Raw genomic sequence first — 233,172 nt, forward strand, 5'->3', positions numbered from 1 at the left:
TGTGTTGGGGCGGGGGTATAGTGGTCAAGGCAAATGTACCTGACTCACTAGTATTAATACTGCTTCCATTTCAGTCAACTCCCTCGGGCCTTTTTGTGGGACCAGAGATTAGCTCGGTGCTATCTGAGTCCCATAGCTTCAATTCATGTGTGGGGTGGCTGCTATGATTACAGCCAAATATGCCATTGTCTGCATTCCCTCTGAACCCGCAGCCAAGGGGAGGAAATGTTCCTCATATCAGTGGGTAATTATCTAAAGAGTCTGACTCAGCAGAAGAGAGATTTTAATTCAGTTTCATCCAGCCTCAGAGCTCCAGATGAGATAGATTTTGTGTTTTAGGTTGGGTTATTCTTGTTGGCATGTTCTTCACAACTGCGCTGACTGATAGCCTACCTGGATCTAGCTACAAAGTGTGCTTAAGTAATCTCCCCCGCCGAGAGATTGGGTGGAATACTCTCTGTGTAGATTGTAGCTGGAAGAGAGGAGCGGGGCTTATTCAGGCAGCCTTAGATTTACTTTTCCAAGCTTTGCCTGGCTTATCTTGTCCTCTGAGTTAGTTTAGCAAGTGCAGAGTCAGCGTTAGACCCCTGCTTTGCCCGCTGCTATGGTCTCTTTAATATGTCAGGGGCCGGGGTGTACGCAGCCAGGAGAAGATACCGTTGCATTGGTTCATTCTCTGCTTAATAATACACCAGAGGCCACAGCAGCATGCTGATGATAAGGCTTGCGTGCAGAATACAAATGGTTCTTTACATTTCAGTCTGTCAGTAAAGGGGGTCATCAAGGGAACACGTCACATTCACTTGATGGAAACAGACACGATCAAAGTGATCGAAACCATTTCAGCGGAGGAGAGAGGAGGAGGAGGATGGGGCTGATCCTCATCTCCAGTCTGAGAGACTCTCCTCCATCCACATCTTTTACTGTAGCTGCTGCAGGGATCCAAGAGCCTCACTGCAATAAACAAACGTGTGCAGTGTATCCTAGAACAGTCCCGTGGTTAAATTCCCGACAGGCCTCTGTTCCTTTTTTTTTTTTTTTTTTTTTTTCCACAAAGGCTTGTGTTGGAAGTGGGGAAGTGTGTGCACGGTATATAGAGCCCAGGTTCCAGCTTCATTCTCCTCCCGGCAGACACCATCTGCTCACCAGGGAAGTTTTCCAAACAGTTCCATATTAAAGACAGGGGGAATGAGAAACATGGCTACATTACAAACACAGCACGCTCCGTTTTTTTTCTTCTATAAAATGAAAAACAGGCAATTTAAGCCGATAAAAGGAAAGCTATCCAAATGAAAACGTGACTAAATAGGAATCCAATTCCACCATGTTTTTAGCCAGTGCTACGTTTCAGCGTGTACACACATTCTCTTTTAGTGCATTTAGAGTCATCTACGAATTTCCTCTGGTGGTAATTTTTCAGAGATTGCTGCATTTATCGCCCTCTGAGGATTAATTGATGTTATGTAGAATGTTTGTAGACAGATATAGGATATATGATGGCTATTAATCAGAAGGAGTTCATTGCAGCTTTTATGCATTGTCAGGTTTATAATGCACCATGGACTCTCATTGTGAAGATAGAGCGTGAAGACTTTTCTTGAGGTGATAGTAGTTACAACTGTAAAGCAACAGGTAGAAATCAGACCTTCAAAGAGGCTTTTAATGTTGGTAATACATCTTTTGGTGTAATTTGCAACCAAATTCTAGCCTCCATTGACTGGTATGACTCTCACACAGAACATGGATATTGTCCCTATTGTTGCTCTGACATATCATTAATTGTGAAATAGTGCGGGGGGGGGGGGGGGCCAACAACCTCCAACTGGATTCCAAACAAACAATGGAGAGAAACAACAACAGGAAGATCCAGAAGAGTGATGTTGTGCATTTCCTTAGTCATCATACACACAGATTCTTCCTAGGGCAGCGTTGTGTGAAATGGAGTGTGAAATGAGTGCACTTAACATCCTCGCAGTGGATTATACACATTATCTTACACCAGGGTTCGAGAGCATCTTGCTTCTCCTCTGTGAATCTGTCATCGAGTTACATTTACCTTCACTCAAGTCCATCTAATGTTCCCCACATGCTCTGGTCCATTTGTTCAATCAATCCTCGCTTGCAGTTGCAGACCTGTATGAGGTAATACCATGGTACTACTCATTATACCACTTGTAAAGTTTACTGAAACTTTGCTTTGGAGCATCCACCGTGTAGTTTATATTATTAGTGTCTGATGATGTTTCCATCAAGCAAAAGTACCTGAGCTCTCTATGAAATTGTCTAAATAACCATCTGACTCTTATTTTGTCATTTAGTGCAAATACTGCTCATTTGTGATAATATAGCATGCCTGTCATATTGAGAGAAGGGAAACTTTGCCTTGTTGGGCTTTGATGCAGAGGATGAACACATTCAAAATTACCTCAAAGCACTTCACCACTGGTGGAAGCAGCTATTGTGCACATAGTGATTAAAATTTTTTTGTTGTTGTTCTTTTTATCTAATTTGTATAAACGGTGAGCAAAGTGAAAATGTGAGGCTGATGTTATTATTAATATGTCATTTTTAATACAGAGAGTTTTGATGATCACCTTTCTGTTATCTGCGACCGTTTTTCACCACGGGCCTTTCACTTTTGATTAGTAGGAGGGCCTGATTTTATAGCAGTGAAGAATAACCTGGATGTGATTTTTGAGCCCTCTCAGCACCACATTTGTGAGAGAAACTCTCACAAGTCCTGCTAATATGAACTGACTGAGTTCCAGCATTTATGTTGATACTCCTTAAGAAAGATTTTGGCCTTCGCCTGTAGACCGGGCATGTAGTCAATGGGCTTCCATGTTGGTCTGCTTTATTTATGGATGAATCAAAGTTCTGTGTCAAACAGTTCAATGTATTAGTATTTAGTTTGCCCTGTTTGGGGGATTTGTCTATGACTGCTGCACAATAATGCAATAAGTCATACTTAATGATGACTTTTGTAGTCTAAAGATAAATAAATAAAGTCTTAAAACAAGAAAATGAAGAGGAAGGAACACGTTAAACAGTTGAGACCTGTTAAATTACTAAAAACACCCTTGGAGTTTCTTTGTCCACCAGTATAAAACGTTAATTCTCAACACCCCCATATTCAACGACACTACAGAGAGCACCAGGCCTATATTAAGAACAAAAAAGGTATCCCTCTCTCTTTTCGCTTTTATTTTCATTAGCATAAATGGCCTCAATGGATCACAAAGCAGTGGGAAAAATACAACATTTTGAGTTGCGCTAAAACCATAGATCCTGCCGCATGTTCACAAACTAGCTGGAAACATAGTCGCAGTTATTTGAACACAGACTCATAAGTGCTAGAAAATACTATAACATAGTCAAATGCAATAGTTCAGGAAAGTTATTGTTTTGTTTTCTTAATCAGCTCTTTAGCATGAGTGCAGGGGGGCCATTACGGACAAAATTTCATTCTGTTCGAACAGCAACACTTTTGGTTATTTAAGAAAAAAGTTTGTCTGTACTCTGTGTTCTTCTTTCCTGGTTCAGAGTGGACAAGGTTCAGTTGGGAAGAGGTGATGCCTCACACTCCGATGAAATAATCAACATCAATCCCCGGTTTCGAGTTTTTTTTTTTTTTTTTTAGACAAGCATTTTAAGAGATCCAGAGGAATAATATCCCATGATTTTGATTTTTTTCCGTGATGTTTTAGCTCCTGTTTCTGGGTCTCAACTGCCTCTTTAGCCCAAATATAACACTACAGCTGGAAAACACAGTGGCTGATAATACATAGTGATAGGCAGTTTGGAGAGCTTAGAAGAGGACAATAGAGAAAAATGTCACATTGGTACTGGGGTTTATATTCAATCCACTCAGCAGGTAGCTCAATACCTTCTGAGCTGCTCTTTTAGTTTAACTGAAGTCCAGCCAAATTCAACAGTATAGCAAAGTTTCTTCTGGAGATATTTTCCATCTGTGAATCTGAATGAAAAAAGGAGTCCACGGTTATCACAATGCGTTGCTCTTTACATTTTTCTTTTTTTTTTTTTCCTCACTTCCACTTTTCTCAGTTGGCATTGTGAAGACAGGCAAAAAGAGGCAAGTCATCAGTATAAATACAAAGAAAATCTCCAGTTCCCCATCAGCTTCCTGAACCTTAATAGTGTGTCTCAGCTAGTTTAGCTGTCTTCAGTGTTGTCAGCCACCGGCAAAGCTTGAACAGGCAACTATGAAATCCCTCCTCTGAGCAGACAGAAGAGCAGAGTCGAGTACTTTTTTAAAGAGCTCTTCTGTTGCAGTTGGTAAAGACCATCAACTGAGTGCTGGATCCAAAATGTTTCTTGCCAAAGAGGTAAGAAGCCTACTCTCACTCCTGTAAACCACATCTCGGTGATATCACGCTGCACTGACACACCCCGGAGTACATTTTCACATCGCGAGGTGAGAAACAAAATTGTGTGAGATATCCCGCTGCACATGACAGGAAACGTCCTTATTTGTGCTTTTAGTGGCTAAGGAGCATTATATGCACTCATTCAGGACTCCTCGTGATAGCAGAGTAATTTCACACTGCTAACTTTTGTCTTTGTGTAAGTTGAAATCTACTGAGCCACAGCTCTCTCTGGCATGAGATCAAATATGGCCATGTTAATCATATATTATCTAACAAGGTAACATTTTTGATCTGCCTGTGTTGACAAACACCTGCTCAAGAATTCACACACTGTAGTTTGGGGCTCCTTGTTGTACAAGGGGACCTTGTTATCCATGAAGCACATGCACCAATGTAATGGAGACAGACTGAGTCTGTAGTCTAATCTGCTTTTAGCTCTGTTTTGCACTCCACCAATTCCTGGGGGAAATTGCTAGTTCTTTAGTTTAATTTTGGCTGCTGTTTGGATGAAAGAAAGGTATTAAAAAGGCCCATATAGCTGGAAAGAGCTGAAGAGTCGGATGTTGTTTGTCTTTGGGTCTGTCGCTGTGAGCATCCTATATCGCATTACCGATGTGATCCATTTTTAATATAAAAATATTGCAAGGCACTTTGAAGGACAGAAAAACAAAACAACGCACCACTTCCGTCAGATGTGGACTGTTGTCTTCCTTGTAAAACTCTTCACCCACGTTCTCTAGTACACTTAAGTAAAAGACAACAAACTGGCTGGTCTCCTGTTGAGATGAACCACCTCCGGCTACAAAGGCGGTGACCCGCTCTAATACGGCCGATGTCAACTACACCACATGCACCAGTGCTTAACTCAAATCCAAATATCTGGAATTAGAAGATAACAAATTGGTTTGCAAACAAACAAATGAGGGACAAAAGCTGCTGATTATCCCGCCTAAATTAAACAAATAAACCCTTGTGTGATGCTCCCATGTGACTTATCGCTGAATGGCTAGATAATATGAAAGGGCTGCGGATCATGACCTTTTTAGTTTAGATGATCTCAACCCAGTTAAACAGCTACAGGCAAAACTGTCTCCCAGAAATATTTTATACACCTCTAATTTCTTTTGTTAGTCATGCTTTTTCATTACACACCATGGCTGCTGCTCGGTCTGAGCATTTTCTGCAGAAGCACTCGACTGGACATTGAGCTCAGTGTCGTCTGCGTTTAGGTTTTAGGCCACAGAGTTCGGTTTGGTTTGGTCTGGTTCGGGTTCGGGAAGGTATGGTGGTTAGAGTGCAGTAGCAAAAATTACACCCACATGCCTCGTGTTTTGTTTTTTCTAAATCTTAAAGAAGTGCTGAGTCCAAAAGGATTGGTGTAAACGCAACAATAGCCGGTAACTGACAAAGTTTTGAATTATTGAGTTTTAGTCATCATTGCTCAGGTTTTTATTAGTTCTCGTTTCGTTTTCATCATTCATTGATGACCATTTTGATGAAAACATCTTCCTGACAAAAGCAATGCTGATTATGTACAGCATGAACCTTTAACAACTTTCTCACGATGACAAGAAAAAAAAAAAAGAAGAAAAATCAGCAATAGAAAGAGAAACAACGGTCGTTCAACAGACACAACCTCTGTATGAGACAAAGTGACAGCAGACTAACATCCATCATCATCATCATCATCAGGAAAACACCAGATGTGGGACTTTTCTTTTGGAACAGTGGCATCCATCCACATTGATATTTGAAGAAGCATTGAAGCTGTAATAGCATTGTTACTTTCATTTGTCCCCCAGAAGTGCCTGAGAAAGTCACTGCTGCCACCAGATTAGCACTTTGCTGCAAACTCATCTGGCTTAAATGCTCCTTTTTTTTTTACCCAGAAATGCTGCTTTTGTGCTTTGTGCTGCAGTCATGGATACAGGATCCCTGCTCGGGAAAATAACGCCCCTGGAGATCAGTATTGAGGAGGCCTGGTGCACACACAGATGCCAGTATGCCTATTGCGCAATGAAAAATCTATTTTCTAGTATTACGGACTGAGCCCTGAATTTCATAATCCACCTTTGGAACTTCACTTGAAACTATCCATTCAACATACTTAAGGTGGCACGCTTGTTGAGTGGATCTCAGGTCAGGTGGTAGGAGTAATTTATAATGAACCCTTGCAGATGCACTACTTTTAAGTGCCCTGCTGCTCCGTTGCTCCGTTCAGTTTTACTGGCAAGTTCGAGGCGGATTCCTACAAATATTCCCTCACACAAGCCATGACTTATCAACACAGGTGCTGACAACGGGGCTGCGTAGACATCAGCTCAATCATCTGCATTACAATGCCTGGCCTGTAACCTGGGGACCACTTTGGTTCCTGCAGGCACACTCTGCCGCCTGACAGAAAGGTGTTTGATTCAAAAAATGGCTCTCTCAGAAATAGATTGCTGGGCTCACTATGATCAGATTAGTCTGCTGCAGGTTCTGGAGAACTGGCAGAACATGAAAAGAACTTCATAAGTGCTATATGGCTGATATGCCCTGGAATAAGGATCTAAGGGCACCTAAAAACAAATTGGAATCCTCTGATGTCCAGTTGTGATTCATATAACTTTGCTGCGGCCGATTTGACTGTCTCTCCCTCCGTTTTAACGGAAAGCACACCGTTTTACACCTGCCAGTAGCAACAAGCATGTTAACACTGGCAGTCACTGGCCCATATGGGACCGACATGCATCCACATAGGTGAACTGGTGTAACTCAAATTATGCGGTAATCTTTCTCAATTCCAGCTCCAACTGTGCAATTTAGAATTCAATTTTTAGTTGCAAATGGATGAATATTTATGTGTACGTACCTGTTTAGACACGCATCCTTTCTCATTTTTGTAAAATGCAACTGAGGAAAGACGGGAGGAGGGGGGTGGAGAGAGGGGGATTTTTTGTTAAATTGAGGTATGTGAGTTATCCCTGCAGTGTTTGTCATATCGCAGCAAATGAAAAAGTCGCTTGAGTAGACTTATCAGCACTAACAAATCTGACTATTTACTGACTCTCCGTGCTCTTGATATAATCCTCTACACGTGGGTATTATCACCAGCGGCATCCTAGAATAAAATCAAAAACCTATATCTCCTCTGACCAACTGCTGTGCACGCTTCCATAAAAGGCAGGGTATGATTTAAGTTCTGTGAATATCTGTCTCAACCACATCCACCTACACTTGCAGAGCACAAAAGCATATGTACATAGTGTTCAGATGCACCAGCGTGTGTGGAAAAAGAAAAAAAAAAAAAAAAAAAACCTGTTCAGGGAGATAAACACATGCTACACATATGACGTATTACATACATTGACAAACATGCACGTTACAAATGCTTACACAGCTAAGGGGGTGGATGCAAAGAGAACAAGTCCATGAGCTATATAAGAGCTCTTCTGAGATCCCTCCAGCCCACCGTGGGTGTTTTGTCTTTCCCGCGAGGGATGCTCGTTGTTTTGCGGAGGCAGGTTCAGCTCTAGGATTAATGAAAAGCTCCATCTTCGTCATGAAAAGAGCATTTTCACAATCTATTTAACATCATGCATACCAAAGGCTCACATTAGGCACTGTTGACTTATGCTCGCCCACAGCAGTGTTTTCTGATGCATTCATCGCCACTGCTGTGATCTTCTGTGGGTAGGCTACCCCCCCTCCAGCCGTGCCCATTGAGTCTCTTGCGTTTCTCATGTTCACTGTCAGAGAACTCATTCTTCACTGCCGAGATGAAATATGGCACACAACTGGAGGTCTGAGGGAGTTATTGAAGGAATGAGAGTAATAAAGCTTCCTAGGACTTTAGTGTTCTTTTTGGATAACGTCTGTCTGGTGTTGGATGACTGTCCACAGAAACAGAGGATTCTGCAGCACAGAGCATGATATTAGCCAATTTAGTCAAACCTTCACAGGTCAAACACAGCACTTTGTGAGCCTGCTCTGAGTGGTACCAGGTCCCATGATTGTGATTCAGGATGCTTCTATCCCAGTGGCCGGGCTGACCCAACGGAGACTAAAGTGGTATAATAGGCTGCAGTGCAAAAGCTCGCAGGAGTGCATTCCATGAGTGCTCGATGTTATTTCAGTGGATGTTTGTGGTGAATTATTCAGCGCAAATGGTTGTAATTACACGATAACTACGGTGGACGATTGGGTTGTGGCATGTCTAGATCATGGCAGGAATCCTAAAACTATGGGGATAAACTCAAAAGTGTTCCAGAAACTGCTGGGCGCTGCTGCATGCCTCTTCCCTGCCTGTTCTCCCTTTAGCTCTGTCAGCGATTTCCCTCCTGTGAGTGGCTGGCGTCAGGCAGGCCCTCTCAGAGCTTTTAAAAGGCTGTTAAAGGTCCTTGTGAGACACGGCCCCTATCCATTCGCAGCCACCCACGCCCTCAACTCAGCCCGACGACAAAGCCCCCTAAGCAATCACAGCTTCTCAGGATGTCAGGTAGCATTACAGTAACCCCCCCCCCGCCAACCCCTTACGCCTGCGATCAGGGCTCAGCCATGCAGGCGAACTGGGACAAAGCAAAGGCAGTTGCTCATAGCAGCCGAGGGAGACAGCGGTAATCTCCGTGATAACCTTTGAGGATCGTGAGGTGATGGCGTGGGCAATGAAAGACAGTGAGAGTAATGCTCTGATTTAGCTGTTGGTGTAAACACAGAATGACTACAACAGCAGAACAGAACAAGACGGGGTTAAGAATGAAATGAAACAGAAACATCATCCAATCCACTTTTCTTTTTTTAAGGGGAAGGCAACGGGAGGGCCCATTATGTGGCCCCACTCTCCTGTCTTTCCAGATTGGTTCGTCCGTCAAAGTAAAATGGAAGGACTGCAAATTCCGCTTGACAGCAGAAGCTCCCCTTAGGGAGACTAAGTGTCGTCAACCTGTCGTAGTCACACACTGTTGCTGACAAGGTGATGATGAACAACTTTCATTAAAAGGGAGAAACTGGGCTGTTCCTCTGGGAGAGTGTGCTCCGGTCTTAATGTCAAAGGGAAAGGACCAGGACCGAAGGACAGGAAGCCTTGGGGCCAAAATCCTGTATGATTCTACATGCCAAGAGGTGTTGCATGTCACCGCAGTGCACTCAAAGGCTCATCTGGAAGGACTTACAACTCCATGCACAGGAAGGGGTGCACTCTTGCTTGAATTGCATCACTCCCGTGGAAATTGTCACAAGCTGTCAACATCACAGATGCTGCAGTGACATTTGATGAATAATATGTGCATTCGTGTTGGTTAAAGTTTGCACTAACAGGTAACTATTTTGACAGTTTAAAATTCACTTTCCAGAAATCATGGCTGTAGCAATAATTCAACTGCACACAGCGCCATAGTCACTCTGTGATTGCTCTAAAGAGACAAGAGAGGCAAAAGCTCAGATAAAAAAAACTAAATAAACATAGCTGAGTTTAATTTTTTTAGCACTTGCTCTTTGGTCCCTCATCCCTCCTCCCCTTTCCCTTTTGCAAAGTCCCCCAATTCCCCACCAGTGGCCTGGTGACCTGCTTGTCAAAAAAAAAAAAGAAAAAGAAAAAAGGATGAACTTTGAATCACTCCTCTCTTTGCACCTGTCATTTGGGTTGCACATGAGAGCATGCATGCTTGATTAAATATAACTTCAGCATAGGGGAATCGGGGAAACAATGTTTTTTCTCTCAGACTGACCTCGCTGATTATGCAACCAGTAGTTTGTTCTCCTCAGACGAGCCATGCCAGGTTGGGAGAACTCGAGGGAGAGCAGCGGCATCGACAGCTCTAACAGCGGACCAATATCGCTGTTTGTAGCTTCCTCACAGTTAGAACACCTCAATCTTGTCCCGTGCTGCCTTTGTAAATCTACATTCGCTCACTACTGTCTTGTGAGGCACACCAGCACAAGGCTGGCCAGTAAAATGTTTCTTCCCCTTCTGTTGATGATCACGGTTAAATTTTGAAAAATGTAATGAAAATTATTCATAGTTCCCTGAATGTGGTTGGTTAGCCCGAATGGCTTCCAGTCCGACAATGAATATGATAAAAAGAAAAATGGGTTTGTAATTAAATTCTTAACCTGCTGTAGCTTTCAAAATGCAACGCAGAGCCCTCGTTAGATTTTAAATAAATACTGCATACTGTTGCTGAAATATTGGCAGTTTTTGCCATCACACTGTCGCACTGCTGAGAATTTTCAACAGATGTTCAGGATCTGTTAGGGAGTTAAGGAGCCATACTGTGTGGTATAAAAGCAAATCCCCTGCTGAAATTTTTCACAACTGCTCATCACGGGCAAAAATGATCAACCACCTGCTATAAATGTTCCATTCATGTGTCCAAAAGGTAATAATAATAATTATGATAGCAGTAATAATACTAATGTCAATATTTCCACCGGAGACAATAATGCCATAAACACATTCACAGCCAGCTGTGGGATTAAAAAGATTGAAATATATATTTCCATTGATTATTCAAAAGAACAAAAAAAGGGCCGGACCCATTACGGTCCACTCGGAGAATGTAAATTATGATGTTAGGAGCAATAAAATAGATCAGATCTCTCAGTTAACACTGAGGTCTGAAGTGCTCTGGCTGCCAGCGCATGGCTTCAAATGAGACACAGCTCCCACACCGGCAATCTATCCACAAATCATTACTGGCCTAATGACCAACATCAAACCCTGACATTACGACACATTTCTACAATCTCCATGACAACAAGGATTGCAGGAAAAGAGTGATCCGTCTCTGTCACTTCCTTTTCTTTCTGCTCACTGCAGGTTTCATTCCCCCAAAACTTCGCATCATCAAATTTTGCCGCTCAGACTATAAAATCTGTTCAGTGTTCAGCTTGTGTCATCGCCAGCTCATGCAAGCGCAACACATTGCTGCTTTTTAGCTCGAGAGAAATGTATCTACACACACTGTTGTGCTGACCGCACAATGTTCAATTACATTGGTTTTTCTTCTTGCCTTGCTACCCTGCTGGGTATTTTACAAGCAGGGTGTAAAGAGAAGGCAAGCGGAAGGAAACAACTGTTGTGCTGCTGTATTGTATCATTTTGTTATTTTCTTAAAAAAAAAAAAAACAACAGGATGGAAGTCATTTTAAACAACTTTGTTAACTTACGCATGCTGTTTATTGACAATCTTGATGTTGACAGTATAAGTCAAGTGGACGGATGCAGATGTGGAAATTAGCTCCCATTGAAAACAAATTCAAAAATACACCTTCTGTCTCTTATTCAAGCTATTCTGGTCTTTCTAAGATATAAACATTTGTCTAAATCAAAGTAAAACAACTCGGTTGAGCTCAAATTTCACTTGGACTGTGAGACTTATATCAAATATAGTCACATAAAGAGCTGAACATTATTTTTTGTACCTGATTTTTTTGGATTCATTTTGCAGCTGATTTAGATTTATATTGTATATATTTACATTTTCTATGTCATTTTTTCTCATCTTTTTGTTTATATCCTATTTTTTACAATACAGTAAAATATTGCATTGCAAACAACCAGCTTGTTTTTATCTTTGTTCATATATTTATATATATAAAAATATATATAATTTCTACTATGCTTATTGTGTTGCACCAAAACTCCACGGCAAATTCCTTATAGGTTGAAAAGCTACTCGGCAGCAAACCACACAATTATTCTGTTTGTGAGTGTTCACCACTTTGGTCTATACTCTCAACAACCACTGGACAAGTAACCGTGATGACCAATGTATGTGAGTCCTGATGACTTCGGTGATCCTCTCACAAGCACCACGAGCTTGAAAGACTGGCGTGAGATTAGGCCCAGCCACTTTTTTCCCCCCATCGAAATTACCATTGCCCTCATCTGAGTGAAACTGACCACGTGTTTCCTGATGGTGAAAAGTGTCAACGTTATTCTAAGTACTTTGAATGTATTGCAGAGTAAGCGCGGCCAAATCAAATATTATATTGAAGAAGCGGAGTGTGGGGGACTGGGCGGCTGTGACATCACAAAGTCACAGAAATCACAGACTTATTTTATGAGACTTTAAGATAAAGTGTATGGACCTTGTGTACGGCATTGTGAATTACTTCTGTAGCACCTACATCGTCTTACATAAAGAGATTCATGTCTCACTTTCTACAGGATGTTTAAGAAATGATTCCGAGGGAGGGCTCGTTGTTTTTGTTTTTTTTTTAAGACACCACTGGTTTCATAAATTGATGTTTATGGTTGTGTGTGTCTCTGGATACTGAGATTCTGCGTGAGTGTGACTGTGTTTTCCCCTCATTCATACTGTAAATAACTTTCAGTCGCTCTAACTTTGTGCTGAAAGGCCTTTTCAAGTTGTTACTGCACATATTACACCTGTTCATGAGTTTGCACATATTTCAGCAGCCACAATGTGTTGCATAAGAGGCACATTTAATATTCCCGAGCATTATTGTTCCGCATGGGGATGCAGAGTTGAAGTGCCTGTGGTGTTAAAGGCATGCACTCATCACAGCAAATTGGATGGCAGTTTAATAAGTGGTGCTAACTTTTTAAAATTAAATTGATTTCTAGACACAGTCATTTTCTTGTTTAGTTATAACCTCAGATACTGACAAAATAGTGCCTTCCAAATGGCTTTCCGAATACTGTATGTCTTTGTTAGACATAATGGGCTTTGAATGCAGCAAGAAAAGTAATCACAAATGAGTTTCTAAGGTTGTGTCAGTTAATTAGCATCCGATTAAGCGTGGTCAGTGGAGATGTCCTCTCCACTGAGGGATGAGACTGTGAGCGCCATCAAAAGAATGTCCAATAAGCCATAACTGTTTTAAGTAAAGGGAGTAATTATTAGAAATTTTTCACACAGGGAGTCTAGAGGCTGAACAATATAAAACAAATGAGCTAAGTTCCAAAATACTGTAGCAAACAATAAAAAATAAACACCTAAATAGAGAATGATGGCAGTCCTTTTTGGTTGTGCACAATAAAAGCACAAAGCACGTCCTAATCAGCAATACTGCCATGTTATACTTCCTTTTAAAAAATGTACAGGAAATGACTTTCAATATTTGCTAGTGGTTAGAAAAAAAAATAATAATAAAAAAAAAAAAAAATCCCATTAGCAGCCAAGCTTCACACTGTAAAATCGTCAGTGAAATCCTTCCCTCCTGCCCCTGAAGACTTGTTACAGTGTTCAGGGCAACTTGCAAAAGCATGGCAGAGTAAACTGATGTCTGAATTGTGACATGAATGCCGACAGAGAGGCGGCACTATTTTCTAGAGAAGACATCTTACTCGTCTAACAATGCTCCTTTCTTTTTCATCCAGATAATCTTGAGATTGTATTGTTGTGCTGTCTACCAAAGTCTGACATAGAAATTGCACACTTGTAAAGACCTGCGATAGGCGATGCAGTTAAGAAAAATGTGACATCTTCCCAATTGCAGGCTGATGTATTGGGTTGCTCTGATGATTCTGATCTTTCACTGCCCCGCTCACGATGGGATGCGATGGGTCAGGTAGCTCGGCCTCCCATAGAATAACCTCCGTAAACGGTCACAGCCTTTCTTAAATGTGAAATGTTGTTTCTTAAAACCTTCATGCACTATGCAATTTTGGACTGCTAGTGAACAAAACTGAGCGTTATATGAAAAGTCGAAATTTCCGGTCGGCAATGAAAAATGTGGGACCGGTATCAAGTCTCACAGGCAACAGAGCGCGACTGCTGTTCAGATCTACCAACGATCAGCGTGCAGGGTCAATTTTATACTGAATACATTTGCTGGCGGTGACCTTCTGAGAGTACAAATAGATACAGCGGTAAAGCCAACAGGGCGCTTAAGTCAATTTTTAGAAACGCTGATATTGTACAGTCTGAATTTCAGCTGAGATTTTATTAGACCCAAGTCAAACATTGCGTAATGTGACATGCAAACAATGTGTATGGTCACTGTTATCACACAAGGTAGACACAGGGGCCTCAGGCAAAGAGTTTTTAAATCCCCATTCAACCAAAGCCGTCTCCTCATCCAACCACCGGACACCTGTGAGATAAATCACAAAATGGGGTGACGTCAGGTCTCTGTGGGTGTCTGCTCTCACACTATAACCATCCTCGCTTGCTTCTGCATGACATTTTAACTGATCTTAAATTGAGCTCATGTCTGGGTGGGCTCCTGTCACACTTCATCGGAAAATTCTGAGTCCTTATTGACGAGCCCTGCCAAAGATTCCCGTTGTGGTTTGACTGTAACGAGAACTGTGACAATATTTCCATTTAGCACTTTGCCACGCATGCGGTGAGACAAACTGATGAGAACAGAAGGCACTCCAGCCTTCGCGCTGACCACGGCCACCTGCAGCTTTGGAAGAAGTCCTTGTGCTGCCAACATCTGCTGCAGGTCTCAAAGGAGCTGCGAGCAATAGACCAGAAGCTTGGACATCTGAGTGCGTTTGTCTTTGATCTACAAAAGAGTCTGAGTCTGCACATATATTCCCAGTGAAAAAAAAGTTCACTCTCGAGGTGCCTGAGAGGTAACTTTACAGGTTAAGGACCAGGTGTTCACACTCATGAGCTGGCAGCGTAATCTAATCAATTATGCATAAAAAAAAAAGATTCCCCACATGCATAATAAAATGAAGTCTCCTCACGGGACCGCCTATAGATCCGACACCTGCTGTGGCAGGGAAACACTAAAAATGTGAACATCGTCACTCTGTTCATGCAAATTCAGCCTCTTTCTCCACCGAATCCTTGTTGTTGTTTTCTGGATCTGCACCAAACTCTGCACACTCACAGACGCCAAAGCTGTAAATGTGTCAGTTTTTTAACATCAAGATCTATACTTTATTTACCGCGACTGAAGACAATACCATAGGAGAAGTGATAAAAAGAATCCTGCATCTGCTTTTTAGATGGGATCCAAACCAATAATTTTTTATTCCCAGGTCATCCGTCCACCAAGTTTGGTCTCAGGTTTCAATGCTCTTTGTGTAAGTCCACTGACAAATAAACAAACAAACACACTGAGCAACAAACAACCTCCTTACCAGATATAACTGCGGCGTTGCAAAGGAAACGAGAACCAGTCAATAGATGGTCGGGCAAAGTTGATGGTGCAGCTTTCCATAAATCGGATTTGGTGATAGATTTCAGAAAACAAAAAAGAATCTTTGGAGAAATTTTACAAACTAACATCGCTGGATCTCATGAAAATGTACATGAAATCCATCAAAACAGTTACCGCCGCATTGAAAAGCTAATAAAGTTGAAGGTGAACCTTTCATCAAGAATGATGAATTAATCGCAATAAACAATCGTTTTCATCACTGACAAATCTGCTTATTATTTCCTCAAAGAGTCGATTAGTCAGTTTAGAAAATGAAAAGGCTGTCAGAAAGGTTAAATGATGCCCCATGTAAATGTTTTCAAATTTCTTTAAAATAAAACATAAAACTCCAACACAAAGCAGCGCTGCCCTTAATTTAGTAGCAGTTCTTGCCAAAAAAAATTAATTTCCTTTCTCAAACCAAACCGATCCCCTCAGAAGGCAGGTTTATTTAATATACTGTCAGAAATCAGAGGGCAGACAATTACAATTAATCCAGAGACAAACAACAAGTCAAACATTAAAACAATGTGACTGTAAAATCAGTGAGTATGGTTTTACCTGTTGGAAAACGCTCACCTTTGTCAAACAGCGCCTTCAGGAGGAAACTGCCCGTCAGTCGCCATCGACAGAAAAAGGAAACCAGGTGGGATCGTCACAACCTGCAGAACCAATCAGACGCGACTATTTCAAAAACACAACTGGACAGGATGGGAAAACAAAAAGTGGAGTTGTTTCAGAAGGAGCGCCTTCAGCAGATAAAGCGCACGGAGACGCGCAAGGTAGGCTGCGCAAAAAGAGCCGCAATGTGTGTGAAGATGAAGTCATGTGTTCAACCCACTGACATTTTTTTTAATTTTTTTTTTTTTACATTCTGTGTGACTTCCGCTTGCTTGAAATCTACAAAACCCGCACAAACAAACAAAGAAACAAATATTCAGTAAGTTATTCTTACCGCGGAACCTGCTTGAGAATCGTCACGTTTTTACGATTTCGTCGGTGTTAAATTGTTTTCTTGTCAATTTCCACCCAAACCTAGAATACAAAGCAAACTGGAACTGCCAGTGTTGAATTCGGCTTCATTTATTTTCCAAAACACAGACACGAGTGTAGTTTGAAACGTGATTTTAGATGAGCTGGCTACTTTGTGGTTTTATCTGACGCCGAATTTAGATGGTGTTGATGCTCTTGCAATCAGTGTTTAAACTTTCTTTTCCAAGGATTTTCTGCTTCTTCTTTCTTCTCTACTGTACTGACTTTAAAAAAATAAAAAAATAAAAAAATAAACATTTGGTGGTAGCTCCACTGAAAGAAGCAACAGAAGCAGAAGAGGACTAAACAGGTGGAGTGGAAACATTAAATTTAATTAGTAAATGGAGAAGCCTGTTTATAGAAAAACAGATGTATAAGTGAATGGAGAATCACGAGAGCGTGCAAACACTTTGAAAATGTCCCAGATGGTCCTAATGGGGCTCACGTCACCCTGCTGCTCTTTGACCTGACTCTGGGCATCCGAATTAAATTCAAGTCACTGTTCACAGTAACTTCTTTGTATCTTTGTAGCCGCCTACTTGAACTCAATCATACAGGCTAACGCTCGCTGCATTTCTCCAAGGATTGTAAAATGGCATTACCATTCCTGCACGCAATCAGAGCAGGGGCGTCCCCTTCTCATGAAGACTAATTTCCTCCGAGAACAGTCCCCCTCTTAATGCTTCTTTCACCCCGACATGCCTAACTTGCACATGCAGTCTCTGTGCTTTTGATCGTTTGTACTGGTCGGACAGATTTAGTACTTCCTCTTACATCACTATCTCCTACTACACTGAGGCTTTTGTATTGTCCCTCACTTATAAGCTGCTTTGGATGAAAGCATCTGCCAAATGACTAAATGTAAATGAAGAACAATGGCTTCTCATCTGTCTTCTTATTTGCTCGTTGGCTCTGCTAATAGCGGAGTAACCCGCCGTGGCACCATCTGCAAACTGCACTGTTGTTAATTCTGCGTAGGCTGCTTTGCTTAATTGTGGGGTTCCTTGTTTGGCTGGGTTTGTGTTACATTGCAGGTAGGTGTGCTGAAACTATCAGCGGTTGCTGTGTGTGTGTGTGTTTATGGACCGAAGAAGCATCCAGGTGACACTAGCTGCTCTCTGAGTGATCTCAGATTGTCCGTATTTAATATATCCCTGCTTTGCGGCTGAGCTGTGCTGTGTATGAGATTTTTAATTTGATAAAAGTGCATTCTCTATCATGTAAACGGAACATATAGATGGACGGTTTGAAAGTTTATTTTTTGATGTGCAAATGAGGCTTTGAATAAGATGTTTTGTATTTGAGAAGGACTTAGAAGTTCAACTGACCATCTGGAACCTGAAGATCTTTATTTTACCTATCGTATCTGACAAGAACAAGTTTAAAATACTCAGTAAACTCGTGAATCAATTATCGGGATATTTGCAGATACATTTTCGGAGAATTAGACTGATCAATTAAGTGGATAATTGTTCCGGCTCAGCACTTAAATACCCATTGATTGGTCAAATGTGACATTTAAGCTGCTGTTTTTCCAAAAGCTGTAATGGATGTGTGTTTATTTTGGACATTTTTATCCCAATTGACTAAATGTAACAAATTGGTGAACCAGCAAACCTGCACACATCCACCATTCAGCCGTATTCTGATACAGTAGACTACTATGTTTAAACTGTTTGTTGGTCCAGGGCCAAGTTGCAGCTTTTCACGGTTCACAGTTGAGTATTTTTGTCAGCCGGTGTAAAGTAAAATGGAGGCTTGGTACACTTGTCTGGATTTAGTGGACCCCTGTAGGATGGCCTCAGCAGGCAACTGTGTTAAAATTAATGGGCAGAGGCTCTGAAAGTTAGGCTATATTTTAACTTTGTTTTTTCCAACACATCAATTTTTTTTTTTTTTTTTTTGCTGTGTTACAGCAAATCCATTCAAGTGAAGGTCGGGTGTCTTGTCGCGTTAGAGGTGTGTGTGTGTGTGTGTGTGTGTTTTTTTTTTTTTTTTTTAGCACATCTCCCGTTGTCTTCCAAAGTATTAGGTGCAAGCGCTTGAATTTTCACAGAATGAGGCCAATCTGTATCTTCTCTTCGATACACTGGAATGAAAGTTGTCCCTTACTCTGAAGATTATGTCGTACTGTAGATTTACTCCTCAGAGTTTGTGGGCCTTATGCATTTTTGTATTAGCTGCAGGAAACAGGTGTGTGTGTGTGTATAAAAGTGCTGCAGGTGACGGAACTGGTCTGAAAAGATTTGTATCTCTCTTTTCCCCGGCAATTTGTATGAAAAGCCTTGAAAAAAGACTGAATAGGATTCAGATTGAAGAAACAGATTTGACGCCGGATTATGACTCAACCTCAAACTGCTGCTCTCAGTCAGGTACTTGATTATTTTTATTTATTTATTTTATATTTTTTTTGTGTGTGTGTTGCTGTAGGTTGTGCTGCTGCATTGTGTTGCTCCCCATTATCTTGAAAAATCTAACAAATCCAGACTTCCTGGCACTTGTTCCCGCTGATGTGCCCCAGTTTTCCATATGTTACAGCTTCAAGTGATTCTGCTGGAAATGGGGCTCTCAGGGGTGCCGGTCTGATAAAACATAAATTCCTTAATCCTGAAAGACGGGCAGGTCTAGCTCAACAGATACAGTAAATCAATCAGTCAATCTGTCTGAGAGGTAGCAGCTCTCTCTATCGACTGAACGCCCCCGCCCTTCCCCTCCTTCCACAGTACACGCCGACACTTTCTAGGACATGCTACACATTGATCGTTTGTGGTGATGTAGTCAGTTTTCATGTCACAGCTTTGGATAAATTTAACTCTTTTTAGTTTGTATCCTTAAAAAAAAAAAACAAAAGAAAGAAAGTAAAGAAAAAAAAAACATGTAAAAAGTGTATTTGATCCACAAGATAAAGTATGCTAGGCATCATTACCGAGCGCCGCTTAGAGTCAACAGGAGGTTTGGAGATGGTTCACTTCATGTCATCTTCTTTCTGGACCATTACCTAAGCTCACAGGGCGAGAGAGTGAGCGAGCGAGCGGGCAGCCTTCAGTGCCATCGGCTCTGAGAGACCAGGATGTTTGGGTATATTTGAACCTGTAGGGATTCAGGATTCAAGCCTGGCCTCTGAATTGTGTTCAATCCAGGCCCCGTGTGTGTGTGTGTGTGTGTGTGTGTGTGTGTGTGTGTGTGTGTGTGTGTGTGTGATGATAGTTAGGAATTGAAAGCTTTATAGGGAGAAAACCTGGCAGCAGCAGTGAATACAAAGCAGAATCGTTGCTTCTCCCCCCCCAAGGAGAGTCTAAACAAGAGTATAGGAGATTGAGTGCATCAAGGATAAGTCTCTGTAAAGACGAAGGGTGGCAACTGAGAAATGTGGGGGTGTTTGTTTCATCGTTTCAGCAAAGATAATAGTCATTGAATCAGTCGGCAGCGGACGGGAAGTCAACAGTTTTTAATATGCTCTTCTGGCTCTCTGATGGTTTTCCACTCGTAGCGTCTTCATCCTTTTTAACCAGCACAAGATTTCCCCCCTCCGCTCTTCCCGGGCAGGAGAATCAGAGCTTGTTCTCACATTTCAGTCCATTTGTCTCCTGCAAGATGGAGCTCAGTGATCGTAGCCCTCCATTAGCCTGCACAGAAAAACCATCCAGTGCAAGTAAACAAAAAATGTAGGGATGGCCCAATTGTCCTTACCCCTTCTGTTCTAAAACTTGTCTTCCAAATGACTTGCGGTATCTTCAAAACAGAACATTACGTCTGCTGCCGGAAGAGCACCGCTCTGGCCTTGTGTTAATAAGCCTTGTTTGCATGTCCCAAAATTTCTGTAGCGGCTCTCTGGTGTGGTTGTCATAGAGCTGATATTTCCAGAGATAAATTACAGCCGCGTCTCCTCAGGGTTCTCAGGGAAGGGAAATCAAACGGCCACAGTCAGCCGTTGCATAATATCATGTCTTGGCGAGATTTACAACATATCTTGGGTTCCTAAATAAATCACAACTGTCAACCACATTTTCATGCATTTGCAATTAATGCGGCTCCAAGTTAAAATATTCAAGCTCCTGACGCCCGTTTCTCCTTGTATCTCACAATGATGCATGCAAGGGATGACGAGGCAAAATGATTGGGATCATTTCAATCCATTTACTCTGTGTGAAGGTGCTTTTCCGATCAGGCTTGTTGGGCTGCAGTGTGCTCCCATCAATCTGCGTGAACACGGTCATTAAACAGTTTATGACATCGTTTTTAAGCGACTGCATAGTTCCTCTTCACACTCTGAAGCTAATAGTTGATTAGTTGAATCACCGATTGATCAAAAACTCTGAATATTCTCTAGTTCCAGCTTCGCCAATATGATGATTTCCAGCTTTTGTCAGTTTTTAACGTCATTGTTAACTGAAGATCTTTGGACACCAATCTTTAGAGTCATCTGGGGATTCTGGGAAAATGTGGTGAGCGCTTTGCCCGTTTTCTTATAATTAGAGTAACAATCTTGCTGAATTTAACACTTTAGTGCAGAATCTAGGAACGGTTAGGAATGGACTATATATATATATATATATATATTCTACAGCAGCGTGCTGTAGAAATTTATTGATTTGCTGACTATTGGAAGGGGTTACCTCCAGGATGATCATATGGATAAAAAAATTACAGCGAAAGCTGGTTGTGAGAAGTTGCAGCTGGCTCCTCACATACAACATACAAAAAAACAAACAAAAAAAAAAAGTTGTGTGGCATAAATGTATTGAGCAGAATCTGGTGGTTGGTGCAAACTATGTGGTCAGCTCGTACGATAATTGTTTTGAAAGCTTTAGCTGTTATTTTCTATAATTTGGTTGAAATTATTAGTGTGTGTACTTCAGCCAGCTCCGTCCTGAGAGGTGCTTTTCCTCTTTGCCAAATGTTCACTCTGTCAATAGTGGTCAGAGATTGCGTGTTTTCAAAAATGGAGGGAAATACCACTCGCCTGCTACCAGGCCCCTTGTATAAGAAAGAATAAAGCCCACATTGAGGCTGCATGGATCTGAGTGAGCTGAGGCGTGTTTCTATCGTGAAGTACAACACAGACTGGTATCAAGATTGCTCTTTGTCTCAAATGCATAGCGTGACAGCTGGTGCAAGAAGAAAAAGAAGAGATTGTCTTCATCAAGACATTTTTCTGTAGTGATGATGGAGACGTATGAAGGCCTGAAGATTCATTCTGTCAAATTATACACTTACTTCATTTGCAGCTGCTCTTTTGGGAAATTTTGCTTCTGCTAAATTTCTACTTCATCAAAATGAGCTGATCTTTGCAAGTAATAAGGTCTTTATGGTCCACGCATTAATATATCATCTAATTGGGTCAATTGGAAATAAGGCAACAGCTGTTTTGATCATTAATCGCTGATTTCAGTCATCAAGCAAAAACACTAAGTAGAATTTTAGGTTCTCCAATGTGAGAGTTTGCTGCTTTTCTTGGTTCGATATTGTAAACAAAACCAGCTTTTTTCCATTTATGATACAAAAGACCATTGATACAGCTGTACAGCAGATCAACAATCAACAATGTAAACATTTGCTAGCTTGGTTGAGTGAATTGCTCAAATTTTATTGCAGTTTTCAGATTTTCTTGCGGCGAAATGAAGGCATTATCGCCAGTCTCGCTAACGTGAACAAAATACAGCAGCCATCATATTGATTAATCGGTTATTCTTCCTCACTTTCGTCGCAGCCTCACTGGAGCTCTCCGCTCTTTGTGTGCAGCCTCGCCCTGCTCTCGCCATTCATTTTCCTCAGGGCAGCCTTCTCTTACCTTCCTATTGATCTGCTGTGCGCCAACATGCTGGACTGTCAATTAGAGAGCCCCTCCTGCCCATCTGTGAGAGGAGAGCTGCAGCATTTCAAAAAGTTTCCCTGGCCGGCTCTGCCATTTGGAAGACGAAGAGGGGCCAACGTTCTGCTGAAAATAAATAAACATGGATGGATCCTCATTTGTATTTATTATCTTCCTTTTTAAAGGACTGATCGGGCTGTGGAAGGCTTGAATGATAAAGAAAGCCATGAGGTGGAGGTTATTGATGGAGGGGCTGGTCTGCAGAAGTTTGAACAATTTATTCAGCTCAAACAACAGAGGTCACCTTGACTTTTGTTCTCCCTTTCTTCCTCCTGAGGTAATATGCTTTGAGGAGAGTTAAATGGATGCATGTCTCTCGCTGCAATCCTGTTTGTGGCCTACAGTACTTTTACATCACACTTCATCCTCCTGGATGCCATATTCCCCAATGGTGTTTATATTTATGTTCTGTTAAAACACAAACTGTCTCTAGACCGCCTTCAAATATCAACAGAGTGTTGCAACATTTCCTAAATATCAAATTTGTCTGCACACTTGAAAAGAAATCTCAGTGACAGATGCGTAGGCGAGGCGAGAACCGGGTACAATGTAAGACAACGCCCACGCTGCGTCGTCTTGCGCGCAGTCAAAGCCACTCTTGTTTGATAACACTTCTGTCAAGAACCCTCATGAAGTTGAGTCTTATATATATTACAGACGGTACTCACAGAAAGTCTCCTATTGTAATTGTAAACAGATACGTTTTGGTGTCATCAGAGTCGAGGGGTTCCTGTGGATGCAGTTGATGCCCGCAGTTTGCGTGTCCATGTACCAAATTGTTATTTACCCGAAGGTTATTGCATGGCCTTTCGAAATGAATGCATAGTCTAATCTGAAATGTGCTTGCTTTATGCACCTGAGGAAAGGCTGTTCTCCTGATAAAAATCTCCTGTAACTCCTGCAGCGGTCTTTGACATTCTGCAGATGGTAAGCATTTCTGGTGTCTCTCTCAAGTCTTTGGTGGATGTTTATTGAGGTGTGCGATCAGCGGCTGATTTGTAAATGCACACAGTTTGTTCTCCCATTTGGGGCCCTCTTTAAAATGCGCTGTGTTTGTTGCAATGAATTTAAAAGCAAATCAAAATAAGGTAGATTTTACTGTGTGCTTTAAAACGATTTAAAACACGCAGTATGTTACAGTAAATTGGGAACACTAATAATGTGGAACCTGATTTCTCTGAATGTTCTAATTATGCACTTCTTGATTCGGTTATTCTATCACTATACATCGTGATGAATAAAACCGTTGGAGGGTGGTCCGCCCCGAAACCTGCTGCTTGATTATTGTGAAATTCACAGGTTTTGGCAGAGTGGAATGTTTTATTCAAAGGATACAGACAGCACACCCTGAATTTACTTAGATCTTTCAGATTACAGAATGAATTATCTACATGGTGGCCAAAGAGGGAACGCAGTGAGATATTCATCTGGAAGGCGGCTAAATAAGATGATTAACATGATAATGCTTGATGTAATCTCCCGAAGTGTAAGATCTTTTTCTTTCGATTGCACGAAGAGATGCTCCTTCAGAATGGCTGGCTGGTTGTTTTTTTTTTTTTTAATCAGTCTGAAGGACACCTGGGCTGTCTCCCCACCAGGTCTCCTTTGATGCAAACATGAAGTTTGATGAAATCTGCCTTGAAATCCACAGTCCTTTACAACAGTTACATATTCAAACTCTCCGGTTTGAAGCTGTGAGTTCTTTTGCCTATCTTTGCCACGATATGTTGGCAGCAGCAGCAGCAGCTCCCACTGCCTCTGCCTCACTGCTCAGGTAGTTTTTTTTTTTCTTTTTTCTTTTCTTCTAAAGATATGCTGTTGCTGTTTGTAGGTACAGGAGCTAAGGTGAGTTGGCCGGCTCTCCTGTTGTCATCTGCAGCGCAGTACTTAAAGCTGACCTGTTGTGAATCAACTCTGAAAAATTACTTCTCACTCAGTAGGAGATAGTTGGGTGTATTCAAAGGACCTTGTCACTTCCAATATGCTCTCAATGAATCTTGGCTGTTGCAGATTCTAGGCTTCAGCCCAGTCTGCTGGAAAACCAATGTCTACAGCTCTGTTCTCAGACTGGTTGCTTTTAGATTGTTCCTTCAGAGCCGATTACAGCTCCGGGATGAACAGGGCGTAGATATGTACATACAAGATGGCCTGCAGTGGCAGTATTTTGTGTGGCTGTCTGGCAAGTGCGTGTGTGTGTCTGTTTGTGTGTGAGCCATGGGTGGAGGGGAGGGGGGGGATGATAGTGTGTAGATGAACACACAGTAGAGTTAAGAATCTAAATATCCATCTTTAAGTCTGTGTTATGTGCCTATTGAGCTTGTTTACACAACTGAAATCTGTACGGAATCTGCATCCAAGAACTCTGTGAAATAATAAACTGAACTGTGTCAAAATAGAATTTAGCTTGGCACAACTTTTATGAAAGAGCTGTAAATAAGATTCTAGGCCTGCGGTTGTCAATGTATTGAAACTCTCTTCTTATATGCGCTCAGTAGCTGTGAAATATTTCTATCTACTTATAGTTGAAATTACAGGCAGCACTGATCTGAATGATATTCTAGATTTTTTTTTTGGAAAATGAAAATGTTTGAACTCTCCAGCTTCCTTAATGGCTACGTCCAATCTTAATGCAATGCTTTTCTTAAGGTGGATTTTTATTTTTAATTTTTAATTTTTTTGGGGGCCTTCTCTTGGATATAAAAGTTGCTCCCAATCTTTAATAACATAATTACCATTTCAGACGAGGTTCACAGGCCCTGCCCCTCCTGGTTTGTTGTTCTTTTTTACCATAGAAGGCACAGACTTGGATGCAACTGAGACTCTGAGACCTGCATATGAATTCCATTATAATAAATATAATTGATTTTGCCTGTAGTAAGGAGAAATACGAAGGTAATTTTGGAGTGGTCCGTTTTGCCCACATAAGTATTACCTTTATCCTTCAGCCAATTCAATCCTGCCTTTAGACCGTCAACGTCTCCAATGATGTGACAGGCCTTGAAGAATGTAGCAGCAGTGATATATTGAAAATAATAATTTGATCGGAACGTACCAATGCAGTACAGCAAACTACTGTGACCTGCGGTGCTAACAGCACAGGGCTGCACTATAAAATAGTCAATTCAATTCAATTTGTGCGTTTCATGTAGAATCAATAGCAAAAATATCACGCATACCGTAAGAGCCAAAAAAAAGAAAAGTCAACATATTGTGATGGAGTGCCCTGGCAAGGCTGATAGGTGAGAGCGAAGAACGTGGGATGTGACTCTCAGCCCTGTCAACCTTGAGAGTCCTAAGCAACCTTTTGAATTCACAGCGATGGATGTTGGAAGATTGTTATAAGAGAGAGAGGAATGACTTTGGAAGCAGAACTGTCTCTTTATTACGCATAAGGCTGAAGTAAAAAGGTTAAGGAAGGGGGAAAAAAAAGAGCCATTGAAATGCTCATACCAATAAAAATCCATTTGCCTTTTTTCTGTTTTCTCTGTCCACTGTCTCACTTCTCTCTTTCATCTTGTAGGAATTCGCTCTGAAGCCGGTGGACCTAAGCGGGCCTGAGGGCTCTGACATATACCAAATCCCTGCCCAGGGGAACAGGGGAGATTAAAAACTTCTGATTGAGGTGGAGAGGAAAGAAACACAGAGAGAGGGAGGCAGAGACAGTGGGGGGAAAAAAAAGATTATCGTTCACCTTTGTTCTTCCTAATGCCCCAAGTGAAGGATCTCCATAGGCAAGTCTGTGAATAACGGCAAAGACAAGAGCAGCTGCCGACCACTGTGGTCCGATGATGGAGTGAGGCAGCGTAAGAGGAGGAGAGAACAAATTAACACCTGGCGAAAGAGCCAAGCTCATATTCGCCATTAATTGAATGCCTGGGAGAGAGGAGAGACATGAGCGAAAGCCTTTTCCGTGCCAACTCCTTCAAGAGGCATTGCAATTGACCCTCTGGCTGTCATAAAATAATACCTGGCTTCTGCCGCTCTCTGATTGCTGGGTTTGCTTTTACCGCATCGATGTGTGCCCAGGCTGCGGTCATGTTTCAACCACCGGTGTGTAGACCGGACCGGCTGATCGGCTGTCAACGAAACAGCCTGTCCCTGCCGCTGCTGTCGCTTCTTCTTCTGCTGCTTCTCTACAGCTCCCTCAAGGCCGCTCAGGCTGCCAAGCCCAAAGGACCGGGCCACACGCATTTGAACTCCATCCGCATAGATGGGGATATCTCCTTAGGTGGGCTCTTCCCGGTACACGCCAGGGGCCACGATGGCAAGCCGTGTGGGGAGCTGAAGAAGGAGAAGGGAATACATAGACTGGAGGCCATGCTCTTTGCCCTCGACCGCATCAATAATGACAACAATCTGCTGCCTAACATCACTCTGGGAGCGCGCATCCTGGACACCTGTTCCAGGGACACTCACGCCCTGGAGCAGTCGCTCACCTTCGTGCAGGCGCTCATTGAGAAAGACGGGTCGGACGTCAAATGTCTGGGCGGGGGAGCCCCCATCATCACAAAACCAGAGAGGGTGGTCGGCGTCATCGGCGCTTCCTCCAGCTCCGTCTCCATCATGGTGGCCAACATACTACGCCTGTTTAAGGTAAGACATCGGCACGGCCGCCTGGCTTGGTTTGATTTTAGCCTCTTTCTTATGAATAAAATGTACAGAAGCTTCGCTTGCTGAGATGATGATTACTGCATGACAACGAACTGTTATTGTGATTTCTCCTTATTGATGCTTCGATATGATTGCTTGAATCACTAATAACGCTGACTGATGATAACGACACGCGCGGCTGTACAACGCGAGAGAACAATGCGTGCAAGATATCTGCTGCCAAACTACGGCTGCTTTCATAACTTTAGCGAGGCAATCCCTTGGCAAATCTCATCTCTCCGACGACTCACCCTGGAGGGGTTGGTTGCTAAGCAGTGAGAGGTATTGCCTGTCACAATACAGATGTGATTAATAGGGCCCTACTTGATTTCATTTTTACCCCACAGCCTTTCCTCCAATCAGTTTACTGTTTACATCTGCTTACACTGTGGGAAAACCAAAATCTGTCCATGGACATTTGGACGTTTGATGAATTATCAAATTTTATTTTCTATGGAAGTAGCCAAGGCAAACCTAATAGTTCTTTCTACATTACTGAAGGTTCGATTGCTCTATTTAAGGCTCGACTCACTGCAAAATGATACACCTTTCTTTGACTTCAGACGGAATTACTTTTTATAAAGTGCTGTTGTGTGTGTCTGAGATTGTTTCACGGACAATTACACTTTTTAGCAAAGATGTTACTCAAATCACTTTCAGCGGGACTGGCAGAGTAGTGGCTTGTTTAAACTCCACCTTAATTAGAGCGAAGGATTCTTCCTCGGATAACGCGGAGACTTCAAAACCAACTGCAAAATGTATTTCGCATCTTGTTAAAAAGATGATTATAATCCTGACTCCAAAGTTTCCCTTCACCTTGATCTTGCATGAAAATTCGTTTTTAATTCAGGCAATATTCCCTCTTGTCACGCTGAAAAACCTCATCGGGTCAGATGGTGGCTGAGCAATAAAGAGGCCCCCGCAGCTTATTCCTCATAATTTCTTCAAGGGGCCAGGTGTTTACCGTCATTGGATTGAGTTTTAATGGTGTTGACTACTCTCTGGATTTTGACTGGGTGGTCATTGATGAGTGGAGCCCTGAGCTGACTAATTGCAGATTTAGACTTCATTTTGTCAAAAATGACCCCTCATTTCATTGTTTTTCACTGCTGCTTCCAAGCCTTGAGATGGTAATGTGGCCACAGCCATCTTGTTTTTTTGTTTTTTTTCTGAAACAGTATAGGTAGGAGAAAGTAGAGCTGTTGAGGAATGAGGGATGTATCTGACGACCTCAGTGATCTATCCCAAGGGCGAAACAATAGTATAGACTGAGTAAAATGGAAACCTCCCCTAGAAAGAAGAAGTGCTTTTCCCACACTTCTGTTATATTAGTAGCGTATGTAGTCGATTTATCTCCAAATGAATGTAGGCATTTACAAAGAGAAGTTTAATGTGAGAGAACTCGGAGATTTGTACAAAGAATTAAAAGTCTTGATTTTAACTGAATGCAAAAAAAAAGAAAAAGTACTAATTTTGCAACAAAAAAGTGCAAAAAGACTTAGTCAGTGTTTTTCATTGTGCTCCTCTGGGGAAAACAGTAAGATGGCAGATGTTCAAGTCAGGCAACAAAACACACAAACATACAAGAGAAGCCTGAGTTAAGCACAACAAACGATTAACTTTCATCTGTGCATTCTTTTGCATTTTTTTTTTTCTTAATATTATCATTGACATCGGCAACAGCGCTACTATTTAGGTATTTGTTTGCTTACTGTCTGATAAAGTGCTCTTTATGTCTGCCGGCTGGTCGTGCTCTTTCCGCTTTTTAACTAAAATTACTCCCTCCATTTCTGTCAGCCCTCCCTGTATCTTGGCTGTGACAGTTGGAGCCAATCGGAGGGATGCTTCAAAGACAGCCACCACGAGCACAATCAAGTGTGCAATTGGGAGGGGGGGGGGTGGTCAGACTCGCATGTTGCTTTTCCGTCACAAATGGAAAAAAGGAAAACAAATCGTAGGACACAGATCCGAACCGCTCACAGTTAGGGCTCATAAATCACATATTAATGTGTATTTCTGGGGAGGGGGGCGTGGTTAGGCCCGTGCTCTATCCTGATCATCAAGCTGGTTGCTATATCCAGAACAGTCAATGCTATGGTAGCCGTGTGGACATAATAATAATAATAATAAAAAAATAATACCAAGATGTATTGTGTACGCTGAAACTAGAGACTCAGATCATAATCTGATTGGGAAAACATTTACGGAGGTAATCCATAAAGTGAAAAGTAGGGCCATTTTCACATAGACTTCGGTTTAATGTGACTCCTTTTTGCAGCCTCTCTCAGTGTTGAGAGAGGAAGAGACGGTGGCTGGTAGAACTGAAACAACCATTCTATTTTATCAGCAGGAAAATAATCCTGAATTCTAAATATCCCCAGTTTCAACCTGTTGGTCTTACGTTTTGAATAAATCCAGCGAACAGGTTTGCACGGGACCAAGACATTTCTGGGCCCGGATAATGGGGATGCATTGACATTTTATAGACCAATAATAGAAAGTACAGAACATAGTTGAACCACTGAAATGCAAAACAGGTGGCGTGTTTTGAAAGGCAGAGCAGCGGCGCGTGTGCACATTTTTTGGTTGTTTCCACTCGCACTTGTAATGCTCACATTCCCAGTGCCAAATGCTGGACCACCGCTGAACCAGACCGGACTCTGGCACCGCTTCCTCCGCTGCCTTCTAGCGAGGTCGACATGCTCGGCACGATCCGCAGTGCAGTTGGAGATTATTACTGAGACCTGATTAGGTAGCAGTTTTTATTTCACAGTGGAAAATCTGGCTTTTTTCAGCCAGCACACACGCACACACATTGTGATCGATGGGAGTGAAGCCGAGAGAATGTGAGTCCTGAGGTGAAACGTGAGATTTCGCATGTAGGACGGCGGTGTGGGGCGGCTGGTCTGTAGGTGTGCTGCACCGTAGCACAAATGGGTGGACGCCATGAATACCTTAGCATTAGTCACCATTTTAGGTCAGATGTCGTGATAGCTAAATATTAGATGACAAAAAGCAGCAGACCTCAAGAGTAGACTGAAAAAGATACTGGCTCAAATTGATGAGTCGATTTGGGAAAACTCTTGCTTTGGCTACAGCCGTAGACTTAAGTGTGGTGTTACTTAGTTTTTATGCTTTAAAAAAAAAAAAAAAAGTCAATGCGGTACCTCACAGCAATCTCTACTTGAGTTCTTCTTCTTATAATTACCTTGATTGCAGAATCTTGGAATGTGTGCCGCTTTTCACTGTCATGCTAAACTTTGTGCACCGTTTGAATGTTATGTATGCGGGTCTTTGGCTCGTATATCTGTTGACTTATGGGTGTGCACTGCATATAGCGGTGTGTTTATTGAGCATGCAAAGCCGTGTGTATGATCTCTGTGTCTCACTCTGTCTTCCGCGTGTAAAATATGCGTATATGCACGCTCACCCGGGCAAGAGGATGTAGGCCGCAGTAATGAGCGTCTCGAGTAGCGAGTTCTTGATCCAACTCGCATGGAAGCTTCAAATCCTTTGTCATTAGCACAGCTCGCCGGCTCTCTTCATTAATGCACGTAAGTGGTGTCCTTGCATATTTAATTTGGATTTCTCTGATCTTCTTTCGCTTTATCCTCCATGTGTACAGTATATTAGCATTCCCCTCTTAAGCCCCCCCCACTTCCTTTTTTTTTTTTCTTACACTCAGGCAGCGAGAGGTTAAGAAAGCAGCCCCAGTCAGACGGCCAGGTTGAGTGAGATTTCGTCAGCTCATCTACAGTTTTTACCACTTGGCTTCTTAGTCGCACTATTGAAAATCAAACACTTTGCAAGGCAGTCGCCAATCTATCAGCATCCACTCTAATTGAATAACAGTCATTACAAGGATCAAAAAAGAGAGTAGGCTCCTGACATGATGTAAAGCAGTCTGGTCAGGTTTATAGATTAAACAGTAAACCTTTAATGGAGAGTGGTGTGTGGTCATTTAGACGGGGTCTTGAGTTATGGCTTCCCGGGGATCCACAGGTCAGCCAGCGCCAGCTGCCTCTCCTGGCCCCTGATGGAGCTGCTGATGGCCCCGGAAGCTTTTAACTTTACGGCCGTCTCGTAACAACGCCCTGCGCCTGCAAGACATTTTGCTGCTTGATGTAGCATGCAGACAGAGGACGGACAAGCAGGTCTGCTAGCACTGCGGCGAGACGTAAATGTTTGCTTTAAATGGAGGGCGATGCATGCACACGAGTACCATCTCAGCATACTGATGAAGACAGGCAGACTCTTAGACATTAAGACATGCGCATTACTGTATGCTTTTACAGCCACACACACACACACACACCATATGCACGACTGCTGCACTCAGACACATAACATACATATAAACACTTGGCAGAAGTGCGCACAAAAGCTATCAAGCACATTTGCACGCAAGCCACTTTAAACCCAGCAGCAGCAGCTGCCACCCTGGTGTAGTTAGCAGGTTTACAAAAAGTGTTTCCTCAGCACTCGGCTGCATACAGATGTGGTCCAGAGCAGCTTGATGAATATTTTACTCCAACCTTATGTAACAGTAACACAGGGACCAGGAGCTCCAGCTCAAGAACATTTTAGTGTAGTTCTCTGTGAAACGAGAGCTGCTGTGACAAGCAGTTGGGGAAAAGATAATTCGTGATCACAGACGAGCTATGTCAGTTGATTACATTATTCATTTGCAGAGCAGATGCACTCATAAAGTTGACACACATCAACTACAGCACAGTTTATGCGAGCAAGTCTATCGCTCTCGATTACGCGTGTTTATCTCAGCGGTGGGTCCTGACAGGGATTTCGTTTTCACCTCAGCTGTAGCAAAAAGTTTGGCTCCCTTTCAGTAAAGCAGTAATGTGACAAATCTTCATTGGCTTCATTCTGTTTTGCACGCGGGCAGCACAATGGAGAGGCAGCGACCCAGGAATAAGGAGCTCAGGGCGTCCTGGCCTTTAATTCTCAGTGGAAAGCATTTTGCTGCTTGTTCTGATGTTACGGCTTACAGCTGGCTGGACAAAACATCTCAAATTCAACGAAGGGGCCAGAATCAGTAGTACAGGGACCACCGAAGAGTAAAAAAAAACAAAAAACATGCATTTAGAGGAATAAAAGTAGAAGAAAGTGATTTTTATTTTTTTTTCTTCATGCAAGAGTACACATGCCCTCAGCTTCCCACGCATTCTGACATTTACCCGCCCATTGAAGTTCATGCTCCTTTGTCTACGTTTCACATCGGAGAGGTTGACCTACTGAGTTAACGAGTTGTTATTTAAATCATATAAACTGTGCCGTGATCACAAATTGTCCACCTGAGATTTATGAAGGTCTCACAAGTGCGCAAAAAAAACCAAAACAAAACAAACAAACAAACAGCAACAAAAAAACCAAACAAAACATCAGTAAATACTTGAACATTTGACCCACACTCGGCTCTTACCGCACATCTCATGCTTGGTATTGCTGAAATAAACGTAATTCAATTTAATAGGGCTGAATGCTCAAACTGTCAACAGAAAGTAAAGCAAATTGTATATAATGGGAGATAAGACTCAAGCGGCAGCAATTGCCATTTCAGCAACTATTGAGTTTATATTTTTCCCCCTTCCTATGAGATTTTTGCATAACATTGCTGGTTAAAGCTGGTAAATAATGAACTGTGGTGAATAATGCCTTTTAAGACGCATTAGAATGTGTGTATTCTGTGTGTCGGTTCAGCCACAGTAATCTTATACAAACAATCGAGACGTGTCACATTTTACACAGCGATTTGTTATTTCATTTCCCTCGAAAGCACACATTTTCACTGAGTGGATCTGAGAAGGAGAAAGAAATTTTGCATCTAGACAAAAATAAAGTGTTTCAAGAAAAAATAATAATAATAATAATACGCAGCCTGTTGCTTATGTTTGCTTATCCTGCTGCTCCTTCCCTGAGTCAAGGTGGCAGTGGGTGGGTGCGTCGCTTTTTCTAAAGCTGCCATTCGGCGTGACAGCTTGGTGAGGTAAAAGCTATCAGTGTCGATCTCGTTCAAAGTGCGCGCATACAGCAGCGAAACAGAGCTGCGAGGAGCCGAGCAGATTTTGTTAGCAGTTGACGGCCCCTTTTCATGATTCCTTGAATGAGCGAGCTGATCCACTCTGCAGCTGTTGTGTGGTCGAGGCTCCGCCGCAGCACCACTCTCCCAGAGGTGCTCACCATCTGCTTTTCTGCAGCCTCTTTTAGCAACTTAATGTTAATTTCCCCCCAGCGGACCCTCCACTGCTGCGAACGTTTTAGCTTCACAACACTGGTCAAATATTTTTCAAGTTCAACTGCTGCGACTGAACTACAACAGCTCAAATTTATCGTAATGAAAATCTTAGAGGTAAAGAGGGGGTGGTGAAGAAAGACACCCACCAACGGCACTGTTACTGTTGCTCTCCATGTTTTCCTGTATGTGTGAGGGGAATTTCAGGCTGACAATCCTTGAAATCTCGCATAAGTGTTCTGATTTCATACGACACTTGCTCATTTTCCTTTCAGAGTTTCATCACTTCTTGGCTGGAAATTAGCCCGTTTACAGTGTTTCATCACTGTGGTTGCCAACGCTTTCAAAGACTGCAGCGACCTGATAAACAGCACATGAAATAATATGCTTTCTTTTACTTTAGCCAATCCTACACTAAATCTCCCTTTTTAATTTTAACCCCATAATGGCCCTCGTATGGCGAGCAGGGGTTGGTGGGGGAGGGGACTTGGTTTATGTCCTGGAATTTCATGCTTCATCTCATCTTGTTCTGATGGTTTTATACGCCCATAAACCTTCCAGTGACACAGCAGAGTGACGGCCCCGTGTCACAATTGATTTAGCTGCTCATTTGGGGGAATGACAGCTAAATCAAGATAAACTAGTATCGGCCCATTGAGGCATCTCACTTCAACCAAGCCCACTCATTCAGTGAGCCAGCGACGATACGATTTTACCCACTGACTGCGTCACCCGGAAGCCCCCCCCCCCCCAACCAAACTCTCACTGTTTTGATGAATTTCATGCAACAAGCTGACGTGTTTGAACTGAAGTCAGAACTGCTGTGAAATCAATTAGTTATATTCTACGTAGTGGACTTCATGCAGTGTTACGCCACCGTAGCTGAATGTTACGGTGACAAGTTTCAGTGCACTGAAAAGACTTAACTGTATCATTATTGCGTCAGAAAGGGAAATGGCAGCATAAATGGAAAAATTCTATAGGGTGTCATTAATTTGTAGTGAAAGCCATTTTCGCCGCAGTCGTGTGAGTCACCCCGGGAGCTGAAGGTAATAGCACTGTTACTGACCCCCCACCCCCCATTTTTTTTTTTTAAATATATATTTAATGAACATGTTTCCTTTAGAAATGATTACTTTTGGTACACTCTTGTTTCATCTGACCATCAGAGAGGCTTCAGCGTACCAGCACCTACAGCCCAAGGCTCTGTCTCTCTCGCCATTTTTATTTTTTATTTTTTATTTTTTTTTTATATTTTGCCTGATAGGACCAAATCCCAAATCACACCGCCTCACTTGCAACCAAATTTTTTTTTTTTTTTTTTTTTCTTTTCACATGATGATGATAGCTTTGCTGGGCCATTTTCTGCGAGTCTTGAGAGTGGATTGAAGGCAGAAGGTTGTTTGGTACCACTTATCGGCATCGGCTGTTGATTCATGGCCACGTTTAAAGCAGGTGGGGCAATGTCTCTAACCAGTTCACCGCTGACAACGCTCAACAGATATATGACATGTCCAGTAACAACCATCCACTCCCGTGTTATTTGAATAATTTTGAAAATTTTGGAGCCAAATGCGTAAAAACTCCAACTGTGTGTATGAACAAGCACAGAAAAAATGCACTTGTGGTATTTTCTTGGATTTATAAAGCAGACTGTAGACTGTGGTAGTTTTCTTCAAGTAGCTGTCATTGCGCTGGAGTTGTTCATTGTGACGGTGCCGCTAATTCATAGCACAAATGTGGAAACCATTATTCCAGCTATGTGTCAACCATCGCTGTCATTAACTGTCATAAATTGTCTGAATTTTAGAGGTCGCATTGAAGCAAATTTTACAAAGTGCCTCATGTTTTAGAATAAAATGGAAAAAAAAATCCTTAAGAGGGTTGAGAAACTGGACTTTACTTTGTTAGATCTATTTCCTGACTTGTTAGATTCCAGTGAATTTGGATTATCTGTGTAAACACCAGCTACAGACGCTTGGGTCGAATTGAAGAACAATAGTGATTTGCTCCTTTTTATTGTGATTCATTTTATACGGTTTATTTCCGAATTTCAATGTGACAGACTTGTACGCTTGCTGATTTTCAATCTTATTAAAGAGGCTTCTTGTAGCTTGCAGCTCTTGGATGTCATATGGTGTTTGCAGTGTGAGGGACACTAATTGAAGATCGCATGTGCAGACCACTCAAGCAACTATTTATTTCTTTCTTTTTCAGTGGTAACATGTGCTATTAAACAGCTTCCTTTCCCCTAGGAGCATGAATATTTTTCTTAATCTAACTTTATTTTTGCTTTTCCACTTGTTCATTTTACTGATGGATGATTAAGTGTTTATTTATGGCGACTCATTTGTCTGGACACACAACAGCTGTAGGAATATGACAAAGAGTGAGTTTTATTTTCAAAGTTGAAAGTGATTTCAATTATATTTTAAATCAGGACTGGCTCATACATTTCTTGTGATAATTCATGCTGTGTTTTCTTCCGTTCTTTTTTTTTTTTTAACACAGTTTGTTTTGCTTAAATGAAAGAGACAAAATTACTGGATGAAGGTGCTGGCCTCTTCCCATGAATGCTGTGCATCCTGTGTAATTATATCGTTTAGCTCTATGATTACGTTTTGCTTTAGTTGTGATGTCATCTCACCAAATGCTAGCGACCGGCTGTCCATGCACATCAGACGTGACAACGTTTGTGTCTCCAGGAGCTGAAAAATGGATCCAGTTCCATCTGTCAGTTTTTCTTCACACACCAGAAACTCTTGTGTTTGTCTGTGTTGTGTGTGTGTGTGTGTCAGGCTTTGAACACATATGTGCGTTTGCCTCTTGCAGGCTGTTTGTTTACAATTTTAATTGTGTATATCTGTTACTTGGAAATTCCTCCTGTGTTAATAGACGCGCTTTCCTTTTAAACATGGAAACAAACGGTCTGTAAATTGGCTGTGTATTACTTCACAGAATCTGTCAATGTTTATTCGTTGGAAAAGTGACAACAATCAGTGGTGTGTGTCTGTGATACCAAAAATAAGCCCTCTGAGTTGGATAACAGGGCTTAGTACAAATGAATGAGGACTATATGTGACTGGCGTAGGCTAAACTGTAAATATTTCATCAAATCGCTGTCGACTTTACGCCTTTAGACCTTTGATCTTATGCTTATAATTGCCTTGAGATTGAAAACGAAACTAAAAGTGGAAGATTATCTACGATTATGAGAACAGCCTACTCAAAGGAAGGAAGGGGCATTGCTAAAAAACAAAACAAAAACAGTGAACCACCTCAGACCCCCCCCCAAGTCTAAGCCAGAAACCAAAATACTCTCCCCCCTTAATCCTCCAGTGATTTGGTGTCATGATAATCTGTTCATGACTCGATAGTTTCCTCTAATTTGTGTCAAAAAATAATTAACATTTTTCGAGGCAGCTCCAAAGAATGTGCTTCTTTTTCCTATTTTGGTTTTAGACCCGAAATAGCAACAATTACATCACCAAATTCAGAAAAAATGGCGGAGTAAGATTTTTTTTTTTTTTTTTTTTTTTTTTTATATTGTATGTTAATTCATAATTATATCGTCCAACCATGTTCAGAGGATTTGTGTTGAGAAGTGATTGTCCCGACGCTTCAGTTTTCTACAGCTGTCAGGTCAGTCTGGATGCTGTAAACTGCCCACAGGTGTGTGTGTCGGTTGTGTTTGACCAGTTTTTCCTTGTCTCCACCTCACCTCTATATGAAGAAAAAGGTGTGTGTGACTGAATAAGAGCAGCAAATGTCAGATATTCGTCTGGCTATTCAAGACTCATTTCATATTTGACAGTTATAAAGATCCATTGGAAAAAACCAAATGAAGAGGAATTAATTTCTCCTCTTTCTGTCATTTCACTCGACAAGTCAATGCAGACATAGTTAGGTTGACTGATTTGGCACCGGAGACCCGTGAAATACTCACTGAGCACTTTATTATGAATGTCATGTTGCTACTGTGCAAAGCCTCCCTTTTCTCTGAAAGCAGCCTCACTTCTTTGTGGCATGGATCCCGCAAGATGTTGGAAAGTTTCCTTTGGCCCACATTGACGTGACTGCTTCACGTCAGTTCTGCAAATTTGTCAGCACCGCATTCATGGTGCCAATCTGCCTGTTTCTGATATATCCCAGAGGTTTTCTGTTGGATTCAGATCTCATGACTGACACCGAAGTCAGGCTATATTTCTCCAGTCTCCCACCGTCCACCTTTTGCTCAGCCGGCATCCACCACATCCTCATATTTGTGTGTTTGGCTGACAGGATTGGAACCTGATGTGGTGTTTTGCTGTTGTCCAACCCCAAGCTTTGATTTCCTAAGCTCTCCTGCCTCCCGTGGCTATAAACGTTGGTTATCTGAGCTGCCTTTATGGTTGGCACTGCTGCACATTATTAGCTGGCTGATACACTTGTTCCGAGTAAAGGTCATTTGGCAACTGAACATTCAGGGCTTTGAGTGGAACTTGTACAAATTAGGACTGCGATTAGATCCAGTAATAATAACTTGACTATCAAAAATCTACACGCTCGATTTCCTCCAGTCCATGTTGCTGTTTTCACATCAATCAATATCCCAAAATGTGAATTTATTATATTTATATTTCCTTTCAAATAAATAAATAATATAAAAAAACAAAACAAGAAAGATTCAAACTCATCACATTTAAAAATCTGGACCCAGCAAACCTTTTTGTTTAATTAATTCAATTTTTTTTTTTAATGATCAAAACAGACATCACTTTGTTGCTCTGCTTTTTAATTAATTGACTAATCATTGCAGCTCTAATGGTTTTATTGTTTTCCTGGCATCTAAATAAGTGTTTCTAAGGGAATTAAAAGTGCAAACTAAGATGACTCAGTCATCTTTTTGTTGTAAATACCTGATTCTTAATGCATTTGTAACGTCTTGATTGTGAATTGATAGCGGAGGCAGATGTGTCCACTCTGCACCATTCAAATAGCCCCCCCCCTCCCCTTCAGACTGTGCCGATGCCCCTTCTGTAGCCATGGCGATGTTTTGGCATGTTGGAACGGTATTGATTTTAATATTGAGCTGTACAAGCTTTAAATATTTTCAATTCTGGATTCACAGATGGATCGTTGATGTGATTGTGTCATACCGCTTCCTGTAGAGAAGCCACGTCTAAAAAAAAAAAAAAAAAAAAAAACAAACAAAAAACTTTATCATACCTTATCATGGCATACACGTTTTATATGAGATGTGTCGGCTGTGCTGGCGTCGCCAAACTGCTGATCACAGAATACCATTTATCATGAAAGATCCCAAGCACATTGGGCATTCATATATCTGTTGACAGCCAAGAGGCGGTTGTGGTTTATTGGACAAGATGAATTATTGATCTTTGATGGTCAGGGGTCTGCATTTGGTGTCTAAACCATGCTCTTTTCATCCTTATCATCCCCGCAACTCCTGTACAGGTGATTACAGCTGCTTACTGATAACTGTCGTAATAGACTGGTGTCAGACCGGGAAAAGGCCAGGCTGTGCCCACAAACATAATTAGCTGTCTTTGGGAAGTCTGAGCACTTCTTATCAAGCGGCTTGGCTGAGCAGCAGAGATCAACTGTCAAGATGCCGTAATGTCAAATTGACCAAGGTGGAGAAAGAACTTAAACCCTGTTATGGCACTTGTTTTGCCCCTCAAATGACATCCAGTTAAAAAAAACATTATGTCCTCTGAACATTAAAAAAGCCACGGTGTATTTCCAAGGCTGCTAGAGTTTGGCTGAGTGAGTAATTATTTAAGCCAGATTGTTCTCGGGGAACTGCAGACAACGGGTAATTTGGTTTGACCTATAGTGATTGTCAGTCTGACACTGATGTCGACAAATGCCAAACAGTGCCAAGACACCCGCAAACAAACGCTGCTTGTGTGTTTTCCTTTTGTATACGCACACCAGCTCCCGAGTGCGTGGGCATGTTAGTGATGTGGGCATGTTTCCCCCCCCCAAGTGCTTCCAGCCAATGTGTTTGTAGTCGGGGTGTCTTTGTGAAAAGGCCATGGACCTGTGGAAGAGTGTGTGTGTGTGTGTGTCTGTGTGTGTCCCCCACCCCCACCCCCACCCCCATATCTGATTCTGTATGCCGTTTTGTCACACTGAATGCGGTCTGTAGCGGTGCAGGGCAGGGACCATTACACACGAGTAAAGCACGCGCTCCGTGATGGAAGAGATCTGGGAACAAATGCTCCCGTGGAAGCAGCCTCTGGCTGATGTGGATACAGGCCACAGCCCGGCCGCTGGCTGGCTCCGCTCACATAACAAACACACGGTGGATTCATCCCCTCGGCAGCCTGCAGTCACATGCATGTGTTTAAAAATATAAGGAAATGAATGCAGAGCTTTGGGAGGAATAGCTGCCTTTAAATCAGGGGTGCCCACACTTTTCTGGCCTGCGGGCAATTTTTTTTTTTTTAAATGACCAAAACAAAATGATCTACCCACAGTAAATAAAACATATTTATTTACTAAGTATACCTTATATTTACAATATATGTTGGTGTCCCTTGCATAACAGCATTAACCTGTATGGCACAATACAACTCTGTTCTTTTTTGGCCATAACCTCCCTCTGACGACTTGCACTGAAAGGAATCAGCCAGTATTGCATAGTCCGGTAGTCCGGCAGTAGCTGCTGCTAGCCAGCCTCAACCAGACTTTCAAATGATCATCAGTCACGGTGGGACAGTGTTTGGATTTAATAATCTTCATGTGGGAAAAGGCTGACTCACATAAATGAACCAGATATTGCAGTCGCCTCAGGTTGGGGGAGTTTTCCTCAGTGAGTCTCAGCCTGTAGCTGAAGTGGTAAGTTTTTTGGCTTCTTACTCTGCCCACCTGCCGCACTCATTCTTAGACCCATTTCTTTTGTAGAAATAAACTGGACACAGCTGACTAGTTCGCCTGAGTTTTGCAGTAGCCTGCGCGTACTGATGAGAGATGAGATCTCAGAATGGCTGCACTGTGCGTCAATCAAGTGGCAAATGCCACAGTGAGGATGGATGACAGGCAATTTTTTTTATGCCATGTGATCGACGTATTGGGCACCACTGCTTTAAATCTTCCTCACGTGTCTTTTTTCACGATTTGGTGTAAAAGTATTTGTTATGTTCAGTTTGATTTGAGTGAGCTGTATGCAGTTTACTAATTTCAGTGTTCTGTCATTGTGCAGTTGCTTTTTCCTTCTATTGGGAGACAGCAAAAACAAAACATTTCCTGTCTTTAAGTAAGATGTGATTTAATATAAATACATTTTTGATAGATGGTTTTGATGGCAGGGATGTTGAGAGAGCAGAAGGGAATACGTAATTATGATAACAATCTTCTGGGTTTCATTTATTTCTCCGGTGGCATTAAATGCCAAGCTCGTGCTCTGTGTGAGGGAGCAACATCAATGAAGCAATTAAGGAAATTCTAACTGCTCGGGAATGTTAAGTAGTCACATAGCGCATCTGTCTGATCAATTCTGACCAGGACCTTGTCAGCTCCTTCAAGTAGAGGCAACATCTTTCCTTTGAGGATGAAGAAAGCTAAGGGTGGGAATCTCGGAAGTTTCTCACGATTTAATTTTGGTTCTGGCTGCTTTGATACGATCAGACAATTCTTCTTATTCCGCTTGGATTTTGACGTGTCCCAGTTTGTGAGTTCAAAACTCTTTTCGTCGAGTTGAGATGCCATTTGGTGTATTAACCATAGTAATCAATCATGAAAGAAGTCAAATGTGTTTACATGCATTGTGCATCTTTGTTGTTTTTCTTTTAAAAACAGGCAGACGTGGATTTGCGTGTGCATTTACTGAAGTATTAGAGCACACACTAGACAGCAGGGCACTTTTCTATCTTCTCACTCATCTCTCGATACGAATCTGCAGTTTCTGTAGCTGTAAATTATCAGGGCTTCTTTGTCAGGAAACACTCTTAGACGCAGCCAAACTGGAGACAATTTGTCACAGAAGAGTGTTCTACATAAACTTTTCTAATGTTAAAACTTCTGCAATTTGCTGGATGTAAATCTCCGAGGTTGAGCAAGTTTAATCTCTAGCAAAGTACTTGTTTTGGTGAAATGTATGCTCAAAACAAACATGGGTTAATTTATTAGTTTAAAAAGACTGAGGCAATCTAAACCCAATTCTACATGGAAAATTGCTTTTGCTCTCACAGTTAATAAGTGGCATTACAGCCCGCCCGCCCCCCCCTTCAGCAGAAAGAAGCCTGTGTACACCAAGCCGGCTATCACTTTTCCCGCAAAGGTGTTATCATTCATTAACACGACAGACGCTCGCCAATAGGCATAAGCATGGTATGGCATGTTTACTTCTCCATTCAGTGAGAAAATCAGTCTTCTCTGCTGACAATATTGTGAACCTTGAATAAATGGAGCCGGTGCAGCTGCCGTCTCCGAGCAGAATCAACTTATTTGTCAACAAGCTGTTTCACTTCCTGCTTTCCTCGCCGCCTCACCCGCAGCGACGGTCGCCACTCAGCTGTCAGTCGGAGGAGATGCTGCGCCGCACTACGTCATGTACACGCACGCGCCCGATTGGACAAGACTGAGCGGCAGAGCGGCGATCCAGCCTGCCGCTGACAGCTCGGTGTTCAGGGCTGATGGAACAGATGTAGGCTCACTGTAGATTGTGCTTTAATTAAGGAAAAGCATACATCAACTTACTGGAGTGTGAGGAACAGAGAGGAGAGGAGGAGAAACCACGCAATAAGAGTCAATAGTGAGAAACTAAAGCTTGTGTGCGCTGTATCCCTGGTAGGTAGGGGCAACTGTCGACAATAACAACTTCATTTGGCACATATTTTATATTTATTTACCTTATTTATCTTCTTTTAAAGAAGAGAGCACTCACATCTGTGACACTGACTTTCTTTACCTTCTGAATTATTATCGATATTCCTGGCAGTGTCGGCCACGTCTCTAAGGAGCTGGTTGTTAAATTATGACCTGATATGACTTGCCACTCGGCAAGCGTATGAATTGACTTCCCATTTTGAGGGTAGACGTTCAAGTAGTGGCCTGTGCGCCAAAAATATCTGCCTTCAACATGCACCCGTTGAGTTTTTCAGTTGTCCACAATAAGCAAACAACACAAACACAAATTAGCATCACGCCAGAAACGAATGCTTTCTAAAGTCATTGTCTAGGACGCATGAACATTGTTTACATCTTGTACGCACTTGTATTCTTACAATGAAACCAGCTATTGTGCAATTGATGTTTTGTGTCTATGACTCTGAAAGACAGAAAAAAACCCAAACACGTCAACTCTGTCATCTCTTAGAAATTGAAACCAATTCTACAGTAAATTTATTGTCCATATCAAAATGGTCCTGAATTATGGTTGTTTCCATTTTCATTAATTAGCAATAGAACAGAAATGTTGAACTGCCCATATTAGACATGACACACAATGTTTATCCATATACAGTAACACTATACGTTAACTGTGATTATACACGTGATGATTGACATGTTCACGTCCACATAGCTCTTCTAATAAGACTCATTATATTCCCAAATGAACAGAAACTGCCACATTTCAGCTGACATCAACTGAGCTAATTCAGATTTGATTGATTACAGTCAGTATATTGCTGGGTGTCAGCATGCTGTCAAAAACTGAGCATTTTTGATTTGAGTAAAGAGGTTTCAAAGACCACAAGTAAATGCTGGAGGCGGACACCTCACTTGGATCAGCCTGTCCACCCTGAGATGATTGATCGTGTGAGAGGGGAGCTCATCAGGTAAACTGTGAGGCCACCGTAAAGTGAGCTGCGCTATGATTGAGTCCAGCCCCTCTGGGTGTTTTCACCTTTTCTGAGTAACTGTGACTGGAGACGACACCGTCCAGTCTCAAATCATGATGGAGCATGTCCTTTCTAAAGAAAATAAAAAAATAAATGTTGTTTATGGTCATGGTGTAGACGCACTAACAACTCCCCACAAACTCACCGTTAAAAAGGACAAATCCCTTCACACCCTTCAAATCCATAGAAGGCAGCGTGATGTTCTCGTCATCCTGCACACCGGCAGGACAACGAGAACATCACGCTGTGCACTTCTCTTCTACATGGACAAAAGCTCAGGCCGGGCTGCAGGGGAAAAGGAATAACTCCAAGTGAAAAACAATCTGGCCGCGTGCTGCACCGACGTGAACACTAAAGAAGAGTTTTAATTTTCCAGCATCACAACAACCTCAGCCACAGACAAATAATCGACAAAGAGTAGTATCAACAGGGACACGGGCCGCAATTGATGCCATCCGTCAAAACCCCTCACTGTGTTAACATTTTTAAAAGCTTCGTTATCATTTAATTTCAAATTTTGGGAAGTTTTTTTTTTTTTGAAGCCATCCAGTACTGGGAGTGTTTTCAAGTTCTGAACCATCTGAATGTACTTCTCTGCATTATGTGTGTATGAGAAACAAACGCAGCGAGAGACGCAACTCCTTGTGTTTTTGCTCATTTGGACACATGAGCTCGCTGTTGTGAGACTAACTGTAGCATAAATAGATTAGAGCATGCACCTCGAGTTTCCACAGTTTTCCGCCTTCCAACCAGTATTAAACTTTGCACCTGCCTTGTTAATGGGCGAAGTCTTTTTTACTCTCTCACCTTAGCGAGCTGTTAAATGCGCACCAAGTCCAAAAGACAAGCTCAAACTCTGATGTTCCCTACAAAGCACATGTGAGATGTTTTTCTTAATTTCCCCATTGCAAAGCAAAGCTGTGTGCTCGTAATAGTTTCCACAATGTAAACTGCACAATCTGCTACTCTTCTCCTTGTCTGACTTCCTATATCAACGTCACCATGCCCAGAGCTCAGCAATTATTATTCCCACTGTCTTAAACAGCAGTTATTCTTTTATTCTTTTAAAAAAAAAAAAAAAAAAAAAAGTGTCTGGAAGTTTTAAATATAGATGTGATGATAAAACAGTCCTGTCTACTTTTAGTGCCTCCGTGACGTTTTCCTTCACATCTCACCAGCGTTAATTGAAAGGTGCGAACACCAGTGTATCAAAAGTGTTTCGGCTCCCCGGTTCCAACACGGAGCGAATGATGGAACACCAGCGGAGCACATTAGGCAGAAAATCTCCTGGCAGGCGCTGTGGGATGATGCAACAAGGTTTTCTGTTCACACCTTTTAAAAAAGAATATTGTCAGTGAGATAACTATCGAAAATGATGGAGGGGAAAAAAAAAAAAAAAAAAAAAAAAATCAGCCTGTAGTCATTGTGTGTCTGACTTGAAATGCTCCCCCAGCCGTGAAGACAAAGAAGCACTGAAAGAATTACATGTCAGAAGCAGAATTAGGAACAGGACGTAGTCTTATGGTGGCGCCTCGATGTACACAACATGTGTAGATTGAGGCTGTTTTGTGTTTTAATGGGTTGGACTGGTTTATTACTGTGCTAAGGGTCATTTCATATCTAAAAGAAGAGCTGCAAACATAATGTAGCATCTCTAAACACACTCCGCTTGAAGCACTCCTCCTTCAGTTAAGACCTCTCTTTTTTTTTTTTTTTTTTTTTATGGTCATATTGGTTTTCTTGTTAAATTTATTAAAAACAGTTTGTCGTGTCAGTGTTGCAACACACATTTCTTCCTCTCACAGATGGCGCGAGATGATTCAGCTTTCAGTTGGACAAAAAATGCTAAACATGAAACCATCCCGGTGTCCAAAACATTTATTCAATTTTTTTTTTTTCCCCCCACTGGCCTACTTCGCCAATATATCATAGTTTTAATGATTTCTGCTTTTTTCACTGGTTGAAAATGTGAAAATAAGCCTTTTCTCCCACAGTTTCATAATATTCATCTCTGATTATCTGTTTCTGGGTCGTGGAGGTTGCTGGAGCCAATCCCAGCTCAGTCTTAGTGAGGTCACCGGTCCATCACAGGGCCAACACACAGAGACAGAGACCAACAACCACTCACACTCAGACCTACAGACAATTTAGAGTCACCTGTTAACCTAAACAGGATGTCTTTGGACGGTGGGAGGAAACCCACGCAGACACTGGGAGAACATGCAGACTCCACACAGAAAGGCTCCAGGCCGGGAACCAAACCTGTGACCTTCTTATTGTGAGGCAACAACTAACCACTATGCCGCCGTACTGCTGGATTTAATAATATTAGGGATCCTATATTGAATCACTCATGGCGGGAGAGTGGGGGGGGCATTGTAACAACACTTTAGATTAATATTTACATAATCCCCATCTTCCACAAATCCACAGAAGTTGACACTAGTACTGTTGGTGTCTGCTCAACAAAGTCACTGAGCGGCGAGCAGCTGAAACAAAGACATCTGTGCTCAGCACAAACACACTTGAACTGCGATAAGTAATTTATAAGCAGTCTGCCTATTGTGGAGACCCAACATTACTTAATACCGACAGCAACAATCAGGGCTGATTATGCAGAAAAGCTGAGTGCCACACACACATTTTCAAGTTTTTGTATTGATTTAGCATCTCTGTTTAGGTCATGGGCTAATTAGTCACACTTATTGTGGTCCTGAACTTACCTGAAATTACCTTTTGGCATAACAAACTATGTTGGTGAGCTAAGTTAAAGTCCTTTGCTGGCCTGACAGGACTGATACTTTTTCAATCTCCACATTTTCTTTTTCCCTTTTGTTACTGTCAATATTCATCCTGATGAAGTAACTAACAAAAACATCAATAAAAAAAATCAATAATAATAAAAAAAAAATCTATATCAAGTTAATTGACATTCCAACTTACAATAAAAAGAAACCCAAGAAAATTTTTGCACAGTTTTCTCTTCTACAACCTGATGTGGAAGCTTAAAACCTGAGGGTCTGTCTAACCGCTCCTGTTTCTCGGCCATTACTTCTTTTCGGTAGAGTTCGCAGGCTACTTATCTAAACGTGAACTTTAGAAAAATAACTGCCTGTTGGAGAGACTAGAGACTTGAGACTTGACTTGGACCAGCATATTGTGAGTCATAACACACATCCCACACACATAAACAGAAGAATAACTGGTAATTAAAGGGTCAATTCATAGCTGAATTATACAGGAGTTACACCTTCAGGATAAATGTGTATTTACTGAAAAAAAATCAGAGACATTAGCCAATTCAAGACACAAACACCAGCCAGAAGAAGCAGCCTGAAAAACGGCCACAGAAGATCTGCCCTCTCTCAGTTAAGTGAAAAATGATCAGTCATAAGACTTTTGTCCTCTTCTCCTCTTATACCATAAAGACATGCACTGTCATCTATTCTGTTTCCCGTATCCTATTTCCTTATGACTCTCCCCGGTGTATCGAGTTTGTATTAACTCAAAGGTGAAAAAAGAGCAGAAATGCGCAGTTTGTTCTGGTTTGAATGACAAAATTTGAAATGAAAAGTTGCCGAGGAAATTTTGTACTATAGCAATGAAACTGCTTTTCAGTTTGTTTGGTTTTTTTTTTTTTTTTGCATTTGTCGCGAGGTCAGTCTTGTGACGGAGGAATGCAGCATTCAAACACAATCTATCACTCTCCATTTATAAATGTGCTTGCTTCATTTCAAGGATGTTTCTGGACAAAGTTATATGAGGTATATAACAGCTTGCTGTTATAATTTGTAATGGTTCATTGCGAACTCCACTTTCACTTTAGGAATAATAATAAAAAATAAAAAAAAATAAAAAAAAGTAGAAGTGCAGACATGACTTCACATTTACTTTCAACAGTGAATGATATATTCCACTGATGAGAAGAAATATTAAAATTTCATCTTTCTGCAATTAAATATTAAATTGTTTAATTTTTCTCCCAGAACTAATGTAATTTTAATTTGCCGGAGTTGCGCTTGCGTGGCATTGAATTTATTTTAAACTCGCCATGTAATCATCTCATATAAATAAATATGTAATAATGCTGCCATAAATGTTTTATTCATTATTAACCCGCTCCTGGCCAGGTCTGCTGTGGCACGTTTGCAACACTTGCGAACCCTCTAGCTTCTCCTCCGTGCCCCTCGACAATTCCCCACCGCGAGGATATGAGCGGGAAACCCCCCGAATAGCTGCACGGAGGCATGTTTATCAGTTTCCTGCAGATACATGCAACAGTAAATCAAATATTTGTGTGATGTGATGCAGAGGAAGGAGATTTTCCTTTAGTCACTCCTAACACTGGCTACCTCTGACACTGGTGAAAATGATCTGAGGTGGGAATGATATCTGTCCCTTCCAGCCCTCAAAGCCTTCATGCTCCAACTCAGTCAAATACAGTCAGAGCTAAACTATTTTTTTTTTTTCATCATGTTTTGCTGACAGTTAGGATCCTGATTCGCCTCTTTTATTAATTTATTTTGAGCATCATAGAGCATTCAATTGATGGACTGACCAGTTGAAAGTGCCAGTTGCCTGTGTGGAATCAAGACTCTTGATGTTTCATGGTAATTGAATTGTCGGGAATAAGTGGAGCATATAATTGTGAATTTGACGTTTTTGCAAGGGAAAGCTTGAATTTTAAAAACTGAGCTCAGAGGTGAACAAGGCGAAGTTAATTAAGCATCGCCTCACTCCAGCGTGTAACTGAACCTGTGGGAGTAAAAGGATGAGGAATTTGCTTAGTTTTCTTCTCCACATCTGCACGGTTGTCCTTGTATGACCGCTCCATCTTCGTGTCAGTGACGTCAGATTTTGTTGTTGTGGTTATCTTTTTTTTTATCAGTTTAATTCAGTCCTGCCTTTTATCCAGGATAGTTTTTCTCCTCTTGCAGTTGATCGGGCTTCTCGGTGGATGAATGAGCTCACGCCCATTTTGTTATGCCCACTTTGTTCTGCTGACTATGTCCCATTCAACTCTCTGAGTCTGCGATGGGCCAGGCAGCGATGGAGGCATCTGATGCCGACCGCTGTGCTACAAAGATTGATAGCATTTGTTGAACCATGGCTTCTGCTGTGAAATTATAAAAAGTCTGGTGTGTCAGCAAGAGGATTATGTGCAACCGACGACGAACGGAACAGAAGTGATTATATTAAAGAAAAAAAAAAAAAAGGGTGAGGGGGGCGTTCTCACTTCTGTTTCTAATAAGTTTAGGGGCTTGCTCATTTTTGCTGGAATTAATTAATTAATTTGTCCTACTTTTAAAGGCTCCACGTCCATCCGGAACATTCATCCTCCTGTAGCCTTCATTGTAGAGATAATAGCATTTTCTCTCCTGTGCCACATATTGCAGATGCAGAAACCAAACTCTGATGGTGACTATATAACGCAGTGTTTCAAAGAGACAACAGTGGGTATTCATGAAAAATGCATGAGTGCCAACTGCACATGGATGCTCTCTTAAGCTGATGCTTGGAAAATATGACAGCGACAAATAATGTTCTGTGTCGGGGTTGCTACATGGAGGAGGCGTATCTGAACAGATGTGTGGGTGCGTTGCATGTTTAATATGTGTATTACAGACTCGGTGTGGACAGGCGCAGTCCCTTAGGCCTGGACTGTTGTACAAAAACCTCTGAGGTATTTTCTCCTTTTACTCTCCCTCTTTATGTACGGCAACCCGAAAAATGAAGAAGAAACACTCCATCTGTCTCTTGTTCTGGGCTGCATCTTCTGCACTGTCTCTGAAATCAACATCCTGAGATCACAGAAAAGACCCAATAAAACTACTTAAAGAGCAAAACCATTATTCCTTTCTTTGAACTGGGCTACCCATGGAGTCTGGAGATAATTTTTAGGGGGGATACTCAGCTAATGGCAATAGCGTTTGATCAATTGTCAGTGACTGACTGTGAGGATGGGCTTTGCTATAATTCACCCGGCCCCGCTCACGTTGCTTTGTATTCCCGCGGTTAACTTCTGCTGATTAAAACTGCAGTTTCACGGCTTTAGCCCATCATGAAATACGACCTTTTCAAACTTGAAGCATTGCCTCGACCCTCCAAAACAAGCACCTCCAAATCAAATTCAGGGACTGGAGTATGAAACAAGGCGATAAATTAGTTCTTGTAATGTCTTCCTGTGATGCTGTTTTGTGGTCCCAATTATCACAGAGGTGACGAGGGCGGCAGGGGGGCTGACGAGGAGGAGCCATGCTCACATGCGTCGCTAACTGCAGCTCACTAACATGCGGTCGTTAAGCCTGTTTGACGCCGATAGTCACGGTCGTGTTTTAAACAGACGGCGCTGAGCTGATAACTTCAGAGTTACATGTTTGGTTTTACTGTGACACATGTTGAGGCTGCAGGAGGCGAGAAAAGCCGATTGGGATTCATGGAGGGGTTGCTTTGCCAGACATTATCCACGAAAGAGAAGTAAATGAAACAAACAAGATATTTTAGAAAAAAAATAATGGCAAGTTAGCGAGGTGAGAAGAGGACGATTAGGCTGAAGTGATGAAAGTGGAGAAAAGGCATGAAGGGTTATTGTTAGTGAAGTCAAACACTTTACATCTCTGCCAATTTTTTATTTTTTTTTAAATGCATACTTTCCTAAAGAGAGGAAAAAACAGCTGTTGGGCATGTCTCTTTTAATCAGCTGGCAAAAAGTGTCATGAATAGAATATTTTTCCACAGAAGTACCTCATTTTCACATTTTTGTAATCTGAGTCAACCTAATTATTTTGGGCCTCATTTAAGCGGGGTGTTTTCACTTTTAGCTCTTGCCCCAGAGCCTCCTTGGTAATGGAATTTGAGCCACCCTTCTTGGTGACTTATGCCTGTTTTATGAAAGGAAAAACAAGGTCAAATTAAAAGAGGATTTACGTAAAGCTATCTCTGCACAACTGTGAATTCTCACGCTACTATGGTCGATTTGAGGACATGTAAATGCTTTTGGAGAAGCCTCAAAAATTTATCAGAGACATAATTATTGAGGAGACGGTGACAACACATATTCAACATTTTTTTTACTTTTTTTTTTTTGCAAATGGTTACACCATTTTCTTATAGGGTGATGGGAGATGATGTCATTACTTCATCTTCAGGGACCATTGCTTTCAAGATGTCTACTCGGTACCAAATGGATGCTGATGTTAAAAGGACTCAAGTAAAACAAAAATACAAAGAAGATAAATATTCCTGCCACTGGAGCCCCTTCGCTTTAACTGTCAAAACTTGTATAGCGTCCCATCTGTCTGGGAAATAACAGGAAAAACATCTTTGATGCTACAGCAGGGGGACACGGCGACAAAATGGAAAGTTCTCACTTGCCAGTATTTATGTTTGCTCTCCCCCGTCAAGCGAGCTGTTTGTGCCACAACCTGACACACAGTCCTTCAATATTGTGCAAGGATTTACATCCCAGGTGTCCCCTTGTTCACAGTAATGGACGTATTTGTAATATTGGGGAGCACATAAAAGATACTGATCTATTTAGGCGGGTATTATTCCGTATGGACAGGCCATTGATAAGAGCCGTCTAATTGAAACAGCAAGTTGAGAAAAGGAATCGATGGTTACACTGATGCAGAAAGCTCTTCTTGTGAGAGTCGTATTATTAGATTTCATACAATCTGATAACCCTTTTGCTTTTGATTGATCTTTTCCATTTCAAACATTCAGGGTTCGGATCAATGGTTCTGCCCTGCGGCTACTACTGTCAAAGCAGTAGCAGCCCTGAAAAAGCCTGGACACGGTTATTTTTCCGACACCCACGGTGGAGTAAAATTGTTTTGTGAATTGTTGTGACTCAGGACACACAACTCAGTCACCTTTTAGAAAATCCCGGCAGCAGACGACAGCATCAATGTTATTGAGACAAAAGTGTTAAATGGAAGCAAGTCTCGTGTCATTCTTTCCTCCTTTTAGCAGCTTCTGTTGAAAGAATATTCACGAGATATAGTCCTACAGATGAGAATCAAAATAGAGCCCTTCGCAAAGTCATCTGATCTTTCCACAGTGTTTCAAAAGACGTGGGATTGAGAGTGAGTAAGCAGAGCTAAGTGCCCCTCTCTAATTCTCTCAGCACAATCTCTTGAGATCGCCTGTTGGAGCTGGTGGGTGTAGCTATATGAACCGAGGGGCTGAATGAACTGTAATGAGATTAGTAACTACACCACACGCTACATTTCCTCCTCCTGCTGGTCCCGCTGCTGAGCTCAGTCTCTGTTTACGTCATATGCGATAAAATAACCCTTTAAGGTTAAGCTGTAGAGCGTTTGCATGTGTTCCTCGAGTCTTTTTAAAAAGCGTCTGCAGATCTTTTGTAAGGTCAAAGCGTTGTTTACGTTCCCAGACGATCATAACTCCTCCAACATCACAACTAATCCATGTACAAACACCTCTACTTGAGGTTCCTTTTTTTTAAATTAAAAATTTTTAAATCTACGCAGCCAGATGCAGGAAAAGGGCCTCCAACATCACCTCACCGCTCCGCACGCTCACTGTTCCCTCCCCTCCCCTCAGGCCGGAGGTGGAGGAGCATCAGGAGCAGAACCACCAGACTCAACAACAAGCTGTTAGGCTGCTGAACTCTGTTGACCCCCTTTAAACACACACGCTCACCCCTGCCCCATCACCGCGGACATGGACGTGCAATGATCACTCACCCCTGCTGCACCATGGGCATGTGCGATAATGGCAAAATCAGCCAACCGGACAGGTTTTTTTTTTTTTTAGCACTATATTTAATGTAAATACAGTACTTCTTATTATTTTTTATTACCAAAGCACACTGTATATATTAAGATTTATATTGTATGAATTTCGTACCCCCCTCATGTGCATGCATATGTTGTGGGTATTAAAATAAAGCTTCCTTGGATCATTTGCTCCATCGCATGGGAGAAAAAATTGTTTCTGGCTTTTAGTTCTGGTCTTTTTAAAACGGGCTTTTAACAAACGAACCAATAGTAGATGATGCTTTGATGCTCCATCCAGCATCATCAGAGTGAGAATCAAATTCTGTTGACTAAAAAAAGAAATGTTTTTTTTTTTTATAGAGTTTTTTCATGGGCTCAGTTACTGTAAAGCAGACAGTGTGAAGCCGTTTTCACGTATTTTTTCATGACCTGCCAAAATACACGGCGCAAACACAAAATTCAGCTCAACTGAAACATCTTTTCTGATTAATAAACACTTTAAGATGCTCAATTCCGTAGCGAAAGTCACCAGATATTTAGTCCAACCACACGGCTCCACGTAGTTTGTGATACTGGATGAAAGTCACCAAAAGTCACGACTGGTTGCGATTAAAATTGTGACACTTAACTGTATTTTCCCTGCTTGGCGTTGCGTATATGACAGATATGGTTAAATAAAGAAGTGGCTTATAACCGAAAACGACTCCTAAACTTTACAGATTTACATTTGTGTTTCAAAGTGTTGTGACAAATTATATACATTAATAAAACAAATGAATTCAGTTGGACAGAAATAGCTTTATCTGCTTCCAACTACGTTGTCATGTAAGTGACCTATTTATTCACTGCAAAAGTTGCATCACAATAGCGATGCAATATGCACAACAATACAAACCCTCTATATCATTCCTCCAGCACTCTGAGTATTGATGAAATTTTTATTGGACCTTTGGGATTTATAATGGGAGGGGTGGGAGGGAGTCTTGGGTTCACACAGCCAGCTTTTTACCCTTGATTTGTCCTCATGAAAAGTTAAAATGTTCTCATATACAAAAGACGAGCTGATGAAGGGAAAGGGAGGAACTTAAACTCCCCTGTGCTTTTAAATATTTTTAAACAAGTGGAGCTCGAGGACACGCACAAAAAAAAAAGAAAAGAGAAAGGTCACACTTCTACACACAAACTTTTCATTATATCCTATTAAAACCGAGTTGTAAAGACACACGTTCAATTAGGAGAGATTCGTAGAAGTACTTTAACCTGGGAGACGTGGTTGCCTGCACAAAACTGTCACCAATTAATTTTCCGGTCATTACTGACGCCGTCGACAAATGATATTGTTTATCCTCTAATCGGATTTAACTTCCACAAAGATCCTTAGTGTTTCCCCCAAACACCCGCACAAACCATTCAGATAGGCCGGCCCGGAGAATTCTTCTCAGGGTCATCCTTGTTGGTGATGTACCTAATTTAAACTCCTCTCCAGGTCATGTTATCTAAATGGATAAAAAAGGAATAGAAAATGCCCTCGCTGGTTGTAATTTGGACTTCATGGCCACGCTCTGCTACAATGCTCATTTTGATAATTGGTCCTCTCGTAACGCTAAACGAGGGGAAATCAAGGTTTGGCTTAGAGCGCCTATATCTCGCTCAAGACTTAATTCATTTGGTGAAACATAACTAAATTTGGTACGTTATTATGCTTTTAAAGCTTGAACCAGTTTGCTTACAGCCATTATTGATTAACATATTTTTCACAAGATGGCTTCTCGACTTGTAGGATAATAATTACTCACCCCGACCCTGATGATCAGTGGTGCAGTCACTAATGAGCTTACGAAAAGCACAAAATGGCGCTCAACGTCACTGAACACTTTTCTCATTTAGGATATGAAATGAAACATGAGGAAAACATGTCACTCAGTCACAAGGTTTAGCTCTGTTTCCCCTGCCCCCAGCCCCCCCCAACATCACCGCAGAAGACGTAGGGCTGACGATAAGAAACAAGCGGCAGGGCGAGAAAGCGAAAACCCGGGGTGGGTGAATTGGGGGGGGGGGGAGTCAACGACGGCATGATTGAGAGGCAGTCTGCGTAATTATGTAATTAGGTTGTATTAATCAATTGAAACAACAGCACCAGAGTCTTGAATTATGCAGGGGATTGTTGAGCATGTGATAGAGCGGAATACATTTTATTAAGGATTTGAAATTAAATGTTATTGTTAGCAAAGCAATCCATTAGGCTTCTGAGGACAAGACAGCTCTGAGAAAGTCAAAGGGGGCTTTTCCGACATTTTAAACTTGCAGTGGACTCGAGATAACGACACATTGTTAGTTTTGAAGTTGATATAGTGAACTTCTTAGCAGAGGTTTCTTTACATGATTACCAATTCAGGTTTTTTCATTTGGACAGTGTCGGCGTCCCGTAATCTATCACCCAGAGAGCATTGATCAATAGATTTTACTACTACAAGTTCCTGCCTCCAGTACGCAGCCTCAATATTTACACAGTACTTATTTTAAAACAACAAATAACTAATTATTGTACATCTTTATATGAACTAATATTGTTACCAGAGTACATTAAACTTTAGAAAATACACAGTTCAGTCATGACATTAAGACATTTTGCTCTTGAGCTTGATGTTTTCAAGGAGGGAATAATTAAGGATGCGAGCAACTTAGACAAGAACCAAGTTGTGATGGCGAGATGGCTGAGTCAGTGCACGTTGAGAACCGGCGGCACTCTGCAATGTTCCGGATCCGCAAGAGTAACCCTAACCCAGTGAAGGAAAACTGGCAAACAGGTGAAAAGTTAATGCTGGTTCTAATAGAAAGGTGTCACAGCGTCACAGTTTATGTGCTCAGGGTGCCCATGCTAATTCCTGCCCGCTGCCAAAAGCTCCTACAATGGGAGCGTTAGCATCTGAACTGGACCATGCAACGCCAATTTCATTGTTGGATTCTGTTGCAATCATGAAAGCAGATGAAAATGGCATGTTTTTGTTGTTGGTCTGCCCTGTTGAGTAAAACTAGCAGGCGGGTTCATGAGATGACATGAGTGAGTTCAGTGAAAATGAGCCAAAACAGAACAGAAGCTCTGCAGAACTGAGGTCAACTGCAGAGTCAAACCTTTTAAGAGAAGTTTTTTTTTTCATGCCGCCACAATTGGAGACTAATACTAATAATAATTAGTCGCACCGCTGCTCAGTGCTACCTACAGTAACCCTGCGTCAGGACTTCTGTGTTTACGAGCCAACATGGCTGAATCCGTGTCAACATGTCAAATTCAGTATCTATCCCAACATCGTGATCATGAATATATTACATTTAGCTCGCTTTCTTCGGACCGTCAGATCTAATTAGCTGCAGGTAGCTATGTGAGTGGTTTTATTTTATTCATTACTTTTACCTCCTCCTCTCTGTCAAGGAGCGGCTCGCCAGGAGTCTGTGACCCAGTCTGTGTTATAAAGCTGCCTATCATGCTCTTCATCATTCATCCAACCGGCCCTGAAAGCAAGCTGTGAACTGCCAATCTCTCCCACCATGTGCCCAGCTGCCCAGGCCTTCTGATCAAGCAGCACATGCCAGAAACAGAGCGTCCAGGGACACCATCCCCGGACTATCTGAGGCTTGTTGTGACACATTTCCTCAACCGCCCTCACTAAACTGTCTGTTGTAACCTCTAATGCATGGATGATGCGACGTTTCCCCAAAGTGTGAGGTCTGGGCTCTTTGACGTCTTCTGAAATACAAGACGCGCTGCTACACAGTGTTGAGCTTTGATGCAAGATAAAAATCGTACGCTTTTGATGGAGTGCAGCTGTCTTGAATCAATAGCCCCCTTTCACAATCAAACAACAACGGAGATCACGAACCTTCCACCTCATGGTACATTTACAAGTGTGTGCACGTCGTACTGAATGTGTTAATTACTTTGTGAAATCTGACTTGAGGCACGATGGAGGGATCTCATTAGAAATGAGCCACACCTTTCCAAGAAGGGAAAAGCAAAATTTCATGGGAGAAGCTCACAGCTCTGGGACTTCCATTTTCAATGACTCGCTGTGACCAATAGCATTTTCTCCAGCTGTTGCAATTCTCCAGCTTATTCTTGGAGCTGGGGAGACTATCTTACCGACTTGCCAATAAAATGCCTGTTGCCACTGGGAAAGAGCAAGAACTGTCAATTGGTTTCACCTTATCTACCTTAAACATGCCTCTGCTGACTTCATGCTTCCTCCCATTTCTTTTTAATTGCAGTTTTCATTGTTTTCTCGCCCCACACACTCCTCCCCTCCTCATCCTCCCTGCTGCACATGCATGTAAGGAAATTAGTCAATTACTGAAAATAATTTATCATGCTGAGGTTTTTTACTTTTACAAAGACATCCGATAAATTTTAAACCAGTAACCAGTAATGTACTTTATTATCCAAAAGTTAAATCTCTGCAAGGTGATTTAACTGCTATCTGTCTTGAATATCAAAGCGAAATAATTAGTTTGCATCATTTAAGCAACAAAATCATAATTCAACAACCCTTTGACTCTCTTCTTTTGGAGTCTGTATAACACCAACAGTCTTATGGATAATTGAGTTTGCATGCAGTGTTTGACAACAGCTTGGTGTCTTCTTGGTCTCTGGGGACAGGGGAGGAGGTGAGGTGAGGTAAAACTGATTGGTCGCTGAGTGTTCCTGAAAATCAGGACTCCAAACAATTGTGGAAATATAGATGACAACGCCTGGCCGGGGAATTGCTCTCAAAGGGTCTGATTGAAAGCTCATGTCAGGGAGGCTGAAGCAATCAAAGGACTTGTGTATTTCAAGCTGAAAGAGGTCATGTTGAGAGCATGATAAATCCAGCATCTTGATCCGCCATTTAAAGGCAGCTGTTTTCTCTTGTCGCTGGTGTTCTGCACTCTGAAATACTGTCTTCGTGTGGCTTTCACAAGGACGAGGCTTTGCATTGTCGGGTTTAGCTGCATCTAATTTTATTACCTGCATGATGCACTTCGAGCCTGTTACACCACGGTGGGGGGAAAAAGCCCAATATTATGAGGACGGAAAGAAGATTTACTTGCCAATGTTTGTGGGTGATGGCAAACACGGGGACGCCGCCCTGGCATGTTCGTTAGGCAAACTGCACGGTAATTGGGAAACCGCCTCCTGGCTGACAATCCTGCCAAAATGCCAATTAGCAACACAGCACCTCTCTGCTTCACAGGAACAAGCAACGCTGGCAAAAAATACTGTGATGCTATACGCCAGCGTTGGCCACAGATATCGTCATGCAGCACATACAAACTTTCTACGTGGAGTCCGCACGGACTGACGTTCATCACGTTAAAGCTGCTCTCGCCGTTGTCATGACTAAGATCTCAGACAGATTTTTTTTTTTCCCCTTCATCTAAATGTAACCACCGTGAGCTCAAATTCGTCCCATTTGTAAGGAGGATTTCATACATACATATAAATGGGTGATGATGTACTGCATTGCAGCGAGAGTGATATTGTCAAAGTATTAAATTGCTCATGTTCCACACGTCGCAAATGAAGGTGAAATGTTTGCTCACAGCTGATTTACAGTTTTTAATAGATGTGGTAGATAATAAATAGTCTTTTATTAATTAGCAAAAAAAAAATTGTGGCTAACACAAAATATAAAATAAATTGGTCTCATAGCGCAAATGGACATGCTAAAATGCGTAAACCCCCCCAGCAGATAAGGAATATGTCGAATGTTTTTATTATTCAGTACCGTCTGCCTGACTTAAATTTGTTAGATGGACAGAAACATGACTCCAAATGAATGCTGATGTTTCTCTGTAGCCGCTGGATATGCAAATTGGAAAATTTCTGCTAACGTGTTGACTGTATGAACCTCATTAGGTGATAATACTCACAAACAAATGCTACTTTTATGGCTTGTGCCTGCAAATGCATATGAGTAAGTATGTATCGTTGAACAGCCAATGATTATTCATTTATCCTTCAATAGCACAAACACGGTATCATGACACTTTTGCAGTATATGTTTTGTATTTTTTGTTTTTGTTTTTGTTTTTTTTTCCATTGTTTCAGATCACTGGGCAAACAACACTAATCAGTACAATTATACAGGAGGTGTTTTTAGTTTACTGAGTCGAAGCCACTATATCACCCACATTAACCCCAGCACTGCTTTCAACTACAGGCACATTTTAATAATTTAGGATCTCCGTGATCATCAATAATTGACTCGTTTATTCATTAAACAACAAAAGCAAAGCAACAGCAGCAGCAGCAGAGTCAGTAAAGAGGTCTCTGCGCGGCTTATTCTGAGCTGACAGGGAAGCCTGATCTTCAGACAGGGGATTGGACTAAACAAGTTTATGAATTGCAGTGTGGGAGTTGTGTCCCTTGCAGTTTGCAGACAGGTCCTCTTGCAGGATGACAGATATGTCGTATGGATAATTGGGCCGGTGATAACTGTCATCTGGGCACTTAATGAAGATAATCAGCTTTTAGTTTGACAGCTTAGTTAGCTCTGTCCAGTGTTTTACTCCCTCTACACACGTTTTATATAAAAAAAAAATAAATAAAAAAAATAAATGGAACAGCTCCTACTGTTGAGCTTGAATTCTAGTACCTGCACATAGTGTCACTTTCTTTTTAGTGTTTTATTTATTTATTTATTTATTTATTGTCTGAAAATAGAAGGCACAGTATTCTTACCTTCCCAAGCTACTCGTGATCACAATCACGACAGAGGCTGTTCTTGAGACGGGGTCTACAAGGAAGGCCAAAGATGCTCACAAGTTTCCCTCCATTAGTCTGGTGTTTTCATCCCTTTTAGTTAATTTCTCCTTAGCTTTGCAAATTCTGTGTGGCTATTGTTAACAAATGCAGAGCCTCTGCCATCAGGACCCTGCATACTAATGAAAATCATAGGCATAATTTTTTATTATTGCACTCGAAATTTATTCACCATTAACAGCTAGCAGCTACCCATCCCGAGAAAGAGGAAAATCACAAATACGGAAAGGCAGCCTTTTATACTTGAAGCTTTGCCTGCACCTGCCTGCAGAAAGCGATACTTCCATTTGAGGGGGAATACTGGGCAACTCTTTGTTGTTTTGCTGAATCAATTAACTTGCCACGCGCTTTTCAAAAGGACCGCACTCAGAGATGGTGGTGCAGAGCGGGTACGGCTGATCTGATAAAACTCAAAACAACACATTTTCTTCAGCTTTTCGTGTGAAAAGCTTAGACATTTCTCCCTCACGGAGGTAACAAATGTTGCTAATTACAAATAACAGGGCAGAGATTGTACAAAGGCTGTTGTAACAGTAACTAAAATCATTTTCCACAGTAAAACTTTACATGATTTCAGTCACACACACTTGGCCATTACAGAGCCACTGGCTGTCCTTGTGAGATTAATTTTAAGCGATTTATTTTTTACTCTCCAGGCGAGGGGACCTCTGTGAGTCCAGCAGCACGTGTGGTTGTGCAGAAGGATTGTTTGGGTGCTTGATTGTTCGTAAATCCTATTTAATACCTTTTGTTGGATGCTGGCATGACAGATTATGGTATACACAGGAGTGTCAGCTCCCAACTATTTTAATTATTCATTTCCAAAATTTCCTAAAATTGAAAGTGACGTCTTCAATGGTCGCAGCCCAAAAAAAAATGTGTTTACTGGGATATGAATCGGAGAAAGAAAGCACATCCTCGCAGTGAAGGATGGCTTCCTTTGATCAGCTAATTGAACAAACTACTTCTGATTTCAGATGAATTATAAACACATTTCAACACGCTTCCAACACTCTGTCCACATTATAAAAAAAAAACAGCCCTGTGTTTTTCGAGTTGAGTAGAATTTGTTTCACTTTTACTTCGTAGTATCGCCGAGTAAGATCTTCTATTTTGGATAGTCTTCAAAATGTGTTTTTCGTTTCTGCTGCAAAATTGTGTTATTAAAGTCAAGACTTTAAATGGGTCAGGTGAAATGAAAAGCTACAGATGAATTTACTGACCAAGTTCTCTGTATGCGGTTTTTAAATCACCTGCTATTATTGAATATACCGCAACCGCTCGTCAATAGACTTTGAATAAAAATCTAATTCAAAACTTTCATAAGTCACACAAAACAGGAATCCCGAGTAATGATTCATGAGCAATCGTGCATATCCAGTCGTTTTATGAAGGGCCCATAATAGGTTATTGACCAACAATGAAGTGAGACTGATGTTTCTGTGAGGGGTATTTCTAATTGCAAATTGTCCATGTAAACCCGCCCATTCAAAAAGCAACAGCAACGACAAAAAGAAAAGTAAAATAATAACTATAAGGTTTAATAAGATCACAGCCCGTGTTGTTCACAAGCATGCTGTGTATAAACAGATCGGTGCATATGCTTTAAGTGTATGGAGAATATGCAGCAGAGATGCTTTGAGCACAATGTTGTGACTTTTTGCCCTCTCTTTTTTTTTTTTTCTCATCTGAAGCAAATCAAGTCTGTGGAATCTTGTGTTTGTTCAGGAACACAGCCTATCACCATTAAAGTGGAGAAAATCACACAGAATTTTAAATAAGCCCTCAAATGCAGCTGCTCCTCTTTTCTTCCCTTCTGTTAGATGGGTAGCTGCGAGTGGAAAATGAAAACAGGAGATGTTCAGATGTAAACCCACACAAAAAAAAGCCAACATAACCTCAGAATAAAACCTGCCAGTAGTGATAAGACTCCAGATTCACTCAAGATTGCGTGTGTGAAGTCAGATGGATTAAAGGATGACATACAGACAACGGCCTCTTTTAAGGGTCAGCGAATGTGACACTCGCACTCAGTTCGGAAAAATGATTTGGGGGCCGAGGCAAACATGTTGCCTCTTCCTGTCACTCTAATCCCTGCAGTGCAATAACTTTGATGGCTGGGTATTGATGATATCTCGGGGGCCTTTATGAGGAGATTCTGTACAGGTATTATTAAGCGGCACTTCATTGGCTTGTGAGCTTTTATCCTGGAGCGTTTTTCAGCACCTTTCAGAGAAGGAGAGAGGCCTGATGGAAGATCTCTTCCCTCCCTGTATATTTTATGACCATGTTTAATCATATCTGCCAATTGTTGTGATGTATCGGACACTTTTATTCAAGTCTGGAGTGTCTTCACACTACAAGATTTAAGATTTTGTTGGGAGCGGGCTGGGCTTTAGAAGCAGAAGAACAGGAGCTAAAATATTGTCTGAAGGGCTTGCCTTTAAAGTCGGGCCATGGCGGTTTATCTTTAAGTTTTAGTTTTTGATCTTTCATCTGTCCCATGTCACCCCTAAAGCCTTCCCCTCATTAGGTAAACTTGTGTGTGTTGGTGAGTCTCTCCTGCTGCTGCGCTGGGCGTGGTGGTTGAGTTCTGTGCTTGTGGCTATTTTTCAAGAGATGTGGACCTCATTGATGTCTTACAAGTTTCATCAGTGTTGGTGACGGATGAGCGGCCATTCAGAGTGCAGGAATCCCCCGTGTGTCATGTATGAGCTGAAGCAGGACGTGGGAATGTGACGACTATGGCTGGACTCTGGTCTCTAGACTGCTTGGATTTATTTTGATTTATAGTAGACATACTGGGAAGAACTGAAGCCCCTTTTTTTTTTTTTTTTTTTTGACTCTGACAACTATAAAATCAAAAATATCGCCTGTAAAGTCGCAGGCACAAGTGCAGACGCATCAGCTTTTAATTTAGTGTGCTATTTACTTACAGTAGAAAATTGGTCTCTTCATGTGGCCTGTTTTTAGCGCATATATAAAAACACATACAAGCAGGAAAATTACAGGTGCAATTCAAAACGTAACGATTGCTTCAAACGCGCTTTTCATTGCACCAGAGCGACAGTAATGTAACAGGTTTCTACTGTTGTGACAAGTCAGTGCCTGGCAAAAGCTAACTGCCATTGTTTGGTTCACAACTTCAAATGAAAAGAGATGTGTAAAATTGTAATGAAGTCTAGGAATGCTGAAGTATTTTTGTATTAGTTAAATTTCTCAATTAACAGTTGAAATTTAATGGTACAACTTCAATCATCATTTCATAATTTCTTTTTTATAATTTATGTGTTGCTTTGACAGGGGCATGAATGTTTTAGAGTCATGGATTTCTCAAACTGGAGAAGCAACGGCGAAGGCGCGTTACTTAAAAATCCCTGGAACGATTAATCGGCCATTAAAAAGTCTTCGAATTGCCTTTTCTGTTGAGAGACTAATTGAATAATTGAATAATTGACTCGTGCAGCTGGTTTTAGGCACGACACGCTTTATTAGATTGACTCTACAAAGACAAGTGTTTGCTTCCATACTTTTAAATATTCTCAGCTTTAATAACATCACATTCATTATTTCTGATCAGAAATATATGGACACACTTAATTGGAATTAATGTCTTAAAAGAGCTGTAGAGCAAATACTTTCAGTTGCAATTTTGTAAAGGTGAAGGTAATGAAGCCTGCAATAAATCCCACATTTATGGAGGTGGTTATTCTTCTGGACTGTTACAGAGCGGTGTACAGTCGACTTTATGGCCATTTTGGGTGCTTGTTAGGCTAAGTTGTTTTGTGTAATATGATTTTTTTCCAATAATATGTCAGCCATGATTGATGTTCAATCAGTGGACAAGAGATCACTCAAGATCAAATAACTCAAGGGCTGCTTTTAAGTATCCTCTGCTACAGAAACTAGTTCTCACGTTGCTCGACTAATTTTTTTATATCATCCACAACATTATTTATGTGAAGGTGACACACATTATGCCCACAGAATATATATATAAAGTTTGATGCTTCCTGACATCTGAAGGGCGCTTTGAACCGCAGAGAGGTCTGCTCAGCTGTCGTCGCCTGACTAATCCAAAAACAGACAAATACGTAAAGGGAGAGTGGAGCTGAGACCTCAGCGCGCACCGCAATTTTTTTTTTTTTTTTTCTGGCCTCTACTCGATAGGACAGCTTGAATAACAAAGGAAACTAGGGAGTGAGAGTGGGGAACAATATGTGGTGCCCCGTCGATGCGGCACCACCACCGGCACCCAAGTTGTGTCAATATAAGCCAAATCAGATTTAAATGTTTGAGTTGTATACAAGCTCACCCCTGTAGAGTTGCCATGCAGGGGGCCTTTTCCATCGAGTTCAAAAACGGTTTTCAGTCGGACATTTTAAATGACGTTTCGACATGACTTTGACTTTGACTTTGTCAGCTTCAAGTTGTCATTCTGAGAAGTGTAGCTCTTGACATTTTGTCAGCCCCCGAAGTTTCTTTTGATTTGCCTCACATGTTGGCTTTTAAGCAGTATAATAAAATAAATAAATAAATAAAATAAACCATGAAAATCAAGAAGGCTTTTCAATACCACTCTGAAACTAACAATCATCTTCACTCATATCTAAATGCCACATGAGCACTTGCCAGGAGTTGTGTTATAAACACTGGCATATCAGTAACCTATTCATTCGCCGATCACATTTTAAAGGAAACGCGACGCGGTGTGCCGGAGATGTGCCAGCAGGCTATCTTACCAAACCCAACGGGTCAAACAGGTGGTCATCCCAGTTGGCAGAGTCAGCAGAAATCTTCCTTTTCTCCTCTCTTTTTCTGTCATTTTTTGGATGTGTGGGTGTGTGCGTGTCTGTATTTGTGAGTGATGAAGTGCAGCCGATGCTTGATAACCCCCTCAGAGGTTTGAATGACACTCTTGTCTTGAAGCGGCGGGAGGCAAAAGCCATATGAGACTGTGATGGATGATGTGAGGATGCTTTTAATGATGGATCCGTAGGACTGGACCAGGACTGACTTTGGCACACTGAGCTGCCAAAAACGACGAAGGAGTAGCATCCTCTATGGACAGATTGGAAATATTCTCATCCTGCTGTCTCCAGACATTTGAACAACTCCTCTGTCATCACACCACTGACAACAGAGAGAAATGGAGCTGTAGATTTTCAGCTGCGGAATCACTTCTTGTCTCTTGACACCATCTTTCCGTTTATTTATTTATTTATTTATTTATTTTGTGGCTCACTAAAACAGCCTCTTTCACGATTCACCAGGAGTTCTGGATATGTTTTCCGGAGACTTCAGGAGCTCGAGATAAAGGATCACCAAAGGTGCCATCTTTGGTGCGCATAAAAGAAGATTGCAGGAAACAGAGACCCAGATAGCAGGAAGTCAGTTCCTCACACACTCTGTCATAAGGTCTTTAACAGATGGGAAAGCTATGTTTAGCAGATGAGATGTGCATCACAGAACCTTCAGGCATCTTAGATCTCCAGAGCGTCCTGATAATGTGACAGAGTTTGCACTTTCAGCATGTACCACTTCGCATTGTGGGTCTCTGCATCTACTGAGTATTTGTGTGTGTGTGTGTGTGTGTGTGTGTGTTTCTTGAGAAGTAGTTGTGTGTGAATAATGTGATTAAAGGTGTTTCTGAACCGCAAAAAGATAATAAAAGTAAAGCTTTGATGCAGCTTTCAGTGGATTAAGTAATATATAATTTATCCATAAAAATATTAATAACCAATTTTTTAAATTAAGAAAATAAATTGGCTTTAAAATATCAGAAAAGAATAAAATGAACAAGTGTTCTTTGGTGTTATACAATTCATGACAGATTTTAAGAAAAACAAAGATAACGTTCAATAACATTTTGAAAAAATGTTCACGTCGTAAAGTTTATAATGGCAAATTTCTGCACAGTCAAAGCGACTAATGCCTGCGTAGTAAAAATATTAAACAGTATGCTCATGTGAAAGGTGGAACAATGAATCCACAGAGAATCTGCAAATCAACCTTTTATGGTGACCTGATGCTCAGTGTGGATTCATAAACTCAGGGTTTTGCTTCACCCTCACTGCTCTTATGGCATAATTTTCACTCACAGCAGACTGTTTTCACAGAAGAAACTATAAACCCGCTGCACGCTGAACAATAGCCAGATTGAAGTTTTTTTTTTTTTTTTTACATGGCGAAGAAAAAAAACAAAAAGCTAGAAATTACCTTGAGTTGGAAAAGACAAAAAAACTGAACTCAACAGGCAAACAAAAACGCTTACCGTATTAACTCCAATATGTTGTTCACTGTTTGTTTCTGTCGCTCTTTTACTGGACAAAGGCAAAGTGTAAAGGATTGTCACCTAGGAACACATGCAAAGATTGCCGTTACAGTTTTACAGTAATTTGCAGCTCTTTTAGAGGCAGAAGGAGAAGAAGACCTCTCTTTGGCTGGAAAGTCAGACATGCTACACACTCTTCCCATCGCGCCTTGCTTTTGTAAAGATGCACTGCTTTACTATCTTGGCTCTGAATGCAGAAACTGGGGAGATTTCAAATACGGCATCATTTGATAGCCAGCATCTTAAAACTACGCATGGATAGATTCATAGTTTTTAAAGTCTTTACGCATTGTAATAAAAGGAACGCGGCCTTGAAACAAACTTCAGATAAATGTCCCGCTGATTGTGCTGTAAAACCGTAATTACGGCCCACTCTGTCATTTTTGCATTCCCAAAAGTGTCTGATTACAATCAAAAATCTATTCAAATCCAAGGGGTACCTGCATTTAGTTCCATGTGGCCTATGTCCAGGAAACACATATGTGATGTGGGCCACTGATGCTTCATCCATGACAGCTCACTCGCTGCCTGAATGCGTGACTGCTTGATTTATCATGTCAATATTGTTTGGCTTAATTGAATTACTCTTTCATAGGCTGGAACAATTGAACAGCTCATTAGGAGGTCTGAGGTTGTGCCACAGGATTAAACAACATTCAGTCCAGTTTTTTGTTTTTTGCAGCCAAATTACCTTTTTATAACTTTTTTTTTCAAGGAATTCCTGAAATTTGTCCAAAACGAAGAAAGCTCTTTCAAATACAGACGCGATATGCAGAAACAAGAAAGGCTTCAATTCAGCCAGGATTTTATGTTTGGTCAATTTAAGTAACATTTCTTAGCATTTTCAACAGAGACCCAGCTCAGACAAAATCCTGCGCACAGTAACAGTAAGGTCAATTCCAGACAAAATCAAAATGGTGGCTACTTGTAGAGCTAATCTCAGCATGCAAAGCCGAACTACTGTGGAAAACATCAATGTCTGGAGTGTCTTCTGTCAGAAAGCGGACACGCATGCACAAACACGTTCACCGAAACATTGTGTGAAGTAGCACTACTGTTTTTGAATTTTAGCATCCACAGACATGGCTTCTATTTGACAGTAACGGCCCACGTTGTCACCAAAAAGTCTGTCACAAGGAGAAACGAACTATAATTATCTCGTCTTTAAAATATAAAGAAAAAGATGCCTGCGTCTGTGTACCTAAGCTCTGCAATGTGGCGTCTGTAAATGTCTTGTTTTGTTTGACCAAAAGCCAACAATATTCACTTGAGTCTCACTAGGCAACCAGAAAATACTCGCATAGCAGATGCTAGACCAAAGATTTTTTAAAAATGCCTTTCTTTACAGAAGTGGCTCAAAAATGATGTTATCAAAATAGCCCTTTTCCAACTCTACAAAAGTGTTGTGCAAATGCAATCTTTCTGCAATTCCAAATTGTCTCAACCACGCTTGTGCTTCATAGTGGAAGCCAATATTTAACCCGTTTGCACATGTGTACATAGATTACTTTCTTTTTTTTTTTTTTTTTTTTTTTGCTTTTTGCCAATGCACACACACACCGTGCGATTTGGGGTTCGGTACGTTTCCCATCCACACGTCAGAATGTGGACCGTAGCAGCCAGGAATGGAGACCCCATCCCTCGGTTTTAGAGAAAGAACTGCTGCCTCCTGCGGATGTAGCTGTCTGGGTGTGCATTCCAGCTGGAGTACTGTTCATGAATGAAGCACAGCTGCCTGGTAGTAAAGTATGATTGACACCCTCCCTCCTCACCCCCCTTTCCTGCCAAGCGTCTTGAGGCAACCACCTCATCTTGCCTCATCTTTAACGGCCACATCAGCAGCGGGTTCAGCTCAGTTCACAAATCCCTTTTTCAAGAGTTACCATCACTCCAGTTGAGCTGATGTAGGCAGCGGAGGGCGTTCGGTTCCCCAGAGTGATCCGCATGATTGAAGTAGGGAGGCGTCAGTCCGGGTGAAAGACAAAGCAGGATGAGCTCAATGCTATTGGCTTCGCCTTCTCCTCTCGATTCAATCGAATGTCAAAATATTAAAGGTCAAATCCGAAAGATGGAAATATTCTGAAAAGGTCTAAAGCATGCTCAGAGATTCTATCGCCAACCTTTTGGGACTGAGCATTTGACAGTGAACAGCACGACCACGCTGCGTGGCTGTATCAGTGGGCCGCTGACATTCGGCAGCATTATCTAGACTCAGAGTACCATTCAAGCTCAATTAACCGTTGACCCAAACTCATAACCGCCATGTCAGACCAAAATAAACGCGCAGACGCCGAACAGAGGGAATGAGGCGGCCTCTTTGTGGAAGTCCAAGAAAACTGAGCTAATGAATTGATTTCCACCGCCACTATACAGAGCGGTTATATAATAATGCATCAGTTTGAATTATTGCCAAATGTCCCCATTGTGTTTTAGTGCTGCGATGTTCACTCCCCGAGCTGTGAGAATCTGTTTTCTTATATCATTATGCAGGAATTGGTTTTCTATTCAGGACTCTCAGCTATTTGCTGCTCCACTTACTCTGACAGTAACAAAGTGAAACTTTAATCTCCCCTCAGTGTCAACAGCAGCTGATAGCAATTAAGGACAAAGCCTGGATTCTGAAGTGATGCGCTTGACTCAGAGTTCACCCACATCCTTGAGAGCAAATTTTAAATGACTTCTTTTCATGCCTGTAGCCGCTGTCCAGGTCCAAATTTTTCTTTTCAGGGCCTAAATTGCATTAAGACGCCGTGTGAATGAAACATGCGTGTCTCTGTTTTCTGAGTTGGTGCAGGTGCCGCGCCGATGAAATATTGCAGTTACTGGCGCTTTCATTACAGATTCTGTTCCTTTCGTATGCACAGTTACACAGTTAAACATCGTAAATCATTATAAACATCATAAAAAGTCATAATTTCAGTAAATTGAATGCATGAAGCTGGATCTGAAAACTGGGGCCGTTATCTGTGCCTGAATACAGCGAGTGCACTGCCGTGCTGCCCGCTGACACTGAGGTATAATGCAGCCTTTCGCTGTATTGCGGCCAATACACAAAGCTCCTGGTGTGTGAGAGTGAGGCGCTTTTTGCACTGCAAGCTTAGCTGTTGTGTGGCTCTCTGACACTGAGCAAAACAATGCCAGTGCCCACTGGGTTCATGAGTGCAGAGCAGAACAGTTCAGAATCTGGAACCTGGCGGATGTTTGCACGACTGTGCGTTTAAACTTTTACATTAGTGTGCAGAGTACACGGAGAGCAGCTTATGCTTGATGCTTGGGGGGGGGGGGATTAATTATAATACAATGTTGTACTACACTTATCTGATAAACTAATCTATAAACGAATCTAATGAGATAGCTGCAGGGCATTGAGGGCTCAGAGCTATTTAAGGATCATTTTCATTATGTGACACTTTTGTTATGAAGACAGGCTTAACAATGTGTAAATAAATAAAAACAAATTGTTGGTCTCAGTCAAAAGTAATAACAAAAAAAAAAAAAAAAAAAAGCTTCACACAGCAGGTTATAATTTCAAACAGTGTAACTGTTGCACAACACAAGTCTGAGACATACAGGAGCATATACTAGTCCACTATTGTGGTTTATTATTATTTTTCTCTCTTTCCACGATTTAGATTTGAAAATATCAAAATAGTGGAAGAAACTGTGAGAGGAATTTCCCATAAAGCACTCTGGGAACTTTATATTGGCCGTGGTGTGTACCCTTCAGGTCCTGCAGGTCAAATACACCATAAAACTTTAGCAAAGCTGATTTTTATGGAAAGTTTCAAAACCTGCATTGCTTACCTCCATTTTATATCTTGCATACAAAGACTTCTTGCTGCCTGTGACTGGTGATGTATTGCCACGGGGGCGTAAAGATAATGTGAGAGTATTGGCAGGACTGAGCGCTGCATCACCTGCATGTGTGCGTGCATATATACAGTACATGCGCTTCCTTATACGTGGGCACGGGATAACTGAAACCACTCCACAGCCCCGTGAGGGAACGCTTTTAATGGATTAAATGTTTCATCCGTCAACTAAAAGTGAAGCCGAAACAACTTTCATCGCCGCTTTAACCTTTAAGCCTTTCTGCTTTAATCACAAGTTCTGATTTCTATTTGATGCTTCTGAAAATTCTATAAAAAGCTAATTATTATGGCATTTTGTTGTTTTATGAAATACCTTTTATTCTTACGACTGTCCTGAAGAAATGCAACTCGGGTCAGATTGTGAGATGCTGAAAGACAGCTTTAACCTATAGTATGCAGTCAACACAGAAGAATGCTCTGACTGCTCAGCCGTGTTTTCCATATGCAACTTGGAGCAGATGCTCTGCAATTGGTCTGCACAGCGGGCTGCGAAGATCTGTCAGGTGTCTGAATTACAGATGCAAATATAGTCAGCTATTTTGCATGCCGGCATAATTTGCACAGAAAAATATACTGCGCCTACACCTTCGGGTCTCGGCATTATCATCATTAAGTTGTTCTTTGTCTCAACAGGAATGCTCGACAAAACAAACAGTTGAGGTGAACGTGGTGCCAGAGAGTCGCTAAAAGAATGGAAATGTTGCTGTAAAACATTACATTATGCTACACAGCGTTTCTGCGTCTATGCCAAATTTTTAATTTTTGTGAAAGGCGTTGAGACCTGAGGTGATCTCGGGACATTTCAAAAAAACGTCTTTTTCGTATCAATAGGGCAAAATATGAATTGGAAATGAGGCGTTTCACAGTGAGTTGACTTTGTGGAGAGAGTCCAGATGGGACTGGTGTGTAAAACTGTCCACTTAAAAAAACAAACAAACAAACAAACAAAAAACAACAACAGTGATCTCGAAATGGATTTAGGAAGCAGATGACATCTGAAATGTGAGTTTTTTTGTTAGTTTTTTTCTTTTGTATAAATTAAATTTTAGTCTTGAACTGAATAATTTATTTGCTGCTACTACATAGGCAACTTCAGCGTTAGCCATTTACCTAGAAAAATGCTAATCCTGTTTTGCTTATAGTCACCACATTTGGGTGATTCATAAAATATTTGGGATTCTGAATTGAAGCAACTTTTTCTTCTTTTTTTTTTTTTTTTTTTTTTTTTTTACAGTTTTTCCACTATTAGTTTAATCTGTGTTTCCTCACTTCCTGACAAAGTGAAATCATGTAATATTCTGATTAAGAGAATTTGCACACCTCTATCAGCAGACAGCAACTTCTCACCTCCAGAAGACCCGACAGATTGTCATGCTGACATGGTGTTACAGAAATGTATTTTCAGCCTGCAACAGCACTTGCTAATAATCCAACAATTAAACAGTTTTGTGCTCTGCTGAGTTCTCCAAAGTAATAGTAACCTATGCAAGTTTAATAATGCAAGTTTATTAATTTTACATGCAAGATGAATAACACGATGCACCACACCTTAATCCATGCATCATGTTATGCATACTCATGAGTTACCCCACTTTCTGTCAATATAATGGAAAGAAACACTTGATCATTTGGTGCAGTGCAGGTCCATGCGGATATTTTGTGTATGATCTTAATGTGGGAGGGGGCGGGAAAAAGGCAGTAGAGTGCAGAGGGAGAGAGAGAGAAAAAACAACAACCCGTGTTTAATTTACTGAACTTTTTTTTTTTTTTTCATTAAGAAACATGTCTATAATTGCAATCATTTAGCCACACACCAAGATAAATAATTCCACTGAGCGAAGGATTTTTAACTACTTTAAACATTACCCGGGACGCTCATAGACCTTATTGGAAATGCTCCCAACGCTGTGTTCCCAGAGGGGCAGTGAACACCCAGAAAAAGGATTTCAGTTAAATAAAATTCTTCTATCTTTTCTTTCCCTTACGTAACCTCAATCTCTTCTATGTTACGCTTTGTCAGGTGAGTTTGGTGTTTTGGTTTTGTTTGTTTGTGTGTTTGTTTTTTAATAAAGTTTCACTCCGTGAATACACTCGGTTCCATTATTTTGTTTTCCCATATCAAAGTTTCATGTTCTCCCTTGCTGAGGTGCGCACAGGCAATCATCTTAAGGTCCTGGTATTGAAGTGAAGTACCTCAGTGACTCTGGCCCCTAACCTGTCTTCATGAATACATTTCAAACCAAACTGCGGTAGCTAGGACAAGCATGGATAAGGCCGCTGCGGATGAGGCTGAGAACACCACAAACAAACCCTAACCCTATACCGTGGGGGAGGAAACACTGAACAAAACCTACACCCAACACACAAAACAAGAACAAGCAAAAAGTCCATGAGCTGCTGTATGAAATCCACACGATGTACTGATTCTTTCAGTGCCGGACAAACAGCATAGAAAAATATTATCAGTCTTTATAATCTTGTACTAATAGGAAACGATACAATAAGTGTGATGTTGGATGTTAATCAAACAACAAATTTAGGAAGCTACTTTCTCTGTGAAGAAAATATTCAATACATACTGTTATTGTTTTTCCTTCAGACTTTTAGTTTTTGGAGCACTACATACCTTATTTTTTCCAGCTATCTGTAGCTCCTCAGTTCCTTTTGTGCATTTCTTCAAAGGCACATTCAGACTGTCCGCTTTGAATGTACATTATTTAGTGTCTCCTTTTCTCAGTGTGAAGACGTTACTGATTAGAGATGCACTTCAGCATTTAGGACGCAGCGACAGATCCAAATAAGGGGTACCACGGGTACAGGGTGGGGAGTTTGATACAGGACTTACAGGACAGTAATGGACAAGGGACACAAATTATAATGTTGTACGAGCATATATTAAATTGTTTTTCAGAACATGAAAGGGTCTCGGGATTTGCAAACATGCGACATCGATATAGCATTGGGGTAGCCACCCACCAACTTGGGGGTGGGCCTGTTTTTGTTCTTTGTTTTTTGTTTTTTTTTGTGTAGTGTAAAAGTATAAAATGTCAATGATTGTTGTAAGTCTTGCAGAGCAATGAACCTGCCTACCATCTGCATTTCATCTCAATCGTTTCACACGGCTCATCGCTTTAACAGCTCAGTTTACTTTAGCCTTATCAATGCAGTCCTCCCAGGGATCGAGAAAAAATTATCTGCTTAAAGAGTTGTCTATTTCTGGTTTCATTGTTGTGACGTTTTCTGGGAACTTAATTTACTTCCCCAGGTGGACTTTCAGCTCCCAGTCTTGTGCCATTGCTAGCCGGCCAAAGGACGCGGCCCTGGCAGCTGCCGTTGGCTTTTGCCCAGCTACGACAAAAGCAATTGTCTTTTTCACAGTTGGGAGGCGCTTTAAGTGGCTGATGTCTGCTGTGGCTTCCAGGACGCGGTCATGGAGGCAGCGGCTGTGCCACTGAGGATGTGCCCAAGGTTTTCTTCAGGCACGGAAGGCAGGCTGATGACCTGAGGAGCAATTTGGAGGGGCTCGATAGAACTTTTTCTAGAAAGATTGGGTTGAAAATTTTATTCACCACCGTGGTGTTTGTGTGTATCGGGTTCTCGTGCACACCAGGACCCCGTGCATTAGCATCTGTGGCATCTACTGGCCTCCACCTCCATCCTGCCCTGACCTCAGTGGCAGGCTGAGAAACTTTCAGTGTTTGCAGGGTTGTTGGATTGCAACATTCAACATGAATTCTTCATTCAGGCAAAAATCTGCTCATTTATTAGCTGTTATGTTTAGTAACCCATTTCTCTGCGGTTTTACACCTGGTTTTAAAGCCTTTAGGGTCATTTCTATGGATTTTAGACTGCCCAAAATATTCCGACTATGCAAATAGGTGTCAGGAATGAGCAAACGGTGGATAAACATCTAAATGTCCAGTGTTTGAGTGTCCTGGAGAATAGCAATGTGGAGCCTTTTCTGGAGATTTTAGTGATACCTTAGACTACCTACCTACCTTGGACTTAGTCCAAAGTCTGCTTCATGCGGTCATTTGCCTCGGTCTGTCTGTCTTTTTGGCTTTTCTAACCTACAGGTCAGCTGGCACCGCTCAAGATCAAATGTAGTACAGTTTTACATCATGTATATGACCCAAATAACAAAGGAGGGCTACAAAAATGTTGTTCTTGGTGGGAGGAAATTGGCTTTAAGTGAGTTGTTTTGATACGAAGGTTATCTGTATGTTATCTGTACATGGTGTGTGTGTGTGTGTGTGGCCTACAGGTCTGCTGTCAGCGATAATGAAAAACTGTGTGTGGCAAAGATGCATCAGGAGGGGAAACTGGACTGTTTTTCATTAGGATCGTGTTTCACTGAACGCACCTTCCCCTTATTTTATTTAGAGAGACAAAAAAACATGACGACAGATTCTCATCAAAAAGGCACACTGGGAATCATTACCGGGAAACACCCCTGCCGTCTGTTCATTGACTCATTGTGTGGCATTGAGATGAAAAATTTCTATTTACACAAACACTGTTTACTTATTAGAGAAACTGACATGGGTGCAATCTTTGAAAAATAAAAAGCCTCCTGTGTCGGAAAAGACAGCAATCATTAGAAAAAAATATCCTATAAAGATTAGAGTCAACTGATAGAGACTTTGCATTTTAGCTGACAAATTTGTTTTTCTAACAGTGTTTCTCATGTAATATATTTCTTTAACGCTCAAATCAGTCAAATCGTTGTGCCAGCGGGGGCAGCAGCGGCAGGTCGTGGTGCAACTTCTCACATTTATAAGCTTTACAACTAATTATTTACCCCAAGTCAAGTTAGAAACAGCAGGACAGGAGGGCAACACGGAGGCTGGGTGTTCTGTTTCAATTCTTCTGTTGGATGCCATCAAACTGGTCTTTGAAAATGTAGATATACTTTCTAGTTTTCTCCTGGTTACTCCCTTATCTAAAATAACACTGAATTAATTGCTTTCTCACCACCCCCCCTTCCGATAAAGACCACAAAGCAAGCAAGAAATTTTGGTGTAGTCTTGGAATTGGACGCAAATTTTAATTGCACATTCGGACCATTTTAAGAAGTTTGTAGTTTAAGAATACATCACGAATGAACTGAGTTGAGTCTCAGCAGGATTGAGAAAAAAGAAATGTTAAATTGATGAACTGTATTAAGTTTGACTACAGTTTCTTTAAAGGTCTCTTTTGAAAGAGCAGCTTATTCAAAACATCCTGACTAAAACCAGGACAGTAGATCACATTACTCCAGTTCTCAGGTCTCTACGCAGGCCTCAGAATTTAAAATATCGCTGCAGGGAACACTCAGTGCGACATTACGAACCATCCAGGACGGGTTTGTTTTTCTCTACCTGAACTCGGCTCATATGTGGAGTACCTGAGCTCTGCTCCTTGCCCAGATAGTTTAAAACTAACTTTACGATTCTGTTTGCTCCGGCTTTTCATTTAATTAAATTTGGGACTATTTATCCAAATCTTCCTCTGCACTGCACTGTAATTTGTATTCGCCTGTTTAATGCAGCTTGTCTTTATCCCCTGTTTTATTTTACTCTTTTTCAAATCCTATTTATGTGATTCTCTTTGTATTGCCCCATGTTTCTTCTACCTCTTAATACTTTTTACGTCTAATGTGAAGCGCTTTTAATTGCCTCGTTTGCTGAGAGCTGATGTCTACATTCTTTCATTACCTTCCCTACTTTTCTATTATCATATTCCATAACTGTTCACAAGAAGCCACTTGAAGCCAATTTGATTATCTTCTTTCTTTCTTTTTTTTTCTTTTGCTGTGCAGATCCCCCAGGTGAGCTACGCCTCCACCGCTCCAGAGCTCAGTGACAACACCCGGTACGACTTCTTCTCCCGCGTGGTTCCGCCGGATAACTACCAGGCCCAGGCCATGGTGGACATTGTCAAAGCCATGCGCTGGAACTACGTCTCCACAGTGGCGTCTGAGGGAAACTACGGGGAGAGTGGCGTCGATGCTTTCATTCAGAGGTCTCGGGAGGATGGTGAGTACGCACGGCTTCCTACATAATCATTGCTCGGGCATGGGAAGACGCAATCCATGCAAACGTACCGTGCTGCGGAAAAGAAAATCCATGAAACTCTGAGACAGGAAAGCAAAAATCAATTAGCTGGGTTAAATGTTAGATTCAATCTCAGCGTACACATACAAATTTGATGAGAAACTTTAATATGTAACATCACAGAACATTCGGGTGCCTGAGAACAGCACATCATGTCTGTCTTTTACAGCTAGACGTGGGCTTACGATGCAAAGGTCTCTGGGCTATACAATCAACAGAATTATGTGTGACATGAAGAAACTGCCAGTGAAGCCACTGAGGGTTTAATTTAAAGAGCAACTGAGCAACCCGTTTTAACTTGAACGTGGCCTTTCAAACTCTGACCAACGTCGTCTCTCCCCTGTGGTACCCCGTGACCTTTGATACCCCTCCCACACACACAGCTCTGTCAGACCGTAGCTCCAGTGTTCCTCCCTTTCTCTCTACCTATCCAAGACCAAAGCATTTCATCAGTTTTCAGCCATTTTAATGTCTACATAATATCATCCGACCGTCATCCATAATTCATAGAACCATTGTAGCAGCCAGTAACATCTTTCATTCGCACTCTTACCATTTGCTGGGTTTTCTGTGGAAAAAGCAAAATTACTTCTGTTGTAATGCACACAACAGAGTGCGACCAGGATCATTTTATAGTGTAATAAACTGACTGTGCACGCAGTTTAGAAACTCAAAAAACCTGTAACGGTTGGTCTGCTCTGCCTCTGCAGACACAGCAGCACATCAGTGACAGATGTAGTCCTCCATCTGGGTCCAGTGTCTGCACTGGGTCTGCTCAAGCATGCATATATATATATTATATGAAAATTTGTCAATATTGATGTTTTATCATCAGAATATCCTTGAATCTGTGCATTTCCAGACAAGCATACAAATCGAACGCCTTTCCCTGAAATGAACGAATAGTCAAAAGAAACTAGTTAAGCTGGACGCAAGCTGGTCACTCATGTTGCTTTGTCTGCTGAGTAATTGTTTGCTGTGACGTGATACGTTCGCAGGATATTTGGTCTGTGTATCTGAGGTTTTTTGGCAGCAAGTGAGCAGAAAATGCTTGCATGTAAATGTGAATTTAATCCGAAACTATAAATTAGGCAGTTGGATGAAACCAACAGGCTTTAATGTGTTTACCGGGCCGGACTAAGGCCAAATATCAAAGTTCAGGGAAAACGTTGTAGTGGAGAGAGAGAGAGTGAGAGAGTCGGGGGGGGGGGGGGAATTCGGGCTGAATTTCTCCCCCATAAATATAATGTACAACAAGATTGATTTCTTTTCAAGTCTGTGGATCCTCTTCCCCTTGTGTTTACTCCCAATCCAACAAATGACTTCAGGAGTTCCCAGGGAGTATGAGTGTTTTGGTTGACTAAGTACAAGTATAATTAAAAGGATGAGACTTTGAGGTGCCTGGCTTACATCTCCTGTTTTCACTGTGCCTGGACAGAATGAGACCAACTTGGCTGCGGTTGCTCATCAATTATGTCCGTCACACTCTGAACACTTAATCGCCCGGGCACAAGTCGAGGACAGCTGAGAGGAGGGAAATAAGTCACACTGGGTAAAACGTGTCAGGGATTTTATCAGGGTTGAAAAAAAAAAAAAAAAAAATCGGGAAATGCGAATCCATGCAAAATCATCTCCAAGATCGGAAGGAGTTTAAAGACTAATTCCGTGTAATTTTATAGCACTACATGGTTGAGTCGCAATTACTTTAAAGCGTCAACGATGGTGTGTGAGAAACATATCAAAATAATGGAAATCCACTATGCATACAACGGTGTCATGTTTATTCAAAGACTTGTTAAAGACCAAATTCAGTGCAGTCAGATTCGATCTATACCCATTTTAAATGATCATGCTTATCAGAGGATGCGTTTCCTGACAAACATTTTGACGGAGCTTAATTAAAAGGCAGATTTATGAATCCAGGAGGCGCTTGTGTTTTTTGTTGAGTTTCCGAAGGTAAAAATATACAACTTTATTCATTCAAACAGCGTTTTAGTAAGATTAAGAAATCATTTCTGTCTGGCAGAATAAACAGCGGCTCAAGGTTTTAACCACTACAAGACATTTGCAGACTTTTTAACCTTTAACTACTTTTATGAAGAAAATAAAGAAGGCTGCTAAGAACATCATCGACCGCCAGCTTCATGTTAATGAACAGGATGTCTCTCTTTTTTTGTTGTTTTTAGGTTAATTCAAGTTTAAATTATATATTTTTTTATTTTTTCATTCAGCTAAAAGCCTTACTTGTATCATGTATCATCGACAGCTGTAGTTGCAGACTGATTTTCGTGTGTCATGCCTGTTTATCAGTCAATATGGCCTTTCTGCACCGTCGTTTTCTCCACTGTGTCTGCATTCCTATCGAATAACAATAACAGGCTCAGTCATTTATATTTGGTTATGTAAAGCATCAGGCTTTGTACATGCAGTTCATTCCAGGTTTGTTCCATCTCTGATTGGATAAGTGTTTCTTCCATCGACACTTCATCAAATCAAAATAAATTGACTGAAAAATCAGTCAATTTTCAGTCGATTTAAGGTATTTTCCTGCCAAGTGATTAGCTTATAGTTCTGTGTCTTAATTGAAATGCTTTCCATTACGTTATTAAGGCTTCGACTATGGAAAGATTTTATGCTGATATATTGCATTATAGATATACTTTTAATTTAATGCTGCAGTTGTTGCTTTTGCTTTGCCAGAGAGCATTGTTTAGAGCAAAATGCACCAAGAAAGTAATCTGAAAAGGCAAATGAACTGAGTCAGCTCCTACAATGGCAACAAAAAAACAGTCCGGCAGCCGCCTGCCTGGAGTTACACCCGTGCTGCTTTCCCCTCTCTCTCTCCAAAGAGAGCTCACAAATATAACTGAGTGCAATGTGGGCAAAAAGCAGATGATGAAAGGTAAATAAGAATTCCAGGTGGGGTTTTTTTTTTTGACCTATCCTTTTGTATCTCTCTTCTCTTACAAACATTGCCTGGAGCTGGAAGCAGGGACCTTCAGTGTTTCTCCTTATGGGGTATTTGAGGTGAGCAACCTCTCATCTGAAATTCAGGAGCTCAGGAAATGACCGCCCGTCCCCTCTCTGCTCCTCAACCCTCCACCCTGAGGGAGTGATCCAAGAACAGGCCTAGAATAAACAGAGAAAGAGACGCCGACACTTTATAAAAACTACTTCAGAGAACATCGGATGAAAATGTGTGTGCGTTAACTCAAATTGAAATGGCGGTGTAAAGTTTTCCTTTTTTTTTCTTTTTAATTGATATTTGACAAAGACCTTCTTTTGACCAGGAAATAGATTTAAAGTGTGAAAAAGTAAAGCAAAACAGCCTGACATGATCCTCTGAAGTGCCTTTATCACCAAATCATTTCGTTGGGGCATCATAACTGATCTAATCTGAGAAAAAAAGAAATCTTTATTTGTTTCTTTAATTTAAAAAAGCCTCATTTCTGAAACACAAAGTTTCAGAAATAGAAAGCTGACAGTTCTGGTCCTCTGGAGTCTGCCTCGTGGACGCTTATGACTAGCTACTTTGGTATTTTGGACTGTGAGATTCCTTCTGATTGCAGACTTTAAGAAAGAAAAGGCAGAGGGAGAGGCCGCTCGGGTGGTGGACCACGGGGCAGAGGAAGCCCGTCGAGCCTCATCTCTGGCTGCAGATAGCCCTTCTCTGCAGAGATGTTGATTACTGTAGAGTACGCCCCAATAGATGCCATTAATCAAGTTAATGAAACACAATGTCAATAAGAACCCTAACAAGATTCCCTTGCAAAACCAATGGCCTGCCTGACATCAACATGTGAAACCCTGCTAATGGAGTAACTGCCCTCCCTGTTTGATGAGGAGGATTACAAGCATTAGCCACAGAGCTGGGATGAATAAGCACATGCAGCGAATGTAAAATGAAGGAAGACGACGACGACAGAAAGGGGAACACAAACAGCTCTGCATTGCTCCTGGGTGATTTATTTGCAGATGCAGAGAGCAAACAATGTTTAACTGAGTCAACGCTATTCCTGGTTACAAAATAAAATGTGAACTGCGAGAGAAGATGCCTAATTATACTTCATGTGACTCTCGCAAAACATTTTTGCAAAGTAAGTTTAAAAAAAAAAAAAAAGAGAGAGAGAGAGAGAAAAAAAGGTTTGGTTGGTTCATCTCAAGTTGGTTCTATGACTAATTAGATGAATGAGGCTAGCAGAGTCACCAAATCCAATGAAAAGATCAAAACCAACAATATGCTAGTCCATGTTTCAGTATCCTCAAGCTTCCCTTATCTGTCTGCGGCTCTAAGTCCAGTGCTGGAAACATAAATCATCAAAAAGAGTGTATACTGAAATATTACGCTCATAGGAGTACATGGTGTCTTATTTGCTGCCTATTTTCAGCTGTAACAGCACATTAACATTTGAAGAAAGTGTTTTTTAATGCCAGGGCCGGAGGCTGCATTGACTCCCTATCAATTCAAAAGTCAACGAAATATGTGCTTTGCCAAAAAGGGGGAGGGGGGTGAACCTCTGCACGTACAAGCATCGATGGCAGCAGCACAAGGTATCTGGGTTTGACCTGAAATACACTACAGCGGCTGTGTTCATGAAAATGAAGGAACATAACACCCGGAGGAGCAGTGAGGGTCACGCATACAGCTTTGGACAACAGTGTGAGTCAGATGCATTTGGCCGAGACACTCTTGGCACAGTACAAAGTATCGTCCGTCTTATCTGACTGATAACCGCCACACACTGAAGTTACAAGTTACATTCATGGACAAAGTATTAGGTTGATTCGGCTGGAGAAAAAGCAGGATGACAGCAACGCCTCCGAACATCTGTTTTTTGTGAATGGCCACAGTCACCCGGAGACGAGATCACCGCACGCGCGCACACAGCGATGCTCCTGCTTCTCTCCATATGGCCTTTTAATCTGGGATTCACACTGCTGGGTGATGTGTTAGCCCTTTATATCTTTATTTATGATTTGACATCACGCAAATGACCTCTGAGTTCCTGAGATATGTCCTGTTGGATTTTGTTTAAACAATTTCTTGTCATTGGTTAATTGGGCAAGGCGAACGTCTGTATAATCATCACTCGCCATCACCCCCCCCCCCCCCCCCCCTATCTTATCTATCTCTTCTAGTGCAGAGATATTGCGAATGGCAATTTTCATAAGCAAATACGGGCGCTTGAACCTCGATCTCCATTTAATCTCAGTAGCCGTGTTAGTGCGTGATGGACACAGGGATACAAAAGGAAGGCAAAAACACACCACCACACTCTCCCATATGGATGCATGCATACTTTGTAGTGGAAATGTACAAAGTAAATAATTCAAATAAGAAGGAAAATTAGAGAAACAGTTTACTGATGTGATCAAAAGAGCAGAAAACCAAAGCAATGGATTAGGGTGTGGGGTGTGTGGGGGGGGGGGGGTTATGGAGGATGCTGCAGTTTAATTTATCCTGAAGTACCCGGGGGATGCTGCACTAATTGGGCACAAAATGCAGTGTGAATTTGTGTAGATAAGGTTAGTGGCTGCTAAACCAATACAGGATATGAGGAGAGAAAAAAAGATAATGAATCAACACCAAGTTTGCTTCCTATCAATCGGAACATGCCCTAAAATTAGAGCTCCTCTGACATTTGTCCCACGCCAGGTTGTTTCCAACAGGAATATTAACAAGAATAAAGAGCAGCTAATTAAACAAGTTTATTGAATGTGAACTGCTTCGACAGACGTAATTGGGTTGTGTAATTAGGATTCTTAAGTCTAACTTTAATCTTCCCCATCTATTAAGAAAAGAAAATATCTCAATTAGACAATAAATAATATGAAATGGAAATCTTGTGCAGCTAATCTGAATTACAATCCTATAACTAATCCATACTGTTATTATTCATTAGAGCATATCTATATCACTTCTGTCACAATAATAAAATGTCCTCAGCTTCCACTAAACACTATTAGAATGGCCTCATGTAATAATTCTTTGATTGGGTGTACTTATTGTATTACTCAGTATTACAGTGATTTGATGACGCCACGCTAAGAGATGTAGAATTCAATCCCATGTTTCTTGGAAAGACGTTACAGCGGTGAATATTGAAATAACAAATGAGAATGTCAACCTTAATAGAATAAATAAAGGTGTTAACCATGTTTTACATGTCAGCCACTGCCGTGTAATTACACAGTATTTAATTTAAAAAGAATCTCTTGTCTGACTTTAAACTTAACAGAAGAGAAATTTCGTATTACAGCTAACTCGGCCCAAATTCATTTTAACATACACTAAAATAGAAATCTGAAGTGTGTCTGGTAACATCTGTCGAGATGGTTATTAACCCAAATACATGTTAATCATTGAGTTGTGTATTTTTTATGTTGAACTGAGCTGAACTTTGTTGTCTTTTGCTGTGATTACTTCACGTGCAAACATAACATGAGGCCAGTGCTGTCAGTAATTCTAGCCTTAGTAATGAACATATAGTTTATAGTTTTAGTGCATGAAAGCTGAATGCGATATTGCTGTACAAATATACGTAATAATTTCTGCGCCTAAACTCGATCTAGGGAATGCTGATTTCTTGAAAGGAAGCGTGTGTTGAAACACACAGTATCTTAATCGGGAAAAGCTAAAGCTTGCGCGGTGCAGGTCTCATTATAAAATAACATAAACGTGATGCAACAACCTCTGAACCGATTCTCAGAAGGCCATTATTCTTCAAGGGCTGTTTCAGGAGTCAGAATAATCGCAGAACAAGTTATTTTGACTGGATTTTAAATGTGAATTTGTTGCTTCGCTTGATGACTCACTTTTTTTCAGGGGTTGTCAAAACTGCAGCTTTTTCCTCCAAGCGGATGGCACAAACAATTTATCCATCGCACATATATTTGAAAGGCTTACTGTTTCTCTTCAGTGTTTTCACAAGATGACTCCCAGAGGTCACTTGGCAATTACTCAGTGTGAATAGAACCGAGACATCTGTTCCCTCAGGTTTTTGTAACTTAAAATCAGCAACAAATCTTTCCCTCACTTGCTGAGGCGGTTGCTGCTGCTGCCGCTTATTCTCACCTACTCGATTCTTAATTGGATTAATCCACACAAATCAATGCTACCACATCTGACAATAATCTCTTAAACGTGTATTTAAAGTGTTTCACTCTCTGTGTGCCAGGCAACCAACTCAGTGTTGTACCAGATCAAAACAGTTTTCTGGGAAGAGACTTATTTCGCCTCATGCTAACACTGTTTCCAGGGATTCTGTTTTCTGCCCCTGACGTGTCTCCCCGTTTGGTCAGCAATAACACCGGGAGAGGTCTGGACATTGTGAAATATTATGAATAATTTGAGCATGTTTATTTCAGTACATTTAAAAAATTAAACAGAATATAAATAAGACAGTAGACAGTAAAATTTCTGATTTCTCGTTTAGCAGCTAATGCTTATATTCACCTCCCTAACAAAAAACTGAACACTGAACGTAATGGTGCTGTATCAGTACCCCTAAATTAACCTAAAATTATGTTTTATTTGTTTTATTTTTAGTGTAGTTCTTTAAAACTGACTAGTGTGCAACATAATTATATATATTGGGACAGTTGTTCCAGAAGTTCACCTCTTTCACAGACACATGGTACATACTTTATTATGTACTACGTTGTAATGAACTAAGTCCTTGGATGTTTAAATAAATAAATAGTGTGTTGGTTGGTTCACAATATGTTGAAATAGTTTTTATTCATGATTATTTTAGGATTCAAATTGAATTTGTGTTTGTTTTGTTGTTCTTGTTGCGATTAATGATGATGCTATTAATAATTCATATAAATTGGTTAGTGACTTCAGGCAGTCTCAGGGTTTGTGCGAAATTGCTTTTGCTTTCGACATCTTGGATTTAACATGGTTAGTGTACAATTTCTAGCTTCATTTATCGTCAATAATTCATCATCGGCAAAGAAAAGAGAATTAAGTGCGTTTGAAATCGAGCTCATGTGGTAACATATAAAGGGAACAGAAATGGACCAAAGACTGAACCCCGTAGCACCATTTGGGAATGATGTGTGAAATGATCAAATTCACTTTTAGTTGTGATCATTTCTGTCTCACATCTGCAGTTTTTCCATAATATAATTTCCGATTTGCCTCACTTGGAACCTGGATCACCAAATCTATGTAGACGATGGCAGAATAGATTATTGAGTGAGGAGTTATTGATGCCTTTCGTGAAAATTTGGTCAATCCAGCAGCAAAATTAATAGAATTTAGCACTGACAACATAGTCAGACAAATCCAAAACGATCAAAACCAGGTCAAAGTGTTTGACAGCCTAATAAACAGGTAAATCAATGTGTTTATTAGTTCTCAGCTACCTATTCAACTATTCTGGTATTCAATACTCGGCTTGTGTAGCTCATGATTGTGAAGCAGGTTAAAGTTAAATATTTTTTTTCCCCACATCTTTTCATAAATTTTGAGGCTGTGCCTCAGGTGCACAGTCCGTGATGTGAGCTACCTTTAAACAAGATGATACTCCTCAACCATGAGTTGATCCAGCTATCTTGACTGCTAGTGGGTCAGGTTGTTTACTGTAGAACTTGCCAGCTCACTTGAGAGCTGACTAGCCATTATTTCTTCTGAATTGAATGTCCAAAAACTCTGTGGATGGCTGCGAGTTTGCTCTGGGTATTCAAAGCAAACCAGGTGACATGAAAATCCCTCTAAGAAGCTTTATTCCATTTCAGCCCATCTCCATATAATGCGGCATATTTTCCAAGTGATGGTGAAATGAAAACAGAATTGAATGTTCCTTTATATTCACTGCACATCTCTACTATAAAATGCACAGCTGTGTCTTTATCCTTTTGAGTTGGAGATGATTTTTAGAAGAGCATTTGAATCACAACCTGTGCCCTATCAGTCATCCATAGATGTCCGGTTTTCATCGTCTTTATTCCACCATATGAGTCAAAGGGAGCTAAATGTACCAGTTATGTGTGAATAATCCTGTCCTGTAGCTACATTCATTTTTATTTAATTTATTTTTTTCATTTTCTTTAAAGCTGTATGCTTCCTCTAATGTGCTTTCACTCCTGAGGAGAGCTTGAAAGGTCAATTTGGAAGCGATGGGAAAGACACCCCTGTGTCAGCGACGCAGAGAGAGCATTGTCAGATGGGGGAATGGGCACGGAGAGCGAGTGGGGGCGGGGATCCTGGTGTTATGGGAAAATACCGGCATGAACCAGCTACTGGCTCTCAGGGGCAGGCAATCTCCATACACAGTATGCTCAAATAACCTTGATGGTAGAAACTGAATTTGATTTTGCGCGGGGGGAAAAAAAAAAAAAAAAAGTCTTACAGTGATGCTGTACTTTCAACAAGATTTCCATATGGTAATAGGCTGCACAGTCGGAAACAAATAGGATGCCTATTCTCCCATTAGCTGTGGTGATATCAGGAAAATGTCTGGGACAAGCTAAAGATGAAACATTGATTGAGAGGCGCTTCTGCTTGGTATGATTGCATTGTGGGTAAATACTTTCCTCAAAGCAGTAGGTGGGGGGAATAAAACAACTTTTTTTTTTTTTATCCCCCAACCTTTTAAGATAAGCACACAGCATTGGGATTCATATTCTGCTAAATGCTGATTAATGTGTTTTTAAACCAAGTCTGTAAGGTTTGCATTTCTGACCAACTGGGCATACCGACATATGAAATGTTTTCCCTTTGGCTTTCTTCTATTCATTTTTCATCCGTTAGACCCAATAGGAAGCTACAGTAAACCCCCCTCCCCCCACCTCAAAAAAAAAAAAGGGGAAAAGAAATTCCACAGCTTCATATAAAAGTGACACTGCTCATCGCTCTCCAAGACAAACGTCGGCTGAGGAAATGCTATAAAAGTCCATCTTTTGTGTGCAAATAAGACGAGGCAGCTATTTCAGTTGAAGGGATACAAACTAATGGCCTTTCATTTGTTTGTTGCGATTTCAGTGCAGTTTATAATCCCCCTAAGATTTCCAGACTTAAATGTAACGTAAGAGTTGTAGAAAGGAGTCTGAATGAAGAATAAGAAGGGCAGCACAGCGGTATAGTGGTTAGTTTTGTTGCCCCACAATAAGTTGGCCGTGGGTTCGGTTCCCCGGCCTGGGGTCTTTCTGTGTGGAGTTGATATGTTCTCTCCATGTCTGCGTGGGTTTCCTCCCACCGTCCCAAGACATCATGTTTGGGTTTACTGGTGACTCTAAATTGTCTGCAAGTGTGAGTGGTTGTTGGTCTCTGTGTGTCGGCCCTGTGATGGACTGGCGATCTGTCCAGGGTGACCCCGCCCTCGCCCAATGTGAGCTGGGATTGGCTCCAGCACCACCTGCGACCCGGAAACAGATAAGCAGTAGAAGATGAATGAATAAATGAATGAAGCATAGGACGAGTGATTTAGCCTGGTAGGAATCGCAATATCAAATTTTGTCATGATGGTCGGTTTTACTCAGAGCGTGTCATTTCCACTAGAAATGACGATGCGCTTAGAGAAGAAGCCGGTGGCGTGTGTGTGTGTGTGTGTGTGTGTGTGTGTGTGTGTGTGTGTGTGAGAGAGAGAGAGAGAGAGTGAGAGACATAAAAGAGGTATTTCCAGAATGCAGAGAAACAGCTGTTTGATCAGCCAGAAGTCAATGTGCTGCCCTGACTTGGGAATTTCATGACTCATCTGTTCCTGTGTCAGGCTGATGAAGAAGTTGTCAGAATAAAACTGCTCCTTCTTTATACTTCATAATAGAAAACAAACATGCCTTTATATTGCGAACACAATGCTGAGCGCAGCGTTTCCCTGCAGGATTTTCTTTGGGAACACCACATACATTTCCTGGTTCTTTGTAGCGTGCAGGTCAATCAGTTGCAGAAGAGCGGGCTGGGATATTGTTCCATTTCTCAGAGTTAAATCTATAATTTTTAATCTCATGCTTCCATTTTTCCTCCGGTATCGATCCTTTTTGTACCATCAGCGAGCTTTGTGAATGGATTAAGCCAGCACGCAAACAAAGAGAATGTGGTGTCCCAACATCAACGGCGTGATCAATGGCGGAGACGGCCCAGGTCAACATTTTCGATGCCTATGCTTACTGAGGCAAAGTATTGGAGCGCGAGGGGCCGTTGGAATAGAGGGTGCAAACTCGAATCAATACAACAGCTATCATCATTTGCCGGGTTTATTAATGGCTTTGCCCCGAGCTGGCAAAGAGAGTAACACTCACTTGCATTTAGGAACCCAACACTCCAGCGTTTATGCAGCTCGCCTCCTATCAATCATCACAGTGGGAGTTGCTCTGAGCAATGGTCTGGCTACCTCCACTCACCTCAGAAAAGCACCCCCCCACCCCCACGCCCACCTCAATCCCGTAATGAATGGCATCAATTACGTGGCAGGGCTGCCAAGATATACAAATGATTCTGACTCCGATTCGTCTGAAGGCTGACACGAAAAAACCAAAACATATAATAAAATAGAAAGCTCACTTTAATTCAGTTTTCCTCACTGTGTTCTTCGCTGCAGCTCAACAGAGTTTTCATGAATTTTAAAAGGTGTATCCACCTGTTCATGACTGACAACAGCATCAGTCACACAGCACACAGCCGTAAGGCAGAGAGCGCTTCTACCAACAGGTGCTGCCTGCCCTCTTGGTAGTCAGAGAAATTTCCCATTGGTGTTTTAAAAAAAAAAAAAAAAAAAGCTTTTCTGGTTACAGACTACAGAGTGTGTCACATACTACATCAGACAGCTGAGGAAATGACATAGTGCTTTTCACGGCGGTCATTTGTTTCTACCTGTTATGGCAGCTTCGTCTGAAGAGGAGGGGCTCTGTTCAGTCAAATATCACAGCACGGCACAGCAATGCAAATGAGTGGATCCAGTTTTCTCACCCTGGGCGATAAGGGAACAAGCGACAGGGTCTGCTTCCTTAAAAGAAGAAGAAGGGGGGAAAAAAAGAATTTATGATTGATACAGAGGAAGAGATGATTAAAACATATCTCGACGGATTGTAGTTCAGCTATCAACCAAAGGCGGTGATGTAAAGCTTTAATGGAGTAATGTAGGAATTACGCAGCAATAGAATGATGGGATGATTATCTATTCATGAACCATGAAAGGCTGACTGTGCAGCCTCAGCCTGGTTCTCCCTCCGTATGGTTCCCTGCTCGCCAGCCTCCACTCAGACTAGACTTTGGTGCTGGCTTCAAGGTGCAGCACCAGGTCTGCGGGATTAGCCCACTTTAACACAGCTCTCACTGAGCTGACCCACAGACTTAAAACTGTAGCCCTGGTTGACTAAGACTACACCGCAGGCCACGGAACCACATCCAGGTTTAACATCTTTGAACCCAGAGCTCGAGGAGTAAACCGGCGTGTACTGGGCGGGCGGAGATCCTCTCTTGTCTTGTGTTTCACTGCCACTCTCATCCTGCAGTAAGATCCTGGGGAAAATCTGCATCAACCTTGTCGAAGACTTGAGTAAATCTGCAGTACCTGCAGCAGCATAATGATGTCAGAGTCAGAGCAGCTGGAAAGGCGCAGTTAAAGGTGTAGTCACGCCGTGCGGTGGTTACTGTAGGAACACAATCACTGCCTTCGTTTGTCAAGTTCTCCAAGACAAACGCTTTAATTAGAAACAACGGATGACATGCTAAAAAGCGGTGACTCCTTGCTTTGTTTGTCGGTCAAGGTTAAACCCCCATCTGGTCATCAAAGTAACTCGCCATCGGACGAAGATGTCAGCGAGTCGTCTGTTATGCATTTTATGTTTGGCCCGTATTCCTCCATCAAGTGTTTCTTTTGTTGTGGAACTGTGAGACGAGCAATGTGTGCACTCTGCTGTGAATTCTCCACAGAATTCATGACAAGACTTGAAAGATAAAGCGGGCATCAGATAGTCAAATCTCCATGTGTTTCATTGTTGAGGCACACTGTCTTCCTTTGCAAATGAGTTGGGTTTTTTTTTTTTTTTTCTAAAGGTGCTTTCACTTATTTGTCTCTTGAAGTTGGTATCGTGTCCACAGATCTCGATCTAAAGGAATCACACGAACCAATTTGTAAATAAATAATTTTGCAAAGTGCAAAGGAGATGTTGGGGTTTTTTATTTGCTTGTTTTTTTTTTTTGGTAGACGGCCAATTTAACTAATATTGAAGTAGATGCAACACATATTTAAATCCCTGTTTTAAACAAAGCTGAAGCAAATCTATTTTGCACATTAGCTAATCCAAATTATCTTTAAATACAATGCTCATTCACATTGCCTTCAGCCATAATATTGGGATATTTACTACATTATGCACACGAAACACAAATTAGCTTATGAAAATAAACTGGGCCGGCTGAGTGGTTGATATGTCTTTTTAAGGGAACAATCAAAATCTTCCGGTAGCAAGGCCCGAGGCCGTTGGCAAATTAAAGTCTCATCATTGTCTGACTCGACTAATATTGTTTGGATCAAATGAAATGAGTGGCAATGTGTCTGTAAGGCGTGTCCCAGAGATTTCATGCTGAAGGCACTAGATAATGTGTCAGCATCAATTTGTAGGGGCGGTACAGCAATAGCCAGGAGGTTTAAGAATCCAGCCCATATCACAAAGTTTCCCAGTTTGACGACTCATTTTAGCTGGGAGAGGCCAACTACGGTGGGCTGAATCAACTTTGTAACTACTGTCAGCATGTGTCCGTGCAAGGCATTGGACCCAAAGGCAAGTGAAATTATACGCATGCATGAAAAATGTATGCCACCGTGGCTCGTCGCTGACCCCGAGATGCACCGTGGCAGAGGTGGACAGCTCGTTGGTGCAAACACGTGCACGTCTGTGTCCCTGCCACAAAACCCTGTATGTATTCTTCGAAACGGACTGGACAAGCGGTAGAGAAAGAGGAGCTCCGATGTGATATAAATGCCGATAGACTTGTCTGATTAGGTTTTAATTGTTATTGTGCACTCACTGGAATAATCCAATTTCCTCTGTTTTATTTACAGCTCTTTGCGAGAGTCATTAAAATACAAAAGATATAATTTCATTTAAAACGTTGGCACTGCAAATACAAGGGAACTAACCATGAAGTGAGGGTTACTAAGGAATACTAAGGTGACAATTTATGTTGTCACAATTATCACGAGGAGAGATCACTAGTTTCATGTCTTATTTTCTACATTGATATAAATGTTCAATAAATGTGCTGGCCCAGGAAAATGAAATTCAAAGACGGTTTTCTCATTTCTGAAAACAAAACTGCGCTATCTGTATCTTTCAGATGTTGGTTCTTTTTTTTTTTTTTTTTTTTTCATCTACAGAACAGCAAACGTGGGGCTTATGATAAAGAGCAACTTCAAACCAGCTTTCATCACACGCGTCCTTTTTCTTCCAGCCATTGCTAAACACGAAGAAGCCCTGTTGGAAAGTACTTGTGCTTTCTACAGGGGCGAGCAAACTAAATCTAATGTGGAATTTAAACAACAGGTATTTCAAATGAATCCAGCTACAATGACCTTTCCTGCACAAAAAAAAAAGGCTTTTCAGGGGGATTATTTATTATGAACCAAAAGGGAGTTCTGGAAAGTCACGGAGAATACAGAATTTACAAACCGCCTCTTTGTGTACAACGCTGTGATATTCACTGACATTTGGTGAATAGAAAAGCGTATTTGAATTGAGCCAAATCGAGAATGCTGCATGTGCAGAGGAAAAAGTTGCTGCATGAGATTTTCGTGGAAAATTATATCACTGTCGCCTCGAATTCTTTTCATCTTGCTTCTCTGATTTAAAATTGGCTTGGTGCAGCCGAGCACTTAACAACATCACAGAGTGCGAGGAATATCTTCCTCTCTGCACAGAAAACATTGAATACAGGGTATTGTCTTTGAATATTGTTTTTGTGAGTGGCAACACATACTCGTTTATTTAATGTTATCCCTCAAGGGCAGTATTAAGATTTGTTTTTATAGTGACTATTTTCCGAAGAAAATTTGAACAATAAATAAATAAATAAATACAACAGGCAATTGAGAAATCTTAAGAAACTGTTTATCTGGGGACAAACTGACTCTTAGCGAAGATATTACTGGAATGTAAATCAGTCAGCTTGGTTTTTATGATGACTGAATATCAGCATTGGTAGGGGAAAAAAAAAACCCCATCGACAAACACACAAACACAAAAATGCATATGAATATATTTCTTCGAATCACTCGAAAACAGCCAACATATCAGTCATGAATATTTGTAGGCAGCAGAGCAGGGACCTATCGAGTATATTGACTTTGCAAGCGGTCCCAGCTGTAACTGGTATGGATTTGCCATACAGCAGCTAACCTGAGATGAGTCTGCAGCTGGTAATCGCTGGTAGAAATTCTTTGTGCGCGTGTCGGAAAGGGAAGTCGCTGCATCTAACTAGTTAAAGGTGTGTCCCAAATGATGAAAAACGCTCTCTTTCCCTCGGCCTCCATGCAATACAAAGCAAAGCAGAACTCCGCTTCACCCCCGCAACAAAAGAGACACACACAATGTAAATGTCATGCTCATTACGCCACATCATTTTATGTGGCCCGCGAGAGCTTAAAAGGTCTGATTGTCTTAAAATAAATAAGTGTGCATTGACCATATACTACATTTCCCATAATGCACGCCAATTATGTTACCCGCAAAGTGACGGCATCCCGCCACTAGATTGCAGTGTGTCCAGATCAATGCGATTTTCAACAATTGGAATAGGGAAATACAAATGATCCCAAAATGCCCAGGAAGAGAAATGATGCAGATGGAAGGCTGTTTCGTTAAAGATGGTAAGGCAAATCCATGTTTTTGTGTTATGAGGCGGAGTGGAATCTACGTCGGCATTCTGACACCACACACGGAGCTAAGTATGCCATAGTTAGCCTTCCAGAAAAACAACAAATTGTCACAATTGTCGGTTGTGCCGTTATTCTGCCCATCTCAACCGTGACAAAAAAGTTAATGTCTTCATTCACTTGGATAGTTTGATCACCGATCGATGGAGTAATGTGGGTTTCTTAACGTGACAAAAGGATTTATGTTATAATAACAGAGCAACTAGCACTTTCTTTTTACATCCAAGCAAACATATATGTAATATTTGTATTTTCAATAAGTAATAAAATCAGTTATTTAACATGAAGGAGTAGTTACATTTGTTTTACATGACATTTGGTTACATTTAGTTACATTTATACTGCCTTACAGTTACATGGGGCCCTCGGTGAAAATGAGGTTGACACCCCTTATCTAGCAGATGACATGTTAGTACGCTCAGCGTTTTTCAATTACTTTGTCTCACTTTGTTACCGACATATTACTTTCCACACCCTCTACACTCCAGGTTCATGTAAAGTCTGCAAAGTTTCCTCTGGAAGTTCAAATAAGTTTTGGCTATTAGTCAAATTCAGACACATTTGTGCTCTGTCCTCCTTTCTGCTCCTGTACGCTGCCGAAAACAGGAGCGAGACAATGCCATTAATCATACGGTTAAAGGAGGAAACAGGGATGGGATTTTAAAGTGAAGGATGGAAATTTGATACCTGACCTGCTGCATACATATTTGAGTTTAACCAGGCATGTAAACACACCGGAGTTATCCTCCATCTTGTAGTGGTTAAAATATTTCAGTCTGGACCGAGGTGGTGAACCGAGCACCGACCCCGCAGCCATAGCTGCACACATAGCTGAAAAATCACGATAACCAGAAAGTCCGAGTGCCGTGGTGCTTCGGTGAAGCTGAATCAAAATCGGCGGTGACCTGAATAAAGTGACATTAATCCAGCATAACCCAGAAAATTCAAATACAGCCTTGAACTCTGTGTGCCGGAGTCTGGTCTGCAGTTGGCACAATCCCCGTGAAGTTCTGCTGTAGTTGGACTGAGAGAGCTGCCCAAAAATGCGTCGTGGGATTTTTGTGCTGAAATGGGCAGCTGCTGTCTCTCCTGCTGGCTCTCCTGCTGGCACAGGTAACAGCAATCTCTAGTATGCAGGCATTGTGACAGTGCACATCCAAACATACTGTCCGTTGGTACATTTGCACGCAGCACGTACGTACCTGAAGTAACATTGATTGATCACCACGCCACTAACAGAAATATCTGCCAGCTTCTTCTTCCCACATGGCTTAAAAATGAATGTGGATATCCTTTAGTTTGTGTGTTGCCCTGTTCCGCACGCCACTGAAACGGCTGCAGCTTCCTTTCACCACTTTGGAACTAGGTTGCCTTTTAATTCATTGCCAAGACGGCGACGTGCGAGGGTGTGAAGCCAACGAGCGTGTCATACCCGTGTTTTTAAGCACTTACTCAGTTGACCGTGTGTTGTGCACATTTAACCACAGACTCGCTCATGCATGCAAAAATACCAAGCGTAAGACTAAATGCATGTGAAAAATTTGCTGAATATTTCACGAGAAGGGCTGGTCAGCATCTAAAGAGGTTAATTAGAGTGAGTCTTCCCACAATGCAATCGCTTTTGTTTATTCAGAGAGATTTTGAGTTGTGCAAATGAGGCTTGGACTATTTACGGCATCAACAATGTGCTGGTGGTGGTGGTGGGTGGGTGGGGGGGCTGCTGCTTTAGAAAATTGCTATTAAGTTAAAAGAAACATCTACAGATTGCACACCACATTTGCACATAAATCCACGTTGGCATTTATGATAACGTTTTTCAATAAAGCTCTGACACCTGCTGTATTCAGTTAGTTCGGCACAAAGGTGGTTACTTCCGTTGTCAGCGGAATACAGCTAATGAGCTGGTCACAGTTTCAGACACTTTCTGCCCAAATTACATAATATTTTGTCTCTCTTAAGATGAGACGTGAAGCGTTTTCGGATTTGACGCCAACACCATGAGTCAGACTGTCACTTTTAAAAACGATCTAGAGCCATGAACAGCGTTGGACCAGCTTCCTGTTTCATCATACAGATAGTTACAAATAGTATTTTGGTAGACTTTCATTTGACCAGTACCGCTTTTAATATATTAAAATACATAATAATATATCATATATTTGTCAACATTTGTTTGTTTTTCTCCCCATTGTATGTAGTCATTGTTATTTTGTCAAGTGCTGTACATTTTGTTTGTACGCTTGTTACCTTGTATCATTTATTTTTTCTCCCCGATTTCACTCCATAGATATACATTTCCTACCATCCGTGATCAGTGACTGTTGACTAGATGACGGCAAAGTAATATTACTCGAAGGGAAAAATATGTTCAACCCTAGCATACTGAAATAAGAGTGTTGATGGCAGATGAGCTTAAACTTAAAGATACTGCATATCAGACCAGAAATATTACTTTCAGAGGCCTCTAATCAACAAAATAACAGCATCCATGAAAAGCAACTTTAGTCCAGAAGATAAGCATTTGGAGAATTTCCATTTTTCCTTTTTGCCCCAGAGGAGAAACTGATAATCAAAGCCATTTAATGCTTCCAACGATATCAACCTTATGTCAGGACTGAGAATTTACTTTTTGGAAAGTCATTTTTAAGCTTTTTTTTTTTTTCAGAGCCAAAACCACAAAAAAAAAAAAAAAAAGTATTATGTTTTTCTTTTATATCAACAAACACCAGTTCTACTGCTGGTTTGGAGTGACGATTGCCTACAAATCTATGGAAGACACCAAAACAATAGCTCATCATCCGAGCTGGATGCAGTGCTCAATACTTCAACCACGTATCAACAATAACAAAAAAAAAAAAAAATCTTTCAAAAACAAAACAAAACACACTGGGCCTTTTGTAGATTCAGATTTTGGGCGTCTATAAATCATCTTGAAAACGTCCTCAGTTTTGCATTATCTGTCCAAATTTCTGTGTATTCTTCTGGAACTACAGAGCAACAACAAATTATCAAAACAAAACACCTTTTTTTTTTTTTTTTTTTTTTTTTTTCCGCAGCCATTGTTTCCTTGGCGCACAGGATTTTTATATAGTATGACTTGCCCAGGTCAGTGCCCCGATTAAATCAAACGAAACACTGGCGGCATCACATCGTGAAACACATCTTATATACGTGACAGAAAAACAGGCGAATCAGTCAGTTACGAAGATGAAAGCAGCTGCTCCCGCTGCAGTGTTTTTTTGCTGACCTTTAATTGGCGAGGAGGCGATGATGACGATGATGATGACGAACGAGCAGAGGTCTCTCATCTCCTGCTGCCGAGGTTTCTTCAGGATGGGCGTGATCTCAGGGGAAAGAAGACGGAGGGAGTTGAGCACTAAGAGAAACTTGGAGGAGAAGGAACACTTTATTCAGCCGTTTTTTTTAACACTATAGTTCACCTGTATCTTGGGGTTTCACTTAATTTGCGTTGTTTTGCAGTGTTTTTCATAAGAATCTTCCTCCAGGTCGGCATAAAAATGTTTTATATTATGTCCACAATCCAGCATAATGAACGAGAAAGACGGGACTGTATGGGGTGCACATATTTTGTCTTTGTGGCACATCAATTATGGTGCAAAATACTCTGCATCATCTCTGGGGCTTTGGATTTCTATCATACCATGTTGTCTTTGTTATTGATTCTTTTTTTTGCCTCACGTGGAAATAAAGTCCAAAATAGTATATTTGTTTTCTACATTTAATCTCCAAGTACCTGTTCTCAATAAAAGAACAAATTGTTCTATTCTTTAGTGAAGAGGCATTTCATTTCACATTTAAACAAGACGGTTGAAGACAAACAACTGCAGTCAGTATTGTGACGGAGCCACGTGTGTCATCCAACGGTGAAGATTCATAAAGCCCGACTGTCCTGTGAAGACTTATTACCTAATCATTGTCTCGCTGTCACTGCAGATGACCTCATATCTGCTGAAACTGAGAGATGAGCAGCAAAGTGAAATTCCAAAACAGTATGAGCCTGCTATTAGTAGACTCCTCCATATGGTGCCTGGGTTTTTTTTTTTCTTTTTCTCTCCCTCTTTTTAATTAACACCTCTTAGTAAGCAGCAGCGCCTTTTTCGCAAAGGACAGGTCGTAGTTCTGCCTGGAAAAGTCTGGGGAGAATTTGCAGGATTATCCCGCTCATTCAAAGTTCCTCTTGCAGGACAAATAACCAACGTATTCAAATATGGGAACTATACAAACTAATTACTATCCAGATGACACATTTATGAAGACTTAAAATGGCATTAAATTAATTATGCTTGGCCCGTTGGGATCAACAACAAAGAAGGCATTGCCAAACTCGCACACTACACATCTGCAGAGTAACAAGCAACAGCAGCTGAATTATCAGGTTAACACATACATGGTGTCATTTGACCCATCGTTTCATCTATGCAGCCGTCTGCTATCGCCCTCCTTTCTCTTGCCATATATTCAAAATATTAAAAATTCATTTCTTCCAGTCCATTAAAATTTATAATAAAATAATATAGTAGCGTAATATTGTGTATCTACATAGAGACACATTTATATGCAACAGTGCTAACCTCTACATCGTGTCGCGCTCAGCTGTTTTTAATATACAATGTAAGTTTGTGCAGCCTTAATGTTGTGGCATAATATTTACATATGCTCCTCGCTAGACTTAAAAAAAAAACAAACAGAAAAAAAAAACTCTTCTTGCAATGTAAATTTGTTTCAAAGTGTTTTCTCCACAAAAATGGAGATTATTTTGTTAGAAATCATCAAAATACCTCCACCTCCTGTTCTCTTAGGGAAAAGTATCTGAGCGTACGAGCACAAAAATACAGATGTGATTGTTTGCGATTGAGAGAATATTTATGTATTTATTTTTTACTCCTTTTTCATTGCACGTTTTTAGCGCTTTAATCTATTTGCTAGTTCATTTTGCTTGGTCAGGAGCATACAACGTGTTGTGCACTTATAATTGCACTTATTATTATTATTATTATTTGGACGACTTCAATCTTGAGTGGTGTTGAAATTAGTTAGTAAGCTGTGGAGCTGCTACAGTAAGACGCCCTTGTGTGTTTTAATTCTTGCTGATGGTTGTATTTTTATTTATTTATTTTTTTCTGTTTGGCCATGTGTGCTCAGTTGACTGGGTGTCTTGTATTGCCCCTTAAAGCGCACATAAATTATTTAGTTTTGAGCTTAACAGTTGGACACAAGAGGCCTACTTGACAGAAAAGTCCATTCTTAATCTGAGCTCTGGAGGCCTTTGTGTTTCCGTATCACACAAGCCTTAAGCTGCTTATTGCAGTTGTAGTGTCTCAAAATCTTGGTTCAAGACACAAATTAAACTGAGATTTAAGGTGAGCACAGGGAATCTTTCCTTCCTCAGCAAATAAATGGGGAAAAAAAACCCACAACTTCCAGCGTCATACTCTGCACAGTGAATGTCAAACACACTCCCAGTAAAACAACGAGTTAAGTTATCATGTTGATTTGATTGTCCTTGATTGTAACTGTAACATTCGGTGCTGCATGGATCCCGTTTTGTCGCTTCTCTTTGGTGCTAAGAGTGGTACACTTCGAGCACCTTTCTGTCATCTGTCATGGTATTGGTGTCGCCGGCATATGCTTGAAAATTCAGTCAATTTGGTGTCACTGAACTATGACACTATTACAGAGTCAATTAGGTAGGCCACAGTCTGAAGCACTCCTATTTTTAAGGTTTAGTGTGCCGCTTCGGGTCTGCCTACGGCGTTTCTTTTGGTGTAGTCATACAAAAGAGGTCAGGCAGGAGTCAATTGGTTTGATTGAAACTCCTGCTCCTGCTTTGGAAGAGCGGTGGAAAATAAAATGGAGCATTATACACCCACAAAGAATGCGGTAAAAGCTTTGTGTCGCTCTTGTGGTGCCCCGAAAGAGAAGACTGACTTGTCCCAACAGAGGAGTCTGTAATTAAATTCACGTTTTTTTTTTTCCCCCCTACCTAAATGTGATGTGGCAGCCACAACCTCCATCCAGCATGGCTGACGCTCAGAGGGATGATTTATTCCAGCGCTGTGTTGTGCTGTTTAAAATCATCACAGTGATTATCTTATTGGAGCTGATACCAACTAAAGGTCACCATTTCAAACACTGACAGATCGCATCATGACTGGATACGAGGTGTAAAAGAAATGAATCCATTTTAATTCCCAAAAACCAAATTCTGTCGTCACCCCAATCTGTCTAATATAGCTGTTTCACCATTTACAATAATGAGAAAGTTAGACGACTGAAAGGAATTTAATCAGGAAGGAATATCCGATTCATCCACACGATGCGGGTGGAGTCAGTGCGACATTTTATTGAGATCGGTGTAAAAATATATATTTTTTCTAATGTGACAATGTTAGAGTGTACACTATATGATCAGACATTTTTTAAATAAGCTCATTATAATGGAGGGAATTTAAGTGAAACTGCAGTCTGTTCCTTTTTAATATTGCTAAGAAACATGAAACTTTTATCAGAATGAATCACACAAACATTTTCTGCAGCTATACCCTGATTATACCCTTTTTTTTCAACAGTAAGCAAATAAATGTTAACCAAGTTTCCAAACTGCGTATGTAAAATATTTTCTCTAATCTAGTGTAAAAGCTGCGCTACGACCACGTCTATGTTTTGCTTTGTTTATGGGAATAGTTCCAGAAATTGGTTAATCATCTAATTGTATTCTCATCGGTTGTGGAAATAAACCTGTAAGGGAAAGTTTGCATGAATATTTTCGAAATGACAAGAACCCGTTCAATAAGTGACAATAAGAAAACATGGACTGTGCTGTCAGCTTTCAGAGGTTTTCACACTGACATGTCAAAAGGCCTAAAGCTAGTTGTCCTTCCTCCTTTGTGCCTGGGCACATTAACAAGTCCAGGAGAAAATTTGACTTTTAAGTTCCATTGGTGCTGCAATTCACTAAATTGAATAAACGGCCTTCTAAAAAAAAAAAAAAAATTTAAAAATAGAGAGAGCGCGAACAATGCGTTGTGTAGAAGCTGGTAGAGTTAGCTTTAATGCTACAATTTTTTTTTGTTTTCACCAACAATGACATTTTTAAGACAATGCAGTATTTTTATTTATTTATTTTTTTTTAATAGAAAGCTTGTCAGAAGACTGCAGAGAATATCATCACCACCATCATTTTTTCCAGAAAAGTGCTCATCCAATGTATTGTGAATCTTCAATGTGAGGGTTCAACATGTAGCTTTTTCTATGTTGGACTGCACTTTGGTAAGACATCTGTGTCATAATATCCGTTACACAAACAGGCTGAAGCCTCTGAGGTTTCACTGAGATCCTTTAATAAGTTTTGGAGACGTCCTGCCAACAAACAAATTCCCCTTGGCAGAGGTGAAAATTACTAAATCCGATATTGATTTTTAGATTTCTCTTATTTTTCATGGTCAGCCTTTGAAGTAGCTGTTGCACGCTTGACGCATGAGCATGTCTCACACAGATTCGTGGACAAGCCAGGGAAGGAGAGCTTGACTGTCTCTAAGCATTTAAATTTAAACATCACCACATCGACATGACAAACTGTAAAAGAAGATATACTTTAACAGCACCTTACTCTTTGCGTATCCTGAATTGTAGAATAGACATGTGAGGAACCAACACAGCGTTACAAGCTTAACTCTGACATCACAAAAACGAAACAGCGTCCAGAGCTGGACTGTAAGGAAAAGCAAAATTATTTATTTGAGTGGTGCCACAGACCAAACACCCAAAAAGACATGTGGTGAACAAATAACAGGGGAAAGATGTACTATTAGAAAGATCAGCAGAGCAGAGAAACAACAAATTGTGTTTTCAAACCTAAAAGTATTGTATTTTTTTGGTTTAATTGAACATGAACTGAGCATGGACACAGCATAACAGATTGAAGTTTACATCAGACAACGCTGATGGGCCTGATAGTGGAAAATATGGATGGGAATTTTATCAAAACAAAAGTGGGGGGAAAAAAACAACAAACAAACACATTATCAGTAAGATGTAATTTTGTCTGAAACATCAAACTCACATAGGCAGCAAAAATTACACTTGGCAAGAAAAGGGAATAATTTCCAAGGAGAGATTATTTCAAGTCTCCTCACATGCACACGAAAACAACCTACTGAAGAACACTGTGCATTGCAGCAGTATATAAAGCAAAAAGAAACAAAACTAAACCCACAACAAACACACACACACACACACACACACACACACACACACACACAAAAACATCATAGGTAAGGTTAGCTTTCTAGCATCAAACAGCTGCATCGCAGGATCTGGTTTCGCTCTTTGAACGCGCTGTCACTTCGGCACTACAAGTCCTCCCTGAACCTTTGTGACTTTCCTGCAATCCGCAATCTACTTTCAGAACCACAGTTCCTGAGAACATAATTATGGCAAATGGTTCACACATGTCATTGTAAATGTTATTAACTAGCACCGGTATAGATTCACCTGGCAGCTGGGTCATATAATATCAGCAATCCTGCAAGATTTCACTCTGTTCTGACCTCCATCCAATTACTCGCACATTCTCATTAATCCTGCACTAACTGATCATTATTGCTGATTTAGTGATATTAGTATTTCACATGAGGACATAAGTGTGTGTTTTTTCTTCAGGGAATAACTTTACTCACTGACAAAAATGTCTTTACATAATGTATTCAAATTGGCTGACAGATCAGGAAGGCTGCTGTTTGCAGTGGAATTAAAAAGCAGCCTTGTTTCGTAGGACTTCTGCAAGGCTAGCAGGAAATGAATGGATTTATTTATTTATTTATTTTGTAACTTGAATGATTACATTAAAGCCACGAGACAAGAAATGGGCCATTGGTGATATAAAATACTGGCTGAATGAGAAGTGACACCAACATGGAAAGCTGCTGTCACCTGGTGTGCAGCATCCATAAAAATCGAAATACAGAATGTCTTACTAGTTCTGTGCCACTCCAAGAATTAGCATACAAAACCAATATACAATTCAGTATGTTGTGCTACAACATAGTTACTTGAAGTGCTGTCCATGAATGCATGCGCTCATCAAGGCATTGATGCATCGCAGTAAATGTGTTCATTCTGTGAGTTTGTGTTTTCAAATTGTATTGTGATTGTGATCTTGCTGAAGATGGTGTCTCAGCCTATCGCTAATTATTTGTGTGCTCATTAGTTTTTATGGTCCCTGGGAAACTGTGGTTGTGTTGTGATTGAGTCTCATTGTTGTTTCCTGGGGCCAGCAGCAATCATTATTAATTTATTTATCTATTTATTTTTTTTAAAATTGGAAGTTTCGCCCGAGCAGCTTTGTGTTTTCTTCTGTTTATTTGTTGTGTATGTTTTCTGAAGTTGTCGGTCAATGTACGTTTTTAGTGAAGAAGGAGAGGAAAAGGTCCTCATGGAGAGGGATTGTAAGTCAAAAGTAACTGTTAAGTTTACCTAAAGTCAATCTAGATTCTTAAACTTTGAATATTAACTTTAATATATCATTATAATTTGAACTGCATGCGTTTTTTTTTGGTGCAGAAATGTGCAGCGAGTGCAGAGTAAGAGCGCCTAAAACACAGGGAACCAAATGAGAGGAGTAACATATTAATGAATACAGTGTGTGCGTGCATGTGACACGTGTCAGCCTATCTCCCGAAGGTCTCGCGTGCGTGTCTGAATGTGTATCTGTGTGCGATCAATAGGATGCAGCCACGCTGAGACGTGTGTGCATGTGTACGTGCACATGCTCACGCGTGACTCTAACTCTAATCGTTATTGCTGTTCTATCTGTTTTTGTTCTTGAAGTAGCTTTTGCATTTTTATGTCTGATTTTCCTTCAGTTATTTACTGTACAATGTTTTGTTCAGACAAGAGATGCATTCTGTTTTATTTCATTTTCTTCTTTTTTTTTTTTTTTTTTTTTTTTTTTTTTTTGTTGTTGCTGGAAGCAAAGTTGTAAAAGAGCCTTTGATGGGCTCTGGTAGCTGGACGTCTCCTTCATATAAGGACCAGCAGGTCAGCGTTCCCAGGCGATTTAATGAAGCTAAACACAGCGAGCAGCTGTGTGTAGCGACACTGTGCTGTTGTCCAGCTCTTCTCAGAGGCTGCAGATTTAACAAACCGGCTGATTGACTTGGATTTAACTTGTGCATTTATTTTGACAATTTCATGTAGCCTCATCCCCCCTCAACATTATGAACGCAAATGTTAGTCTGCTTGCTCATGTGGAAAACACTAAAGTCTCGTGTCCACTTCGTTCTGCTGTGACAGAATCTGATTTGTGGTGGAAATTGGCATTCTCATAATTCAGAATGGAGGGAATAACATTCGCCGGTTGTTGTTGTCCTGGCTTGAAAACGTTATGTGACTCAGTTGATTTCCCATGCAACATGACTGTTTACATCTGGAGGGCATCTCACTATTGAAAAAAAATAAAATAAAATACGGAGAGGAAGTGGTTGAACCACAGTGGCAGACATGCAGTCTGTGGTTGTCTTGACACTGCAGCAGCCATTTGTCATTATTAGTTTCCCTTAATCTTGGTGAAGACATAGTTAATGCCAAGATTCTCCTCTACTGTTGCATGGGAGAGACTGCAGCGTGTTGTTTGCATGCTTCTCACTCACCTAACTCACCCATCCGATCACGTAAATGCCCCAAAATGACTGATAATGGAGCCCGGATGAGTCAAATTGGACGTGTGGGTCATCGCACACAAACGGCTGAAGTGATGAAACGTCACGACTGGAGTTGAAACACACGCTCCCTGCACCAGTGTACCATGAACCAAAACGATGATCTGAGGCATTAAGACAGCTAAAGTGTGACTTTGAAGGTTACGGCAAACCTCTTTCAGAGTCAAACATGCGATGAACTGAAAATACCTGCATCAAAGAAAACACACACGTTCAGGATCTTTGGGGGGGGATTTAAAACAAGAGGATTAAATGTTTGTTTCTAACCTTGTTACAACCAACGTGGCATTTGTTAGTGCTTTTTAGCCTTTCATGTTTATTTAGTGACACTACAAATCCTCTGACCTGGATTTAAGTTTCCCCGAGTTAGAGGAAAAAGTTGTGTGATTATTCTTTACGGGTGAACTCAAGAAAAGAAGGGGGGGGGGGGGGGGGGGGGGGCTCGAATGGACTAATGGCCCTTTTTCACTACCTCAACTTGTTTCCTCTCTCTGATGATTGAAAGTTGCAGATAGTGACGTAATCCCCAGCACTTATTTTGGAAGCCTCACTGCGGCCGAGCTTCCAAAAAAGCGAAGGCTCCCAAAAATCACATGAAAACATGACGGATATGTCAAAAAGAAAAAGCCATTTCTGTGACATCAATATGTTTGATGGGGCTTTTTGGAGAGAAGCCAAAATGCTGTACGCCGCTCACTGGAGACTGTTATTGTACTGTTATTGCAACGTTGAATTTTGAGGATGAGGTCACATTAGCTTCAAGCTCAGTTTCGTATTCTCACTATTCTTACCGTCCCACGTGTGTGTTTATAATACAGTATGTGCGTGCAGTCCTGTCGTCTCATTATTCCCACGTCAGGCCGTGTTGTTGAGCAGTTGCCGTGGTTTGTGTTTGCCCACTTTTTGGTTAAGGAAAGCCAAGCCACCGATACTCCAGCTGCTCAGCAGACTACCTCGGGTCTTTATTACTGATAATAAAGAGCTTCATGTCACCTCCAAGGTTTCGTCTCAATGTGACTTCCCCGACAGCAGCAGCGTCAGATTGAGAGCCTGCTATCTGCAGTGAGGGCCTGGTACTGGCTTAGTCTGTAGTCTGTCCGTTGTCATCCACATGTGTTTCCAGGTTGTTGTATGGCACAACCTGCAGGAACAAACATCACTTCATAATAACTTAATTTTCAGGTCTCTTTCCAAAAAATATGTACCACTCTTGGGTTTCATTTCTGCAAACAGTCATGACAGCAGGACGAGTACATCACTCACTACGGGCCAAACAGAACAAAACAGCATCCTGTTTGAAACAGAAACTGGGGCGGATCGATACCGGCACGTCTCGGGTGCATGTGTCAGTTCCAAATATTTTTCAGGTAACTTACTCCAGAAACACCCAGCCCGCAGCATATTGAACTGGTTTGTCTAAGTCACGTGACCAGAAGAGCCGCGGTCACATCCTGTTAGCAACAACACGATGAGGTGTGTGTTTCTGACGGAGCGGAGAAATTGGAGAAATGGCCGACAGAAAGAGAAGCCGATTCTTTTTTTATTTTTTTTGGAGAAATGTTCTTTCTGTACAAAAGTGCACACTTACAACTCTGTCAGGACCAAATTATGCCGGTCACCAAATGTATGCTTAGTTTGACAAAGTAACATTTCAAATGTGTTTTTTTCCAATTTTGTTTCGTTCATATTTATTATTTATTATTTTGCAGTAATCGCTGTAGGATATTTTATGCAAAAAGTAATCTGTATCATACTAAGTCTTTAAAGTGTGGTATCGCCCATCACTAACAGATGCCGACCACCTTAAATACAATGCCACGCTGACAGAATGAATCAAAACAAAATTGATCTCTTTGCACAAACATACAATCTGAAATGTCTTTTGGCATTCCACTTCATTGATCATGGCGGCCGAAGATCACTCAAACTAAAAAAAAATGTGTGATCATTTTTTTTAAATAACGAACAAAAAGAACAAACTAAAAGTACAAGCATTTAACAGTGAGACTGAAAGAGCACAGACAAGAAGATAAGAAGTCCAGTTGCTTCTCACTTAACACTCCAAGACTAAGATGACCCGGATGACGGAGAACCCTCACAGACATACTAACCAAAAGATGATGTGTTTGGACAGTGGGAGGAAACCCACGCAGGCACGGGGAGAACACGCATACTGAAAATAATCTAGTTATCCTAAAATGAAACTGTTGTGTTCGCTGTCGATGGGAGCATCATGCCTATGGGGGGGAGGTGGTGCATGAATTCATGACTCAGCCGATGGGAAGCAGTGTGTCATTTCAATGAATTTGCAGTTGATTGTTTGATACCTCCTGCTGGGCATTTCCCTCGATTGTTTTTTTTTTTTTTTTTTTTTTTCCCAAATCATGCGTTCATATGGTGCTGCAAATAAGCACAATTATAAAAGCCTCTCTGACTCCAAAACGGTCAAAAGTAGCTGTCGCATGCAGGTGGCAGGTACAGAGCCGCAGTGTCCAATATGTGCAAAGACGTGTCTGGACACAGTGTCCTCGCTGTCCTGAGAGCTGCGGGGAGCTCCGAAACAATCTTTCAGACAAACATGCCACACTGAGATTCTCTAAATCTCGCCAGAGAAATCCTGTCGGAGAGAGAGCGCTGGAGACTTTGCTCTGCCTGCGACAAACACATCTCAGTCGGCATTTGCGGGGACTCAAAGTGTTAGTCATTTTGTGCATCTCTAGTGGGTCTACTTCTGTGATGTGTCGTGGGAAGGAAGCGGGAGCTGTCTTCCAGGGCTTTGCTGCCGGCGCCAGACGACAGAAACATTCTGCAGTTGTGGAGAAACATAAATCCTGGCCACATGAAGCCTGATTAAATTGCATTCATGTCCCCTCCTAAATCTGTTAAGGTCGAAAAACATAAAAATATCAATACGCACTCTTCACACTTTTAAAATATGCTTTAGGCCATTTTTACACCGTTATCTTTTTGAATAGAAGAAGAAGGGAGAAACCCTGAGCAGGAAGTCAATGAGCCACCCTCTCTCCTGCATTTCCTGTCTCAGTATGACAACATGGTACTAGCTTTAAGCGCTCATTAACCATAAACCCCCTCCACACCTATTTAATGTGATTTAATGTGAAATATGTCATAAAAGCACAGAAAGTAAACAGGGAGCGGAAATTGTGTCTGTCTGTGAAGAAGGTTAGAAAGCGGGATGACTTCCTCTAAGTGTTTGGGTCATAGAATGAAACAAGAGCTGAACGGCCTCTCGTCATTATCCTCTTATAGGAAAGTGTAAAAACTCAACATGAGAAGATAATTACACACCTAAAGTAACTCGAGTCACTGTAGGACAAGAGAGAAATGTGACACCAGAGAAGTTATCATGTCCAGAAGTTATCATGAACAAAAGTCTCTTTTAAATCCACATTGGAATGGGAACGTATTTATAATGATTTATGGTCATAATTTAGAGCAACAGCAATCACTCTGTCACAGACTGTCGCTCCATTTCCCGTCCCGCAAAACTGCTAAATATGTTCCATTTAGCTAATGGAGACTTCCACATAATGCAGACAAAGAAAAAAGTTCGAACACGTCTTTTAAAGGCCTATTCTGAGGTTCAGTCAGTCTGCAGGGAAATGCAGGTTCAAAGCCTGCGATTCCAATACGTCAGCCAGCGTTCTTTTTCTGAATCTAATTATATGCAAATTCATCTCGCCCGACTAACTATGCATGCTGCTGCTGTTGTTTTGTTGTTTATTTCACAACCGTATTGAACTCTCTGATGCTGTTACCGTATTGTGGTAGATTTACTTCCTAATTACATAACAATGTCTCTGTGTGTTTAGGTGGTGTCTGCATCTCCCAGTCAGTCAAGATACCCCGGGAGCCCAAGCAGGGAGAGTTTGATAAGGTCATCCGGCGACTCCGAGAAAACCCGAACGCCAGAGTGGTCATCATTTTTGCCAACGAAGATGATATCAGGTGAGGTGTGATAAATCGCTCCAAAATGCCACTTTGATGATTGGAACCGTGGCAGACGTATGAGCGCGGGGCGTTTCTGCACAGCTCTGCCAGACCACTCTGTAAATTATTTGAAAAACAAAATCAAAGCGGAGCTGGATGGGATGCCGACCTTATCCGCGGCAACATCTGTTTCCTCACCTTTTGCAGGCGGCTACTTCACGCGGCTAAAAAGGCCAACCAGACAGGTCATTTCATCTGGGTGGGCTCAGACAGCTGGGGCTCAAAAATCTCTCCGGTTGTGCACCAAGAGGAGATGGCAGAGGGAGCCGTCACCATCCTGCCTAAGCGCCAGACCATCAGAGGTAGTGTTGCGGATGCATCAGATCTAACTGTCTTCTAAAAATAATGTGAAACGTTTCAGTTGATTATCCTTTTCATGTGACACAGTTCTGTGATGCTTAAACACTTAAAGCATTTGATCACCACATATCTAACAACTGAGATTCACAGCAAAAAACAAAAAAACAAAAAAGGCAACAAAGTAAATTGAACATATGCGACTTTCAATTGATTATACAGTTGCAAACAACAGAGCGCTGCCTCACAAGCTGGAGCCACGCTGTTGTTTACCCTGACACCGACTGTCAATGACAATAAAGCCATTGATCTTTTTAGGGTTTGATCGTTACTTCATCAGCCGAACGCTGGAGAACAACAGAAGGAATATCTGGTTTGCGGAGTTCTGGGAGAACAATTTCAACTGCAAGCTCAGCCGTCACGCAGTGAAGAAAGGGTCCGGCCTCAAAAAGTGCACAAGTAAGATATTCTCCTCCTCGTTCTTTCTGGTTGAACTTTAAACCAACTTCAAAATAGTCTTTTGCCGTCCTGTGGGAAGTGACACATGCATCTCACATTGAATGTGTTTTGACAGCTTTACCTGCCTAATAAGATTGGAGGAGCTATACACTCAGTTTTCCAAAACAACAGCTCATTTCAGTGCTCAGTTTCTGCTGAGTCTACGTGTTTACCCACATGGTTATAACAGGTGAGTGGCTTAGCAAAACTTCAGGCTCAGCGCTATGTTACACGGCTGCGGATAGCACAATCTGTGCTGGTGGAAAAAACACTGCATATTTTATTAAGATTTAAATAGCAATTAAGTAACTCGGCGTATATTTAAAAGATGCGGGTAAAATAGAGAATTAATCTCACCTCCCATTTCCCCTCAACTTAAAATGTTTCCGTTTAATTGCCTTAAAAGAATCTCTTAAGTATCAAGGATTACTTCATCTAAATGAAAGCAAAATTAACAGACTTAATGATTGAATGAATCGCAGCATCCATTAAACGAAACTCAACTTTACATAATTGATCATTTCTATTTATGTATATATTTCACATGCACACCAATTTTTAAAACGTATTTATTTATTTAGTCATTTGTTTATTGGGATACAGCAAGCTAGCTCAAAAACGATACAATACGAAATACCCAGAAAGCACAAAAAGCTTCAAATGTAATAGTCAGACCATTATAATGAAGATAAATAAAATCAGCTTTACTGTTTATTACATAAAAGAGATGCAGATAGAGTGTGACGTTGAGGAACATGCAAGAGAAAAAAGAAGGAGAAATCAACAAATCATTACAGGGCACAAAGTCAAAAAATCAATCCATTTCACATTCTCACTTGAGGGCAATTTCAAGACCCTGAATTATGTGTCTTCAGGTCGAAACTACATGAACTCTGCCGAATCAAAGGGAATCAAAGCAACAACCAAAGATGTGTTGTGTAGTGTGACACCACTGAGCCACCACGCTGCCCCGGAGCCAGATGTGTGTACACGCGATTTGCATTTACGGCTTTCTGCGCAGACGCTTATGTATTTAAAAACAAGAACGTGTTGTGACAGTGTGTGTGCAGTATGTCTGCACATGCTTTACACAACAACAGATATCCAGACCTCTGTGACTGATCTGAGATTCACACGCTGCAGGACTGCAGCAAAATAAAAGAAACATCAAAGAGGAAAAATATATATATTTTTTTGTCAGTGCATTAGGGTTTTGTAGCTTTTATGAATCTGTGTATACGTTTTTTTTTTTTTTTTTATCTTACTTCAATTCTAAAAGCACAATCTTGCCATTTTTTTTTATTTTTTTATTTATTTATTTTTTTTTTAATGCATTGAAGGTTGTGCCAAGTAGCTCTGCATCATTACAGGAGCCACTTTTCATATATCGCAGGCCAGCTCCGTGCTCCTTACAATATTATTAACAGACACTGAGCATTCCCATGAGCAAGTACTTGGGGGAGAAAGTGGCGAAGAAAAAAACAAAAAACAAAAAAAACATCTCTTTTAATGAGAGAAAACCTCAAGGAGAACCAGACTCTGGATCCACCGTCATCTGTCTCGACCGGTTGGATTGAGAGAGAGAGAGAGAGAGAGAGAGAGAGAGAGAGAGAGAGGAAGAGAGGGACAGGAAAGGGCAGGAGAAAGCAAATATTGATTGCACATGCTTGCACATAGATGTGTATGATAATGATAATATTTATTATAATGATAATGCTGCTGCTGTTGAAGATGATTAGTGTGGAACAAGGTTATGTGAGCAGACGCTGGACAGTTGTACAGAACACAGATACAGACTCCAGAGGCAGAAATACCGGCGGAAACAGACAGGATGGAGAGAGAGAGGGGAGAAAGCACAGAAGAGGAGAGCGAAGTCAAGTTAGTAACATGCACTAATGAGATACGAGTGTGGGGAAGTCATGGGAAGTCCCCTGGTGCTCTAAGTCTTTAGCTGCATAATGAAGGGGTGGAAGGCGAGGAGGGCCTGAGCCAGCCCAAACTATAAGCTTTATCAAAAAGGAGAGTTCCACTTCCTTAATCTGGAGAAGGTGTTAGCATTCTGGATCCAAATTGGAAGAAACAGCAGATGAGCAACAGAGCTGAAAGGCTCTGCCTCCATTTCTGCTTTCGGAGCACACTGTTCTAGTGGGTTAATAGGTTAATATGAGATATGATAGTTTCTGACCATTTAGGGTCCAGTATGGGGGGGGGGATCAAAATACATTTTGGATTTTATAGGATGATACCAGAAAATATGATTTGTCATCCTTGTTCCCATTAGGAAGCAGACAGTAGCATTTTAGATCAACTGGAGGATGTTTTTTTATTTTTTATTTTTTTTTTGGGGGGGGGGGGGTAAAATTTCAGACCGTACAGGGCCTTTCCCCCCCCCCCGAAGGCAAGTTGGTTTCATCCAGCATCGTTGGTGAATACGACTGGGAAGTTTATAGGGTGATTCTAAAATGACATCTCCTTCAGACTGAATTGGTCCAGGCGAGCTCGAAATCTCTCTCTGTGTACGTTTTGGTCAAGTCTCTGTCCACTGCACAAATACAAAAATGCAAAGGGTCATGTCAGGCATTCGCATGGATGAATTCCTGGAGTCTTCTCTTGCTCTGTACAGGCTTTTAATGTGACATCCCTGCAGGAAGTGTGAGCGTTGATGATATCTTAACATTTATCAGTAGTATGGCAAAGAAGAAACAGATGCTGTTATTACAGTGATTCTACCGATAGTTAGTGCTGTTGATGTGCACATTTTGCTTAATCTGCTTTATGAGCTGTGGTGAAGCTGCAGTTTTCTTCTGATCTCTTTTTTGTTGTTGTTGTTGTTGTTGTTGTTGCTGTTTTCACTCTTCCTTTGTGAATGGCTTGCATTTATTTGTTTGCGGAGGCCATTATTTCACTTTACTGAAAATCATTGATATAAATGGGATGGATTAGATATTAGAAAGGCACAGTACAGATCAACAATTCCACCAACCACAGCCTCCAAATTGACAATAAAGTGGAACACTCCAAGAAAAAACGCACAATCATAACTGCCATTAATTCTGGATTTATCGTACAGCTGCCAAATGAACTGGAAACCAAGTGCATATCGCTTCACAATTCGTTCAGTCTGCTTCAAAAATGGCTATGAATTGTCCTTGATATTACTATGATATTACTTGATATTGCTGACATTTTGCCATAGCATTACAAATGGTTATCACGTTCTCTTTAATTCTTTGAATGTCTCTGGCTGGTATAGACCTCTCAGTGAGTAAAGCCACTGAATGTACAGCATATTTATATGTGCGATCACATCCATTGCCGTTGTAGCAGGGCCATCTTGGTTATATGTGTGCTGCAGTGACATCCAATGATGACAGAAAGGCTCCGGTGTATGAGGCTGAAAAAGTAAAGCTGTTTATTTTTAGGATTTAACAAAGCGCTTCTTAGTCAAACAATAAGAACAAGTGGAACCGCACTGCTGAGGCTGTACAAACTCACTAAATTCACCAGAGACAAAGTACAACTTTTACTCGAGAGGTTGGCAGCATAAACCAACAGCTGGCATTGTCTTCACAGGCAGTAAATCCCAACGCTGAGCACCATGGGAAGATAACATGCAGGGTTATATGAAGGGTAATACTCAGGTGGATAAGATAAAAATTATACATGGCTCCGTCTTGAGATTGTTTGGAGTGACCTCGGGTCACTGCCGGTGGGAACGCTGGCAAGAGCACCGGTAATATCCTCGGGGAGCAGATGTGACAGTTCAGGAGGTGTTGACGTCTGATCAACACGCTGGATAACACTTGAAACTTGTTTTATAATTTCACTGTAGCCGAGATGTAAAATGTGGAACAATATGGCAGCGGTGAAATCTGGCACAAAGGCAACATATGTTTCCGCTCTTGGGCATATACAATCTTTTAGTCTTTAATCTAAAGAGGCTTTTATCCATCTCCCCTAGAGTAATAATATAGGATGGAATTAAGTGGTTGATGTCGACAATTCTCAAGTTATAGTCATAATATTGGTTTTTCAACATGTATATGTGCTTTCAGCCAACTTAAAGGTTCTGAATAAGAAGCCAAAATCTTTATTTGCGTTTTATGTCATTCTAAAAGACGAATAAACAGTTGGACTTGGTTCTCCGATGCAGATTTTATGGCGTTAAAACAAACACAAAGTACAATGACAATCACAGTCAGTCAAACTGTTTTCAAGTGTAACTGTAGCTCTGCAACAACATCTTTAGCCTAGCTAAACTGCTTGGGCACTAAGTCTAGAAATGGCTTTCGAAAAAAGAGCAGATCAGCCATGAGATGGTGAATGAAGCGAGTTGGACATGCAGCAGCCGCCATAAACCTGCAGCAGCGAACACATTCAATGACTAAAGCCATCACGACAATGTGAGACATCAGAAACACAGTCAAGGTCAGCATAAAGGTAAATGATCCGTTTATAAACAGTTGGACGGACTCTTTGTGCTGTGAATGTTCATGCTCTTCACGTTATTTAGTCTTCCACAAAAGGGGGAGTGAATGTCACGACCCAGCATAACTCACATCACCAGGATAAAGAATGTCACTGCAGTAGAAAATCAAATGTGGTTGTGTTTATAAAGCAGTGAGCATCTTCTTTTTTTCTTTCTTTTTTTTTTTTTTGTCACTTGCCATGCTCATTACAGACATTTCAGTGTCGAACTTCACCACGAGCCCAGGTTCACGGGCAGAGTGTCTCGCAGCATTTGTTTGAGGTTAAAGTGTGACACTCCCGGCGCCTCTCCATCGGTGGAGAGCCCCGCCGAGCCTCAGAGGCAGCTGTGAGACAACCACATGGGGCACGCTACAGACTCATCGGTGTCCTGAGAGGGTTAGACTGCTCAGCGTGATCAAAGGATACGGAGAGGAGGGGGGGGGACTTATCTTTTATCTGTGAATGGAGGAGATAGAAAACTGATATTGATATTGATGATCGTTGAAAGGAGCGGTACGGCGGTGTGTCTCAGACTTGTTATGTCTCCTGCGTACAAGCGATGCTCGGAAACAGCAGGAAATGCAGCAATGCAGATGAAGCAAGCATATGCTTTCCTTTTTCACCAGAGCATCTATTTTTCAAAACACCCCTTATCCTGTTCAGGGGGGGCGAGTTAAAACAAAACATAATCAATCCTTACATTGATGCGATAAAAAGAAAAGATGTTTAACTGGCTGAGTCTGGAAGTTTAACTTGGAGATTTCAGCTGATCTGTCAGGCGTTCAGTCTCCTTTACATTTCTAACCGCTGACACTTCCTCACATCATAAGGCTCCCTTGATCCTTAAAATAGATAAAGACGTGCATTTGAAGAACAGAAACACACAGTCCTCTCTCCACCGTGTCTACCCAAACATCAAAAGCAGGCAAAGCAAAGGCTTTAAACTGAGCAAACATCGATGGTTGCAAAAATTGTGCAGACACAGGTAAGCAGAAAATATAAAGTTGATAACATTGAATTTTTGGGGTTTGACCAGCTTAGCAGTAAGCTCTATTCATTGCAACCGACTAAATCCGTTGGCTGCAGTTGTTTTTATAGCCGATAAGGTCAAGAAGCAGCAACTTCACTATCTGTAAACCTCATCCAGCCGCTTAAACGCATAAAATGTTGCAGGTTTTAATTTAAATTGTGGCTTCTGTTGAACTCTATAAAACTATAATTTAGATTATAAAAATGCTAAATTCCTTTGCTCCAAAACAGGAGTATTGATTGTGTTGCCATCAGTTGATTCCAGCTTCTTCTGTTTTACGGCCATCATAGTCTTTTATAACGGCTGAATCAAAAGCGCCATTAACGGATTAACAACAGACATAATTGTCTGTGGTAGCTAAAAAAAAAAAAAAGTAAAACTAAATGTGATTGGCTGTGATTTCAGATATAATAAGATGTATATATGCCGGGATATGTAATGAAAGAGCAGGACGCACAGCGCCAGCACAACTGCCTTGGCAGGAAAAGGCAGGATGGCCTGTGGCCAGTCACAAGCCAAAAGAAAGGTCAAAAGTTTTGGGCCCACACACAGTCACAAAATGTCTTGTGTGGCACTTCAGGGTAAAAGACACCCACGCTCTGTGTCTGCTTTTGCTTAATCTGAATGGATTTCTGTGAGAGCAAAACGGCAGCCTGGAAAATGTGTGTGAGAGAGCCAAAATGCCAATGAGGAGGGAGTGAGAGACAGCGAGAGAGAGAAACGGGAGATCGAGGGGAAAGAGGGAAATGGTCTTACAGAGAAGAGACAATATGAAGTTATTGTGGTGGCCTGCCAAGCCTGCAAGAGAAATATCACTCTCACACCCACTCTGGCTCGCAGGATTCCCCTTGGCACAAGCATGTCTGCCAAACTGTGACAATCTCTGTCCAATCAAGGCCCTGTGGCCCTTAATTACTGAGCCGTAACCTCCAACAATAATTCATGCATTTCAAAAGCTCATGAGATAATCAGGGACATTAAACTGCCTCTGGTCTGCTGGAGATCCAGCAAATGGAAGATGGCTGACAGGAGACCTTTGTTGATTTGAGGTCTAGCACACTTTCAGACTGAAGTGACTGTTGAAAATTGCTTGAACTTTAAGAGGAGAGATGTTGCATGATAAATGGCTGTTCTATTAGAAAATGTGTGGTTATGGAGCACAACTATTCACATGTCCAAAATGTTAACAGTGGTTAATAAAGGGGGGACGTTCATTGTAGCATATCGAATTTCCTTTTTTGAAATATAATATTATTACGGCACGTTCTGCCCCGTGTCTGCGTGGGTTTCCTTCGGGTGCTCCGGTTTCCTCCCACCGTCCGAAGACATCACGTAAAATTTCATAGTGTAGTTTGATTTATTTAATTTTTTTGTTGTTGTTGATTTTTTGTGTTTGTTTTTTTTATCATAAATGATGCTAGGATGGTGTAGGCCAGAAAATTTGACGCAGATCAGGAAATAAGTTAAAAGTTTTTTCGCATTCAGTGCTTAAGAACAACATACAGCATAATAAATTTTCCTCCGGGGCTCTGTTTATTTGTTCGCTGGCCTTTGTGCTGTATGTCGATGTCAAAATACTTCGCCATAACACGTCTTTGTTGTGGCGGTCCATTCTGCTTTACAATAGGTCTATGCTGCATGTTAAATTAATAGTGACCCCCAACATCAAAGTGAATGGCTGAGAGTGTTTATTAGTTTAGTTTTTTTTTTTTTTTTCATTCACCTTTTCTAAAAGTGCTGATATCCTAATTTTGTTAGGGTTGGAAAATCAATAGTGACAAAAAAGACAAATAAAACATTCAACATTGATTGAAGCCACACACCTTTTTGCTCAAAGCAACGTAACTGTGCATTTTCGAATTTTTAAAACTGTATTGACCTGTGTTTTTCGATATAATCTCTCCCCATTATAGTTAAAAAAAAAAAAAGTTGTTTTTTTTTTTCAGTTTCAAAGAAAATGCTACTTTAAAAAAAAAAAAGCAGCCCCAGGTTTTTAGACTCGGTTCTTCCGAGTGCACGTGTTACTTTGCAGTCTGTGTAATCACAGGAGTAGAAAAGAAGACTGAATAGAAAAATAACTTCCCTGCAATGATCCAAACAAATCTGTCATGTTCAACCATTATATCATTTTAACTATTTTGACAACAGTTGGCAGTGCTTCACGCTTTTGCTAAAGATGGAGGCTGTTAAGTGATTCATTTAAAGAGATCTACACTCTGTCGAGTAATTTTCCCCCAACAATACAGCCATTATTTGTTATTTGAGAATTTACTGAATTACATTTGGTAGGTATATGAACGTATGCGGCTCTATCATTAGCTCTTCCTGGTAATGAGTCTATTGTAAATCTAAATGGAACACACCTTTTTTTTTTTTTTTTAGCCCGTAATCACCCGGGCACACACTGCAGAGCTTTATGGCAAGGAGGAGAAAGGAGGAGTTTGGATTGACATGTTGTATCTCCTGCAGAGCCGGCCACCTCCTCCCAATTAACAATTACACACACACACACAAAAAAAAAACCTCCGGATTAACCTGGATTAATAAACTCCTATCACAAGTCGGTGAGCGGATTATCACTGTCCTGTGAATGCATGACTCCATTTCCCGCCTCTCTCATTCCACGGTGTATTGGCTGTTAAATGCATTCAGGCAATATAGACTAAATTCACACATGGACAATCAGTCAAACAGGTCAGGGCACATTGCATCCTGCATCGTTTTCTCAACTGCTAATAGAAAGTGGTATGCGGGATATCGGTAATATACACAGTCAGTCGGGAGCATGATTTTTTTTTTTTTTTGATATCTCACCTAGAGGGAGGTCTGCATGTCCCTGCTGGATAGACACAACAGAGATTTTGTTTTTAACTGATGAGATTTCCCAGCGGGGAAAACCCTGCACTCCAGATTTTGGAATTGAGTTGGTTCTCTGCAGCTATTCAGATATTTACCTCCTAACTAATTGCAAGAGGCAAGTGCATTCAGTTGAGAAAGACTAAGGCTGGCCGAGGACTACTGTGTTTTCCTGTCTGCCTTTTGGACCGACGCCACACCCTGCATTTGAAATGTTTAACTGTAAATGTTTTGCACAGAGCTGTCCAGTCCGATCTGGGCTGCTTCCCAAAAGTGAAGTGTTGAAAAGATGAGTTTTAGTGACGGTTGGCAAACAGAAGCAGTACCTTCAAGTGACTCCTGTAATTGAAATGGATCTTTCAAAATCTTTTTTTTTTTTTTTTTTTTCCCCCCCTCTGGTTCTGTTATGCATATTAGTTTGTGGGAACAGGCACCAACTATCCTGCTTCACTGTCAGCATTCTTCATACAACGGCCAGGGGAAAACTCACAAGTAGATAATTCTTTAAGGGGGACCCTCTTACAGAAAACCGCTTAAATAATTTGGTTTAATATGATTTCCTGATCACATGAGGTTTCTGAATTACAGGGCTTTTTTTGGCTGATTGGGGACTTTGCACCCACTCATGAAACTCTTTTCAGTTTTCCTCATGATTGCTTAACTGTATGAATTCAAATGTCTAACTCAACCTTGCACTTGACATGGTTAAAAATGAGCCAGAGGGGTTACCACAGAGGAGTTGGTTTCTGATTTACAAAACGACACACGTATACAGAGCAGGATATGCATGTGGTGTATATACGCGTGTGTACATATATCTGATGCATATTTGTCCGTATCTTACAGATCAGGAGCGGATAGGAAAGGACTCGAATTATGAGCAGGAGGGAAAGGTGCAGTTTGTTATTGATGCAGTTTACGCGATGGCCCATGCCCTGCACAACATGCACCAGGAGCTGTGCCCAGGGAAAGTTGGCCTCTGCGCTAAAATGGATCCTATCAACGGCACTCATCTGCTGAAACACATCCGGCGCCTAAATTTTGCCGGTGAGTATGTTTATTCATACTGAAAAAGCCTGTTTGTCTAAGATGGAGAGGGATTCTAATGTGTGTGTCTAAAACACTCAGACATTTCAACTGACAACACAATCCCATTCACTCACTCAGAACACAAAAACACAAAAACACAAAAAATCTTTGAAGGCTACAGTGTTGGCAGGTTACAGAAAAATCAGCTGTACAAAAATTCCAGTGTCACTGTGCTTAAAGGGGAAATCTCTGCGATTCAGGTGGTGCGTGTCAAAAATCTAATTTGTGCTAAAGTTCCAAACGTTGTGCAGTAGTTTGCAGGGCGACTGTAGGATCCAACTGATTTTCTTTTTTTTTTTTTCCATTTCCAACTTTTGACAAGAAATATTATAAATTTCAGTTTGCAAGCTAACAGGATACAGATACAACACTTCTGCGCCATAAACCAAATAAAATGCGATCAGAATCTTGCCAAGATGAGGTGTGATATTTAAGGAAAACGAAACAGTCAGACACTGTGAGTGCTGCCAGCGGTTGTCACGCCAGATCTCGACACCATAATGTATTATTTCCACGGTTACAACATGATAAATGATATGATCAGCATGTCATTAATATGCCATTAATGTGAAAGATGAAATCACTGGCTTCCAAACTTCACCAGGATTCTTCTTCTGGAAATCTTCAATGTGTGATCAACGTTTGGTGCCAGTGAGTGTGGTAAATATTTCACAGGCTGAGGGGACAAAAAAAAAAAAATATATGACCAAAATCATTTGGTTTCCTCCTCTGGGGGCCGTGAAAATGCATACAAGATTTCATGCATTTCAACGTATCCAGCCATCCTTTTCTGGCCAATTTTGCAATATTAGAACGACAATAGTGATACAAGTAGGCAGTTTTGAAAACACTGAGTTATGTTGAATATCCAGTTGATGTAATTTTAACGTCTCCATGTAGCCTCACGTTATCCCCATAAGTTCACATTCAAGACAGGCATATTAATAATTAACCATTTTCATACAAAGAGCAATAAATCTGGAGTTTCATTATATAGACATAGACATAAACTGCTTTAAAGTAAAGCAATTTAAGACAATTAAACTTCTTTCATGGAGACTGGAGTATGCAGTGTTTGTACAGATGAATTATTCATTCAAACTCCTGCTCTTCAAACTAATTTTTCATTCTTATATCTACTTGTTGCATTGGCAGAATGTCAATTTAATGTTTAATTGAAATCTGAGAAGGGAAAAAAAGTTCTTTATTTATTTTATTTATTTATTTATTTGTTTTCAAAAAACTGGAACTGTTTTCATTTATTTTTTTGTCACTCCTGTCACCGAAGATCAGGGGCATTTTCTATTGTGAGAGAGTTGCTTGACGTACTTTGGACATGCTCAGGTGTGAAAAACATTTCTGTTCTCTGCGGTGAGCAAAAAGCAAACTGCTAATGTCTTCTGCTGCTGCAGTTCCAACTATTCCGTCCTATGTGTGGCAGCCTGCGGACCACGTGAGCGCAACGTCTCACTCTCGCATCTTGCGTGGCGTCGTATTTTCTTTGCATTGATGTTTTCACATTGTTTCTGACATTTGAAGCCTGGAATTAACTTGTCAATGTACCAAAAAAAAAAAAAAAGCACAATTACTCACAGCTCAGACGGACAAGCATCTGAATCACTCCCATCTCTGATTTGTTCAGTGACTCAAATGATTGTGCTCTTTTCATAATAATGGCTGTTTTTATGAGATGCAGAAACAATAAGAGCTTTGCAGGCACCATTAAAGGGACATCATTCCTAATTCCTACACAGCTACACGACCGAAATGGCAATAATTCGCAAGTGTGAATGAGATTGATACAGCTATCAGGTTGTTGTAAGTTGTTTTATAGAAAAAGCTCGATTGCAGTTTCTGTATCAGCCGAAACTTGCTAATGATTTGTTTGTGTGCTCTCACTATAACGGGAACATGGAGAAGGGAACCACCCTGAAAATAGATATCTAATACCCGCCGGCTCACTGTTATAGCAACGAGCGGAACTCAGTAAATAACATTGTAAACAGGTTTATGTATGAATAGGAATTGTAAAAATGTACGTGGCCATTTTTGGCTCTGAAATTTGTTAGCTGTCCTTCGCTGGTGGTCAGATGGCATTCCTACGACGCGAGCTCAGCCTCTACCTTCTCATTGTAAAGCCCCTGATTTGAATGCCACGACTTTCTGGGAAATCAGGTGGGAAAAGTAAACAACAACACCAACAACAACCGTTGAAATTAACCCCCAGCTGCTCAAAATCCAATACCATGTGGGAGAGAAACAACTGATGGACTGCTGCTCACAACAGGCCGTGTGCTGGGCTCAGAGCTTCTTGTAATCTATAATGTGATGCAAAAGTTTTTTGTTTTTTTTTTCCTTGGATAAAAATCTCTTATTTCTGATGTCCGTGTCTAGACATCATGACATCTATATAAATGTCTACATCAGAATATGTTTCATTTGAATATGATTAATGTTTCCTCTCCATATGTTCTTATGCCTGGCCACTCTGGGAAAGCTATAGCAAATTGAGTTAATAGACTTGAATGGCAAATACAAAAAAAAAAAAAAAAAAAATCTGAATGATTGCTGCATCCAAAATAGAAATCGTCAATCTCTAAAATTGGTTGCACAATTCGGACCAAGTGGTGCTCCTCATCAAATGGATTTAACAAGGGACATGAAGCTGCAGTCCAGTATCGTAGATCCTTTTGAGCAGCTTTTTTTTCCGCCTAACTAAGCACACTGTATGAATGTTACACCACTGTCTGACCACAGGGTTTGCCTTGAGGTTACACCACACGCCATCTAATTGCATCAGCACACAGCACACAGGTTGTTTTATGTATCCGGACAAGTTCAATGCACTAACTGCTGACCTGTGTATTATATTTTCACAGGCAATATTTATCTTTGCGCTGTGATGTTAGTATGTTGCGCACCAGTTAACAAACGCACAACATTCAGCCCTCCTTTTTTTTTTTTTTTTCCCCGGTCAAAATAAGAATCGACAGAAGTATCTTAAAGTAGGTCACCCCCCCCTCCCCCGCTCAGTTGTGATGAATCATTCTTGAGACCAAGCCAGCAAGAAAGCTATTGTTACAATATTTCTGTTCATTGTCAGCAGTTTTGGTGGACATCTGCTAAAAATAATTCCAATTTCTTGCTCTGCAAAGCGGCACAACTCTCAAGAGTCCGACACGACCGTATCCACAGAAAATATATTATATCTAAAGGCTTCATACATACTGAAACTCAGTTCATCAAAGGGCAAATGTCCAAAAGCCTGTTAAAAACCAAAAACCAAAGAAGGTGGCCAATATCCTGACATGCTCACAAAACCATTTATCTGTGATATCTCAGTGGACTGTCTGGGTCTCTTCAGTTAATGACAGATAACCTTTTAGAATCTGACCAAACGTATTTGTGCTTTGAGCTGGGATATTTTCACTAGCCGGCGAATGTCCGTGTCTTCCCCGAAGAGCTTTGAAATCTTCTCCCATCATGAAGCTTTTTCAGTAAATGAAGCGCCCCATTTGTGTTTCTTGTCTCTTGCTATCATGTCGGGGTGAAGTGTTCTCACTCTGTGACTGTCCATGAACGCGGTGGCCTTTCCAGCGTCATTCTGACTGCGGCCGGAAGAGTGTCGAGTTTTCTGCACCTCTTTCTCTCCTGTCAACGGTGCGAGGCATCTTCAGTGTTTTTCAGCTCAAAAGATTATTCCAGCTGACATCTTTTTTTAACCCCCCCATCATAAAGGATAAGGTCTCTTTTCTCTCATGGGCATGACACCCAGTCCTATTCAGAAAAATCTCTATCTAACACGATGAGAATACACACTTCTAAAGGTAAAGAATGTAATTTGCAGTTGGTGTCAGCATAAAGCTAGAAATGTGCGATCAAATGGCACCTTCATCGAGCGTGTGCACACATTTGGAAACCAAATTGATTATTATAGCAGGGAAATGTATTTTAAATCAATCCCCAATTTAATATGAACATCTGAATAAAAACACACGCCAAAAGGAAAAAGTTAATATCTGAATGTTTAATCCAATGACCTGCCTTGTAGTGTAATGCAAGATGTGAAAATATAACTCACCTGAAACAAAACATTTCAAGACTAATTAGCTGATGGCCTTTTTTTTTTTTTTTACACTGCAGTTTGCCGGAAATCCTTAATTAAGAGAACACACGTCTATAGAGTTAACAATCAATAGAGTTCTCATGGCTCCAAACAACATTTCTATTTAACAGCAAAATGTTTTTTTTAGCAGCAAGATATTTTGTGGCCTTAAAAATAAACAAATTGTTTCTTTCAGGTATTTTCATTTATTTAAGAGTTGAAAAAAATATATTGATACTGAGACAGAGAGATGGGGAGGCAAGAGAATTAGTCAGTAGCAGGGTAGAGGTCTCAGAGCTGGGAACTGAGCCAGGGACATTTCTACATATATCTTTAATAATTCCTGAAAGAAAAGAATGTTCTGAAAGGAGGATTACGTGAGGGTTAACAGGAAAAAGATGTACCGGTGCTATCAGTACCGCCCCAGCCTGACTTGCTCCGTTCTCATGAGCTAACCGGAGCTTTTGCTGCGTAGCTGATTATACTGAGTCATCTCTGCCGGTGCAACTGCAACACCACGTTTTGAGAGTTCAGGTTGCTCAGCGGTTTTACCACAAAAGTTAAATTAACGACTGGCCAATGATTACCTTTGTTGACGAATCCAGGGTTATGTCCATTTTCACCTCTCTGCCGCAACCGGACTTCTCGTCTCTAACAGGAATACAGTTTTCATTCGCTTGTTAATAGCACATGCTTCCATTTGGCAAATTTTTTGGAGCAAGGGGTTGAGTCATTACCAATGAAACTTAAGCGTTTTTTCTCCCATTAAACGCCCCACCGTGTCTCAAAGGGCATAATCTGTTCCATTACTGGTTGACTCTGAATTTCAAATAGCTCAGTTGTAGTGTTAGTTACAGGACCTTGTTCATAAAAGGGGCAGAGACACAGTTGGGGAAAAAAAAAAAAACAAAAAACGCAGCAGTTATTGCTTTAAAAAGAGTAAGTGGTGAATATGGCATGACTTGTGCTCACAAAATTAATGCTGTGTAAATTTGCATTATGCTGAATTTGCCATGGTAGCTATTAGAATACAAGTAATTGCACCTCTCAGTAACGTTTTACCTACCTGCCCATTTCGGCCATTATCGGAGCCTCAGCCATTATTTAAATACGTGGGGTTTTTTTGTGTGAATAAGTAGTATTTCAATATATCCATATTGGCGCTCTTGTTTAAATTAACCTTTTGACTGAACGATACAGGTTTTTATCTCTCTTTATTCATGAGAAGATGCCCCGCGAACATTCACAACACACCATTGCGAGCCCAGTGTGAGAGTGCTTGCGGGGAGCGGGGAGCTTATAGACTGTGATTGAGTAATCATGCAAATGTCATGACAGTGGCAGGAGGGTCAGGGAAGACTCGACACACACCTCGAAAATGAAGTGGATCCGTGCTAAATTCTGCATGACTTTGCCTGCACAGAGGTCATTAAGAGTTAATCACCGCTGCAGAGGGCAACAAGCTGCGCTGCCATTCACCCAGGTGTCCTGGTTGTGCATCCATGCAGAACAAGCGCATGTTGGATTAATGGTCATTACTCCTAAGGTGATTCTTGAGGTGTGTATGGGTGGTGACAGATGACAGTGGGGGGGCAAGCAATGGCATGCAATCATCAGATATTAAGTGTAATTAAAGGGGCCTCCATTAACCCCAATGTTTCTTCGAGAGCTTCCTATGAGCAAGCGAGTAGCCTGTGGTATGCACATGTCACATTAGTGCCTTGTGCCATGCAGCGGTGGCAGACGTCTCCAGGGAACTCATTACGTCCCTAACTTGGGAGCAGACTGTTTGGACAAGACGTTTGTGTCCCATGACAGGAATAATTCCTCATTTAGTCAAACACTGACCATATCGCACCAAAATGCTCCATTCTCTGTATTCCTAATGATAGGGGCACAGGAATGGCAGACCCCCAGGATAGTCATGGTGCCTCAAGAAGACAGCAGATTTTGCCTTTGTTGCTTTTGTTTTTCGGTTCCGCTTATTGAGGGAGAGGTGTGATGTGCTGTGACCGCGCACTGAACGATCTGCCCACCGGTCATTTGTCAAAACGAAACGGGCAGCCTGCTCAGCTGTCATAACATGCGGAGTAATGAAGGTTTATGGGGTTAATTTAAATGTTTTATGGAAAGTATTTGATGTTGAGCCACACCTCTAAGAGATGACCTATTAGTCCACTGTTTCCGATTCATTGTTGGGTGCGAACTATTTTGTTGATTTGAGTAATGTATCCAAATTGGAGAAATGCTTGAGGAAAAACCTGGCAGATGAGAAAAAGAGAGAAAAAAAAAAATGTTGATGATAACCTTGAAATATTGCACGCACAATAAAACTGAGCAAACAAAACAACACACATATACACATTTACATAAACGCTAATCGGTAATCCTTACAATTTTTTACCACGCAGCATTTTAGGACTGAAACGTGTGTTACATATAAGCCGGGGGAATAGGTAGATACGTGAGCATCAGCACAGTAGCTTAAAGAGCTGTCAAGCATCACCAAAGGATCAATATAACTGTTAAATATGATCATATTCGTGCTGTCATGCTGCTGTCGTTGCTGCTGCATTATTCCCTGGAACACCCCAGTGTTGCATTCAGGGACCATTTCAGGGATCGTCCCCTTTCCTATTCAGAAAAGGGCACGATTAAAATCTTCGATAGAAAAGATGAACAGTTTATCCCCAGCGTAGATGTGCTTAAAATATTTATATAAACATCATGCTTCTCTCCCTCATAGTGTCACCGTAATCCCCCTGATGCTCACTGAATGTTTTGTGATGTGGGCGACATTGTCTCACAGGCAACTCTGAGTAAAAAGGTAAAGCTCTAATCCAGCAGGGCTGACTCATCAAGATGAGGATTAGGGCACTGCATCGCCCGGCATCCAAACAAAGAATAAGAAAAAAAAAAAAAAAAGCTCATCAGCAGCATTTGGCCATGTTTCCCCCTTTTTGTCCTTAACTGGGATGCTCATTGTGTTGTGGGAGCCAGACTTAATACTAAACCAGCCTTGGCTTCCAGCTTTCATCACCACACGAAGGTATAGATGTTTGAGGAAGTTGTGAAAAGCAATCAGACATGAAGTTTTCTCCCGCACATTCTGCCGCCATGAACGCATCACTGGACTGGACGTGCTGCTCATCCAGATTCCACCGGGAAGCTTACGGAGAAATCCTCGGAGTGCTTTCTTTATGACACGTTATTACAGCTCATCTCTGTGAGCAGGACTACGTTGTTATCGCGGCGATAAAGCAGAGGACACCTTGGGCTGACAGCATGAATGGTGGGAAAAGTGTGTTTTGAGGTCAGGAGGGGCTCAGGTCTGAACCTCTGGACCTTCGGGGGAAATCCGGCTGTTCAAAGAAAGCTTTTTTTCCGTCATGTCCTTTGCAGGCACAGAGTTTTAATAGATTAATGGGCAATGTTCAACAGCAGGCGGCAAAGAGCTGCTTGCAAAATGAACCTCACAGTTCTGCACATGCTGCCTTGCAGCTTAAAGTGATCTCCTTCTACAGTATTGCTACAGTATTGTTAAGGTGACAGACAAAACCGTCTGTTATCACTTGATGACTATTTTAATCAGTCATCCAGTGTGTGTTCATGTCAGTGTGTGTTGGGAGTGCATGTCTTGTCTTGTCCAATTACCACGGAGCAATGTATCTGTCCCCCTGGTTTTCATAGGAGCTGAAATAGAAGCCATTAAGGCGGCGAAGACTTTCCAGGAGGAAAGAAGAAATTCACATAAGCTTGGGTTCTTATTTGTGTGAGCCAACTTTAACAATCTGTGCAGCTGTGTTGTTGTCCGTCACAATTTTTGGTGTGCTTTTCCTGATTTTCATGCGTCTAACTTGAATCGCACAGGAGATTGTACTATGATTGATTCACAGCCGCCTTCTGTCAGAACGTTAATGCCGCTGGTGTCCGTAACTTCGATAGTTATCATTTGACTCGATAGCTGACTGTATCACGTCAACTTTCTGACAGTGTATGAAACTGAACCGTGACGGTTGGCCTGGGTAGAAAAGAGCCGACATTAATTGTCGGTCCGTCACGGCAGGAAAGTCACCATGTCGCTAATATTCTGCCTTTCAACACAACAAGTACAGCGCTTCCTCTTTTGGCATCTAATGTGAGCTAGAATTGCTCACAATGACCCTGATTCATGCTGTAAACAAAGAGCCATCTCAACATCTGATGACGTGTCAGTATAAAGATAGAAGGGGGAAAAAACACTCACGTTGGCATGATAACGACATAAACAGTTCTCTCGGACAGATTCATACCTGCAACACTGGAAATAATTTGACAGTGTGCTGCAGATGATGATGACGATGATTGTTCTTCTCCTTCTTTTCAGGCATAGCTGGCAACCCTGTGCTGTTCAATGAAAACGGAGATGCTCCCGGTCGCTACGAGATCTACCAATACCAGATCCGAAACCGGACCGCCGAGTATAAAATCATTGGCCATTGGACGGCTCAGCTTCACCTCAATGTAATTATTGCTCTTTCTCCCCTCCGCTCACACACGTCGAACAAAAGGTTCGACTGCACTCGTCCTGCAAAGAGCGATTGCTCGTGTCAGTGTTTGCCACCGAATCCTTTTCCACGAAAGGTTGTTTTCTCTGACTCTGCAGTGACGTGTTTGCCCGCTTACACCTCCCAAACCATTTGATTGTGCTCGGTGCCATCTTCAAAGGTGTAAATATCCAGAGGGTGCTTTAAATGATTAACATGGGGGGAGGGGGTGTGATGAAAAGAAAGCCATGAGAGCTTAAGGACAGACATATTTATCTCTCCAGATGGCATCACTGACTTCCAAAAACAATACTGTGGGCAGGGGGTGTGATGGAGTAACAGTATTATAACAGTAAATTACATAAAGGAACCAAACAAATTGTGTTTTGACAAAATGAAGAGGAAGCCTTAGGCAGGCAAATGAGAAAAATTGAACACATGACGCTTCTTTACCTCTCTGTAACAACATGTGCAATGGGAAAAACAAGAACAGCAAGGTTTGTGTTGGACACCTACTGCCAGTTCTGACTGAAGCTGGCTGGCTTTAATTAGTCATCTTTGAGTTTTTAATTAGATGCAATTTTTAAAGACAAATTTAGGCGCCTTGGATGAGCTGCCGCAATCGAGTAAAACTGATAACATCAAAAGAGAGACTGTATCTGTCGTTACTCTGATCAGAGCGAGATGAGACTCCATTTCTTACCAAAGCAGCCACGTGCCAAAGCAACACTGTGTCAGTTCCCCGCTAAGCAAACAACAGGTTTCCGCTCTCCTCCTGTGTCATGCCCTTCAGATAATTCCTGCTCCTACTGGACAATTTTGCTGAATCTACGAGGAGCACTTCACTAGGCCTTTGCTCCCCTACCTAAATAAATAGATAAAGCCATTTGTATGGGAGTTTACAGATGGATGCTTCAATCCAAGTTCAAACAGCATGTGTCCGCTGCCGGTGTTGTCCTTGACCTCAGGCGATACTGGGGGATTGATATATATATTTATTTTTTTGGATCAGTAAAGGGTCACCACCTTCACATGCCCCTGTTTTATAGGCTATAAACAGCTTAGCGCAAATCTTTTCTCATCTGTCTCATTCACCCTCATCCCTTGTCTCTCCGCCACCCTCGCAGGTTCGTTCGATGCAGTGGCCCGGCGGTGTCCGTCAGATCCCTTCCTCGATCTGCAGCCAGCCCTGTCAGCCTGGTGAGCGCAAGAAGATCGTGAAAGGAATCCCCTGCTGTTGGCATTGCGAACGGTGCGACGGGTATCAGTACCAGGCGGACACCTACACGTGTAAGATGTGCCGCTTTGACTTGCGACCCAATGAAAATCACACGGGCTGCGTTCCAATCCCCATTGTGAAGCTGGAGTGGAGCTCTCCCTGGGCAGTCATCCCGGTGCTTATTGCAGTCGTGGGCATCATGGCCACTTTGTTTGTGGTGGTCACGTTCATCCGCCACAACGACACGCCTATTGTGAAAGCATCTGGCCGAGAGCTGAGCTACGTGCTGCTGACCGGCATCTTCCTCTGTTACGCCACGACATTCCTGATGATTTCAACTCCCGATGTAGGAATCTGCTCCCTGCGCCGGATCTTCCTGGGTCTGGGGATGAGCATCAGTTACGCTGCTCTGCTGACCAAAACCAATCGTATTTACCGCATCTTTGAGCAGGGCACCATGTCTGTGAGCGCACCTAGATTCATCTCCCCGGCCTCCCAGCTCGTCATCACGTTCACCTTAGCCTCGGTGCAGCTGCTCGGCGTGTGCATATGGTTCGGCGTAGATCCCTCCAAAGCCATTATTGACTATGAGGACCAGAGGACGTCTAACCCGATTCTGGCCCGTGGGGTGCTCAAGTGTGACATCTCTGACCTGTCTCTGATCTGCCTGCTGGGCTACAGCATGCTGCTCATGGTCACCTGTACAGTCTACGCCATTAAAACCAGAGGGGTGCCAGAGACGTTCAACGAGGCCAAACCCATCGGCTTTACCATGTACACCACCTGTATTATTTGGCTCGCATTCATCCCAATCTTCTTTGGCACATCGCAGTCCACGGAAAAGGTAAGCTCCCAAACACTGTCGCTGGAGCGCAGTTTGTTTTTCTGCTCTTCATTTGTCTAATTTATGGCAATACTTCAAGGGTTTTTAGAAATCTTCACAGCTTTGCAAAAGCTACTTTAATGTCAAATCTTTTCACTTGGCTTTTTAATTCCCCTGTTTAGGTCTTTGCTTTATTATTTCCACTGGGGTCGTTTTGAACTCATTTTCAGTGTTGTAGGAGTGTGCTTGCAGATGAGTACCTTGACGGTGATTTTAACGACGACAAAAAAAAAACAAAAAACCAAAACCCAAACCATTACACAGCAGCAGCGGTGAAAATGCAGTGAGCGATTCCTGAAGTACTAGCTGCTGAAGAATTGTCATTTCCCGCTACTTTATACTCCTATACTTAGTGAGATGTCGGTAGTTGCTGCCTGCTTTGCAGATGACTCTATGAACAAAACATATGATCAACAAATAAGGTCTGATTCATTTTAGTCGGCGAAAACACTCTTTTTCTGCCTTCCTGGTGTGTGCGCGTGTTAACAACAGTGGCAGGCATGTGGTTGCAGGTTGCCTGAAAACAGTTCTCCCTTACAATCTGGTTGATAAATTCTCCACCCCTCACATTTGTCTTATGAGCTCTTGGTAAACAACTCGGCAAAATTATATCAGGCCGCTACGTTAGAAATTCTACTTACTGCGTGTATGCATACAGTACACAATCATGGCAAAACCAAATAGATTTTCTTTTTGACAACAAGTGCATAAATACATTTTACTGTTAATAATTCAATATTTTCAGTGCTGAATTTCTCCTTGTAATTGAGTATTATTTGTTGTGGTGTCACTACTCCAAAAGTTTTAATTACTTCCACTTCTGCCCATGGCTTTTGAGAGACAGCCGTTCATCGATCTGAAAATGCCATATGAAGTGCAAACATTCAATTCTTTTGTTTTGCGTTGGCAGCATTTTTAGAAATGAAGTAAATAAAGCTCAGCAGTTGGAGCAACAACATGCTGATGTCTCTGGTTGGGAAAACACCAACACTCTACCAAGTGAGGACAGAGCGTTCAGACAGACAGACAGACAGATGGTTGCATTCCCGTGTCAAATCAGTGTGCCTGACCTCCTGAACCATGGCGCTGGATCGCATCCAGTCGGAGTGCTGGGAAGGTACGGGTCAAGAGGGGATCCGAAAGGGGCTTGGAACACATGTACAGAGGAGACTCTCTGGGTCCAAAGCCAAAGGGATACAGCAGTCATACAGTAGAAATGTGTAGATTTAGTTGAAAGAGGTCTTTTGGCAGTTTAACAAAAGGGGTTCAGTGGCTACAAGAGAGGACAAGAGGGAAAAGCCTCATACTGGCATGGACACTATCAGCGGTGCCAGAATGGGTCTGACAGATGCAACAAATTAATCCTTACCTCCCCCCCTTCCCTTTGGGATTAAACAAAACAATGCATCAAAATGCTGGCCCAGAAAACTGGCTGTGATAGTTACCTTTGTGGAAGAACATTCTTGAGAGACAGTCTGTGTGCATTGTATCACATTCAGCAGCCCCAAAATAATTTCTGCACTCTACAGCATTGCAGATAATCTGCACATGACTGCAGCCAATTGCATCGCCTTAATAATGAAGTATGCGTCCAGTAATGGAACAACATATTTTTCACATGCTGCAGCATGTCCTGTGACACCATGAAGCACAAACTGCTGCGAATGTGCATATCGGCCGTCTCATAGCACATAAATTCACAGTAAAATTGAGTAACGGCTTCTGTGTGTGGAAAACAACGAGCGCTCTGCTGCGTCCTGATGGAAACAGCTTGATTTACGCTTCATTTACAGAAATATATTCCAAAAAATGTACTTAAATTTCAACTATCATCGCTATACGTTCTTGATAATCATCCACTTAGTACGCACGGGAAAGGAAAAGCAGTCCAAGTGCAAAGCCCATATTATGTTTCAGTGCGAGTGTTGCACATCTTAAGTCGTATGTCAACAGCAGCCGCGGATATCAGCATGCTCTTTATTTAATCATTCCATCTCCTCTCTGAAGATGAAAGAGAATTATACAATCAAAGAGAGATTGAACAGCTTTTTTGGAGGATGAGGTAATCCATTAGCTAGCATGGCTTTGAATAGTAAAGCAGAAGTGGGGGAAAAAAAAAAAAAAATCTTTGAAGGGTACGTTAAGTCTTTTTGTTTCTTCGTCTCTTTCCATACCTCAGACGAATTAAATTCACAAACCCAAGGAAAACTTCTCGGCTCAGTTTCTCGCTCCAAATATGAGTCACTCATTAATTATTATTTCCTGTAGGACTGTACACATAATGGCTAGGAGATAGTTCCACTTTTATCGTTTAGAAAACTTCTACCATTGCCCTGAGCAAAGGTACGACATGAAATGGAACACAAAATGGAAATTTCACTTTAGGGAAATGTTCTACATTTTAGAATTTATTTTTTTTCCCCGTCTTTTCATTTGAGAGCGAATAATCGTATTAAATACATAACCAAAAGGCCTTTTCTGCGTTCAGAGAAACTTCTCACATTAATATGGTTTCGTCTGCTCAGACCATGCAGCATCTTTGTTATTGTAGACTTTAACAAAAAGTCTTCTCCATTCCTCAGATGAAATTTTCTTACATTTAAGTGGCAAAACTCTATTGGGAAAAAAAGAAATTATGACTCTAGTCCGTCAGGAATAAAGGTTGATGTAGGGAGGGGCTGCAAATAACTTTCAATATTTCTTTCTTTTTTTTTTTTTTTTCAAACATAGAAAACAACTGTTTCCTGTAGTCAAAGTTGATGTGCCGGTTTGCAGTTCTGTAAAATAGAGAAAAGCAAAGTAGGATGCTATTACAGACCCACAAAAAGTGGAACAACAACAACATGTAACTGCTCTTCGTTTGTGGTTTTCTACCAAATTCTTTTAAATGCCACCTTAGTTGCTTTTTACAAATTTTAACTGTAATCAAATGTTTTTTTATTCTAACTGCGATGACAAACATCCCGGTTTGTGTTTGTATTTATATTTGATGGTGCAGTAGTGCGACTGCTGAGGGTGACCTGAGGGGATCTGGTCCTGGTGCTGCCCGTCAGCGGATAAAGCTGTTTGAACTGATTAAACAGGATCATATTGTCACACCAGTAAGAACAACGCGTGTCACCCAGAGGAGACGCGTCAGTAAACGTATTTATTTCTTCTCTCTCCTGCACAAACTTCTGTTCACCTGAACAGTGCTGGCTGCTGTGTGCTGTCTGTTTGCTGGACAAGAACATGTGACGGATGGGCTTTATGGGGTCATCCACCGCCAGAGCTGGTCAGTGTGTTGTGTGGTAGATTTCCTCAGTTGTGTGAGTCATGGACTAAAGTCCTCCTAAAGTCTAGAGGAGCCCGTACAAGTTAGTAGAAACAGTCGTGTTTTCTTCCTCAGGGAGTTTCACTGTCAGCTTGTCTTCAGACTTGTCTCGAACTTAACCAATCCTTAACCGACGCCTTGTCACATCTTAAGAGCGATTCAGTTTTCCAACAGCGATTTTATTTATTTATTCACAATTTTTTAATTTTGTTTGTCACCCTGAAGGGACAGTAACAAACAACATGTTTTGTCATTTCATTTGGTCTTGGCTAATGTCGCCTGGCTGTGCTCGACTTAATACGGAAGAAGACAAATGCTGTGACTGATTCTGTGAGCTGTTACATAAACAATGCTCTTATTTAGGGAATTAACATGTCAAAAGCAAAAACACCTCATAATCGTCATACTGTAAATGACAGGCCCCACAAAGCCTGACAGCCCACGATGACACAGCTCTCAGAGCAATTTAATGCTCCACTTCCTCCTGGTCTTGATTTACCTTATCTAGCTGCCTATGCTCTCATCACCGGTTTACAGCAGGCCGCTGCCTCTGCGTTACAAGCTCGGTCGTTCATTTGTCATCTGGTGCCGGGGAAAAATGTAACGAATGTCATGGGAGGCTCTCTCTATCATTTAAACAGGGACATCTGGTCGATCTTTAAAGCGCGATCACCGAACTGTGTACTGGCTGCAGAAAAAGAGGTGACACCTGCTTACCTGGAGAAACAGACTAAATCAGTGTCTGTCTCTGAAAACCAAGGAAGGAAGAGGAACTGGGGACAATGGCATGGGAATGAGGCGTCGGCACAAAAGACTCAATTCAGTTTCAATCAGCCCACACAAAGAGGGTCCTGCCATTATGGACTGATGAATGGAGTGCTGTTGTTTATTCCTCCGCCAAGTCTCCATCACACTATGCACACTGTCAACTCAACAGCAGAAACTGCTGTTAATGCACTAGAAGCACGAAGAGCGGGAGTCGCAGGAAGTTTAACGAGATCAGATGTCAGACGGGAGTGTCTTCTTGACAGTGTGTGCTTGGGGTTGTTCATCCCTGCTACCTGTTACCTTCTGTCCTTCCTTCTCTTTCTTTGTCTCCTTTAAGTGCAAAGATAACGGGCATTATTCACAGTAATGACCCGCAGGGCCCAATCATACATAATGAAGACTGATGCTACGGAGTGCATGGAGCTGAGCAACGTCTTGATCTTCCGAGAGCAGTTGTTGCGTTCATTAGGCCTACAGCACAGTGGGCCCTCCGGGTGTCGGCTATTGACTTCTGGGTGCACCAATAATGCCAGAACAGGCTGTGAAGCCTAATCTAGGCCAAAGCATTGTGATCTTTGTAAACAACATCCTCTCGTGAAGCTATACTGTTGTGTCCCCTAAGGCTTCTATTTGTTTATTAGCTTAATTAGACTGCAATTATGGAGAATTCTCATGCAGCAAGCCCCTCCACTGTACGTTTCTATAGCGTGCTGTGAAATAACGCTGGTAGCCTGATGGAGAATGGGAATTATGCAGTTTAAATGAATTTGGTAGTTTGCCTCCTGAGGCAGGAGCTCTCTAGTTGAAAATGGAATCTGGTTACATTTATTAACCCTCAGATTAATCTTATCACTGACTTACTCAGTTGTGTTTCACTCTCTGTAGGCGGTGATGGGATGCAGAATTTTTTGTATTTATTTATTTATTTAATTTTTATTTTTTCCCCCCCTATCGAACTCCTCGCATCACATATGTACTCATAGATCCGCTCTGGTTTCCCTCCATCTCTCTCAGACATTAATGCTACCATAGTTCCTCTACGTTTGCCTCGGGCAAGATCTGCTGATGCGATGGAAGGTTTGCGAGATATACAGCTACACACTTTTATGAGCTTTGGTCAGTGCACGCTCAGGTGAGCTGCAGTTAGGAGAAAGCAAATTTATGGATTGAACAGTGGAGTTGGTCTGATACTGAAAGCAGGACTCCATTAAACTTACATTGGTGGGCATTGTAGCCCAATGTGGCAGTGCAGCGCAAGCTGTTTTATTTATTTTATTTTAAATCAGTGGCACCGCGTTTGCAGTTTCTAAGAAAGGTTTGATTTGATTGATTTTAGAATTTGTCACTTTGACACTTTGTGGTCAAATTACGCTTTGAGTCAGACCAGGATCATATTTTTGTAAATGCACCAGGATCTGTGTTTATTAGTTAATAAACAAGAAAACAGCAGCACACAAATAGCATGCCTTTTGGACAGTTTGTCCAATGAAGAGTGCTGGTAATTTTTTGTCCTCCACTGAAATATCTGAAAAACAGATTTGAAGCATTTTGGTCCAAAGTATTTTATTATTTTTAAACATATTTAGAAAAAAATTAACGAATATATCAATAATATTTGATCTACCACATAGATTGAGTTATTAACAAGCTGCTAAATAATATGTTTTTAGACCATTTTGTTGTGTAGAATAAGATTTTTTTTTTCAATGTCAAAGCACATTTTAAACAATTTTTGTGACAATTTCTATTGATGTTATGTATAAGAGCGGGCAATTTTAACAATTTAATTCAATGCTTCATAATTTTACTGTGTTATTTAACTCTATAGTTAACTGAATTGCTGGTGCGAGGATAGTTGCAGCATTTCTTGCTTTCCAGTTGGAAAGGCAAAGATACTGGAGCTGGCCTTCTTTAGATTTTATCAGTTAAATTTTACATCAATCATAGACTATAGATAGACATAAACTTTGTGAAGAACTATGTATATCATAGATAGCTCAGCTTTTAACAGCTTATCGACCCAGCACTTGTAGCAGGAGCACACAGATTGGCTTTGATGACATCAAAGATGATAACTTGGGTGTAAGGCTGCTGAGATTTTTATACTCTGTTTATGCAAGTAGCAGCACGAGCTCAACAGTCTGTCCCCGAGGCAGCAGTGAACCGAGTCCAGAGCAGTTCACTGGTTACAGCTCCCCACAGCTGTGGCGGGGGGGGACCACCACAGCTGTTGCTCCATCATACTGCCTCCATTCTTCCATCCTTCCCTCCAGCAGGCACTCGGTCTCTGGGCTGGCTGAGATGAGACGCAGCCTCTCTGGAGGCGAAGTGCTGTAAATAATAAAGACAAACAAGATATTCAAACGGAGGTCACATCTTACGAGTGAAATGTTACTTTTCCTTTGATGAAAAACCGGCGAGCGTCTACTGAAGGATGCTCAGTAGATGAAAACTCACCAAGTCAAAAGATGCTACTTTAAAGCTAATTTTGTATAAAGTATTTACACCTAAAAGTACAAAGTGGAAGAATAAGAGTAGATTTGAATTCATTCTTAGATCATGACAAAATACTTTATTCCAATTTGCTAGCTCAGCTGTTAGTCTGGTTATAAATCTCTCTTCGTGGTGGCCAAAGAAAAATAATATAGCACTTTTTCCAATCATACAGTACAACCACTTGTTTCTCTCGCCTGCAGCACTGTTTTATATTGAAAAGCTTCCTGTCACATTCTATACAGAAAATAATAAACAGGCAGCTGTTAGGGTTTTTGTTTTGTTTTGTTTTTTTCTTGTAGAGTATAATATTTCTTAACTTTTTAATAAACTGCCTTAAGAGGATGGGAAATTGAAGTATGGCTTATTAAATGCCATTTAAAGTAAAAAAAAAACAAACAAACAAACAAACAAAAATAGTTTCTCCTTGAGGCAGTGAGAGAAGATGAGGGGGAACTTTAGTGATGTTTTATGCAAATTCACAGCTTCAACATCAGTCTGCAGAGCAGTTTGAATTTGTTGCCTACTGATCAAATCAAAGTTGAAGTAATTAGTCAAGTAATGAATGATGTGATCATGATGAATTATGTCGGGATCAAGTCCTTGGAGTGTTTATCAAACAACAGACATTCATGAATGAATCATTGTCATGATTGTCAGATTGTCAGAAAATAATTCTGCCTCGAATCTCTGGACTGCTGTTTTGCGCAGTTTCTTTTTGCGTGAATTAATATTGGACGCAATGCTATGATTATAAACTATGAGTATAAATGTGGTGGAATCTGTTTGCTCCCAAACCTCACGTTTAAACAGCACATCAAACATGACAATTGCTTATGTTTTTCGTAGTTTTGATACTTCGATTTCACAGAGCTCAGCATTAGCAGCTGACCCTGCTGTTGTTTGTCCTGGATAATGTTTAAAGACGCGTCTGCTTCCAAACTGGGAGTCGTCAGCTTGCGCCACTCTAACAGTAAGACTCTGTGTTCTGTTCATTCATTAACACCAAAACATCATTTCCCAAATACACTAGCCCCAAAATTATCATCTGACAATTTTTTTTTTTTTTTTTTTGTGAGAATGACTTGCATTAAAACTAAACTAAATTGTATGTATTGATCAATGTGTACTGGAAGTACTTTGCCTTTAATTGTGTTTCTTTATCCGTGTTCTGCTTGTTTTCTTGTTAATTATTGATTTTATTTATTCAGTTTTGCCTCTGCCCCCCATGATCCTTTCAGATTCAAACAAAGATTGAATGCATGAATAATTGAATTTATTATACAATCTTATACACTGAATTTGAGAGTTTTGTAAACAAATTACAACCACGGATGAACAAATGTGTCTTTAAATCAAGTCATTTTGATTGTTCGTTTTAGATTTCATTGGAATGGAACTGCCAGTTGATTGTAGACTCTTTTTTTTTTTTTAACCATGAAGTTGGAAACATAGTTGTAAGAAATTGCAGCTCACTAATTATGGTGTGAACAATATGACAGGAACGCAGCATATTAGTTTTATAACAAGGCAAGAGTTTGACTTTCTTTTGAGGTAGTGGGGGAGAAAAAGGCTGATGTCTGGTAAATTATCTGAACTTTTGTCCTTTATATTTTGGCTGAACCCACCCACATAATCCTTGTTAGCCAGTCTGCAGAAGGTTTGGACTGCTGTGGTTTGATGCATTCCAGTCTGAAGTGTCGTTACATTAAAACTTCTCTAACAGCCAACTTCATTTCTCTCGGATGGCTGGTCAAGCAGTCACAACATCGCACAACGTATAGAAATTACACAAGCTTACCTTTTTTTTTTTTTTTTAAAGACGTCCCTGAAAACAACTCATTAATTTGCCGCAGCTTTGCAAACAATTAAAACGGAATGAGTGAGAATGATAGTCACTGTTGCCCTCCCCGATGATTCGGCGGATTTGACTGCGTGTAAAATTTTCATGAGCTTGTTTCTCTTTTATCGCCTGCTTGTTATGAGTCAGAACAGGATCCTGTTGACTGGTGTTAACAAATCGCTGTCCTGGCTGACATGATGGCCGTATTAAAACTACTATGGCAGAAAATTAAACAAACAAGGTGGCCTTGGCTGTTTCGACACGCCAGCTGTAAAAAGCAGATGAGATGCTGATTTAAAACAATCTTTATCACGTTACTTGCATTAGATAGTTTTGAGGGCTTTATTCGACCCGGCAGAAACTACTTCAACAACAGCTTGGCCAATGAACGGGTCATTGGCCGCTCTAATTAGAATGATACACAGCAAATGTTGCTGGTATTGTACGGGCCACTACCCATTTAGAAAAATCTGTGACACCCTGCGACAAAAAAGGCTAAACTGTTTATGATGTGCATATTTTGGTGTTTCCTTCTTGCAGATGTACATCCAGACGACCACGCTGACCATCTCGGTGAGCCTGAGTGCTTCGGTGTCCCTCGGGTTGCTGTACATGCCCAAGGTCTACGTGGTGCTGTTCCACCCGGAGCAAAATGTACCCAAGCGCACACGCAGCCTCAAGGCCGTCGTTACCGCTGCCACCATGTCCAACAAATTTAACCCCAAGGCCGGACTCAGACCCAACGGAGAGGCCAAGACCGAGCTGTGCGAAAGCCTCGAAACGCAAAGTAAGAGCACGAATGCCACAGAAGAAAACACCCTTAGTGTTGTGTTGTTGTTGTTGTTGTTTTTCCTTTACGGGGATGCTTCGTCCTTTTAATGCTTGTAAAATCTAATCAAAACTAATGCAGAGATGGGAAGCAGGGTAAAAAAAAAAGAATAAATACCAAATAACAGCTGTGTAGGATATTATTTAATACTTCAGTGAACCCAGTGGATGTGCTACTGTACGAGGGGGGGCCAGCTGTTGGTTAGGGGAAATGTTGCCGGTCTCTGAATTGCGAAATGTTCAAGGGATGGAATTGCGGTTGTCAACAGCTTATTTTGCAGTTGAACAACGCGACTACTCGACATCTGTAAAACCTTCAGATATTGCTTCTGGGGGATACTGATTTTCTCAGTGGCCTTTTAAAGTTTAAGTGTATTTAAAATAAGGTCTCAGCAGTTCTTAAAATGTCAGAAATTCCCCTCACTTCTGGCCTAATATAAGATATACGGGGCCTTCCACTAACGACTTACTCCATTTACACTAGAAATCATTATTAGAAATAAATGGATAAAAGCGTCAATGTAATGTGATTCACATTCTCAAAATGTCCCCACGCCCCTTCGATTACTCTCACTGTTTTTATCCAAGCACTGTTTAAACCAGTGGTCAGTTAAGTTTGTGATAATTCAGCCACAAATCAAAGTCACGCATCTCAGACTCACCTCACGGCTGTTTCTTGGTTTGCAGAGGTAACTTCCTCGACTTCCTGCTGACAGCTCAGCATCTGTTCCGCGAGATACTGTAGTTGAGCACAAGTTGTCGTCGCCGCACCTGTAAGATGATGTGTTAATTGTTTTGTTGTGGTGAGCTAGGTGTCGTCTAATCATTTTGCTAAGCTAATTAGCTGCTGGCTGCAGCATTGTATTTGATGGACAGGTAGCTATGCGTATTATCAAGATGTAAAACTGTCCCTTAAAGGTGACCAGTTCAAACAAAATACTACACTTTGACGGGCAAGAAGCACATTTGTGACTAAAATGTGATTTTCTGATCCAAAGAGTGTGGTTTTAATTTTGTGGTTTTTGGTTTAGTTACACTCTTAACTAAACTCTGAGTTCTGAAAACCAATCATTAAGACAATAAGAAATTACTTAGATTTGCAGCTGAGTTAGTTTTAGAGAATAACCTTTATATCCTGATATAAATCACTTAAGAAGCCAAACATTCATTTGCACAAACACTTCATAATGTACTTTTTAAATAATTGTTGTTTATTTAAACTTGATATACTTGGAATTGTCGACAACCTATAAAACTATGCTTAATCTATTTACTGGAATAATCATAACCAAGTTAAAGTTGCAGGCAAATGGCAGCTTTCTCAAGCACTTGCATCTCACGAGCACTGACATCGATGTCAGTTTAAAAAAGGGAGGGGTGGGCAAAAAAATAACGCTTTTCTTCTGCTTGTCTCTGGCAGGGAAAAGTTGAAATCGGTCATGTCTGTCCACAGAGACACATTCTTGCTGCCTGGCCTGTGCTAACAAGAATTTGAGCCCATTGTCACAGTTCTTAAAGCTGTGTTTGCTCCTCGCTCTTCGTGACAACAGCAGCGAGAAGTCTTACCTCTCACAGAAGAATGAACGCGCAGATGCATTTACCGTTAACACAAAAGCAAAAATCAATACAAACTGCATAACAATGCAGTGTTGTAACGACGACTCGCTGTTGTGTGGCCCATCAGAATACTTACACAGTGCAGCATTAATTCCTATCTTCCCTTTAAGCCTCTGTGGAGGGTTAATAGGGCCTTTGGTTACAATAAGCGGTGAGAAGGCAAAGACACAGAATTGATAGCCGGCAGCAATTTATCCTGATGAGGTTACCGTTTACAGGGCCTGCACAGTGCATGGCTATTTGAATAAGCGCCATTTGTCACTGTCATGGCTGGTGTGGATGTATGGCTTGATGAAATTGAAAAATTCCTGTCTAGGCCGGCTCACACAACCGCTGAGATCTGGTGGCGATATGTCAGGATTTATCTGCTCCACCACAGCGAATCGACTAACATGGTCTGGGGAGACAACTGGAAAGTTTAGGCCTGATAGCTTAGGGGAAAAAGAGGTTGATGGGGTGGGGGTGGAGTTCGGGGGGGGTGGCAGCGGGCTTTACTGAAGCCTCCATCTGCTGGAGGTCAATACAGGATATTAAATGTAAAATATAGCTAGAGCGCTGAGGTATTTTTACACGTCTTCTATGCTCCACTATAGCAGTAATACTATTCACCTACAGTTGTGTTCAAAATAATAGCAGTCTGTTTAAAAAATTGAGTAAAGCCCAAAATCCTTATAATGGTTTTAATTTCCATGCATTGGGGACACTGCACATTATATTCTAAATCAAAACATGAAGAAAAAAGCAGAAATTCTTTACTCACTTTACAGAAAATGAAGAAAAATGAACATTGGGCTGTTCAAAAAAATAGCAGTGTCTGCATTTTACTTTACAAACTCAAATATTTACTGTATAAACTGAAAAATATCCAGGATTCAGCATTCCTATGAATCACTAAACTAATATTTAGTTGTATAGCCACTGTTTCTGAGAACCGCTTTACATCTGTGTTGCATGGAGTCGACCAACTTCTGGCATCTGTGAACAGGTATTCCAGCCCAGGATGATTTGACAACGTTCCATAATTCCTCTGCATTTCTTGGTTTTGCCTCAGAAACAGCATTTTTAATGTCACCCCACAAGTTTTCTATCGGATTAAGGTCCGGGGATTGGGCTGGCCACTCCATGACTTTAATTTTGTTGGTCTGGAACCAAGAAGCTGCTCGCTTACTGGTGTGTTTGGGGTCGTTGTCTTGTTGAAACACCCATTTCAAGGGCATTTCCTCTTCAGCATAAGGCAACATGACCTCTTCAAGTATTTTGATGTATCCAAACTGATCCATGATCCCTGGTATGCGATAAATAGGCCCGACACCATAGTAAGAGAAACATCCCCATATCATGATGCTTGCACCACCATGCTTCACTGTCTTCAGAGTGTACTGTGGCTTGAATTCAGTGTTTGGGGGTCGTCTGACAAACTGTCTGCGGCCCTTAGACCCAAAGAGAACAATCTTACTCTCATCCGTCCACAAAATGTTTCTCCATTTCTCTTTTGGCCAGCCAATGTGTTCTTTGGCAAATTGTATCCTCTTCAGCACATGTCTTTTTTTTAACAGTGGGACTTTGCGGGGGCTTCTTGCTGATAGATTAGCTTCACACAGGCGTCTTCTAATTGTCACAGTACTCACAGGTAACTTCAGACTGTCTTTGATCATCCTGGAGCTGATCATTGGCTGAGTTTTCACCATTCTGGCTATTCTTCGATCCATTCGAATGGTAGTCTTCCGTTTTCTTCCACGTCTCTCTGGTTTTGCTTTCCATTTTAAAGCATTGGAGATCATTTTAGCTGAGCAGCCCATCATTTTCTGCACTTCTTTGTATGTTTTCCCTTCATTAATCAACATTTTAATCAAAGTACGTTTTTCTTCTGAACAATGTCTGGAACGACCCATTTTTCTCAGGTTTCCAGAGAGAAATGCATGAGCAACATGTGCTGGCTTCATCCTTAAATAAGGGCCACCTGATTGACACCTGTTTTTTCACAGATTGAATGACTTCACTAATTGAACTCCACACTGCTATTTTTTTGAACACGCAACTTCAATTCATTATTCAATTACACAGACTGAGGAGCATACATATCATGAATGTTGGCTCTGTTGGTTTTCTATGACCCTACTACAGCAACTGGTAAATTATTTGCCATGCAGTAATATAATTTCTACCAAAAACAGGTTATTCATGTTGGACTGCTATTATTTTGAACACAACTGTATGTATCCATACACCGGCTAGGAAAACAGCCAGGCAGAAATGCCAGCATAACCCAGTGCTCCTCATCTCATAGTTAACAATAGTTCACCTTCACTTCTTTTGATGCTCAGTCTCCCCCTCTCGTTGTTCCCTTTCAGGTTTCCCAACAAAGCAAACCTACATCAGCTACAGCAACCATGCAAGCTAAGGGACAGAGGTTCTTACCGTAATTCAGGATTTCCACCAAGACGGAGGGAGAAGAAAAACAAACAGTGGAATTTCACACAGCTGGCAAGAAAAATAAAATAAATAATAATAATGGGAAAAAAAAACAAACAAAAAAAAAAAACACACACACACAAAAAAGTGGATTTTGGTCATTGTTTAGGATGGGGCTCACAGAAGCATTGCCCAAAGATACGGCAAGGAAGAGATCACAAAGAGGAGCCGGGATGGACCGCAACACATGGGACCAGAACAGATAACAACACAATTATAAGGTTCCATCTTCTGTCTGCCTCACAAGAATACACACACACACACACATACAAACAAAGAAAAGAGAAAAAAGAAAAATACTTGCATGGCAGAGGCCGGAGATCGAAGGATGGAACTTTCCTTTTGAGTGTTTACATTTCAGCTATGCCCTCTATTAAAGACTTTCTGTCATCCTGAGCAGCGCTGACGAAAACTGAACTCAAGTCAAGAATATGATCAGGTGTCCTTCATGTCATCTGTTGGTTTTGCAAACAAAAATTCATCTTAAAATCCTCCAGGCATTACAAAGGATTAATCAACACCAAAAAGGCATGAAAACATGGTTTATGGATTGCTAAAAAAAGGTTTATGTTTATTTATCTAGATTTTTTTTTCTAGATCTAGATTTCTAAAGGTAGACCTGTCTCCTGTCTACATGAATCAAATGACTGGAAACAGTGATCATCTCAACAATACAGCAAATCTGTACCAGAGTCCATGTATTTTTATTTACTCTTCCAGGTTTCCACTGACTTAATAAGAATGACTACACATATAAGATGGTCTCTGCTGATTTTTTTTTAGCATGCCAGTTTCAACATCCTGTGTTGTGTTGTTAAAAAAATGAAAGAAAAAAAAAAAAATAACAGTAATAACAAGAAGAAAATAAAAACAAAAAAATCTTTGGAATGCGTTTAAACTCTGTTGCAGCGTTGTTAACAATTGTTTGGGCCTGAGCCTGTTGTACGTTTTAAAAACCTGTTCTCAAATGGTGAAGGTCTAGTGAGTGATTGTTTATCTGTGCTTAAGTGGGGCCATGATTTGTATTACCAGCTAGCCCAAGACTGCCACTGCACTCCACAAACCTGTATGTGCTTTGAATCTGCGGCTCCTGGTTGAAATAAACCGCATTTCAGCCAGGAGATCTTATTGTAAGCTGTCATCCAGGATGACCCTCCCATCACTGCCACCAGCTACTCTCTTGATCACACCTTACATCTCGTGATGTAAGGGTAAAGCTTAGTTGTACAAATCCATTAGGAGGGGAATTGAGATGGAGTATGGCCTTGAGAGGATCGTGCGTAATGCCCTGAAGGTGACATCTGTAATGGGCCAGCCACTGAGGAAATTCATTAGTACACACATCCTCCTCGGGCCCTTTCATGATACAGAGGAGAGGGTCAGGAAGTTGGAAGGCTTTTCAACAAATGAAAATCTAATTGCGAAAGTATGCAATATCTCTATCCATCACCCCCCCCCCCAGCTCGCTGAACAGATTAATAGTTGGCTTTGTGCAGTATAAAAGCCCTCTAATGTCTTGGGGAAAACATTGTGGGGTCATTTGTGTTGTGAATTCAATGCTGATTTTCATGCCTCCCTCTGTATTACTTTCAACACCATTTGTGTTGCAGAATAAAATGTGAGTGCTGACCAAAATTACACGGCAAGTTGATGTATGTTATTAAATAGATTGATGATGTCTGCTTTCTGTCCTGACATATCCTAACATTGGGGAAAATGTGCAAAAAGATACAGTGCCTGGCTATCTGGCTATGTATTTGTAAAACCTCATGAAACCTAATGAAGTGTGTAAAGCATGTTTAGTTTTTCGTTTTGTTTTTTTTTTCTTTTTCTTTTTTTATACAACATTTTATTTCTATTAAAAATGTTTTAAAACTTCAGTGTCATTAGTGTCAGTCTTCAGGCTTATGTCAATTTTGGACAATCAAACGGTTTCTTGTACGAGTTAATCTGCTAATTGATTTGATCACATTGTTGCAAGAAAAAAAAAAAGAGGCTATTACTGTCAGTACATGTCTTGTACAGTATGTTGCTTCACTAAAAACTGCGATGATACATTAGCAGACTTATTTTATCCTCATCTATATGATTGGCAGCATTTCTGTGTAAGCGTATGTGTGTTTCCTGTTGTAAGGAAATGATACAGATTAAAACAAGGTTGTCAGCCGTAAAAAAAAAAAAAAAAAAAAAAAAGAAGACAACAATGGCTGCTGTCCTCTGAATGCTATGTTGCTGCAATAACTCTGATAATAGTACTGGAATGATGGGGAATTGGTGGAGGGAAACATGAAATTATTGGACATGAATGGTGAGCTGCTACTTGAATTTAAGGCCTCTGCATGTGGCAAGCTCTCAGGATCTGTTATTTTCTCCCCGCCTCCCTGATACTGTGATTCCAGCATACAAAAGGCTCAGAAATAACAGTTGTTGCATGTATAAGTGCTAAGTGCATCCTACAAGTACTAGATTACTGCAATAGGCAGGCTTTCATCGTCACACCGCAGTGACAGAATGAGGTGTCTGCAGCATTTAGTCCCGTGAGACTGCAAGGCTTTTCATGACACGCAATTCTCATTGTTTTCCTTTGAACAAATTCAGAAATGTCTTATGTCACTCCTGTTACGGTAATAAAGACGACGGTAGAAGAAGAAATAATGCATTAAAGTTATCAAATTAGTATTACCTAAATTGTTACTGTTAGAAAATAGTATCACAGCATCTCTGAAAACATAAAACACAAAGTTCCAGGCTCAGCAAGATTTTCCAGCTCACCTATATCTGCACTCCTGGAAAAAAAAAAAAAAGAAGCAACAAACATCCGAATTTCTATGCGAGTTGCTGCAGGTCTCTGATATGAGTTGCTGAGTTAACAGAATCTTACAATCAATATATCCTACATAAATAACACTTGGATAAGAGCACTGGTTGAAATTGACATGAAACAATCATCAGCTTCACCAGCATACTTTCTCAGCAGTTACATTCTCCTTTCTCTGCGTGCGACCTTAAGCTCCTTAAGCTCCTCCAGTGAGACGAGGACGCGGTAACCTCTCACTGTTTTGATGCTGCGCAAACTATAACCACTGTGCCGGCAGCAGGCAACGCAGATGGAGTGGCTAAGAATATTGTAAACATAACGATCGCATGTTTAGTGCCTGGCATAGAGAACTGGTGCTCGACTACATTCAGTTGATATGGAGCTTCAACGTCACAGCAATGTTTACAGTACACAATCTCATTTCAATACACGTTCAATATGAGTGATCTTGGGCAACATTAAAATGACCCCTGAAGAGAAACATACATGATGGATGCTTTTAGCATAAAACAACAAAGTGATAAACAATAACCATGGAGAGAGACAAACTTTGCACTTACTTTTGAACTATATTATTTTTGTTCAGTTTGTAAAATTTGTATAGCTTCCGTCGTTTCATTATGCATCCCATTTCTCACTGGGCATCTCAGCTCTGGTTTCCTTTAGACTTCAGCTACTGTAACTAATGACACCCCCCCCCCCCCCCCAACTATAAAGGCATACAACATTGTGTCATTTCTCCAACAGCTGGCCTCGCTTAGCTTCGATGCCAGCGTGAGAGCCAACAATTTAAAATAATACCAGAATTACTTCCAGCAACTTGGGATATGGTTTGGCAGCCTAATGGCGAAATACATTCAGAAACAAATTTCCGTGGGCAGTGCTAATTACGTGACTATCGAGAGGTTCAATGCGATCTAGTCAACTGTGTAATTGTAGATAGAGAGATACAGATGCTTAGACGGAGGTTAAGAGGTTTATCCGCACGTGCTAAATGACTTCTTTAAAATAATGACACTGTACACGTGCAACTCCATCACAGTATTCTTAGGGTGTGAAAGCAGATCTGAAAATGCAGAAGAAAGGCATTACTCCTGAGAGAAGACCCCTTTTCATCGTCACAAGATCCCAGTGACAATGACAGCTGCTTCAGATTAGCGGAGTAAATTAATTCAAATACTGCTCACAAAGCAGTGAGAAATATTAAAATGAGCATTCACAAAACCCATCACACACGCAATGGATCACGGCACAGTTATTAATCCTTTCAAATGTTCTTGAAATGGTCTTGGAGCACTTTCCTAAGACAATTGAACCATGTCAAAGTCCCTAAAAAGTGTGAATGCTAGCTGTCTCTTCTTGCCGGAAAACTTTCAGAAAGTAATTTAATTTGGTTTTAGTCATCAAAAAACTAATCTCATTTCATTAACCATTTAAAGTGTATCTGATTGCCGCGGATGGGGAAGTCAGTCAAAGCTATCTCCAGCTGTAACGCTGAAGAAACTCCTTGCGCAAGCATGAATAGCTGCGCAGATAAAACATATATCCACTCGGTGCAGCCCTTCCCCTTGTGAAGCTGATGATAATACGGGTGTCCAAAAATACTCTTTGCAATTTAAAAAAAATAATAAAAAATCCAAAGGCAAATGATGATATGTCTTAATCAGATTTGTTGTATGCACTCAGTGGCTATCAAAGTTTTTAATCACATTGCCATTTGTGTATTTCCGGTAACCTGTTTATGAAATAGGTAGTGGTAAATGAACCCCGATAAAAATGGCAACTACTCAAGAGAAGACACAATGTGTATCATGGCTTATTGATATGCTGTTTCAATTCATGCATGGCACAAGAAATTTATGGAGACAGGGACAGTGTTGGATAAAGAAAGGAGTGGACGACCAAGAAAACATCGATCGTCTAGGAAAAGCTTTTGGTCGCTCACCAGCAAAGTCCGTTCGTACTGCTGCCAGACAGTTAGAGCTACCACGTTCAACAGCGCACCAAGTCCTACACAAAGCGCAACTCTTCAAGGCCAAATTTCTGAGGATGAAACGTTCCTCATCTGAGTTTTGTTTTAGCGATGACGCAGCGTTCCATCCTTCAGGAAAGCTGAACACATGTAATGTGAGAATCTGGAGATCATGTGACTGGGGAACTTCACCGGGTTAGTCCAAAGGTCAAATCAAATCAATGGCCCATTTCTCTTCCACGAGACATCCGTTACTGCAAATGTCTGACGTCTTGAGCTTCTGACTGAATATGTGCCACCACAACTGGACGACCGTCAACCAACCATCATTTTCCAGCAAGATGGTGTACCATCACATTGGGGACTGCATGTTCACAGGTTCCTAAACCAAACATTCCCAGACCGGTGGATTATTATTAGGGGTGGTTATGCTAAAGCTATTGTTTATCAAACAAACACACGAGATGTCACTGACCTAAAGCAAAAGATCACTGATGAGGCTACACAACAGCAAACATGGCAAGAAATTGAGTACTGCCTTGAGCGCAACTAATGGGGCCTGTGTAGAGGTGTATTAACTGAGACAAAAAATATCTACTCCTCATTTTGTAATAATTTCCACATATTTGTCTGCTCATTTGCTTTTGTAATAAATTTTTTTTAAGCTGCAAAGAGACTTTATGGACACCGTGTACAATACAACCGCCCTCCGGTGACAGAATGGGCACATTTGAGTACAGCAGTGTTGTCAGAAGCAACGCAGTGATGTTTTCTCTCTTTAACTGGGCTTTTCTCAGCTGAACAGAAAATGCAGCTGTACACAATCATAAAGAGCCTCAACACTGACAGCGGATGCTTAGCTGTAAAAGAAAAAGGAAACAAAACAAAACAATATGAAGGCCACTCTTTGAGGTGAGGTGAGCGACAGAGGCTCTATAATTCACTGTGGACAAAAACACAAGCAAGCCCGAAGGGACAAAGTGGCTGTGAATGTACAATAAAAAAAAAAAAAAAAAAAAAAAAATATATATATATATACGTAGATACAGTAGTCCTGTCAGAAAGAAATACGGCTGCATCTTCCAGAAATCAATGAAAAAGCGTGACAGTTCTCATGGAAACGGTTTTGTCTTTAAAGGATCATAACGTCACATTTGTAAACCAACCAAAATTTTATACACCTTTCGTCTTTGATGGTGACGGATGATCAGAGACATGCTACTGTAGCTTATACACAGTGCATATGCTATGTTGCTAGGAAACAGTAGCTCATGAATATCCTGCAGTCATTACACAATCCGAGGAATAATGCTCTCATAGTTGTGTGCAACGCAAAAGGTTGGGTTGGTTATCTCCCTATAGGAAAAAAACAAACAAATGAATAAATAAATCACATACCTCAAGTGACTTGAGTGACTATATATATATATATATATATATATATATATATATATATATATATATATATATATATATATATATATATATAAACACTTGGTTTCCATCCTTTTGGTACAGCTGTTACATTCTACTATAATATGACACATAGGTGCATTTTTTTGTGCCCAAAATTCATTTTATCACATTGATAGGAATGTAAAAAAAAGAAAAAAAAAACGTGAATCATTGAAGTTGAAAAAAAAAAATGGTGAGGGGACAAAAACCTTTTTTTGTAATGAAATAAAACTAAAAACATTCTTGTTACTCATCACTTTGACAATTTAATAGTTCTGTTTACTCCACTTGACAGGACACCGCTACCTGAAGTGTCCACTTCGGTCGCACAATCATACACCCATATTATAGTCATACACTATTAATATGAAAGGTAAGAATTATCACAATATGTTTCTTTAGTTACACCAATATAACAGCAAACCACCAAAATGTCTAAAATACCATAAAGACACCAAAACCTGTTCGATCTGAACATCCGAGTTTGTTTAATACTTTCTCTTATGTGTCTGTGGGACACATGACAACATACATTTATTTAGGTTACAGTACGTAATACTTTTGGGACAACAAAGAAACTGACAGCCGATATTTTTGCCTGAAATCAAATTCTCTGAACAATTGAGTTTTTTCTCGACTATAAAAAAAATATCATAAACTAGAGAAGTTCTTTTTTGTCACTGGTATATTTTGTAGAAGCAGCTTGAACAAATGTTTTGGGTTTTTTTGCATCTACTTGTTCCTCTGTGCGCTTCAATTACAACCTCTTTCACTTTACTGATAAAGCTGATTAGGAGTTATGTAACTGTCATCCAAGGCAGATAAAGATATCGTTACGGTGTCTCATAGTCACGGCTTTGTTTTGTTTAGTTTTTTTCTTTTAAACAACTGCAGCACACAGCCAGCCATCAGCCTGACTGTGGAGTCTATTGAACGCCGTTTGTAACTGAACCCCAGGGAAGGAAGGAAACAGACAAGGCCTGTATATAGAGATCCTCCAGGTTAAAGAGAGACGCTTGGGAAACGCGTTTCCCCTCAGGGAGGGGAGAGAAAAACACAAGTGTGAGGTGGTGGGTAAAGCCTTTACAATGAAACTAGGCCATCCTAACAAGGACATGAAAGTGACAGTAGAATACTGAGCCTAGTTGACCACAGCCAAGGTCTCTCTTAGTCACTGCCAATATTGCTTTCATTGGCTATGCACCATTTCACTCTTTCCCTTTAAGCTCTGCCGACCTTTAATACATTATGATGTATGGCTGTTCTGTCGGGGGGGACTGTTTCACTTCAAATATTCAGATTCAACAACAGAACAAAACAAACAGCATTAACGTGTTATTCCTTTAATTAATCACTTGCTCTGTTTTCTTGATGCTTAATGTTTTCATAGTCACATATTATCATGACTTTTTTTTTTTTAAATTTCTGAACTGCCATTCGTCTTCTTGGGGAATTTCTATGTATGCTACATTTTGTCATTTAAATTTGAGATGTAGTCTTCTGATGCATAACATACACAATGTCTTCAGTGTATGTTTTTCTTTTTTTTTTTAGCTGCATCAATGTCTCAGCTCTCAGGATAGAAGCCTCGCTCAATCGGCCACTTTGGGCCAAACTCAAATATCCTAACAACTTTTTGACTGCCTGCCATGAATTTTTGTGCAGAAGTCTTCGCTACCCATAGGATGAGCTCTCGGGAGGATTTTGGTGATGGATTTGAATAAAATTTGGCACAAATAGCTGCAATGAACTGTAGTAACTTTTATCTAATGCCTTTAAGGCCAAACGCAAGTTGATTGTGATCTACTTCGACGTTTTGTGGCTAACTTAATGTATAATTTAATAACTAAGGGATTTATTTCACATTCTAGGCCAAATACAAAAATACAAAACATGTTTTTTTAATTGTTCCACCTCTGCACAATAAAACACAACACTGTTACTGTTAAGCTATGAGACCTTTACTGTCATACTCATACATACTCACTGCTGATATTTCAAAACCTCTCAATAACGGTGTAAAAATGCTCCTGACAGAACGAGTGCTATAAATAAAACGGCAGAAGTGCGCAGTGTGACTCAAATACGAAACAAAAACAGAAAGGTGCCGCTCTCCTTGACCTGAATTTTAGTGCCCATCTCTTAAATCTTCAGAGACCAACACTAATGCAATTATTACAACTGTTGTCATCCAGTATTTCAATCTGCCTTAGAAATGGTCCCATCTATACACGCACACAAAGATGTTAATTACAGAGAAACACACTTACTTGAAACAATAAACAACCGTATCACCATGCACGTTTTAAACAAAGGATAATGCTGCTGACTTTCTTTTTTTTTTTTTTTGGTTGGTGTTTTGCTTCGTGGCTGGAAACTCACAGCACACCTCTCATTTCCTTGTTGCATCTCCTTCTTCTGCTGAACAAGTGAAAACATCAGCAGCTGGTAGAAGGAGTAGAGCTGTTACTCCAAATGTACAAACGGAAACCGAAAACGTCCAGGTGGAGAAATAGTTGAAGCACGAGTGTTGATTAGCAGCTCAGCTGTTCCGTGCTGCTCAGAAGCTGGAGGAATTTTTCCCTTTAAACAAATGTGGCAGGCTAAATTATCTAGTCGAAGTAGGTAATGGCTAAATTAAATCCAATTCCACCAAAATTTAACAGTGAAATACAAGACACAGTGCTGTTTTCAATTCATATTTATGCATGCATGAAAAATGTGTGATATTTCGTTTTTTTTTTTGTTTGTTTGTTTTTGTCTCGTTAAATTTGGAGCACAGAACGAGTTAATCTTGTGTTGCCGGGGTGCAGCATAAACACGTAAATAGGTGGAACTGTCTGAAGGGCTGAATGAAAAATTACAGAGTGGTGAATATTGCAGTAAATAACGTTACTACTAATTACAGTCAACTGTCAATTTTACGTCTGAAACGTCTGGAGGGGGTCTCAGCTGCCTCAAAGTGCAACAGCTTGTACAGGGGCTGTGGCTTGTTGGACATTTTGTTTCTCTCTGCGGACTCTGCAAACTATGTGAAACGTAAAGGGGAACATTTTAAATTGTAGTATCTACAGTTCATAGACAACCGGGCAACATAAGATAATGATAATTGAAATACTAAATCAACTACTAACTACTACTAAATCAAGCATGAGTTGAGATTTTCGTATCAACTGTGTAAAATAGTATTCTTGCAGAGCTCCTAATCAGCATTCATGGCCACTGCACCGCTTTTGAGTTCAGACTATGCATTTTATTTTGCCATACAGTATATGTAACTAATGAGTAGACAAAGTGCACAATGAGTACTCAGGGAAGATCCACATTTGTCTTATCCCATGAGGGACTTTATGACAACTGAGTTCTTGTGGACTTTGCTAAGAACTGGGTCAGGTCTAGATAGAGGTGACCTCAAGCCCCGAAGCTGTTAAAAATCATGATTTATTGCGAGCCACTGTGTCACTGTGGATGACTCTGTAGGTAAATGTGATGCGCATTCTGAAAAAGCAGTCCACTGTTACAAGCAGAAAACGCTGTCTTGTCACGGAGAGGTTGGAAAAGTCAAACTGGAATATGTTTACACAAAGAGCACGAGATGCAGATGAAAGAACTGCTCCTTTTTCTTAATGTAGTCCCACTATCAGCGCACGCCAATCGTATGGCGAATGTGGCCATTCGCACTTTAACAAATGTGGGCAACACTTGTTATAATGTTCATTGTGCTTTATTCTCATCGGAAAGACAAAATATGCTTCTCTGGCATGGCAGGTTGGCTAAACTATAGTGATTGGCAAGGTACTGTGTAATGTTTATCTCCTTGAGCTTCACTTTCTATGACAGACGTTATAATTCCACGGGATGGATCGGGCTGTTCGCCGTTCCAGTGAGATGAATATCAAGTCTACATATTTTCTGCAGCAGGAGACTGTTGTAACTAAGCTCTAAGCTCCACTTAAAATTATTTTATCCAAAAAAAATTACAATTATTTGAAATACCACGCAATTTTTTGGTTGTTTTTATAATTTGCACTATGTGGGAGAACCTGTAGGAAAACAACATCTTATTTCCATATCCAGCATTAACTGAGAGATACTAGCATTCATTGGGACACGGACATCTGAATCATATTGTGCCTCTGTTTGTCGGGACATGTAAACGATTTTTTTGGCAGTGCTTCTGGCTGTGATATAAATATCAGCAGTGAGCTTAATGCTAAGTTTGGGTCATCCAGCCCCAAACTCCTGGGATCATAATCAAAAATGTACTTATTTTAAAGAGTAGCAAAACTGGGACTTGTTGGGCATATTAGTTATAGAATCATTGCTAAATCTAAGCTGAATATGGAGGAAGACCCTCTATAAAGCACATAAATTCACTAAATGAAACAAGAAAATTGGAGATCATGGTCTCAGTTTACATACGTACTGTCCATGTTTGGAGATTTAGATCAACCAAATAAATCACAGAATAGAAAGCAGAAATAGGAGATCTGAATTTCCAAGTTTTGCTTTGAATCTTTATACTCAGGAAACTCAAAAAACTAAATCCTTTTTATTTTTTAAATTCTAATTCTAACTGACATGGCACAGTTACAGCCTTTCAACTATAAACTCCACTTTTAGGATTTGTGCGTATGATTTTCTTTGTACAATCAGTCTCCCAACACTCCTGCGGTGGCCTGTGGTTTCATGTCCTCCCCTCATTAGCAAAGCCCTGTTTCTAATGGATCCAATGCACAACACACTGGACAAACTAAGTGCAAAACCTAAAGCTGATGCAGCTGTTGGGAATAACAATCTATTTTGCACCCCCCCACTCACACACCCACCTGTGCATCAGTGCTGCTTTTTGCCTCAAGGCAAGTTTTAAATTTACCATGTGGAAGAACACAGTCTCCAAATGCAAAACCAAAAACTATGTTCAATAACTTGTGACAAATGCTATTAGTCACAAAGTCCCTCTGAAGTAGAAGGACTGATAAGGAGCCGCCATCAAACCTTATTGAAGATAATTGCTCTGAATTTTAACTCTTGATCGGCACACACCAACTCAAGGAGCCCCCCCCGTCGCCTCACTTCAAGTGTCGCCTCGAGGCTTTGCATTGTGATCTTATGATCACAGTGACAATAAATAAAAAGGCATAGGCATGTCTATTTCTTTTCGTGTGGGAAGACATATGACACAAAACACCAAGAATTGCAGGTCAAAGATAACGCCTTACGAAAGTAGATATGCTGCACTAATCAAAAGCAATACAAACAAATAATGAGGCAATAAGAAGAGGTGCTGAGCAAAAATGAGAACTCTGTGGAAGCATTGGACAGACTCATAATGACAACGATGTAATTTTCATCAAAATCTTAACCACACCAGTCCTTCCCAGTCCTTCCTAATGCGCCAATTAATTGTGAGGAAAAATACGACGCAGCCTGGTTTCTATGCTGAGCGTAACACTTCAACAACAGAGCCAAACACAACACTCACACAATATGTAAAAGTGACATATTTAAGCCCCCTAATTATCAACTACCATCTTTATAGTGTCTGAGGGATTAGGATGATTTGTTTGGGGAATCCTAAACCACAGGTCCCGACGCACAAAAAAAAAAAAAAAAAAAAAAAAAACCTTGACAAAAAAGGTTTCCCAAAAAGAAAAACAAAAAACATGTTCTATATTTTATTATGGCCGTCCTCAAGACACCTTCCCAGTGACTGACTACTGTTCAGATTAAAAGACTGGGAGCATTCATGTCTCCGTAATGTGCTCACGATGGAAGGTAAGCGGTTTAGCCTAGCTTTGTCAAAAAATACACTAATCAACACCTTGGCAGTCACTACAAAGATAAAGCGCACACCCCCGCTTGGTTGAGGTTACTGCGGTCAAAGGGGTGGGGTTAGTCCAATCGTCTATGTCCAATGGGTGTGATGCATTATCACGTTAATGATTAACATCATGTGGCATTTAGCTTAAGCATGTTGTGTTTGGCGATACTCTTTATTTTGATGAAAAACTGATTTTACAACAATTGATGAAAACAAAGTAATTAGTTTTACGTGTTTTTTTTTTTTTTTTGTTTTTTCTGCCAGTTTATCGTTATGAATATTTTTGTCTTGAAAGGGTGAAATCAATAAATAAATACAAATGAAAAGCATGAGAGTTATATATTGAAACTTTTTATCTAGCACTTGCAACAACTTTTTTTTAAGCTAAGCTAGGCTAATTGTCTCCTCATGCTAGCTCTGTGGAGAACAACTCCAAAACTGTATAAGAGCGAAATAGAAGAAAAAAACAAGATAAAAATATTACTTTATTATATCTTGTTCAAAATATTGTTTGCATTAAGCTTTCCATAAGCAGAGAAGTATTTAAGAAGACTGTGGGGCAAGCCAAAACAGGCTCCCTTATCGCCAAAGACATTTGACAGGAAATGCATACAGTACTTGTGAAAACTTTAGATACTTTAGACAAGTATAGAAAATCATTACATTTTAATCCATTCACGCTTATACGAGGTGACAACCTACACATGTTTTCCAGACACTCTGTCTGTCTGTTTTCTGTTGGAGAATTACTCTGCCAATAGATGTTACCTCCAATAGACCTGCTCAAAAGCTAATGCAGTGACTATGTGTCGAGAAGGCGCAGAAGTGTCTGTTGTCAGGCCAAATACAATAAATGTTTTTCATCCCCGGTTTCCTGGAGTTCTTCCGTTTTGTTCCTTCCTGCATCTGTCTGCCTCTCCAATTTGCTCGCTGTCTGCAGGGATCTGGCATGTCTGACCATCCAACTAAAATAAACAAGGATATGTGATAAACTGTGTGCATGCCTCCTATGCAGCACACATTGAGAATAAATAAAACCAGGCGCTGAGTACAGCCAGTAGTCTGAAAGCATCATCGCTGCGCAATTAGAGGTTATAGATTACAAATTAGTCATTATCCATGTGGAAACAAGCTATATCTGTACACAAATTACTGAATCAGCGGTGTTTGTCTCAGACTATTTCAACGTATGGTGCAGTTTTTTGTGGAGTTGAATATAGTGAGGATGAACATGTTCATCATCTCACCACAATAACAGGCTGGATTACACAAAGCAAAATCCAATAGTTAGTTTCCACTGAATGATCCTGACCATCTGACGGGCAGCAGGCATGTAATGGAACATGCACAAACGGAAAAAAGGCACAGCCGGTTATGGCCCTGGGCCCCAGATCTCTACAGTTCCCTAAAGCTCCATGCTCACGCTGTTTCAGCGGGTTTGTGAATATGCACCACTTAATCATAATACCAAATAGTGCTAAAATGATTCTCTGATTAATTGGCCATTCGACAAACAAAACATTTATTTGCCTCAAGGCATCTTGTTGGGCTCCGTGGATCTATCCTGATGGGCATTTTTCAGAAAAAAAATATTTCTGAATAATTCATTTAAAGATGTTGCAACCTTCATGTCCACTGAAATTAAGACATGGCATAACGTTTTCTAATATGCTGCCAGACAAGGATATGAACCATGGCTTTTATTTGGCGTTACGCATGAATATTTAACTATAATATTTTTCATTTGCACATAACTACAAGCGGATTCTGGTTTGGGAAAGATCATTGTCCTCAGGTATGTTTGAGCAACAAAAACCGCGGTTAAGGTGGAATAAAAAAAAAACAAACAAAAAAAAAAACAGCCAAAGGTGACTGTAAATGGTCAGACGGCAGTCTCTTGCATGAAGTCTTAATAAACATGAAATCACTTGAATTGGCTCTGGATGTAAATCATGAGGGGCAGACTCATCTAATATGCACACAAGTCTACAGGGTAGCAATTAGCTGATGTTGTGGCGTTGATGATATTGTGCTTGTGCAGCACACAACCCACCGACGAACCAAAAATAACGAGGAGCCAGTTTGAAACAAAGCAAACGTTCAGCGGAAAAAATAGGTTTTTGTGTGTACTCCGCTGTGAACTCCATAGCTACATGACGGGCACTTGAAGGTGAATGGGTTATACACACAGTGCTCAGCAAGTGGAGGCACATGTGAGGTCAGAGGTCACTCCCACAGCTCAGTTCGGCCTCCAGCACATGTAGTGAACCGATCCACCGAAGCACGAGCCAACACTCACACCTGCTTGTGAGCTCTGCGGGGTTGTGTGCGAGGACTCAGACTGTAGTATTCTGAATATAGTTCTGCATAAATGCGAGCAAGAACACATACGGAAGGTGGAGAAGTGGATTATGCTGCTGCTCTGTTTGGAGAAGTTTCTATTTTGATTCTGGCGAAACTTTTAAGCTGACCACAGCTCTCTGTTCTCCACGAAAAAGCAAAGTGAAACGCTTTCACAGCTACCTCTCAGGCCTCCAGAGTTTAAGTGTTTCATACCCAAAAAATACTGTAAGTTTTTGGGTGGAGTATATCACTTTAATAGCCTGCAGGTAATTCACTGTGCTGCCTGTCAGCTCTTTGGAGAGCCTCCCTGCTGCTTTTGTTTTAGTACAATTATGATTCCTTGAAGGTGAAAAAAAACTGCTTTCATCCTTTTCAAATGACTGAGGGAACTGCTGAGGAAACAAACAGCAACGGAAGCAGGTTCACCTCCATTTTGCACGCACAGTGAAATGGATGAACCTCATCAGATGGACTCATGAATCATAATCTACAGACATAGGTGTGTGAAGCAAATGAGTAATACTGTCCCTTTCCCCGGAAATTACTGTCAAATTACCCACGGACGCGGCACCCGGTGGTAGCCCAGGCAGTGAGATCCCATGGGTGATTTTATTTGCTTTGTTCTGTAAAACGACAACGCCGGGGACAAAAAACTCAACAAAACAAAACAAAGACAAACCTTATTGAGAAATGAACACGCCTCATTAATTACCATCCCATAACTGTGGCAGTAATTAATGATACAGAGCGTTTATTTTGTTAAAAATAAAAACTGTGGTACTAAATTAAATCAAATAATGACATTTAAATTATGTGAAATGAATCAGCAAAGTTTTAAAAGAGTCCTAATTTCTCAAAGCCCTGGTGTGTTGTAGACATTCTATTTGAAGGTCCGACTTCACTGATCTATATATATATATATATAAAAAGGGAAAACATCAGTAATAAATGTTTTTACATTTTCCCTTTCACCCTGACACGGTAAATAGAGAGTTGAGTTTAGCTGACTGCTAATTGCTTTTTTCTAACGTATCTATGGATTGTACACGTTTTTAAATGGAAATAGTCGAAGCTGGTGATTTTCCTCCAGTGTGTGCACTGTATGTCTTTTTACATCTACTCTGCCCTTAAACTGTTTCATTTCCCCAGTTCAAGCTGCAGGATGTTCTGACGGCTCATGCAATTTGTTTTACTGCCAGAGAGAAAATAAATTCCTGCCATGTTAAAAAAAAAAAAAAAAAGAGAAACCCTCTCTGTAAGTTGTCGTAAGAGTTTCCCAATGTTGACTACAGAAACACAGCAGGGACCGAATCGTCTGTCAAGCGTGGAGAAGATGAGGAGCTCAAAAATGCTCAGAAAAATGCTAAGTGACAGAGGAAATCATTGTGACTGTTTAAAAAGAGTCTGCCTGGAAAGTTTGTGACAAGTGTGACAAGCTACATAAATGAAGGGTTCATGCTCTGGCTTTGTGGGAGAACATCATGGTTTACTTTACGTACACAGCCATCCAGTGGATGATACGGCACAGTAGATCGGCGTAGTGCATAACCGGTGAGTCTGAGCTTGATTGTTTGATGGCGACAAAACACAGGAGTGAGCGTAAGGCATTGTCATTGTACGGGATAAATTCATTACGCGGGATATGCAAGAACAAATAAAGGACAGGATCACAATATCTCTTGAAATAAATGCTCTCAAATGCTCATATGTTCGGTTATGCACAGCTTCTTCTCCCTTCTCCGTGCAGTGGAAGAGATGGGGGATAACATCCACAGTTATTGTTCCGTGCACAAATGTAATCCAAGCTTTATGTGAAGTTAATATGAGGCTTCACCAGTCTGAGTTAATCAAATGAGGCGGATCTCTTCTGGGGTTATTTTTAGGACAGAATCTCGTCTTTGTGTTTCCTCAAAGTGTTTCCTGGCTGAGCTGCGGCGGAGGGTAACACCAAAAAGAAATTTTGCACTAACAAGTCTAATTTAGGCAAGTTTTCACCCCCCCCCCCACAAAAAAACAAAACAAAACTGAATTGCTGCAGCGTCGTGTAAACTTTTGCTGATATGTTGTGATATATTTCTGCTCAGAAGAGAAGACTGCTGACTTTTTCACTCCTAATGGTCAATATGAACGGGAGCTATCTTTGCGGACTGGAAATGAAAAAAAAAAAAAAAAAAGAAAGAAAGAGGAAGTTTCGTTGTACATATGGGCACCATAAGTGGAGCTAAACATCAAGGATGAGAGAGCATAAAAAAATAAACACTTAGTGTAAGTGCATGCACTTCAGACTCGCAACATGATGCCTACACACCGATAACAAGGTAATATAAAGGAGAAATAATGAAAGGGTGGAAACTGGAGGAATCTAATGCCGTCCATTCACACTGACTATAGGTGCGAAGCAGTGCAATTGGTTTCACTGCTGAGTGACAAGTCGGAGCCACGTTTTCAGGGGGAATCATCCTGGTTTTTGGGGAGGGTTTATTTTATTATTATTAATGATACGCTTAGAGAGGCTGAAGAGATTACTTTTTCACTGCTGTCTACAATAATGCAATATCGTGGCTTCTTACCCTTCAACCTTGAGGCTGCGTTAGTCATCCTCACCTATTCTCACCCAATACACCTGGATATGAACTATTACAGCTGACACGTATGTTCAATGTACTTCAATAAGCAAAACGTAAGATGCACACTTTTTTCTCCTATTTGCAGACTTATTGTAATTCCTAACATCCATTTTACTTATATGTTGTTTTTTTTTTTTTCCCTGGATACACTGAAGGAAGTTTTGGAGTTATCTTGGATAAGACTGTGGATGAATGGTTGTTATGATGAAAGGTGATAGACTGCACAAACATGGTTGATTGTCCTTCTTTATTGGCTGTTTCCAAGGTCAGCAACAGCTCAGACAACAGAAAGCATTAAATGAGCAATTTGTCCCCGTATAAAACACACCTTCTGTGTATTTTCTTTCTTCCTTTCTAATTCTTCCACAAACAGTCTCCCTCAAACAGTAATCGATCACACTACAGAGAAAAATGAGACTTTCTCTGTGGAAGTTCACGATGAGATTGAGTTCTTCACTGGTTGCAGAAAAAGGGCTTTTGAGCTCTTTGCTCTCTGTTCCAGAGTAAATGTCCACGCTGAGCTGCTGTGCTGTACAGTTATCGAGCCTTACAGCAGGTTGTCTACAATTACATGCAATCAAAAGAAGACTTGCGTGCCTGAATTCCTTAATGGGGTCCACAGGTGAAGTAACACCAGCTATCTGCTTTCTCATTCAGATTCCAAGTGCCCTTCCCTTCACCTGATCCTTTGCCAGAGGCGGAGATGGGAAACTATCTCACAGGGCTATTTTCTTGAGGCTTATCAGACAGCTCATCAGCTACAAGCAGAGATATGGCACCAAGTACTAAGCAAAGCCTAAGATTGGGACTTGAAGGTATTATCCTAAACAATGACCATAAGGTTGTTTGATGCAGGCGGTTCAAAAAAAAAAAAAAGAAAAAAAGAAAAAGAGGTAACAACTGGAAAAATTTAATTAAATCAAATTATCATCAATTATCATCAAAATCAAATTAAATTTAATTAAAAATTAAATCTTAAAAACTAATAAACACCATGTTCCCTCTGTGTAAAGTCCTTTCGATTTTAAAAATGACAGACGGATACCGCAAACGGAATGATGTTGACGAGAAGGCAAGAGTTTTGCAGTAATTTGGTCGTGAAACTGAATTATTGGAGAAATTCAAATGCTGATCTCATGATGGTTTTGGAAATAATGTCAGACCAAAATTTAGTTGCTAATCTTGGGCTTATTAATGTCCATACTAAATTCTATGGTAATTTATTTCACTGTTGTCAAAAGGATCTCACTCAAAAACCTCCAATGTCGGCGAAAAAGGACAAGTCAATGGATCACCGCTGTCAGTCAGATATGTGGTCGAAGACCCATGAAGGTTTTACATGATGGCTCCAGAGAATAAATAAATGAATAAATAATCTCTCTGTGCACTATGAACAGCTAAAATATTTCATTGTGAAAGCTTCCAAATATTTCAGTGCAATGAACCAACAGGGAGAGCGAAAATGGGCCCAGATCCGTCCACCTCAACGCAATGAGATGCTTTTTTCTCCAGCACTGTTGTACAAGAAATGATTCTGCATAGTGACATCCTTTGGGAACTCAAACATGTACGTGAGGTGTGAAGGGGATTTCAGCCTCCTGAGTATTCCCTCACATAAGACTTCCAACGTGAAGGCACCTTTATTAAAGAAGTGTGTCTTATTAAGAACATACCGTATTCCTATAAGGGGGAGCTCGTCTATCATCGCGGCTGCACTGAGGTCCATTATTACACCAGAGTTATCGCCCCTGTCCCTGGTAACACTGCAGTGCTCAAACGGCTACTATAAGGAAGAGTTATGGTGACCGAGACAGAAAGATATATAACAGCCAAGCATCACATGATGAATTGCTGCTTTGCCTGGGCTTGTTTGTTGGTACTTGGGGTCAGCTCTGATATATATAAAAAAAATAAAAAATAAAAAATGCTTTGACATGAACCTAAGGAGGTCTGTGGTAGTTGGTCAGAGTAGTTGGGTATCAGACAAGCCAACAAGGCAAAATGACAAAAACATGACATAATGTTTAGATTTTTTTTTTCCCTCTCTAACATATGAGGTGTGCACAGAAGCCGGCAGCCATCGCTGTGCCATGAACAAAAAGTTCCACCCTTTCGTGGCCACTCATAAATAACGTGACTTCAATTTAATCATCTTTTTCCACAAGGGAACGTATCCAAACACTCATTTGGTTATCATTTCCATAAATTCTGCAAAAAAATAATTTAATTAAAAATAAGTTAATTTAAGCATGTCCATCCAATATCTTGAGTCTCGACTGCAGCTATTAGGGAGATCACCAAGATGAACAGCTGGCAGTACTAATTCTCCATTTGGAGGTATGAAATCATTGCTGAAGAAGAGGGAGCACTAACACAATATAATTAAAAAGTTTCAGTCAAACGCGGAGCAAATGTGATGGAAATTTGGCATTTATGTTTGTTTCATGTATTAATTTGAGTATTCTCTCTGCCTCAGTCATGGCCTCTGCCAGCTTCATTTCTTGCCTGTGCTGGGGACTTTATGGCCTCGGTCTGGCCGTGAGCAGGTCTTGATCTTTTTGAGTGACATAATGCGCCCGGCTTGGCCAACTATGAAGGCTGAGTAAATAAATGCCAACATTTGGCACAAAGTATTTGAAAAATGAATGTTCCAGTCATTGCCTTGTCCCACTGTTGTGTAATGCTGACTATGTAGGCCTATATATAAAATACTTGCATATTTATATACAAAGACGTTTCTGATCTATATTAATATTTGTTGTTCAAGGGACATTTTCTCAACGATAAATATCATTGTTCCATACAGACATGGATATTTACCAGCAGTAAAAATTCATGACAATGTTGCCTTCGGTTGGGAGGAGTATTTCTATTCATCGCTCACTGCTTTGACGTGTGATACAAATCTTTTTCTTCGGAAAACCACAAGTTTATCTGCTGAGAAGTAAAATGTTTGATAGTTTATGATGTGATCATGAATCACCCCGCTGTCTGATCACAGTGAGGCGAATCCATGGCTACGTATGAGTACCTTTAAAGACCTTTTCTGGCTTCAAAATGTTGTCTCTCCGGCAGTTTCTCTAAGCCCTAATCACTGCAGAGATGGTTGGGATAATTGGTGTTGTTAAATAAAAATAAAAAGAAAAAAAAAATCATAATACTGAAATATATATCTCCAATTTCTGTTTTATTTATCTATTTATTTATTTATTTTCTGTCTAGTTAAGTGTAGTGTTGATGCCCTGTGGTTATTAATTTAATTTTATCATGAAGACAAAAAACTGCTCTGCGTGACAGCTGGTAATTACCATATTTTTCATTTTATTCAAACATTAATAACAAATTGTCATTAAATGCCACCTCTGGTATGTTATTCACATGAGAAATGTTTAGGGTGGCATAAAAAAGGCAAAGCAATTGCAATTCTCTCGATGGCTTGGAACAATATAAAAAAAAAAAAAAATAAAAAATAAAAAAAAAGGTCCCTCTTTGGCACTACAATCCAATTTTACCTCCGCCTTCATCACGCATTTGGCTGCTAAGAAGTGGATGGCCATTAGGAAATGGAGGTCTTTCTGTTTATGAAAATACATATTCCAAGACACCACTTACCATCGAAGTGAATTTCATAATGCAATCAATACTTCATGGTCACATCAAATGCATCAACACCATGGGAGCCCAGTCTCCAAACTGCTTTGCGATTTAAGGTCAATAAATTCTGACTAGTGTGCTCCTGAGTACTCCATGACTTCATTCCTCTCCTGCTATGAGGCAGGCCTGTCTTTAGAGGGCAGTGCAACACAATAAAGTCTAACAATGACATCTAGTGGCAACACCCGACACAGTATCAGCACCGCACACTGACGCTCGTGTCAGGGAATTGAGTAAAGATTGTCACTCTGTGAGGTGAGAGCCTCACTGGATGTAAAGAGGCGCTTAAATGATCCCGTTTCAACAGGAAACCCACCATGTTGTTTCATACGGACCTGCGTGTCCCGTGCTTGTTCTAACACCAAGAAGAAATGTGATCTATGTGGTTTTTCTCTGCTGCTCAGCAGTAACTATTTTAAACCCTGAAGACCAAAATGACGCTGGCCTGCACCTGGTGCCGACAGACTGTGACCGTGCAGGTTCAAGTCACTTTCTTCCTTAAACAAACATTAATCCACGGTACTAACTTCAGGATTTGGAATAAAAGCTAAGTAATTACGCTGCCTTCCATACATCACTGAATGAGTACCATTCCTTTCAATCACCTCAGCTTTGATCGCCGTTTCTTCAAGTGTGTGACGGATGAGGTGATGAATACTTCTCCAGTGAGAAAGGGGTCGTCTTCAATTCCTCCTGACTCACATCCTCAAATTCAAAAAATGTCCCAGTTACCAAACTGCATGAGCCTTTGGGACTGCTTCTTTTGGATAAATCATGCCGGTGAATTCATTATTAACAACAACAAATAACAAATTAACAGCACTGTTTCATGAGAAAATGCATTTCTTCTATATCTGAATCTGTCATATTCCACATACATTGTTATTTCTGTCCATTGACAAAGTGAGAAATGAGTGTGATATGTCTGGTAGTCATGGTGACTAATTTACAGGGACAATTTAAAATAGCAGCTTCAAGTGTGACTTCTTTAATGTGACATTCTGGCTTGAAACTCTGGGCCGCTTTCCTTTTCATTCAAGACAAATCGTATTTTCCTTTGGCAGTTACTCTAAAATTGACTTGAGAAGTTTTTTAAATCCTCATTACATAACGGCAATAAACAAATAATAAAGAGCAGCAATACACGCACAAAAAAACTTTTACTTAACATACATAGCATCTAGCCTGTTGAGGTGTATCAGTAGGTTTCAGTTCTGTGACCTGTTGCTTTATAGTTTCTAGGAGAATTAGATCATCATAAAAATAGTCCTGCAGCAGCTGAGCACTTTTTGATCTTTTCAGACGTGGCTGAGGTCGAGAAGTCTTCCTTTGCTCAGGAAGGTGTCTAACTGGGTGAAATGACCTGGAAGTATTTAGAAGTCAGCCAGGATGAGAGCAGGTGGAAGAAAATGAGGGGATGGACACCTGTGGTTTTGCAGCAGCTGAGCCACATAAATGCGGAAATATCCATAAAAGAGGGCCATGAAGAAGAGTCAAACCTTTATAGCCTATTTATGTCTGAATTCAAACAGAGAGTGGTTAGAGAGATTATTTTGACTGCAGCCTTTGACTTTTTTTTCCCAATGATTTCCTATCGATTAAGTTTTGGAGTCGGCATGGCCGTCTTTACTTTGTCTGGCAAGTAATATTGATTAAAAATCTTCCTCCCTCTGAGAGAAATTTGCTCATGATCATGCTTTTTGCAGGAGGGTCTTCCATTAGAGGCAGTTGACGGCACATGTGAAAGTGAGCTGGATGTTGACCGGATGACATCAGCCATTTGAAAATAGATCAGTGTTGATTTCTTAAAGGAAATGTTGAGGTTTATCACTTTAAATGGAAAACTTTAGAAACTGTGGCAGCAAAATGGAAAAAAAAAAAAAAAAAAAAAAAAAATCTCCAGTAAAATGGAGCCACGCAAAAATGTGCAAGCAGCTCAAAAGCTGAAAGGCACGCCTGTTTACCGTTGCAGAGGAGTCAGGTTGAAATGGGTCAGACGCTTTGGACCTGTGAATCATCCATCATCTGCTGGGGAGAGGAGGACAGAGGGAAGCGTACAGTCAAGCATTTCAAGCTGATGATTAAAAAAAATTCATCAAGATGTTATGAGATTAAACACTGAAGAACTGAATGTTTGGAAATTGCCCGTTAGTGGAGAAAAATGAATTATAAAAAGCTGAACAATAATTGCAGCACTGGGGGTAATTAGTTCCAACACCTCTTTTTGAATGTTTAAGATTGATTGTGGCGGATAAATGGGAACATTTTGTCCGGGAATACACTTTACTAAAAACTATTTACTGAAGATTTTATGTGAGGTTAGGTGCCGGGATAATTCCCAGTGGGGTGCAGTTGCTCCTTGGATCCTGGATTTCTACACAAGGAGCAGAGTTCGAATCTGTGCCACTATTCTTTTAAGATACAGGTGACCAAAGCAGGATGGGTGTTTAGCAGGGCGAGGCAAGGCGAAAATATTTCTATAAAGTAATTACATTGAAACGATTAAACAAATATGCAGCAGTTAAGAGAAGTACAGTGCAGGGTTCATGCATAAGCACATGAGAAAAGAAATGTTTTCAGCCTGGATTTAAAAGTATCGACACTTGGTGCAGTTTGTTCCACTTGTTTGCAGCTTAAAAGCTAAACGAGTAAGTAAAGATTTTAAAACTGGTGTAACGAGCTCTGATCTCTCTGTTCTGGTGAAAACTCTAGCAGCACCGAGCTGCAGCTGTTTAACGCTCGATCAGAAGAGCATTACAGTCTCCATATCATATCATTCTTCAAACTGCACATTTGTAATGTTTTGCTGTTGAGGCTGTAGGTTAATTTTTGATTTTGGGATTTCAAATGATTAAAAAAAAAAAACTAAATTAATTCTTCTCAGCAAACACCATCAGATAGAGCTGAAAACTGGTAGAACCTCATCAAAGCATTTTGTCATAACCTAAAAGGAGTCTTCAGTCAAATCTTATGATTGTGGCCATGAGTCACGGGTCTCTGCAGCACGGCTGTTTGATTCATTGCTAAAGAACGTGCTGGCCTAAATAAAGAGTAGGATGGTAGCTTTACACTGGAAAGGCTCATCTGGCTAGCTTTTATGTGTCAGTGGATCTCAGAACTATAATTACGACCAAGTGTGCCGCAATTATCATCCGTGCAGGAAAACAAAGCTAACAATTAAAGTTAGCCTGAAGATGTTAAGTTTAAGGTTTCACGTGCAATTGCACTCCAGCGCAGTATTCCAGATCAATTACATGTTGCAAGCCTGCCAAATTTGTCACAAACAGGAAAACGGGGACAAACTGCGCGAGCTGTTTTAGAGCTCTTTCAATTCACAAACATATTTTCTACTTAGAAAATTACTTGAGATAATTATAATTACTCCACAACAGCTGTGAAAAACAAACTCCTTACTCGCTTTCACACACAAAACATGTTTCTCCTTCGCAGAAAAGGCTTTAGTAAACTAATTTAGCGGAATCTAATTGCAAATATTCCTATTAAGTTTACTGAGCCAAAACATTATACCACTAAATTACTACTACAACAGTTTATCCTTTAAGATAGAGCTGAAGAGTGGGCTGATGATAATGTGGACGGGGGGGGGGCAGAAATATCATGGATGTACATGCTTTGCTTCTTCAAGCATGCGGGAATAAGTAATAATTACGATGACACTCTTCAGTTGAAGCTGTCAAAGTGCTGATTTCATTTGTGCTCCTCAATGTGTGAGTGATTATTCCTCCTCCCCCAGTTATTGAAGATCTCTGCAGGAAAATCATGGCTGGACAGTCAATATATTTTACTCCCTTTTTTTTTTTTCCCTTACCACTTGCCACTTAACTATATGTTGATCGTCATCATATGGCAGCAAGTCTTATAACGTAGATAAAATGAACTATCAGACACAAATATTTTCAGGTTTAAACACCCCAATCAGAAAAAAAGAAAAAAACAATTACAAGGTTCAAAGACAGTTTATTTATCTGCTAAACCGTTATGGCAAACGGATGAAAATGTCTGGCTGGTCAAGTTAAAAAGCAGCTCAGCCTGTTCAGCTGAGGTTATTTAAGGTCACAGTCATGGTGGTTTCGCTTGAGAGTATGAAACTAGAAACAAACAGTAGTCTCCCGTGTTTCAGTCCTAAAAACAACACTAAAAACACCATTGTGCTGCTTCTGCCTCTGTTCCCGTCGGTCTCAAATAATACTTCACACAGCCACTAAACAGAGGGAATCTGACACAACAATTGTTGACATCAGCTCATGGTCAGAATTCTGTCAAGCAGAATTATCTGCATGATGGTTACAAACATTAAAAAGCTTTACGGTTTCTTGTACAACTGTATGTTTAATATACAGCTGCATATTTAAAAGCCCATGTTGGCGCTGGAACGATTACAAGAGAGAAAGATGTTTTATGCGTTGTTGTTAATTCAGATCTAAATCCAGTCTGTGGTGTAGCAGTTGGATTATCTGCCCACTGTTGGATTGACACCTGAACTTGTTAGCAGTGAGGAGCCATCCGAGAGGTTTTCCACATAATTTCGTCCTTCTGTTAAGCGTGGATTGAGCAGCATTAATTGCACACATGTCACCAGTAACAGGACACCAGGGTGGCGGGGGTGGGGGGGGGGTGGGGGTGTTGGAGGGGACGAGTGGTGCCAAGTTTGCAGTATTCCAAGTTAAGCGTCCCGGCATGCACCAGCAACAGGTGGCGCCTTTATGAGTGTCCCCAGTGTTGCGTGACAGGGACAGCTCCTCTGTCAAGAGGAGAGACGGGCGAAGGGACGGTTGAATGTCAGTGGATCAGAATGTAAAAGTGTGAGAAAAAAGGAGCGGGAAATGACAGATGGGCGGGGACGATCCCCAAAGTTTAAGGCCGAACTTTCTCTTTGTTTTCCTCATAATGGTGAGAAGAAATTAGAAATGAGTTGTTTCTCGGCTGGAAATAGAGACATCTCAGTTAACCAAAGCACACGATGAAGAGAGAATTCCCAAGCGTCCGCGCTGACCTCCACTCTGATGGAAGCTAAAAGAGACTCCGTGACTTCGTGACTCAAGCGAGCTGGCAGACCGCGAAGAATCCCAACAAATCACACTTGTAAAATCTAATCGAAACATTCATTCATTCATTCATTCATTCATCTTCAACCACTTATCCGCTTCCAGGTTGCGGGGGTTGCTGGAGCCAATCCCAGCTCACTCTGGGCGAGGGCGGGGTACATCCTGGACGGGTCCATCACTGGGCCAACACACAGAGACAGACAGAGACCAACAACCACTCACACTCAGACCTGCGGACAATTTAGAGCCACCAGTTAACCCAAACATGATGCCTTTGGACGGCGGGAGAAAACCCACGCAGTCACGGGGAGAACATGAAAACTCCGCACGGAAAGGCCCCAGGCCGGGGTGCGTATTGTGGTGCAACAGCGCTAACCGCTATTCGCCACCGTGCTGTCAGGAAAACTAAACTAAACAAACAAACAAAACAAAACAAATGAATAAAAATCCGTTGAACCAGTCAACAACAAACCTTTAATAACCATGGTCATTGATAGAGGCGGCGAGGAATAAAAAGTACTCGAGGATCAGTAAAATAACTGAGGCCTTCACATCATTCAGGCAGTTAAACAACTTTGACACTTTGCGAATGACTTCGGTCCTGTTTAGGATGAAATCCTGACATGTAAGAAGAGGTCAAATCTATGTACCCTGCTTGTTGAACTGATGCATATTTCAGCTCGTAAACATCCACGGAGGTCACCTATAAACTGAAAAAGCATCTGGATCCGTATTCAAAAGCGCACCAACACAGCCGCTGCTCTTTTAAGGAACATCTAATTACCATAACCTTGCTTAGAGCCACCTAATGAATACCTCATTTTGACTGTGTTCAGCTCCATCGTAGAGCTAAGAGCCCCGTGAAAATCCAATTTAGCTCACCGTGCCGTGTTGACAGGTTGACACCGGCTCCCACTACTACAGTGGAGACTCGCCAGGATGTGACCATTTGACATTCCTGCTAAATTGTCAATTACCATGTATATAGATGGTATCATCTCTCATATCAAAGCACCGCATACGTCTGTTCAACCATCTGTTAACTGCACCATGCCAGAGCCATACAGCCGGAGAGGACTCGTGCAGATAAAAGCAATAAAAGTTACAGCTCCAAAGTAAAACACACACAAATAAAATGTATGCGCAAATTTAAATTGCCTTTTTTTTTTCCCCCCAGGTCACTTAATACTATCGCTGGATAAACATTACATGAACATAAAATTAGCACGTTTAGTTAAATCTTGAAACTCATAATTTTACGATGATAAACTCTGCCTTTCCTGAGCAGAGCGCAGCTGCACTGACCACGCGATTCGGGCTGTTGCTTTCCAAGTTGCTATACCAGATGGGTAGCAAGTAGCAACTTCAATAACTTCGAACATTAAAGCTAAAGATGCATGTATGGGTAATATTTATCATGGGAGCTGGAAGCCATGCAAATGACAGGAGATTCCCAGAGGAAAGGGTAGACGGTACAGGAAGTTGTTGTCGACACAGGTTTTCACATATTCTGCTACTTTACTGCTTTACTGCAAATCAAAAGATACAAATAATACATTTTTTTTTGTACTATGTCACACTGAAATCTATCAGCGTAAAATACGATGAACTGAAACTTAAAATAACATCTCAAAACGCTGCTTACAAGTTTATGCAATTTTAAATATAGCATATATTGTAAGAACACAGCATACGCTTCATACGCTTTTGCTATGAATATGATTTTATGATAGTAACTTTTACTTGTGGTCTGACTTGTTCTCGAGTAATTTTACACCCAGGTGAGTTTTTCTACCTCATGTTCTTCACGGCATCACCTATCACAGGGACAGTGGAATTTAAAAGTTGCCGACTCCAACTGAGGGGCGCTAAGGTTACCATTTTAATACCATAAGTCTAACTTGCTGGGATTGAGTGTTTTACTGACACTTGGGTGGAGGTAATACCACACATATAGTGTTCACATGATTGCTTTCACATGATTCATATCAAACCACAGGTTTTCTGAGTGTGATAAGCATTTCACTAAGAGGATGACTCCAGTCAATGTCTTCCAGTACATTTTCGGTAAAGTATTCCTTTGAAAGTATAAGTCAGCCAAAATTGAGTTTTCCACCCTGTTGAGTCCATGACGGGGACATGATGAATGCCACTTTAGAGCCAGAGAGGTGTGAAAAGCAGGCATTCAATTACTCTAGAGGTAAAGTCAGAAGTTTAGCTGCCTCCTCTAGCTCACTGCTTGGATATGTGTGCACTTTAAGGAAGTGGAAAGTGTGGAGAGCTTTTATTTATTTGAACATCCTGGTTCAGAGGTCGGGAACGAGCCAGATTTCAACAGCACATAGTGACAACTGCCAGCAGAGATAAAATGTTGCCTTTGGGCTTGAAAAATAGAATAGCTGACAGTTTTTGGAGAAGATTTTGTGCGTGCGGCCTACGTAGAGAATGTCATGTTTGGGGCACTTAAGAGAAAAGGAAACTCCCTTGCAGGCCTGCACACAGCTGAAAATTCATAGCATGAACTCAGGAAATGCACGGTGGAAAAAGAGCAGAACTAACAAACCCTTTCACGTCTACAAATACCTTTATAACCAAAAGGTATCAAAAATATCTCCAGATACACATATTGCTGCTGTGGGCGGATCTCCGACTGGGGTGTATCAGCATTGCAAAGCTAGCGGAGCAGTAAATCAGATACTTGGTGTGACCTCAACAGCCGCTCGCCTCTCACAAGGATTGCGGGCATTACCTTTCCCCGATCACATGGTGCACTGCCCGTAGCTCCAAAACATTATCCACAGCTGATGAAAATATTAAAATTAACCAGATAAAAATAGAACAGCTGCAGACACCAGAGCTGCAGAGCTGGTGGTCTGCACTTTTGCCTGGGAAGAATTAACCTAGGGACACAAGTCTGTCTGCTTTTAGTGCAAAATAAATCGGATTTTACCGCCATTTACCAGAAATTATATTCTATCTCAACTTTAAGCAAAGAAGCTTCAAGTCTACATTGGCTGAAAGACACAAACCAACAAACCAAAGAATACTTCACAGGCAAATCTTAAATACAGAAACCAACTGTCGGTCTGGCAGTAATGAAGCATTAAAATACCAGAATGACTGAGATGGATCAAAATGAAAGAGTGAGATAAGACATTGCCTGGAGGAGCAGACTCAAAGGAAGCCCTTGAATATCAAAGAACAGGTAGATATGGATGGTAAATGAAGTGGAAGGGAGGCAACAGGGAGCCAGAAGAGGTGGAGTGTGAATTATGAGACAGACCATTAGGAACAGATGCAGACAGTAGTAAGGAGCCAGATGGCATGTAGGTCAAGGAATTTGCAGAATACTAAGTGATGGCTGTACGCGTGTACCTGCGAGCTTCAGTCCGCCATACACAGCTGGAGCACGAGGAAGCCAGTAACACCCCGCGAGGGAGAACTTGGATAAGCATGTTAGTTTTCATTATGCAACAGTACGTATTTTCGAAATTGAAACTTGACCTGCGATTATGTGCAACAAGAGTATCCCTCAACGGTGATGAGCTGGATCTGGCGCAGGATTTGCTGATTTTGAGTATCTCAAGAAGAAGGCCAGGAGGAGCGGTAGAAATCAGAAGGTAAGGCCGAGTTTTACCATTGTGTCTGTTTATGTACAGATTTAAAATGAACATGCACTAATCTGATTGCGCCTATGCTCTGGTATTTATGATGCATATCTACAACATCACATATGAGTAATAAAATATAAAGCACTTGTCTATTCATTATTTTATAATTTTTTATGAATTTATGATCATATCCGTATTTATATTGCATGTTTCACATTCATGTGCATTTTAAGCATATAATATTATAATGCTGTGCTCAATGACATTACAGTGAAGTCATATGTCAATGACCCGATGAATAATTGTCCCCATCACATTAACACCAACCGTTAGCAACATGAATGCGCATTGTGGTTCGCCACATCACAGTCATCCAAATATAGTGTGGGACAGTTTTTGCTCTCTTCATCAACCCCCTCCCGGACCACAACCTGACCAGCTGGCGTCTAGTAAACCCGAAGATGCCTGTGGTTTCATCTTTCCCTGTACGTGAGCTGGTGAAAATGCATGTATGTATGTTTAAGCATTAAGTGCTTACAACTGGATGACACAGAAAGTGTGTAAGCGGCTCATTTAATACTTTATCAGATGCCGAGCTTCCATGTGAGATCTTCTGTGAGTAGCTGAACCTGATCTCCAGGAACGGAGAGCAAAGGGAGGTTTCTCACACATCCACAAATCAATTAATTAATTAATTGAATAAATAAATACATAAATAAAAGTTTTCCTTTTAATTGAAAGTGCACAAAGGCGCTGGTTTTACCTACATGATATTGTAGACATATGACGTAAATAGTCACAGACTTAAAACCATCTGCTGGAAATGGATACCCAAAGCTATATTTCCTCAGGTCTGACAGCTTTGTGGTTGTTGTTTGTTGGAGGCAAAGTTCACCTGTTTGACTGTCGGGTTAAGAGAGATCTGGGCAGATAGGATGACTGGCATGCGGTAAAATAAAAACACATTTCAGAGGGGGGTCTGCCATAAATTTCCTGAACCAAACCCAAACATATTGATGGAAACAGAGAAACGAATGAACCAGATAAACTAATTATACGCACCCCTTTATTTTCCATTTATGAATAAACGTGGTTATCCTCGTACGTCAGTTGGTGCTTTTATTCCCTTTGCATCTTCTGCTGTGTGTGTATTTCTGGTGGGGATGTTATTGTTAAAGTTGTTAACACTTGTAGATCGTCTTGATCAGGTTTCAGAGGTTCACAGGGACACAAAATTGTGGCAGCTCAATAATGCTTGGCAAGCCAAGGGAGGGGGACACAATGTGATACACTTTAGACTTCACCTGCCAGTATAATCCGACATGAGTGGAGGCTGGAAACATTTTCACTGTGTCTTAAAATAATACAATATGACATGCAATTTGAAGACCGCTAAGAGAAAAGAGACAAAAGCATCAAAGGCTGCAGGCTTGAATTTCGATTTAGATGTAAGCTGCACCTATTTTTTGAGTTTCATTTAGAGCCAGATATAGGATAAACATTTCATACCTCTGCCTTGGATGTCAAATTTCATTGGATAAACATCAGCACTGTCAATTATTCTCTCTCCAGCTCAGTCAATGTTGTCTAATGTCTGAAATTCCTAATTTTATTAATTACAGTTGAGAGGATGGTAATTGTGTGTCCAGCTTGTGAAGAATGCATTTTATCGCTTTTAATGGTAAAACCCAGCACGGACAAAAATATTTTGATTTTAGTGACATAGTTTGGGCAGGTATGATGATGATCATCTTTTATTTGTAATAAACATGGCCTGAATTAATGAGGTGGACCATTCATCTTGTGTTTACTGCCTGAAATGCTGCACCTCATGTGTATTTAACATGATTCTCCTAAAATGTGTCTGGGAAATACACAACACAGGTTTGGTTGCTCTTAGTCTTTATTTTCATTAAGAACCATTCAAGAGCAAATAGTGAGGTAGAATTAAGGGACATGAGGACATTTAACCTTCAAAGCACATAAAAAAAAATCTGCAGACAGCAAACATATTTAAGTCCTAAAGTTGCGTAAACTTTGTCGTCAACATAGATTTGGTTTGTGGGAACAAATATTTCTCAAAGAGGTACTTAACCTGCTCTTTGACCCACCCTTCCACGGTGCCCTCCTGCTACACCGCCCACTCAACCTCCAATGTCTTTGGAGTCATCACAAATACAAAAAAGCCACAACAGCTTTTGGCAGTCACTGGCTCCAAGGCAGTGGAGGAACATCAAGCAGCGACTCGCACACTGCTGGACAGATCTATTACATTGGAAAAAAAATTAGGAGGCAGCACGGCGTGACCAGACAAGGGACAGAGCTGAGAGCGCTGGGGACTGTGAGCAGGTAGGTGGCCCTCAAAATGAGGGCTGGATGAGAAAACTGGTTTGCAATTGGCCCATTTCTTGTAAATCAGCTCCTGCAAACGCACTTTGGGATCTATGCGACACATTTGCATTTGCATCAGGGGGGCGCGTCAGCCCTTGGTGAGCAGGAGCACAAATAACTGCTGTTTAAAAAAAAAATAATAATAAAAAAGGGAACCTAAATTGTATTTGCATATATGTAATGAGGACAGACTTCTGTTTTAAAACACATGGAGCTGAATGCACTGTATTTAAAAGTCATAAAAAGTTACAGTAAAAAGAACTTTACGTGCTGTGTAATTTCAGTTCCTGATTTTACAGAGTGTGTCACTATATTAATAATTAGATATACATTAAACACTGAGCAGGATTCAATTACACAGAGCAGACACAGATTTGGTGTTGGTGCATGAAATCCTGTTAGCCAAGCATGCAAGCTTCTCAGTTTGGATGCTGGATTTAAATGTGGGAAGCTGGATCATAGCTGTGAGGTCAGAGCTGTGAGGTTGCTGCCTGATGACTAACTTTAGATAGCAGTATCAAATCAATATGGAGCCTGAAATTCAGACACTTGCATGGAAGGAGTGGGTTGTGCTCTGGCAGAAAAACAAGCCTTTTTTTAGACCAAAGCAGCACACGGGTTTGTGCTCAATATTGCTCACACTATAGTTGTTGTTTCTCTGTGTGTGTGTATATATATATTTTATATTGTGCCCATGCTAAATGTATTTTCGCACAAAGCAATAATCTTCAATGCAATTATGCATCATAGATAAGAAGGACACAGTTAATAAAGAAAGACAAGAGTGCAAAAGTAGCAATAGATGGTTATAAGCCACTGCCGTACATAACAAGTTGAAGTTGAGGCATTCGGTACATGCTTTGAACATCTCGGGCATGAACTTGTCAGTTCCGTTCCAGCAATCAGACAAATGGGTGAGGTTCAAATAGCACCATTAGCGCTCATTTGACACCAAAGGGCTTTGTCTTTAGGCACTGAAGCCACTTTTTGTCTTTAACACTACACACTGGCTGTAGTCAGGGTCGAGCGGTGTGAAGAAATGCAGCGAGGGACGTTCGAGATGCTACAAGATGCCATTTCAGGAGAACTTGGTCAGTGGTGCAGTCATCTGCGCTGGAGGGGATTCTATCAGTCAGACATGGCACGTACAACTAGCACAGAGATAGTTGCCGCGGGGCATCTTCAGCGCCTCTTTTCTTTCTTTTCTTTTTGTTTTTTTTTTGTGGAACTTTAAAGAACTCCACTGCTGTCTTAAGGCGAGAGGCCAAGTTTAAACGATGTCAAAGGATGTGGTGTTGCAGACATGCAAAGATGAAATTACAGTCAAACGTCACACGGTTTGACACGGACAGATAAGGAATCACAAAATCACTGACCATTCACATTATGTCAGTGAATAAAGCAGCGGCAGCACTTGCCTTAGGAATCTTGTGAATTCATACTGTGAGGGGTTTTGACAGCCAGTCTGCCAACATACATGCTTTATTTACTTATAAATTCATCTTTATTTATTTCATTTGACAGAACTGTTGTAATGCAGCCTGCAGGGACAGGGACAGGGACAGATTTTCAGGAGATACGTCTTCTTTGTCCACAACGGTCCCGATTATTAACACAGACAAGAGCTTAAATGCAATCGGCTAAAACAGCAATCTATCAAGTGGGAGGGAAGGGTACGGGTAGGTTTCCTTCAACGCAAAGGGTCTCCTGCCAAAATGTCTCCTGTTGCAGGCTGTTTTGCCTTTGCCATATGTGTTGTGTAGTTCGCTCTCCAGGCACACCGGGAGCCAAGACCGCTGCTGGAGCCCAGAACCTTTCCTTTCTGAACATATGCCTGAGCATGTGTCTGACTAAAAATATAACACTTAATTTCCAAGCTGACAGGTTTTATTTTCAGTGTGACATCGGGACAAGGCTGAACAGTTCAAATGTGGTAGGAAATATTTAGGTATCAGTATTTTGGTAAATCTGCAAATACAAGTGAAACAAAACTCACTGAAATGTCAAACATTTCCATTTTTGGGGGTGGATTATATAGAGGCCATGATGATATACTTCTTCAAACTCTCTCCTATGAACAATGCCCTGACGTTCCCCTAAAAAAATGTATCTGATTTAGTCCTGAACTTTTTGAATTGACTAAAAAAAAAAAGAAAAAAAAAAGAAATCACGTCATCGGAGGCTTTAAAGGTTTATGGGAGCAGCCTGAGTGCACATGCTGTTTGAACACATGGGGGGGGGGGACATACACAGCTAAAGCTTCAACTCGGGATATGTTTTACAGCCAGCGGTAGAGATACAATAACTCTAAGAAGTATGAGATTTCGTGCAAAACGAGCTCAAAATAAGACCATTCTGTTTTCGTGCAGTTAATTTAGAGAAGAGAGTCTTAGTCATGAATTCACTCATTCCTGCTATTTAAGCATTTTTAAGTATTTGGGGAAACTTGAACAGCAAACAAACACATTGTCAACCCAAATTTGCATGTTATGTCATAAAAATAATCACAAAGGCTTTCATGCTGGAGTCAAGCAGGACTCACCTCATGATGCCAACAATATCAGAAATCCTTTCAACTGCAAAGTAATAAAATCTATAATATTAATTGCTCGTCCACAGTATAACCACTCCTACTCGAAGCTCCGGCCCAATGAGAGGTTTAAGACCTCTAAACGTGAGTCATTAGGTCAAACTTTATAAGAACAAAATATAGTAATGGCATTAAGCCATGCATGTGACCTTTCATAAGGTCACACGGAGACAGTTAAATAAGTGCCATACGAGTCACTTGTGATCCTCCTCTGTGTCCCGTTACATCTGTGAAGTTTATGTTCAGCTTTTCAGATATCTTCAATTAAAAAAATAAATAAATAAAGCTGTATAAAGTTCCTCAGCTTTTAGGGCGTAAATTGGATTGCATTGGGAAAATATTGTGCATCTTAAGAGAGGCCCTTTTAAATCAAAGGGGAATTTTTTCATGTCTTTATTCTACTGAAAGTGGTAGAATGAAAGTTTTTGGTTAGTTTTTTTTTTTTTTTTTACTCCATAATAAATCAGGGCTACAGTAGTGAGCACATTCATTTTAAGTAACTCTCCACCCTATTTATTTAAGGCTTCAACAAGTCCCTTGGTTATTTAACACATGCCTGGAAAAGATTCCTGAGATGGAATCGCTTCGCACATTAAGGCCCACAGTCTTTGTAAATGGCACTTGGTTGCTGCCTCTTACTGACTGGTTGAAGCAACTGCACTGGTCAAGAGGAGCACTGTGCTGCATCTTCATCTTGGAGCATTTTCCACATGCTGAATTTCCTCCAAAAGGTTTTTCAGCTTTTCAGTTTCAGTGGTGCCCGTTCAAATATTCAAAAAGAGAATAAATTAAAAATGTTAGAAATGTTAAAAAAAATAAAATAAAAAAAAGACTTGACACCTCCATAGTTCACATCACTGATTTGTCGTCAAGCCACTGAAGATTTCCTCTTTGGTCTGCTTTCTCTTTGTTGCAGAGTCTTGTGAATCAGCAGAGCGCCACAGGACGGCAAGATGTGGAAGAGGTCAAAGGTGACTGATCAAACTGCCGCTGGGCAGGCAGGTAAGTGCAAAATGACGAACGCCCCCTCTTGTTAACTCGGTCAAGGGGTTGGTATTGCAGCTGTCTCCACCTGAAATTTCCTCATCTCTGAGGTATAATATTAAACAGAGCTCATTTCCTGTCTAATCTTTATGCAAAATAATTCATGTGGCATTGAAGCAAAAAAAAAAAAAAAATAATAATTAAAAAAACAAGCTTCAAGACAGAGACACGACCCATGAAGACACATCAGGATTACATCAGGTCAGTGTCTTGTGTGGAAAAGGCATCTTTTCTGAAGAGGCAGAAAACCAAGACATGTGAAAGAGAATCAAATTGAGTGTGGACCATTTTCTGCTGAGAGGAAATGAGATAAATACTGGAGTTTTCTTCACCCAAGAGGCAAGAAGTCCAAACAGTACTTAAGAGTCATCAAAAATTAAAGCACAGTATAATGTTATATATAATGTCAAGAAAACACAACAAAGATTTTTTTTTTTTTTTTTTGTCAACAAAGGGCAAGATTATTGTTTTTGGCTGTCAAAAAAAAAAATAAAACAGCAGCAAGCAACTTTGAATGCAGCACTGGCAACATTGTCATCAACTTCTGCTTCCAAAGAATGTGAACACAACGTTGGTCAAATGAATGACCAGAGAAGACGCAAATAAAGCAGGAATCACTGAAAGAAAGCAAACTGTCTCTCCTGACGACAAAACAAAACAAAACATACAAAAAAAAAAAAAAGAAAGAAAGAAAAAACATGCCAAGACAAAGAATCTTCCTTGTCTGTCTGGAGACCAATAATGAGACGTAGATGACACAAACAAGATGAACAACAAGCTCCTCGTGCAGGACAGTTAGAAGCAGCTGCAACAATCGAAGAGGACAATAAACTCCTGTCTTTGTCTGATAGAAGACAAAATTGAAGCATAATTGAAATCACTTTCCCACAAACTGCTATTGTCCAAAGTATTTTCACATATTCTCTCTCAAGCACCGCACAGGATTCATCCTGAGATGTCAGCCATGAAGAAATGCCTGAGCCGAGCGTGACAAGGCTATAACCATATTGCTAACCTGCTGTATTATTTTTTTGTCTCTCACTAACATTATTTTTGTTATGTGATGTGTCTCTGCAGTTTTTGTTCTGTCCTAGTCGTGTCTGCGTTTGTGCTTCCTATCATGGGTCATACCATGTATCTTGTGGTTGTTATGTGTACGTACGTCTATTACGTGTCCATAATCCTGTCGAAGTTCCAATCTGCCATGGTGCTTTTGTCAGGATTAAAAATTCACCTGTCCTATTCCCTCTCCTACTGTCACGTTGCGTGTTAAGTCGGCGGTTCTGAGGGAGTTCACCCAGACGACAAAGGTATGCGAGCGAAAACAGAAAGCAAAGTTCACGAACGATTCAACTTCTGCAAGTGCATGACTCCATGTTGGGTGAGTTGCATGTGTGGCGTGACCTTCATCATGAAAGGTGTCATCCAAAGTGGATGAGGCAGCTTTCAGTGTCACAAAAGATGCATCTTATTGTGACATTTTCAAACCACCACCATATGAATACTGGCTGCAGACTGCTGCTGGAGGGCACCGCGGTTGATTGTCATGTGTCTAAAAAGAAAATGCCACTTTTTAAACTCATGTCCACGTGATGATTAGTCCTGCACAGTGTGTTGGCACAGTTCAGTCTCAATTAGTGGAGTCGCCCTACAGGAATATGTCCAAGGGGTGGCCAGAAAAACGAAATTAATTTGACTGGTCACCCCAGTGTCACCGAGAAAAAAAAAAAAATCTTCAGCTTAAACATAATTAACTTATAAATTCAAGTTAATACCTATGAACTGCTAAGAGCATGACTTTGTCTTAGTAGAGAGATTATAAGCAAATAATCTTGGAGGTTTTATTTTTATTCCACAAACACCATCAAGGCAAAAGCGCTTTCAGTTCCCCTTTCTGTGCTCCTTTGATATTTTCAGCTCTCCTTTCCTTCACTGGGACATCCATGACTGCCACAAATACAAAATTGCAATTTCTATGATCCTCGCAGTTCAAAGCAGGTCTCATTGAACCATGATCTGCAAATTGAATACATAATACTGAGGTCTGGAGTTAATCAGCTGGAATGACACCCGTGACCTCTGGAAGCCCTTAAGCCCCACGCAGCTCTCCCGAGCGTTTTCATTTCTTGTAACACTGTGACAAATATTCACATTTGCGTGCAAAGCTCCGAGGTATCGGACCTGCTTAATAAAATCCCAGCTCCCATTTAACATGACGGTGAAGGAAATTCATTGTTCTCATCGACTCAATGGAAAACGGTGTTATCTTTTCATCTCATTGAATAGAGTGACTAATGAAGTCCAGGATAATTCAGAGCAGACACAGAATCTAAATTTCATACGCATTACCTCGTGCAGACTCTTTTAATCGTGAAACATGAAAAAAAAAAGAAGGGGGGGGGGATTGTTATTAATTTCTGAATGTGCTCTCGGGCTAGAAAACCGCAACACCCGAGCAGCAGAAATCTGCAGAGTTACGGCAAAAATCTGAACAGCCAACAATGGGAACTGGCTAAAGCTGCAGCGATGAGAAGAGCCCACAGCGTTGCCCAGTAACAACAGTGCTGGAGAGTCAGCAGGTTTTGAAACCTTTCTGAATGTTCTCCTAATCATACAGTAATTTATTTAACCAGCAAGCCAAATATATATGGAAAGCCCTTTTCACACACAAAGGCAGTTCAAAGTGCTTTCGAAGACATAAAAGACAGGAAATGAGAAAAACACAAACCTAAAAAGCAAAATGAAATGAAAATGATGAAAGCTCAGCACTCGAGTGCACGATGGCCTGTTTTTCAGTTGTCCGTCTTTGTGGATACCAGCGTGTGACGCCAGAATACAAATACCAAGAGTTTATTTCTGAACCAGTCAACCATGAAGCTCCAGCGTTACATATGGTATAAATACAGTGAATCAATAGAAAGTACTGGAGCACCAAAAAAAAAAAAACCTATCCACAACTTTCATTTGGCTTTCACTTTCATTTCATTTCTGATGAACTGCACAATTTCAATCACTGCTTTTCAGTGAACAAGAACTCTGCTAATGATCCTTTTTGCAACATGATGCCAAGCTGAAGCAAAAGGGAGTCAACCAGCCATAAAGTAAAGGAAAACCAAAATAAAGCAGGGTGTTGAAAATATAAGTGATTTTTTTTAAATTGTCTTCTATCGCTGTTTAGTAGAATAAAATGTCTCCTGTCCAATTGTGCCAGAAATCTGATAAGAGCCCCGTGCTGTCAAGGTCTCAAAAATTATAATGCATTCGTGCACAGCCCGTACTTCATGCTAATTCTCATGATCTTGAATCTTGAATTTATGCCAATTACACTCCATGAAAAAATACCATCTGCTGACTGACCCATAAAATCAATGCCTTGCTTAAACATGCAGTTTTAATTGCTGTTTTTCTTAACAGGCTGATCAATACCTCCAAACACATTGCTTCTAATGTAGTCCTCCAGTGTGACCATTCAGCTTGTTGACAGCCGTGTGACGTTGTCAGCGCTCTGCAACGTACCGTGTGTTCTTCTCAGCATCACCTGCCAATGTGCTTCGGACTGCAGAAATGTTGGGCCACCGCGCTTACTTCATAAACTCTATAGTCTGTAGTTAATATTCTGCCTGTTACAGGTCTTTGGTGCCAAGTGAAAATATTTAATGGCCAGGGATTCTTGGAGCGTGGACCCCTGTGATCAGCAGTTGGCGACACCCGCCCCCCCCACCCCTCTCTTGAGATTGCGGTGGGTTAGTTCATATTGGTCATGGGACTTTTACAGAAGAGCTAATTAAACCTGCATGGACTGCTTAGTCCGAAGACACATTTTAAATATCTCGGAGTGAGAGAGAGCTGAGCTGAACCCACATCATTGTTACGAGCATGGGCCTGTGGGGCCTCTCTCTCACACACACACACACACACACACACACACACACACACACACACACCACCAAAATTAGACTGAACTATGCTTAAAAGTAAGAATAATATGTAAAACATTAGCATAAGAGGTTTAATCAATTCCACATGTCAGCCCTCAGGATTATACTGATATGTGAGGCTTCTAGAAAAAAACCAAAAGGTAATTACAAGCAAACTTCCGACATTGACTGACAAAAGTTTCAAAGAAAATGTGAAAACAGTGGATAAAAATTGAAGCTTTTATATTGGGCTCGTTTCTCCTTTGTGTCTCCGAAAAGGAGAAAATTCTGATTGAGGTTCATTATCATCTATTAATTACTTATGTTCTTCAACAGATTTCTGTTATTTTGCCATTCATTTAAAACTCTGTACTTTACATAGCGGCGTGAGTGAATTGGACAATGATTCAACTGTGAATATGAATTGTTTTATACTCTGTTTTAACTTGGTGTCTCTACTCACATAAACAGCGAATTTACATTCAGATTGACTATTAACTGATTAGGTCATCACTCGGTGTGCATGTTTAAAATAAAATATAATAAACACTCACTACTAATACCAAAATGGCCCAAGAGGATGGAGAGTCCAAAGCACGCCATTACAAAAAAATTTCGGCAAGTATTCTAACACACAGTTGTGTAGCACAAGGTTGTACATAAAACCTTGTTTTACACAACTGCAACACTCTCTTAATGCATATATTACAGAGTCACAGTCCCTGTGGGAAGCTCTTAGACTTCTGACCTCACTGTTGTTTTTACGGTGTTGCTTGTTATGCACATCCTTAATCCAGAGGGAGAGCTCCAGTCTTAACTTTGCCGTGAGAAAGTAATGCCAATTCAAACCCAAAATCCAGGAGATGCAGCGTAGGTGGGAATGTAAAAAAAAAAAAATCACTTGTGTCTGTCTTTTTACAAAAAGACCAACACAACAGCAAGAACATCCACCCTCTGGCAGGGTCAGATTGGAGGTGCCAGAGAGAGTCATGCTAATTTGGCTCAAAATATTTGCACATTATCCCTCTATACATTTTACTGAGTTACAAAATATATACATATACCAGGCTATATTAAGGCTAATAATAGTCTCCTAAAATATGTTGTTTTTTCTACAAAAGGACTAAACTCATTCAAATATAACCACTGGACTGAGTTCACCTTTAAGTCGTTATTTCATCTTTTCTTAGCTGTTGAAGTCAAAATTTTATCCATTACTGTGGCATTTTTATTCCAAAAGGAGTTGCTTCCTTCAGATTGAACACTGACATGTATGTTTGTTTGTTTGTTTGTTTGTGTTTACACCGCTAAATGTTTACTGGGTAACTTGTCTGGGTTTTAGACTTGTATCAATCATCCAGGGTTTAACTAAAGCTTTCCTAAAAGCCCTTTTTGTTCGAATATATTGTACTTATTCTGTTTGCCGATTTGAGGATGGTTGCTCAAAATAAGTCATTGCTGCTTTCCTGTGTACATGAATATGCTGTATAAGTGTGGAAGATCTGAACATACATTTGGTTGACTGTTCTTTATAACGCATTCTGAATTATTTATAGTTTTCTCATTTATAATATGTTTTTATGTGACTTAGGCATCAGGAAGAGGTCCAAAGTGCCCGGAGTCATGATAACGCAGTTTATGGAGGAACTTCCGGAGGGAATGACAACTCCAGATTTCACTCGCAAGCCAATCGCTCTGACTATTCAGGAAGGTACGTCTTAAAATTCTTCCAAGAAAAACACAGAAAGTTGTCTTCAGTCCTTTTCGACCTTAGAATGTCTCAATTCTAAAGACTAAAAAAAATAAAAAATATATCTACACTATTTTGGACAAGGGCGGTCAATATATCGCAGGGATGTGAACTGCCCTCTTTACCATCATCTTCCTAAGATCTGTGATAAAAACACTCCCTAAGACACATTTTTAAAAAAAGTCATTCTAAAATCAGGTACATTCACACCAAGTGTGTTAAAAGAGATCCCCGGTAATTTGAAACATTAAACAAAAGCATTCAATCAGTTGCATCATTAAATCATTTTATAAAGAGTTTGGTCTAGACCTGCTCTATATGTAAAGTGCCTTGATGTAGCTTTTTAATGATTTGGCGCTATTCAAATATCTCTGATTTGATTTGATTTGATGCGAGATACACAATGTGACACGGATCTGCAGCACAGCCATTTTTACTAAAGTCATAGCTATTAATAAGATGTCACTGAAGACGATTTTTTTTTTTTTTTTTTTATTCCCCAATTCCAGGTAAATTAGCAGTCTTTAAAGCCATAATTGTGGGCACTCCCACCCCCACTGTGACATGGAGCAGAGCAAATGGGGAAATTATTTACCACCCTAACATCTGCCTGCAAAAGTATGATGAGGCATCTCGCGAACATACCATTGAGGTACGGTAGCAGCATGAGGTAGAGATGAAGACAACCGGCCGTACCTGCTTTCTAAATTCAGTGATAGTAAATACGCCTCTGTTGTCATTCACCAGTTTCCTAAGGTTTCACCAGAGGATGCTGATACCTACAAGTGTTTTGCAACAAATGAATATGGAAAGGCTGTTTGCACTGTTGTCTTGAATGTTATTGCAGGTAGGTTCCTTACTATTCCTTGAATCCGATGATCGCAACAACACATATGCATTTTTTATCGTCTTAAGAGTGTGGCATACTTGAATTGTGAAACGCAGGCCATGAAAATGAAAGCTATTGTTTGTTTGTTACAGTTGGATTCTCTAAGACCAAGGAATTTCAAAAGACACAAGCAGAAGGTGAGAGCTCAGATCCATTTTGAGTGGCATCTACTTTGAAGCGTCAATCTTCACGATATATGAAGTTGGGGCAGTATATTCTGTCTTTGTTCCTGACACAAAGAACACCCGATAGCAGATAAACTAGCAACACATTCATAACTGCATTTTTTATATATATAAATGACACTTTAAGGGACTGGCCAACCAGCAGGGTGATGGTTTTTATATAACCAATCAATATTTGAAATGTTGCTACAACTTAGCCCATATATTTTCGTGACATTTTATTCATTACTTGGATTTGTTGGGAAAAATTGGCCTGTCAGGGTGAATCTGTCACATCAGCCCAATGACACTGTCTGCTGAGACATTAATGACTCTCTTAGGAATTGACTGAAAACTCAGAAAATCTGAGATCAAAATGTCACATATTACGGTCTCCTCAGGTTTGAATAAAGCTGAGGTGACAGCTCAATGCAATGTTTGATCTGTCACTTCATTGCGTCTGGGAACTGTAGCTCAGTGTGCTCAGCTTAGAGTTACTCTGCATTAGAAGTAGCTTCACTGAAATGAAATGACCCCCAGAAAAGTGTTGCCAGCTTAAGTTAAACCAACACGGCAAATGTGTTTCACTACTCTGGGAGTTACTTTATTAATCTATCTATTTTTAATTGAACCAACTTTATGCCGACTCAGTGCTGAGTGATTCATATAGCTGTCAGTCAAGCAGGAGCTGCAGGGTTTTGATAAAGGTAAAACATTTCTCTGCTGCTACAGATTTGTTCGCCAGTCTCGTTCTACAAATAAATGCCCACATGTAAAGGGACAAATTTGTTTGGTAAGGGCCCAACAATAAATTACAGCGCCCACCTGCCGTCTTCCTGTCAAGTTATCTCGAGTTTGCACGTCGAAATTCTATTCGTCCCCCGTCTGAGTCATCAGCCATCAGCGTGTTATGTGGCGTGTGCGGATGCCACTTTCATGCTACCTGATCAATGCAAGATAACCACCACAGAAAGAATATTTAATTCGGAAAAGGAGCAACATTACCACTATTGAAATACTGCAACATCACAATGACGCTGAAAAATGTTACCGTCCAACTCTGCTTTTCAATCAGATCAAAATTTGATTTGATTCACTAAAGAAGACTGTGTGTTGTCGGCTGGATGGATAAGTTGGACGGCTAAGTCTTTAGATATTCCTTATTATTTTTTTTTTTTTTGTCTACAAGTCTCATGAACACCAACAATGCGTTGTGGTTCATTATGGGGAAGTCCCAGATACACTTGGCTGCTGTTATAATTACTCATCTGATTCCGAAATGTGTGTTAACAGATGTGAATTGGGGGGGGGAGAAAAAAAAAAAAAAAAAAAAAAATTGCGTTTACTTTCGGCAACGTTTGTGGCTCAGTTCTTTATCGCAAAATACCAAAACTTTTTCATTTCATCAATTTTTTCCAACTTGACATCTTCAGAAGTAATGAATGGCCTTTGGGCTGCGTTTCACCGACAGGCTGTGGAAGTCTAACAGTAGTGAGAGATAGAGAATAGTACACTGTAGGGAACCATACATCATTTTCCTCTGTAGTCTGGGCCAAATGAGCCAACGAGGCATGGAAGTGACCTTAGATGACGATTTAGTACTAAAAAGGACGGCTGAATTTTCCTTTCAGAAGAGCAAATTGACAATAACAGAATCAGAATATGACCAGACTTAGCACTTATGCTCAAACAAAGTGAATTTTATCAAAAATAACTTGGGAATGGGACAAAGAATTAGTACATAAGAGAAAGTCCTACAACAACGAAATAAATTGTCATCTATGATTTACAATGTCATTCAGTTATGTACCTTTTCTTTATGGCTCCTCAGATATCCTAGACTTGAGAAAAAGGCTTAAAAAACGGTGAGTCAAATAAGGAAACCCAGCTGCTTGCCGTTATTTTGACACATTATCAGAACATTTGCTCCCCAAAGAGTTTATTAAAGTTAGAAATCTCTTACTCCAGAAATCCTGATGGGACACGTGAGGAAAAGTTAATGAATGATGAAGAGAAGGTCTGGGAAATTCTTCTCAGTGCAGACAAGAAAGACTACGAGCGGATCTGTGCTGAATACGGCATCACGGACTTCCGCGGCATGCTGAAGAAACTCAACGAAATGAAGAAAGAGAGAGAGGAGGAGATTGCAGAGGTATGCGGCCTTCCACTGAATCCTTCATCCTGTTATGAAGTCTCCATGGAAACTGTTTTAACGTCTCTTCTAATCACAGCGTGTTGTTGGTGCTGTAAATGTACAGACAGACTCACTGAGAACTTTTATTTTTCAGAATTAAATGATTATATTTGCGTTTTGTTTTGTTTTTTTTTTCCCCCCAGTTTGTGTCACACATCAGTGCACTGAAACCTGTTGAGGTCACCTGTGACGACTATGCTACAATTGAGTTGGACATGGACCTGAAGGATCCTTCCAGCAAAATTTTCCTGTACAAGGTGAAGCATCCTCTACACTTCAGTGTTGTTCTTGCTGTTGTGTTTTGTCTTAATGATCTGTTATCCGAACGGAAATGTCCGTAAATTCTGCAGGACGGTGTAATGGTTCCCTTCTGTAAAGAAGAAGGCGAGGAATTGAAGCACAGTTTGAAACAAGTTGGCAAGAAATACATATTCACGATTAAAAAACTTGGCAAAGAGGATGCCGGACTCTATTCAGTGGATGTTGAAGGCGTCAATGTATTTTCAACAGATTTTAAAGGCAAGTTTTCAATCGAGTTATTAAGATCAAATTAGGTTCCCAGTTATTACCAACATATTATAGCCCATCCTAAATCCCTTTTCTCTTTTGATATTAGATTTATTAATGATTTAATGAAAGTGTGACCCTGACCAGAGCAGAGTTTGGAATATTAACATAGTATTGATATATGCTTCTGTTTGACATCCTGCAGTACCTGAAGTTGACTTTGCTGTCAAAATACAAGAGGTCAAAGCGGAAGAAAGAGAGGACGCCATGTTTCAATGTGTCCTGACTGCACCCATGAATGAGGTCAAATGGTTTGGTAAATCCGCCCCACTCACCAATAGTGAGAAACATGAAATAATCGTTTCTGAGGATAAACTTATCCACAAGTTGATCGTGCGGGACTGTCTGCCTTTGGATTCTGGTATCTATGCTGCTGTGGCAGGAATCAAGTCCTGCAACGCTTGGCTTATAATTGAAGGTGAGAACTTCATTTTCTTTTCAGGGAAATATCTTGATATTTTTCATCAAATATTTGTTCAATTCTGAAGCTTAACTTTGAGATGCAAATTTGAACTCATTTGATATATTCTCTACCGTAGCTGACAAAGATCCTGCCAACAAGGGCAAGAAGGCTGCTCGCAAGACTACTATGGCTGGAGTTTGCAATGACGAAGAGCTGCTGAAAATAGCTAAAGAACAGCAGGAAAGATATGAGAGAGAAATGGAAGAAAAGTTGAAAAATGCCAAGAAAGCTCATGGAGAGAGAGAAGCTGCAGAAGCAGCTGCCCAACTAGATGCATTGGCAGCACGAAAGCAAGCAGCTGAGGCCCAAGTTGCTGCTAAGGAGGCCGCTAAAGATGCTACAAAGACAAAGGGGGCAGCTGCTGGCAGGGCTGTAGGAGCTGGAGGTGTAGGAGGGGCCGATGGAGGAGCTGGAGGTGTTGGAGGGTCCGGTGGAGGAGCTGGAGGTGTTGGAGGGGCCGGTGCTGGAGGAGTTGGTGGACCTGGAGGAAGAGCTGGAGGAGTTGGTGGACCTGGAGGAGGAGCTGGAGGTGTAGGTGGACCTGGTGGAGGAGCTGGAGGTGTTGGAGGGGCCGGTGCTGGAGGAGTTGGTGGACCTGGAGGAAGAGCTGGAGGAGTTGGTGGACCTGGAGGAGGAGCTGGAGGTGTAGGAGGGGCTGGTGGAGGAACTGGAGGAGTTGCAGGACCTGGAGGAGTTGGAGGGGGTAGAGGTGGAGCTGGAGGACTTGGTGGGGCTGGTGCAGGAGCTGGAGGAGTTGGTGGGGCAGGAGGACTTGGCGGGGCTGGTGGAGGAGCGGCAGGAGTTGGAGGGGTCGGAGGAGGAGCTGGAGGAGTTGGTGGTGCTAGAGGACCTGGTGGGGCTGGTGGAGGACCTGGAGGAGTTGGCGGGGCTGGTGGAGGAGCTGCAGGAGTTGGAGGAGCTGGTGGAGGAGCTGCAGGACTTGGCGGGGCTGGTGGAGGAGCTGGAGGACTTGGTGGGGCTGGTGGAGGAGCTGCAGAATTTGGCGGGGCTGGTGGAGGAGCTGGAGGACTTGGTGGGGCTGGTGGAGGAGCTGGAGGAGTTGGCGGGGCTGGTGGAGGAGCTGCAGGAGTTGGTGGGGCTGGTGGAGGAGCTGGAGGATTTGGCGGGGCTGGTGGATTTGGCGGGGCTGGTGGAGGAGCTGGAGGACTTGGTGGGGCTGGTGGAGGAGCTGCAGGAGTTGGTGGGGCAGGTGGAGGAGCTGCAGGATTTGGAGGAGCTGGAGGACTTGGCGGGGCTGGTGGAGGAGCTGGAGGACTTGGCGGGGCTGGTGGAGGAGCTGCAGGAGTTGGCGGGGCTGGTGGAGGAGCTGCAGGAGTTGGTGGGGCAGGTGGAGGAGCTGCAGGATTTGGAGGAGCTGGAGGACTTGGCGGGGCTGGTGGAGGAGCTGGAGGACTTGGCGGGGCTGGTGGAGGAGCTGCAGGAGTTGGCGGGGCTGGTGGAGGAGCTGCAGGAGTTGGTGGGGCTGGTGGAGGAGCTGGTGGAGGAGCTGCAGGAGTTGGCGGAGCTGGTGGAGGAGCTGGTGGAGGAGCTGCAGGAGTTGGCGGAGCTGGTGGAGGAGCTGGTGGAGGAGCTGCAGGAGTTGGTGGGGCTGGTGGAGGAGCTGGTGGAGGAGCTGCAGGAGTTGGCGGCAGAGAAGGTTTGGGAGAAGAGGACTATGACTGCTCTGAAGATTATGATGAAGAATTTGGGGGAGAAGGAGGAGAGGGAGGAGCTGGTGGTGCAGGTGGTGCAAAAGGAAAACGCAGGAGACGTGAGAAAGATGGTCAACTCGTCCCAGATGCAGCGATCGGTAAGAGTCTTCACTTTTCACTTTGGTCTGCAGTTTATTGTTCTCGATGTTATTTACATTTCTGTACTGCGAGCCTAAAGATTCATTATTATGAGTCTCGAACGAATATTTGATGAGAAAATATCTCGTGCACGGCAGCTGAAAGATGTCCTGTACGGCATCAATATCATGCCAGCAAATGATCTCGTTTGTCACGCTTTACATTCTGTATAAAGCTGCTATTTACTATTACTAATAGGAGATAATAATGATGAGGAAAGTGCAAATCAACAAGGGGAAAAATCTGGGAAAAAAGGAAAACGTTCCAAAAAGAAACTTGTGGAGGTTGAAGAACCAGTCGGTGGTAAGCGATGTCCGAGGATGCATGTCGTGGACGTTTTATTGACCGTTAAAGTCATTTGGAAATGAAAATGACTTTGACGTCACAGCTGTAGAAAATTCTAAACAATTCCTCCGTTATAGTGGCAGGAAGTTTGGAATTACCTCTCGATTGTGAGTTGGTGCGTCTTACAATATGATCAGATCTTCATGTAATTAGGAAGAAACAAAATTTATTTCCCCAAGTACACATAAATCGTATTGTTCTGTTGAAAATATAAGCTGGAAAAGCCCGGAGTTGACTCAGTGACACCCGGCCGGCAGTGCGTGTTATACCTTTGATTTATATGAGACACACAAACGTTTTGAGTTTTTTGTGTTCAAGCTACATCTGCTAACGTAAAGTGCACCTCACTTTCTGATCTGCACCACGTTGGTATCACAACGCTGTGTATCAGCATTTGTGACTTGAGATGAAGATCTGACCACATTCACTGACTAATCAATGCAGAAAAAGCAAGTCCGCGCCGTTTTCTTGCCATGATAGACGCAGCTGCATTTACAGTTCACTAGGCTCTTCACCGCTCTGCTTAACCAGATGAAAGCTCTATTAGCACAGGAAAAAAAAAAAAAAAAAAAAAAACCCTGTTCAGGCTGTAACCAAACTCACTTTACCCAGGATATCAAAGACTGTAGCACGTTTCAGTGTTATTTTTCAAGATACTTTTAGAAATATTTGCAAACCTGGGTATTAAATCCATTATCTGCTAAATTGACGTAACCAACGCTGATACAAATCTACACCTTCAGATGTTCATATTTGTGCTTCTTGTGAAAATTACACTAGTTTAGCTTCTATTTATTCCATGCTAAACTCCTTCATTTCACAGATAATTGTAGATATTTGTCTGAATTTGTGTTTTGTGTGTAAAACGCCTGCTGTTTGTAGAAATGTTTCTTTTCATGTGGTTCAATATCTTGCTCAATTCGTGTCCACGTTTGTTGTGTGGAGGGCGCAAAATTGGAAAAAGTGAGATTATTTCAGTTTGAAAGAAGTGTCATTGTGATAAACCAAAACTGGAGAGCAAAATAATCAATTTCACGATGGCAACACAATTACAATAACTCCGAATAGAGAGCTGAATATCACCTTTTCCACGACCCTCTTCTTCCGAGTCACAGTTCATGTTTAGCTGCATCTGTTGCTGCTCTTATTGTTTCTATGCTCTTTGATGAGATGCTTAAGTGTTTCATAAATTTTATGCTTTTGCTAATGTTATTCGTGCGACATATCAAAGAGCATATAAACATTGAATTTGTTGGTAATTATATGACAATCATCATATGATTTGATACTTATATTGTAATTACCATTGATCGGGTTTTGACATTAGTCTGCTTCATGTTTTGTTTGGTGCAGTTTACATTTTGATTTATATTGGCTTCTCACTTTTGTTTAGAAATGTTAACGAATATAAATCGCAATACACATAACCTTCAGTAAACACGTTTCTTATCAAGAGTTGGTAAAGAAATTTTCAAAAGAAGGAAGGAAGCTGCAAGATGCCCGAGTCAAGTTCTTATGAAGTCAGCACTAATATCAAACCGAATAATTAGATTTGTATGTCATGTGTAACATTCTGTGTAAAGCTGTTATTTATTACTACGAATAGGAGATAATAATGACGAGGAAACCAAAAATCTGCAAGATGAAAAATCTGGGATAAAAGGAAAACGAGCTAAAAAGAAACTTGTGGCGGTTGAAGAACCAGTCGTTGGTAAGCGATGTCAGAGACTGCATGTTGTAGACGTTTTATTGACAGTTAAAGTCGTTTGGAAAGGAAAATGGCTTTAACTGTAGGAAATAAACATCCTAACTTAGATGCAGCTGCATTATTAATTAATTTATATAACACGACCAAAATTAACGACTGACATTTAAAAAAAAATATGTACTACTCTGCTTATAGTAAAACTAGCCCAAAACGCTGTATTGCCCAGGACAATTGAAAAATAAATTCAACCCTCAGTGACCAAACTCCAGGATATGTTAGTCTATGCATCTGGTTTATTATTATTATTATTATTATTATTTCAATCCATTCCTGAAATCCATTTCAGCTCTAGAGCCTTTGTTTAGAAGCGGGTTAGTTGCTGAAAGGATTTTCAGTCCAATAGCTATTTTAAGTCTGAACTAATTACTTCATTGATGAATAAAACACACTTTACACACCTACATCTTTACACATTTGTTTGCGGGTCTCTTGTGAGAATCAGACATTAGTATAGCATGTACATGCCATACTAAATTCTGTATTCTCTTGTATTAACCCCCCCTGTGGTGAGCTTTGTCTGCATTTATGTTCTGTGTGGAATCTGTCTGCTGTTTTGAAACATGTTTGTCTTCTTCTCTTTTGTTTAAGTCATGCACACGTTTGTTGCGGAGATGGAAAAAGTGAGTCACAAACCAGAGAGAAGCCTACCGAAAACATAAAAGGTGGTTTTAAAGTTTAATGTCACCTGAGAATAGAAACAGTAAATGATCTTTTAAAGAATCATACAAGCTTGGATACTAATGAAATGAAAGATGTGACGGAGTCAGCACGCGTTATTGGTATTAGTTTACTTTACATCACTGTACAAAGTGCCTAAAATAACATTTATCCAACTCCCAAGTGACAATGATAGCAGCAAACTGTTCCAAGCCACAAAAAATAAATAAATAAATAAATAAATCAACCAACAAGCCCCTTAAATTTACAGAGATACTTAACATTGGCTCCATTACTTAACAGATTTTGAGGAGTGGGTTTGAGATCACCTTTTCCATCACCCTCTTCTTCAGAACTGAAGTTTATGTGTTGTTATTTCTGTTGCGTTGAAACTTAAACTGTCATTGTCACTGTTTTTTGTTGTTGTTGTTTTTTTATGGTTTTTGTAAGGCAATCCAACAAAAACTGAAAAAGATTGGATTGATGGTTATTACGTTGATATCCCTTAAAACTGAAAAGCAAAAGACTGAAGCAAGTGGTGCCGGTGGTGATAATGGCACGGGGCCAGCAGCAGGCAGTGATGAATCTGCTGGAAATGGTGAGGGTGCAGGCGGCGGTGAGCCATCTGCAGCTGACAAGCGTGCACCGTGCACGACAAGGCCCATTGATCGAGGAGACGGTTAGTGGTAAGAATTCGGGTGGTGCATTAACTGCTGCATGGGAAGCACTGTCACTGAACAAAGTCATTTGATGAGCAAATGACTTTTTCAGGGGTTTGAGGGTTAACACAGGAAGTGTGTGGCCAGCAAGCAGAACGCTACCTTTCATTTCTAATTGTTTAAATGGCCTCTTAAAATGATCAGGCTGTTCAGTAAGAGTGGATTTTAACCTTGAGCGTGCCCTTAGAAGATGCTAATCAACTCTGATGCACTAATGGTTTTTGTCTTTAGCAGATTGTTTGATAATTTCTTCAGTTGTTATAATAGTGGGGTGGGACAACAACAAAAAAAAAAAAAAAACAACAACAACCCAAAACCTATTGTAGTTTTATGTTTTGCAGAGAACAGAAGAATGACGTTTGAATTATTTGATCTTCGACCTACTGGTAGGAAATCAGCAGGCAATTTATTCCTTATTTGTGTCCAGCGCTGTCTCTTATGTATTGTGTTGAGGCTTTGTGTATGTGTGTTCGTGTGTGAATAATGTTTAAGTGTGTCCATGCTGTGTGCATCTGTGTTAACAATCTTGCTTGCCTTTTTAAATGATAATTCAGGATGAGTCGGTGCATTGAGGTTAATCATTTTAATGACCCACTGCAGAGTCTTTTCCTTGACACACAACTGTGTGTAGACACACTCTTGTTCATCATCATTTCAAGATGAAGACAATCTGCGCTGACTTTGGAGGATGACCGCGTTCTACAGCTGAAGACTGAATTCACGTCAAAAGAAGGAATGATTGTTTCCTCTGCGGACCAAGAGCACGGCGTTCTGATGAGCTGTGTTAAGATTTAATGAAGAGCACTACAAATCAAGACAATCAAGCTACACAAAAACCAGAAAGATCTCTTCATTTTAAAATACGCGCCCTTCTTACGTCCCTCTCATATTTTGGATTATGCATGCCTCAAATATGTTTCCTGATGCCAAATCTACATTTCAAAAAAATGTATTTTATGGGAAACTAATAAAATACATTTCAACAGAAATGCAGAAACAGGACACAAAACTGTGATAATTGCTTAAAATGTGAGGTAAGTGTCTACGCACACTGTGTAAACCATGCATCCATCCATCCATTCATGGATGAATTCCTTGTAATTGTACATCCACAATTACCAAAACTTGAATCAAACTGAAAAGCAAATTCTGCGTGAATGCAAGGTGCAACTGCAGGACGTGTACATTCACTAACTTACTGGTTGATGAATCCTCAGACCCAGGAGTTCACTTTCACGCTGGGCTTTCTGACTGCAAAGCCATTACTGGAGAAGCAGCAGAGCTGGAGTGTAAAGTGAGCAGTGAGGAGTGTCAGGGAATCTGGTACAAAGATGGACAGGAGGTGAGTCCTGGGTCTACATGATATTGTAATGAAATGACTAAGAAGCTCCTGGTGGTAATCATCAGTTTAGTCAATTTTAGATCAGATTCTATGTTTGCTGTGCTGCAGTGCTGTGTGTGTGTTTTCCCTTTCAGATTAAATCATCTGAGGGTATAACCATTACAAAAGACGGAACTTTCCACAGGCTGAAAATTCACAAAGTCACGGAGGAATTTGCTGGAAAATATAAATTTGAAGCGGATGGGAGGAAAACGGAAGCCACGATTGTTGTTGAAGGTAAAAGTCTTCCTAACAAGAACTACTCCCTTGCGTTCAGGGTGCAGAGTGCTGCATACATCATGACTCAATTTAAAACATCTGTATGTTTAACCGATGGTTTTAGATCCACCCAGATTTGAGCCTGAGGAACTGGAGGCATTTAAAACTCCTGTAACAGTGAAAAAAGGGCACAAAGCAACATTCAAAATCCCCTATATTGGACGGGAACCTATTAAAGTTACGTGGTACCTTGACGGTGAAGAACTCTCAGATGACTCAAACATCAAGTTGGAGCACTCAGAAGGGTACAGCCGCCTGCTTCTGACCAAGCTGCAGCGCAAAGACAGCGGTGAAATCAAGGTCAAACTCAAAAATGAGTTTGGCACCATTGAAGCTGTCAGTCAGCTTGTTGTGTTGGGTATGTATAAGGAAGACATAGCCAAACTCTATAATACACACATTTGTACACACGTCATTTGTTATTGAGTAACGCATTGAAGAAAGAACATTGTTCTGTATACTTTTTGGACAGATAAACCTACTCCTCCAATCGGACCTCTGGAGATTGTCGAGGCTTCCTCTAGCACAATCGAATTCAAGTGGAGACCCCCAAAAGACAGCGGTGGCTGCAAGATAGGAAACTACATCCTTGAACGACAACAAGTTGGCCGCAACACCTGGAAGAAATTGGGCCCGATCGGTCCCGAGGCAAAATACAAGGACACCGACGTAGATCACGGCAGGAGGTACTGCTATCGCATCAGAGTGGAGACCTCAATGGGCACCAGTGAGATGATGGAAACCGAAGACGTTCAAGCCGGCACAAAAGGTAAAACTGAATTTTAAAAAGATCAGGATGTGCCACTTTGAAAATAATCCTTGTAAGAAAAAATGCAGTCATATCTCCCCCAAGTTAGCCATTCTACCGACCATATATCGAGGCCGCAACATGTAATGAAGCTGCAGTAGCAATCCAACTTTTGATCGGTTCTTCCACAAAATATGAGAAAATCCCAACTTACTGGCGATTTTGCAATGATGAGTGACCACACATCCAATTCTTTCTATACGCAGCATACCCCGGACCTCCATCAGCTCCAAAGGTCGTAAGTGCCTCCAAGGACTGCATCAACATCTCTTGGTCGCCTCCTTGCAACACTGGAGGAACAAACATTCTGGGATACAACCTTGAGAAACGCAAGAGGGGCAGCAACCTGTGGGGTCAGGTCAACCCGCACGAGGAGATGATCAGAGGTTACGCTACTGCTCATGCATTATTACTGTTGGGTCGTGTAACAGCCTATGAGGCTGTGATGATCAGTGTGTTTGTTTGTGTCCCATACAGGTAAGGGGTACGCTGTCAAAGATGTGGTTGAAGGTATAGAGTATGAATTCCGCGTATCTGCAATCAATAACTCTGGAGCGGGTGAATTCAGTCCACCATCTGAGTTTGTGTTTGCCAGAGACCCTAAAAGTAAGTGGAGACATATGATTTTATCATTCTGATTGTTCATACACGCTGCAAACTTCAACGCTCACTAAGACTCGTGTGTTACAGAACCGCCTGGTAAAGTCATTGACCTTAAAGTGACCGATTCCTCCTGCACGACCCTGTCCCTGTCTTGGGCCAAACCCAAAGACATCGAAGGGGTTGAGGATGAAGCCAAAGGTTACTTCGTGGAAATCAGGCCTGCAGAAAACACAGAATGGGATCGCTGTAATTCGAATGCAATAACAATGACTACCTACACAGTGAAAGGCATGAAGTCAATGGCTATGTACTGGGTTAGAGTCATTGCCACCAATGACGGAGGGGAGGGAGAGCCACAGGAGCTGGATAATTACATCATCGCTATGCCCCCTCCTGGTAAGAAGTTCCTTAAATGCTTTGGTGTTCACATGAACATTGGTATGGGTATGTAACGACGATTACTCGGGTTTAAACTACTCCACAAACCCAGCAAGGAGTCAGGATCAGGATAACCTAAGCCTGGTTTTATGGTGTAGCTGCATTTACAGCAAGTTTTCAATATGTGACAGCCAGTATCATTTTGCTGTTCACGCAGTGAGGCCACACTTCACAGACGCCAAAATCAAAAGTTTCATGGTGGTGAGAGCAGGAAACTCTGCGCGATTCAACATCAATTTTCAGGTAATTCAGGGAATAATTAAAATGACTTGTATCCATGACAGTGAATATCCAGGATGCTCATCAAATTATATTCCTTGTAGGCTTCCCCTTGGCCTGAAATCGTCTGGCTGAAAGATGGAGCACCAGTGTCTAAAAAAGTGACCGTCAGCAATACAGAGGGCACATCCCAGCTTCTGATTCCCTCCTCTGAGCGCACAGACACTGGAATCTACACCATCATTATCAAGAACATTGTTGGCCAGGAGACATTCAGCATTGAAATTAGAGTCACAGGTGAGTTTGGAGGAGCACTGTATGTTTTTCTTGTATAATAAAAAGGCTCCTATTCCAAACGTGGCAACCAAAAAGAAAGAAAAAGCACTCATGCTTGTATTTGAACTCCAGATGAACCTAAGCCGCCCGGTCCCGTGGAGCTTGATGAAAACGTGCCTGGAACAGTGACTGTTTCATGGACCCCATCTCCAGACGAGAAACGTGACGACAGGCTGCACTACATGGTGACTAAGCGGGATTCAAAGAAAAGAACATGGCACACTGTTGCAGATCTCATCTTCAACAACAGATTCACCGTCTGCAACATCATGCCGGGTCGAGAATACAAATTCAGAATCTATGCAAAGAATGACATGGGCTCATCTAAACCCTCCGAATCACAGAAGTGGCTGATTTCTGCCAAAAAAGGTAAGTCTACACAAAAACCACACATAAAGCATGTATCGCCTTTTCTGAGCACTAAGTCTACAAATAAAATTACCTCTGGCCTTTTTTCCCCCCTTAATTCCCCGCTTGTATCATGACCGCAATAAAACATCACAGTGTAATGTTTGACAAAATGTCATGGTAGTATTTTTTCCATCTGTATCTTAAGTCAGAGATACATTTTGGAGTTAAAACAATTGTAAATCTGTCAGTTTATCAAAGAGCAACGTCTATGTGTTCAGTAATTAGCATTTTTACAATATTTTTTCCAATCAAAGCAAACCAGAGTAAGAGGGGCTCTGTATTTCTCTGTATTTCCATGTAGCACTGACTGACATCAGGCTCTATTTTCTTCCAGAAAAGTTCACTCTGTAATTCACGCATTTTATATTAGCATATAAAATGGCATGTTATCGCCACCAGTGTGAGAAACTCCACTGTTTCTCTGTATTTCCATGTAACGCTGACTGACATCAGGCTTTATTTTCTTCCAGAAAAGTTCACCTTGCAAGTGCCAGAGTCAAAGCCCTGCAACCTGCAGTCTCCTCCGAGGTTCCTTGTCCCGCTGAAGATGCACACTGCTCCTCAGGGGTACGAATGCTACATGAGCTGTGCTGTAAAAGGAGACCCAACACCTCATGTGACGTGGCTCCGCAATAATATCAGTCTGAATACCAACACCAACTACTACATCTCCAACACCTGTGGAGTGTGCTCTCTGCTCATATTGAGGGTTGGATCCAAAGACACCGGGGAGTATAAGGTTGTTGCAGAAAACCCGATTGGACGGGTGGAGTGCTCCACTAAACTGACAGTCAGAGGTAAATCTTAGACGCAATGCACTTCTTGTTGTTGACAGCTTCTGTGAAAAATGAGACTAATTGAAGTGATCGTTCTTCTTTTTTCCCCCTCCAGAATAAATGAGCACGAACACGCCGAAGACGATGCTCTAGAGTGTTTTTGATGATTTATGGATCCCATATCCTGAGTCTTTAAAGGTGATCCACCTCAGTCAGGTGTAGAGCGATGGGTGGCTGTTCAAAGTCTAAGGTCTGACGAATACAACTGTCGGCGAAAAATAAAAGCCACAGAGTTGTTGTTCGTTTTGATTTTAAACGGGCAATCTCATTAAAGTGAAAGCTTGAAATAACAAAGTGCAATCTTGATATTTTAACTATAACAATATGCATGGCAAACAATATAATAATAATAAAGGTCAGTGTGTAGCAGTGCTTTAACTAATTTTAAAAGTGCCATTTAAATGTGTTCGCCTCTGCTAATACAATTATGTTGTTCAATTCAATTTTTGATGTAGGTTTTACTTTTATTGTCATATTCTGCAATTTTTTTTTTTTTTTTGTGTGTGACTGTGGCTCGAACGAGTGAAAAACATACCGCCATGAAAATTTAATATTTTCTTTTTGCTTTTTGTTTTGTTTGCTTGTTTTAGAATGTCATGCGTAAGAAAATGTTTGGTTTTGGTGTAAATAAATATTTAATACTGCTTTGGTGATACAGGATTTTTATGTTGCATGACACTTTGAAAAACAGTTGAGCTCTTGAGAGAAAATACAAATAGGCTTGTATTTCAGAAAAATGCATAGAAAAAGAAATTTACAATCATTGTGCAAAATGTATGATAGACTTTGCCACATAGTTCCAAGTCTAGAAACGGCAAGTATCAGAATTCATACCACTTGCTCACCTCCTTGCAGGTTTATGTGAATAATTTATGTTCACTCTTCTTGTATTACGTCTCCGGGCATATTTTCTGTGGGGTCAGGCATATGTCCAAGTTTAGAGTCACTGAAGAAGAGAGGGTCACCAGTTGCACCACAAGCTTAAACATGTCTGTCTCATGGAGGATGACGCCTCTCAATTTCAAATTGTGCTTATTTCAATACTCAAATAAATGCTATGAACTTATTTCTGATCTCCGTTAGTATTAAAAACTAATTGTGGCTTATTCTGCTCAGAATGATCATCTTTGTTTTTTCTTTTTGTCTGATGCATCCAAGAGACAATCAGAATATGTCCACGTAAAAATTACATGAGAAACGTGAAATTACGTTTCAATAATTCTGACCTTTCTAAGCACACAACAAACCAATCTAAGAACATCACAAAATATATATTTAACTGACACTTACCTTATTAAATGCTGAGATGAGTATCAGACAGCCTAGATGTGCAATTAAGCTAATGGAGAGGGAGCACTTCTATTTTACTTCCCGCAAGACTTTCCTTTTTAATAGGAGCAGCCAAAAGCTTCCCAGGTCCAGCCGAGGAGTTTAAATTCTAGTTTGGAGGGAGGGTTTAGGGAGTTTCACAGCTGCATTTTCTTTGGTGCCCCCTTTTCAAGAACCTATAGCACTTTGGGGCCAAAGTGCACGTCAGTAAACCTATCCCTGAGAGCCACACTGAAAAAGCAATGGGTTAGGTTGCTCTCCGAGTATCCCAGAAAGACTTTATTGCCTCTCAAAAGGCAGAGCCTACACTCAAGAGTCAGCTGGAAACTGGCTGGCACCAAGCAACAGGGAAAAGCAGTTTACTTGAGCAAATAGTAAGTAAATATCCATCGATCTCCATACTGGGCAAATTTTCTAAATATTAACAAATGTTTGGGTAAATTAATCAAAATCCTTTTCATGGAATAAGTTATTACATGAGACTGTGTACCTATATAAGTATATATATTCTACGTGCTTATTTGACGGCGGCTTGCATGTTAATGTATAATGTTTTGAAAATTGTAGCGAGATCTAATAAATTATACAACAGGATTCCAGCACCTGAAATTTATCCACTTTTTTCTAGAAAGAGATGAACTGATAAGGCAGAGCTGCAATAGTGTAATAGTGTCATATAAAATAATAATAAGAAAAAAAAAAGCAGAACAGTTCAATGGTGATGAAAAAGCGGTGCAATTGCAAGACAAGACAGTGGTGGTAGCTGACGGTCAAAAAAAAAAAAAAAAGAAAAGACAATTGTATTTGTGTTTTGATGCCAAAGTTACCCCTTCGCTTTTTTAAGGCTTTAAAATCATAACTGATTGCACCTTTGATCACAACAAAATTACAAAGTACCATTATGTGCTCTGCTATGAAGCGGGGCTGAGAAATTTAAGACAGTGACCTGCCAACTTATTAATAAATCATTTCACTTATAACACCCTTGGCAAAGCTATTTTTTCCCTCAGACAAATATAGCTTCATAGCAGTAAACCAAGTATTACACAGTGTTAAACCGGCAAATGCTTCATGGAATGACATAACTTAGCATAATTTTATTAGCATATTATTATGCCTGGATTTTTCAGTTTTATACTTGTTCAGTATATTTCATATATTGTGGTTCCAATATTCTTGTCTTCTTCCATCTTTTTTTGAGTTCAGCAAGACAAAATCCAATCAACACTTTGATATGGCAATTATGTTTTGAATCTTATTTAAATCAAACTTCAAGAATAGTTTAATGGGCTATCAAGTTGAATTCAAAAACTAAAGGCTCCATTTGGGACTAATGACATCATACAAATTAAATTTAGATTCAATATTTCTTTAAATTTAGTAATTGAAAATTTTTACATCACATGTGAAGATAAATATATGATAATTAATTTTATTAACATTTTACCTGTACTTGTTTTTTTATATGACGCTATGTCCAAAACAATACGATGAAAGGATATTTTTTTTATTTAACTTATTAAAATCAAATCAAATGTATTAATACACCGGCAGAACCTAACAGCAGTCTACAAAGAGCAAGTCTTAACCTTTCATAAAGTCCCAACAAATCCCACCATGAGGCAGGAAAAACTTCCCTGAAGAGGTCGTTTCCTCAGAATGAGAAATTCCAACTATCCAAGCTAAGAAGAAGTATGAAACTATGTACTTTTTTAAAGGTTAGTAATGAACTATTGAAAAGATGATTTTATCCATTATTACCACTTTTGATAGTGACATAGGTGCGAGTATAGAGAAAAAGAAAATACATTTTAGCCACCCACAGGATAATATGTACATGTGGTGACAAATTTATTTTTCACTTACGCCTCCTGAAAACTAAACACAGATAAACACCTATGTACAAAGATGGTTATGACTAATGTTACATCTCCAGGCAGCTACTCCGTGAGGAACGTGACCTACTAACTGTAAAATTGTGCTGGTCACTATCAGGAGTTGACACGGGGAATCTCAAGTATTTTGCGATCCCAGGAATTCTTCCGCTTTTGGTACAGATAGAATTACCCGCTCGTGACTCCTCACACTGTTTGCCTGAAATGTAGATACAGACGTTTTGTTTAAACAGTTAATGCCTACAATAAAATCGACGCCGCAATATGATTATTTTGGGAGGAACAAACTGCATCCCATTAAAACTTAATTGTCTCACCATTCTGCAAGGTCTTTGGCACTGTGGCAAGTGAAACCCACGGCAGATTCAGATTTGAATTCTCATAGCTCTTAGCAGCAGTCAAATCTTGCCATTATACTGAAATCCAAACATACACTGCATGGACATGAGAGTAAATCACTCCAGCAAAAAAAGTGAGGACCAGTGAAAATGGCCCATATGGAAACTACACAGTAACGTCTTCGTTTTAAAGCGTTTTAAAAGTGTATTGTCATGGTGGTTTACATCAACAGAGAAGCTGTTGTCAAGATGTTTAAGATACGTAAATCTAAGGATGAGGAGCCGACTGCTCCAGGGCAAGGTAAGTGAACACAGAGCTGGAAAACCTCTTTTTAACTGTACGTGACTGGGAAGAAAAAGTAGTTCAGTGACAACATTTGGCCCGCAATGTGCAGTTTATCATGGCTATTTGACTTAATAGAATTATTCTTCATGCTCTTCATAATGAATGTAATATCTTATTTAATGGCAGTGAGGATCAAAAAAAGGTCCAGGGTGCCTGGAGTTATGATCACTCAATATGTGGAACACCTCCCTGGAGGCATGACCACGCCAGATTTCAATCGGAAACCAATTGCTCTGACGATTCAGGAAGGTAAAGCAGAATGCGACCTCAGGTCACATTGCACATAATTTCATTTGCTCTGATCAATTCTTAAATAAAACCTTCTTGGGGCCCTTTCTGTAGGAAAACTGGCCATCTTCAGAGCAATAGTTGTTGGCAAACCAGCACCAACAGTGCGCTGGCTGAGAAATGATGGAGAAATTGATGAGGAGAGGTACAAAACTGTCTACGACGCAAGTTCTGGTGAACACCAGCTCCAGGTGAGAAGTGAGAGTGCAAAACTAAATCGAAGAATCAAAAAATCATTTGGAATGAATCCCACTTTTGTAGAAATGTAAATAATCTTGACCTGACTGACAGATGCCTGATGTATCGGTGGATCAAGCTGACACCTACAAGTGTTACGCTGAAAATGAATATGGAAAAGCAGTTGTAACTGCCACTCTAAATGTCATTGAAGGTGAGAGCCACGGTATTTTAAATGAAAACATTTGTTTTGTTTTTTTACAAATTACATGTGTTTCACTTCACTTTATTTTCTTCTGTTTTAGTTGGTTATAAAAAGAACAGAGCTATGCAAGAATCACGAACAGGTACACAGTCTGTTGTGAATTTCTGTAATAATGCAACCTCAATCGTGCCTTGAATTAAAATTGTGATTGTGCTGTAGCCATCAGAGAACTGCCTGAGGATTTCAAAAAGACCTTAAAGACTGCGTAAGTAATACTGTGAATTTAGGAAATGTTTTTTTTTTTTTTTTAAGCGATACATATATGATGTGTGACATGGTTATTGCTTTAAAGTGATGAACATTTGTTTTGTTTTTGGAGGGTTGACTTGGAGCCTAAAGAAGTGGAAAAACGGGAAATTGATGACAGGTTTTGGGAACTGTTGATGAGTATTGACAAGAAGGATTATGAGAGCGTATGTGCGGAGTACGGTGTTACTGATTTTCGTTGGATGCTGAAAAAATTGAATGAGAAGAAGTTAGAAAGGGAGCAACAACAGGAAAAGGTATGTTTGCAATTTGAGCTGCACATTCATCTTCAAGTTAACAGAAAGTACCAAACAGCCTCACATCTAAAATATTAATAGTTATATATTTGTTTGGATTGATTGCAGGTTGTTGAAAGAATTTGCAACCTAAAGCCCATTGAGTTGAAAAGTATTGACAGTGCCGAGTTTGAACTTGAAATGTCTCTCAGAGACCCGATGAGCAAAATCTTCTTATATAAGGTGAGATGTTATGAAGCAAGGTGATTAATAGCGGCATTAAATACGGATTCTGCCATGTAAATACAGTACAGTAATGTCATAAATGCTTCATGTTGCCGACTTATGTTGAAACAGGATGGAGTTATGATTCCCTTCGATTGTGACACAGAGGTGAAACATGGATTGAAGCAGGTGGGGAGGAAGTTTGTGTTTAGCATCAACGGCCTTAACGCCGAGGATGCCGGATTATACCAAGTGGAGGTTGATGGAGTTAAGATTTTCTCAACTGACTTCAAACGTAAGACGATGCATAAGATTAATTATGTAAAATGTACATAACGTTGTAGAATTATCCTCCGTGTCCTGTGATGGAAAACACCAAATCCACCTACGCTGTAATTTTGTGTTTTATCTAGTTCCCCCTATAGACTTCTTGGTCAAGATTCAAGATGTGACAGCGGAGGAAAGAGAGGACGCCGTGTTTGATTGCGTCCTTTCCCAGCCACTGAAAAAGATTACTTGGATGGGCAAGAACATCACTTTGGAACAAGGAGACAAATATGACATCCTTGTGTCAGAGGACATGCTGATTCACACTTTGGTGGTCAAGGACTGTATGCCTTTGGACAAAGGAATTTATGCAGCTGTGGCTGGACTTAAATCCTGCAGTGCCTGGCTTATAGTGGAAGGTACGGTTTAAATATTATATTTTAAAAAAATGTTTGAGCAGCATTCAACACAAAATGAATTTTACAACTATACTCACATATATGAAAATATTTTGATTCTGTCTTTTTTTTTTTCTTTATTATTATTAGCTGATAATGATCCAAACTCGCGTGGAAAAAAGAAAACTCGTAAAGCAACCCGAGCAGGTGGTGGTGGAGCCAATCTTCAGCAGATTGCTCAAGAACAAAATGCTATAGTACAAAGAGAGAGAGGAGATATGTTAGCCAAGGCAAAGGCCGAGGCAGAAGCTGCAGCAGCTTTAGCTGCTGCTGAGAAAGAAGAAGCCGAAGCTAAAGCTAGAGAAGAAGCCGAAGCCAAAGCTAGTAAAGAAGCCAAAGCCAAAGCTAGTAAAGAGGCCGAACCCAAAGCTAGTGAAGAAGCCGTACCCAAACCTAAAGCTAAAGCTAAAGAAAAGCCAAAGGCAAAAGCAAAAGTAAAGACGGAGGTGAAATCAAAGGAGGAGGAGGCAAAGGGAGAGGCAGGAGAAGGTTCGGACAAAATAGAAGAATCTGCTGATGTTGCGCAAGAAGAGGAGGAAGAATATGAAGAGGAGGAAGAGTATTTGGAGGAGGAGGAAGTGTCCGAACCAGCTACATCAGAGCCAAGCGAGCAGAAGGTAGAAGTAAAGGACGTTGACATTGAGGAAGAAGAACCTGTTCAGGAGAAGAGAAAGAAAGTGAGGACAGGTCCACTTGTCCCTGACACCGTCATCGGTGAGATGCTCCAGAACATAGTAATTGCTGATCAGTATTGATATGATGTGAAGAGATTTCTCTTCCAAGTTGACAGTAAGGTTGTATTTCCTGTAGACCCTGGAGTTTACTTCACCGGCGGACTGTCGGATCTAACGGCCATCATTGGCACCGATGCAGAATTGGTCTGCAAACTGAGCAAAGAGGAATGTGATGCGCTGTGGTACAAAGACGGGAAAGAGGTGAGAAACCTACTGTAAGAGTTGATAGTGCCATAACTTCCAACTTTAACCGTCTGGGATTGAAACGTATGGATGCGTTCATTTCAGATAACAGCTACAGACGACATCTGTTTTGTTAAAGATGGTATGCACCGTAAACTAATCATCAAAAATTGCAAAGAAGATGATGCTGGGAAGTATCGGTGTGAAGCGGATGGCCGTAAAACAGAAGCTGTGCTAAATGTTGCAGGTACAGTTATTTAGTTGAGATACTGAAACTGAAACAAAACAAAAAGGAGAGCCACTGAAAAAATATGACGACAATCTTTTCAGGTCGCCAATTAAAAGCCTCAGTTTTTAAAGATGACTTTTTTTTTTTTCTTTTTTTTTTTTTGACTAGATCCTCCGCGAATTAATCCCGACGACCTCACCGAGTTCGCAAAACCTGTGATAATTAAAGCCGGCAAAGATGCAGCCTTCAAGCTGTCCTTTGTTGGCCGGGAACCCATGAAGATACAGTGGTACAATGAAGGCGAAGAGCTGTTGGAGGACACTCATATCAGGATTGAGAAGTCTTCTACTCATAGTCGGCTGCTGCTAACCAAGTGCCAACGCAAAACCACAGGAGAAATTAAGATTAAGATTAAAAACGAATGTGGAACAATTGAAGCCATTACACAGCTTATTGTATTAGGTTTGTACGTTTTAAGAATTGCATGTTTTAATATCTGCGGTGATCGAAGACATTTGTTGGAGCATGGCTATTATTCTTTTGTCTTTCTGCAGATAAACCAACTCCACCACTGGGGCCTGTGGATACCATTGAAAGTTCATCTACCTGCATCGAGTTCAAATGGAGGCCTCCCAAAAACAATGGAGGTTCCCCCATTACTGACTACATCCTGGAGCGCCAGCAAATTGGTCGAAATAGCTGGAAGAAATTAGGCAAGATTGGCCCAGAGCCTAAATACAGGGACACTGACGTGGATCATGGCAGGAAGTACTGTTACCACATCATGGCTGAAACCGACCAAGGCATCAGTGAAATGATGGAGACGGACGACATTCAGGCGGGAACCAAAGGTGAGGCTTTTTAGAAGCCTAAAGGACAGAGTGTGCTGTCTAAATAGCTTGGTATGAGCCCCTGGCCTTATTTTTTTTCTCCCTTTTAGCTTATCCTGGGCCTCCTTCTACACCAAAAATCATCAGCGCTTTCAAGGACTGTATCAACCTTGCTTGGTCTGCACCTTCTAATACCGGAGGAACCAATCTTTTGGGATACAATGTGGAGAGACGCAAGAATGGCAGCAATCTGTGGGGGCTCGTTAATCCAGCCGATGAGCCCATTAGAGGTAAAGTGGAACCATTCAGTGAAATGCTTACAATGCTTGATTTTTATTAGAGTGAAATCTGACTCTAAGGACAATGTTGTTTTTTTTTTGTTGTTTTTTTTTTAATAAATGTTTGCTATGTGCATGACAACAGAGAAAAAGTATGCCGTCAAGGATGTTGTTGAAGGCATCGAGTATGAGTTCCGTGTGTCAGCCATCAATATTTCTGGTGCTGGAGAGCCAAGTCCTCCCTCTGAATTTGTAATTGCAAGAGATCCTAAGAGTAAGTGAGACTCACTCAGCCAGAATAATCTATACTGTTATTTCCTTGTTGCTTAATTGCTGATAATACAACCGCTCCCAATCATTCAGAACCTCCCGGTAAAGTTATCGACCTGAGGGTGACAGACTCCACTTACACCACTTTATCGCTGAGCTGGAGCAAACCCACCGAGGAGGAAGGGGTCCAAGATGAGGCTAAAGGGTACTTTGTGGAGCTCAGACCAGCAGAAAACCCCGAATGGAGCCGCTGTAACTCCAGTGCTATCATTATGAACTCGTACACAATCATGGGTTTGAAGTCTATGGCCATGTACTGGGTAAGAGTCGTAGCCACCAATGAGGGAGGAGATGGTGAGCCTCAAGAGTTGGACAACTACATCATTGCAATGCCCCCACCAGGTGATAAATGAACCACCTACAGTCAGAATTTCATCAATTCATTAAATTTCTTTTCTCAATGACTTTGCCTAAAAATTTTTCAATGTTGTTACAGTGAGACCTCAGTTCACTGACAGGAAAATGAAGAACTTCATGGTAATGAGAGCTGGAAACTCCGCTCGAGTCAACTTTAATTTTCAGGTTCAGTATTATATTCATATGACAATAAGCTGCTTTATTTAATGTCCAGTCTAAAGAGACACAGTAGACACTTTTGGGCTGCTCTATGAAGTGGTACCTCCTTTTCTTGACAGGCTTCTCCGATACCAACTATTACATGGCTCAAAGATGGCATGCCCGTAGGCAAGCATGTAACAATTAGCAACTCAGACACATCGTCCCAGCTAATGATCCCCTCGTCAGAACGCCATGACACCGGGATCTACACCATCATTGTGAAGAACATTGTAGGCCAAGACACATCCAGCGTTGAGATAAGAATCACAGGTAATGATTTTTCCTTATGAAATAAAAGTGGAGTTCACTTTTACCAAAGGTGATGGCAGAACGGTGGGAAAATGAATTGCTGTCTTCGCATTACCTTCACGTTCATATACTATACTCGATAAAAAAAAAAAAATGGTTTCCATTTCCTACCTGTTTCTAGATGACCCCAAATCTCCGGGTCCAGTGGAGCTGGATGAAAATGTGTCGGGAACCGTAACTGTCTCCTGGACCCCTTCTCCAGATGAAAAGAAAGACGACAGGCTGCACTATATGATCACCAAGCGCGATTCCGTTAAACGTACATGGCAAACCGTGGCGGACCATCTTTTCAACAACAAGTTCACAGCCATCAATATCATGCCCGGAAGGCAGTATCAGTTCCGGGTGTACGCCAAGAATGACATGGGGATGTCCAAACCCTCTGAGTCAGCTGCCTGGGAAGTGAAGAGAAAGAAAGGCAGGTTTAAGTTAGAGACATCAATCCAGCGCTAAAGACATGCAGACGGGTATAAATGCAAACAATAGCAAGTATCATAAAAATTAATTTAATGTAAATGAATTCCATATTTCAATTAGTAGGAGAAATTGGCTCCGGCATCTAAAATGTGAAGGTTTGCTGCTTTACTTTCTCATGTGATAGTGAATCATTTCATTTTACAGGTTAGATGTTAACAGTAGTGGGTAGTTAAAGCCCGCGTTGCTGTGCATAATTACAGTGACAATTTAATAGCACAGTTAATGTGCTTCCTTTGAAGGACGATAAATTAATAAGCCGACATTCAAAAGATGACCACAATGAAAAATGTATTAGACACTTTGTATTACACCTTTTTTAACCTTTCGCTTCCTGCTATTTATCATTCCAGAGACATTTTCTTTGACTCTTCCTGCCTCTAAGGGCTGCAGTTTTGAGACGCCCCCGTCGTTTTCTGTACCGCTAAAGCTGCGCAACAGCCCAGAAAGCTACGAGTGCTACATGAGCTGCGCGGTGACAGGAAACCCCCGACCACACGTTACCTGGTACAGAAATAACATCAGCCTCAACACCAACACCAACTACTACATCACCAATACATGTGGGGTCTGCTCGATGGTCATACTCAAAGTTGGGGCCAAGGACAGCGGAGAATACACAGTGGTGGCAGAAAACCCTTTGGGCAGGGTGGAGTGTTCAACTAAACTTGTTGTTAAAGGTAAAAACGCTGCTGTACGCAGTATCTTCTCATCCTCTGGTTCTTTGCTTTAACAAACTCTCTTCTTTTTTCGCTTCCTCCTCCAGATTAGGATGAAGCTCTCACCCCAAACTCCTGAATTATGTTGTTCAATCACAATGCACAGCCAGTGGAGGCAGCCTCATGTTGAAACGCGTTATCTGATTGATGGTTCGATGCATTTGTGAATGTACTGTATTGATTTCTTTAAATAGACTTTGGTAGAGAAAATAATGGCGGAAACAAAAAAAGAAAAGAGAAATTCTTTATAACAAATTTTGAGGGCAGATTCAGATGATATTTAGATATATTTAAATTTATCTAATGCATGCAAAGTGGACTCTGAGGAAGGGCGTCTGCGATTCAACTTTTGCGATGCGCTACTCTTGCACTCAACCATGTTTATTTATTGACCCTTTTCCCCGACATATTTATTGGAGCTTCTGAAGTTAGTATCTCATGAAAAATTGAAATGAAATTAGAACAGTGTGTCTATGTTTTGTGTTTGAATTATTAATAACTGTGCCAAAATGTAAATAAAGTCAATCCGTTCAACTAAAAGTACAGTGTCTTATTACAGAGTTGAGCGTCTGTTAGTGTGTGATCAGGCTCATAATACTGCCACTCAGAGGCAGATGTTTTAAAGTCAATAAATACCAGGTTCCCCAGGGTTTAAGCAGTTAACATAAAGGGCAGCTGAAGCTGTTCAGCAATGTCATTAATTGAACTAATTGAAATGCTGACCATGTTGGTCCCACAGAAAACTCTGAGTTTCAGTTCCTGAGTTATTTTAATTAGAATTAAAAAAAAAAAAAAAAAAAAAAAAAAAAAGGCCTAGAGGTTATGTTGGACTCAAAGTTTGGCAATCACCAAACTAAAAGCATGCATCCACTGAGAATGCCTTCAGCGCATTTCAAGATAAATCATCCACATTTGGATATTTCAGTTTGTATAAACGAGTGAGACTGACAGACTATCATTACCATGATGTTATAAGGATCTCTGAGCATTTAAACATGCAGCCTGGCTATTAAAAAAAAATAAAAAATTCTGTGCTCCAAGATATGAATATACAGATTACAGTAGCCTTGTCTCCATCTATATTAATTGTTCCATTCAGGAGGATTGGACATTTTGAAGTGATAAATTAACAAAGAATATTTGTTGAGCACATTTAACCTGGATTTGTCCACGACATGGCGCGTTTGGTGCAGTCTGTCAGTTTAGCACGAAGTCACACCGTGCAGTGAGGCATTTATTGTGCCTTTCATTTTTGTGCTTCCACATGCAACGCTTCCGCTTCGCCAACTGTCACATGGCTTCAAATTCCTCTTTTACTGCAAGCATGTGTTTGCGCACTTTCAGCGGCTATTGCAAGTCTATTATAGAAGGTCATAAATGATAACATTTCATGTGCATGACCAAGCGTGACCTTGCAAACAACTGCACATCTTCCCGTGTAAATTCTGGGGACACACTAATATTGTCAGTAGCCACATGAGATCCTGTTATTAGTGACATAACTCTTTACTGGGAGTTTACTATGGGCTTTGACATTTAAAATCCTCTCACCACATACCGACAGCGTTCGCATTGTAGCGATACTCAGAACAACAGTATACATAAGCCAATATAGTATTGACCGTTAAGTTTAAAATACCTAAAGAGTTTTCTTTAATTTGGCGAATTAAAAGACTCTTTATTCTTTTGCCCTCCATCCAAAAAATTGAAAAAGAAAAACATATGGATGCTGTAAGTGTTTAAAATACTTAGCCAGCCATTTTCAGCCTTTTCTGTGAAATTTAATGAGGAGTGTTATATTGAATCGATGCAATGTGAACAGTGGAAATAAGAAATAAAAAAAAGTCTGAAAGCCTGCAGGCATTTGTATATTTTGTATGGGATTACGTCATGGAAGTTTCTTTCTCCATCATTGTTTTGCATGGCAGAATTCAAAGCTCCTGACTTCAGTGACCCTTCGTAAATGCCTTCAAGAACACCAAGTCTCTCATATCAGCTTCCCGTCCCTGAGCAAGGTCATAATTCCTGGGTCAGAAGAGCCACTTTTATAACGCTGCTCGATATATATCCACAAAAAACAAACAAAAACAAAGAAACCCAACCATAGCTCTGTTATTGCTGAGATCAATGACTCAGTTATGGTTTAAAGTGCCATCAGGCTTGACTCCATGAGAAATCTGAATTATTCCTGACATTTACTGTACGCACATGCCCTGAAGGTGTGCACAAAGTACATTTCTCATTCTTTAAAAGCTATTTTTTCTGAGAGAAGTAAAAGCAAACGTCCTTGCTAACCAACGAACATTCATTCACTTTCTCATTCTGTCGGTACGTCTGTGTCAAATTATCTGCTATTGGATGTTGAAGGATTGGGCATAGTTAGACGACTGCTTATACTGTGCTCAACGTTATAATATGTGACTCCAACCTGCGACAAAGAAATGTCAGCTTGCCAGACAAATTGGCGTAAAACCTCGGAAAAACCAACCCAACCTCAGTTTTTTTTTTTTATTAATGTTAAAGCAGATTTACAGTGAAAAGCTAAAAGAACATTGTCTTCACAGACAGATGTGAAGTGACAGATCTTTACGCTGCTTTTCCCAGAATTATTTAAAACTATTTGATCAACCTAATGAAGTTGAGACGCCCCAAAATAAATATGAGGCTGCCCTACAGCAGTTTTGGACACCACACCAGCGATAATTTGCTTTCTTCTGCTTTATTATTAGGAGAGAAAGTTCACCAAGTGATATTCTTACACTATTTCACAGGATAGATCGAAAGCAAAGGTTAAAATGAATATTGAATTAGATGAGGAATGTTGCTGATTAAATATATCTGTATGTTAGATCTGTAATCTCATTTCTAATAAATCTGTGATCAAAAGGACAGTTTATGAGATTAAGCACTTCTGTAAGGATCCTATGCTCACACTGCTAACCATTTATAATTTTTACAGTTGCTATTCAAGGCCGCTCAGAGACCCCCAATAAACACATTGTATTTTTAGTTGGTGTCAATAGGCGTCATTAGTATATCTAAACATTAATGCGATGTTTTATTGTTCTCATAATTTAATAGGAGTGTCAACACGAGCATACTTGGTTGTCAACATGAAGCTCTTACTTCAGATTTCTTCTTTCTTTCAGCTCTGCAGTCCAACTACAGCGAAACTGACTGGCACAACTGACGAATGTGAAACACAAAACATACCTCAATTTCAAGTTTGCCGGCCAAAATTCAGGCAGCGAAAACTGTAAATGGTAAGACAGAAGGTTGAGGATACCGACCGAGAGGAGGAAACACTGCCAACTTAAAAATGAAATGTCACACAGATACACACATCTTAATGGACAACATACGGACCGTGGGTAGAAATGATGACATAAAAAAAAAAAAAGAGGGAGAGACTTAATATGATTTTTCAGACAGGAAATCCATCTTGGTTAACCTTCCTGAGGACGCTCATGCATTTTTATTTTTTTTTTATTATTATTATTTTTTTTTTAAACAAGAAGCCACAGTAACGGTCACTTTATGCCAAAAGACAAAAAAGCAATCCCCTTTCTTGGCAGGCACTACGTCTGACAACGTGGGTGCTTGTCGCAGAGTCGTTGGCATTCCTGTAAGGATTTAATAGCTTGTAGAGCAGGGAGGCAACACTCAAATATCTGACAGGGAAGCAGAACCACTCAAAAGGATCACAGGAGTACTGAGGTAAGTCCATCATTCCTCTGAGACTTAGATGGAGGCGAGATGATTGTAGTGTTTAACACCAAACTAATCCCAACTAATTCATTCTTAATATCAGGTCCAGGGCGAGTTGAGTTAATGTGCCTGAAGCGTTATTAGCCTATAAACACAAATAAGCTGCCTTCTTTGGTGATGTGACACAGTGCAGGTTTTCTTTTTTTCAATTTCATGACCAGTTCTGCTGCTGTAATTTTCACGCTGTGTGTTTAAGTAGAAGTCTTTAGGTTGCCTGTACAGCTTTCTTTAGTATAAAAGATGCATATACTGTATTCACTAAGGACACTTACAAAAGCGGTTTAAATTAAAACCTGAAGTTGATTTGAACCTCCTCTGTGCGTGCATTCTTAAAGATCACCAAGGTGAGTTTTCCAAAGACTTATTTGTCATTTTTAGTCATCTGACAGCTCTTAAAAAAAAGAAAAAAGAGATTGATTTAAAATAAAAAAAAAGAAATTATGAGCTTATTTTTGTTAGTCTTAGCTCTGAGTTTTAAAATCACTATCCACTTTCTGCTTCATCTATTCACTGAAAGCCATAAGATCTGTCTATGACTCAGGGAGAGGATGAACCCACCAAATTAAGAAAAAGTGCACCTCAGCTACTGCCTATGAACAGCATCAACGTTAACGCCGTAGATAGACACCTGCTTTCCCAACACGCCCTTCGTCATGTCTGCCTTTTAATCACTTTTATGATGCTTCCAGCCTCTGCAAATGCTGTCCCGTGCTGGATTTCAGCTCTGGTCACATGAAAGCCATAAAAAACATCTCTCACAGCTATGAGGCAGTTAGTGTAGGACACTGTCAGAAGCCAAGTACACAGAAGAAGTTTTAAAAAAAGTGTGAACGGGAAGCTTTAATTTGTATTAACAACAATATTGTGACATTTGTACAATCTGCATTTTAGAGCCAACGGTGATTGCATGCACTTTCTAATCAGCGGGAGTGCTCATCATATTTACCCCCAAGTGTAGTTAGAGCATATTTAGCCGTGACATTTTGCTGTAAAATAATAGTTACTGCTGAAGAACATAACTGAGGTCTTTCTGCTTTTTGCTTTGTTAACAAACCAACTCAGCGCGTTGAGAGTACGACTTATCAGTAGTTGGGATGTGACAATAACCAATTACAGACCTTTTCCTTAACCTCAGATTGAGGTGGATCGAGACAGCAGGTCACTGTAGTACAGGTCATTCATCATGCCAGAAGTTGATTTACAAGCATATTAAGATGTTTGAGATGGGATGCTGCTAGTTTTATGTGGCAAGTGACCTATCACATGGCCGACCACTTTTCTCATCTTCCAACAGCCGTGGAGCATCGACATCCCAGAATATCACGCGCCTTCATCATGTGGTATTTGTTTTATGCAAATACTACGCATAAGAGAGCCTGTGAGCAGCTAAACATCTGACGAATCATTCCCTACGACACAAACAGCTTTGCAACAGTATTGTAGAACTTTCAATTATGTTGCTAAATTGCACATTGTTGTTCATTTAGGCTAATTAAAGAAACAAAGAAGAACGGCGACAAATTCAGATTCAAGCTCTTCAATTTGGTTTCAATTAGAAAACGTCGCAAAACTATAACAGTATATTTAAAATATACTGCACAGTTTGGTAGCTTCAATGACATATTTAGCACTAAAACGGTTTAATGCTACCCAACAGCAGGAAGTAATAGCTTATCAACTCTGCATAGAGCTAAAGGGAATGTAATCAGATAGCAAGTCAGTTGGTCATGTCTGCATGTTTACCTTGAGCTGTAACGTGCTCTACAACGTACAGTGACTCCTCTATTTTTACAACCTGCTCTGCAGAAATTCGGTGAGAAACAATCCACAATCCAGTCATACATTAACACAGTCATGCATGTGCAGACAGCTCAAATAGTCTGGATCGGCTGGGAACAGAGTCTAACACAGCCAACGAGGCCCAGTGATGTGGAGTTATAGTTCCTGCTGACCTTGTGATATGAAATAGTTCTGGAGGAAAGAGCTGCAGCATGAATTTTGTTTAGTTTAATTTCATTTTGACTTACTTTTCCCGAAAACTGTCCAACTTTTGGCCCCTAAATTGCACGAATCGATTTTCAGTGAATTAGTTACAAATATGTTACATGATTCTGTGTGGTACAGACAAGAATCAATATTTTTGAAAGATGAGCTTCTCCAAACTAAAGCTGTAAACCAAACCACAAACAGTGCAAAGTGTGTGGGGGTGGGGGGGGGATTTGTGCTGTGGCAAGAAAATATATATAGCAAATTCTTATTTTTATTATTATTATTAATGTTATTATTATTATTATTATTATTGTTATTATTATTATTATTATATAAACACAGGCATAGGTGAGGTTACCGGAGTATGAGAAATTCATAATTGACTGAGAAGTCATGTTTGTATTCAGAGTGTGACTATGTTGCAGATGATGAATTCAAAGTACTGGGAAGGGCTCAGTGAGTGTAGAGCAAATATCTAAACTTGACACTAGGCTGTACCAAAGACTTAACTCATAGTATCTCCCATGAAAATTTAGACAACAGCATATTTAATCAGCATTGATTTAAAAAGAAAACAAACAAAAAACTATGAATATTCCTGATATGGGTTTAACCGACAGGTTTGTGTCCCAAACAGAGTTATAATCAAGGGGAGATAACCAGATATAGAATGGAGGCAGATCAATTCGATTCCTCAGTCATTCAAAGTTGTTATTATTATTATTATTATGCCAAGCATGTAGCTGGCTTTCTAAACAGTGACATTTCTGCAAACCCCCAAGTCAGTACAACATGGAATCCATTACAATCAATGCTCTATCCTGTGTCATTTCAGTTAAGTGACATTTGTCATTCTAAATTTAGTAACCATGTGGGTAATAAAAGATTGCTATATACAGGCAGAGATCCGTGGCAGAAATGGAACTGACAGATCATTAAAAAAAAAAAAAAAAATGTTCATTTATAAGCATGTAATCAGTTGAACATTGAGCCAGCGTGTTGAAGCTTAGAAAGACAACAAAAACTCTTGAATAATGGCAGTTTAAGGCTGGTAAGAAATGATATCATGTGGTTGAAATTCAACACTCTGGGTCTAATTTTAAGAGGATTTTATTTTTAGGGAATGTGATAACCCGCAGCGTGCAGCAGGCAGTTGCACGGCATGCAGCCACAGATGATCATGTCTATATGTCTTTTACAATATCACTGAGTGTCTGCATTTGAGAATCAAATTTAATGTTTGGTTGATTTTTTTTTTTTTCTTTTATTATTATTTATCTTGTTTACATTTACTTTGGCACATGTTTCGGCAAAGCTGCACCTAATCTGAATGATTTACTGTGTTGAAGTATTCAGTCGCTCCAGGAGGTTGGGATTATCCAAATCACAGTAATTAATACAAATTAAACTAATCTTAGCACTACTCAAGGAGGTTGGTAAATTTATATCATCTCCGGAATAATTCAGCACAAAATTAAAATGCTGATACTGGAAGAGGGAACAGCTCTTACACAATCCAATGAAGAAACTGCCAAAGCAGAATCAAATCGCACCTCTCAAAACTTCTCAGAAGTTACTTTCTTGCCATGAGTGCACTCCTCTCAATCTGAGACCTAAGCTTAACTGAATCCCTAAGAAACAGTCGTTTCCATCATACTTGAAAGCTAATGGATTATTAATTGTTTCCTGGAAGAATAAAAAGTCTTCCCTGCTATTTGATTACATCAGTAGAGCCGCAACTACTGAACTTAACTGCCCTCCATTATCTATTTCAGTTCTTGCGGAATCCGTCGCGGTATCAAAGGATCTACAATGTTAAGAAGATCAAAAGTGACAGGTGGGACTGCCACTGGTCAAGGTGAGCACAGAAAAGTGATCTTATTTTCTGCAGAAGGCATCAAAGAAGAACATCCCATCACAAGCTAGTGTGTGGTGTTTATTATCGCTGTTATTGAAAGTAACTTAGTGGATTTTACAAAATTCATTTCTAAAAAGGAACCTTTAATTTAATTTGTTTTTTGTTCTGCTATAACATGTACCAAAATTTCATTACTTGCAGTAACCTACTTAGGAATTTTGGATTAAGTTGACGTTCTTCATCTTTGGATTTGCATTTATCTTAGTAGGCAAAGAAAAAGTAATAAGATAACATTTCCAGATCAGAGTCTGACAGAATTAAGAGAATGAGGAGAATGACACTTTCAGACTTTGACTGTGATACCGTTTAAATTGATTTTATAAAAAAGAAAAAAGTCCAATCTTAAATTTATACCACTGCGCCAGCATATACTCTATTCTAGGTTAAAAGGAGTTCATAAACTAATACGAACATGAGCACCAGAACCTTGTATTTTTAACACACATTTGTGTGGTGCAACACAACACATCATGTACTGCTGCAACCTGATACGGATGACACTGTTGACAGAGTTTCCAAACATATTACATTATTTAACCAGTCATTGGCGTGACTTCAGCCTCAACCGCCAGCTCGTTCTACCCAGCTGTTCACAGCACAGCAAATGCTTTTTCTGTATTTAATTTTCCACTTTCCAGTGAAATTATTTTAATGTAATCTATAATCCAATGCTGACATGTGCTGCATATGCTCTTTAACATGTGCCTCATCAGGCCCTGATGCAGAGAAATACAACGGTGGATGAAGCTTAGGGGGCAACAGACAAGCCTTTGAGCAGAGGTTTTTCCCTCCCTACTGCAGGAGAAGGCATGAAGAACTGATATGCGATGAATTTATCAATAAACTTTACGTGTGCTTATATTGCACAGAGGTGGACAACTTCACTACTTGAGAAAAAGTACAGATACTCCTTGTCAAATATTACTCCAATACAAGTAAAAGTAGCTTCATCAAAATATTACTTGAGTAATATACCCCCCCCCCCCCCCCCCCCCCCCCCCCCCCCCCCCAGAGGAAAGCAGAGGAATTTATTGAAGTTGTTGGCGTTATTTTTGCACTTTTTGACAAAGATATTGACGGTAAATTTAGAAGAGCACACATAAGGACCGGGACATTGCTCGTTAATGTTTTGTTTTTTTTGTGCAGAAAGGCAGACCTGTATTCAGCTGTGCGTGCTACAAAAACAATTACAATTAAAACAATGAACAAGTAATGTTAGAGTAGTGCAAAAGTAGCAAGTAATGAGAGCATCAATAAAAATGTAGAGGAGTGAAAAGTACAATATTTGACCTTCAAATGTAGTGAAGTGAAAGTAAAAGCATCCCCCAAAGATAATACTCAGGTAAAGTACAGATACTCAAGGAAATTTACTTTGTCACTGCCAACCCCTGATATTGCACATACATATGTAGGTGCATCAATACAAGTCTGCTGAATTTCGGGCATGTATGCCTGAGAGAGATAATAAAAGAAAAATGTTATTGAAATGCAAATATACTACGGTTGAGCCACATTTGTACTGTCCAGATGTAAACGACGATAAATTAATTAATATTAAACGTTCTCACATGTCATGCCTTGGAATGAGCCACAGCATGGTAAACGGAGCGATGATTTGCTATTTCTCTGTTCAACACTAAAAATGTTTTATCGCTGACTTCCGTTTCCACTGCCCACAGTGGGGATCAGGAAAAAATCTAAGGTCCCCGGGGTGATGATTACACAGTTTATTGAGACTATGCCAGAGGGAAAAAGCCACCCAGACTTCACTCGCAAGCCAATTGCTTTGACCATCCAAGAAGGTAGGGCTGTCAGCAAAAAAATTATTTTATACATAAATATTACAATATGTTCCCAGGTAGAATTTATACGATTCTGCATAATGGATTAGAACCATGAATCCTGTGCAAAGGCAGCGGCTGCAGAGAGCTGCCATTCAACTCCATGACTCTTGTGTCAGTCAGATAAAATTAAACATTCACTGACTTTTTAAAACCAAGGTCTGCAATGAGAGAAGGGTATAAGCAGTGTATGTTGCTTAAAGAGTAAGAGATGACCTTAGCATGGCTTTTTCGTTGTTGCTTTTGTTTTCCTGTTGCAGGAAAATTTGCTTTTTTTAAAGCCATTGTCACTGGAGACCCAAAGCCAACAGTAACATGGAGCAGAAATAATGGAGACGTTTCTGATACATCAAGATACCAGGCCAAATATGATCCCACTTCCAATGAGCATACATTTGAGGCAAGTGATACGGGCTATCAAATCACAGTGGTACTATGCAGCATCGGGCCACATTGTAAAGGAACTATAGAAATAGCGCAGAGGAAAATGTATAAATAGAAAGAGAGAAGAGTCAGAGTTGGTAACGTGAAGGTCATTCGGATTTCCAACCCACCGTCTTCCTTTCCAATAACACTTTATACAACAAGAGGCTTCAACACGTCCCAAATAAAATGCACTTCAGCCAAAAGTCAGTTTCATCAAATGGGCCGGACAGCAGATCCCGCCAACTCGTTGCTGTTTCAGGCTGAAAATGTCAAATAAAAAGGCATGGAGTTACACATGAGGAGGCCATCTGTCCTATCAGCCTGTAACTAGTCTACAGGATTTCAATCAGACTGCTCTGTCTGTCAGGTACAACATGTCAGAAGCACCTATATATTTCTATTCCAGTTGACTCGCTTCTTCTTGGTATTGATTTCCAAAGACGGGTACTTGAACCCGATGCTTGAACTGAATGCATCTAGAGTTACCTGAGGTACAGAGAAAGATAGTGAAATAGATTCTCTGGAAAGATAATCCCTGATAAACCCTGGTTAACAAGCAGTTGGTTAGAGGTATCACAAAAAAAAAAATCCAGAGGCACCAGTGGCTATATATATATATATATGTCATACATAACTAACCAACTAACTTAACACTTTCTTCACCCATTTGATCCATTACATACCTTTCAGATGCCGAATGTTATGCCAGATCAAGCTGATACGTATAAGTGCTTTGCCACAAATGAATTTGGACAAGCCATGGTCACAGTTCTGCTGAATGTTATTGAAGGTGAGGCTGCTTGCTTTTTTTTCTGCGGATCACAAATTTGTACAAGTGAAACATTCCCCCAAACCTACTTTCAATAAAGTGTACTCAAATTCAAATGTGATAATTCTGCTTCTACCCTCGAGTGTATTGCGCTCATTTCAATGCTCAGCACCACTCAGCAGTCTCTGTATGATGCTTAATTACATCTCATGTCTGCTTTCAGTCGGCTACAAAAAGGACAGAGCCCAGCAACGAGCATCAGATGCCATGGATGGGGACTTTAAGACGGTACTAAAAAGGAAAAGGTGGGTTTGAGTTACTGATTTTGTGATGTCCTGTGAAGGTTTGAAAAGCAGATTAACTGACTGACCCAATTTGGATTTCTAGTAAAATTCGCCCCAAATCAGAGGAGCCTGAGAAAAAAGACGGGGAGATTGATCCAAAATTTTGGGAGCTCTTACTTAGCGCTGATAAAAAGGACTATGAGAGAATCTGTTCAGAGTTTGGTGTTACTGACTTTCGTTGGATGCTCAAGAAACTGAATGAAATGAAGAAGGAAAGGGAGGAAGAACAAGCCGCAGTAAGAGATTTGGATGACTGAATTTTAATTTTTGTCTGCTTTTATTCTGATAATGTGAATATGCACACTTGGATCATTATTGAAAAAGCTACTTGTACTAACCAAAGATTTTTTTCTGCCACTATTAATTTCAAATGCTCTTGGTAATTTCTCATTCTGCTCTTGTCCCAGTTTGTCAAAAGCCTGTCAAACCTGAAACATATTCAGGTCAATGCAGATGGGACTGCATCCTTTGAGATCGACATGGACCTTCTGGACCCAAGCAGCAGGATCTTTCTATACAAGGTTAGCGTGGGGAAAAAAAGTTATTCTTCTGGCAGCCTCTACATAATGATGCATTTTGGGAGTTACCCAAAGAAATCAGTAGGCATCATTCGAGTATCAACTATCCCATGAGGAAATTAAAGTTAATATTTCCCCGCAGGACGGTGAAATGATTCCTTATACGAAGGAGCTGGGAGATAAGATGAAGCACAGTCTGAAACAAATAGGGAAAAAGTATATTTTCAGTTTGAGGGACCTTCTGCCCGAGGATGCTGGGCTGTACCAGTTGGATGTAGAGGATGTGAATATGTTTTCCACTGATTTTCGAAGTGAGTTTTACACTCGCACACATGACATCGTTGTTTAATCATAGCAAAGAATAATAGAGAGTAAGCCCTTGACGGATATGACAACATTTTCCAGTTTTGTTTTAATTATCTTCACCCATAAAAATTTTGCTAACAAGCGTAAGATAAAACTCATTGCTTGTTATATTTCAGTCCCCATGGTGGATTTCCTGGTCAAAATTCAGGAGGTGAAGGCAATGGAGAGAGAAGATGCCGTATTTGAGTGCGTCCTGTCAAATCCCTTTTCTAAGATTTTGTGGTTTGGAAAAAACCTGCCACTGGAACAAGGGGATAAATATGATATTGAGGTCTCAGAGGACAAGCTCATTCACAGGCTGGTGGTCAAAGACTGCATGGTGGTAGACAAAGGAATTTACTCTGCCTGTGCAGGCATAAAATCCTGCAATGCATGGCTTGTCGTTGAAGGTAAGAGTTACCCCATCGAGAGACAAACTAATAATAATCCATACTGGAAAATGATAACAAGTCGTAGTGGAATATACATTTCAATTATCGTTACTCTTTATGACATGATGTGGCATTTTTACATCCAAATTAGCTGACAAAAATGCACAAAAGGGCAAAAAATCAGCAAGGAAAACAACCCGGGCAGGGGGATCTGGAGTAGACTTGGAGAAGGTTGCCCAGGAGCAGACAGCAAAGTTAGAGAAGGAGAGAGAAGAAAGAAAGGAGCAAATTAAAGCAGCTAAAGAAGCTGCAGTAGCTGCTCCTCCACCTGAACCCTCTGCAGCTCCACCTGGAACCCCTGCAGCTCCTGAACCCCCTAAAGCACCATCTGCACCTCCGGCACAGAAACGCCCAAAACCAAGTAAGAGCACAGACTGTAAGGTTTATTAAACCTGAAGATGAATTCATAAACAAAGTCATGTTAGACACAAAAGGTCCATTGATCCTGATACTTTAGGGATTCCTTTTTCATTTTACTATGTTCACATTGAATCTATTTTAGTTCCTATTTTTGTCTCAGAGAAACTAGTTGCTCTGTGAAGTCAAATAATCATTCTCATATTCATGTTAGCTAAACAAATATGCCAAAACATGTTCCCTTACACTTTTCTTAGACACACATGAAGGTTAATTAAAGAACCAGACATTTGAAGGCATCACCTTGGACTCGGGGGAATTATGAGAGACACTTCGTACAATTTTTTTTTTTTTTTCTTTTGGACATTTTATTGACCAATCAATGACTCCATTCTAAGAAAAATTTTGATAAAATAAAAATCAAGTACAGTCCTAAAAAATTGCAATAAGGTGAATCTTTTTTGCATCTATTTGTATCTAATGATAAAATGTTGATACTTTTGATGGCTCACAGAAGCATCAAACCAATCAGCAGCGGCGGCTCAACCGGTTGTGGAGAAACTGAGCGATGGTAAGAAGCTTCAATCGTTTTGGGTGCAGCTAAATTTGAATATGACAGTAGCTTGGCATATAAGGTCTTCAGTTGTTTGTCTTCTCTGATGAAAGGGTTGTCGTCGTTGAGGTCTGTGTAATATTTTGACATTAATTTCAAGTTGTCTTGTGTTGTCAGCTCATTACATGATTGGCTGCTTCTTTACGGTCTGATATTTTGTAATGGTACTTCATTGATTTGTCAAAATGTCAGTTTTTGTGGTTTGGAAAAAATTTTGCATATTGAAACAAAAACACTAAGTGTACCAGCTAGTAATTTAGAGGACACTGATTATTGCCCTCACCACCAGACCAGTGCTTTTACATGTTTTAGCCCATTTTTATGCACATCACATCAGACTACAGCGCTAGAGGCAACTGACAGGAGAGTAATGTCAGTAAATTGCTAAAACTTCCACAGAACAAACCAGAAAATGGTCTCACACTTCGACAGCCTTCAAAACATCTGATTATTCAAATACATTCAAGTGTTGCTTATTCCAACAATTAGGAAAAAAAAAAAAATCTAAAATGTTCTCATGCTGTCTGAAATCGCCGATAGGTCTTTCAGACAAAACGTCACCAGCAGCTGAAGATTCGGAAAGCGGTAAGAGAAGTAAGAGAGACAAAAGTGGAGCGTAGAAAATTGAGGGAGTAATTCCCTGAATCAAGTTTTAAGGACTGATTGTTGTCATTGCTGTCATTCACTCAGCCGGAGACGCCAGCAGTCAACCACATGCAGATGCAGGAGGTGGTACGGCGGTCATTTACTGCATTATCACAAGACTAATCATAGACCGAAAAAATAACTTCCTCTTCGCTTTAGAGCTTTAAAATTAACAGCTGATTTGAATAATTCCTTTGTAGAGTCTAAAGAAATTATTCTGTTCTCTGTCACATCTTAATCCTGCAAATTCACCATAGTTGCTCCAATACCAACACATTTATGGGAAGGTATGAAATAACATCAGTTTCATTCTTACCACACTTAACATACTACTGAACCAAAGAGCTACTGTGCACCGAACAAACGTGTTCATGGTCATGTTGTGAGATTATCGGCTTTCTGTGGACACTTGAGCACAGTTTACATACATAAGCAGCTTTACATTATGCTGCTTGTAACTGTAATTGCTTTCGATGTACTTAACTTGCTTTGTGTTGTCATTTCTGTCTAACATTAATTTTCTAAGCGGATAACACTGATGTAGTATGGAAGTCATGCATTCTATTAGTTATTAGATGATGATGTGGAGGCCTGCACAATGCCTTGAAAAGTTGTGATACTATCACTAAGCACACAGTATGATTATTTTTTTTTTTATCCAAAATAACTATCACATTGTTCACAGGAAACCGCTGATCTTGACGAACAATGCAACTACTTTAGTTCAATATACATTTTAATAATTAGAAATCAGAATGTGCGTAGATAATTCACTAATTCTTCTGTAATATATGCACACTGGAAACTGCAATGATGAACATGCAAAGTGGAGTTACTGTTTTTCTATTGTTGCCCAGAGCCTGGAATTACCAGTGGACTCTCTGATGTTTATGCTCGTCGTGAAAATCCAGCCGAATTAAATGTGAGAATGAATGTGGACCGTGAAGGCTCCTGGTTCAAAGACGGAGAGCAGGTACAGTCTATAAACGTCTACAGTTAAATGTCCAACTTTCTCAATTTGCTAATTTAAGTCACACTTAAATAGAAGCCACTAAGTGCAACATTATGACTGCTTTAGATTTCCTTCTGGATTTTGTAATTTCGTTTTTTGTTTTTTTTTTAAAAAAAAAAAAGGTATATAAACCTACTTTTCCCTTTTGAATTTCTAGTTAAACTCAAGTCCCGGAATCAACATAACCAAAGAGGGAACTTCTCACACACTGACAATTAAAAGCTGCAGAGACAATGACTCTGGTCTTTATCGTTTTTTATCAGGGGAACTAAATACACAAGGAAAGGTCACTGTTGGAGGTATAATCTATTTCCTGTTATTGCACGACAACTTTGAAATGAGGAGAGTGTTTCTGTAAATTAGACTGAATTACACTTTGTGTGTTCTTGTTTTTTTTTTTTTTTAAATAGAGATACCTGAATTTGACCCGGACGACCTTCACAAATTCTCTAAACCTGTGACAGTCAGAGTGGGGCAGAACGCTGCTTTCAAGATGCCCTTTGCTCCCCAGGAGTCTTTGGTGGTCAGCTGGTTGAAGGATGGTGCTGAGATCAAAGACGGAGGGGGCGTAAAGATTGTGAGGGAGCCCAATCACAGCCGGCTGCTGCTCAGAGACTGCCTGCGGACAGACACAGGAGAAATTAAGATCCAACTCAAAAACCCATTTGGGGCTGTGGAGGCCACATCTCAGCTTATTGTGCTTGGTAAAAAAAAAAAGAAAAGAAGAATCTAATAAGTTTGAAATACAAAGACACTTACACCGTGCTAGGCTTCATCATTGTGCTACTACACTTAAAATCTCACAAGGTCGTCCCCCCCCCTACCCCAAACAGATCGTCCAAGCCCACCAGAGGGTCCGGTGGAGACTGTTGAAACCAGCTCATCTATAATTGAGATCAAATGGAACCCTCCCAAAGATGACGGCGGCTCAGCTGTCACCAACTATATCACTGAGCGGCAGCATGCGGGACAGGCTCTGTGGACAAAGCTCGGCGACGTCTCAGCTGACCGGACCTCCTTCAGAGACAGGAATGTGACTCATGGAAAGAAATACAACTACCGCGTCTATGCAGAAAACCCTGAGGGTGTCAGCGACGCCCTAGAGACAGCTTATAGCATTATGGCTGGCATAATGAGTGAGCACAGAAAAGAGAAAAAGAAAAAAAAAAAAAAAGCTAATTTAGCACTCCTCAGCAAAAGCATGTTAATCTCCCTCAGGTTGTAATAAATGAAAATAGCTTTGGATGGGTTTTTTTTTCCAGTTGTTTCAAACTGTTCATCATCAATGCTACAGTACGTAGCTGCAGTAGAAAGCCTCTCTTTTATAATTTTTACAATTGATGTTCTAGCTCCAAGAGGAATTGTTTGCAATATATTGCAGAATTGTGTTGCAGATGTTCTCCTTGACTTTATTTATTTCTTAATTATAAATTATGAGCTTCTCAATTGATCAGGGCGCTTGTCGTTCCTTAGTACTCTCCGGCCCTCCTGGTGCCCCCAAAGTGGTGAGTGCCTCTAAGAACTGCATCAATTTGACCTGGACGCCTCCGGAGAACGACAGAGGAGTCCCGATCGTCGGCTATCAAGTGGAAAAACGAAAGAAGGACACACATCAGTGGATCGCCCTGAACGCACTTAATGAACCAATTGAGGGTTTGTTGGAAAACAACAATATACCGTTATACGTGGATAAAAAGAAAATTTGGGTTCTTTTTCCTGACATTTCCCTGCTTCTTCATTGATCTTATGTCTAGATGTGAAATATGCAGCTAAAGACATTACTGAGGGAGCAGAGTATGAGTTCAGGGTTGCAGCAATCAATGAGTCAGGACCTGGAGATCCCAGCCCTCCATCTGAAATGGTTTGCGCAAAAAATCCCAACAGTAAGTATTCAGTACACTGTCTGTGCATATTATTGATTTCCTTTATTGCTGTAGCCACACATTGTTTGTTTCCTGTGTTTTCCATCTAGTGAGACCTCATTTCAAAGACCCAGAGGACTTTGTTGTTGTCATAGCGGGGAATTCTGCTAGAGTCAAAATTTCCTATGAGGTATGATTCAGACTCAAAACTGGTTGGCAGTCATTCTCTCTAGGTCCAAATCTAAAATCAATCTTCCAAATTCTTTCCCTTATGTTGGATTTCATACCCTCATTGCAGTCATGTCATGCCGCATTTCAGAGTGACATGACTGCGTACGCCTCAGAGTTTTATCTGATTTATCTGATTTTCATATCTCCAGGCTGAACCTCCTCCTCAGATCACCTGGCTGAAAGATGATGAACCAATATCTCAGTGGATTAACGTCATCAATACTGAGGGAATGTCTCAGCTTGTTATTCCTTCATCAAAGCGCTCAGATTCAGCCATCTACACAATCAAAGCCAAAAACTCTGTGGGTGAAGCTTCATTTGACATTGAGGTTAGAGTCACAGGTAAGAACAAGTGATGCTATGATTAATGCAAAAAAAAAAAAAAAAAATTGCACTGAAGATTTTTGGTGCCATTAATGTTGTGTTACTATTACCCACATGTAACAACCAGGTGCTCAAATGGGGAATTCATTAAATTGCAATATGTTTGTCTGGTTAGGGAACCTCAGCTGCATTAACACTGGACAACAGGAGATAGATGATAATTTAACAATTAAATGCCAATAACACCCAAATGTACTGGACGCAGTGTGAAACCTTAATTAACCTTGAATATTTTTGAACAGCATGAGAAACATAATTCTTTCTGTAATAGGATGCGATTAACGTAGAGCAGCTGTTAAATTAAGACGCAATCCTGATTATAATTTTTTTTTTTTTTTTTAACTCAGACTAAAATGTCTCCAAAGTATGATAAGATTACTTAAGAAAACAAATTAATGGATTAATTAATTCCTCCAAAAAAAAAAAAAGAGAAAACAGGACTAATGTTTGAGCAACAGATTCCTTCCTTTCTTCGTGGAAGTAATCTGCATCATATTGGACTTGTTGCCAGATGAACCCAAAACTCCCGGGCCAGTGGAGTTGGAGCAAACAGTTGAAGGCAAAGTGGTGGTGTCGTGGGCCCCCTCCCCAGACCAGGAGCTCGATGACCGCCTGTACTATGTGGTGTCTCAATGTGACTCCAACACCAGGGTGTGGAAGACCGTAGGAGACCGTCTGTTCACAAACACATACACAGCCAACAATATTCTTCCAGGGATAGAGTATCATTTCCAGATTTATGCCAAGAATGATGTGGGCCTCTCTGATCCGTCTGAGTCACCTACATGGGGAGCCAACAGCAACAGAGGTGCGTTGCCAAGCAGGTGTTCCTCAGTTATAACTGGTCATAGAAGATGGACATCATGAGGGAGTGTGTCAAATTTATGGACATCAGAATTCATTAAAAAATCCCCATTTATTAGTAATCGGTAATAGGTAGCTCTGCTTAAATGTAGCCCATTCAATAATCTTACATTTTAAGATTATAAAGATTATAAATTTAAAATGTAACTTCCTAAATATTTTTGGATTCTTCTTGATATGATCACCGTCACCTGAACATGTTCTTTGGTTTTTCCCATTTAAGTTCAAATGACAAATGGAGCCAATTCGACAGAGGTCTGCTTTGAGAGGCCTCCATCCATCTTGGTGCCTCTGAAGGTCCACATGCCACCCAAAGGTTACCAACTTTTCATGACCTGCGCCGTTCGAGGATGCCCGACACCCACAGTATCGTGGTACCTGGACGACGTGTGCATCAACTCGGACAGCAACTACTACCTCACCAACTCGTTTGGGGTGTGCTCCTTGTATATCATCAGAGTCCGGCCAAAGGACAGCGGTGAATACAAGGTTGTTGCAGTAAACTCTTTCGGCAAAGCTGAGTGTTCTACTAAACTCATTGTTAGAGGTGAGATTTATTTTTATTTATTTATTTTTTTTCAAAAATAAATGAGCACATACTATAATTTATGCCTACGATGATTATTTTTCTTTCTGCTTTTCCTCAACAGATTAAAATAGGACAAAGGGGTCTGCAACTTTTCATGTTGGGGACTTATATAATGAAGAATAAGGAACTGGAGTGTTGTAGTTTACTGGGAAGCCGAAGAATGCTTTACTGTAAAACAAAGTGGTTGAAACCAGTGAAAAGTTAAATGTTCTCTACTGCAAGAAATCAAGAATAAAAACGAGGCATCCGTGTAATGTGCTTCTTTAAGTCATTTAGTCAGTGGATTCATTTTTCTCAAATACTATTCACTATCACTATATATAGTATATATACTATATATATTCAATATCACACTATATAGTATATACTAATACTATATAACAGAAAGAAACTCAGTAGCCATTATTCATGCAACAAATGTTTCCAGCAGCACATGCCTGCAATATCTGAGCGTAGGACACCACACATACAGCAGTACTACTTTAGGTGTTGAGGGCCCATTTTCATTGCTTCTCCATACATGTCCATCTGAGCTCCCAGTAAATTGTCTATAAAAAGGGATCCTCAGCTGGAAATGAATCCTTTTAACATTTACCATCAAATAAACAATCATTAAAAGGAAGACGTGACTCTTACGAAACTGTGTATAGATCTCAAAGACAGACTCATACACACATTCATATTTAATATATTATACTGAAAGGCCCAGACCGACACAAATCAAGGCCACGCTGTGCTTGTGGATCTGACCTCCTCACTAAACTCATTCCCAGTGTGCCTGATGATGTTACAATTACCGATTCGAGTGAAGTAAAGCGGCAACACTCTTCCGATGACGCTGAGTTCTGAAGTAAACACACTTGCTTACCTCATTAGCTCTGCCGGGTCAGAGGGTGACATGCATGTTTATTCTCCACTCGTGTCATCAGGCCTCTCTCACAGTTATGCACAGTCGCTTTTATGAGGTCAAGGTGACAATGCAAACTGTCTGGACAAATCGTGCTTGTTTAACCTCTGACAATGTGAACCCAAAATCATGTTTAGTACATTTAGTACAACGCACTGCCATCATCATGAGCAATCATCTTTTTATAATGCCATCAGTAACCCTGCGTGACTCTCCGAAAACCACAAGCATGCTGCGAGAATTTCCGCTGATACTTTTGGAGGCTAATTGGAAGCGCCAATTCATTTATATCAACCGGAGATTATTTTAAGAATGAAATGTCTCATGTTAATATTTATTGTCCAATAAAGTCCACAGTAGAGTGATCGTATTACTAGAGACCTTATGAAGTTGCCAATCGAAAGCTGAAGGTTAGATGCTTTGACTCATGTTATTGTGACTCCACATATCAAAAAGCCTCAATGATCTGGAATCTGGAATCTGGAAAAGTAACAGCCATGACTAACACACTTGATATTCAACATATTTTGCAGTACTCCTAAGAGTATCATTTACATTTTACAGAGTGCAACAACATGCGACACTGCTGCTGTTTTTATATTGTCGACAGCAATGGCAGGAAACTGGTTACTGGATGTGTCTGATAGCAGATTAAATGAACAGTCATAATGTATTTCCAGTACCAGCTGCAAAGCGATCGCTTTCATAGGGATGGGTAAGACGAACCGTCGCCCCTCACCACAGCTGCATTATGAATTTTTGCCAACTACATTTCGGCCATGTATGGGTTTTTATGAACTCCAAAGTTTTATCACCAAACATAAAGGGGTGTCGCCTTTGAAATATTGGACAGGGAGAGTGTACAAGCTGAGGACGCGCAGCCGAACGTAGACGACAACGAATTGGAAGTAAGTCAGATCTTCTTTTTTTTTTTTTTTTTTTTTTTTATTTGTCTTATGTCCCATGCAAATATCTCTCGACAAATTAATCAAATAAAGAACAAAAAGGGATGATACAGTGGGTCCACGTGGCCATGTAAAGTGTTACTATTGTGAGATTATTAAGGACAGCAGAAATACATCACTTCCTCAGAGATGCAAACCTTTAAAATGAAAAAGGTTGGTGGCCCTCACAAACTTCTCAACTCTATGAATGTTTGATGGACTAATTCACCAGTTTCTTTTCAACAAAATCAGCAGTATGAGTGTTTGGTAGATTTCTGAATGCAATTATTTATTCAAGAGTGCTGTTTCAAAGAAGAAGAAGAAAAAAAAACAAAAAAACAACTCAATTCCAAACGCAAACGGTTTGTGACACGGTAGCAGAATTTACATGTTGATACCTCGACTGTTTTTTTTTGTGTGTGTTTTATTTATTATTATCATTATTATTATTATTATTAAGCTACCCAGGGACACCATAGAGCATTTTAGATGGCATTCCTGGGATTATGCTGTAATTGTGATACGATAGATTTCAACATTACATTTCATTTAGGAGTATTACTCTCCCAACTGGCTTTCCGTGACTAACATGGGATTTAGCTGGAGCCCTTTTTTATGGCTTGGAGATGTTCAAGGTCAGATATTATTTTTCACATTTTCATTTTATGTGTCATGTATTAAAAATGAAAAGACCACTTAAAAAGCCTTATGGCCATAATCTTGATATGCCACCCATTTTGCTTTAATTAAAAGCCTCACAATTTGGCAGATACCAAGAAATTCACTCAACTAACTCAAACAGGAGAAAAAAAAAATCCCACTTCGGACCTAATGTTTCCAACAGTCAGTAGGTCAAAGTCATCTCCAGCTCAGTAAAAACAAATTGTGGCTCTTTATTTTGTTTTTTGTTGCCTTTTTTCCCAGATTAGTTGATTTAGTAGACAGTTAATGGTCTTTTACCTTAACCAAGCACAAAATAGTACATTTGAGTGCTCAGGATAATCAGTTTGATAACAGATTTTCCTTCTCTGTATCTTGCTGGTTGTTATCAACCAGACACCTACTGAAAATCAATTTGCTCTCCATAAGCTTTTTAGGATTTGTGGCACCAAAGAGATTTACAGATATGCACATTGGCTTAACAATTTGATGCAAAAGACATTCTGCTCTTGTCTATCTTTGGACCATGAGCAGTAAAATGTCTGCCACTTGACTCCCCAGGCAGTTGGGCGGTCAGCCATTAGGTGGGATTTCACATTCCCCACGTATAGTACAGTGTCCCAGCATGTCTCCAGCTATCTCCTCCGTGGGTCAAACAGTCAGTCATGGCATCCCCACTTTCATGGGCTGATGTCATTCAGAGACATAGGTGATACTTGAGGAGAAGACCCAGGGAAGGGTCCCTCAACCTTTTCTGACCCCATTTTTTGGTTTCCCAGCTTCTCATCACCCATCAGCATTTAGGTGAGAGCTGCACCCCTAAAGAAGTTGAGTCATGTGATGCTGACTATATGGGACTGTGGAGGGATCTCGCAGTGAATTAAATATAATGTTCTGTAGAGGGGGTCCAGAGGCCACATCAGAAATTAAGCTAAACTATCTATCTACCTCTGTGGAGATATCTGAAAATGACTAAGTTTAAATACCTTTTTAAAAGCAAAACTGCAAAAAATATATACATCACACAGCCCTGACAGTTGTTCTTTGTGTTTCAGCTGCACAGAGATCACATTCTTATATAGCAACCAATCGATACCACTGCAATGAGTTCAAACACCAACCACAACCCAAATGCCACAGGTAAGTAAAGTGTGTTTTTTTTTTTTTTAGTTGCACACTGATTTGTAGTATCAACCTGGGAATAACTCAGTTGCTCAGTACTGACAATGCTGTACATCAACACCTAATAAATACATTTCTACGTATTGAAGGACACTGAAAAAGAAAGTGGCTGCAGATTTTATCCATCTGGAGGTTTGTTTTTTTTTTTTCCCATGATGACGATCTGCCAACAGAAGCAGTTTGATTGCTTGATTGCAACAAAGGGGAAAGCAAAAAAAATGTGATAAAAATGTAAGAACCTCCTTTAAAACATTTCAACTTCATTGTTTTTGCATTTGAAGTGGTGGGAAGTGCACCATGGATATATGAAGGTCAAGGAGTGCCACACATTTCATTACACCGACAAGATGCACTTGTTCTGAAGCCTAGTGTTGGTGGCTCAGAGTGATTTATGATCGGACTATCAGCTTTATACAGCCAACAGAATCTCACTGAAGGTGTCCTCAACTCTGCCGGTGTCCAAATCCTACACCAGTGGTCTGCAGGAACAAATATCGAACTGCAGTCCTACTAGACGTGGATTATGTGTGAATCTGTGCTTGAAGAACGAGGCTACAAGAAACTTGCCTGCAGACGATACAAAAGTGTAAACCAACTGCTTGAGAAACAGCACATACAGTCTGATGAATATTCAATTCATGACCTCCATAAGTGGAGTACGGCTGCAAGGAAATGAAGAAAGAGTAATATTAAAGTTATTCCCATAGAGTGATAAAATAAACCACCACTTGAAATGACTGAAGGTCTGGGCAAATGCTTCACTACAGAGACAGGAAAATCTGATTTTCCATCTTAAACTTCACAGTTGAGATGCATTCTCACATTGTATAAAGTATTTTCATTTCATGCCACTGAATTAAGAAGAATGCGTTTTGGTTTTGTTTTTTCTGTTAAATCTATGTGTCCTGTGAGTTTTGTTGACCACGGTAGATGACTACGAGGTGAAGCTAAGACATCAGAAAAAATTTGGTTTGTTGGCAGAACATTCATATTTATTTGGTTCACCAGAAAAATCATATGTAAACCAATGAACAGCTTGGTCTTTAACTCGCCATTAATAACCATAATAATACCAAGTTTGCATTTTTGCCATCTAAGAGGTACAAATTTACTTTTGAACTTGTAGTTTGAAGCGAACTGAATTGAGAAACTGAATATTAGAATAGAAATAATTAGAAATATAACCAGCAACATAAACAAAAAGGTGCTAACAACACCAGCCTGTCTGATAGTTCCTGATATTGAATCACAACATTCCTCAGAGTCATTTTCTGACTGAGTCCAACCATCTTTCTGTCTCCACAGCTTACTCAGTATAAAGAGCAAGAGTTCGCAATAGCACAGCCACGACCAGTTACAGTCCACGAAACAGCATGTAGCAACTACACTAACATTTCTGCAACACCTTCTAGTCACTAGTCTCTCTGATGTTTCCTCTAAACATCTTGATGATCTAAAAGGCCTGATTGAGATTTACCAATGAAGGGCGTAACAATAGATGTGCTTCAAACCCCAGCTTGTGTTTTTTTGTCATGTTTATGTGAGCAAAAGCATAGATTACAAAGTGTCTGCAGAATAACTTTGACAAAAACTCATAAAAAAAAAGGTTCCACTGCTGAATTAAATTTAATAAAATCATATAGATGTGCCTCGAGAAAAGGCCAGAAAATGTCTGTCTCTCAACATATTTCACTGTCCTCTAGACGACCCGTCTTCAGGCTTCTAGGAAATTAAACAATACCTCAACTTGCACAACTAAAAAGATTAACCCATTTTGAAAGACTGGCCCAGTAGAACGGTTTTCGGCATCCAGCTCCAGGAGCTACATATGGCTTCATTCAAATTTTGAAGATGCAAATCTATTGCGATAGATCAAATTGAGGGTAGATGTATCAGGCTGTTCAAGTTATGTCATTGCAATGAAAAACAGCTTGTGTGTGCCCAACAACCGAACAGATTCTGAGAAATTGTCCTCAAAAACCAGTTTTCAGCCAGAACTACAATCGAACATCATAACAACTCCTAGAAATGCCACATAGTTTAATTTGTACACGCCGTCACGACCTGTAAGGCAGAATCGAACACACAGCAGTTTGGTCATTTAATGTTTAATTTATATGTGTGAGGCAGCAAGAAAGTGATGTTAAATGTTTGTTAACGTCCCAAAGTGACTGAAGCAGCTCTGCGTCATAATGAGCCATGAAGCTCGTACAGGAAAAAAACTGTAATAGTAGCAGAGTAACAGATGGTGGGATTGAGTTTATGATTTCAGCAGCTGTTGAATGAACTTGTGTTGTCTAGTGAGTCACCCTACACTTGAAACTTTAGAGAAAGCTGTAAATTTTTTTTTTTTTTTTTTAAATATGTCATCCATCTCTCTACAGACCAAAAGGAAAAAAAAATTTCACGTTACACTTACATTACATTCGTTCCAGCCTTTTCTCAAAGTGTCAGAGAAACTTCTCACAGCATATTTAAGGAAACTTTCTCTTCACACAATTTACATATTAAAGACATATTCACAGCCTGACCTTTTGTGAATGTCCTTACAACTGCAGAGCTGCTGCTAAAATGTAACAAAAGCTGTGCATTCGCCAAGCGTGCACAGGAATATAAACTAATTGAGAAAACACATCGTGCTTGTATTTTTAAAGACATGTATTTAGACAGATCTGTTATCCAATGCAATGCAATGATGGAGTCGCTGCGATGGTTGAAAGAAAGGAAATATTGACCTCTTGTGAAATTCTGTTGTAACTGCAACCAAAAAGCAAAAGCACTTCTACTGTGAAGACGTCAACAATGACCATGTACAGAAAACATAACCCGTTTATTTCACAGGCTTGGATTGAAATGGAAATCTATTTACTACAGTGACCCGAGACATTGGTCAATAAAAACTGGATTTGTTGGTATATTTTTAGCCATATCAAATTTCATGATTTCATTCAGAGAACTTTATTTTTTTCTCTCATTTTATTTTTTATTAAATAACCTTGTGAAATATCAAGCATTCATAATATCCACTTTTGTGTTCCCTGGAGTCTTTGGTTAAATTTATGGGGTCGTTAAAATATAATTTTCTGGTCCAAACAGTGGCTATCAAAAAACGGTCCAGAGTTCCTGGCGTAACGATCACTCAGCATGTTGAGCAACTGCCTTTAGGCAAGTCAACACCCGACTTCACCCGAAAGCCGATGACTACAACTGTTCATGAAGGTAAAGAAAATTTCGTAAAACTGTGATTTAAATAACAGCCCAAAAATATTCACACCTGGTTCTTCCCTCCCCTCCCCGTCCTTTTTAGGTAAAAGAGCATTTTTCAAAGCCATGGTTAGTGGAGAGCCAGCACCCACTGTCACCTGGGAGCGTAACAAGGGCGATGTTAATGACCCAGAAAAGTACAAGACAAGATATGATGGAAGAACCCGGGAGCACATTTTAGAGGTGAAAAAAAAAAAAAAAAAAACTGTACTTGCATAAATTGCCCCACCTCTCATAAAAAACAAACACATCACAACCCACAGTTTCTGCACTGAATTTTAAATTAACAAGGTGAACCAAAGTCAAGCACTTACACAGAGGTTTATCCTCGGTGCTGGAAGCGCAGCCTTCAAATGACAATATTGTTTTATCAGATAGTCCATGTAACACCAGAGGAAGCTGACACATACAGGTGCTTGGCCACCAATGAATACGGAAGGGCCTCCTGCAACTCAAACCTCAATGTTATTGAAGGTAAGAGACAGATTTATAAAGCAAAATATAAGGGGTGAATTAAATCAAACTAGTATGTTGCAGCTCTAACTACTAACTTGGTTTCTTTCAGGTGGCTATAAAAAGAAAAGCCAAGCAGGTATGAACATAACCTCATGACCTCCGTCTTCTCTTCCTACTATCTAAATATCAAGTTTCTTT

The 233,172-nt window shown here is 40.6% G+C and overlaps 4 protein-coding genes across 4 annotated transcripts; all 4 read left to right on the plus strand.

Moving 5' to 3' along the window:
• Positions 1-17,433: 17,433 nt before the first annotated feature.
• On the plus strand, positions 17,434-140,001 carry grm4 (glutamate receptor, metabotropic 4). Its single transcript, XM_029502060.1, has 11 exons — positions 17,434-17,563; positions 25,922-26,994; positions 74,699-74,915; positions 105,447-105,582; positions 105,772-105,926; positions 106,240-106,380; positions 115,622-115,822; positions 124,336-124,472; positions 125,623-126,558; positions 135,555-135,801; positions 139,811-140,001. The coding sequence occupies exons 2-11, from the start codon at positions 26,416-26,418 to the stop codon at positions 139,858-139,860; spliced, it is 2,799 nt and encodes a 932-aa protein (XP_029357920.1). The 5' UTR covers positions 17,434-17,563; positions 25,922-26,415; the 3' UTR covers positions 139,861-140,001.
• Positions 140,002-171,513: 31,512 nt separating this feature from the next.
• On the plus strand, positions 171,514-196,564 carry igfn1.1 (immunoglobulin like and fibronectin type III domain containing 1, tandem duplicate 1). The gene is made up of 27 exons (XM_029501951.1): positions 171,514-171,650; positions 175,199-175,284; positions 180,835-180,954; positions 181,503-181,645; positions 181,741-181,840; positions 181,975-182,019; positions 183,878-183,911; positions 184,015-184,172; positions 184,385-184,497; positions 184,591-184,759; positions 184,953-185,225; positions 185,347-185,482; positions 187,025-187,080; positions 187,319-187,423; positions 189,072-189,176; positions 191,827-191,951; positions 192,086-192,227; positions 192,334-192,627; positions 192,742-193,038; positions 193,284-193,463; positions 193,555-193,683; positions 193,768-194,076; positions 194,276-194,361; positions 194,442-194,634; positions 194,746-195,042; positions 195,555-195,881; positions 195,976-196,564. Exons 2-27 carry the CDS (start codon positions 175,236-175,238, stop codon positions 195,978-195,980), a joined length of 3,990 nt encoding a protein of 1,329 aa, XP_029357811.1. The 5' UTR covers positions 171,514-171,650; positions 175,199-175,235; the 3' UTR covers positions 195,981-196,564.
• A 3,167-nt stretch (positions 196,565-199,731) lies between these two features.
• On the plus strand, positions 199,732-206,686 carry LOC115043974 (immunoglobulin-like and fibronectin type III domain-containing protein 1). Its single transcript, XM_029502779.1, has 22 exons — positions 199,732-199,783; positions 199,955-200,077; positions 200,171-200,307; positions 200,408-200,507; positions 200,599-200,640; positions 200,718-200,763; positions 200,878-201,061; positions 201,170-201,283; positions 201,398-201,560; positions 201,679-201,951; positions 202,081-202,479; positions 202,801-202,925; positions 203,013-203,154; positions 203,305-203,598; positions 203,691-203,987; positions 204,077-204,256; positions 204,390-204,518; positions 205,011-205,096; positions 205,210-205,402; positions 205,563-205,859; positions 206,269-206,595; positions 206,682-206,686. Exons 1-22 carry the CDS (start codon positions 199,732-199,734, stop codon positions 206,684-206,686), a joined length of 3,708 nt encoding a protein of 1,235 aa, XP_029358639.1.
• Positions 206,687-214,203: 7,517 nt separating this feature from the next.
• igfn1.4 (immunoglobulin like and fibronectin type III domain containing 1, tandem duplicate 4) lies at positions 214,204-225,627 on the plus strand. Its single transcript, XM_029502782.1, has 20 exons — positions 214,204-214,249; positions 215,989-216,111; positions 216,411-216,550; positions 217,267-217,366; positions 217,569-217,650; positions 217,733-217,925; positions 218,097-218,210; positions 218,350-218,518; positions 218,690-218,962; positions 221,477-221,592; positions 221,789-221,930; positions 222,042-222,335; positions 222,465-222,767; positions 223,105-223,284; positions 223,386-223,514; positions 223,604-223,683; positions 223,874-224,066; positions 224,620-224,916; positions 225,196-225,519; positions 225,623-225,627. Exons 1-20 carry the CDS (start codon positions 214,204-214,206, stop codon positions 225,625-225,627), a joined length of 3,303 nt encoding a protein of 1,100 aa, XP_029358642.1.
• The last annotated feature ends 7,545 nt before the right edge of the window (positions 225,628-233,172 follow it).

This window comes from Echeneis naucrates, chromosome 5 (assembly GCF_900963305.1).
Source record: "Echeneis naucrates chromosome 5, fEcheNa1.1, whole genome shotgun sequence".
NCBI classification, from domain to species: Eukaryota; Metazoa; Chordata; class Actinopteri; order Carangiformes; family Echeneidae; genus Echeneis; species Echeneis naucrates.

Bases quoted from the DNA above. Each gene is read 5' to 3' on its own strand.
- LOC115043974 (XM_029502779.1), top strand. From the start codon at position 199,732: ATGTTTAAGATACGTAAATCTAAGGATGAGGAGCCGACTGCTCCAGGG. The intron at 200,641-200,717 runs GTACACAGTCTG...ATTGTGCTGTAG, and splicing joins TATGCAAGAATCACGAACAG to CCATCAGAGAACTGCCTGAG. The intron at 203,599-203,690 runs GTTTGTACGTTT...GTCTTTCTGCAG, and splicing joins TACACAGCTTATTGTATTAG to ATAAACCAACTCCACCACTG.
- igfn1.1 (XM_029501951.1), top strand. From the start codon at position 175,236: ATGTGGAAGAGGTCAAAGGTGACTGATCAAACTGCCGCTGGGCAGGCA. The intron at 191,952-192,085 runs GTGAGTCCTGGG...TTTCCCTTTCAG, and splicing joins GGTACAAAGATGGACAGGAG to ATTAAATCATCTGAGGGTAT. The intron at 193,684-193,767 runs GTAAGTGGAGAC...CGTGTGTTACAG, and splicing joins GTTTGCCAGAGACCCTAAAA to AACCGCCTGGTAAAGTCATT.
- igfn1.4 (XM_029502782.1), top strand. From the start codon at position 214,204: ATGTTAAGAAGATCAAAAGTGACAGGTGGGACTGCCACTGGTCAAG. The intron at 223,285-223,385 runs GTTTGTTGGAAA...TCTTATGTCTAG, and splicing joins ACTTAATGAACCAATTGAGG to ATGTGAAATATGCAGCTAAA. The intron at 224,917-225,195 runs GTGCGTTGCCAA...TTCCCATTTAAG, and splicing joins GGGAGCCAACAGCAACAGAG to TTCAAATGACAAATGGAGCC.
- grm4 (XM_029502060.1), top strand. From the start codon at position 26,416: ATGTGTGCCCAGGCTGCGGTCATGTTTCAACCACCGGTGTGTAGACCG. The intron at 105,583-105,771 runs GTGAGGTGTGAT...CACCTTTTGCAG, and splicing joins GCCAACGAAGATGATATCAG to GCGGCTACTTCACGCGGCTA. The intron at 124,473-125,622 runs GTAATTATTGCT...CCACCCTCGCAG, and splicing joins CGGCTCAGCTTCACCTCAAT to GTTCGTTCGATGCAGTGGCC.